Raw genomic sequence first — 288,358 nt, 5'->3', positions numbered from 1 at the left:
ATTTATTATTAGAATTAATGTTGAAGACAGTTGTGCTGCCAAATATTTTTTGGAACCTGTGATTCTTTTTTTCAGGATTCTTTGATCAATTAAAGGTTAAAAAGAACAGCTTTTATTTAAAATATAAATATTTTCTAACGATGTAAATCTGTGCTATCACTTTTTATTAATTTGAAATATCCTTGGTGAATAAAAGTAATAATTTCTTTCAAAAAAAGAAATAATACAAATGTACTGACCCCAAACTTTTGAACAGTAGTGCGTATTGTTAGAAAACCGTTTTATTTGAAATAAGTGCTGTTCTTATGAACCTTTCATTGATCAAAGAATCCTGAAAAAAAGAATCACAGGTTCCAAAAAAATATTAAGAAGCACAACTGTTTTCAACATTGATAATAAATCAGCATATCAGAATGATTTCTGAAGGATCATGTGACACTGAAGACTGAAGTAATGATGCTGAAAATTCAGACTTGATCACAGAAATAAATTACAGTTTAAAGTAAACTGAAATAGAAAGCAGTTATTTTAAATAGTAAAAATATTTCACAATATTACTGTTTTTGCTGTATATATATCTGCATGAATACAAATGTAAAACTGATTTCATACAACTGTTAATGTTTTAAACAACGTTGTCAATATTGTCTGTTTTTGCTCAGTTTCTAAGTCAAGAATAGTTCAATCAAAGTCACAGCAGAGCTGTTAAATCTCTGATCCACATACAGCAGTGATTCATTACTGAATTAGTCCACGGTTCTGAATGATTCAAGTGAGTCAGTGAGTCAGTGATTCAGTAGTTTCGCGTAGCCAGACCTTCAGACTGACGGCTGAAGGTCTGGAATTCATAGCAGCTTTCTTTGGCCAAGGCCCGCCCATAAGGCCGTTTGACCGACATGTCAAACAACCAATCACAGTTCGTTTCGTTCAGCGTCACGTTTCGGGGCGTGGAAATGTCCCCACAACAACAGACTGGCGTGCAACAAGTCAGTCAGCATAGAAAATCAAAGAAGGAGAAGAAAACAAGCAGTAAGTCATTGATCTGTTCGTGCACATATAACAACAATGGCGTCTGCATTACCACATCTGATCAAAACACAGAGTAAATCAGTAGGAAACGTATGCAGACTTTGTTCAGAGACCTTCAAAGCATCTAAAACTAACAGGCTAAAAAGTTCTCTTTTTGTCTCCACTAAGTGCCTCAAACAAAACTCCTGGACATCTCTTAAAGAGTCTATGCCGTGAACCTCGCATACTTTTGAGAATCCTACGTTTAGCTGATCTTGATAAATGCTCATTGTCACTCATGTAAACACGTCAGTTTTTCTTCTGCAATCACACGTCTGCGCTTTGTTTCCCGGCGGACCGAAAATAAACGCGACACTCGCGTCCCCCGGAAATCTTATAAAATTCAACCGATCGGATGACGACCTCGACATTCCTGAAGTGTGTCCAGTTAAGTGCACCATATGCATCAGACGTTTAGCCAACGTTCCGTGGGCGTGATGTCTGAGGCTGAGACTAAAACTCACCTGCCTGTATCTTTCTAGTAACCCTTCAGACCTTGATTAGCTTGTTCAGGTGTGTTTGATTAGGGTTGAAGCAAAACTATGCAGGGCTGCGGCTCTCCAGGACCGACGTTCGCCACCCCTGCCATAGAGTATCGAAAAACCTCTTGTCGTTCGGTACCAAACTTTGATACCTAAGGGGTTAATCTTGTCAACGTCAGTGTGCCAATAAGCCTGCAGCACTAGGTGTGTTTGACTAGAAGCGGCCCTACAACTAATTAAACGAATTTGAACTTCGAGCGCGGCCAGTGGTGCGCTCCGCTGCACGTGCGCTTTGGTCGACGCAGCAACAAACCGTCCTCACGCAGCACATCTGAGAACGATCTGAAAGCATACAAAGCAGTCTGCTCTCTATAGCGCTCCTGATCCTGTGCAGAGCCGCGACAAAGACGAACACGCCTGCTAGTTTACACCGGCTATACTGTGGCTCACACGTGAGGCTGTAGTGTGAAAGTATTAATGTACAACCCCCTTAGATATAAGGCTAAATTAACACTGGTGCGTTTTTGTTTAAAAAATTAAAACAATCGTCATCCATACTGGCGTTTCAGAAAAGATCTCTGTCCATACTACACGACCGAAAGTGAGCGTTACGTGACCATTCATGCACACTGTAGCATGATGCTACATAAAACAATAAATAAGATTTATATTCCGCTTTTACTCAAAACTCATTTTAAACCACTAGTGAGTGTTTGTAATAACTTCTGTTTGCTGTTGAATGTGTGTTTTGGCCATGTAATGTTGTTGAAATATGTTATGTCCTCTGAGTCAGAACAGCGATCGCAGAAGAGAGAAGGCATATAACGTTATACATACCGACAGACAGCGCTGGAAGGTGCTAGTGCTTGTCAGTAAATTAGTGGAAAATGAATAGAAATTATGATTCTGTCTGATCTAAGCATTTTAAAATGAACATGCACTAGTGTAAATGTAGCCTAACAGATGTGTAAACTGAAAACTGTTTGAGCTTTATTAAAATTATTTTCACTTATTTATTGTGTTGGATATATTTTGTTCCTTTGTGCAGTGGCTCAGGAGTCTTTGAATCTGTATAAACGTCAAGAAGCTGAAAAAACATTATTTTGGGAATGTAATCTTGTTAAAATTGATTTCATAAAATTGGTATCGAAAAAAGTATCGAAGTCAAGATATTGGTATCGGCGTCGACAAAGTCGCTAAGATGGCAACACTGAACTGAAATGTTCTGAAGTGTGCTTACATTTCTAGGCTCATATGGTTTCAGCGAAAACACAGACATGATCGCAGAGTCCATTCGTAAAAACGAAATTGACTCTATTTGGAATGCCACAGAATTCATCCATTTTTAGATCGATAATTCAAAAGTAGGTCTGTCACGAATGGTGATATGCACTAGTGTCTATGAATATTAAAACGTGAAAAGACGGTTTAAATATGAATCCTGCATGTTCCACTTGCCTCTGTATGTATGAATGGCAGAGATGCGGTTTTGTTTACTTGAGGTTTTTGTGCCAAAAAAGAGTCGACTGCTTTGTGCTTTGTGCTATACATTTGTCTTTGTCTACAGTCATTGGCTGCTTGTTCAGGTGAATCAGTATATATTGACGTGCATGTTGTCTGTTGATGTTGTTTTAATCTGTCATCCTGACGTCTTTTTCTCTTGTTGTTTTTACTGACGCCCTTATTGTCATTTTTGCTCTGTTGTCCTGTTCTGTCATCTTTTGGGTTGATGTCCTGTCTACTTTCATCTTGTTCTGTTCTGTCATCAGTGCTGTAAAGTTAGTTTCACATTCGATATTCGTTGCATATTCGACTAGGCTGCTTTTTTTGGGGACCATCTGCAAATTTACCACACAGTACAAAACAAAGTCCAATAATTCATTCAAATGAATGTTTACAGGACTGTTGATGAATGTTTATGCCTAGTGGGCAAACTGACTGAATATATTTTGACAGTATCTCGCCTTAGACAATACGTACAACATCGCACTGTAAGTTTTCATAAAATATTCATGTACTGTACATAAAGGAGGTGGCTCAATCTATAATTAGAGGTACATTTAGAATTTGACAATGTGAATAGGAAAGTTTTCCTGTTTCCCAAAAACCCAAACATGATGTTACATAGCTGCTTTGAAACGATCTATATTGTATAAAGCGCTGTATATATATGATGTGATGGAATATGTGCATAAAATACCATCTATGTTTGCTACTGTCTACGTTACCTTTACTAGGTAACACAGTTGACATTTTCATTGTTTTGGGCCTGTACTCAACATGGAAGCCTAGAACTACCGATCATATGATATGTTTAGAAATATATTTTCACAAACAAAACTTGAGTTTTAGTTAAACTGTCTTGTTAAAATGTGCAGCAGTAATACTTGAGTAACACTGTTGACAGTCAGTTAATCCACTTTTGACACAGGTTTGCTAGTTTAACCAATATTAAAAAAGAGAGTTTTCATCACTTCTGTTGTTTTATCCATGTGTTTCTAGAGGAAATATCATCATACTGTGCAAATTATGCCAGAATGGGACAAACCTTTCCTCTTTGAGGGGGTGTTCTAGTGGGTAACTTAGCTGACAATGGTTTTTCGTACACAAATAAAACAAGTTATATCACAATAAACACGTGTTATTTTTGAAGCGCACACCCAAATGTCTTGATAACCTAATCTAACTGAAGGTAAAACTATGAAATTAATTTATATTTGAGGTCATTTTCATTCTTAAATGCAGAGTAGAATGAGCAACTTTACAAAATCGGACAGCTGAATATCAGGGTTGTATATGATATGAACATCATTTTTAATGAGCAGTGTGATTGGGAAAAATATAATTGTGTTCTAGAAAATTAAGCATCGGGGCTTTATATTGATGAAAATATATAAAAAATATACTTGACAGACATGAGATGTACCCACGATTATAAAATCTCACCTGTAGTAAGTTTATGAATGTACTACAACCTTTTGAACATGGAAAAAAAAAAACTTTTGGTAAATTACTGTAATTTTTTACTAAACATATTTGTGCACTGTACATACAGCAAAGGAGATACTGGCAAAATCTCATCTGTAGAAGTAAGTCTAGTAAAACATACTACGACCTTTGTACCATACTTTTCCCCATTTTTTCATGAAAATATCCGTTTAGTGTATGGACATTAAGGGAGAAATTGTAAGTATTGTCTAAGGTGAGATATTGGCAAAATATATTCAGTCAGTTTGACCACTAGGCGTTTACTCTAGTCCTGTAAACGTTAATTTGAATGAATTATTGGACTGCAGATTAAGACGACATCAACAAACAACAAGCACATCAACATATACTGATTTACCTGAACAAAGAGCCATTGACTGTAGACAAATGTATATTACATAGCAGTCAAATCTTTTTTTTTTTTGGCACATTTAGAACCTCATAGCGTCTCATTATATGATGACATAAACACACGAACTCAATCTCTAGAGCTGCTGTGAGTCACTTCATGAGAATTTTACTGTTTAATTTGAGAAAACTAACATCATACACAGAAACTTCATGGCAACCTGTCAAAATGAAAGTACGGTATAACGTAACAAATATATCATTCTTGTGTTACTTTGGTACAGTATAATGTATGTCTTTATATATTGAGAAAACTAACATCATACACAGAATTATATATATATATATATATATATAAACATATTCTGATGTTCTCTGATCAGTTTTAGGCCTCATTCATATGTGAAAATAAATCTGACATGAATCAGATATTAAGCTTTCAGCCTAAGCTTCTCTGGGTTGATGTAGTGTACATTTGAATGTATAGCATAAATGCTGATAGCAGATGTGGGTCACTTCTAAAAGAAGATGGTCATCAGAAAAATGATGTAGTCAACAAAACAGAACTGGGAATCAAGACCTGCAGTATAAATGCAGCCTGAATGTAAGCTGAGCCATGTTCAAGACACGCTCAAGACGCGCCTCAGACACTTTCACCGTGTGTCTGTGATCAGATCCTCAAGCCCTCTGAGAAGGCAGCCAAGTACCAGTATGGAGGGGTGATCTTGGGTCGTCACACTGCTCAGATCCCGAAGAAGAGGTGAGCTCCGACGCTCCTCCCAAAGACACACACACACTCCTGATTGGCCTCTTCTGTAGGTGTTTCTGTTAATAATTGATATTACCTGAGTGTGTGTTTCCAGTATTTTCAGTTATTGCTCAGTCTGTTCTGTGATGGACAGATACAGCATGTGAATGTTACTTGTGTCTTGTACACATCCTTGTATCAGAGGCACACTGTGAGACTTTCTTAAAGTGTGGATTGATCAGCAGTGTTGTGTTTTGCCCATTAGAAGAAAGTGTCTCTCTTTAATGAGACTGAACTGAATACAAATGGCACTTGTAAAAGTGTAAATGTGACTGATCAGGTCTCTGTGTGTGTGTGTGTGTGTGTGTGTGTGTGTGTGTGTGTACACTTGTTTTTGCTACATTGTGGGGACCAAATGTCCCCACAAGGATAGTAAAACCTGAAATTTTTGACATTGTGGGGTCCCCTTGAGGTCCCCATGGGCACAAAAGCTTATAAATCATACAGAATGAGATTTTTTGAGAAAGTAAAAATGCAGAAAGTTTTCTGTAAGGGTTAGGTTTAGGGTAAGGGGATAGAAAATACAGTGTGGACAGTATACAAACCATTGCACCTATGGAGAGTCCCCACAAAAATAATAAACCAGATGTGTGTGTGTGTGTGTGTGTGTGATGCTGCTGCAGGATCTTTAAACTAACATCAACGGTGTGTTTGAGTCAGCAGCTGTTTTGGTGCTTCAGTTCACACAGGTGTGGAGAATCACATTCACTATCAGCATCATTCATGAACTCACAGCACTGAGCCTCTTCATCTTCAACACTACAGTCAAAACATCTGACAGACATTTGCTGAAGATCTAAAGTGTGTTTGTGTGTCTTTCTGTCATTGACAATGGCTTTGATATTTTGTATCTAATGCAACAATCTTTTTTAAAGTGTGATTTCATTATTAAAATACTTTTTTGGGTCTCTGTATGTGCAAAATCACAAACACTGCAAACTGAGTTGAAACTGTGTTTCATCTGTTAATCTGTGTAATCATGTGGGTGTTTGAGGGTCATATCTGGCTCTTTGTGTGAGTTACGGGGTCGAATCTCTTTGTTACTTAATACTGCCATCCGCTGGAGCCTGTCCTGCAGTTTTCCTGTGGTTCGGTGGCCTGAGTTATAAACTTCATACTGTTTCTGCAAATAATGAAGAACTGTTTGCAGTGCTTGTGAACTGCTGACGGTGAAATAGTTTCTCGCTGCTTCCTCAGGGCTTTTATTAGACTCTCCAGTGAATGATATTCTCTTACAATTTCAAAAATTGTTTGCAAATGTTGGGACATTTTCCAAATGAGTTTTGAGGTTTGTATGTTTTGAAATCTTTTCATTGGAACAAGTGAACAGTGCTGTTATTAAGTTTGTTTTGAGTAAATCAGATGAAAATGCTCTAAAGAACAGTTCAATAAATATTTTATCAAGTCTTTTAATAACTTTTATTTCAGTGACAGTTTGCCACTGTTAGGAAGCCAAGCTTTTTGAGGTGACATTGGTTTCTTCAAACCAAAACTATGAAAATAAAATCCTGAAGTGTTTTGACATTGACGTGTTTTGTCTTGTATAGATGAGTCAGTGGTTTCTACAGCATGAAGAACATCTCATCACTGTGTCAGGACTGATTTTCCCTCAGTCTTCATACTGGAGGTGCATGTGATTGCTGGAACCAGCATAACTCTTTACAGTTATGAGTCTTGATGCACAGTACTGGAAAAATACCGGTATATATTTTATTACACACAGGAGGCAACACATCAAATCTTGCCAAGTATATGTCACCTGTTCATCCTGATCTTTAACACGAATTTAGAGATCAACAGGTTAGTGCATCGTTCATTATTCATAAACATAGATTTGATTAACTTTTATTCACAGCTGATCACAACTAAAATCTAAAAACCAATCAGAGAGAGAGAGATAATAATGTTATTTTGAATACTTTGACTATTAGAATAACACTTTACAGTAAAGCAACCTTTGTTAAAATTCATTAGGTAAGCCGACCTAACAGTACTACAGCACTTATCAGTCTAGATCATTAATTAGTTATAAATGATAAACAAACTAATACATGTTTAGTAAGTTAATATTACTTACTAAACTGTTTTCAGTTCATTTATCTTTTGAGGCTGGTTATTTGTCACCTATGATATCGATTTAGTATCAATACCGAGGCATCACATTCCGGTATTGTACCAAAACCAAAATTATGCTATCAAGCCATCCCTAGTTATGAGTAAGGAAACACTGGTCTGGTGCGATGACTATTATTTCACACCTGAAAGCAGTTTAGCTTTGCTCACAGAGTCCTGTTGTCCTGATACTCATCTACAAAAAAACATCACTCTTCATAATGCTCTCCTAAAAATAAAGAGTACTGACGGTTTCATCAAGAACCTTTAACATTAACAGAACATTCTTAAAAGTACATTCTTAAAAAAAAAAAAAAGTTCTTCAGATTCATAACTTGTGCCTCACAATGCTTCAAGTAAAGTTTGATGAAAGGTTCTTTGGGGATCCAAAATGGTTCTTTTATAGCATCACTGCAAAATCATTAAAGGAGAAGTCCACTTCCAGAACAACAATTCACAAATTATTTACTCACCCCCTTGTCATACAAGGTGTTCATGTCTTTCTGTCTTCAGTCGTGAAGAAATTACGGTTTTTGAGGAAAACATTTCAGGATTTTTCTTCATATAATGGACTTTAATTGTGCCCCGATTTTGAATTTCTAAAATGTAGTTTAAATGCGGCTTCAAAGGCTCTAAACGACCCCAGCCGAGGAAGAAGGGTCTAATCTTGTCATTTTTTTCCGAAAAATAAAAATTTGTATACTTTTTAAGCACAAAAGCTTGTGTAGCACAGGCTCTGGGATGCGCATCCACAACACTACAAATCACGCCTAAGTTCATCATCTGTGTACTCCGGCTAAAAAAGGTAGAGTATGAAGGAAAACTACATCTTGTTTTCTTCTACAACTTCAGAATCGTCCCACATCGTTGAACCTTTTTGTCTGTAAACAGCGTTTGACTTACTTGCACTTTCTTAGTCTTTGCGTGTTCGCTTTGTAAACACTGGGTCTGTGGTTCCGCGTGACCTTTCGACGTGATTCAATAGAACATGAACGTGCATCCCACAGCCTGTGCTACACCAGCTTTTGTGCCTAAAAAGTATACAAATTTTTATTTTTTGAAAAAAATGACAAAATAAGACCCTTCTTCCTCGGCTGGGATCATTTAGAGCCTTTGAAGCTGCATTTAAACTACATATTAGAAATTCAAAATCGGGGCACCATATCAGTCCATTATCACGACCGAAGACAGAAAGACATGAACATCTTGGATGACAAGGGGGTGAGTACATTTTTTGTAAACTGTTGTTCTGGAAGTGAACTTCTCCTTTAATAAAACCTTAAAAAACACAAAGTTTCATCCTTAAAACCAATAATGTTTTCTTTATTGTGGTTTAAAATAGTATTTATACCAATTGTGTGGTACATACAACAAAAAATAGCAGAAGCTAGAAGACATGCAGCTCATGAGATCAAGGTCACTGAAAGGAAAGTGCGGTAGCATAATGTGTTTCCATCATGAAGAAATTCAGTTTCTGTTATAGTCTATTTTCAGAAGCACTTTATTCTACAGAACTGCACATACTGTGTATTCTAACAATAACTGAATACTAACTTTGGCAAGTACACGGTAATTGAGTGCACATACTATAAAATAAAGTGCAACCAATGATACATTTTGCTTTTTTGATATTGATTAAATGTCATTTTTAAATGTTGCAATCACAAATAGACAGGTGAAAAGTTTTCAAAACGTTCTTCAGGAACGTAAGTCAATCATTTGGTGTTTAGCGGAGGCCTGGAGTTATTTGACATGCATTATTACCCTGAGTAAATCACTGCTGAGTGCCGACCGGACGCCTGCCATCAAAACCAAGCCGTACATTATTATATTACAGAATACGCGTGTTTGTGCGCGCGCACGTGATTAATGCACGCTTGCAGCAAAACCTCTTCTGGTTTGGTGTACAACAATGATTTACATGAACAGCATAGATTACAAAAATAAAATACAAAAAGGACCATGTATAAAAAGTAAAAAGAGACAGTCGTCTCAAAAACATGGAAATGTTTTTTTTTAAACAAAGAGAATTTAATAAACCAATGAATTTAAAAGACAGACGCCTCTCTGCACATATTGCTGCTTTTAAGGTTAAGATACAGGTTATTTTTCTTTTTCTGTGAAATGTGTTTGTGTCATACTGAAATGAGTGAAATACATGCTTTGGAAGCTGTTGCTTGTGCCACTGATTCCATACAAATCAACAATTCATCTCTGTGCAATAATCAGATTGTCAAGGCACTGATAAAGCTCGTTGCAAAACATCTGTGAAATACAAGATATAAAAAAAAACAACAACAGGAAGAAACATGGGACACGTATGAAGTATGAGCACTTGGTGGTCGTCGTTTCAAGTGAGTTTCCTGTAACTGTGGACACGAGTGTCATTTTACAGAAATTCCCTAACGATCCGCAGAGGAACATTTCCAGAATCATGTCAAATGAGGTAGATCACAGGAGATCACACTAACACTCCTCCAGATTCACCTCCAGACGCTGAAAAAACACTGTATCATGTGACTAGGAATCAGAATCACATTCAAATTCATTCACTAAACTCAATCAAAGGACTTTGCATATGTGCTTATTTCAGTCAAGGCCTCGGTGGCAGTAAATGTGACGACCGAGCTGGCCGTTTGGCCCGCTCTCGCCAACAAACACGACAGATTCTCTAAAACATCGTTAAAAAAATAGCTTTTCAAAGAGCACAGAAAACAATCCCACACTGAGATCTGCTCTGGTTAGGGCACAACACATGAAAACCACCCTGTAAATGTTCCAGAGCAGCGTTCCCCGTCAAACACAGACACCGTAAAACACGACGCCTCGCCGAGGACACTGGGACGACATCGATGCGTTCGTAAGACTCCCTTTACTTCTGCTCGCATAATCATTTAAGCACTAATGTTTCCTCAACTGTCATACACCTTTTGCATATAAAAACACTGGCAGCGACGTTCCCTCTAACAAACGCTCGCGGTTAAAGTGTGCATTTGCAAAAACATCTTTGGAATCGTCCGAAATGAGTACGTATGGCATGGCTGACGTTCCCCTTTAAAACAATCACACAACATGACTTCATATAGTCTGACGTAAAACAATTCATAGTTCGATTATAAGAGTAAATGAAATGTACAAATACTTCCTAATCTGGTTAACATAAAATCCCATGAATCCTCTCAGGGCTTCACTTCCCTTCTTCGCCAATGATTGTCTAACCTTCAACGGTACACCGTTTCCCTTTTGAAGCCTAGAAGTTCAGTAGAAAAATACTCTCAAGGAAACTTTCTGAAAGATGCATAGCTCAAAATAAAATCACATTTGTGGAGACGCCCTGTGTTACGCCCGTTACGCATCTTCCTGCAGGGATAGAAAATCACATCAAAACTCTCAGCACACGCACACACACACACACACGTCTGTCAGTCTCTCCGCTGTAAACGTCCGACCGTCACGCTTCTCAGATGACCGATTCGGGCTCCTTGGCCTTCACCTCGCCGTCTGCGTCGTCCTGCGTGCCGCTCTTGATCTCCAGCATCTTCTCGGTGGTGTCGGCCTCCGTCTTGGCCTCTTTCCTCTTCCTCCGCGCCTCCACCCACGGGATCAGACACAGCACGGCCCCGCCGATGATGGGAGGAATGCCTGCCAGGTAAAACGCCACGTCGTAGCTGCCCAAACGGTCTCTGAGGAACCCTGCGCACAACAGCAGACACGCATCGAGGTCACAGAGTGACAGAGGCTCTTCTGAAGGGTGTCTTTTACAGCTTAATGCTGCTCAGAGGTGGCATAAATGCATTTACACAGCAATTACAACCTTTGTAAATGTAAATGTTTTTCTGTTTTTTGCTGCAGCAGCAGCTGGACTCAGTGGCGCAGTACTGTCTCCGGCCAGCAGGTGGCACACCGTGAGCACACATGCATTACCTGCAATGGGAGGCCCGACGGTCATGGGGATGGACATCATGCCCAGGAGGAAGCCGATGGCCTGCGACACGTTTTGGGAGCCGACCAGCTCGAACGCAATGGGAGCCATGATGCAGATGAAGCAGCCGTCAAACATGCCCATGAGCAGACACACGGCGATCAGCCCGCCGAACACCCGACACAGAGGAATCATCATGGACATCAGCCCGATCACCAGGAACGAAGACACCTGCGCAGAACACACGTCACAGCCACCGAACGCACGCATGGAGTAACAGACCGCGTGTGAGAGAGAGCGGGTGTGTGCGATCATCGGTCTCTCACCTGCAGGTAGACTTTTTTGACTCCAGGTACGTAGTCGGCCACTCTCCCGAAGATCAGACGACCCACTCCAGACGTGATGCCGATACACATGAGCAGAACCTCTTTATTAGCCTCCTGACCGAAGCGCTCCTCCACATGTTTCATCTGAGAGAGACACACAGTGATCAGTGACGGAAACATCTAAACACATCATTGAATTAAATATCATTCATTTGGCCATTAGGTTTCCTACAGACTTTTCTTTTTCTCCAGTGTCTGTATGGGAAAGGTGAGACTGAACTCCCTCATACACAACAAAACGTGACACATTACAAGAACTTTAATCGTGTTTTATCCACACCTGTACCTGAACATCTTAGAGCTTGGTAATAAGTGAACTGCATGTAATCTGCATTACATAATCAGACAATCAGACTACAGTTACTTTTTATGGAATACATGACTACATATTCATTCAATAGCAATAATTAATCAGAATTGACTGATTCTCCCTAATTCATGTGTTTTATCTTTTAAATGTTCCTTTCTAAAATATATACTTTCAGAAAGTCTTCCAGTTTTGTGGACATTCACACAGAGATCAGTCATTACACAGGTCACACAGCATTTGAGCACTGATTTACAGAAATCATTTCAGGTTTAAGTGTTTCAACATCGCGTCAAGTACTGACGAACACTTTCATTTATATTAGAATGACCACTCTGTAGGTTGTTTAACCATGTATTTCTATGACTTCGGAAGGCTTTTGTCTTTTAGAATTAGCTTTATTCGCCAAATGTGCGCAAACACACGAGGGATTCGTTGTGGTTTTTTAAGACACATTAAAATGCACAAATTCACAAACTTCCTTGCCATACGACCTTCTTTCAAGTACCTTGAGATTTTAAAATACATTTTAATAATTAACTATCCCATTTGCATGTTCATGGTTCTCTTATGGTCACATGACATGCAGGTAGACAAATTATCTGTTATTTAATTGTTTTAATTTAACACCTTTTAAAATGAATTATTAGCTTTTCATTAAACTCACAAACACGCTGCAGTTCCTTCATAAACACCAGTTTGGGAACCTTGATGTAATATATATTTTCTTACTCTTTGTGTTTTTAATATAAATATGGTACAAGATGATCCCATTTAAATCAATGTGAAAAACAAACAAAAATAATCCAAAAGTAGGCTGTTTATATTTCCTAAAATGTGTAATGTAATGAATTTGTTTCTAACAATTTTTGTCATGTAACTTGGAATCAGTAACGGATTACAATTTGTAAGTAATCCACCCAATTCTGGTGGTAACACAACCCTTATGAAAAAAAAACGTGCTATTCGTATACGTCTTTTAAACTAAAAATAGTAAAGTATACTTTCATTCACTTCTCAGAAATGTGCTTTATGTGCTTCTCAGAAATATACTTAAAATGCCATTTAAGTAAACTTGACTTATACTTAGAAAAAGTCTAAATATATTTATATACTTGTGCTCCTAGAATCCATGTTTTTATTGTTATATGGTAGAGGGCACAGTACACATCTTCTGTACAGAATTTCCAAAACACATGCAAAGAGAAAACCGAAACAACAGATGCTTCCACATGTAATCTAACACGATCATCAGACATAAAACCGCATCAAAACTGTGTAACGTTATGGAATAAAATGTGACCCATGAAGAGGTAATAATGACTGTCCAGCTTTGGGGTGTTGATCAACTCCATCTACGTTTTCATTATCACTCTGAATCCAATTCATAGTCTTGGTTTCAGCTTTTTGTTCAAAATATTGTTTATTACTTCCTTTTTCCCCCCCTTATTTATGAAACTTACCCACATTCAAGTGTTTATAAAAATGAGTGCATGAAGCTAGAATAAAATGTTTTTGTTTACAAGCAGATACCCTTCTTTCTTTTGATGTTTTGTATATAACAAAATATATACAAATTAATACCTAAACAGGGACACAGTAGTATACCTAAAGCATGATGTAAAGTTCACTTAAAGAAAATTTACGAGTATACTTACAGTATAAAACTACTAACTAGTAGTTTACTGAGACTATACTTCAAAGTGTACTAAAACGCTACTACATATATTTAATTAGTAAACTATGAGTATACCTATAAGTTCACTTTTAGTATAGTTGCGGTACAAACTAAAAACACAGATGTAAACTTGTTGTGCACTCCAAGTTTACTACTGTTACACTTAAAGTATACTTAAAAGTATACTTTATATACTAGAAAGTGGGCCAATTTAGTCCCAAAGAGTACTGAAATGGTACACTTACAAGTAAACTACTATTACACTGATATTTGTATACTTACTACATAAAGTATACTTAAAATATACTTAAAGATTATTTTATTAAGTATACTTAAGTAAAGTTCAAGTATATGTATTTTTGGTAAGGGTAAACATTCATACGTCTGGTCTTTATTTCTACGTGGTCCATGTTTTAACATGAAAAAGAAACAGAAGAAGAATCACACAAGTATCGTTTGCAAATGAATGCCACTGGTGCATTTAGAAAGAACACTCCCGTGTTTCTCAAGCAACTCTAGCAATCGCCGCAGGCGTGTCTGTGTCTGTGTGTGTGTGTGTGTGTGTTCACTTGGAATTCACTCGGAGTGAACAAGCAGGAAAAGGGGCCCGTTTTAGGGACTCCTCTGTTACAGCACTCCAAACTGACACCTGAACCCACTTCCTGCACAGCACTGTGTGTGTGTGTGTGTGTGTGTGTGTGTGTGTGTGTGTGTGCGTGTGTGTGTGTGCGTGTGTGTGCGTACCTGGTATTTATCACGTTATGGGGACCAAATGTCCCCACAAGGATAGTAATACCAGTAGATTTTGACCTTGCGGGAACATTTGTAAGGTCCCCATGAGGAAACAGGCTTATAAATCATGCAGAATGAGTTTTAGTAAAAGAAAGTAAAAGTGTGCACAGTCTCCCGTGAGGGCTAGGTTTAGGTGTAGGGCGATAGAAAATACGGTATGTACAGTATAAAAATCATTATGCCTATGGAATGAACCCATAAAACATGGAAACACAACATGTGTGTGTGTGCATGTGTGCGTAAGTGAAACACACCAGCCAGCCATTTGTCATGAATGCCCATTATTCATACTTACTGCTGTACAGCCTGCGCACACACACACGGTTCAGAGAGAAACACAGGAGCAGATCAGATCCAGAGGTGTGCAATTAGTACAGAAGACGACCTGGAAACATGAAACATGAAAACACAGGAGCAGATGTAGACGGGATCCTGGGCATTCGGGTTCCTCCTCCCAAAACACACCAATCTGAGGGCTGGGAGAGGAGCGGCCCACACGCGGCCCCACCACCACACACAGACACACAGCATAAAAAAATGAAGAAGAACATAACGCCTGGCGGTCTGAACATCATCTGCGTGAGCTGATTCAGGACCTGCGCTGGACACATGAAGACCTTACAGACAATACGCTATCAGCTCCTGTGATAAAACAAGGACGGCTGTTGGCCGGGGTCAGTGTGAGACACTTTCAGAGCCATGCATGTGTCTTTATGCCACTTTATCACGGAAAAACAAATATTTAAGGGATCTGAACACATGAACGGGTCTGAAACTCTCTCACACTGACTGTCAGATGGGCTGTTAGTCATCCTTATTTTACCACAGGAACTGAATGTTTTGAATACATTATGCAGGTCATGTTTTCCTGCTGGCTCACACAGATGAGGGAGTGTTGAAACTGTAAGAGTTATGGTCTTGGCAGCATCTTTCGAAGTGTGTTGACGTAAGATAACTAGCAAAATATCCAGTTAAATAAACCAGCAGCACAAGCAATCAATCTTTTGTAAAGTGCACTGAGATCTTCATTTACAGAGAGAGAACGTGAACCCATTGGAATTGGTTGGTTTTCTGCATTATTTGGTCATAAACTGTCATCTGATTTTCAAGTCACAAGTATAGACAAACACAATGTGCTGAAGCTAACCACACACACACACACACACACACAATGATGATCTTTCATGTCTTCATTGGACACATCCCAGCAAACATTCACAGTCCTGTGGAAAATGTCAATGAACTTTACCTTGTTGTCGACATCAGGATGATCCACAACTGTTTTTCTTTTTTTTGGTGACGAGTTTCACGAGTCATTCACGAGTCGCTTGTTTGTCCATGAAAGATTAGAATCATTTGTGTGCTGTTAGCTTCAGCACATTTTTGTCTATATTTATGACTTTGATGAACATTTTATAACCAGTTAATGCAGAAAACCAACCAAATCCAAAAGCTTTCATTAATGTCTAATGAAGTGTGATTTTGCGCTCATGTCCTTCAGACTCTATGTTTTTCCTGACAGTATGTGTGAGCGGGGTTGAGAAATACTAACTTTTTGGGAATATCAAGCAAAAATCAACATGGCTGTGACATGCAGTTAGTGATATTTGTCGTGAGCCTTTAAATTATGCAGATTATGCTGGAGTTAGTGTGTACATACAATGATTAGATCAGCGTCGAAAAGGTTGAAAGATTGGTGCGGATTGGACATTGCATGTTTAAGTAATTTGCTGCTGCCAGCAGGTGGCGCTATGATTGTAATGGAATATTGGCCTTTAGATGTGTTCAGGCCAGGACTCTTATCAAACATGTGAAGTTTGGGGCAGATCAGACATTGTATGGCTCAGTTACAACAACATTTTCTATGGCGAAACATTTAAGTTTGTCAGGCCGCTATGGAGACACCATTCAGAGAAAACTCAAGATCTTTGCAATTTAATGTCACAAAGGGCTTTAGATTAGACTGACCAAATTTGGTGTTGATCTGTTTAAATCTCTAGGACGAGTTTGTTTAAATAGAACACCTGAAAATGGCAAAAATGGCACAAAACTTGTAGAGAAAATTCTAAATATTTTAATATTCTAAATATATCCCCTGCTGGGATTCAGACTTTGTGCCAGGGACTTTTTTGCAGGTATTAGTGTGTTCCATGTGTCTACCAAATTTTGTGCATGTATGAATGAATGAATGATCGCATTTATATAGCGCTTTCATTGTGTATTGCTATACACCCAAAGCGCTTTACAATCATATGGGGGGATCTCTCCTCAACCACCACCAGTGTGCAGCCTCCACTTGGATGATGCGACGGCAGCCACAGGACAACGGCGCCAGTGCGCTCACCACACACCAGCTACAGGTGGAGAGAAGAGAGAGTGATAGAGCCAATTCAGTGAATGGGGATTATTAGGAGGCCATGATTGACAAAGGCCAGAGGAGGGAATTTGGCCAGGACACCGGGGATACTCCCCTACTCTTTACGAGAAGTGCCATGGGATTTTTAATGACCACAAAGAGTCAGGACCTCGGTTTAACGTCTCACCCGAATGACGGTGCTTTTTACAGTATAGTGTCCCCATCACTACACTGGGGCATTAGGACCCACATAGACCACAGGGTGAGCACCCCCTGCTGGCCTCACTAACACCTCTTCCAACAGCAACCTAGTTTTCCCAGGTGGTCTCCCATCCAGGTACTGACCAGGCTCAGCCCTGCTTAGCTTCAGTGGGTAGCCAGTCTTGGGCTGCAGGGTGAAATGGCTGTATGTGAAACGTAGCTCGAGGGGCACTTCATTGAAGTTTTATAGGTGGTGCTATAGAGTCATTTTGCCACACCCACTTCTGAAAACCAACCCAGATCACTTCTGGCACGTGTGCAAAGTTTCTTGAGTTTTCAAGCATGTTTAGGCCCTCAAAAATGTGATTTATTTTGGAGAAGAACAACAAACGGAGCAATTCCAACAGGGTTCTCGCACCATCGTTGCCCGGGCCAAATTAGCTGTGTGCTGAAGATGTGGAAGCGTGAGAGAGTTTTGAGTGAGTTTTGCAGCTTCTGTTACCTATGAACATCTTTGTGGCTGTTGTTTTATTAAAGCAATGTGTTAGGGATCAAGAAACCCTCAGTTATGAGAATCTGTCTGTCACAGACAAGATGTAAAACAAGTCCAAGAAATTTCCAAGTGTGTGAACTGTGCAGAGGATATTGGTTCATGTGTGACGGCAGGTGAACCGCTGACCTTTATCTGCTGGATGGTGATCATAAACGAATAAAGAACGGACTCTGACTGCTAAAAGTGCTCTTTCGCATTTCTTGATTCTCCAGCGCATGACTGCCGACCTCAGCGACTTCAGAAACGCAATGTCATGACACCGTCAGCACTGTCTGTGGATGAACCCATCACGAGACCAGAGGCTTCCTCCAGCGACCCGTCATCTACACGTACACTCTCTCACTGCTCACTGTTCACATACAAAGAATAATCCGTCCCGACAAAATGAAAGCGAGTCTGATGAAATGCAGGACAAGTGAAACTACTGCAGATGATTACGGAGGGGCTCGTCTCTGTGTGTCTGACAATGAAAATCAATGCCGAATTCAGAACTGATCCCTGCGGGACACCGGTCATGATATTAGATGAAACTAGTTTAGTTGTACTTAGTTGTGAAGGAAGTATCAACAATTCCTATGAATTGCAATCCACCAACTAAGCGTTTATGCGAAATAGTATTGAATGTTGCCTGTCAATCAAGAGGAATTAATACAGATAAAAGTGCTGAGTCAGTCACTACCAATAAGTCATTTGAAATCTTAACAAGGGCAGTCTCAACAAAAGCCAGATTGAATGGAGTTAAAACACAATTAAGTGTCTAAAAACATTACATTCAGTTCACACTTATACACACACACACTTCCAGATTATTTCCATTTTAAGTGGAATAATCTGTCACTGATGGAGTTTGGGTTTCTTGCCCCTGTCATCTTTTGGCTTTCTTAGTTGTGGACACTTAATATTTGCCAATATTGTTGATTTGACTGCACAGACACTATTGGAAGAGAACTAAGTTTGAGCTGGACACTGAATCAACAACAAACTGAAAAAAACGGACTGTGCTCTATTGTGCTCAACAGCAGAATTAAAAGCTGCTTCAACACAATCTGCATTGTATAAAGTGATGTATAAATCACAGTGACTTGACTTAAAAGAGCACTCACACTTGTGGTTAAAAGATTTATTTTCTTTTCTGCCATCCTATAAAAATGATCCGTAAGCAAATTTGATCTTTGGTCAACCACACACGAGCACCTCAGACTAATATATCAGTGCTTGCACGCTAATAACCACGACTGCTAGAGACTATGCCAACAGAAGATACGTGAAGAAAACAGCTCGAGGCGTTAAACCTGCTGTTGATCTGAAGTGACGCGTGTTGTTTTGGAGTGGAGCGGAGATCGCTGTGAGGACTTCAAAACAACACCCGACCCCAGCGAGGCCGTGTGCCCTCTAACCCTGAGGAACTTGCTTTTGTTTTGACTTGAACAGTTCAAGTGAGCTCTTCAGCCTCTGGCCGATGACAACGTCACGCCGAGTTGTGTGTTTGTCCGGCGCTAACCTCCTCGACCCACGAAGAGCGGCAGGAAAACATCCAGAGGATTCCCGACGAGGGAACGGCTCTCCACAGATAAACAAGCTCTTTCCTTTTCAGCGCTGCAATACATCCACCATCTACAGGGCAACTTAACCTGCGCAAAACACGTCTGGAGATACTAGAATAACAGAGCTGGTGTTTGTGTAGAGCACAGTCTGCAGCGACGCCCCGCGCTCCTCAGATCAAACTGACCTTTTATTTCGATAAACCTCACAGCGGGAGAGCGGCGTACGGATGGAGGAACCGCACCGATCCTCTGCAGACGTGGCTCTCGTGGGCCATCGGAGTACGGTTTGGTTCATTCACCATCAACATCACAACCTCCCCTGTTGATAAAACCAGCATATGCTTGTTAGCTACGTTTTGAAGCATGGCTGATGGTTTGGGCTGGTTTAAGCTGGTCCTAAGCAACTAGCTTCTGCTCAGGATCAGCTTAAACCAGCACATGACCAGTGGAAATGTTTCAAAACATACCTAAACAAGCATATGCTGTTTTCTTCAACAGGGTCAACCTCAATTAGACAAAACGCATGGACGTTTGTGACAAATTTCAGTCTGTTCCTCAGACAAAGCATCGTTTAACGTGAAAATACAGCCTTTCTGAAGAAGCTTGCAAGCTCCAGTCTCTGTCAGCACAATCTTGAGTATTTCTCTCAAAAGATCTTCTTTTGTGCTCTACAGACGAAAGTAAAGGCTGAAATAAACTATACGACTCTTAAAATCTGAACAGATCTTAGAATGCTAAGCATCACCAATGTACAGACACGTTGTGAATGGAGCAAACTCAAAATGCAAACTCAGTCTGCAGGGTTTAATTGACCAGTTTCACAAAAAAATGATTCCATCCAGTTGTTGGAGATCAAGTATGTTTCATCATCAACTCCAGAATCCAAAAACCTGTACAAAACCTGTGTAGTGTAATCCAGCCTTAAAGGAATAGTTTCACTGGAATAAGTGTAATTATGGATTGTGGACTTGTTTTTAACTTCAAACTGATGCTAAAACACATCTTGATGGATTTGTCTCAGTTTTTGTCTAGTGGAGTGGTGTGGATTACACTCTTAAAAATAAAGGTGCTTTAAAAGGTTCTTCATAGCGATGCCACAAAGAACCATTCACTCTTTCTTACCTTTTTATAATCTGAAGAACCTTCTTTTGCCACAAAGAATCTTTTGTGAAACAGAAAGGTTCTTCAGATGTTCAAGGTTCTTCATGGAACCATTTAGACAAAAAAAGGTTCTTCTATGGCATAGTGAAGCACTTTTTCGAGGGTACTTGTGGATTATTGTGATGTTTTTATCAGCCGTTTGGACTCTCATTCTGACGGCACCCATTCACTGCAGAGCATCCATTGGTGAGACAGTGATGGAATGACATTTCTACAATCTCATCTACATCTTCGAAGGCCTGAGGGTGAGCACATTTTCAGCTATTTTACGTGCATAATTATTCCATTGAGACAACAGTAGAGAGATAGTGAAAATGCTCACATTTGGGTGAACTATCCACATAATTTCTGTGAGCAGGTTCCTGAGACTAAACTCGCACCTTGTGAAGTCTAAGGCAGAACTGAGAAATTCAGCACACTCACCAGATGAACGTAAGGCACGAAGTATCCGTACAGGGCCGCGGGGATCCCAAAGGCCCATATGCGGTATCCCAGAGACTTCCAGATGTTCACGTTAAACACCCTGTTGAGCGAGGGACAGCGGCTGCCCGACTTGCCGCTGCTGACGGGTTTGGGCAGCAGCGGTTTGTAGGTGAATCCCGCCAGCATGAGCACGAACATGAGGATGCTCAGCACGCGCAGCGTGTTGGCCAGACCCGCGTGTTTCAGCAGGCTGGACAGCAGGAAGGGAAGCGTGATGGTGAACACGCTGCTGCCCGCCGTCACGATGCCGTTCACCAGCCCCAGCCTCCGCTTGAAATAGTGACCCAGGATCACCAGACTCGGCTGATAGGCGAAACTGCAGCCACAGGCGAACACTATGCCGTAGGTGAAGTACAACGGCCCAAGAGACCTGCAGAGAATCACCATTAGACGGTATTAGCTTCGAAAGCACATTAGAGATCAAACTGAATACTACTATTCATGTAAATCAAAGCACAATTGTGAAATTTCTCAAAATTCTTCCTCGTACAAGTCAGCGATTAACAAGTTGATTCTGCTGAAGAGAAAATCACTTTGACTCTAAAGAGAAAAGAAGAGAAGAGAAGAGAAGAGAAGAGAAGAGAAGAGAAGAGAAGAGAAGAGAAGAGAAGAGAAAGGGCCAAGTACAGAGCCTTGTGGGACCCCAGTGTCAGACTGAAGCAGTACAATTAATATACACTGACCAAACTGATAAACGCAACACTTTTGTTTTTGCCCCCATTTTTCATGAGCTGAACTCAAAGATCTAAGACTTTTCTATGTACACAACAGGCCTATTTCTTTCAAATATTGTTCACAAATCTGTCTAAATCTGTGTAAGTGAGCACCACTTCTTTGCAGAGATAATCCATCCACCTCACAGGTGTGGCATATCAAGATGCTGATTAGACAGCATGATTATTGCACAGGTGTGCCTTAGGCTGGCCACAATGAAAGGCCACTCTAAAATGTGCCGTTTTACTGTATTTGTGGGCTGGGGGTCCGGAGGCATCTGAAAACCAGTCAGTATCTGGTATGACCACCATTTGCCTCACACAGAGCAACACATCTCCTTCACATTGAGTTGATCAGGTTGTTGATTGTGGCCTGTGGAATTGAACTCTGAATTCTTAAGGAACAGGAAACATAATGTCTCAAGGGACTGAGTAAGGACTGTCGTTCAAATCATGTGTCACACTGCTTACAGACAAATCCACTGCTCCTTTTTGACAGTGAACATAAAATCACCAAGGAAGGATAGTAGAGAATAAAAACATATAGGTCAGATCATGCATTCAGTTCAGTCTAAAAGCTGAATAAATAAGCTTTCCACTGATGTGTGGTTTGTTATGATAGGACAATATTTGGATGAGATACAACTACTTAAAAATCTGGAATCTGAGGGTGTAAAAAAAATAAAATACTGAGAAAATTTTGTTTTTCTTTGCAGTGCATATTACTAATTTAAAATTTAGTTTTGATATATTTATTCTAGGAAATTAACAAAATATCAGTAACACTTTACAATACGGGTACACATATATGCATTAATTCATGCTTAATTAATGCACAGATAATCATGAGTTAATGTATAATTCAAGAAGAACTAAACCATTTATTATTGATTACTTCATCAGCAACTAATGAACAATCTATATGATTCATAGATTAAGTAATCAATAAATTGTTATTAGTTAAATGTGTCATAATGTATTAATTCCCTAATAACTTATTTTATGAACTAATGATGTGAATTCATGTGTTAATTACTACAGTGGTCAAAGCTGTACTTCAACTTCCAGTCGTCTGCTTCAATTAATCATTAGCTAATGATTTGCAAATATATCATTATGTTATGACTTTACTTGTTGAGGCACATGATTAACTAATTGTAAATCCATAACCACAATGACATATTACTTAACAATTAGTTAATAGTCCTGTGCCTCAACAAGTAAAGTCAGAACATAATGATATCTTTGCAAATCATTAGCTAATGATTATTTAAAGCAGACAACTGGAAGATAAAATGTGTGGCTTCAACCCATTGTGGTAATTAACACATGAATTTACACCATTAATTAATAAAATACGTTATTAGGGAATTAATACATTATGACACATTTAACTAATAACAATTTTTGATTACTTAATCTGTGAATCATATAGATTGTTCATTTGTTGCTGATAACGTAAAGTAATTATTAATAAATGGTTTAGTTCTTCATGAGTTATATATTAACTCATGATTATCTCTGCATTAGTTAAGCATGAATTAATGCATATATGTGCACATGTATTGTAAAATATCTTCATGGAACATGATCTTTACTTAATATCCTAATGATTTTTGGGATAAAAGAAAAATCAATAATTTTGACCCATACAATGTGCTTTTGGCTATTGCTACAAATATACCTGTGCTACTTAAGACTGGTTTTGTGCTCCAGGATCACACACAAGCTTCAATTAAAAAAAATGTAAAACCTGAGGTGAATATGATGCACTTACTCGACGAAGGAACTGGCCAGAAGTCCCACACATGCCACCGCTGCACCTCCAACCGCTGTAATCCGGCAGCCGAACAGATCGGTGAACACGCTGACGATCGGTGAGCAGAAGAAGATCATACCCATCGAGAGAGAGCCCACCCATGCTGCACACAAACAGAGTGTTTATTTATATAAAGCTATAGCTGCAAATGAAACATCCATTAGATGCATTTAACTATATGTGTGTGTAATAAACAGATCATTATAAAATCAAAATCGAGTCAAATGACAGTGATCAGTGTCCATCAGTCCAGATACAACAAGAAAATAATCAAATGGGAAAAAGCATTTTTTTTATTCATAAAGCAATTCATTATCCGGATTATACAAAATGAGCATTGGCATTTCCAGCATCAAATAGCTATACAGTGATGTATAACCCTACTGTGATTTACTGTAAGACGATTCGTACTGTGTCAAACATCAAGTGGAGAGAAAGCTGTTGTACAGAAGTGAATTAAATGTCCTTAATCAAGCTTTGTATTCATGTATTAGCATGAACTCAAACACTGCTGTGTTTCACTGCAGACTCTGACATACATTACTGTCCTTCATGCTCTAGTTTCACTAAGGAAGTCACAGCGATCAGAGTTTCTCTCCTGCAAAAACACACACACACACACACAAACACATTCATCCGACTTCTCTGAAGAAAACCACATATGGCACTCATGAAGATGACCTGTGTATTTTACTTTATTTCAACAAAGCTGAAAAGCTTTTTCATAAAATAAATAAATTATATTTAGTGGTAAAAGAAAGAAAGAAAGCATACAAAATAAAGAAGGATGGAGTGAATCATAAGGAAGAGGACCGAGGGATTGAGTCTGTGACTCAATGAAAAGCATGTGATTGACTAATGAAACCATGTGTGACTGTCTAGCATCAGTGAGGACCTGAATGAAACCACAGCACGTGTTACAGTCTATAATGATTGGTCACAAACTCCAGTGAGCATCAGAGATGCTGGAAACACACCGTTACCACAGCCGTCTGTCCCCATGAGCCGCCGTCCTGAACAAACACAGCGGACTGACGACAGACGAATCAAACACACAGAGTTTGCTGCTGCGAGGCCACGCATTTCTACAGCGCTTCGTATCAATGCAGCTTCACAGAGTGCCATTATATAGCTCAGTTTAGTTCAGTAACTGATGTGGCAAAGTTAATGCTGTTATTCATCTCGATTCAGTTCAAGTGCTGTTTTCACCCGATGCTGTGCAGTTAAATCTAGTATTATTACTAAATATTAAACAGCAGACAGATCAGGAGTGACTGGTGTTCACACTGGATCTGATCATGACTGTATGAACACTAAGTGAAGTCAGTCCACTTCTCTGACCCGTCACTCGACATTATGAAAACACAGCTGTCTGTGCAGGAGAAATGCAGAACTACTGTGAAATCAGTGCTACATGACTCCAGAAATCAGAAAAAGGGCTTGAAGTTCACTTATGTCAAAAGATTTCAACTTCATTCTAAATGTGTTTCGCACATGTGCCCAAAAACTTCACACAGCACTTAGTGACTGAATGAAGTGAGACAACGAGACCTAAATGACACACTTCATCCGTCTTCAGAGGAGCACGAATGCGACCGTATGCAGCGCTTCATCCTCGCTTTGTCGTGTTGCGTGTTTAGCGGGATCATGGAAACCTCCGCTGTCTCCTCACGCAGAGTTATGTCCTCCTGTTCCTGAAAACCAGCTTCCTGAGAGCCGCAAAAATAAGCATGACGGCTCCAAACACTTGACCGTGTGACGCGAGGAGCGGATCGAGACCCGTTACATTTCCTTTTTTTGTCTGGTGTGCGATTAGATCCGTCGGCGACACACCCTGCGCCGAGAGTCAAGAGTTCAGCAGCGACTGCATTTACGGCCGATAGAGTTTGAACGCAGCATCTCCTCATTTACTCAAACTGACTGATCACAGGTCTGTTGATGTAACGGCAGTGATTTCTGACAGGAAATGATGCGCTGAGCACACAGGCCCTGGATCAGACAGGAACCTGCACCAGTGTGACCGTCCATGTCACAATCACAAACACTGATATTAATGACCATAAAACTGAAGATTAACACACTTCATGATAAGATTGTGGACGTTATCGTAAGTCCAGAGTGTGTCCATCTGAATTTATGCTGACAGACGGGAGTTTACAGTACAAGCTCCTCCAGTGCTCTATGAAATCAGCCTAGATTCTCCCAAATTACATTTCTCTTTTTCTTAAATTATTTTTTTTCATGTTCATTTTTCTGGATTTTGTTTTAATTAAGCCTTAATAATCAAAAAGCACGCCTAATCTAGTTAATATATATTTTTTGTAACATGTAATAATCTATTAAAATGTTACCAGCAATACTGTCCTATGATTAGAAATTTGTATGCCATATAAATGCCTCATTCATTCATTCTTTCATTTATTTATTTATTTTTATTTTTTTGGAAAACAAAGTGCTGCAGAACAGACGTTTACGGTTTATTAAATTAAAACATGGTGTCGTGTGTGGTTTTCTTTAAAATAACATTTTAGCAAACTGTATTATGTTTATTACTGGTAACTGTTTAGTTTAAGGACCAGTTCTCACTATTGAGTTGCATATGACTAGCATACTGGCTGTTTATTAGTACTAATAAAGCACATAATAATACCTTATTCTGCATGAGCATATATGTGATCCTGGAGCACAAACCCAGTCATTAAGTATCACAGGTTTATTTGTAGCAATAGCCAACAATATGTTTTATGGGGCAAAATTATATATTTTTTCTTTTATGCCAAAAATCATTAGGACATTAAGTATAGATCATGTTCCATGAAGATATTTTGTACATTTCCTACTGTAAATATATCAAAACTTAATGTTTGATAAGTAATATGCATGGCCAAGAACTTAATTTGGACAACTTCTTAAGAGTTTTTTTTTTTTTTTTTTTTTTTTTTTGGCACCCTCAGATTCCAGATTTTCAAATAGTTGTATCTCAGCCAAATATTGTCCTGTCCTAATTTGACCCTTATAAAAATGACCTTTATGACTGGTTTTGTGTATTTTAGGTCCTTTAACCTACACATATTTAAACTTAACTACCTTAACTATTAATAAGCAGCAATTTTTTTTTTTTTTTTTTTTTTGAGGCAAAATTCAAGTTACTAGTTTTGTTAATAGTTATAATTGAACCTCAAACTAAAGCGTGACCTCATTATTTTTACTTTGAGAAGGAAACTGTAGCACTATATTTCCTGAAGTGTAACTGCATTTTATGGCTGAATGTTTGTGTTTTTCCAGTACAGAAATCGTGCTTGTATGGTGCCACACAGGTACACGGAGTGAATGTGACTTCAGGCGACTCCGTTGGTGAACTTTTCATAAATAAAGATGTGTTTGGATACACACTTTAAATCACTACCACTAAAAATACCAGGCAGACGCACATCTTTGGCCATTGTGCTGCGTCTCACACTGATATTTTCAGCATCCCAGCACAAGTGTTTTTAAGATGGCATGCTATACTTAAAAATAGTCCAGCTTTTAAAGAGACGTCTGGAGACCACTGCCCCATCTGAGCAGATGCCTCCAAGAAACACCGGATCACACAGGACTGCGTAACACTTCAGATCAACCCATCCAATAATCACAGTCATTTTTGTGATTACTCTTGATATTAAACAGCTTTCAAATTCTCTTTCAGCTTCCTTATGAAATTCAAAAAATACCATTTCTGACCCTCTTTAATTTGACCATGTGTTAATAAAAAATTGGCTGAATGACAAATAGGCTTAAACAGTCTTGACACAAAGTCTTGAGGTTTTACAGGCCTTACAGACAGAAAATGTCTTATATAGACAATTCTACTTCATTGTTTTATATTCAACAAAATGAACGGACCAAGATCAGACTTCATTTCCCAGAATAACCTGCTGAATTTCTCTGAATCACGCAGATTTGGGTTGTGGAAGGAAAAGTCCCATTCATTTATTTTCATATAGAAACTGATTTTGAACTTAGAAGACGGTCCTGTGAGCTCTGAGTTTGCTAACGACGAAGCCATTCGTTTGCATTATTTCAACTAATTTTGTTCAGAACTCCTGGTGAAAAACTACATTACCCATGATTCTGCAGAGAAATTTCCACCAATCACAGAATCACACAAAGGACACTTTAGCTCCGCCCACTCCCAGCGACCTCTCAAACTGCTGAAATATTTGTGTGTGACATGCATGTATTGCAATGAATGCAGTTCTTTTCTAAAAAAAAACAAAAAAACAAAAAAAAAGCTGTTAAGTTCAAAGCTTGAACTTTTGTGCTTTAGCCTGATTTTCACTTTTTTTTTTTTTTTTTGCTTCAAATCAAAGCTGCTGCTTCAAATCATCGCTGCTGTTGACTGACACACACACACAGACTCACATCAGAGTGCTTCACGAGGCCGTCTCATCCTCTGAGCTCATGCCCTGCTCCTCACAGAGCTTCAAGATCCGTGGCACGGTGCCTCAGGCTTTTCCTGAAGATCACAGAGGCTTTACAGCATAGTCGAATCCTTCCGCTGAGCATTTCCAGCTCTGAGCCCGGTCGTTTCCTAACCCCGCCTCTCGGCTCGTTAGCCAGAATCACGGGGACCCGACGCCTCTGGATCCTCACGATGACTCTGCAGAATTCAGGGGAACATTTGCTGCAGAATTTATAGGGGGTTTGTGCACGGCCGCACACATCTGGCAAGCGTTACGGGTGATCTGGCAGCGGACGAGGACGTACAGTTTAGACAGCAAACCCCACAGAAAAGGAATCTGGCTCTGCACGTTTTTCAACTCATGATGTTTCAGTGTCCCCATTCAGGATTTCAGACAGGCCACAGGCGTCCAGAAGGACGTACAAAGAACCGTGACAACAGAACTCAAATTCCGGGGTGACTGTCCCATGACAAGATCTTGTTGAAATTTACCCCCTGAACCCCTTTTGCGCTGGGGTTTAAACTCACCCTCTACTGTTTTTTTATGCAAATTTGACATCAACACTATGGAAATAAAAATAAGACTCATCTACAGTTTGTCAGACATATAAAACTACAAAACTCAGCTGTTTCTGATATGTCATTTATTGTTTCGGGATGTTTTGTATTACTTAATTCAGTATTTAATGTTTTGAACTGTTATAATGCTTTTTGTTGTTTAATATTTCTGCCAGTTTTGGCAGTGTAGCACCCTGCTCAGAACTCATGCTTTTAAGGTGTTATATACATAAAACTCAACCTTGACCTTGAAAATTAGATAAAAAAATCCTTTCTTTGTGTTTCAGGTCAGTTTGGCCTGGATATTTTATGCTCAAAATGAGCTGCACAGACACAAAATAAAAGTATACTGAGGTGTAACTGACTACAACAAAGTCTCAGTGGTATCCAGCATTATGTGTGCTTAGTGTAAGTGGTATTTACTGCTATGTGTATCTAGTGTAAACAGCCTGTGCCTTTCTGTCATGTCTGTTTCTGAAATGGGTTTCTCACACTTATTTTCAGTGCTGCAACAGACCAGTAGCTGAGATTCAAAAAAAACATCCTTTCACATTTTTGACTGTGAAACTCAAACAGATTTCTATTCTTGAATGAATTTTCACTCGATTCAGAAGACAAGTCTTCAGTTTTGAGTAAACCATGAGTCTTACATTTATACATGTATCATTTCATAGTGAAGTGTTTGGCAAGTATAAAAAAAGCTCTTTTTTTTTCACTTCCTGTTTTTCAGAGTGTTGATTATTTGGTGAACTGCATGGCAACCAATGGGGGAAATTTGCACAACCTTTCCAGAACACATCTATACAATCTCTGAAAAAAGCTACAGAAGCTGTCACTGGCACAATATCCTTTCAAAAGTTAGATATTTGTACCGTATTCACTCCTAAAGGTTCTTATTATACCTTAATAGTACATATTTGTACCTTTCAAACAGGTACCGCCCCAGTGACAGCTTTTGTACTCTTTATAAGTCCCAAACTGAGAAGTCACAAAATTTCAGGAAAAAAAAGAAATAGTTTAACTTGTGTTTCAGTCCGTTTCAAATCAATTTTGGGTCAAAGTGAGCCATTAGAGTCGGTCATTAGGCGGTGTGGAGTAAAGCTGCTCGCTGTCTACAAGCTCATCCAGGCCTCATACGCATCTGGCTGAACTCTTTCTATCTCTTCCCATATCGGCCCTTTATCAACACCCTGAGCAGCTGCTGCGGGCGTTCAGCTGCGCCACTGGCCACGTCTACTTTCCCACAAAGCGCTGAGGTTATAGGGTGATGTTGCCATTCTGTAGAGCCGCAGCGATTGGTGCTCCTACAGGACGCTCCTCTCCGTTCCCGTGTTTACCTTACCTGTTTATCTGCTAGGAACCTTCACCTACAGCGTGTGTCAACACAGATCAAATGCCCTGTTGACTATTAACTCGCATGTGCGGCGGCGGCGCACGTGTCGTCTGTCACTAACTCCACCTGCTCCACCACGGACAGAACCAAGGCCAGGCCGTGAATGACGACCCGCCGCTTATATGAGGAATAATGGTTGAAGAGTTGGATACCGTGGGCACGTCCTGTTCGACGTCTACTTCAATAAACAAACTGAATGAAAACATCCCAGAAGACAGAGTTCACAACACAAAATAATGCAGGTCTGATAGACCTTTCTTCTTATTGGTCAAAGTAATGTCAATAAAAGATACCCAAGCAGAGTTTATACAGGAACGACAACAACTGGCCTCAAACATCCACTGCTGCCACACACACACACACACACACTACAGACCTACTGACCACTCACAAAATACAGCAGACTGATTATTACGATCGTCTTTATGATGAGAGCACAACGCCAAGCTAACAGGCAGTAACGCAGAACCAGATGATAATCAAATAATGTAGTCTGATGAACTAATCAGTGTCATTTCTATTGCTATAAGACTTTAATCTCATTTGTAGCGTGTGTGGGAATGCACTCAACAGAAATGAATGGCTGTGTGACGTCAATCACTATGCACTCGTTAAGTCTTGCCAGTTTACAGTGATAAAAAAAAAACCCACATGAAAACGTAATTCCTCATACACACTCTAAAGAAATATTTAGACCAAAATGTCATTTGAACCTAAAATCAGCTAAATCAAGTTTTATTTAAAAAGATCAGGTTTGTATTTGAATTGCATAACACATTTTCATCCATTTCGATTACACAGTTTTAAATTGTGATACATATTGCTCAGTCATACATAAATTAAGCTTTTTATTAACTAGTTGCATCTACTTATTCATTTAAATAATTCATTATATTAAATTGCTTAGAATCAGCAAAAAATGTGAAAACGGTTCAATTTATTAAGTTAAAAGGTTTGGTTAAAAACAATATTCCAGTAGTTAAAATGAATGAAATTGAAATGAATAAGATTTATCGATGATAAACACTGACGGTTATTGAGTATTTAGAATCGATTCACATTATTAGTATTATTACAGAAATCTGACGTTTATTAGTTTACAGTATATTAAAACAGTGTAATCCAAATGATGGAAATTTTATATGACCATTTATATCTATGAAATAGATACTGCTAATAATACTGTGGCACACTCTGATTGGATTTGGGTTATGAAAAGAGTTTAGTGCAAGACAAAACTAGTCAGCTGGCTGAGTTGGTTGTGTTTCCTCTGCTGTGTGGGTTTGTAATTGTGCGGTTTTAGTGTTAGCCACTGCCATTACAGAGCTGCTCTAGAGAAGGTGCTTTGGAAACGTCCTGACACTGAGACACATTTAACAGGGACTGCACGTGTATCGAAACGATATCAGTCTGTTCACGATGGGAAACATTTCCTTTGACAGTTTTTCACTTCTGAGAATGGCTGAGGAGTGATTGTGTTCGCTCTTATCTCAGCGCTCAACCACACCAACATGAACATGACCGCACTGATAACAGCGTCTGACGTCTGCGCTTCGTACGGCCCCACAACACACCACAGCTCATCTACAGGATTCAAGAGCGAGCGTATGAACAATTAACCCATGTCAATCCGGTTTTCTCTTCTAATGAATGCATGTAATCATCACGACTGATCGAGAAGCACACAATAACACCAGCACCATCAGAATAAGCTCACGCCTTAATGAGCTGTGTGTGTGTGCCAACAGTAAAAACACCACTTTATTCTGAAACTGCACAAAGCGATGACAGCATGTGACTGCTCATACTGATAAACTACTTCATGAAAAGCACAAGCCCAAAGTCATTTATAATAAGCATGACAACCAGCTAAGTAGTATTCAAAGTGAACAGGTCTAATTGTCATATCTGTATCCCAATGGCAAATGAGACTGAAGCTCAGTCAGAAAGAGATTGGCTTTTCTTAAAGGGGTCATCGGATGCCCATTTTCCACAAGTTGATATGATTCTTTAGGGTCTTAATGAAAAGTCTCTAATATACTTTGATTAAAAATTTTCAGTGGTTTTGTAAAACAACACCCTTTTTACCTTGACAAAATCAGCTCTACAAAAATCATCTCATTCTAAGGGGTTGTTCCTTTAAATGTTAATGAGCTCTGCTCGCCCCGCCCCTCTCTTCTCTCTATGGAAAGACGGTCTTGTTTACTTTAGCCTCATTTAGCTGCTAAACTTCCGAACTACCACGTTATAAGGAAAGGCGATCGCAAAGATTCATAAAAAACGCTTATACTCACTTCTGCTGTAAGTGAAGCTGGATCACGAATGATTTGCGTGAACATAGACGGATATATGTAGATCGGGAGGCGCATTCCCTTCACAAACAAACGTCATCTACTGAATCTTCAGCGGCTCAGATGTCGGGAGTAAATGATGACCACTATGTTCATTATTACATCCAACAACACAACACCTCAATCGCTCAATCAGAGATATTCTTGTCTAACTTATGTCCCTGCTCTGGCATCAAAACAAAGAAAGTAACTGGACTGTTACAGCTGATCTGAGGTAAGACGCTCATGTCAGTCAACTATTGTGGGAGCGCCCTCTGTGGGTGTGACGTCACACCGACAGGCATCTGAAAATGGCTTGATTTGAAAAAGGGGATATTATTTTTACAGATTAATTAAAAACCACTGCATGGATTTTTATCATTATAGGGTAGATTTGTACATAACACTGCCAACACACATTAATGTTCAAACAACATGAAAAAGTGAACTTAGCATCCGATGACCCCTTTAAAGAAAATAAATCTTGACATATATGGCAACTGAACTTTGCCACCTAAAACTTCACAAAACAGGACTTCTGACTAAAAATGAAGCTAAAAATCAAGCTTTCAGTTCTTTTTCATTCGCAAAAGCAGTTAGTTTACTCCAAAATTAAAACCGCAAAAGCAGTTATGTTACTCCATTAAAAAGTAACTACTTAGTTACTTAGTTACTTTTTAAGGAAAGTAATACATTACGATACTTCTGTGTTACTTTTTGTCACCTTGACTGGACTTGCTTTACAAAAAACCTAAAAGTTTTTGGCAACTACAGTTGCAGTTTCACACCAAAATGCATTCCGGATTTCTCTCAAAACAAAGTTTACTTATAACTCAGATATTTCTTTGAACATTTCAAAGTAATATATTATTTGACTAGTTACTTGAAAAAAGTAATCTGATTACATAACTTGTGTTACTTGTAATGTGTTAGCCCCAACACTCCTTAAAAGACTTTTAGAAGTTTGTTTATTCCAGGCAAGCATGCATTCTCAGTCAGACTGAACATCAATGTTGAAATGTCTTAGATTTGTTGCAGTTATTATGCTGAAAACTTGAACTTGATTTTTTTACAAACTGTACATACAAACTGTTCTACAGATCTGTAATGATATTCAGCAGAAATCAAATTAAATAGAGTCTGAATGATGACTGAGTGGCTTGGGCGGAGTTTTTATTTGCAGACAAACTAGAACAAATCATGATGAATTATTAGTCCGTTTAGTCTTTGTTTCTTTGAGTGTCAAACATTAGGGATGGGCGATATGGGCTTAAAAATTTATCACGATAATTTCTGGTGTTATTACAATAACGATACCAATGACGATAATTCAGGGAAATCCTGTTTCTTTAGAGAAAGGTATTATTTTTTCTATTTTTACCCAAAACAGACATAACTGAGCACATTTGTATAATGTAATGACTGTTTAATTCATACTGGAAGCCGGAGATGAGCGGAAACTCCACATATGCTTTATAGCACAAGTAATAGTACTGAAGCTCCAGGTCATCGCTGTAGCCGAATAAAACGCAGACAGAGAAATTTTAACTGAGGAAACTTGACAATAAACACACAATTGCTACAATATATGACTTGTCTGTGTTCTTCAAGCAATCTTGGGTATTTTTATAAGGGTAAAGTATATTTATAATGCAATGCTAATCGACATAGCTTTTATAATTCTACAAAATAGTATGATTTCTGTCTCATTCTGTGATATGAAACCACGTCTGATCGCAAAAGGTTATTTCAGACACTCGACTATGTTATGAAGTTCATTTAGAGAAAAAGCATGTCAATAAATGATATCTTTGTTGGACAACAGGTTTGTAAGCAAGCTCCTACACATGCAAAACTGTATCGCACACCTGCTACAGTAGACTTTATCGCTATTAACGAGGGAAGACTAATTCTTACCGTGGGGAAAATTTTTACCGGTATATCACAAACAATAAGATATCGCCCATCCCTATCAAACATTTCCTCAAGTCAACTACTCTCACCGTATCTGTCTGCTATTCCACATCCTGCGCTTACTGTATAATTCAATACACGCTGCGAGACAGAAATGAGGTAAATGGAGCGAGCAGACTAACATCATTACATGTCATCTGTAGGTTAAATCTCAGCACAAGCCTCTCACAGAAACTCTAAATCATATTTCCTGCTGTAAGCGTATGGTGGGCTGTGAGTCTCAAATGAGGGCAGCTGCTCCACACTCATTCAGTCAGATCATACAGGAAAGACAAACAAACGCTCAGCGCTGGATCAACAGTCAAGCTTGCTCTGCTTACACAGGCCTCATGGATTTACAAGAGTTTGAAGAGAGATTTGAAGGACTTAAATGGATGTTGGCCTTGCTGAATGGTTGCTAAGGTGCTGTGAGTGGTTGCTAAGGTGGCTGGAGTGAGTTTGCAGCAGGTCTCATCTGCGTTTTGTTTGAACTGTTTGACAAACATGACGAGACCAAACAGGAGGCAAGTACACGCTATAAGTCAAAGTCAAACTTCTTTGTACAGCGCTTTCCACAAAACACATTGTCTGTGATCTGTGTGTGTGTGTGTGTGTGTGTGTGTGTGTGTGTGAACAAGTGACCGATTTCAGCCGCAGTTTCAGCGTCTATTTATAGTGTGTGTGTGGGGGGGGATTCTAAAGAGCATTTGATTGGACAGAAGGTTTGATGAGAAGCTGAAGTGCAGGGTGATTGGTGGAAATTAGAGACTGTACGCTCTGAATGCTTATATCTTGTAAAGGCAAATTTTGTCATTGTTTTGAAACACACTAGCTTATAGATAATGTTAAGGCGAACGCATTCATACTAAAAAGCCAAAAAAATAAATGAATTTTATTTCATGGGGACTATGAATAGAATCTTGCTGTTTCACCTACTTAGTGCGCAATACTTGCGATGATTTCAGCATCTGCAATCTCATCAAATGAGGACATAAATACATGAACATCATCTCCAGAGCTTCTCTGAGAGTCACTTCATGAGTATTTGATTATTTAATTTGAGAAAACCTACGGTCATATCACACACGCAGAATCTTTACGGCAACCCGTCAAAATAAAAGTTTGGTTCAACCTAAAGAAATTGTGACAAAAATGCATTACTAGTGTATAGTAGGTAATGTACGTCTCAATATAATAATAATACTAACACTAATAATAATAAAAGTGTTATTACAACTTTATTTTTAAAAGAACAAACCACAATACATTTTCTTCCATATTTTAACTGCCCAAAAATAAAAGGGATTGTTTTATTCACTTGATCAAAGGATAAATTAATGTCTTCTTTTATGTCTTCATTTGATTACCAGAATTTCTGAAACATTTCATAGGGCCCTATTATATATATATATATTATTTTTATGAATTTAATTAAGACATTTTGATCGTTAACATTTCATTAAATGGAATCCAGAAATCCGTTATTGTTTATGGTAATATCTTACCATCTTCATGCCTTATAGTAGCATTCAGCACATTAGAGATGGATGATCATATATCTTTTTGTAAGACTATAAACAGTCAAGCAGATTTGCTGTGTAGTATGTATGTGGATAAAGCTGGATACTTACACATACTTATATATCAGATTTCATATAGAGACTACACTAAACTGTACTAGGAGCTCCAGCTGGAGTCAGAGCACACGAGGACTGACCAGGTTTGCTTGACAGCCGAAGAACTGACGTTTGCACCGTCAGCTGCTTTTGCCCGTGTGCTTGATGGAGTGACGGGCGGCAGATGAGGAAACTGACCTCTGAGCGCCGCTGGGATGAGCTGTGTTGATGTGCGCGTGGACAGCTGGACATGACGCAATCCTCCGCCGGCGTTACGCCCGAAACATTTAATGAGCGAATGAAGACGGCCGGTCTGATTGTCACAGTCCTGACTGCACTGTTCCAATCTGATCAAGTCTTTCAACTGCAAATGTGAAGGCAGATCACAATGGCAGGAACGTTTCACAGCTATATTTACTCTATTGTTGTGTTAATGACTCTAACACATTTCAGCTTAAAGCACATCAACCACATTACAATCACAATGTCCTCACACGCCTCTGATCAACGACACGGTTTCTACAGTTTCAGGAGTTCCTACAAACCAAGTAACTTTTAACATTTAGGGAATAAAGTGGATGCTCAAGGTTTTCTCACAACTATATACGTGACCCAACAATACATTGTGTGGGTCAAAATAATCTTTCTTTTATGCCAAAAAACATTAGGATACTAAGTAAAGATCATGTTCATAGTGTAATACAGCAAAGCCTAATTTCTGATTAGTAATATGCATTGCTAAGAACTTAATTTGGACAACTTTAAAGGTAATTTTCTCAGTATTTTGTTTTTTTTGCGCCCTCAGATTCCAGATTTTCAAACAGTTGTATCTCAGCCAAATATTGTCAATATTGTCAAACTTTACATCAGTGGAAAGCTTATTTAATCGTGTATTCATTTCAATGTTAAAAAATTGATCCTTATTACTGGTTTTGTGGTCCGTTGTCACATGAACAGAATATGGAAATAACTTTTACTGTATCTTTTGTTTACACTGCAGAAAAGTGCTGTTCTTCCCCAGTATCGTTCTCTTATTTTTAAGTGCAAATGTCTAAAGATTCTTAAATCAAGATACATTCACTGGAGAAACAAAATTACATAAAGTAAGTCTTGTTTTCTGCAAAATTGATCAAAATAAAGTTAGTTTATGCTTAAAACAAGAAATTGATCTGTCCGGAAAACACCGACAGATGTTTTCATACCCAATCACAGTTATTTGTTCTTGTTTTAAGCATAAACTCGCTTCATTTTGATCAGTTTCAAGACTTCATATCTTCATTTTGCATCTCAACTGAATGTATCTTGATTTTAGAATATTTGCATGTTTACACTGAAAAACAAGACAAATATACTGAGGAACTTTGTGAGTTCAAGACTTTCTGCTCTGATTTAAGTGTTTGTAAGGCCTTCATTTGTCTTTTTGATACAGTTTTTAAACTTGAACAAACGCTGTAGTCGAACGGCATGTGGAGGAGACGTATGACCAGTCCAGAGCAGCATTAGATCTTCATCTTGTGAACCGTAAGAAGCGTCCAGATGTAGATGAGCTGCTTCGGCCCGAGCATCTCGCAGCTCAAATAAACAGACTTTCATAGAGAATGATCTGAAAGCCTTTCCATGGCACATAACTGCTGTAAACACGAGATAACATCCCCGTACATGAGCAGCTGTGGTGTATACGAGGACTTCTGCTGACTATCACACTGACAGCATCACAGACGCTTTTACAGACTCTCCTGCCAACTACAGTCAATGTGTAGTGAAAATGTGTTCGCTAGAAATCTGAGTAAAGGAGTGATCTACAGGGCAAACGAATCATTGACAGAAACACACTGGTGAGATGTGACTGAGAAAGTGAGACATGCACTTCATCGTCCTCTGGTGTGATCAGCCAAACCGGCTTTGATCAAACAAATGATGCAGAACTGACTCATTTCACTACATTCACCTCAGTAACAACAGCACAACAACTAGAACATCTCAGCTCGGTGGTGCTTTATGACTGTATACTGCTTTAAGACACGCTGTCATGGTACATGAACGTGGCGAGACCGGGGCTAGTTGTCACACACAGTTAAGTTTCTCTAGCAGTGCTTTTGAACGGCTGCTCAAAACCGTGTAAAATGAGAGGAGTCTGTGGTGTAAACCATCATCACTGGTGTCCATAGTTTGTCCAGTTAAAACCGTAACTAACATACATGTGAGTTTTTTCCTTGACAAAGCCAAGTCAGAGCAAGTGTTGTCTTGCGGGTTTTATTTCTGCTGGCCAAACAATGGTTTAAGATCTTTTATATGACCACCCGCGGGTTGTTTGTGCCCCACAGATCCCCGCACAAAGCGGGGCGTGTTGTCACAGCACGCGTTGAACAATGCTGCGTTTCATTTGCCGCAGGTTTGTGTCTAAATAGAAGGTGAACTGACTTTAGAAAACACACCCACCCTGATAAACACTGACACTGTGACAACAATCTACATATGAGCCGATTTCCTGACACTGAAGCACCGTGCTTTCTCTATTGCTTGTTTCGAAAGCAGTCGAAACGGTGTTATGTTTCACTTCGCGGTGTGACGCGCGCAGTGACGCGCGCCGCGTGCACGGGCTCGAGCCCCTCACTCACTCAGTCACACGTGGAGCGACTACCGATCACCGGAGCGCACCGAGGAGCCTGCGGTAAGTTACCTGTTCTGAATTGGAGGTCTTCGTCCTTGTCGGAGCCGAACTTATTGAGCAGAGCCACGAACAAGATGCCGAACGCGTTCTGGATGCCGAACACCGAGCCGTTGCACCACATCGAGGCCAGCATCACCACCCAGCCCCAGCCGCCCTCCGGGGGCTCGAACTCCTGCGGCGCTTTTTCTTTCTCCTCGCCCGCGGAGGATTTACAGTCGCCGTTCTCCTGCTTCACCTCCGGCTCGTTCGCGACGTTCAGAGGCGCTGTCGCCTCCGCGGCGTCTTGAGTGGGTTCGGACTGAGTCTCGGTCATGCTGGTCCGGTCTGGATGTCCACTGGCAGCCCGAGATGCGGTGTGAATGCGGAGGCAGTGCGCGGAGGATCTTAGGCTGCTTACTGACTGGCTGACTGCTGCTGTTGCAATAACCTATAAATATAGATCGGGCTGCAGGGGCGGGGCTACAGACCCACCGCCCGAGTCGGGATCAGATGAAGCTCCTGCTGGAGCAGTTCTGATGTTCGCATCTGGCGGCACTGGGAGCGCTGCACCGACGCAGCTGCAGCCGGACTCGTCCTGTAAATCACACTGACCAGTAAAAGCACAGGTCGAACGCATCGCCATTGAAATCGGCTCCAGCGTAACGGCAGGAGTGTATGTGCACACTCACAGACTGAAAGTGTGGCAGACACAGACTCCAGCAGCTGGATTAGATCACACTACGTCACGGTCCTGCCAGCCGCTGCACACGCGCGCGCTCTGCTGTTCAAGCGCCGCACACACACACACACACACACACACACGTCTGGTTTATTATCCTTGTGGGGACTCTCCATAGGTGCAGTGGTTTGTATACTGTGCACACTGTATTTTCTATCCCCTTACCCTAACCCTACCCCTAAACCTAACCCTTACAGAAAACTTTCTGCATTTTTACTTTCTCAAAAAATCTCATTCTGTATGATTTATAAGCTTTTGTACCCATGGGGACCTCAATTTAGGTCCCCACGGTGACACTAGTCCCCATGAGTCTGTGTGTATTCAGGTTTAGGTCCCCACAAGGATATAAAAACAAGTCCACACGCACTGACCCGCAACCAGTGCGTTTCCCAGACCGACTGTTAGTGTTTTTTTTTTTTTACAGTTTTTTTCAATTGCTAACAAGCATTTACCAATACTTAAAGTACTTTTTCTAAACTCTTAACACAGCAACACACCTACATCACACAATTAGCCAAATAGTTCATTTTGTGGCCAAAACCACATTTTGTTAAATGAATACAAATTCTACATTTCAAAATCCTGAATGCCCTTTTCTACACATACTATTTCAAAACACAGCAAACCTGATTCAAAATAGAGTCATTCAGTCAAAACATTGCCACTATTTTCTATCCAACAGAAACATACAGTCAATCATAGTACAGTGACTGTCAAAATACTAACAATTGATGGCTTTACAAAAACTGCATTGCTTGTCATGTTTCAGTTCTACATGCATATAATAGACAATATAAAAATTTATATTTTTTTTTCTGTAATTTAGCTTTCAGTTTACCTTAAACTGAAACCTGTTTAACATTTTTAAATGTTGAATGTGTTTGTTCTTGGCAACATGCTACTGAATGAGTCACTTTATAGAATGTACAAGAGAAAATCCAACATACATGGCCTTTGGTTACTATGCAAACTTGTTTCCGTCACAGTATAAGAAAAATAAAATAAAAACAGTAATCTTTTGATCTCACAATTCAGACTTCTACTGGAATTGTGAGTTTACATTTTGCAATTCAGACTTTATCAGAATTAGAGATACTGTATATTCAAAAAAAAAAAAAATCTGAATTGTGAGATACAAAAGTCAAATTACCCTTTATATTCTATGGCAGAAATAAGCTTTTATAGGTTTCGCATGTGTAAAGGTGGAAAAAAACAAACAAACATAAAAATGCACAGTCCAACACATTCTTACTCCTTTCTCCTACCTCTTTTCCTGTTTTTCTGAACTACTCCTCTCCCTCTGCCAGGCATTATTTTTTTCTCTCTCTCAGATCTTTTGTGTTGTTCTACATCCACAAAACCAAATCACAGAGGTCTTTTTTACTCTGTGTTGTTGATGTAATGGAAAGAGCTTCAACGCCTGACTATTCCTCAAACTGAGAATGGAATCAGCTTTCTAAATATTTCAGTGATCTTGTTACTTAAAGGTGCTAATCAGTTGTTACAGTATTTTATATAGAGAGAATTTTTTCAATACTTTTGAGCTGTTGTTGTTGCAGAAGTAGAAGCTTAATACTGTATTTAAGGTTTGGAACATTACGTCTTCATTTCTGACATGCTGTGTTTAAGAATTTGTAAATAAGACTAAAAAGATCCATGATTTTGGTTTTGGGTAAGCATTGTATGAAAAGAAAATGTAAGCATTTTAGAAACATAATAATTGATTGCATATTGTGTGAAAACAACACAAATTGAGTTAATGGTATGGTCACAACAGACGGATGTTGTGCTAATTGTATTTAGAGTTTTGAAAATGTGACTAGAGATTGGACAAAAGGATGTTAGCAGCTGAAAAAAACTGTAGTAAAAGGATAGTTCACCCAAAAATGAAAATGTGCTCACCTTCAGGCCACCCAAGATGTAAATGAATTTGTTTGTTCATCAGATTTGTAGAAATGTGTCATTCCATCACTGTCTCAACAACTGATCCTCTGCAGTGAATGGGTGCCGTCAGAATGAGAGTCCAAACAGCTGATGAAAACATCACAGTAATCCACAAGTAATCCACACCACTCCAGTCCATCAGTGAACATCTTGGGAAGACAAAAGCTGAAACAAATCCATCATTAAGATGTTTTTATAATGTTTTATAATTAGGAAAAAGTGGTCTGGTCTGAATCAGGAGAGAAATCTGCACAGATCAAGCACCATTTACAAGCCACACACGTGCTCTAAACAAATACGTTACCCTGGACCAAAAAAACAGTCTTAAAGGAACATGCCACTATTTTTGAAAATAGGGTCATTTTCCAACTCGCCTAGAGTTAAACAGTTGTCTCCGGGTCTGGCGGTAGCACTTTTAGCATAGCTTATTGAATCTAATCAGAGATCCTTTGTAGTTACATTGTGTACTAAGACTGACAGAAAATCAAAAGTTGTGAATTTCCAGGCCGTACTGTCATTCCGACGTAATAATCAAGGAACTTTGCTGCCGTACCATGGGTGCAGCAGGCGCAATGATATTACGCAGCGCCTGAAAATGGTCTCCCCGTGCAAGCAGGTGGTCACGCTGGTTATGTTGACGGAAGCCTATTTTCAGGCGCTGCGTAATATCATTGCGTCTGCTGCACTCATGGTAGTTCCTTGATTATTACGCCGGAATGACAGTATAGTTCTTAGCCATATCAGCCTAGAAAATCGTTTTATTTTCCATTGGTCTTAGTACACGATGTAACTACAGAAGAGTCAAGTTTAGATAAGTTTACATAAGCTTAGGCTTATTTATTCAACTTTCAGATGATGTATAAATCCCATTTTCAAAATTGACTGTTATGACTGGTTTTGTGGTCCAGGGTCACACATGTGGTTGGATTTTGATGTGAGAGACAGCAGGAGATGGATTTTACACTGGAGGAAGCTTTACTTTATAGTTAAAACATCTTAAAGATGGATTTATTACAAACATGCTGTTTTTTACTTCACAAGACAGTCATTTCATAGTGGGGAAAGTGATTCTTTCTGCACATGACAATGTTATACCAGTGGCACAAATGAGTCTTAAGTTTATGAGTCATTAAACAGAAAGGCACTGATTCATTCACAAACTTGTTTTCTCATGTTCACGGATTTATTTTATCTAAATCTTACCATAGCCAAAGTTACAATGATTGTTTGATTCAGAAACAGTGCAGTGGGAGCCTACTGAACACAACTTTGACACGCATCTGATCAACAGATAAATGTGCCTGTTAAGAATATTTCAGCAAAATGTTTGCTTTTCTAAATCATAAAATGTACAATAAATGGATAAACATAGACCAATAAATCACTGTTAGTTTCCCCCCCAGAAACAGCACATTAAACATGTGTAATTATATGTTTAAATGGTCTAAGAGCAGAGCTGTGTGTGTTTGTGAATATACAATATTGATGATTGAAAGTAAGAACAAAAATCCACATTACAAACGCACAACATTAAAAAATATATTGTTGAAGTGCGTCCTAGATCAACACCATAATCCCTGATTATCAAGCAATTCAAATATGCACAGATGAAGATGAGTCATTACTGTGATGAGTCAAGCATGTAAGAACATAATGACAGATACACTCTCAGGCAAAATAATCCTATTGATTTAGACATTTAACAATTAACTTGTAGGTACTTGTCAGCAATACTGCACAAGTCACAGCGATCAAGGCCAATATAAACTATGGCTATTTAGATCTATCTGTCTATCTATCTGTCTGTCATTTATGCTACGTATTTTCAGGGGTAAAGCATAGGTACAGGGTCAGCAAGTCAACCTATCTATATATAGAAATTTAACTTATTTCAAAAAGTGAAACTTTCATATATTCTAGAAACTTGTAAATGAAAAAAAAAGTAAAGTTTTTTTAAATTTTGATAATTAGTGCTTACAGCTCATGAAAGTCAAAAATCCAGTATCTCAGAATATTAGAATATTTCCTAAGATCAATTAAACAAACAAACAAAAAAAAAAAAACGAATTTGCAAAACAGAAAAGTTTAAGTTCTTTAAAGTATGTTCATTTATGCATTCAATACTTGTTCAGGGCTCCTTTAGCACAAATGACAGCATCCGTGAAGTGTGGCGTGGAAGTGATCAGCCTGTGGCACTGCTGAGGCACTATTGAGCCCTCAGATCGTCTGTATATTGTTGGATCGACTGTTTCTCATCTTTCTCTTGAAAATATCCCATAGATTCTCTGTGGGGTTCAGGTCAGGCATGTTGGCTGGCCAATAAAGCACAGTAATATCATGCTCAGAAAACCACTTGGAAGTGGTTTTTGCACTGTGGGCAGGTGCTAAAGTCCTGCTGGAAAAGGAAATCAGCATCTCCATAAAGCTTGTCAGCAGATGGAAGCATAAAGTGCTCCAAAATCTCCTGGTATACAGCTGCATTGACTTTGGACTTGATAAAACACAATGGACCAACACCAGCAGACGTCACGGCACCCCAAATCATCACTGACTTCAGAAACTTCACACTGGACCTCAAGCAGCTTGGATGCTGTGCCTCTCCAGTCTTCTCCAGACTCTGGGACCATGATTTCAACATGAAATGCAAAATTTACTTTTATCTGAAAAGAGGACTTTGGAGCACTGAGCAACAGTCCAGTTCATTTTCTCGTTAGCCCAGGTAAGATGCTTCTGACGTTGTTTCTGTTTCAGAAGTGGCTTGGTAGCCCTTTTCCTGAAGACGTCTGAGCGTGGTGACTCTTGATGCGCTGAACCCAGCTTCATTCCACTCCTTGTGAATCTCTGATTCAAAAGTGTTTGAATCGGCTTTACTTGACAGTTTTCTCAAGCTTGCTGTCATCCCTGTTGCTTGTGCACTTTTTCCTACCCAATTTCTTCCTTACAGTCAACTTTACATTTAATATGCTTTGATACAGCACTCTGTAAACTTTATGTGACTTACTCTCTTTGTGGAGGGTGTCAATGATTGTCTTCTGGACCACTGCCATGTCAGCAGTCTTTCCCATTATTGTGGTTTTGAAGAACAAGAGAAAACAGGAATTTATACTGTAGGGATGGACATTTAATGAAACTCAAAAGTAAATATTCTAATATTTTGAAATACTGGATTTATGACTTTCATTAGCTGTAAACTCTAATCATCAAAATTAAAACAAAAAAACTTTTGAAATATTTTACTTTACATGTAATGAATCTAGAATATATGAAAGTTTCACTTTTTGAAATAAGTTACAAAATGTAACTTTTTAATGATGTTCTAATTTTTTGAGATGCACCTGTATTTATGTGTGTGTGTACATGACGAGTTCAGATGCAAAACCAGCTAAAAGCCATCTCGGTCAAAAATGAGATAATGATACTGAGTGAATGTTCTTGACACATATTATACGTCCATCAAATACTTTTACTTCAAACTCGCTAAATTCCAGCCTCAGCCCAATCAGAAGTACCAGTACCTACATAGAAACCAATACAAAGTAGCCAGAAAGAAATGCTCATTTTAAAGAAATACGTCAGATGGATTTAGAGGTGTCAGACCCTTTGGGCTGTTCTTGTCTGTGTTTTCCCTCATGTATGCCCTTATTTGGACTTTCCGTTTCCGTTTCCAATTTGTTACGTCTTTGTTTCAGTGTCTTGCCCTGATTGGTTCCCTTTTTGTATATAAGTTTGGTTGTGTCTGGTCTGTTTGTCGGCGATTACATTGTCATTCTGTTTACGTTCGTTCTCGTTGGTGCTGTTTTGGATTACCCCTGGAATTGACTCTATGCACGATCACTTCCGCGTTTGGTCTCAGTCCGCTCAGTTACATCCGGTGCAGCACCGGAAGCCGTTTTCGCTATTGGTTATAACTGTGTGAAACTGGAGCAGGAGAAGATACTTACATACTTTACTCGCTGTTTACAAGAGCTTCCCTGCATAAATGTAAATGACGTTAATCGTATCGTGAGGCAATCAGCTCAGCAGTGAGAAAGGGAAGGGCTTCAAATGATATATTTAGAGTTACATCGACAATTTTGAGGGCGAGTATTGTCATGCTATAAGTTAATGTTATACGAATATCGATTCTAGCCATCTTCGTTTCTCACAGTTTATGTCTTTGCATGTATGTATGTATGTATGTATGTATGTATGTATGTATTTATTTATTTATATATCTATCTAGTTACATTTTATGTACATTGCATCTTATGTGATTTTTTTTTATTAATATACATTATGGATTTTACTTTATGAACGTTACTAACTATAAATAATATCTCAGTTTTTAGTAAGGCTCAGGTGACAGGAGCGATCTGCGTGAGGGCGACATGTTTCAGGTCGATGAGGAAGTCAGAGAAGCCGCATAGTTTGGGAGTAGGAGGACACAATCAAGACTTTAGCTAAGCAAAGTTAAGGTTTTAAATAGAGATGCACCGATCGACTTGTGTTGTGCCAGATGTTGCTTGTGCAGCCACATCAGAACTGTTTTGTGTCTCCGTGCAACACAGCGTTTCGTTACTGAATAAATCCACGCTTTTTAACGAATCAAATGAGTCAGTGATTCAGTAATCCATTCATAAAGGCAGTTGTTGCCTCGTTTCTGAATGAATCAGCTGTTTGAACGAATCTGTTGAACTCACGTATTTAAACAGCCTTTTGCTGCCACCTACTGGTTTGGTTTCAATTTATTTTCATTTTACTGCCTACAGGTGTAGAAAACACACACACACACCAAAATAATAATAATAATAAAAAACGAACACAAATAATCATTTAATATTGTATTTACACAACATCACCGTACATGAAAAGTTTAACACTGCATCAAAGTTATTTATATTTGCATTTCTGCATTATAAATGTTCAGTTATATTTATGTTTACATTACTGCATTGCATCTGTTCAAAATTATATATAGTTACATGTTTACAGTATTGTATTGAAACTATTTATTATATTTAAAAGTTTACATTCCTGCAGTGCAGACAACATTGTATAAAATATACGTTTATATTATTTATTACGAAAATAAATCTAAAGTCATCAATCTTCAACAAATGTTTTCCTGTCTCTAATCCTTTGCCCAGGCTTTCACTAATGGGCCATTCTGGTAATTACTATAATGTATAACTATATAATACTATATTGTAATACTTAAATTATAAATCGCTGTCAAATTAATCTTATGAAAGAGTTTTGCCGCTAGTATATTTCGCTATAGAATGCGCTATGCGGAAGTAAATGGGCTGGCCGAGATTCTACCGGAAATACGTCAGCAGCGTTCGTGCATAGAGTCTATTCCCTATTGTTCTTGTCCGTTTATGCCTTTACGTGGAGTTTATAATAAAACATTCTTGCATTGGACTTTCTCGTCTGCTCCTCGTCACTCGCACACCACGACAATCGTGACAAGAGGCTTTTGCATCTGAACTCTACATATATATATATATATATATATACACACACAGTGCCCTCCACTAATATTGGCTCCCTTGGTAAATATGAGCAAAGGTGGCTGTGAAAATAAATCTGCATTGTTTATCCTTTTGATCTTTCACTCAATTTCACATAATTCTAACCAATCGCTGAAGTAAAACAATTAAAAGTTGGGGAGTTAATCTCATAATGAAATAAACGTTTTTCGCTAATGCATGTTGGCCACGATTATTGGCACCCTTAGAAATTCTTATGAGTAAAATATCTCTGAAGTATATTTCCATTCATATTTACATTTGTAGCACACCAGGATGACTAGGAGCATGAAATTGTACAGCCATAACTTCCTGTTTCACAGGGTTATAAATATGAGGAACACAAAGGCCAAACTTCCCTTATCATCCATCACAAGGAGTAAAACCAAATAACATAGTTCTGATGTGCAGAACAAGATCGTTGAGCTTCACAAAATAGAAAGTGGCTGTAAGAAAAGAGCTAAAGCATTGAAAATGCCCATTTCCACCATCAGGACAATAATTAAAAAGTTCTAATAACCTAAAAATGTTACAAATCTTCCTGGAAGAGCACGTGTATCTATCTAGTTCTAATACACACTGAGGAGGAGAGTTTGAGTGGCCAAAGACTCTCCAAGGATCAGAGCTGGAGAATTGCAGAGATTAGTTGAGTCTTGTGGTCAGAAAACCTAAAAAAATATATATATCAAACGGCCCCTACATCACCACATGTTGTTCGGGAGGGTTTGAAGAAAAATTCTCCTCGCTCATCCAAAAACAAACTCCAGCATATTCAGTTTCAGACATGACTGAAACTTCAAATGGCACTGGCTTCTGTGGTCAGATGAAACTAAGAAACAAGCTTTTTGGCAGCAAACACTCAAGATAGGTTTGGTGCGAACATGGATAAAAAAGTAGCCCATGTCCACGGTTAAATACACTGATGGATCTTTTACGAGGTCCTGGACATCTTGTTCAGATACATGGCATCATGGACTCTTTAAAATACCAACAGATATAAAAAAAAATTTAAACACCTGACTGCCTCTATTAGAAATCTTATAATGCACCATGTTTTGATCTTCCATCAGGACAATGATCCAAAACAAACATCACAATCACAAAAATGTGTCACTGAGCACAGAATAAAGCTTCTGCCACGGCCGTCTCAGTTCCCTGACCTGACCCCAATAGAAAATGAGTGGGGTGAACTGAAAAGAAGAAGCACCAACATGGAGCTGTGAATCTGAATGATCTGGAGAGATTCTGTATGAGAGAATGGTCTCTGATCTCTTGTCAGGTGTTTTCCAAACTCATCACGCAGTGTAGGAGAGACTCAAAGCTGTTATCTTGGGAAAAGGATGTTGCAATAATTGGCTGCCAATAATTGTGGTCAACATGAACTAGAGAAAACATTTATTTCACAATGAGATTTTTGCCCCACTCTCGATTGTTTTACTTAAGTGATAGATTAGAATTATGTGAATTTTTTTAATGAAAGATCAAAAGGATAAACAATGCACATTTATTTTCACAGCCGCCTTAGCTCATATTTACCACGGGTGCCAATACTAGTGGAGGGCACTGTATATATATATATATATATATATATATATATATGTGTAAGTCAGAAATTACATTTTTTGAGAATTATCTGGAAAATTGAAGAAGCTCCTGGTAAAAAATTTCTCATTCATTCATATTCGAAAAAGACAATTTGTTGAATTTGAGCCTCATTTGTTTTATGGGGCAGTTTACAGTAATAATGAGAGTAATGCACTGGCGTTTGAGAGGAATCTCATATTTCATGAGAATGTTGTTTTTCTCCATCAAATGACACCATTCAGCTTAGAGGTTCATTTCTGTGTCTATGAAAACCTAAACATTACATTCTCAGTAAACTCTTAGATATCATTCAAAAGTTCGCCTGCCTATCCAGTCTTGTTGGTAATGGTAAACAAACTTAGCTTGCAATCCCCACCGCATTGCGGTACTACATAGAGGGAGAATAACAGAAATAGAGGAGGAGCTGGGGAGGTGGAGGGATGCTGGAAAAATTGACACTGGGACAGTGCGATGAGTGCTGACTATATAAGCTTGTAATGATGATTGACAGGCCTGAATGATTAGGCTCCTCCCAAACCTACGTTTGGGACTTTATTCATGAGCAGATTTCGGTCTTTCTGCTAAGTCATTGGGTTGTCAGCAAAACAAACAGTAAACATCCTCAGTTAATAAGACGCTTCAGTTGAGCTGTGATTTCTTTCATCTTATTCCACGGTCTGAATACTGGGTTCTGATTGTCTGGCAGGTATGCAGAAAAAACGTTTAATGCACAGGTAGTTCCAAATCAGTTTAATCACCGCACTGTGTTAATACGCTGCTTTAGTTGATGCACACACACACACACACACACACAGAGAGAGAGGTCGGAAATCACAGATTGCCCTGCACACACGTATAGAGTTGCTGCCAACAATTCTCTGTGTTTTTTGTCAATAAAATAGCCTAGATACTAGATTGATACATTATATTCCTCAGCAACGAGGTGGTAAAATTGCAGTTTTCTATGCCTCCACATCATGCATTTAAAATCCTTTAATGCGCAGCAAACCATTGATTATCCCTTATATACTGAAGCGAGAAACAACACAAGGGTCATACAGTTCCAGTCTCATTAGTAGTTAATTGTTTTTTAATGTCATGCCATAATTTCAAATCTGTTTGATCCATTTATGCTGTGAGCTGTGTGAACAGTGATACGTCTGGAGGTTGATGTTACTGTAAACCAGTAAAGCTCATTTGATGAGAGAATAAGCACCCGTCACGCCGCTGTCAAATCACGCCAACATTAGAAAACAATCAACTACGTCACAAAACACATCAGATTCACTGACCTACTGGACTCAAACATGATCCTTGTGTTGTTTCTCACTTCAGCATAAGAAATAAATCACAGATGAACTGAAGTGTCTTATGAACCGACGAGTGAACAATCAAGTGTAATTGTGTAAATAAACACATGATCAGGCTGCTATAAATCCTGAGTATAGATGCATCTCTCACAGCAGAATTTCAAACTCTAGAGCCACTAGAGCCTATAAAAAAAGGAGTGTGAGTGGAAAAACAAACATAACATAGAGATGACAAGCTTAGGATATGAATTAAACATGGTTTGTAACATTTTTGTGTTTGCCATTTTATTATTTTATAATAAAATCTAAATTAAATTTCATCAGGTCAGAACATTACATTTGCAGGGAAAATAACTGTTTAATTGTCAAATTGATTTGGGTTTGTGGATCCAGTACGTCAAGCAGAAGATGAACTGCAGCGTCACGGTCTGGACACACATCTCTTCATTCTCATCACATCTGCAGTCTGTTTCCTGTTCCTGTGCTGCTGGAGGATCAGCTGCTCAACACAGCCTGACATCACACACACGCGTCTGGTAGAAAAGTATGAAAACATGTTTGAAATCCTCCATCCATCTCTGTTGTTGCAGGATCTTCAGTTGTGATTAGGTTCACGCGTGTGTCCCGTGTCACTCGTCCGTCCGCTGTGTTTTGGCCTCTGGCGTCTCCGCTGTGTCTGCCGTCTCCTCTCCTCTCCTCTTCCTCAGGCCCTTCATCTTGCGCGTCTGCAGTTTGTCCAGGTTCTGCTTCTGCATGTGCAAGCGGCCGAATCTGGTGCCGAAGGCATCGTGGGAAATGTTCTTCTTCTTCTTGGGCTGCAGGTGAAACAGAAGCACACGATCACACATCAGCACTGACATCATGACTCAGGAATGTCCAGATGTTGTCTCAATTCAATCTGAAAACCTGAATATTTTAATCAAGTTCTCAGTTTAGGGCTCGAGAACATCAGTATCATTAACCTGACAGAAAAACAGCTCTGTGAGGTGAGGGACCTTGAACATTAAGCTCGTTCCTCTTTTTTTTTTAAACTGGAAGCAGAAAAAAAAATTGAAAATGGCTCCTTTTTCATGAACATTTAGAGCTGTGAAAACGTATTTGCCACCATCCTGATTTCCTCTGTTTTTATGTAGATTTTATTTCATACTAAATAGTCTTAGCTCTTCAAACAAAACACAACATGAAGAAAAAAATGAAGCTGTGAGTCCAAAAGCCTTTCCAATTGCTTTAATGCTTTCAAGATTGATGTTTTTCCTTTTAGCTTCTTCTTTCTTTCACCATTGGCGCAGTGTGTTAATATTCTGCTTTAAAAACTGTATTTTGTGTCTGCTCAGGTTGCCTTTATGTTAGAGTTTGTTATCATTTGTGAAACAATTCAGTATGAGGTATACATGAAATCAGGGTAACGTTCACTGTTCGGTGAGCTACAGCTATCTGTGTGTGTGTGTGTGTGTGGTACCTTCACTCCTCTGGGCTGTCTGTGAGCGGTCTTGTACAGGTCGTCTGAGGCCATGTGACTTCTCCTCATGACGAAGTCAAAGGAAGGCCCCATGTCCTCCAGCTCAATGCGGGGCGTGCGACAGCCAGACTTCTTCAGCAGCACTCTGTGAACACAAACACAGTGTCAGAAGGTGAGCGTCGCTCTCTGTGATCTGCAGCGATCTGACGGATTGTGTGTTTTACTTGTAGCTGCGCATGTAGATCTTGCCCTCCAGCGCCGTGAAGTGAAGCACGTGCTCCAGTCCGGCCAGACGCACCGCAGACACTCGGGGTCCACAGAAGAAATCTGACACACAAAGAGAAGAGAGAGCAGACGAGGTGTTATAGCAGACGCTCACATGCTGCTGCTCTGCGATCCAGCGTCTGATCATTTAGCATCAGCACACAGTATATACAATGTACACACACACTGCTGTTCTAAAGGTTGGGATCAGCACGATTTTTAAAGAAGTTTCCTCAGCTCATCAACGCTGCGTTTATTTGATCAAAAATCCAGAAAAAAAAAAACGAGAGAGACAGAAAAAAACAGTAATATTGTGACATATTATTTTAATGTACAATAAGCATTTTCTGTGTGAATATATTTAAAAACAGAATTTTATTTCTGTGATGCAAAGCTGAATTTTCAGTATCAATACTCCAAGATGTTTGTGTCTTTTTTTCTTCAGTCATAAAGAAATAACATTTTTTGAGGAAAATATTTCAGGACTGCTTTCCATATAGTGGACTGACATGGTGCCCATGAGTTCCAAAACGTAGTGAATGCAGCTTCAAAGGCCTCTAAATGATCCCAGCTGAGAAAGAAGGGTCTTATCTAGTCAAACGATTTCTATACTTTTTAACCTCGAACACTCGTCTTGTCTATAACGTCGCTGTTTTACCATTTGAGGTTAAAAAGTATATGAATTGTAATTTTTTTTAGAAAATAAATCGTTTTGCTAGATAAGACCCTTCCACTATGGCTGGGTTCGTTTAGAGCCTTTGAAGCTGCATTTAAACTACATTTTGGAAGTTCAAACTCACGGCCACCACAGAAATTCACTATATGGAGAGAAATCCTGAAATGTTTTCCTCAAAAAAATTGTATTTCTTCACAACTAAAGAAAGAAAGACATGACCATCTTGGATGACAAAGGGGTGAGTACATTATCTGTAACTTTGTGTTCTGGAAGTGAACTACTCCTTTAATATTTTGTTAAAACCTGTAATACTTTTTTTTTCTAAGTTAAAAAAAACAGCATTTATTTAAAATCTTTTGCAACAATATAAACTACCATTTAAAAGTTTCTCGTCTCTTTAAAAGAAATTAATACTTTTATTCAGCAAGGACTTGATAATTAATGATAAAACTAATAAATCAGCATATTAGAATGACTTCTGACAGATCATGTGACACTGAAGACTGAAGAAATGGCTGGTGAAAATTTAGCTTGACATCACTGGAATAAAATGACATTTTAAAATATATTTCAAAAAACATTATTTTAACATTATTTTAAACTGTAGTAATATTTCACAATATTACTGTCTGTATTTTTGATCAAGAAAATGCATCCTTAATGAGCAGACGAGAATTAAAAATCTTACTGATTCCAAACTTTTGACCAGCAGTGTGTGTGTATTATATATATATATATATATATATATATATATATATATATAATTATATTTAGTAATAAAATTCAGGTTTTTCAGTTTATCTTAATAAAACTTTAAAAGTCATTTGTGTTTATAATTTAGCACCAAACCAGCTACCACAGACATATTTATGCTGAAATAAAATAACACAAAATAAAAAATAAAACAAAGAGAAAAAAAAAAAAAAAAGTACTTAACATTAGGTTTTAAAATCTTTTGATTTGGTTTGGTTTTATCTTTGATTTAAAAAAAAAACAAAATGATGTGTCACTGGCTCAGTTCTCTGTTCCCATCTCTACAATGATGTTTGGAACGAGCAATGGAGGCTTGAGATGAGAGGAACTGAAATTAGGGACAAAAACCTGACAAATGTCTTGAGGTAATGAGCTATCCTGATCACTGAAGTCAGACGGTGTGTTTGTGAGGTAAATCACCTGTCAGCAGGTTCCTCAAGCGCTGATGCTCGCGGTCTGTCTCGAAAAGCTCCCCGGCGAACACTAACAGGGGTTTGGTGCCCTCGGGACACTTGTCCTTCTACACACACACACACACACACACACAAGTTCAGCTTAGACACGTCACACACAGACAGTAACGCTCATGAGTCATCACTGCGGCCGTACCTTCACGTCCTTCAGAGACACAAACTTCTCGATGCCCAGCTCAAACATGTCCAGCACGTGGAAGTCAAACATGCGTCCTGTGACCGACACAGACAAACGTCAACAGACACGCTTTGTTTAATGAAGAACACTGATATTTCACCTTTAACTAAACTCACGCACCAAATATGAGGTTGTTGGGCCTCTTCTTGTTGTGAGAGCCGAACAGAAACAAGGAACAGTCTGTTTTCTTGGAGAAGAACTCCTGAAGGAAAGCAAACACACGAGCGTTAAGCGCTGAGGACTCGATAGGAGGCTTCGTTACGGTGACGGTGATGAATCACGAGCTCACCAGCGCTGTGGAGTCCTCGAACGGCCGCACCATGTTCTTCCTGACAACGCAACAATTACACATTACAATCACAAAACACCTCAAACTCAAGCTGCTGCGGCGGAGCTCACACTTACTTCTTGTAGAGCACGGCGTTGGGCTTCTTCAGCGCGTACTGAGAACGACAGACAGACAGACAGATGAAGAAACACACATGCAGCGAACGACAGAACGTCTCATCACGACGGAGTCGCATCTCACCACGTCCTTCAGCGCCTGAGAGACCGTCTCACTGGTGTTTCCTCCTTTGATGATCATGCTGCTCTTCAGGCCTTCGATCAGCTTGGGCTCTCGGCTCTCCAGGAAGCGCTTGGAGCGCTTCGTCTTGGCTTTCCTGGGGGAAAAACACAGACAAAGAATCCGTCTAAAGAGTCAAGAGTGATGGATTCTCACACATTACATTGACTTCTGCTGTTTCTCCACTGATCTGTTGATGATGACGCATTTTTACAATTTTAAAAATGACTTCCACCACTAGTTTTGTCACCAAACTATGGTGAAGTAACGTTAGGTACACAAATGGGTTTATTTGACTATATATTAGTGAGCCCATCCCATAGGCTTCATTTGTTTGTCTTTCAAGTTCATTATTTTTTTAGGTTCTAATCTGACCTCTGACCCTTAAAAAAAACCCTCACCTCAGAGAAACAAGACTGGACTGATTAACAGGTCTTTCAAAGGTGTTTTATTATATTTGTGACGACGCCGGACTCACAAATACAGTCAAGCCTGTGTACGTACACTAGAACAGTTCTTCAGCTCATTTCCTCGACAGCAACATCGCATGGTAAGCTAATACCACAGAACTTTTTCTAAGACCCTTTAAATAGCTCAGTGTATCTCTATAGCATTATCACAGATGGTACTGATACAGTACTTGTATTTGTATCTGTTCTGGTGATGATGAGACCGAGCTGAAACACTGCAGATGTTGGTTTCACGTGTTCAGCTGATGAACTGACTAACACTTACAGCGACCAAACCATCTTACTAAACAGCAGACTAACTGAAGCAACGACAGTAAACGTCAAGTATTGCTGAAATTTACTTACACGATCCCGTCTAGATGTGTCATGGTGTTAGATCTGTATGCAGCGATGGAAACACGTGAAACTGCACACAGTGAAGCCGGAGAAACAACACCAGCTTCCCGGTAGAGCCCGGAAGTTTCAGAATAAAAGTCGCTAAAATTGTTTTCGTCTTCACATCACACAAAACGATACAACCACCGATCAATAATAGAGAGTTATATAGATCAGTGGATACAACACATTTTTCTTTTTCAGTTTAAAATAACCTATTTTTACTAGGAAACACGTTAATACACAGGAGTGAAAACTTTGCTTGTAAATCCATTTATTGACGCGTCGTTTAAGTGACTCATTCCTAAAGTCACTGGAATACTTTTATATGGCAAACTCTTTATTAAAAAAATAAATAAATAAATCTTTGAAACAAGCTGAAAATACACTTTAAAGGGATAGTTCACTCCAAAATAAAAATGACCCCAGACTGACTACAGGTAAGATTTTGCCAATGACTCCCTTCATATATGAACAGTACACAGCTATATTCATTAAAATAAATAAATAAATAAAATGTATTCTTCAACACAAAAGTCAGCCTAAGGGTGAGAAAATAGCTGGATGCAGATAAGACCAGAAGCCAGACCCATACAATTTTTATACGGCCTCACCCACAGGAAAAATAATACATATATATATATATATATATATATATATATATATATATATATATATATCTCATTATTGTGACGGGGGGCCTGCAGTATAGCACCAGGGCCCAGTGTGGTCTTAATGTGGCCCTGGACAAAATGTGCAGTGCTGGGGTACTTCCCAGCTAACACAGTTACGTCGTGACAACGTTACTGGACCGGACCATATTCGTCGCAGCGACGTACCAAATAACGTTCCAGCGACGTAACTTTGTGATTCCCATATTCGTCGTAGCGACGTTATTTCGTACGTCGCTGGAACGTGGTGAGTACGTCTCAGCGACCAAACTGCCACGTTGTGAGGACGTGACTCTAAAGGACCAGATTGGTCGCAGCGACGTCCCAAATAACGTACCAGCAACGTAACTTTGTGATTGGTGGCGACCTTACAGTGTTGCGTTGGTGGGACGTGACAAGTACGTCCCAACGACCAAACTAGTACGTCTTAACAACCAAACTACCACGTTCCTTATATTTTAAATTTTTACTTCTCACCTTTAGTCTGGTCCAGAGGATGTGCTCGTACCACCTTTAAATCGGTATATAAATGACAAACTCATAAACATTTTCTGCTATAAAAAAATAAAACACTTAATTCTATGTTCTTTAATCCTTATAGGAGATTTTAGTGAATATATTCAATACATACATGCAAACCATTACAAAAACATTATATTCTAAACATTAAATGAGCAAAAACAGTGCATTCATTTATTAATCAGCATTTATTCAGTGTTATTTCTACAAACAGTAAGCCAATACATTTTGAACATTACACCTATTCTTTAACCATGCAAAGTGTTACCAAGTCATGAGCACAGATAATTGAACATCAATACATAAATCATGTAAATTTTACTGAATTGTTTTAATTTTACTGAAAAGTTTCTCATTACTGATGGGTATAGTTAACGATTTTATCTGTAAAAATGATCAATAATTAATCAATACTCATTGACAACTCTCTATAATCTGGTATAAAAAAGACACTGATAAAAAGAAAGGAAACAATTCAGTAGTGACTTCTTTATTACTTTAAGTTAATTTGTTTCCTGAGTGTCCTGTGTATGAAACACCTGCTACAAATATCTGATGGTGATGTGCTTCAATACTGCTTCACTATCAAAAGCAAAACCTAAACAATATTGTCATTACCAAAGGACCATAGTACCCGAGTACTCTGATGTCAAACATGTTCTTCGCCATCCTGAGCCTGTACTGCCAATATCGTTCTCTGGCACCTGAAAGGGAGGATCACCCTGTTAATGTTGCTCATGTATGTACACAATCAGTCAAAAATCTGCAGTCTTTGTGTTTCAATGTTTTTCGATAGAAGTCTATTCAACTTACAGTACAAAACTGTAATATTGTGAAATATTATTTTTAACAATGTTTTCTTGTCACGAATCTGGTCGGTGTCCTGTTGTCCGCTCACCACCAGATGTCACTCTCACCTCACCTACACACTCTGACTGTTGCACCACACTCCGGACTGCATCTCCCATCCTCCAACGCACTGGTTGCGTCTGCCCCCGTGACCAATCAGGCTTCCTATAAAGCCCCAGACTTTCCCAGAGCACTTCACGGATTGTTGAATTATTGTATTGTTGTGATTGTTAGCGTTTCCTAGTTTCCTAGTTCCTGGTTTTGTTCTCCCGCCTGGTTTTCTCGTTCACTCTGTCTAGCCGCCTGCCTTTGGATTTTCGCTCTGGTTTATTGGACTATTCTCTTCTACTGCCTGTGATATTCCTGTCTGCTCCTGCCTCGACCCTGCCTGTACGACTATGTCTTTGTCCCGCCCATCTAATAAAAGCTCGCGCATGGATCCGCTTGCCTCTCGTCTCTCACTCCCTGTAACAGAACAATCCGTCACAACAGGATCCAGCAGCTTTCTACATTCACATGATATGGACACAGACAGGATTCTTTGCCGCATCAAACAAGGACCTAAAACACTGGATCAATACATCCGTGAGTTTCTCTCCATTTCAAACTACTCCACCCTACCGGACTGTTTAAAAATTGAACTTTTCTGTGATGGCGTAAATCAGCCTTTAAGGGCGAGGCTGAGACGCGAGGGTCCGCGTTCATCTCTCGTGGGATTTATGAACTTTGCTTTATTGTGTGTGGGCTCGCCGTGTACTGTGGAGGTCGCGAAGGAGGAACGCGACAACGCGGACATGGCAGCCGCGCATCCCGCGCGCAGATTGGTGGTAATGCCGGATCACGACGCCACAAACAAGTTTTCCGCCTGGATCGCTCGTGAAATGGCGGCCGTGGCGGAGCGCGCTCGAGCTATGGCGACGACAGCGGTGCCCGTTCACAAAATGGCGGCCGCGCCGGAGCGCGATCATACTCAGGCGGCGACAACACAGCCCGTGCACACAATGGCAGCGACTGCGGTGCGTGCTCACAAGATGGCGGCGATCACAGAGCTCCGTCACGTCACAGCTGCCATACAAGAGCCATTAAAAGGTACAGTGACATTTCCTGAGTCAAGTCAAGTTTCCAAGTCAAGTCAAGGTACAGCTGTATTTCCTGAGTCAAGTCAAGTTTCTAAGTCAAGTCAAGTTGCAGCTGTGTTTCCTGATTCAAGTCAAGTTACGTTGCCAAGTCAAGTTACGGCTGCTGTTCCCGTGCCAAGTCAAGCTACGGTCCGTGTTCCTGTGTCAAGTCAGGTCAAAGCTGTGTTTCCTGTGTCAAGTCAAGTCAGAGCTATCGCTCCTATCTCAAGTCAAGTTACAGCCATCTTCCCTGAGCCAAGTACCGTCAAGATGGCCGCCACGCCAGAGCCACTGCACAAGATGGCCGCCATCCGGACGCCACCTGTGGTCATGATGGCCCACGTGCTGGACACACCCCTAATGACGGATTGTTCCGTTACAGGGAGTGAGAGACGAGAGGCGAGCGGATCCATGCGCGAGCTTTTATTAGATGGGCGGGACAAAGACATAGTCGTACAGGCAGGGTCGAGGCAGGAGCAGACAGGAATATCACAGGCAGTAGAAGAGAATAATAAACCAGAGCGAAAATCCAAAGGCAGGCGGCTAGACAGAGTGAACGAGAAAACCAGGCGGGAGAACAAAACCAGGAACTAGGAACGAGGAAACTAGGAAACGCTAACAATCACAACAATACAATAATTCAACAATCCGTGAAGTGCTCTGGGAAAGTCTGGGGCTTTATAGGAAGCCTGATTGGTCACGGGGGCAGACGCAACCAGTGCGTTGGAGGATGGGAGATGCAGTCCGGAGTGTGGTGCAACAGTCAGAGTGTGTAGGTGAGGTGAGAGTGACATCTGGTGGTGAGCGGACAACAGGACACCGACCAGATTCGTGACATTTCTATTGTTTTTCAAATACACTTTAAAATGTATTTCATTCCTGTGAGGCAAAGCTGAATTTTTCAGTTGCCTTAACTCCAGTCTTCAGTGTCACATGATCACTCATATGATGAATTGATGCTCAAGAAAGATTTCTGATTATCAGTGTTGAAAACAGTTGTGCTACTTAATTTTTCTGTGTAAATTGTGGTTTTTCAGAATTATTTTATGAATACAAAAACAAACAAAACAAAACAAAAAGCTTATCATTTTTTTTTTAAATCTTTTGTAACATTATAAATGTTTACTATCACTTTTGATCAATTAAATGCATCCTTGCTATTAAAGTCTTCCCAATGAAAAGAAAATCTTAGTGACTCCAACCTTTTGAACTGTAGTGTACACAAAAAAATGAGGCAGCACAACTGTTTTCAACAACACCGATAATAATCAGAAATGTTTCTTGAGCAGCAAATCAGCATATTACAATGTTTTTGAACACTTACAACTGGAGTAATGATGCCGAAAATTCAGCTTTGATCACAGAAATGATTTACATTTTAAGATTAATTTCAAAGTTTGACCAACAGTATACATTACTACATTTAAATGAAAACACATCTTGTAATAAACAATGCACACATTCTCAAAGAACGTTCTGATGATTACTTCCGTCCCTCACGGCTGCCTTCTTCAGTGGTTCCCAGACTTCCTCATTTTTCACCTTTCCTTTGAATCTACACAAAAAAAATAACAGAGAATTTGGATAAGTCACCCCAGACTTTTTTTGATGGTGGCCACAAACTGTCAAGGTGCCTTTTGAAATCTTAAGTGGTTCTCCAGCTTCTAAAGTAAAGGCAGAATCTGGGGCCTTATTCACAGAGAATTTTATCTTACCACTATGTGTCCTAGCTAGGATATTTAGTTTAAAACCTATTTACAAAACTCTTAAGAGTCTACAATATCTAAAAAGAGGGTTCAGTCAATGCATAGGCCAGGGATCCTCAAATCTGGCCCATGAGATCCACTTTCCTGCAGAGTTTAGCTCTAACCCTAATCAAACACATCTGAGCATGCCAATCAATGTCTTCAGGATCATTAGAAAATCACAGGCAGGTGAGTTTGATCAGGGTTGGAGCTAAACTCTGCAGTGGATTGGCCCTCCTGGGTAAGATTTGAGGAACCCTGGCATAGACTTTCTTTTTTGTTAAATTTCCACACTGTGCATGGGTTGGAGCTCTTAATACTGAACTCTCAAAGTGCTTCCAGACAGACAAATGTAACTTTAAACTGTACAGTACATTTCTTACACAAGGCCATGGCCCCAGATCCCCCAGGCAGACCAAGGTCCAGCTATCCTCCATAGTCTCAAAAAAATCCTGTGGGAAACACAGCAAAATGATTTTGTGTATGATTTAGGCATAGGGGAGAGTAGGGCTACACGATAAATTGCATGTAATTATCACGCACGTATAGTCAGTGAAGCCAGTTTCTTTGATTAGTAGTAAATTTCCATCATCTGCATTCAGCTTGAACGGCAATTTATACATGGAGTCGTAAATCACTCACAAGCTACGCAAAATTGTGCTCATAATCGCAGATGAATCGCATTTGATTATGAGCGTGATTCTGCATAGCTTGTCAGTCATTTACGACTCTGTGTATTAATTGCCGCTCCAGCTGAATGCAAGAGTTTAGGCAGAGCAAGACAAGACGAGCATTTGACATTAAAAAGTATGTAAATTGTATTATTTTTATGAAAATAACTGATCGTTTCACTAGATAAGACCCGTCTTCCTCGCCGAGGTTGTTTACAACCACATTTGGGATCGTTAACAAACTCGGGGCACCATAGAAGTCTACTATATAAAGAAAAATGCTGAATTGAATCCTCAAAAAACATAATTTCTTTATGACTGAAGTAAGAAAGACATGAACATCTTGGATGACACGGGGGTGAGTACTAGGGATGCACCGACACCACTTTTTTCAGTACTCGACCGACACCGATGGTTTTATTTTTGGTACTTGCCGATTCTGAGTACCAATATCAATGTTTTTTAATTTACCGGTAAATTTATAAAATATTGGGTACAGAAACTAAAAGAATATGTAAAATGTTAGTTGGTTAACTTCATTTATCAAATAGATACAGTCAAACCAAAATTTATTCAGACATCTTTTCTCACATTATCAGACAACATTTCTCTGCAAAATGGAACTTATCATTTTTGATTGATCCCAAGTGATCAATTTTACTGTATGAAATTTTTTTGAGGTATAATATGTCACACTTTTACTTTATTTTGCTGATTTACATAAATGAACTATAGTGTCCTGCACATTAATAAAACATAAATAAAAATTATACTAGTGTCTGAATAATTTTTGATTTGACTATATCTTTCAGTTATATCTACACTTAGTTTTTGCTTAACACTTACACCTAAGTTTTCGTTACTTTCACTGTTCATTTTTTGCTCTATGGTACATCATCTTTAATTTATTAGCATTAGAGCTGCTCCATTGCAGCAGCTACTGTAATCATGCGTTTTGTTGTAATAATGCAGGGAACTACTTGTTATAAATCTCCTAACAGTGATATTTTCGCCAATAAAGTTGTGTGTGCTTTATAGTGAATGCCCCTATAAATTTTATATTTCCAAATTAGTTTTAATCCAAATTATGCATGTGCTAAGTGAGCAAACATCAATAAAGATCACGCAACAGAATTGCGCTCCCCCGCCCCCTCTCTCTCCCTATCTTTAGATAACTTGTGCATTGTTTTACTTACTTATTTTTGACATATCTGACAGAACTACAAACTTCTGAGTAATGTCTGTGAGAAAACGATATTAACTCGTCAAGCTCGTACAGTACCTCATACCGGTATCGGTGCACCCCTAATTTTTGATCTGAAAGTAGACTTTTCCTTTAAGTGATACCTATCTAGTTATGAGTAAATTGTGAAATCCAACCCTGTGGATTACCTGCCTCTCCTCCTGAGCATTTTGTCGTGTGGGTCCAGGAAGGCTTCTTGTATGTCTGGATATCGATGCACAACTCTTTCAACCATGAGAAATGCAGTTCCAGGGTGTCTTCACATCTAGGGCAACAGAATGGTCAGGCAGGCCTGAAATATAAACATATAAGCCACTAAAATCAATTTAAATCTATAGTTGTGCCTGAGTGACACTAAAACAATGAGGTTTAGTTCTTCACCCAGGATTCGCTGATTCCTATGAAACATGATGGATTATCTTGCAGCCATTCATTTGGAGATGGTTTGGATGATATGCAGTTATTTCTAAAGAGGAAAGAATCAACAATACAAAAACACCAATAGCAGCATTGCTGGTCCTGTAGCTTATATCAGTTTTTCAGTACTGAACAAGTCAGGAGCCAAATCAGTACCTGTTCTCGATAATCATCCCTACTCATAATCATAATAGTTGTCGGCTTGGTGCTGCCCAGACTATCTCTCCTCCTGCTGACAAAAATGTTAGTTTTACAACAATGAATAAAATATTGAGTCTACTAGGTAGTAACAAATGGGCATCTTTTCTAATAAGCAACTCACTGAATCATTGCCTGGTTCATTGACAGTCAGGACCTAAAGAAAATTAACCACTTGTTTATTAAAAGAAAATTAACCACTTGTTTATTAAAAGATTTGTTAAAACGAACGTATCAGATCTATTTGTGAATGAAAGGTAACGTTAACTAGCATAAAAAGCAAGCATGTAAAAACACCTTTAACACCAATAGTGAGCAAATGACACAATTTACAGGTCTGTTGCTCCAGGGGAAATGCGGAAATTATTATTCCCACATACACTGAAGGTGATTTCGCTAGCATCGGTCTAATTAAACGTTTAAACAGTAGTTTATATTCAAGCTTACAATATGGCTAGCATGAGCAACATAAAGCGAGAGTGGCAGGCAGTCAAACAAGCTATTACGGTTGAAGTTTTTTTTTTTAATTTGACAGTGAATACTGTATAGTTTATTGTGTTACATTTTAAACTGAACTAAAAAGAAGGAATACATTTTTTTCTCATGATTTTAGCAGTTAACGTTACCTCAGACCGCGACATAAGCGAACCAAACATGGCATTTATTTACGAAATTAATATAGAAAACCTACAAAAATACAAAACACTAATCATCTTACATGATATCTAACGTTATATCATCAAAAACGATGAATAAAAAATGATTTATAGCGCTTACCTTTTCCTTCGTGTCCGGGCACGCGCACTTACGCAGTACACAAAAAGTGACGTGCGCTGGTTTAAATGTTCACTTGTCCCATGCCGTTTTTCAATAAATTTTTTCTGTCATTCACAAGCATAAATTATTGCTATTTGCTAACAAACTATTTGGTTTTTGTTTTGTCATTAATTTGCTGACAAATATATATCCACATTTTAAATGACGGCATAATTATTATATTTCTATAACACTATAATAAGACAGATCTTTCAGAACAGTTTTTATTAAAACACACAGACATGATGAATCGATTCATGCCATCATGCAAAATGCTTGATTAATTCAGTATATTTCCCTTATTATAGGCTATCCAAATGGTATACACCTTAAAAAGATAGGCCAAATACATGTAGTGCAATAATATGAAAAGTTATCTGCAGACCAGCTGACCACGTCGCTACAACGTTCCCATGCGACTAACTAGCGACGTCTTTTGAGGACGTGCACAGGACGTTTCTGGGACCTTAGCCAAAATTCTGAAAAATGGAACGTTACCACGACGTCCTCACGACGTTGTCAAGTAATGTCACGCTGACCAAATGACGACCAACTGGCGACGTCCTCACAACATACTGTGTATGCTGGGTAGAGACCATAGGATCACGTCCCTACAACGTTCCCCATGGGACCAACTAGCAACGTCTGTAGAGGACGAGCCCACGACGTTTCTGGAACGTCACCAACATTCTAAAACCTTGAATATCTCTCTAGCATGTATAAATGGAATGTCGACATGTCAGTCTTGACGAATAAATATCTAACATTTTAAATTGTAAGCATTTTATATTTATCAATTGTAAATATATTGTAAATAAAATACTGGTAGACCTATATTATAGAGACCAGGGGACCACGTCGCCACAACGTTAACTAGCCCTGTTGATGGAACCTCACCAACATTCTAAAACCTTGAATATCTCTCTAGCATGTATAAATGGAATGTCAGTCTTGACGAATAAATATCTAACATTTTAAATTGTAAGCATTTTATATTTATCAATTGTAAATATATTGTAAATAAAATACTGGTAGACCTATATTATAGAGACCAGGGGACCACGTCGCCACAACGTTCCCGATGGGACTAACTAGCGACGTCTGTTGAGGCCGTGCCCACGACGTTTCTGGAACGTTAGCCAATATTCTAAAAAATGGAACTTGGCCACGACGTCCTCACAACGTCGCCATAAAGTAATGTCGCGCTGACAAAGGGACGAACTGACGACGTCGTCACAACGTACTGTGTTTGCTGGGTTTGGTTATAGTGTCTTCTGCTGGGGGCTGAGGGTGGGGGGTCCTTCCGGAAGGGGGTGGGGGGTGTTGGGTGGGGGCGTAATGTCACGTACATGGACTGTTCAGTGTGTTTTCGTTCAGTCGGTTCACTCAGTACAACACATGACTAATGCGCCATCTGCTGAAGACCTATATTCACGCCTAAAAGGCTAATGACGCATGACGACGTGGGCGGGGCTGCCTGCCCACAGCATATAAATGCAGTCGCATGTGTCATTCCCATTGTTCATCTGCTCTTCACTGTGCTGCTAGGACACATCATGCCACATTCACAATGCCAATGGTGGTGATCCTTATGAAACTAAGAAAAGAGAAACAGACAAGAAAAGGGTTGTTAGGCTCAAGTTTAGCTATGCTAACAAGGGCTAATTCACTCTTGTTTGAGTAGGATGTCTAAGCACAAAATTGAATCTCGCCCCTGTCCCATGGCATGTGGGTATTCACTGTCCGAAAGAGATACTCACGAGCACTACCCGGTGTGTCTGGGGATTGTCCACGCCAGGATGGCTCTCTCCAACCCTGGAGCATGTGCACATTGCTGGCAGCTTTGCTGTTCCACGCTTGACCCGGCGTGTGGCGTTTGTAGAGCGTGTGCTCGGTGGGGCAGTGGCCAGTCATGGTCTGCTTCTGTCCTCAGAGGCTGATCCAGAGGTGGCTCTGGCCTTTTTGGAGAGGCCGCGGGGAGCTGGGGTGATTGTGTAGAGGCAGAGAAGGCCGGAGGTATCCCTCTGATTGCTCCTGACTTCAGCCGGGAGTTTGGCTGTATGAACGATGACTCTGTCTCGCTGGATGCGGGCGAAGAGTTCTCTGATGACACTTTTCAGGTAGGACAAATCCCGGCTTCCCCCTCTTTCTCCGAAGCAGCGGGAGGTAGTGAGGCGGGCAAAGATCCCTTCATGGATCTCAAATGAAGAATGTTAGAGAAGTTGTCCGTGGAATGGCCGTTTTCGTGGAATGGCCAGGTTCTCGTTTAAGCAGCTGGGCAGGATCTATGGTGAGCAAGCCTGCACGGCCAGAGCATTAAGCTCTGTCTTTACTGCAGACTTATCAAGCCATCTGCCTGGGAGAGCTGAGCGAGGCTGTGTCAGCAAGGAGACTGTGTGGCGCACTTATGAGGGAAGTGCGTTCCACGGCCGATTACATTCTGCGTGCAACCCGTGGTGCGCTGGTGTCATTGATGTGGCCGGTACTGTGGTGGCATAGCATCATCTTTGGCTGACCCTGGCGAACCTGCCTGAGTGAGATCGGAGTGCATTCCTCAGTGCCCGACCTGCCTGTTCTGCCTCTTCGGAGAATACCTTGGTGCATTTCAGGCACGGTTTGAGGACTCTAAAAAGCAGGTGGAGTCACTAAGAGGTGCAATGCTGAAGAGGGTCAGCAGGCTAGCACAGTCAGTGGCTTGCCCAGGGCCTAGGGTGTCTTCCCGCCCCCCGCCAACCAAGAGGCCGACTTCAGCTACAGCACCCAGGCCTGGTGCTTGGGAATCGGGACGAGCGTGCATGCACTCTAAGCAGCAGGCAAGGCCAGGGAGGAAGGGTCCGTCCCCGGCAAAAGGGGGACATCTCTCTGGGGGGAAGAAAGGACAGTCCGGTCCCTAGCCTGCAGAATCTCTTCGATCTCTTGCAGCATCTTTTCTCATCACAGAAAAGATGCTGCAAGAGAGCGGGTTAAACTTTCAGTTTGTTTTCAATAAAGTATGCGCTGTCAGTGTGTCCGCCGTGCGTCCAGTTTGTGTTGGATGAATTTTCCCTAACGTGTTCTCCTTGCCCATATTTGGTTATCCTGTTTTTGTTCCCAATGTTTATGAGTTCCATTATTTCCAGGTGTTGTTCATTGATTACCTTGTTTAGTTCCTCGTTTGTTGATCATTTAAAGATAGTTCTGTTCCTGAGTTCCTCGTCCAGTGTCTGTTGTAATTCCCCACATCTGTGTTAATCTCCTTTGGTTGTTGTTTAGTAAATTCAGTTTTGTTTAAATTTACCCTGACATCTCATCACTCCATGTCTTGCAGTTGTGACAAAAAGTGTATGAGCTGCATTTTATTTGTTGGTTTTTGTGTGTTTGAATACTTTTTGAACATTTTCAACACATTTTCACAATACCGTGATAATATTAATAACCATGATCATGGTGTCACACCCAGTGGACTGTTTTGTGTTTTTTTCCCCATGTATGCCCTTATTTGGTCTTTCCTGTTCCGTCTTTAATTATTACGTCACTGTTTAATCGATTACACCTGTCTCCCTGTGATTAGTCTGTGTATATAAGTTTGGTTCTGTTCCCCGTGTCTTTGTCGGTTCTTAAAGTCTTGTGCGTTTTATTTACGTGTGGATTCCCTACTGTTCCTGTTCGTTCCTGTGGATTATTTAAATAAACTCTATGTTCCGAGCTCCTCGTTCCTACTCCTCATTCCCCGCACACGACAACACCGTGACACATGGTCATTTGTTAATTTATTACTATTTACTTGTCTTTAACAATTTCCTGATAGTATTATGTTCTTTGTGTTGTTTTAATTTAATTTTATTAATTCTTAATAATTTAATAATACTTCTTCTGTTTTGTAGGTTTGTCTGAAATAAACAACAGTGAAGAATAAAATATTAGAAACATCTCTGACTACAGACTAGAAACCATCTTCAACAAATTCCTGACAGTTAAATAGATCCGGTAAAATTCTAACAATTAGAATAACTTGTAAACAGTTCACAGAAGTAACCTGTTCTTGTCAAAGAGGTCAAACACTGAGAGCAGACCTCGAGAAGATGGACGGATACAAAAGAACACTACAGAGATTACTGTGCGACATTAGAAATTCACCCATTTTTAATTTCCATCTCACCTGCTTGGCTGTTCTCCATTGAGTCCATTATTTCATCGTTTAAATCGATGCTTTCAAAGCTTGATGTCTCCGAAACCCAACCAGTTAGAGCGACAGACTCGCCCTCAGATTCACTGCATTCAATTGTTGTAGACATCTTATGTGATTATGACAAAATCAGATTATAATAATAATTATGGACACAATTTGTGAACAGTCTATGAACAGTCTGAAATACTTTGACCGTGAATCTAACGTGTTGAACTCTGTGGACTCAGCCACTGATTCACAAGACTCAGCCAGATTTGCATCTATTGCTGCATGTAAGTCCTCCTGGGACGTTCATACTTACGAGTTGACAAGTCGTCATTACGACGTCAGGTGCGTTTAAGTTACTTTGGTCGGAATAAGATGGCGATTTACCTTTTCTACACAAAATTAAATGTTTCGGGGTTTTTTTAAACTCTGTATCTACAAAATGACGAATAAAGAGTGTGCATCATTGTGTTTTAGCTTTTTTCTGTTTTTATTTAATTTATGAAGGTGATGTAAACTGCATCATTATATATTCTATGGTAATTATACAATAATACAATATTTTGTATATGTAACTTATATAGTTTTATTGTACGTTACAAAAAATGATTTATTTATTTCAACAATGAAGACACTGCATATCTTTGGCTTTGGCTGTGTCCATTGCATCCGACATGTTTTTTTCACTAACACACCCCCAACTCAGAAACTTTTGAGTTTCCCACTCGTAATAACGACTTTGCTGTGGCGTTCATGTGCACTCAACTCAGTAAATACGATTTATCCAACATGACTTGAACAAACCATATGGTTCAAATCTTGAGCAAGGCTTTATCCACCTTATTTTTGCTTAGACTTCCAGTTCATTAGCTGCTATATGGAAATAATGAGAAGAATAACAATGTGGAGTAAATGGTAAAACTGCACTACAAACTGTGCAGTGATTAGTGAACACCATTAGGCCACAACTGTATTATATGCGCAAAGCCGTCATGTTTATTGTACATGTGACTACAAAGTTTAAAGAAGACTTTATGACTTGTTCTCTGAATTGCAGTGGTGTCCTTTAGCTTTTATAGATCAACTAACATGGTGAGTTTAAAGGACACCATTCATTTACTCCCACTTAACAATTTTTGGTTCTCAGAAAGTTCTGACAACAATATTCAGAAAAATAATGATACATAGTTGGCCTAAGCGTAGCTAAACATCAAGTCAAACGAATTCATTGCTGAAACTGAAATAGGCGTTGGGCTCACGTAGCCTACCTCTCTCATTCGATACGAATCCACTCAAATGTTTCTATATTCATGATGTATTTTGGATCCTAAACCATTATTTATTATGTGTTGAACTTCACTCCAGTGCACGTAAATCATCCTCCACATGCGCAATGATTGGTGGACGAACGTAATAGAATGTACTTCGGACTATTTTAATTGAGCAGTTTAACTTTTTTATATGTTTGGTTGGTTTATTTTGTTTTGATAATAAAATAATGATGTCACATATGCTAGAACTGATATGAATTTGTTCCTTATGACCTCAGAAACAAAGATAAGAGTGAGACATCATATGAAACTACAAAGGGTACATTTATATTTGTGTACAATCACAATAAGCACAAACATTGTGCTTTCCAATGTTAAAAAAAAAAAAAAACAGATGTCACATTCTGCTGTCTTGACTTCCCCCCGTGAACTTGTTGCACATTAGAAAAATGGACAGAAACTCAGCATTCAGAGCTCGGCATATGCAGCGCTTTGCACTCAAGATTTGTTCATTTATTTATAATTGAGTGCTTGAAAAAAACAATAACAATTGATCATTGTCAAATCATAACAATACAACAACAGTCCAAGGTCATTCAGTCTTTCAGTCCAGTGCCAAGTCCTTTAGCAAAGCCATTGTTCTTATTGTTTTTAAGTTTGTAGAGAACTCAGTAGATTCAAAATACATTTTCATTTCAAGTTTGAAAAATTTGAAGTTAAAAAAAAAGAGGTTTAATAAGTATGACCTTTTTTCACATTTCTGAAAACCAAAAATTACATTTCCATAAGTAAACTCAAAAGTAGGATTCACATAACATTTGATAAAATCAAGCATGTCACACCAAAATGATGTTGTGTAAGAGCAATTCCAGAATAAATGTAAATTTATTAAACAAAAAGGCATTAATATCATTCTGAAGTCTTTTATGAGAGCACTTATCCGGGTAAAATCTATGAATCAGCTATGTAATTTCTCTCATTTGTTAGTAATAAAGTATTTGTGATGTAATGGCCAAACTTTCTTCCAGGGAATATCAGTTACAAAACCATTAGAAAAAAAAAAAATTACATAAGCCACATAAATAGACTCCATCCCTAACAAAACTTTTTGTATTTTTATTTTTTTTGTGATGATGAAAGGCTTTGGTGACCTACAAATGTTTTACAAAGATCCACTGAGTGACAGGAGATTAGAAAGGGCCCCTAAAAAGCATGGGAACTCTATGCAGCACCTCATCAGCAACAATTGCAAATTCTTTTGGACTAACAGGAATTTCATGCTTAACTAAAAACACAGAGTAACTACAGATTGTCATGGAAACACCAGGCTCTTCCACCAATCAGCAGTCTTCCACATAATCAGTTCTAATCACACACACCTGATCGTCATCCACCAATCACCAGCACCACAGTATAAAAGCACCCGTCTCACATAATCACATTGTCTGGTCTCAACTGTGGATAGGACTTCATTAGTATGCTTCTAGCACAAACACAAGTGTGTTACAACAATGGCGTGAATCTGTTGCTACGAGTCTTAGACGCTGTTTTTCTCTTGCAAATGACAAGTTTCACGCACTTGACTTTTGCACCACACATCTGTTTAAAATATGGAGCAAAATTGATTTGTGCATTTGTAGAGGCAACGGCGGGTGCTCTTCAAAGATCAGAGAAGTTTAGCCAATCAGAAAAGAAAAGCTAGTTTTCAGCAGGGAGGGGAAAAAAAAAGGAGTTGCATGAGCATCCTCTGGAGCAGACAGCGGCAACCAATAATGGTACATTTTCTTTATTTTTCTAAAATCACCTCACTGTGACACTTTACACTTGTTTATAGTTTAAATATTAAATGAGTTTTGCTCCAACCCTGATAAAACTCACCTACCTGTAGCCTTCTAGTCATCCTAATTAAAGTTTAAACTAACGTTAGCTGGTTGAGATGTGTTTGACTATGGTTAAAGCTAAACGCTGCAGGACAGTGGCCCGCCAGCACCAAGTTTGCCCATCCCTGCTTCAACTCACAAAGAGGCTTTGTAAAAGATTGATTAATCTGTTATTAATATTAACTACTATGAGTGTCATATACAAGATGATTAAATATATCTGTTAATATATTTAAATTATGATCAAATGTACAGTATAACAGTGAATGATTTCAGAAGAAAGAAAATGTACTTCTATTGGTATTTGCTGCTACGAGCTCCGGAAGATGAACTCGTTTTATTTTCCCCGTTTGTTTGGGTACTAACTGACAGGCACCTAAACTACACTGTAAAGTGGTTTTGTTGTGTTTTTTTTTTTTGTTTTTTTTTGTTTTGTTTTGTTTTTGTTTTTTTTCTCTTATGCTTTAAGTTTTACAGTAGCTGGATGTATTCACTGTATTTTAATGTAAGTATTATTACTGCGTTGTCGGTATCAGGACTGTTCAGTTTATTGTGTTTTTTTTTTTTTTTTTTTTTTTTTAAATAAAACAATCCAGTTGTGGTATAATACTGTGTGTGTGGCTGCTTTTTTTTTTTTCCACAATAACTCATTAGCATTTGTCTTGATAATATTCTTTTTAATTGTTGAACATTTTCTTTTTGAAAATACAAATTACAAATCTTCATCTCTAGTGTGCACAGCTAAAAAATGGCATCACCAGAGTCACCTGGGGACTTTGTATCTGTAGCATGGCAAAACAGGCTTTGCAAAAATAAAATGCAGTTTAAAAATGTGTTTTCTTTGCGCCCTCTTTCCAGAATTCCATCTGATCTGTGAATCTCAATGGCATTTGGTGCCACCAGAGTTAATTTCGTGGAATGAACCTGCAAGCACAAGGAAAAAAAAAAAAAAAGTTTTACAATATTTGTTTAAATAGTGTTTACAGAATTTGCCCCAACTTTGAATTTGTTCCTGTGACAACACAGTAAGGTGTCCGTCAGTAGATGTCACTGATCGTTACGCCCCATCGGAACATGCCTACAAGGGATGTGCATAATTAGTTGATAATCCATCACAAATCATTTAAGCTCCATTCCTTATAGTGCATTCTTTCAGATCAAACAGTAGAGCCATGTCAATTCAAGTCACCGTTATTTATATAGAGCTTTTCACAATGCAGACTGTGTCAAAGCGGCTTTACAATAATAAACAGGGAAATAGTGTGTCATTCTCCTGACCAGACGAAACCAGAAATTTAATTCTAGGCTGTAGGAAAGTCAGATTGTGCAGAGGACTCATCTGGTTCCCGTGGTCTTGTGCTGATGGCTGTCTGTGTGACGAGGTCTTTACTGGGGATCCATCTCTGGTGCTCATTTAGTTGACGTGGTCTCCGCTGACATTCAGGGCTGTAGAGGTCGTTTCTAGGTGTTGATGCATCATCTGATCTGGATACAGACTGGATCTGGGTGACTACGTTGACCTCGGAATAAGAAAGAGACTAATATTAGCGTAGCTACCATTCTTCTTACCATGCAACAAGTTCACTGGGTGTTATGGAAAGTGCTTCCGGTTCTGACTGATCTAATGAATGCAGCCTAGCAATCCTTTAATGGTTTTGAAATATAGAAATGTGTCAATGTGTAGGCCAGGTTAAAGAGAATGGATCTTTAATCTACAGTGTGTCTGGCTCCTGAACCGTTTTAGGTAGATTGTTCAAGAGTTTGGAACTAAATATGAAAATGATCTGCTGACCGCAGTTGTTTTTGATATTTCAGGTATTATCAAATTGCCTGAGTTTTGAGAACACAGCAGACATGGAGGACTATAATAAAATAAGAGCTCACTCAAGTACTGAAATGCTAAACCATTCAGGGCTTTATAAGTAATTAGCAAGATCTATACGATGTTTAATAACGAAATTAAAAAACTTTAACTAGGGTATTTGGCTAACTTACCAGTTGATGTTATCACTGTTACGATGGCCATTACAAGAAAATGCTCCAACTGGAATGTATGGCAGATGACATGATCCAGACCACAAACTAGACAAAAAAAAAAAAGTACTTGAAAATACTGTTTGAGTCATTTAACTCAATATTTTTTTTTTACTTAATGCAGCACTCCAGTCCAGTTGCTTTGGATTAACGCATGTGGCAAAAGCATTAATGTAAATAAAATGTAAAATCAAATGTATTTTGGAGTTACCTAATTTTAATGAAATTGACAGCTAGCCATATGATGATTCTGTCCCTCATAGTCAGGATACGTGTTTTTGCTCAGAGAAATCTCCTGTAACAGAGTCGTAACAAAAGTGTTGTTTGTGGTCGGAAAAAAAAAAAAACCTACCGTGCAATAACAGAACTTAAAATAAACAACATTCATAATATTTGTTAGACAAGTCTGTGGGTTAGTAGAGAGCAGCAGACAGTGGCTAATTCGGCTTATATAGTAGTTGATGGCAGTTACTCACCTGTTGTTACCACCTCTGTAATGCAATCACAAGAAAAGACTCCAATACACCTCCGTTGCAGATGAATGTCTGACATAACCTGCAATAAAAAGGCAGTGTAGAATCATTATACTTTCCTGATTAATTTCCTGATTGATTCGGATAACTGACATTAGAAATTAATTTACCAGCTGATGCAATCACCGTCACGATGGCTCCAAAATGCACCCCCAATGTTGCAGGCGATAAGATGCACAAACTTGGTCATAACAAAACCGAAGAACTATAAAGAATAACAAAAAACGGATACAAAGTTTTCTCATTGGCCAAACTTCTCTGATCTCTGAGGAGTGCCCGCCTTTGCCTCTACAGATGCACAAATCACTTTTGCTCCATATTTCAAACAGATGTGTGGTACAAAAGTGCGCAAAACTTGTCTTTTGCAAAAGAAGAACAGCGTTTGAGACTCGTAGCAGCAGATTCGCACCACTGTCGTAATACACTTGTGTTTGTGCTAGAAAAAGCATCCAAGAAAAAAAAATCAATTATATATATATATAGATATATATATATATATGCATGCAAGAAAACATTCTACAAGTGCAAATCTCATTACAAGAAGTCGCATACTGATTTGCGCATGTACAAAATTCATCCGTGACTTCACATTTTTAATGCAGATGTGCAAATGTGTTTTGCACATAGACTGTAAAAAAAAAGGACGTAGTGTCCGTGACGTCATCTGTAGGTTTCTGAAGAGCATTTTTGAAGCTCTTAGTGGGCAGGAGTCGGCCGACGCCATCTTGGATTCGCGCCACTGCACGTCACTCCCGGATAATCGAAAATAGGCAAAGAGGCGGGACATGGGTGGAGCTGGTTGCTGAAACCACGCCCGCCTAGCGCAATGGTGGTGACAGCAGCGGCAATGCACCTGTCACTCAAGTGGCCACACCCTAAATTATGCCGAACTTTAAGGCTTAATATAATTTAAACGGATAAGTTATAAAAAAAATTAAACATATTCTTTTTTCTGCTAGCGGCCAGTCGATGAATTGCAGTTTAAGTCACTTCCGTGTTGGTTTCATAGAGGGTGTGCATGTGACGTCACCGTCAGCTGGAGCGGCTGCGCTCCGCCCACTGAGTGGCAAAAAGACTGAGTGGCAGCATTGGTTTAAACGCGAATGCTGTGACAGAACACACAAAACACCTCTAAAACCAGAACAAGCTTTGCGATTGACTGTACAAAGAGATTTGACAAGAAACCTGAGGTATATTTTTACAGACTGGTGAAAGCTACTGAAAAGAGATGCGAATTAATTGCTGCAATTCAAAGAAACAAATGGGTTCCAGGCAGCGAAACACAGATTTGCAGTTATCATTTCATGTTAATATGTTGAACTGTGCAGTAAAATCATATCCTATATATTGTATTGTAGTATATCGTATTGACAAGTCATCAGCTAAATATTTACCATCTTAAATTCTGCATAACTGGATGTTTTAAATAAACACTGACAAAAACTATATACGTTTTTCAGCTGGACGATATGATGATGTATATAACATTGATATAAGTGATCACCGGGGTTTAGACCAACCTATTTTGTATTTACAAAATGAGCTCACAGGCAAATTTGCTTTATTTATTTTCACCGGCGTCAACATCAAACAAATATAAGTGTTAGAAAACACAATTTCTGGCTGTATCAATATGCACTGACCAAGTTGTTAGGAACATTATATAAAGTTTAGCAAGTTTAAGTTTAAACTGATTATTGTTTGTTTTACTTGCATTTTCGCAACTTCCCTATTAAATCCATTAAGCTGAAGGATCTTTTGCCACTCAGTCCGGCTGAGGGGGCGTGTCCCTTGGTTTTGCACCACATTCACTGCAGCAATAGTAGCAAAACATGCGAGCGTACGAGTTTCTTGATTTGTAATTTGTAGAATAGGATTTGTGTACCTGCAATGAAGGATTCGAGAAGGTGTAACTGTTGTGTTGTGTTTGTGGGAGAGAAAAAAAAATCCACAAGTTTGCAATTTATGACTGTGACTTCAAATGTACTATTACGCGTGTGTGGCTATTCTCTACAACTACAAATTCTGCCGTCACAGAGCTCAGTTGTTTCGCACCAAAAATACCTTCATATTACACCTCCGTTGCAGATGACGTAACCAATAGAATAGACTACAACGTGTTTGCTGTTATGTAACATCTGACATAACCTGCAATAAAAAAGGCAGTGTAGAATCATTATACTTTCCACTCACCAAATTTACTGCAGCAATAGTAGTAAAACATGTGAGTGTACGAGTTTCTTGATTTGTGATTCATAGAATAGGATTTGTGTACCTACAGTGATGGATTCGAGAAAGTGTAACTGTTGTGTTGTGTTCGTGGGAGAGAGAAAAAAAAATCTACAAGTGTGCAACTTTTGTCTGTGACTTTTACTATTACACACGTGTGGCTGTTCTCTACAACTACAAATTCTTTGTTGTTTTGCACCAAAAATACCTTCATAAGATTGAAGCATTTTGATGAAAAAGTTGAGACACAAAAATAATAAAATTTTTAAACCAATTTTCCAAAAAAAAAAAAAGAAAAGAAAAGAAAAACAGGAATGTTCATGACAGGGATTTTCATGATGTTATAGTTACAGATTATTAAACTTGAACTTTGCCCCCAAGATTCCCGTAGCAGTGGTGAATGCATGTGACGGCACTGGCAGAGGAAGTGCAGATGACTCGACGACGCAGATGACTAAAATACGTGTGTTCTTTCATATGTATTCGGTATTTTTTATTTTTTAACAAATGAAGTGGTTTTGTTGCTTGTTCTGTGGTTCATTTTAGCATTTGATTCTCAGGATCCGTTCAGCTGAATGATTAGTTTGTCATTTCCACCCAGAGTAAGTGTTGGAAACTCTTCTGTTTCTTCAGCTTCATCATGGATGACACACAAACACCCCGAGATGAAGATTTTTCTCCAGGATGCAGGTACTGAATGCATACTATACTAAAAAGGACAATATTATAAAAAGACAACAGAAAATTAATTGACCATATGCACGATTACTTTCTGGTTTTAGATACGCCAGCTCAGTCATTTGCAAGTTTTCTCTATATAATACATTCACAATTTGAAGAAAAGTTTTGTTTGTTTAAGGGGACCAAACGTCCACACAAACTGTTTTGAGAATGACAAGCGTGAGTGTAAAAAATGATGCGAGTAAACCCGCTAAATGTGCCAGTGATAACTGAGCGAAACATCTGACAGGCCCATGTCAAAAACAGAGCTATGCTTTAAGTAATTCAGAAAATAACATAACTACAACATGTTGTAACAATAAACAAAAATAAATAAAATAAAAACAAACAGTAACAAGTTTGTGTTGTCTGAATATATTTAGCAGCTTTCCAGTTAAAGATAACACTTAATTGATGTAATTATTAAATTAAATCTAAAAATATTTGAAAATATTAAATGCATTATTTAATTGTTATACCATTTACATTTAACATATTTCATTTGTAGTTAGCCTAACTATATACATAGTTAAGTAATTCACCAGGCTGTTGATGTCTAGGCTTATTTATTTTTTAACTTACTTCCTGCGTTTGCTATATTTTAAACTTCAGTGCAGTAAAGGTACTAAAATTTGTTATAGTAGTCATTTTATAATAAATCCAAAAGCAAGACATAAAAAAACTAGGAAGTTGAAATGGCAGCTGTAGTTAATGAGTGGTCCTCTGCTGCCATCTACTGGTCATAATGGTAATTTCGTGTCATTTTCATCCTAAAAAATCTTTGTTTTCCATTAAGAGACATTTTTGGCATATTTTTTCATTCATGAATAAAAAGTAAATCTTTAAGGTAAATTAATGCACAGCTGTAGAGTTAAGAAATAATAAGGGCTTTAAGATCTTTTAGATATTTTTAATCATTTATTGTTTGATTTGAATGTTTGTATTCTGCAGGATGCATCGCCCCTTTGTGGGTATAAACTGATTGAAAACAGAAAGCTTGTTTGGCTGTGCGTGTTACAATATTTTGGCTACATCTTTAAAACAATTTATACATCATCTGAAAGCTGAATAAATAAGCTTTCCATTGATGTCTGGTTTGTTTGGATAGGACAATATTTGGAAGAGAAAATCTTGAATCTGAGGGTACAAAAACAAATCAAAACATTGAGAAAATCATCTTTGAAGGAGTCATCAGATGCAAAGTTCACTTTTACATGTTGTATGAACATTAATGTGTGTTGTCAGTGTATGTACAAATCTACCCTATAATGATAAAAATCCATGCAGTGGTTTTTAATTAATCTGTAAAAATAATATTCCCCTTTTCAAATCGAGCCGTTCTCAGATGCCTGTCGTTGTGGCGTCACACCCACAGAGGCCGCTCCCACGATAGTTGATTGACATGAGCGTCTTACCTCAGATCAGCTGTAACAGTCCGACCTCCATTGTTTCGATGCCAGAGCAGGGATGTAAGTTAGACAAGAATATCTCTGATTGAGCAATTGAGGTGTTGTGTTGCTGGATGTAATAATGAACACAGTGGTCGTCATTTACTCCCGACATCTGAGCCGCTGAAGATGCAGTGGATTACGTTTGTTTGTGAATGGAATATATGTGATCTACATATATCCGTCTATGTTCGCGCGAATCATTCGTGATCCAGCTTCACCTACAGCAGAAGTGAGTATAAGGGGTTTTTTATGAATGTTTGTGATCGCCTAGTTAGCAAGTTTAACGGCTAAATGCGGCTAAAGTAAACAGGCTCGTCACTCCATAGAGAGAACAGAGGGACGGAACAGCAGAACTCATTTGCATTTAAAGCAGCCTCCACCAGAACAGGATGATTTTTGCAGAGCTGATTTTGGCAAGGTAAAAAGGGTGTTGTTTTACACTACCATTGAAAGTGTTTTTAACCAAAGTATATTATAGACTTTTCATTAAGACCCTAAAGAATCATATCAACTTGTGGAAAATGGGCATCCAGTGTCCCCTTTAAGGTTATCCAAATGAAGTTCTTTGCTATGCATAGTACTAGTCAAAAATGATGTTTTTTGATATATTTGCGGTAGGAAACACTTTAAAAAAACACTTAAAATCATCCTCGCCTCAGATGACTGAAGCTGAGGACGCGCTGTAGTGTTTGCAGCAGGGTGGTGTAACAAGGACGCTGAGGCTGAGTTAGAATCCATGTGCGGTAGTTTATTAAAGGCAGTAGTAGCAGACAGGTACGAGAAGGCAGGCAGAGGGTCAAAACCAATATAGCAGTCCAATCCATCAACAATCAAGGGCTTAATCCAAAAGACAATAGTGAGCAGGCAGGCTTTGGGTCCAAACCAAAACATCAGTCCGATCAAGCAAACAAAAACAAAAGGGATAATCCAGGTAATCGAAAAACAGGGATCAAGGCAGAATCATACACAGGATATCAGGCAAAAACAACAGGAAAACGCTCCAAAATTCAATATTCTCCAAAGATCCTCCCTTTTCCACAGCCCAGAACTGCCACTCCAAACTCAAGCCCACCGGCAGCCGCTCTCTCAAGCCTGCTGGTTGCTGCACTTTCAGCCCAAAGGAGGAGAAGGAGAAAAAGGAGACAATCCTCCAAGGCTCTAGCACCAGACCAGAGTCAAAAGACGGCTTAAGCCCCAGACCAGAGTTAAAAAATGGCTCTAGCCCTAGACTAGAGTCAAGAGATGGCTTCAGCCGCAGACCAGAGTCTAGAGAGGGCCATGGATCCTGAGTTCAGCCCATTTGTTTTTTTTGCAACCAATTAACAAAATATACTCCCGTAAACCTCTGTGCACTGGAAATAGTGTAAATAGAATGGGTTTCATTCATACTGGATGCCATTCTATTCTCTAATATGGATAAAAGCATCGCTATTGCTGTAACTGATTAAAAACAAGATATAACGTTAAACGTTTTGAATGACAAAATGTAGGGACAATAAACACTCGTCTGCAATAATATATGGTTATCTGTGTTCTTCAAGCCATCTTGTGTACTTTCATAAGCCATTGCTAATCAACATACATTGAATATGAGTATAAAATTTATTGTCTACCTCATTCTGTGATAAGAATTCACATCAGATCACACAAGGAAGTTATTTCAAACACTGGACTGACGTCAAACAAAAGTTATAAAAAACATTATGACTTGTTTTTAGTTCACAAAACAAGTCATAATGTTTTTTATAACTTTTGTTTTTATAACTCTTTTGTTGGACAACAGGTTTAGAAAGGCTTATCATTGCATGTCATTAGAATGGAAGATGCTCTGCGTGTGTTGTTTTTTCAAATATAAGCGGGGAAGCGTTTCCTCATTTCAGCACGTGAAATCGCGGGCACACATACAGCAAATTCCAAGAGAAATAAAACAAGGAAGTTATTTAAATACAAAACCGAAAAACCGCAATTCAAAAGCGTGTATTGAACCGTGGAGGTCATACCGAATGGTTCGATATTATATTGAGTATTTTGACATCCCTACTGATTACTCCTTTTAAAAGTAATCAAATTACTGTTCTTTTTACTTTATTTCAAAAGTAATTTGTTACATTACTAGTTACATTACTTTTTTTCTGTACATCCACAAAATTTATGTGAAATATTAAGTTTGTGTGTTGCCTAACATCCCATCATAAACGCTAAAATATTTGTTATTAAAGCATCAACATTCACAAACCACTGTTTTACTAAAAGCAATAGGCTGCTGCATGTGTGGTTGCAGAATGCACGGCATTTCGAGCAGTCAGTGGATTCTCTGATTATCCATTGCATTCCAGAAATCAACATTGTTTAACACTGCAAACACGTATTATAAATAGAAACTCTGCCTATGCTTACACAAGTTAATTGTTTTTGTTTTATATTAGCTGTTCTTGTTGCTTTTGTGCAATACTTGAACAGAAATTCATTTGTTTTAGATATTTTATATTTAGATATTTCTATTTTGCGAAATAGTCCCGCAAATAATTTTATTCGATGGCTTCCAGCACACACATGAGTCTTTGCCCGCCCGCATCCACACTCGCCCATCAAGTCTTGTCCCGTGCCGCTCTCTGTTGTGTCGAGTCCAGTGTCAGTGGATTAGAGACCCGCACTCCCGCTGGACTTGACGCAACAGAGAGCGGTGCGGAACAAGACTTGATGGGCGGGTGCGGGCAGGCAGAGACTCATGCGCAAAAAATAGAAGCTGATGTGTTGCTCTCCGCACCCAGTATATTCTCAAGAAGTTTTAATGTGCCATGCTGCCCTTTCAGGTGTTTTAAATTGGATATGGAGTTTTTCACGGTTTTCTTCCCTCTAATTGACAACGCACAATAACGTTCTTGCCTTTGACAGAAATAAACTCAAAATAATGATTGTATTTACAGATACAGAACACGTACTTTCCTCTCTCCATGCTGACTTTGTTTACATTGGTAGTATCCGCCTCACAGGCGCTTACCAGTCAAAGTAGGTCTCAGGTAGAGGACGTCACATGTGCTAGCCAACACCCTTTTTACAATCTAGATGATGAAACACATTCTGTCGGCAATGACGCAAAGGTAACTTATGCTTGTAACTATACTCTAACTACTCGTTTGGAAATTATAACACGTTAAATTACTAGTTACTAAAAAAATAATCTAATTACAGTAACGCGCTACAAAGTAATGTGTTACTGCCCAAAACTGTTCCCGGGATGAGCCCAGAGGGCTCCTGATCCCACGTTCTGCCCAGAAAGGGCTTCTGATCCCAAGTCAAGTCCAGGAAGGGCCGTCATTCCTGCATCAGGCTCACAACGGGCCTTTAAACCCGTAATTTCCCCCAAGGATTTTTTTTTGTTCGAGGCCAAGGCCACGGAGGCTGTTCCGTCATGGCTCCCTGTGTTACCTGCTCCACCATGGGTCACTAGAGTGTCTGCTCCGCCATGGCTCCCAGAGCTCCCTGGTCTGCCATGGTTCCCTAGACTGCCTGCTCCTCCATGGCCCCCTGAGCTCCCTGATCTGCCATGGCTTCTCGAGTTGCCTGCTCCACCATGGTGCCCGGATCCGGTACCACCTTGGAGGTGTTCCCGTTTCGTACTAGCCTGTCCTGAGGGACAAGGCGCCACCCCTTTGTTGTTATGTGATACAAGGACGCGCCTTCTGGAGGAGGGTGTTAAGTCACGTTATTGGACTGTTTTGTGTGTTTGTTTTGATTCCCACATGTTCCTGGTCCTTGATTCCCTCCTTAAATTTCCTTATGCCCTTATTTGGACTTCCTGTTACTGTTCCCTGATTGTGTTCATTTTATCCCAGGTGTGTCTTGCTAATCCCCTCGTTTAGTAATGTATTTAAAGAGTGCTTTGTTCATGAGTTCTTCGTCCAGTGTCTTACATCACTCCTCATATTTGTGTTCATCTCCTTTGGTCTTTTGGTTTAAAGTCTGTTTTGTTTGGGAATTCATCCTCACCTCCTTGTCTCCTTGTTTCCTCCTATGCACCACGACACCTACACACATTGTAATTTTATTTTTAAAGGTACTTTATTAAAATTAATGCCATCATTAAATCTGTTCATCATGAGAGATCAGAGCCAAAGCTGTGTGTCATATATATATATATATATATATATATATATATATATATATATATATATATATATATATATTTTATTATTATTATTTGGCATTCATGTTATTAAGGTATTCATATTAGTTATTATGGCAGAGAGTATATGAAAGAACTTTAGTTTATGGTTTCTGTATTAACACAGTAAAATGAAAAGATCATTTTTTTTTCCAAAATATCAATAAAGTAATTCAAACTGTTCTTTGTTATAGTTCAGTTGATCAGAAGAGATCAGAAGCAGAGCCCAACTGTGTGTTTATGAAGAGTGATGAGCCTATAGGTCATCCACAACATTTCAGGTACAATATTTCATTAACAGACATGATTGAAATATTTGCTGTGGTGTTTTATCATGTAATTATTTCATTGTTTCATCTGATTTTTAACATTTACTCACTGAGAGACACGTCTATGAAAGTACTTAGTGTACTTTTTCTCTCTCTGTTATAGTTCAGTTTATCAGAAGAAATCAAAACCAGAGCCCATCTGTGTGTCTATGAAGAGTAACGATTCTATGCCTTATCCAGTTCATTTTAAGAGTGATGACACAAGGTTTAACCTCAAGTATGACATAAAATATATGATTATAGTCATAATTTATTGTGTGTAAATGATATTCTATTTTACAGTTGTGATCTTGACCAGGTACATTTTTAGTACACAACTGTTATTGAGGTCATGAGAAAAATGTGTTTGATTCTTGATTCAAGGTCAGTCCTGCCACACAGATCAGCTGAAACAAAACCCTTCTGTAAGAAATATGACCAGTCTATGAATCAACCACAAAACAGCATGTATCCTGGTGTAAGGTAAACTGTGGGATTTTTTAATGCAGTGCATCATCACACATTACTCAAATACATCATTAATAACTGATATATTTATGAACCCTATGATATGTTCAGTGTCTGATAACAGAAAACAAAAAAAGACATTTTGTTCTGTACATTTACCTCTGTAATTCATGTAATAATGTGGTCTTTTAATTTCACAGCCATGAAATTCTCAGCATATTTAGATCAAATCTGATGAAGAAGTTTGAGCGTCTGTATGAGGGAACAGTGACGCAGGGAAACCCAACACTCCTGAATGAGATCTACACAGAGCTCTACATCACAGAGAGTGAGAGTGGAGAGATCAGTAATGAGCATGAGGTGAGACAGATTGAGACACAATCCAGGAGAGCAGCAACAGAGGACACAGCCATCAAATGTAATGACATCTTTAGACCTTTACCTGGACAAGACAAAGCCATCAGAACTGTGCTGATAAAAGGGGTTGCTGGCATTGGAAAAACAGTCTCTGTGCAGAAGTTCATCCTGGACTGGGCTGAAGGGAAAGAGAATCAGGACATCCAGCTCATATTTCCACTTCCTTTCAGAGAAATCAACTTGATGAAGGACAAAACACTCAGCCTTTCAGATCTTCTTCATGACTTTTTCCCTGAAACTAAAGAAATGGAAATAACCAGTGATCAGTATAAAGTGCTGTTCATCTTTGATGGTCTGGATGAGTGTCGTCTGTCTCTGGATTTTAAGAGTAAAGTGAAACTGTGTAATATATCTGAATCAGCCTCAGTGGATGTGCTGCTGACGAACCTCATTGTGGGGAGTCTGCTTCCCTCTGCCCTCATCTGGATCACCTCCAGACCAGCAGCAGCTGATCTCGTCCCCTCTGAGTGTGTCCATCGAATGACAGAGGTACGAGGCTTCAGTGAGCCACAGAAGGAGGAATACTTCAGGAAGAGAATCAGTGATCAGAGTCTGGCCAACAGGATCATCTCACACCTGAAATCATCAAGGAGCCTCTACATCATGTGCCACATCCCAGTTTTCTGCTGGATCTCAGCCACTGTTTTAAAGAAGATGTTTAGTCAAGCAGAGAGTGGAGAGATTCCCAAGACTCTCACTCAAATGTACACACACTTCCTGATCCTACAGACTAACATCAAATGTGAGAAGGACTATGAGAAGAAGGTGACAGATGAAGACATGATTCTCAAACTGGGCAAACTGGCATTCCAGCAGCTTGTGAAAGGCAACCTGATCTTCTATGAGGAAGACCTGAGAGAGTGTGGCATTGATGTGACAGAAGCATCAGTGTACTCAGGATTGTGCACTCAGATCTTCAGAGAGGAGTTTGGCTTGTATCAGGGGAAAGTCTTCTGCTTTGTTCATCTGAGCATTCAGGAACATCTAGCAGCTCTATATGTGCACCTCTCCTGGACAAACCACAACACAAATGTGTTTGGCCAGAGTTTGTGGTTTAAAATTAAGGACTGGTTTCAACTCATGTTTAAAAATGTTTCATTATCTGAGCTGCATCAGAGAGCTGTGGATGAGGCTCTACAGAGTAAAAATGGACATCTGGATCTTTTCCTGCGGTTCCTTCTGGGTTTGTCAGCGGAGTCACATCAGATTCTCCTACAACAAACAATGACGCTGAAAAGAAGCAGATCTGACAGCAATCAGAAAACTGTTGAGTACATCAAGAAGAAAATCAGAACCATTGACTCTTCAGAGAAGTACATCAATCTGTTTCACTGTCTGAATGAACTGGGTGATCATTCAGTAGTGAAGGAAATACAACAGTATCTGAAATCTGGAAGAATAAAGGAAGCCAAATTTTCTTCATCTCAGTGGTCAGCTGTAGTTTTTGTGTTGTTGACATCTGAAGAGGAACTGAATGAGTTTCGTCTTGATACATTTGTCAATGGAATGAACAAACATGAAAATATGAAAGTTCTTCAGAAGTTGCTGCCTGTGATTAAAGAATCCAGATCAGTTCAGTAAGTATCACAGAAAACAATCACCTTATTGTTAAAACATTAAGAAAATCAAAGTGAAAACCTCATAAATCTTAAGTGCTAATCAGCACCGATGGCACATGCTGCAGTTTCTCCAGAGCAGCTGCAGGAGTTCTGATGACGATACAGCTTTTTCACAATTGGCCAGATTCACTGCATGATAATGGTCACGTGTGTTTCCTCAAGTCTAATAATGCTCACAAATCTGTGTTTTTAGAACAGTAAAAGTTTTACTGTAGTCGCATTATGTTGAGTCACATTAATCATAAACACTGATAAAAGCATATATAAAGCATATATAAAGCATATATTACCCCACTTTATTAGTGTTTAAATAGTATATGTTTATGTTCTTGTTCAGATGCCGCCATATTAAGCAGTATATGAAAAGTGTTTATGTTGCTCATGAAAATGCTTCTGAAATGTTTGTGTATTTGACAAATATTGCAATTAATTCACATCATCTTTGATAGAGTACGCGAACACCACGAGAGCAGCATTAACGAGAACAGAAAGTGTCCGACTTCACGGCTCCATTTTCAACTTCGCCCCCAACTGCTCTCGGCTAATCTCATTGACCCCCATCTGTAGCCATAGTTAATGTTGAACACACGTAAACAAAGACAAAGCCATGTGCTCAAGCCATTCAAACTAAGTCAGAGAAGTCACATTTAAATAATTCGGATTTTCCCCAGTAGCCCCTCACTGCAGAACACAAGATCCAGGGGCGGGGTTGAATCCACATCTAGGGGGTGGAAATGGTAGGTTTAGGGGTGGAGATGGGCGGGTTTAGGATCAGGGGTGGAAACAGGTAGGTTTAGGTATATGTAAGATGGGAGGAGTTGGGTCTGGATCTTGTGTCCTGCAGTAAGACCATCTCAGTTTTCCAGTTAAAAAATGTTAAAATTAACATAAAGAAAGAATTTAAATATTTCTTATTTGACATAAAATGACCAAGCAGAAACTGAGACCAACCAAACAAGTGGAGAAGCAGCTCATATATATATATATATATATATATAGCAGCTTAAATCTCAGCTCAAATAACTTTATGGAGCAGCACACTTTTTTTAATTAACAGCAGCACACTTCAACACATACTTTTGAAGACAACAATTGAAATCTATATATACAATTGTTTGACTTAAACAAGATTCATGACCCTTCCTGCCAGTGTACAGTCCAGCATGCGGTTTAGTTTTAATCATGTTAAACCAGTTAAAAGTTCAAGTTAAATGTTTTATTGATTACATTAATTACATTTTTTGCTTAATTACAATACTATCGCATACGATTACAATTTGACTCAATTAATACATAAATGTTGATTTAATCCAGACTTAACATTTTTCTCTGTACAAATTAGTCCATGAAACTTTGAGAATTTAATAATTTGGAAAAATGTTTTCAAATGGTATAAATTAATTTAATTATACTGGAACTGCAAGTTGTTGTTTATTGCAGCAAGTTGTTTGGTTTTTAAATGGCTGTTTGATTTTCATCTCTCTACAGGTTGAGTAAGTGTGGTGTCACAGATGAAGGTTGTGCCGCTCTGGCTTCAGCTCTGAGATCAAACCCCTCACACCTGACACAACTGGATCTATCCGAGAATAAACTAGGAGATTCAGGGAAGCTGCTTTCTGATGTACTACAGAATCCACACTGTAAACTGGAGAAACTGTGGTAAGATCTTATGTGACAAAAACATTCTGTGTAGTGAACAGTGTCATCAAATAAGATAGATTTTGCATAAAATACAGATATAGTGCATATAGGAACTACTATTTATCCTGCTTGAATGACTTTGAATGTTTTATGATAATATTTTGTGTTCTGTGACGTTTTAGATCTCAGTCCAATGATCCAACAAACATATTGATTTTGCTCTAAGTTTGTACTTTGTTTTCAATAATGGATTCATAGCTAAACTGATGTGATCTGAGAGAGTGAAGAGTGTGTCGTTGTTCTCTACAGGTTGTATAATTGTGGTGTCACAGATGAAGGTTGTGCTGCTCTGGCTTTAGCTCTGAGATCAAACCCCTCACACCTGACACAACTGGATCTGTCTGAGAATAAACTGGGAGATTCAGTGAAGCTGCTTTCTGATGTACTGGAGGATCCTCAATGCAAACTGGAGAAACTGTGGTAAGACCATATGTGACAAAAACATTCTGTGTAGTAAATAATGTAATCTAAAAAGACAGACTAAATACAGACATTTTGCATAAAATTCAGAAATAGTGCATATAATAAATATTTTTTATCCTGATTGAATGAGAGTTGGATGTTTTGTGATCATGTTTTTTGTTTTGTGACATTTTAGACCTTTAAGTTTCTTCTTTATCTTTAATAATGGATTCACAGCTAAACTGATGTGATCTGAGAGAGTGAAGAGTGTGTCATTGTTCTCTACAGGTTGAGATGTTGTGGTGTCACAGATGAAGGTTGTGCTGCTCTGGCTTCAGCTCTGAGATCAAACCCCTCACACCTGACAGAACTGAATCTGTCTGTGAATAAACTAGGAGATTCAGTGAAGCTGCTTTCTGATGTACTGGAGGATCATCACTGTAAACTGGAGAAACTGTGGTAAGATCATATTTGACACACTGTAAAGTATACTGTATGTAAAGTGCATAATAAATTACAACTTTGAAAACAAAATTACAAATCTGAAAACAAAACAACAAATAATAAACACAATTGCAAATCTAAGCACAAAACAAGCCAGTAAACACAATGACAAGCCAGACAAAAGGAAAAGGTATTGTTTGCAAATGGAGTACTTATCACTGATTGGACGAGACATCTGTCAGTCAAGATGTAAAAAAATGTGTGACCAACTTTGTTTATTTTTTGTTTGTTCACTTTAACCCTTTTTTGCCATAGCAAAAGCCTTTTAAATGGATTATCAGTTTACACGTAGTGCACATACCCCATCAGATAAAATGACAGAAGAAACCAGTCACATACTGCCAGTGGGAGAGTAAGGACAGTGAGCAAGTCTTTTGACACCAACCCGAGTACAAATCTGCCTTTTCCTGATCCCATCCTTCTTCCTCTCTTCCATTAGATTATAGACCAGGTCACAGTAGACGTCACAGTTACATCACTTGAAGCTGTGCACGCATAGTGGTTGCAGAAAATCACTGGTAACAAGTGGAGGTAATCGGGTAAAATCCATGGAATAAGAGAAAAAATATTTTTGTGCCTTTTGATGTCAAAATCAGAATGCAAACAATTTTTATAGAATACTGTCATCAAAGATGGCATTTGAAGCCAAATGCAGACGTTTAAATGGACATACTATCAATAGACCACTACTTGAAAACCGTCATTTTCTGTCAGCAGATAGGCCCCGCCACAAAAAACGTCATCCCTGTTTCAGATCTGTAGGACTATCCCTCTATCAAACGTCAATTTCACTGATTAACAGTGCTTATTGCTGGGTGACAAGCTCTTGTAATATACAGAGAACATTTTGAACATGACATCTAATCAATATAATCTAAAATAGTTTTAAATTGAACTATTTTGTACCGTATCCGTGTAATTCTCTAGCCGTAAAGGCTATCACTCCTGGGTTTTCTGCAGCCATGATGCGCGCACATCCTGAATGTATACAAAATTATAATTGGTATATAGCTTGAAAATGTGTTTATCTTAAACCACAATAAAAATAATTAAAGTGTCTGACGGGTATTAAATAGTGAGAATAAAGTGCCTAATGGTTATTTAATAGTTCTTCTGATTGATCAGATCAACCATGTGCAGCTCATATTTTTACATTCTCAAAACCATGGCTTTCTTAATGAAGCTTCGCAGGTCAAACATGGTTCGGTTAGGAGTAGGTGTAGGAGAGGACCTTAGGGAGACAGACAATTAAGGTCCCAATAAGGCTGCATTCACTTATGATTATAGTAAATATAATCATATACAGTGGAATTACATATTTCTATAGGTTCACCAGGCTGTGTACTTTCTCCTATTCTTTTTATATTATAGCACAGCAATAGTTGTCTGGTAAAATATGCAGATATTGTGTTTCTATGATTGCTTTCATATCCAGATCAGGAATATGGTCATGTTTTGGATGACCTTACTTTATGGTGTAATAGGATGAAATTAGATCTAAATGTATCAAAAACGAAAGAGATGATCATCAGTTTTAGTCAGAAAACACTTGCACTTCTAAGGGTGGTCATCAATGACACACAGGTTGACATAGTGGAGGAATACAAGTATTTAGAATTATTGATAATAGTCTGAAGTTTGATCAAAAATACAGATACAGTAACATATATCCGTATGTTCTGGAAAGGTGAAGAGATTATTTGCTCTACCGTCATCTGTTTGTGACCTGAGTTGAATGCATGCTTGTGTACATTTTTCCAATCCCCATGTATGTGGACGAGTGTATCGACGTGAGGTGTTTTATTAAACTCAGGGAAAATCCGCCATTTTGTAGTCTCCTGTGCATTATTAGCACCACACAGTTTTCCTATCTGGGCTGTTCAACATTTCAACTTGGTGTTACAATGTTTTGTAGTAATGCTGTCTCTGATCGTCTAGTCTGTGTGTGTCCAGGGGGGTGTGGCTTTAGACGGTTTGCTTTCAGTGCTATCAGGCTAAAGTTAACATTTCCCAAGATCTCCTATTGCACCTTTAAGCACTAAAAGCAACAGTAAGTTGTTAGGACTGAGATGTATTTGTTTGGGTGTTTTGGTTTCTTTTCTCTGTTGCAGGTTTTGTGATTGGGGCGTGACTTGAGTGCACCTGATGCTCATCATAGCTCTTATTTAAACATGGTGCGAGAGTTTGTTAGCGCAGCTGCTCCGCTGTTGCTTCAGCAGTTTGCCAGAGACCAGCTCCAATCTTGTGGCATTATGTTTTGTTTCGCATCCATTCACTAGCACTGATCACATTTCACTTTGGGCATCCATTCACTTGCATTTTATACTGATTGACCTGATGTCCTGATTATGTTATTTTGGCTAATTTTGTTGTAATAAACATTATGATGGAATTGTAACAGAGAGACGGGAGGCGGGCGGATCCATTTGCAGACTTTTATTAATACAACGAGGCAAAGACATGGTCGAAAGGCAGGCAGGGTCAAACAATGGCAAACAGGTGTTTAGACAGCGAGACGAAGAATAGTCCATAAGCAGGCGAGGGTCGATCAGCGGCGTACGTTATCCAATGGGAGAGGCAGGAGAATGGTCTGACAGGCGAGAGTAACAAAAGGCAGGCGGCGAGGCAAACGAAACAAATAAACAAGGCAAAACAAACGGAAACCAAACACGGGATACAAGGAAACGCTTTGTATAAATGAATGCAAGAACAATTCAATACTCGGCAAAGTGTAACAGGAAGACCGGGGCTTTATACTGTCTCTGATTGGGCGCAGGTGATGGGAGCAGTGGCTGATGGATAATGTAGTCCGGGGTGTAAAGCAACAGTCAGTGTGTGATAGGGTGAGAGTGACATCTGGTGGTGAGCGGACTGCGGAACATTGACCAGATTTGTGACGGGAATTTAATCTGCAGTGCCGTCTCTCTTATTGTTACATCTTTAAGCCAGGTGTAACATATGAAGGCTTTTCCAATTTAACTTCATTCATTTCATTAATTAGGTGAGAGAGACCAGGAGGTGAAAACATTTGTTTGGAGCGTTGGTTCGTATTTCTAGTCAGCTCGGAAAAAGTAAGTGTATTTGTATATACTGCCCAGTTAGGTTGTAGCAACACTTTGCGTTGTTTTTTTGTTTGTTTTTTTTGTTATTTTAGTTTATTATTTTTGTGTGTCTCTTGGGTCGAGTGCACTTCTGTGGTGTTAGTTCTGAACTGTTTGTTCAGTTCCACACCAGCGGTATTTGGGTGCTTCAGAGGCCTTGACTCTTGGGAGTGCATGAAGACTAGGAGTAGTTAGTTGGGTTTTGTTAGGATTAGGTGGGGAGGTGGAGAATTTGTGCACAATTTTTGACCATAAGAATTACCTGGGCTGAATTGTAATTAGAAGTGTAGGTAGGCCGAAATATTTGTCTGATTAATTTGTGTAATTTTGATTTTGGATTGTTGCATTTTGACATTAATTGAGGAATTTTGTAAAGCTCCTTCAGACAAGCTATTAAATATGTTTTTTACAAAAAAAAAAGCTTTGGGAGATTGTAGAATGATATGAATAAAGTGGCCTTGATAGGCGATGAAAGGCAATGGAGAAAAGACAAGGTCAGAGAAAAAATAAGAACAGTCTTCAAAATAAGAATGGTCTTCAAAAGCATAGTCTTCAATAGAAGATCCAAGAGAATCAAACACAAGAGCACATTCATAATCAATAACCGGCAAAACTGAACAGAAATGGAGAGAACTTATACAATAGTATAGGAGCCATATTATTATTATTATTATTATTAAAGTATTATTTGGTATTTTGTTTTGTCACGGTGACGTATTACGTTTGTCACGTGGGAATACCTGGCGTCAGCTAGAGGCCTCAAAGGCATATTCACCCTCACAGGTGTTAGGAGGGGGGAAGTGAGTTGGGTAGCCGTAATTTTGTTGACCGTTAAAGCTCTGTTACACGCTTGCTGTAAATGCCTGTTTGCTGCACACACAGGTTTGGTACATTCACGTTCTCATTTTATTGTTTGATGTAAATGCTCTTAACAAGATCTCAACTGCCATAAAGCTTACATGACCAGGAAAGCAGTGTTCAGAGTGTTGGTGTAAACAGCGCGTCATTCAAAGTACAGGACCCATACTCCACTTTTTCAAGAGGCTTTAGGAGGATCGTGGAAGCCTCTACATAATTTGTCAACAAAAACCCGAGCGTCGGTCATCAGCAGGAAGACGCAAGTAAGTGAAGCGGTTATCAATGAAATGTGCCGTGCCATACGTCCTTTCAGGAAGGACAGATAAGTTTATCTGTGGATGTATGTATGAATAAGGAATCTGGGTGCCATTGATTTCTATGTGAAGCTATGTGGGGCTTTAAACACATGTGAGCTGGAATGCTAATCGGATGCGTGAGGCAGCGCTATATTTGGTCTGATCTTGGAAGAAAGTTTGCACTTTTGCAGGTGTATATGCGACGCTTTGATGCCGTTTCAATGGAGAATGATGATGCTGTTGTGTTGAATTGAATTGCTTGGAGTTTACGGCGCACTGTGTTGTTCAACTTTTGCGGTTCACTGAATCAAAGGGAGTCATAATGAGTCAGATTGATGCTACCGTGTGCTCTGTGGAGGAGTCGGGCAAGAAACGGGAAATTAAACTCACTCAAAAGGCCTTGCTGAATAAAATTGAGAGACTGCAACAGGATCGTAAACGTGTGGTTAATGAAATCAAGGGGTTGATACCAAAAACGAAGGAGCTTATGAAACATAAGGAAAGTGTACTTCAGGTGAAACAATGTTTAACGACTTTAAATAAATTGTGTGGGAATGCTGTCCGTGAACATGAGGAACTGTTGCCTCTAATTCCAGAGGAGGAGATTACTAGGCAAGATGAATGGTTCACAAGCATCATGAAGTACAGCAGTGAAAACACAAACTGAGCAATGGATCAGTGAAATTGAAGGAACCCAGAGTGCGTCACAGAATCAAAATCCAACTGAAATGAATGAAAATGTATCAAGCTCTGTGGAATTACAAGAGGTTGAATGTTCAAATGAAATGGAAGATGATATTAATCCAGGTGATAGTGTCTCAAATGTTGGGAGTAATAAATCATCTCAGTCACAACGCTCTTCAACTTCTTCTGCACGTTTGAAAGCTGAAGCTGAGTTGGCAGCTTTAGCCATGAAGAAAAAAATGTTAAAGGAAAGACATGCACTGGAAGAAGAGGAGGAACGGTTGCGTAAAAGGAAAGAAAGGTTGCAGTTGGATGCTGAAATTGCTGGAGAACAGGCAAAGCTTGAGATTCTCAAAACACGCAGCACAACAAGCATAAGAAGAACATCAAAGGTTTCAGATGGTATGAACTTGTATGTGACAAAATCTACACAACCACTGGATGTCAATGCAGATGTATTTATTCCATTAGCATCTGAGCAGAATGAGTCAAAGAAGGAGAGACACCTAGGAGGCAAGTCTAAAGTTGCAAAGATGCACGCTCATGTAGTAGATAATGTACAATCTTCAAACATCCAAGTCCAGCCATCTCTGCAAACCCACATAGATCCTGTCGAGACACAGTATCTACAAGGACCGCAAGATTTCAATACTGACATCTTAATGAGTTCAGCAACTGAAAACTGTGTTCTTGATATGATGAAGAAACAAAACGAAATAACAACACTATTGATACAGCAACAGAGGCTTTCAACTTTACCGAAAAGAGAGATACCCATATTTGATGGTGACCCATTGAAATACCACTCTTTTATCCGAGCTTTTGAAAATGGAATTGAGAAGAATACAACTGACAATTGTGATCGCTTGTATTTCTTGGAGCAGCATACAAGAAGTTATGCTCGAGCACTTGTGAGGAGTTGTCATTATATGAATCCAGCCAGGGGATATGTAAAAGCCAAAGCTTTGCTAAAGGAGCAATTTGGGAATGAACAGAAGGTAGCCTCTGCTTATATGGAGAAGGCCCTGTTATGGCCTCCGATTAAAACGGAGGATGTGAGAGCTTTGCAGGATCTCAGTTTCTTCCTTAGAGGCTGCTGTAATGCTATGGAGGACGTGCAGTATCTTCATGAGTTGGACTTGCCTTCTAATATGCTGAGCATTATTAGGAAATTGCCATACAAACTTAGAGATAGATGGAGGAACCAAGTTTGTGAGCTGCAGGAAAGAAACAATCAGAGAGTCAAGTTTAAAGATATTGCTGACTTCATTGAAAAACAAGTGAAAGTCCTGACTGATCCTGTGTTTGGGAACATACAAGACTCTCCATCAGTGAATGATAAAGGAAGGAACAAACTTAAGTCACAGGTTCGATCTGGAAATAAAGGAACCAGTTTTGCAACCATTGCAGGTATTGTGGAAGAGAAGCATCAGTCTGTGAAAGAGAAAGAAATTATACCATCAGGTAGGAAACTGTGTATATGCTGTGGGGGAGGACACACATTAGATGTATGTGTGCAGCTGGGGAAAATGGTTCATCAAAAGAAGATAGGCTTCTTAAAGGAAAACGGCATTTGTTTTGGCTGTTTGTGTATAGGGCACATCAGTAGAGACTGTCGTAAAAGGATTTCCTGTACTAAGTGTAGCCTTAAGCACCCCACAGTACTTCATAAGGAACCTTCAAATATTTCTGAGCAGACTATGAGGAACACAGTGGTGTCGGTTGATAACATGCTGGTGACAAGTGGTCTTACAGGGGCTGGAGACCAGGACTGCAAGCTACCGATAGTTCCGGTTCAGGTGAAATCTAATAAAGGAAGCAAAATCATTACTACTTATGCTTTCTTGGACCAAGGGAGCACTGCAGTATTTTGTACTGAGAGCCTGATGCACAAGCTTCACCTCACAGGGAGGAAAGGGTGTATTCTTCTACGAACGATGGGGCAGGAGAAGGTGGTGAGTAGCAACATTGTGTCAGGACTGGAGGTTGCATCGCTGGATGGGGATAGTTTTCTTGAGCTCCCGAAAGCTTATACACAGGAGTCTATGCCAGTGCACAAGGGAAATATTCCTACTGAAAGGGATATTAAAAGATGGTCTTATTTAAAACCTGTTCAGTTACCTCAGATTGATGCAGGAATAGAGCTCCTGATAGGAACAAATGTCCCCAAGGCACTGGAGCCCTTAGAGGTGGTGTGTAGTGTTGATGATGGACCATACGCTATTAGGACCATGCTGGGCTGGACAGTAAATGGACCGCTAACAGGAGACAGTGGAGGGATGGCTGACTGGGAACAACCACAGATAACTGTCAATAGAGTTTCAGTTGTGAATCTGGAAGAACTGTGGCAGCAACAGTTTCAAAATGACTTCCCTGAAAACTGCCTGGATGATCATACTGGAATGTCCAGGGAAGATCACAAGTTCTTAGAATTGGTAAACAATTCAGTGAAACATGTGAATGGTCATTACCAGATTGCATTACCTTTAAGGAACTTCAATGTCAGCATGCCAAACAACAAGAACATTGTTAAACAGCGTTTGTATCATCTGAAAAGAAAACTTCAGAAAGACCCAGTATTCTATGCTGAATATAACACCTTTTTGAATGATCTTCTGCTTAAAGATTATGCTGAGAAGGTGCCTGAAGAGGAGCTGGACCGTGGTGATGGAAAGGTATGGTATATACCACACCACGGAGTTTATCACCCCACCAAAAAAAAGATCAGAGTCGTATTTGACTGTGGCGCAAGTTATCAGGGAACATCACTGAATGCTCAGCTCCTACAGGGCCCCAATCTTACCAGCTCTTTAATAGGAGTAGTGACTCGTTTCAGAAGGGAACATGTGGTAATTATGGCCGATATTGAATCCATGTTTTACCAGGTACGAGTCCCTTCTGCTGATATAGACCTGCTCAGGTTTCTCTGGTGGCCAGAAGGTGATTTGGAACAACAACCTGTTGAGTATCGGATGAAGGTGCATCTGTTTGGGGCAGCATCATCTCCTAGTTGTGCCAATTTTGCCCTCAGAAGATGTGCAGAGGACAATGGACATCACTACAGTGAGAAGGCGGTGGAGAAATTATTGCACTGTTTTTATGTTGATGACTGCCTTGTGTCAGTTGTTACAGAGGAGGAAGCAGTGTCACTTTACAAGGAGTTGATCTCTCTCTGCGCCAGCGGTGGATTTTCTCTCACAAAATGGATGACAAACAGGCCTGGAGTGTTGGAAAGTATTCCTAAAAATCACAGAGCAAAAGGTATGGAAGGATTAAATATGACATTCGATTCATTACCCGTGGAGAGAGTACTGGGCGTGGAATGGTGTATACAATCTGACTCCTTTAAATTCAAGATTGTTTTGAAGAACAGACCACTCACCAGAAGAGGAATTCTCTCGACTGTCAGCTCCATCTACGATCCTCTAGGAATGCTGAGCCCTGTGGTTTTAACAGCAAAGAAAATTTTGAGAGATTTGTGCAGGAGAGAAATTGGCTGGGATGACACTGTGCCTGAGTCAACGTCTAAGGAGTGGCTGAAATGGCTGCAGCAGCTGCATCTGCTGGATTCATTCAAGGTTGACCGATGTGTAAAACCATCAGGTTTTGGAGACATTGATACAGCTCAGTTACACCATTTTTGTGATGCCAGTCAGGATGGTTACGGTATGGTGTCTTATCTGTTGCTGAAGAACAATTGTTCAGAAATGCACAGTGCTTTCATCATGGGAAAGGCCCGGGTGGCTCCGTTGAAAACTGTTACTATCCCCAGAATGGAGCTTATTGCGGCAACCATGGCAAGCCGCATGGACGTTCTTTGGAGAAGAGAACTGCAGATGGATCTGTTGGATTCTGTGTTTTGGACAGATAGTCAGTCTGTCCTGAAGTACATTAGGAATGAGACTTCGCGTTTCAAAGTTTTTGTTGCGAATCGGGTCTCTCAGATCCTGAAGGCTTCTCATCCTATTCAGTGGAGGTATGTGAATACTGCAAGTAATCCAGCTGATATGGCTTCTAAGGGTGTGAAAGTGGATGTGTTCATTCAGAACAGTACATGGGTGTCAGGGCCTCCCTTTCTTTTACATCCTGAGAGTGAGTGGCCGGTTAACATGGAGGACATCAACTATCTTTCACCTGAGGATCCAGAAGTCAAAAGGGTTGCTGCAATAAATCTGTTGCAAGTTAAGGAAGATCCAGTCACTTACCTAATCCAGTATTTTTCTTCCTGGACACGCCTAAAGAAATCTGTAGCATGGTACTTGCGAATTAAAGAGTGGCTCATTTTCTGTGTGAAGAAAAGGAGAAATTTACATCTGGCTGTTGCACAGCTTGACATTAATGAGGAAAAGAAGAGATCTTCAGTGGATGATGAGATTAATTTGTTTAAAAGGACAACTATGTACAGAAGCCTTACCAAAGAGGATGTGGACCGGGCGGAGCTTGCTATCATTAAGTTCTGTCAGAGACAAAGATTTCCAGAAGAGCTAGACAGCTTAGAGAAAGAGCAACATGTGAAGAAATCTAGTCACCTTTACAAGCTTTGTCCTCAATTGCAAGATGGAATCATGAGAGTTGGTGGTCGTCTCAGTAGGTTGTCTATGCCTGTAGAAGTTAAACATCCTATAATATTGTCAAAGGATCTCCACATCTCTGAGCTCTTGCTTAGACATGTTCATCAGGAAGTGGGACATGGTGGACGTAATCACATGCTGTCTAAACTGAGGGAGAAGTACTGGATGACTGGAGCCAGTGTAGCTATCAGAAAAGTACTGTCTAAATGCATCATCTGTCGTCGTCTGAATGCTCTACCAGTTCACCAACAAATGGCAGATATGCCACATGAAAGAATAGTCGTAGATGAACCTCCATTCACTCGTGTAGGAGTGGACTATTTTGGACCTTTTGAGGTCAAGAGTAGAAGGAGCAGGGTGAAGAGGTATGGTGTCATATTTACCTGTCTAGCTATCAGAGCTGTACATCTTGAGGTTGCCTCATCATTGGACACAGACTCCTTCATTAACGCACTTAGACGTTTTATTGCCAGAAGAGGACAGGTGCGGGAGCTGCGTTCTGACAACGGAACAAATTTTGTGGGAGCAGAGCGTGAGCTGAAAGCTGCCATTGAACAGTGGAATCATATGCAGATCACTGATCTCCTGTTACAAAAGGGAATTAAGTGGAGCTTTAACCCACCTGCAGGCTCGCATCATGGAGGTTCATGGGAGAGGCTAATAAGGTCTGTGCGTAAAGTCCTTAATTCAACTTTTAAGGTACAAAATCTGGATGAAGAGGGTCTTCATACTGTGATCTGTGAAATTGAAGCTATCCTCAATAGCCGTCCAATCACCAAGGCTTCCATGGATTTGAATGATCTGGAAGCCCTGACACCAAACCACTTGTTGCTGTTGAAAACTTCACCATCATTACCACCTGGACTGTTCCAGCCAGCAGACATGTATGCACATAGGAGGTGGAAACAGGTTCAATACATGTCCGATTTATTCTGGAAGAGATGGGTTAAGGAGTACTTGCTACAGTTACAGGAACGTCAGAGATGGGTGGGAGTAAAGAGGAACCTCGTCGTGGGAGATCTTGTGGTTATCATGGACAGCACGGCGCCTCGAAATTCTTGGCCAATGGGGCGAGTGATACAAACCTTCCCGGACCGAAGAGGGTTTGTTCGACAAGTGCGGATTAAAACACGGAGCAGCTGCTTGGAACGGCCTATTACAAAGGTCTGCTTACTACAGGAAGCTGAGGGCTGTTAAGGACATACCTTTTTCTTTTTTTTTTTTTTTTTTTTTTTTTCTCTGAAGAAGACTCAATTATAGATATATATTTTTTTTGGACTTTATAATATTTTTGGATTTTTTGAATTCCCTTCCTTTGTGTGCACTCTATGTCTCCTATTTGCACATTTGTGTAATTATTATGTGCCGACCTAATAATTAGGGGCTGGTGTATAGGAGCCATATTATTATTATTATTATTATTAAAGTATTATTTGGTATTTTGTTTTGTCACGGTGACGTATTACGTTTGTCACGTGGGAATACCTGGCGTCAGCTAGAGGCCTCAAAGGCATATTCACCCTCACAGGTGTTAGGAGGGGGGAAGTGAGTTGGGTAGCCGTAATTTTGTTGACCGTTAAAGCTCTGTTACACGCTTGCTGTAAATGCCTGTTTGCTGCACACGCAGGTTTGGTACATTCACGTTCTCATTTTATTGTTTGATGTAAATGCTCTTAACAAGATCTCAACTGCCATAAAGCTTACATGACCAGGAAAGCAGTGTTCAGAGTGTTGGTGTAAACAGCGCGTCATTCAAAGTACAGGACCCATACTCCACTTTTTCAAGAGGCTTTAGGAGGATCGTGGAAGCCTCTACAAATAGTAAGAGAGGGACTAATGACTTAATTAACAAGACTCTGAATTAGAGCTGAAGATCTTTGCCCGAACCCGATGAAACCCGACGGGACCCGACGGGTTTGGTCGGGTTCAGGCTTATTTTATATCATTTTACACGGGCTCGGGCCGGGCTCGGGCTTGCGCTCCGGCTTGTGCGGTAAATAAGCGGTCATGTGATGCGTTTTGATTAGCGAGAGAAAGATGTGAAAATGGATGCTAAGAAGGAGAAACGGAGGCTTGCCTCTGGTGATTACGTTTTGGCAAAATTTGCGAAACTTGCAAAATTAGCCAGATCAGTACTATGCATCCCGGCCAGTAGCAGCAGCAGTGAAAGGGTGTTCAGTGCTGCTAGACACACCATCAGTGAGCGCAGGACCATGCTGAAACTACAGTGGATTCAATCATTTTCCTCCACAAAAACATGTAGCCTAATCTTGGTGAGTAAAGGATTTTCGAATTATAACTAAATATTAATTAAATCTTAAATGCATAATGTAGACAGAGTATATAGGCTAATGTTGACATTATTCTTTTATTATATTGCAGCTGCTATTCACCGTCGCGTTGAGGCCGGATTGTGGAGAAAAGTGGCGAAGCAAATCCCGCGGAACCTTTATCTTAATTTGGTTATTGCCAAATACCCATCTTAAATTAGAACTTAATTTAATTTGTTAAGAAAGGGTCATTTTTATTGGCGCGTTGGCCTGTTTATTAGGGCTGTCAAACGGTAACGGGTTCGGTACTTTCGGTACTGAAAAACATCCATTTCCCGCTTACATTTGAGCGCTGTTGAGCCGATTTTTAAACATCGCTGATTGGCCATAGTGTTCACGCACTCAACAGACATGACTGTGATTGGCTACAATGATAAGCGCTTTTTCTCGTTATTTAAATATATAACTGATGAACAGGGGTTGGTCCGAGACTGACCGTACAGTTGTACTTCAATCTGTGTTATTAGGGAAAGCTCAGGAGGAGTATACTGCTTTCAGTAGAGGAAAAAAAAGAAGTATGACAGTGTAAAATCTGCTGTGTTTAAAGCCTTTGAGCTGGTTCCACAAGCACATCGCCAACGTTTTCATACTTGGAGAAAAAGTGAGAGACAGACACACATGGAAGTCAGTAATCATTTTGATCGCTGTTATACAACATCTAACGTACAGTCATTTAGTGAGTTACGTGAAATGATGATTATTGAACAATTAAAAAACATTGCTCCCAATCAAACTGCAGTGTATGTTAATGAAAATAAACCTCGCACTGCCGCTGAAGCTGCATCATTAGTAGATGATTTCATTCTGACTCACAAAAAAAAAAAATTAGTTATGGGAATCAGGGTAATGGAAATCTTCACCTTAAACAGACACAACGAAGTGATCGAGGTTCACCTTCTCAGAGAGTGATATCTGATTCTGTGCGTCATTATTGTCTGGAAGTCGGACACTGGAAGAATGAATGTCCTGTACTCAAAAGCAAACAGGGACATCGCAAGAATAAAAATTCTGCACCTGTGCTTTTAATGAGTTGCTTGCCGTCTGTATGCTGTACGAAAAACCTATCCGTGATAAAAATAAATTGTTCAGAAATTAATCACAACACACAGGGTATCCACCATTTATTTCAGAAGGGTTTGTTTCTCTTTTATAGGGACATGAGAGTGTACCAGTAAGAGTGTTGTGAGATATTGGATCATCAGAGCCCTTCATTTTGGATTCCATTTTTATCCAGTTTATATGTCGGTAAAAATTTCAATCCGAGGGATTACACTCCAAACATTGTCTGTTCCTATGCAACAGTTTATTTTACAGTTTCAGTTAGTCAACGGGGAAGTGACTATGGGAGTGCGTCCATCTTTGCCGGAGGCAGTGGAGGTTATTTTGGGCAACAACTTGGCTGGTGAGTGTGTGAATGTCACCCCGTCTTCCCTTCCTGATCAGGGGTGACGTGAGTTGTCTGAGGATGCATCTTGTGTTGTGACATGGTCTAAGACCAAAATGATGAATGATGTGGATGTTATCTTGTGTGATACCTGCGTACTGGTTAGGTCAGTCGCTCCTAGATTGTCTCTCTTGTCTAAAATTTCTCATGCACAACTCGTCACCCAGAGAGATGATCCTAGGTTGAAAAGTTTGTTTGCTGCTGTTCTCCCACCGGAGGATGTAGAGAGTGCTGTGAGTGAATACTTCATAGATGATGGGGTGCTGTTGCGGAAATGGCTTACCCACAAAGAACACTTTGGTGGTGAGTCACTTGATCAAGTTGTTGTACGTGAGAAATTCAGTAAATGAAGCATATACTCACTTCTCTAGACACCACTACACCACAAAGTCTTCTTTGCGTGCATATTGTGTTGAATTAAACTGAGACTGGGAGGAAGGACTTCCATGGCATTTGCTAGTCACAATGGGGCAGTCATGGCCTAATGGTTAGAGAGTCGGGCTTGTAACCCAAAGGTCGCTGCTGCGATTCCTGCAGCAGCAGGAATTGAAGGTGGGGATTGTGAATAAACAGCGCTCTTTCCACCTTCAATACCATGACTGAAGTGCCCTTGAGCAAGGCACTGAACCCCCAGTTGCTGCCCACTGCTCCGGGTGTGTGTTCACAGTGTGTGTGTGCGTTTGTGTTCACTTCTCACTGCTGTGTGTGTGCACTCGTGATGGGTTAAATGCAGAGGACCAATTTCGACTATGGGTCACCATAGTTGACAGTATGTTGTCACTTTCACTTTTCACTTTTCACTTTCAGGTCACGGCAGTCTAGTTTGGGTTTTATTCCCAACTAATTCATTTTTCGATCAGTTAAAAGATAAACAGCCACAAAAGGTCTGCTTAAATATGGAAACAGTTTTATAAGATGCTTGTTTTTAGCTGGTCAAGCAGAATGGAAAAATTTGGAAAAGATGCAGATTAAGATGAAAAAGCTTTTTGATCACCAGTCTGAACAGCGCATATTTAATCCTGGGGATCAGGTTTTGGCATTGATGCCGTTGGTGAGCTCTCCATTCTATGCAAAATTTGTGGGACCATATACTGTTGTGCGTGCACTGTCCGATCTTAATTATGAAATCACAACGCCAGACAGAAAGAAAATAACCCAAGTCTGCCATGCAGATCTACTGAAAATCTATTTTTCCAGCGAGTGTCAACCAACTGATGTTAAATCTTCCTCTGTGGTCAGCCCTGTGATTGATGGGCTTGTACTAAAAAAAGCTCATGAGGTTTTTTGGGATGGCCAGTTACTATCACAGTTTTTGCCCCAATTTTTCATTGGCCATTTGTCCAGTGATTAATCTTTTAAAGAACTCCGCTAATGTTGAGTGGACCCCACATTGTCAAAAGGCATTTGAGAATGTGAAGTTGCTGTTGACTGCTGCTCCAGTATTAGCAATGCCCCAAAGTGGTCTTCCATTTGAGATGCAGGTTGACGCTGGGTGATCTTGATGGGTTGTGAGGACATAGCATGTCAGAGAGATTTCTGGTAGCTAAAGCATTTAATCATTTTAAAACAAAAAGTACAATTTTAAAAACTGTTCTCAGTTTAATTGGCAGCCAGTGCAAGGAAGATAAAATAGGGGTGATAACGTTCAAATTCACCAGTGCCCATCAACAGCCTAGCTGCAGCATTCTGAACCATTTGCAAATGATGAATGGATGAGTGGTTGACTCCATAACAGAGTGAATTACAGTAATCGATGCGTGATGAAATAAAAGCGTGAATTACTGTATCAAAGAGAGAGTAGAAGTTTAAATTTTGCAAGATGTCATAAATGAAAAAAGCATGACTGGTAACAATTTCTGTGAAGCCTATAATAAATGCAAAATGCATAATAAAAAAAAAACCCTTATAATATGTTATGTCATCTTATAAATAATCATAACAGTTATAATACATTATAATGCTTATGCATTTGTGGTTATAACTTTTAAAGATTATGATTATTTATAACACACAATGAACACCATATTAAATCTACTTTTACATTTATAATGGACTATTAACACTGGAACAAAAAAGATTAATTCAATTTACTAAAAAAAGTTAAGTGGTTTGTCGCAAACAATTTATCTTAGCTACATTTAAAAAAATGTTGAAAGTTAGTCAACTACATTTGTTTATTTAAATAATAAATAAACAAAATACATAGATTGCAACCACGTACCTTTAAAAAATGTAGTAAATTCAATGAATCATTTTTTTCCAGTGTATCTTGACATTGTTTATTTAAGATCTGCACAGATTATTTAAGATCTGCACAGATATCGTATTACATCTTGTAAGTGGTTAGGTGTGGAATGTTATTTGAGTGTTCCCTGTGATGCTAATATTAATTTTGATGTGAGGTAGTTAATAATTTCAACTGAAAAACACATTGTTCATATATTACATTTGATTTTGATGCTCCCATTATAGTCTGTTGACTATAAGCAACTTTGTAACTACATGTCAACTAACTCTCATTAGAGTATTAGTAGGCTTAGGATAAGGTTAGTGTAGGTAGAATGTTGACATACTTGCAAAGTTACTTAGTTTGTCTGTTTGGTGAACCATCAAAATAATATGTTAGCATATATTTAGTAGACATACTACTAATACTCCAATGACTGCTAGTTGACGTAGTTGCAGAGTTACTTATCAACAGTTGTTCAAAGGGTACCATTAAACTAATCAAACTGATGTTACAATAAAAATAGTTCAAAGCAACTTACAAGTGGGGAATACGTCAAGCGTTTTGTCCTAAAGAGGTAAAACGACTTAGGAAGTGCTCATAGTACCATAAAACAGGCATTGTTCAGATAAGTACAAGCTAGAAAGGGAAAAGAGTAAAATAAGTTTTTTTTTTTTTTTTTAAGTCAAATAGTTTCAAAAGAGATAGTTTTCAGCAGTCACTTGAAAGTTGTTAGGGAGTTGGCATTCCGGATAGCGGTGGGAAGATCATTCCACCAGCCAGGAACGGTGAGAGAGAATGTTCTGGAAAGTGATTTTGTGCCTCTTTGTGATGGTACAATGAGGCGTCGCTCACTGGCGGATCTCAGAGTTCTGGAGGGAGTGTAGATTGGTAGCAGTGAGTGGAGGTAGGCGGGCGCTGAGCCTGTGGCTGTTCTATAAGCAAGCATCAGTGACTTGAATTTGATGCGAGCCCCAACTGGGAACAAGTGCAGGGTGATAAAGAGAGGTGTGACGTGGGCCCTTTTGGGCTCGTTGAAGACCAGTCGTGCTGCTGCATTCTGAATCATTTGTAGAGGTTTGATTGTGCGTGAAGGAAGACCGGCTAGAAGAGCATTGCAGTAGTCCGGCCTAGAAATGACCAGGGCCTGGACAAGAAGTTGTGTGGCCTGCTCTGTTAGAAAGGGCCTGGTCTTTCTGATGTTGTGTAAGGTAAACCTGCAAGATCGAGCAGTTTTAGCTATATGGTCTTTGAAAATCAGCTGGTCATCAAAGATTACACCAAGATTTCTGGCGGAACTTGATGGGGTAATTGTTGATGAACCTAAATGGATGGTGAAGTCATGCTGTAGAGTCGGAGCGGCAGGGAAAACAAGGAGCTCAGTCTTTGCCAGGCTGAGCTGTAGATGATGTTCTTTCATCCACTCCGAGATGTCCGCCAAGCAGCCTGAGATCCGCGCAGCTACCGTTGGATCATCTGGTTGAAATGAAAGATCGAGCTGTGTGTCATCAGCATAGCAGTGGTAGGAGAAGCCATGTGCCTGTATGATGGGTCCCAGTGATGTAGTGTATATAGAAAAGAGGAGGGGTCCAAGAACTGATCCCTGAGGAACCCCAGTGACCAGATGATGTGCTTTGGATACCTCCCCTCCCCAGGCCACCCTGAAAGACCTACCTGTGAGATAGGATTTAAACCAGCGAAGTGATCTTATGGCTGTTTGATTAAAAATATATATTATTATTATTATTACTATACTTATAAGTGGTCTTTAATTGCTTTAAGTAAAGTATTATAAGAAAGATGGCAAGATAGGAGATTTACTGTATAATACATTATAACTGTGAGAAATACAATCCATTGTAACTTAAGTGGATGCAGTGTGTTCACTGTGTGTTCTAAATTATCTGTCACAGAGATATTCCGTGACCATACACAGACTATCGGGCACATTCCCTAATCTCACATGTGCAAACAGTAATACAGTTTAAGACATTTATTGATACAAGTCCAACAAATATACTTACCAGTCAGAAGCATAATTTGTTTAAACCTGTGTTGTTCAAATCTTGCATTTATACGTATAATTTCTGTCACTTGTATGTTTCTGTTGACATCACTTGGCAAATTCAGGTTAGATCTGTGAACAAAAGTATATCTTCTTGTTTCTTTGTGTTTCTCTTCGTCCTTGTTTAGAGGAGAACTGAATTTGTATTGAGGTGATGTATGTCCTGTGTAAAAAAGTTTGACTAAATATTGTGAATGTTATGTTAGACTTACCAATAGCATGGTATGTTCTGTAGGCAGGGCCAGGATGTTAAGTTGGCTACTGTAGCAATCAGTGGACAGGTGTGGCGGTGTGGCGGTGTAGCTTGAGCGTGTCTGTTAGACTGTTGGCACGAACGTATCCAGTCAATCAAGATTTTTTTTTTATTATTTCTAGCACTAGTTTTTTCTTCCTGCACTGTGGGATTTTTCCACTTTTGTACAATAAATGTCGCCTAAAGCAGGTTCCTGTTATATCTGGACCTCCTTATTGCCTTGCACAAGGTTCATCCACAACATCATCATACTCTTAAAAGCTATAACCACAAATAAGTAAATATTATAATACATCAAAACTGTTCTTATGAATATTTATAAGATTCTATAACATTTATACCCTTATAATGTATTATAAATATGGAAAATGAATACAATAGAACAAAGACACACATTCAATAAACTGTGCTTTTTAGGTATTTCGGCGGTATGCTACAGAAATGTAATAATCAAATGTAAAATAACTGCATAGTCTTCACTGTAATTTTAAATATAGATTAACTGTAAATTTAATATAGATCAATCATTTTTAATGTTACAAAGGTTATTTAGTCAGAAGCAGTGAGCACTTGCATTTTTCTTCTTTGACAGCATTAGATTTATTATTGGTTTGCTTTCACTTTAAGAACGCGCATTTTGATGTAACTTTTGTCTGTATTTATCCATGTACAAAAAAAAGTGGAAGAGAGCTCAATTTAGTATTCACGCAGTGTAGACGCAACGCAGCTGTCTGTGTGTGTCCGCTTCAGATGTGTGTGGAAAAAACTTCTTACACAGCACTGGACAGTTCTGTCCACAATCCCAAGCATCTTTTATGCTCGTCTTGTGCCTTCGGGCAGGCCTTATATATAGAGTCCTGATAGGTGAGTTTGAATGAGAATGCACCCACTGGCGGTAATGCATAGATGGACATTATGTGAAAATGTGAACAGTGGCAAAATAAAGGTGCCTATTTATACTACAGATATCGAAATTTAACATGTGGCATCAATGCATCATATTGCCAGACATTGTATCAATGCATATCGATGAATCGTTACACCCCTATCCTCTATGGTTTCGTCCTCACTTCCTCCACCCTCTCAGTTTTCAGCACTGGACACTAACACTGCTACTGACACTCTTTGCTCTATTTGCAACATTTGTTTTCCGGATGTTATGATGTCACAAAGCGGCCCATTAGAATATCATTAAAATAAATCCCGCCTACGGAAATTCGAATGGTTGGGGGCTGGGTAGGGACGAGGTGGGGGATTAGCCTAACTTTAGCAATGCAGCGAGGAGAGCAGCTTCTGAGACGCTTCAACAAGCCGCAGTGCAGCGGGTATAAACAAGCATTGACTAGAGTGGCCGCGTGAGAGTAGCTAATCAGTGATGATGTTCTTTGATAATGTTAATGTTAGGCTGCTTTTAGCCTTTCAGGCGATGAAACTAAGTATGTAAATAATGAAATGAATTAGCATGATAATATAATGTATAGGCGATCTCGCGGGCTGACAATAGGACCCAACACTACTGTAGCATATTATGTACTCATCACGCATGCATCCTATGTGTGTATATGCCTTCTTTCTTTCAGACAAAATAAAAATATAAAAAAAAATTATCCTGGCACTCCCAAGCTTTAGAATGGCATAGACGGGTGTTTCTTTTCATCAGTCCAAAACAAGTCCAATAAAATGCATCCATCCATAATAAAAAGTGCCTCACACGGCTCTGGGGGGTCAATAAAGGCCTAATGGAACTTGCAAAGGATGTGGCAGTACTGAAACACTGTCTAAGCTGTTCGCCAATCGCAACACTGTGGGACAGCTAACCAATCACAACACATTTCATTTTTCGGAAGGCTGCCTTTATTAAACCCAGAACTAATCAAGCCATTTGTGCCAGGCTGGGAGCAAGGTATTGTAATAATGCAAATTATGTGAAAAATAATGTGTTTTTCGAACCACCAAGCATGAAAGCATGTTCTAGTACACCCCAAAACAAAATCAAGACTTTGTAAAAGAGCATAATATGACCCCTTTAACATCTTGCCTAGACAACTTTTGCCCCCTCTCATCCTAACCAGCTCGCTCCATTCCCTCTGCCCCCTGGATGTCCGATGTTCTCCATAAACATTGCTCTAGACTCAGGGCTGCAAAGAGGAAGTGACGCAAATCAAAAAAAGTCTACTGACCCTAGTGTGTATTAGTCACTCCTCTCTTCCTTCTCTGCAAATGTCTCCACTGCTAAAACAACATACTATCACAACAAAATTAACAATTATCTATAAATATTTTTTTTAAAAAAAACGTCTAAAGATGCATCTTTTTTGCCAGCACCTGACCAATTAATAGTAGCACTTACCTATTCTATTCTACTCTTCTCTGTCTAATTTATTAAAAAAAAAAACTGCAATGTGTACTGTGTTAGACTAACTGAGATCACAGCACTTGTATACTGTTGCTCTCTTGTTGTTTTGATTGCTTCTATTGTTTTCCTCAATTGTCAGTCGCTTTGGATAAAAGCTTCTGCTAAATGACTAAATGCAATAATTACTATGTTGCAAGCGGGGCTCCTGTACCACCACTCTCACACCACCAGAGGGAGCCTACACCTGAATACTAACTGCTTTGATTCGGACTTCAGTTCCCATTAGCCTTCATACCTGGGAATGATTGCGCACACACCTGCACTCAATCACACACATGCATAAAAGCACCTCTCAACCTCGCTTCTCTGCTGAGTCTTGATTTGCAACTGTGGTAATTTCTGAACATTCTATTGTGGATTACTCTTCTGTGTCCGTACCTGGACTGTTTCCACGTGTTTAATTCTTTGCTGCCTGCTCTGACCTATTGCCTGTTTTCTGGACTGTGATTGTTAGCCGTCTGCCCTGATCTTATGCATGTTTTCTGGATTGCGTTTGCTGGCTATTTGTCCCGAGCCACTGCTGTGTTGTACCATTGCTATCACTGTGCCAATAAAGCTGCAGATAGATCCTTACTCTGCTGACTCGTTGTACACAGAAGTCGCCCTGGGCGGATGACACAGGACGTATGCTGTTGCACACGTTTGTTTACAGGAGCAAAGGAAGTAAAGTTTCCTTACTTACGTTCGTCACTTCTGAGTGACGTCCTACGTCATCTGCCCGGAACAGTTTCTGTGTGCAACTGTTAGCGCAAGCTAGAGAAAAGTGATTATTACATTTTAAATATGGATATTTTTCTTACAAATACTCATCAACTCCCTACATGAGGCCTTTCTTCACCCCTAGGAGCAGTGTGAGGCTTTTTATTATGGATAGGCACTGTATTGGACTTGTTTTGGATTGCTGAAGAGAAACACCCAACCTATGCCTTTATAAAGCTTGGAAGTGCCAGGATAATTTTTAATATAACTCTGATTGCATTCGTCTGAAAGAAGGAAGTCATATACACCTAGGATGCCTAAAGGGTGAGTAAATAATGGGCTAATTTTTATTTTTGGGTAATCTAACCCTTTAAGAAAGTGAGAAGGAATAATGTCATAAGGACATGAAGTAGGCCTTAAATGCTAAAGCACTTATTTACAGGAGTGAAGAGCAATTTAATCAAACGTGAACCAAGTAGCTGATTTACTAGTTATCTCAGAGTGAGCATGCACAGTCTGCAACAGTTGTGCGCTTAAACCGATGCTCTTCTCAACAAAAAAAGATATTAACAACTGGATAAAAAACAGTCTATAGTTGAAAATAGAACTCTAGGTCTATGATAATTTTTTGTAATAATCTCTGAAAGAAATGTGCATTTAGCAGACTTAACAGCTTTCTGAAAATCAGACAGAGAGTCCCTTAAAGGGGTCATCGGATGCAAACTTCACTTTTACATGTTATTTGAATATTAATGTGTGTTGGCAGTGTATGTACAAATCTACCCTATAATGATAAAAATCAATGCAGTGGTTTTTAATTAATGTGTAAAAGTAATATCCCCTTTTTCAAACTGAGCCATCCTCAGATGCTGTGTAGTGTGGCATGACACCGACAGAGGCAGCTCCCGCGATAGTTGATTGACATGAGCATTTTACCTCCACTGTTTCGATGCCAGAGCAGGGATGTAAGTTAGACAAGAGTATCTCCGATTGTGTGTTCTGTTGCTGGATATAATAACGAACATAGTGGTCATCATTTGCGCCCAACATCTGAGCCGCTGAAGATGCAGTGGATTACATTTGTTTGTGAAGGGAATGTGCCTCTCGAGCTACATAAATGCGTCTGTGTTCACGCAAATCATCTTCCAGCTTCACTTACAGCAGAAGTGAGTATAAGGGTTTTTTTCTATGAATCTCTGCAGCGCGTTTAGCCTGCTCAGTTCCGCGGCTAAACGCGCTAAATGCGGCTAAAATAAACAGGCTTGTCACTCCACAGAGAGAAGAGAGGGGCGGGGTGAGCAGAGCTCATTTTCATTTAAAGGAACAAGCTCTCAGAATGGGTTGATTTTTGCAGAGCTCATTTTGACAAGGTAAAAAGGGTGTTGTTTTACATAATTATTGAGAATTTTTAACCAAAGTATATTAAAGATTTTTCATTAAGACCCTAAAGAATCACATCAACTTGTTTAAAATGGGCATCTGATGACCCCTTTAAAAGTTAATAGGGTACCTGCAGCCAGTTTGTCACAAATCCGGTCTGTGGTGTTCCATCTGCTCGCCGCCAGATGTTGCCTACTAGTTACAGTGGCTACGTTTACATACACAATTTTTGGTTCAAGCCAGTATTACTGAAATTACTGAGATACTCATCTGCATCAGAGCTTTCTGAAATCCAAATCAATACTGATGACTCATCAACTTCATTATAAGCAGCAAAGTCTTCGCAGGCTGTAGGAAAGAAATGACAAATCCATTAGGCCTGGGCTGAGATATTACTAGATTGACAAGGAAGGGCAGTATTTAAAGTCACAGATTTATGGTTGGAAAAATCAATATCACCTATCTCTATGTCCATGACAGAGACACCATGTGAAAAATCCAAGTCCAAGTCCCCGAGCTAGGAGGCCTTTCTTGCATGTTCTCCCTGTGTCTGTGTGGTTTCCTCTGAGAAACTGTAAACATGCACACAAACGCACACACAGACACACACACACACACACACACACAGACAGTCACTCCTCCATACATTCCGGTACAGATCTATGTAGTGCAGGGGTTCTCAATTCTGGCCCACAAGATCCATTTTCCTGCAGAGTTTATCTCCAACCTTAATCAAACTCACCTGCCTGTACCTTTCTAGTGATTCTAAAGACTTTGATTAACTTGTTCAGGTGTGTTTGATTAGGGTTAGTGCTAAACTCTGCAGGAAGATGGATCTTGTGGGCCAGAGTTGAGAACCCCTGATGTAGTGAATAGTGTTATTAATAAAACAGACTTTGGGAAAAAAAATGATAGACAGGTTGCAATAAAGAAATATTACTCTTTCTTGAATGAAGGAGGTGATGGGTAGGTATGGTCTCAAGGAAAAGAACATGGAAGGGCAGATAGTGGTAGATTTTGCAAAAAGAATGGAAATGGCAGTGATAAATACATATTTTAAGAAGAAGGAGGAGCACAGGGTGGAGTGGAGGAAGGTGCACACTAGTAGACTATGTCCTGTGCAGGAGATGTAACATGAAGGAGATCAAAGACTATAAGGTGGTGGCAGAGGATTGTGTAGCTAGACAGCATCGGATGGTGGTTTGTAGGAGATGCTTAGGAGAGATGACAGTGAAGTTTTTAACCAGGTTCTTCAATAAAATCTTGGAAAGTGAGAGCATGCCTGAAGAGTGGAGAAGAAGTGTACTGGTACTGATCTATAAGAACAAAGAACTTGTGCAGTGCTGCAGTAACTACAGGGGCATAAAGTTGATCAGCTACACAATAAAGTTATGGGAGAAGGTAGTGAAAGCTCAATTGAGAGGACAAGTGATGATCTGTGAGCAGCAGTATGGGTTCATGGTAGGAAAGATCATCACGGATGCAAAGTTTTCTTTGAGAGTGTTGTTGGAGAAATAGAAGACCAGAAAGAGTTGCATTGCATGTTTGTGGATTTAGAGAAAGCTTATGACAAGTGCCAAGAGAAAGGCTGTGATACTGTATAAGGAAGTCTGATGTGGCAGAGAAGTATGTGAGGGTGGTGCAGGATATGTATGAGGACAGTGTGACAGCACTGAGGTGAACAGCACATTCCAAGGCCCAGTTTATGGCGGGGCCCTTCCTAATAGCATCAGCAAACTGTCCAGCGCCATCAAAAAAAAAAAAAAAGATGCCAGGACAACAGCCAGACATCTCTTAGAGGGCAAGAAGAAGACCTTTGGTACCAAACCCGGGAAGGACAGGACTTCCTATTGGTCAAAATGCAGTTTCTGTTCTCCACCGACCTTAAGAATGATTCCTAAGGTTTTGCCCAGTGACTGACCATAGAAATTCCTTAGGACCTCCAGATGCAGCAGCAGTGGGTGAAACAAAGAGAGATCACAAAGATCCATCCAAATCCACTCATAACTCTGTTTTCAAACCTTAAAACTGATACACACCACAAAACACACATCTTGTACTTATTCAAACAAATAAGTATTCTTGGTGACAGCAATGTGTGGTGCAACATCTTACACAAACTTGGCTGTTAATGGACAAATGAATGCATGCATGACAGTTCAATCTTTTTCCATCATGTTTGGACTTAATGTCTTTGTAACACTGCCAAATGTATTCTGGTTATGGTTTGGAAAGTGAGAAATGCACTGGTAAAACTTCAGTGACACTTTTCTAACTTTGTGTCTGGACTATGCAAATAAGTTCAACAGGAAGATGGAAGGGTGGGCCACATCGTGTCCCCCGCTCTGATGGAACCAACCAATCACAGCATGAAAAGGAAACATGCCAAATTGCATTCTCCTATGTCCTGAGTATCCATCCTAGACAGACAAAGTGGACTGACCAAGCTCTGAGTCTCTAGCCCAGAGAGGCGGAAGACACACAGATATCTGCAACAAGGTTAAGCTCCGGCGGGTAAACCTTCACTTCAGGTACTTTTGCTTGCGTGTTCCAAGCTAAGGACCTTCAGCACCTACTCCAGGGCCACATCTATGTGTTCCAGATCTTAGGACCCTTTGGTGCTCCAGGTAAATCAGCATCCTCCAGCCCTTTATGTTCAAGGCTGTTGAAACAGATTCCTGCTACTTTCCCCGCTGTACTGCTACCAGTGCAACCAGTGGAAGAAGTTGCCGCCACCGGACTGCTCATCAACTGCAGTGAAAGTAAATATCACTTCCAAACCTCTTCCAGAGACCTTGGCATTGTTGTATATTAGGCAAGGCAAGGCAAGTTTATTTATATAGCACATTTCATACACAGAGGTAATTCAAAGTGCTTTACATAAAAGGAAGTAGAATAATCATAAAAACAATAATAAAAACAATAATCACAAAAAAGGAAGTAGAACAATCATAAAAACAATGATCACAACAATAAAACAAAAAATGTAAAAACTGATTTATATAATGATTTAAAAATGATTTTAAAATTGATTTAAAATAAATTTAAGACAGTTAAAAACAGAAAATGATTATACATAATGCAATCAGTTCAGACGAAGCACAGTGCTCATTCAGTAAATGCACAGCTAAACAGATGAGTTTTGAGTCTAGATTTAAATGTAGCTAATGTTTTAGCACATTTGATCTCTTCTAGAAGCTGGTTCCAACTGCGGGCAGCATAATAGCTAAAAGCGGATTCCCCTTGTTTTGTGTGAACCCTCGGTATTTCTAACTGACTCGATCCTAATGATCTGAGTGGTCTGTTAGGTTTATATTCAGTGAGCATATCTGCAATGTATTTAGGTCCTAGGCCATTGAGTGATTTATAAATGAGTAAAAGTACTTTAAAATCAATTCTAAATATAACTGGAAGCCAGTGTAGGGACCTGAAAACTGGTGTGATATGCTCAGATTTTCTGGTTATAGTCAGAATCCTGGCAGCAGCGTTCTGGATGAGCTGCAGCTGTCTAATGGTTTTCTTAGGAAGGCCAGTGAGGAGACCATTACAATAATCCACCCTGCTTGTGATAAAGGCATGAACAAGTTTCTCCAAGTCTTGACTGCAAACAAAACATCTAATTCTTGCAATGTTTTTGAGATGATAGTATGCTGATTTAGTTACTGCTTTGACATAACTACTGAAACTAAGGTCTGACTCCAGAATCACACCAAGATTCCTGACTTGGTTTTTAGTTGTTTGACCCCTAGCATCAAGGTATGCATTCACCTTAAGAACTTCCTCTTTGCTTCCGAATGCAATGACTTCAGTTTTCTCCTTGTTTAACTGAAGGAAGTTCTGGCACATCCAACTGTTAATTTCATCAATGCATTGGCAGAGGGAATCAATGGGGCTGTAGTCATTTGGCGATAAGGCTAGGTAAATGTGGGTATCATCAGCATAGCTGTGATAGGCAATTTGGTTCTTTCTCATTATTTGACTTAGTGGGAGCATATACAGGCTAAACAAGAGCGGCGCAAGAATTGAGCCTTGAGGGACTCCGCATGTCGTGGATGTCCACTTAGACTTATGCTCTCCTATACTCACATAATAACCTCTCCCTTCTAAGTATGACCTGAACCAATTGAGAGCCATCCCAGAAATCCCGACCCAGTTTTCCAGTCTCTCTAGAAGAATGTTATGATCGACAGTGTCAAACGCAGCACTAAGATCTAGCAGTACCAGCACTGATATTTTGCTAGAATCAGAATTTAGGCGAATATCATTTATTATCTTAACGAGCGCCGTCTCTGTACTGTGATGCGGTCGGAAACCAGATTGAAAATTGTCCAGGTATCCATTTGAGTTTTAGTAGTTGTTCAACTGATTAGTTTTGTTCAACTACCTTTTCAATAATCTTGCCTATAAAAGGAAGATTAGATATTGGTCTATAGTTGCTCAAAATGGTGTTATCAAGATTGCTCTTTTTCAGAAGGGGCTTAACAACTGCAGTTTTCAGGGAGTTTGGAAAAGTCCCAGAAAGAAGTGAGGTGTTCACCACTTCTAAGAGATCTGCTTCTAAACAGTTAAACACACTTCTGAAAAAAGATGTGGGAAGTGTGTCAAGGTTGCAGGTTGAGGATTTAAGGTGCTGTACTATTTCTTCCAAAGTTTTGCTATCAACTGATTCAAAAACTTGAGGATGTGCTAATCACCTTTCTGATATTAATGATCTTCTCTGAAAAGAAGGAGGCAAAGTCATTGCATTTGCTGTCAGAGAGCAGTTCACTGGGAATCTGACTTGGGGGGTTTGTTAGTCTCTCAACAGTAGCAAAAAGAGTGCGAGTGTTGTTTAGGTTACTGTTTATAAGGTTTGAGAAGAACTTCTGTCTTGCTGTGGCTGGTTCCACATTGAAAGCATGAAGGCTGTCTTTATAGATGCTATAGTGAATTTCAAGTTTCGTCTTCCGCCACATCCGCTCAGCTTTTTTTGCATTGTCCTTTCATACTCTGTACTGCTGTTGAGTTTCTCCAACATGACTTTGTCTGCCAGTCGTCTTACTGACTTTCACTGGTGCAATGTCATCAATGACATTCTTAACTTTTGAGTTAAAGGACTCCAGGAGAAGATCAACAGAGTCTGCAGAAATGCTTGGCATTGAAGATATAGCCTTCATAAACAGAACACTAATGTTTTCGTTAATACATCTCTTTCTGACAGAGACGGATCTAGATTCAGTGGTAGCAGAGATCAATATATCAAAGAAAATACAAAAGTGATCAGATAGTGCTACGTCCTTAATGACAATGGATGAAATGTTTAGACCTTTACTGATGAGTAAATCTAGAGTGTGTCCACGATTGTGTGTGGGTCCATGCAAATGCTGAATCAGGTCAAAAGTGTTTAAAACGGTTCTAATTTCTTTTGTAGTTTTTATTTCTGCATTTTCTATGTGAAAATTAAAATCCCCTGCAATAGAAAAACAGTCAAACTCTGAGGAAATCATTGATAACAGTTCTGTGAACTCTTCAACAAAGACTGGAGAATATTTTGGAGGCCTGTAAATAATGATAAATAGAATTCATGGAGCACCTTTCAGCACAATCCCTAGATATTCAAAAGACAAGTACTGACTAAATGACACTTGCTTACATTGATAGACATCTTTAAATAGAGCAGCTACACCTCCACCTCTCCTAACAGCTCTGCAGACACTCATGAAAGTAAAGTTAGGAGGGGCTGTTTCATTTAGGACTGTTGCACTGCAGCTGTCTTCAAGCCATGTTTAAATTAGAAACATAAAATCCAGGTTGTATGTGGTTATTAAGTCATTGATCAGAAATGATTTATTTTTAGTGAGCGAATGTTTAAAAATGCTAACTTGATGCCATTGCTTTTTGTCTCTAGAGCAGTCTTAGTTTGATACCTAATAGGCCGCAGATTAGATGGGTCAGCGGTATGGCTTGAGAAGGCCTTAGACTTTCTATCACGTGATAAAACAGAGATAGAGAAAGCTACAGGCACACTGGGTTCCCGCTTGTTATGTAAACATCCCTGAGTGTTGCTGCTATCGTAGCGGGGACCCGACACATATCACTGAGAGCTGTTATCAGTTGTTTTTGGTTCACCTACAGCAGATGGAGGAGGGTTTGGACCCTGGCGTTGTGGCAGGGGCCGGAGAGCTCTTGAAGGAGGAGGAGGGGGAGCTGGGCCCACAGGCTTTGGTGGTTGTGGTGCCCGCCGTTTTTTAGTTGATATCTGGGGGCTTGCAGCAAAAGAGTGGGAGAGTCTGGTTCCAGCATATACCAGTTCCTCCCTTTTCTGTGAGAAGCTTAGAAGTGGAGATGCTGGAGAGAGGGATAAGGTGTCTGGTGAGCGGGGCTCTGGCTCTGGTGTTTCCAGTGGCTGAAATATGTTGTCCTGGCTTTCCTGGCTGTTTACCAGAAAGTCGTCCTTCGGCGCTGAGTCTTGGAGCTGTTGTAGTACGTCACAGTCTGTCTGTGATGAGCTCTGTGGACAGGGCTCAGCCGGGATGGTGTCCATGAGCAGTGCTTGTTGTGGCTGTGTGGCGTTTTCAGTGTCCTTGTGGGATGTGTCAACCACATGATGACTCTAAAGCTGATTTGAAGTCCTGTGGTCACTTATACTTTGTCCAGGTGTGTGTGTCATTCATGTTGGGTGGACTGGCACACTCCACTGAAGGATGACGGAGTGAAAAATAGATGTTGTCCTTTAGCACTCTTGCACCAAGTTTGTTTGGGTGGAGGCCATCCAGTTTAAACAGTTGTCTATGGCCCCAGAAAAGATTGAAGCTGTCAATGAAGTTGACTCCTTTTAGACTGCGGGTTCTTTGTAGCCATGTATTCAGCCCGAGCAACCATGAAAACATGTTAGTTCCCCTTGCTGGGAGTGGTCCACTGATGAACGACTGAACTTCAAGTCTTCGAAGTGTTTCGATGAGTTCACTGAAGTCCTTCTTTAGGAGTTCTGACTGCTCTTTCCGAATATCATTCTTCCCCACATGGATGATGATTCGATTTGCAGTCTTGTGCTTCATTAGGATGTTCCGAAGTTCCCTGTTCACATCAGAGACGGTTGCTTGAGGAAAGCAGCATGTAGTTGTAGTACTGCTACTGATATTTCTGATAACGGAGTCTCCCACTATCAGAGTCTTGGGCTCGGCTGCGCTCTGAGCTGAGTGCCGCTGTCTGTTTGACCTTGAGCGCCTGTTAGTAGCGATGTTAGCTGCTGGCTCATACGATCCATGTTCAATCACATTTGGGGATTCTTCACCCACATTCATTAGTGCTTTAAATCTGTTCTCAAGCTGTATAGGAGGTGGTAAAATACCAGTTTTTGCAAGCCTTGTCATAGCCATATCTGGGGTAGAGGATGCTACCGCAGCAATACGAGACACTCGTGACAATTTGATGTCTCGAGTGCCTTTGGGTCTCGCTCCCTGTTTGTGCCATCGATTAGTGTGTCGATCAGTTTCGGCTTGTTCCTCTACACTTAGAAACTGTTGAGATTCACCGGGTTCATGGGACTCACCGGCTGTATGCTGAGGGGGTCCGTGACGACGGTCTGCTGAGTGTTCCACCTGTTTTGGAAGTCCAGCAAGTAACTTTGTTTCAAGAACCACAATCCTTTGTAGAAGTCTGTGGCAGTTTGTGCAGCAAGTAGATTCCAGAAGAGGCTGAAGAGGCATTTTCTTTCTCGTCTGTTGAAAGTAGGCAGCTGTGTTTTCCCGTCTCCGGAATGTAAACTGCTGGCAGTGGGAGGCAAAGAGTCTCCTTTTTTGTAGTATTATTCCAGTTACAAAAAGTTTTTAATTTAGTGTTTGTGCCAAAAATGTGTTGTTTGAGCACTGTGCTAATCTGCTGAGGATAAAATCTTAGAAAAGTCTGAGAAAAGTATATAAACGGAGCAAAGCGTGGAGCAGTAAGCAAAAGTGTCTGAACAGTAGCAAAGCCGGAAGCCTATATTATCAGTATATGATTTTCTAATTTACATTAGATATTATATAGCTGATTGCAGTTGGTAACAAATAATTTCTCATTTATTTGTTTGATGCATAAAAAGGTTCTTCACCTTATTTGTTTCAGAGTAGCAACAATTTATCTTTCCAGATAACGTACAGTAGCTCTGACATAACAATACACAATATAATCACTTGGATTTTATGCATCTTATGCACTTTATTCCTTTTTCATTCATGGTATTTATTTAGTAGTTGTTGATTACTCTTGTCTATCTTTTGTTAATAAAATGTATTTTATTACACTTGTGTCTTCCGTGTTGATACAGTAAGAAGTTCTACAAGTTAGAGATCTCTCTTATGTGATGTACTCATAACTACACATTAATTGACACGTGATCCAAGAATCAAAACGTCATCTATGATGGGGGGTACCCATCACTACACTATTACACCTCCCTAGGTTGGCGAAAGCAAAATTCACTACAAATGACAGACTGGTTCAAGGTGAAGGTGGGATTGCATGGGTTTGCATGGGATCTGCTCTTAGCCATTTCTTGTGTGCAGTGGTAATGGACAGGTTAATGGATGGGATCAAGAAGGAACCCCCACGGACTATGATGTTTGCAGATGATATTGTGATTTGTAGTGAGAGCAGGGAACAGGTGGAGGTGAGTTTGGAGAGGTAGAGGCATGCACTGGAGGGATAGGGGAATGAAAGTCAGTAGGAGCAAGACAGAGTATATGTGCATAAATGGGAGAGAGGAAAGCAGAACAGTGCAGTTACAAGGAGCAGACGTGGTGAAGGTGAATGAGTTTAAACACTCGGTCAGTTGTCCAAAGTAATGGAGAGTGTGGTAGAGAAGTAAAGAAGAGAGTGCAGGCCGGGTGGAATGGGTGGAGAAGAGTCTCAGGAGTGATTTGTGATAGAAGGGTACCTGCAAGAGTGAAAGGGAAAGTTTACAAGACCATAGTAAGACCAGCTATGTTGTATGGCTTGGAGGCAGTGGCACTGACAAAAAAACTGAAGAAGGAGCTGGAGGTGGCTGAGATAAAGATGATTCGATTTTCGAGTGACGAGGATGGACAAGATCAAAAATGAGCATATTAGAGGGACAGCGCAGGTAGGACAGTTGGTAGACAAAGTAAGTGAGGCAAGACTAAGATGGTTTGGGCATGTGCAGAGAAGGGATGTGGGGTATGTTGAGGGAAGAGTGTTGAGGATGGAGCCACCGGGCAGGAGGAGTAGAGGAAGACCAAAGAGGAGGTTTATGGATGTGTTGATGGAGGACATGCGGGTGGTCGGTGTGACAGAGGAAGACGTAGAACACAGAGCAAAATGGAGACGGGTGATCCATTGTGGTGACCCCTAATAGGGAGAAGACGAAAGAAGAAGATGACTCTTTCTTGAATGAGACTTGAGATGTTTTGTGATCATGTTTTATGTTCTGTGACATTTTAGATCTCAGTCCAGTGATTCATTAAACATTGATGTGTGCTGTAAGTTTGTACTTTATCTTTAATAATGGATTCACAGCTAAACTGATGTGATCTGAGAGAGTGAAGAGTGTGTCATTGTTCTCTACAGGTTGAGATGTTGTGGCATCACAGATGAAGGTTGTGCTGCTCTGGCTTCAGCTCTGAGATCAAACCCCTCACACTTGACAGAACTGGATCTGTCTGGGAATAAACTAGGAGATTCAGTGAAGCTGCTTTCTGCTGTACTACAAAATCCTCAATGTAAACTGGAGAAACTGGGGTAAGATCATAAAAGACACACTGTAAAGTATACTGTATGTGAAGTGCATAATTTACAATGTTGAAAACAAAATTACAAATTTAAAAAAAAAACAACAAATAATAAACACAATTGCAAATCTAAGCACAAAGCAAGTCAGAAAACACAATGACAAGCCAGACAAAATGGAAAAGGTGGGTATTGTTTGAAAATGGAGCACTTATCACTGACTGGACAAGACATCTGTCAATCAAGATGTAAAAAATCGTGTGACCAATTTTGTTTTTTTTTTTGTTTTTTCCCTTTAATCATTTTTTTTTTTTTTGCCATAGAAAAAGCATTTTAAATGGATTATCTGTTTACACATAGTGCACAAAGCCCTTTAGACAAAATGACAGAAGAAACCAGTCACATACTGTCAGTGGGAGAGTAAAGACAGTGGGCGAAGCTTTGACACCAACCCGAGTACAAATCTACTTTTCCTGATTCCATCCTTCTGCCTTTTTTTATTATTATGTTATAGTTTAGAGATGTGTTTATTTTAAACAAAAATTAAATAAAGTGTCTGATGAGTATTTAATAGTGGGAAGTAAGTGCCTAATGATTATTTAATCAGGTGCAGGTCATATTTTTACCATTCTCAAAACCATGGCTTCTTTATAGAGTTTCGCAGGTTAAACATGGTTTGGGTTGGGAGTAGGTGTAGGAGTGGGCTTTAGAGAGAGCGATAAGTAGGGTCCCAATAAGGCTGCATTCACTTATGATTATAATAAATATAATCATATACAATGAATAAGTTGTTCCATACAGTGGCAGGGTGGTTCAGTAGGTAGCGTGTCACAGCAAAAAGGAGGACATTCCATGTCAGAGGGATATCTGATAGCTAAAGCATTTAAAAATTTAAAAACAAAAATTTAATAATATAAAAAAATAATTTAATAATATAAGGGTGATACGTTCAAATTCACCGCTGCCCATCAACAGCCTAGCTGCAGCATTCTGAACCATTTGCAAATGATGAATGGATGAGTGGTTGACTCCATAATAGAGTGAATTACAGTATTCTACGTGTGGTGGAATAAAGGCATGAATTACTGTTTCTGAGCAAGTAGAGGTTTAACTTTTGCAAGGCATCATAAATGGAAAAAGCATGATTTAACCACAACACAAATGTGTTTATTAAACTTGAGTCCTGAGTCAAACAAAAAGCCTATGTTTTTAGCACAAGGAGCAACAAATGAAGTTTGGTCGCCAAGGTCCAAATTACAAGAGTCATACAAATTAACTTGGTCCGAACATTACTACCTCAGTTTTGCTTCCATTCAGGTCAAAATCTTTTGTGTTAGCCACAGTTTCAGTTCTTGTAAGCAATGCAATGCCCTGCTGGAATTATAAGAATCCACCCACCAGGCCAAAAGTGAAGAGGCCTGGTTGAAGGTATTCTGCATGTTCGACCTATTACTTGCACTTCTGCAAAGTTCACTTAATTTATTAGGATTTAATTTCAGTTTTCATCTGGCTCTGTGTTTAATCTGACTCCAATTTCAAGTGATCATTAAATTTAGGCATTTCTAATTAAAAACTGATCACAAATATCAATTATGCATTAATTTAAATATTTGATTATTCTGGACCAGGGGTGAGGCCAGAAATGTTTAAGTGGGTGGGCCTATATAAAACCGGGTGGGCAAAGCAGTCACGAATCATGTCCGGTCTGCCCGCCACCGGAGGTCGCTGTGCATCTTGTTTGCACCTCACATCACACAGACTGTTACACTACACCCCGGACTACGTCTCCCATCACCCATCGCGCTGATTGCGCCAACACCTGTGGCCAATCAGGCGCGCTATATAAGCCCCGGACTTTCCCCCTGTTACTCACGGAGTATTGTGGTTTATTGTATGGTTGTTTCGTGTTAGTTCCCTAGTTCCCTGTGTTTAGCTTTCTTGCCTGGTCTTCTTGTCTCGCTGCCTGCCTTTGGACTACTTGCTTGTTTCACGGATCTCCCCTTCGCTTTCCCTCCCTGGATTACGTTCGCCGATCTTCAACCCACGCTAGCTTCACGGACTATTCTTGTGCCTCGTCCCAACTTACCTGTTTGCTATTGTTTCGACTGCTGCCATATCAGAGCCATGTAAAGTTGCAGCTGTGTTTCCTGTGTCAAGTCAAGCTACAGCTGTTGTTCCGGAGTCCAGTCAAGTTGTTCCCGAGTCCAGTCAAGTTACAGCTGTTGTTCCCGAGTCCAGTCAAGTTACAGCTGTTGTTCCCGAGTCCAGTCAAGTTGTTCCCGAGTCCAGTCAAGTTACAGCTGTTGTTCCCGAGTCCAGTCAAGTTGTTTCCAAGTCCAGTCCAGTTGCAGCTGTGTTTCCCGAGTCAAGTCAAGTTGCAGCTGTGTTTCCCGAGTCAAGTCAAGTCACAGCTGTCGTTCCTGAGTCAAGCAGAGTCACAGCTGTCGTTCCTGAGTCAAGCAGAGTCACAGCTGTCATTCCTAAACCAAGTCAAGTCACTGCTGATCTTCATGAGCCAAGTCACTGCTGATCTCCATGAGTCAAGTCAAGTCACTGCTGATCTCCATGAGTCAAGTCAAGTCACTACTGATCTTCACAAGCCAGGTCAAGCCACAGCTGGTCTCCACGAGCCAAGTCAAGTCTCAGTTGATCTCCACAAACCAAGTCACGTCTCGTCTGACCTCCCGGAGTCAAGTCACATCTCGTCTGACCGCCCAGAGTCAAGTCACATCTCGTCTGACCGCCCAGAGTCAAGTCACATCTCATCTGACCACCCAGAGTCAAGTCACGTCTCGTCTGACCGCCCAGAGTCAAGTCAAGTCTCGTCTGACCGCCCAGAGCCTCACCATGTCTCGTCTGACACCCCAAGGTCACGGCCTATCATGATGGCCAGATCCTCCTAAAGGGGCCGCAGATACCACCATCGAGTCTCCAGAGGTGGTGGCTTACGCTGCAGAGCCTCTAGAGGTGGCATCGCCAACTGCGGCTTCCCCAGTGGCTGTGATGCCCACCACAGTTTCCCCGGAGGTGGCGGCTGAGGCTGCGGAACCTCATGAAATGGGGACGTCTGTCTTAGCTCCGTGCATGGTGGTAGCGCCCAACAATCCGGCTGTGCATCTTGTTTGCACCTCACATCACACAGACTGTTACACTACACCCCGGACTACGTTTCCCATCACCCATCGCGCTGATTGCGCCAACACCTGTGGCCAATCAGATGCGCTATATAAGCCCTGGACTTTCCCCGTTACTCACGGAGTATTGTGGTTATTGTATGGTTGTTTCGCGTTAGTTCCCTAGTTCCCTGTGTTTAGCTTTCTCGTCTGGTCTTCTCGTTTCGTCTGTCTCGCTGCCTGCCTTTGGACTACTTGCTTGTTTCACGGATCTCCCCTTCAATTTTCCCCCCTGGATTACGTTCGCCGATCTTCGACCCACGCTAGCTTCACGGACTATTCTTGTGCCTCGTCCCAACTTACCTGTTTGCTATTGTTTCGACCCTGCCTGTTCGACCATGTCTTTGACTCGCCCTACCAATAAAAGCTTGCATTTGGATCCGCTCGCCTCTCGTCTCACTCCCCACGTTACAGTAGCATATGAAAACTGCATATCAAATTACCAATAGAAAATACAGCACAAATATTCAATGCACAACACTTCTGAAGCATTGAATTGTCAAGGCATAGTAGGAGCTTCTTTTATTGAAACACAACTGAGGATATCTTCCCAAATGTTAAATTCAACAAAGGCAGAAACACAGAAGCTCAATGCTTGTAGGGTAAACAGTCTTACCTTAATTCCATAGGAAATCCTGGACGACATGAGGGAATCAAACACATTGGCAAGATCCAAACAGGTAAGTCCAAGCAAGAAGATCCGTGTGCAACCTTGAGACCAGCCAGCGAGGGAATGAGGTGAGTGCGTATTTATGTGAGCAGGTAAATGGATGCAGGTGTGAGCAATCAGTAATCAGGTGACTGTGACCTTGTGTAGGAGGCTGGCATGGTTGGTGAGGTGGGTGTGGCTGGTGACTCTGTGACAGTACCCCCTCCCCCATGGACGTCTCTTGCCCCCTGGGAGCGGGACGGTCTGGGTGGATTTGATGGAACTCGGTGAGGAGCAATGGATCCAGGACGTCATCTCTGTCCACCCATGATCTTTCTTCAGGACTGTACCCCTCCCGGCTGCCTCATCGCCAGGAGTCTAGGATCTGTCTGACTCTGCAGATGGTCTCGTTGGTGTCAACTTCGGGAGGAGGAGGTATCTCATGCTCTGTGGACAGAGGAAGAAGAGGATTAACAAAGGGTTTGAAAAGGGAAACATGGAAGGTAGGTGCAATACAGTAGTGTTCTGGTAAGGTGAGTTCATTGGTGACATTGTTAATTTGTCTGCTGATGGGAAATCGACCAATGTAATGGGGACTCAGCTTTCTGCTGGGCAGTCAGGGACAGATGTCCCAGGTGGAGAGCCAGATGCAGTCGCAAGGCTAATATAGGGGAGTGGGAGAGCGATGGGCGTCGGCGTAGTCCTTGTGTCTCCAAACTGCCTGCTGGAGGTGGATGTGAGCTGAGTCCTATACCCTCTTGCTCTCACGGAACCAGTAGTCTACCACGGGGACTTCTGTGAGTTCTCCTGTCCAGAGGAATAGTGGTGGTTGGTATCCAAGGATACATTGGAATGGAGTTAGACCTGTGGTTTCTTGACAGAGAGAATTGTGGGCGTATTCTGCCCAGGGTAGAAACTGGCTACAGCTGTCTTGGTGTTTGTGACAGTAGGCCCAGAGATACCGACCAATCTCCTGGACCTTTCGTTCTGGCCTTTTCGGCCTGGCCATTCATCTATGGGTGGTATCCTGAAGATAAACTTACAGACACTCCCAACAGGTGGAAGAAACCTCGCCAGACCCTGGAGTTGAACTGGGGCCCTCGATCAGAAATGATACCGAAATTACAAAAGATGTGGTGGAAAAGAGCTTCTGCAGTTCTAATGCGGTAGGTAATCCTTTCAAGGGAATGAGCTTGCAGGCTTTGAAGAAGCGATCTATTGCCACTAGGATTGTGGTGAATCCCTGAGAGGGAGGAAGGTCTGTGGCAAAATCCACCCTCAGATGGGACCAGGGTCGGCGAGGTAGGGGTAGCGGAACTAGTTTACCCTCAGGCAGACGGCTTGGTGTGGAGGTGATGGCGCAGACTGAACAACCCTTGATGTAACGGGCGACATCCCGGGCCATGCTGGGCTACCAGTAACGGTTCCAGAGAAGTGAGAGGGTTCGTTGGCTGCCTGGGTGCCCGGATCCTGGAGAGCTGTGAACTGAGTCCAGAAGGGTGAGGCGAATGGTGGTGGGTACATAACTTTTCCCTTCTGGACCTTCTGGCGGAGCGGGCTCCGAGAGAGTGGTGGCACAGATCTGGTCGTCCAAGTCCCATTGTATGGGGCACAGGAAGACGGTCGGAGGGAGAATGGGTTCTGGTTCTGCTGGAGCAGGGTCTGGTTGGTGAAGATGGGAGAGAGCATCTGCTTTGAGATACTTGTGGCCTGGACGGCATGTGACAGTGAAACAGAAATGAGTGAAGAAGAGAACCCATCTGTCTGTCTGGGGTTTAGGCGTTTATGGAGGTATTGGATAAATGCCTAAAGTCTTATATCACTGTATTCAGCACAAACTAGGCTACAATAATATGTAAACAGCATGTATGTACACATTATGTTTTTAAGAAAGTAACGTTTATGCGTGGTTATTGAAAACTAAAATTTTGAAGTCACTGAAATAAGGCCATAAAACACATACAGAGAATTTGTTCACACGACTTTTAAGAATTTAATCTTGTAGCCTAGAGTTTTTGCTTCAAAATTATGTGAAAATCATCTTGTTTACTCACTCACAGAAAACAATATGTTGATTTACATTTTCTAAGACACTTTTTGTTTTGAAAGGGCATATGCGAGGAGGCATGAACGATCATGCATAATGCTGTGATTTACACGTGAGAAGACAAAGGCCTGCATAATGAGCTGTATAATGAGCCATTCAGTTAGGTGTGTGACTGAGAGGGAATTGCTACTAGAAAAAAAGTGAGGACAAAAGAAATGTAGATATTTTTTGTTTGTAGTTTATTTAGAATATATATATATAATTATAACACAAAATAATGTGAGACTCACTGGTGAGTGCAGTTAAACAGTTTATTAAGAACAAACAAATAAACAACACAGAATTCAAGATGTCATGGATGCAATATCCAAAACAGTGACAGGAAATTTGAACAGGGAAAACTTGGGACAGCAGAACCTGCACAAGAAAACAAATATACGTGAGCAAAACAATGAACTGACAAAGACAGAGCAAACATGGTGAAAACACATATACACTACCAGTCTTTTTTTTTTTATTAAAAAGTTGTGGTTGTTGTCATTTTAAATAGTGAACATATTTCACAGTATTACTGCTGTATTTTGGATCAAATAAATGCAGGCTTGGTGAGCAGAGGAGAATTATTTAAAAATATTTTAAAAATTACTGTTAAAAATCTTTTGGCTGGTCGTGTATATCATGTTGAAATACATAAATGAACATTACATACCTGCCATTTCCAAAGTGTATGAAGTTTATGTGCTCTAAAGGAAAAAAAAAAAAAAACGTACCTGCTTCCAGTCAGTGAGTACACCATATACACTGTAACCGTGTAACCTATATAAACCTACACATAGCAAACCTACTGAAAGTGTTATCTTACTTATACTTTACATAATAACTTAAGACATATACTTGAATTTACACATAAAACATAGTGTTACAGAAGATACATTCAGTGCAAAACTACTAAAACAGACATTCAGAGCTAAACAGTGCAAACATGAACAGTGCAAGATAGAAATGGTGTAAGAAAAGCAGACAGAGAGTCCCTTAAAACTTAATAGGACACCTGCAGCCTGTTCTTGTGCATTCTGGCTTCTGCATATTTGTCTGTGTAACCAAACAGAATTGTTAAACCAGGGCGCAGATTTTTGATTGGAACACTTGACTTTCAAAGGAGCAGTGGTGTTTACAATGTTCAAGCAGGTATTACTGAAATGACTAAGATACTCGTCTGCATCACAGCTTTCTGAAATCCAAATCAATGCATATGACTCATCAACTGCATTATAAGCAGCAGCAAAGTCCTCACAGACTGTAGGAAAGAAATGACAAATTCATCACGCCTGGGTCGAGGGCAGTATGAAAAGTCACAGATTTATGGTTGGAAAAATTATCACCCATTTCTATGTCCATGACAGAGATACCGTGTAAAATAACCAAGTCCAAGTCCCGAAGCCAGGAGACCTGTCTGTGTGATTTCCTCTGAGAAAATGTAAACAAACACACACACAATCACATAATAAAACAGACTTTGGGAAAAAAAATTGTAGACAGGTTGCAATGAAGAAATATTTCTCTTTCTTGAATGAGACTTTAGATGTTTTATAATCATGTTTTATGTTCTGTGACATTTTTGATCTCAGTCCAATGATCCTTCAAACATATTGATTTGTGCTATAAGTTTATACTTTCTCTTTAATAATGGATTCACAGCTAAACTGATGTGATCTGAGAGAGTGAAGAGTGTGTCATTGTTCTCTACAGGTTGAGTAACTGTGGTGTCACAGATGGAGGTTGTGCTGCTCTGACTTCAGCTCTGAGATCAAACCCCTCACACCTGACAGAACTGGATCTGTCATGGAATAAACTAGGAGATTCAGTGAAGCTGCTTTCTAATGTACTACAGAATCCTCACTGTAAACTGGAGAAACTGGGGTAAGATCATATTTGACTGTCACACATGAAGCACATTGTAAATTATAGTTGTAGTGTTCAGCTTCTTTCTGCTGCTGTGGGTTTGACTGAGTTGTTACACATGAGCTGCTCTTTACAAACGATCACTTACTGATTACTCATGTATTCCATTACTGATTACAGACTAAACATTTCTCCAGAGAGCAAGGCCAGCACCAAGGGGGGGCATTCGCAGGCCAAGCCCCCTCAAATGAGTTACTGTGCACCCCCTTTCCATCCGCTCTCCTGCTTGCTGAATGTGATCGTTTTCGAAAGCGAAAGTAAAACCAAAAAACAGCTTGCATAAGAAAGTGATTGACTATTCATTATGACATGTAGGCATTTTTATATTTATGTACACAATAATAATATTTTACATTGTAATCCTTTTATTTTTAATATTTGACACACATTACTAACACACATTACTAACGCGCTCTTTAAATAACATAAAGAATATTGCGCCATTGAGGTTTCAGTTGGTCAGTGGCACAGTCTCAGTTTCAGTTGCTTCAAAGTAACAACACGCCAACAATGCGCCTGAACACACCTCGTTTTCAGACCAGCACGCCCATGGGCGCACAAATAGGTGCAAATGCATTTGCTTTTTAAACATTGTGGCACAGGACGTGAAAATGATAACTGCGTCGGGGTGAAACTAGCAATGAACACTTGCGTCGCACCTGGCGCCACATTGTGCCGGATGCATGATAGGGCTCTTTATACGTTTACGTTTTATACGTTTAGTCCATTGAAGTGCTACTGGTGAGCTCTCTGAAGCAGCTCAGTGTATGCGTACAGCCGAATGCGCAACCTTTCAAACTCACTGCACCATTTAGGCGGCGTAACCCCAGGTATGTGTCGTAACATTCTCGGGTTATGAAGAATAAAAACGAGAAAAGGTAATCTTCCGAAACAAAGCAGCAATGTCTCCTCAATGTAATAAGACTATAGGTCCTGCCTTTTAGTGGAAAATTACCGTGCGACCTTGGAAGACCTAAAAGTGAAAGGATCTTAGTCCCCACCCCGGTGCTATTAGTCTCAGTATGCACTGTGTGTGTATGTTTTAGCTTACACTATTGTGAACTATAAAGAATAGGAAAAGCAGGCTTCAGGTAAGTAGGTGTCAGTACGGTGGCTCTCTGAAGTGTGTTCATGTGAGGTAAAATAAGAAAATTCACCTTACCACCCTCCTAATCCTAATAGTGTAAATGAGATGACTCTACTCCAAGGTAACTTGCACAAATAACTGTAGACCGTATGGTCTTTTAACAATTAGTAATTTATTCTGTTCCTTTTTTAAGAAATTGGACTTTTCTTTGAAAGAATTAGCATTGGTTAAATGCAAGAAAGAAATAAAACAAATAATTGATCACAAATTCTCTGACGTTTTCAACACTTTAACTCTTCATATACACAAGTTTCCTAGAATTAAATTCAGAGCGTGCAAATTTATTTTTAAACAGCACTGAATATCTCAAATGAAACTCTGAACCATATAAGTGACTCTTGCAGTTAAATTCAAATGATTCACTTCAAATGAACCCTGATATAACTCTTGACTCAATTCAATTGTTTGAACAATTCTTATGAATCTACGAATGATTCGGTTCTCACACCAAGCCAGTTCAATTGCTTAGTTCACGTTCACAGTTCAGTTCAATCTGTATCAGTGAAGAGTTTATATGTGTGTGCAAAGAACATTTGTACCAATCTGTGGCAACGATGAGATTGATGAGATGACTTGCAATGACTTGCAACGACTTGAGATGATAAAATAAACAGCTGGGTCAGGACAGTGAGTTGTCAGGATGGCGGGGTAATAATAAAAAAAAAGACTAGAGCAAAAACCCAGCGTGGCTCAGGGAAACTCAGAGCCGAACTTCTGCAACGACTCTGTCTCCAGTCTCACACGATAGCGTTCGGGAAGTTCTCCTTACAAATAATAGAGCGGGATGAATGGTATGCGCATGCTGTCAGGGGAGAGGGCTCCGAGTTCGGTAACGCCTCCCGAACCCGAAGTACTCCCCCCCTGTACGGGGAGAGGGTTTCAAGCTCGGCATTTAGTCAGAGAGAAATCATAAAATTGTTAAACTAAATGTTAAATTAAAATAAATGATTTTGAACTTTATTTGTTTAAATGTGTCAATCAGCCATAAACATGGAATTGTTGTTAAATTATTCAAATATTAACCGTCATGTGGAGTTGATCAATCTGCTTGAAGGCACAGCCACAACGAGATGCGTCATTTGACTTTACTTCCAAGATGTTGGTGAGTCCTGCTTCCAACGAGCAATGCATATAATAAAGTATTTTCCAACCCAGAAATATATGCATTTACAATATAAATATGAAATATATAAGAATAACTTGTTTTTTGTTCATTTTTCCATAAATGACACAAAACCACCAAATGTTGGTCAACACCGTTATTCTCACGACTGTCCTTCTCTCAAATGCAGCACAGGCACATGTCACAAAAGCACATTTGTGCACACTTTTAAAGCAAAGTTCACAACTATTTCTCAAATCTAATCAAATCATTTTTGAAATATATTTTTCAGACTGTCTTTGGTACATGAAGTTTTGAGAAAATACTCAGTAATGGTGTTGTCACACGGTTTATCCTTAAGCATATTTAAAACACCAGATAGACCTGTAAACAATGTTAAAAACTTTCACCAATTTTCACCACAGCGGTCTGTATGTTATATACTGTATGTTAAACTTAAATGTTTTAGGATCATGTTTGCTGGTTTGTGACATTTTAGACTTCAGTCCAATGATTCATTTAACATTGATTTGTATAATAAAAAATAATAATAAGTATAATAAAATATTACTCCAGTTAAAGTAAAAGTGCTCTTCTTTCAATTTTACTCGAGTGAAAGTATAGAAGTACCTGATTTTTTATGTACTTAAGTAAACAAGTACTGATAGATTTATTTTGCAATTTTATATAGGCTACTTAATTGAATTTTATATTAGCACACATTTTTTATAATCCTACTGCTCAAAATATCTGGGATTTTCCCAAAATAACCACTATATGGAGTAGAAATACATTTTTGTTGGATGCCCATTTTCCACAAGTTGATATGATTCTTTAGGGTCTTAATGAAAATATATAATATACTTTGGTTAAAAATTCTCAATAGTTGTGTAAAACAACACCCTTTTTCCTTGCCAAAATCAGCTCTGCAAAAATCATCTCATTCTGGTCAAGGCTGCTTTAAATGTTAATGAGCTCTGATCGCCCCGCCCCTCTCTTCTCTCTGTGGAAAGACGAGCCTGTTTACTTTAGCCGCGTTTAGCCGCTAAACTTGCTAACTAGCACTTTATTAGGAAAGGCGATCGCAAAGATTCATAAAAAAAACCCTTATAGTCACTTCTGCTGTAAGTGAAGCTGGATCACAAATGATTCGTGCGAATATAGACAGATATATGTAGATCAGGAGGCGCATTCCCTTCACAAACAAATGTAATCTACTGCATCTTTAGCTGCTCAGATGTCGGGAGTAAATGACGACCACTATGTTCATTATTACATCCAGCAACACAACACCCCAATCGCTCAATCTGAGATATTCTTGTCTAACTTACATTCCTGCTCTGGCATCGAAACAAAGAGGGCAGACTGTTACAGCTGATCTGAGGTAAAACTCTCATATCAGTCAACTATCGTGGGAGCGGCCTCTGTTGGTGTGACACCACAATGACAGGCATCTGAGAACGACTCGATTTGAAAAAGGGAATATTATTTTTACAGATTACTTAAAAACCACTGCATGGATTTTTATCATTATAGGGTAGATTTGTATATACACTGTCAACACACATTAATGTTCAAACAACATAACGTCACAGTTATATGACATGAGACCATGTTACCATGTTCTGAACATCAGATCCTTTCTTTTTCCCTTGGATGTAATCTATCTGGTTAAATAAAAATATTTGGACTTTATATCTAAAAATTACCTCAATTTAGCACCAGTAAGCTTAGCTAGACAGTTCACATTAGCTAACCATATTACTTATTTTCAGTATGGTTATGAATAAACATTCATCTGTCTACTCTAGTTGATCCAAACAATATAAAAACTGTTGTTAAACAATATAAAAACAGACGTCACGTAGGGCTACATGCATAGCATTTTAATAAAACTGATGCAGCGTGATGAAACGTTACAGCAGCGGGGAATATGAACGTGCATGTGTTATTTTATTTAATCTGTTGTTAAAATTTTTAGTTTTTGACCTGATGACACTGATGTTGATGTGTCTCAATTCATTTCAGTGGACTTAAACAGATCATCCTTTACAGCAGATGTAACGGACAATGGACAGCTTTGACCTAAATATTATTTTTAGTTACAATAATTAATCCTAAAATTCAACATTAGTAACTTACTTTTCGGAGCATCAGTCGGGCCAGCGTGCGCACACGATCTCCCGGTTCTTAATTGTGAATTCAGTTGACTGGAGACTCGCTCTAAACGGATCATTTCAATCAATGAGTTGTCGACTCAAGAACAGCTGCAATCGGATCATTCCAATTCGTGAATGAATCATTTGGTGCGATTGGCGAATCAATTTAATAGATTCATTGAAAAGAATCAATTTGAATCAGACACCGCTTCTGCGTCTCAAAGCATGTGATATATTATAAGGAGTAACGATATGTTTTATGAAATGTAGTTAAGTAAAAGTACAATCTTACACTTTGGAATGTAGTGAAGTAAAAGTGAAAGTTACTCAACATAAAATTACTCCAGTAAAGTACAGATACTTGAAAAATGTACTTAAGTACAGTAACGAAGCACAGCTACTTTGTTACTGCCCACCACTGGATCTGAGAGAGTGAAGAATGTGTCATTGTTCTCTACAGGTTGAGGGATTGTGGTGTCACAGATGAAGGTTGTGCTGCTCTGGCTTCAGCTCTGAGATCAAACCCCTCACATCTGACAGAACTGATTCTGTCTGTGAATAAACTAGGAGATTCAGTGAAGCTGCTCTCTGCTGTACTGGAGGATCCTCACTGTAAACTGGAAAAACTGAGGTAAGATCTCTTTGATCTTCTCTGATCGTCGCATATGTTATTGTCCTCTTGAGTAAAACATTCTTCAATGTCAAATCAGCGATGTTCAGTAAACACACTAAATCTCAGCAGAAATTACTCTGATTAAGTTTATTTCATTCATCTCCATCACATCACATGACCTGCTGCTCCTGTTTGACCCACTAAACATTTACTGGAGCTTTGCTTCTAGTAGTTTGATTAATAATGAGCCTTCAGATAATGTGTAAAATAATTAAATCCTCAGTTACTGTAAGTCTCTGTGACGTACTGCAGAGAATGAATATCCCAGAGGTTTCGGGCTGAACAGACATGAGTCTGAATATGTGTAGTTTTAGTTTAGATAAACCTAAGACATATAAACTAATCTAACACATAGACACACATTCACACATTCATACAAGTTGCAGAAAGAGAGAAAATGAGGAAAGAATGACTTTAGAAGAGTGAAAATATGAAATCCCAAGTTTATACCAATATATGCAATTGCTTAGACCTGAATAACCATCAATCATTTAATTAACCCTCGTGTTGAGTTTCTCAATGAGGTTATTAAACTTTATACTGCACCAGTTCAGCTAGAATCTGGAGGTTACTTGCGTTGCCTTTGTGTTAAGGGATTCCCTTTGATGACGTCGTTGCAGAAAGGGGGTTTCCCAAGGTTGTTGATTGGCTGGAAGTTCGTGGTCGTTCAAAGTGATGTCTTGGGCGTTGGTTGGAGGATGGAGTTGTGTACACTGGTTGAATTTTTGAGGCAAAATTTTTTGGTGTCCTGTGGTTTTAAACTCAGCTTTGGACACATCCCAAAATGGTGTCTTGACACATTGAAACATTCAAAGCATGAATGTTGTGGGTAACATACATAGTAGGGAGTTATGCAATGGTCTGATGTTCACTCATAAGTCCTTTTAAGCATCATTTTGGTGAATATTTAGGTAAAAAGGACAGTCTCTCTGTCATTCTGTGAACTAAGGGCATGTTCTGAGGAACAAAAGAATTTTTAAGGAATTTCAGTCTGGTTCTTGTCTTGGGTGGGGGAGCACCACCCAACAAAGTTTCCTTGTGTGATGGTCCTGATGTGATTGATCTTGGGTTTTTTGCCCCAAAAATTGACAATCTCCTTCCTGAGTTGGGATTATCAATAATTGTGTTCTTTTGTGTTAATGTTGCAAGTTGTTCAAAGCAGTTCAAAGTTGGTTGGTTAGGCTTCCTTCAGGCTGGCTGGCGACAGGGTATCATGGACAGATTTGTGGCGTGGTCTAGTTAGCCAGGGCCTCTTTGTGGAATTTAGCTCTTTGGTTTTACCAATGTTCTGATCGAATATTCAGTTTGTCTGATTCGCTCTGATACCCTACAGACCACTGATGTGTTTGATCACAAGAGTTAATGAATGAGATGTAATGGGGAACACGTGGCTCCTGTGAAGCAAGTGTGTTTATTAGAGAAGCAAGTGACTGTTTCTCCAGACAGTTCTATCCTTACATCACTATGAAACAATATCTCACATTCAGACATGAGTCTTAAGCACATGACAGTTTCAAACAGCACCACTGAGCATCAACATGCATAAATCTCATTCTGTCAGCAGCAGTTTGTGGCAGTGCTTGTCATTATATCTCCTCTCCTGCTCTGAAACCAATAACAAACTACAGACACTTCAACTACAATTCACATTGTGTCATTGTTCTCTACAGGTTGTATAAGTGCGGCATCACAGATGAAGGTTGTGCTGCTCTGGCTTCAGCTCTGAGATCAAACCCCTCACACCTGACAGAACTGAATCTGTCTGGGAATGATCTAGGAAAATCAAAAGTGAAGTTATTGTCTGATCTGAAGGATGATCCACGTTGTAAACTGGAGAGATTATACTATTGTGAGTGTTTGTTTATTGAAAGTTTCTAAAATGACACAAGTTCAGTAAAAGACCTCCTGTGTGTGTGATTGGAGAATATAAGATAATAATTCAGCTCCGCTTTAGTGTCTGTACTTCAAACTGTGTTTAATAAGAGTGTGACTAATCTATGAATATTTTCATCTCTTCCAGTGTCTCTGTGTGTAAGGGATAAAGAGAGAGTTGTTGATCATTTACTGTTATTAATCTGTGATCAGTTGTTCATTCATATCTCTGGCTGTAATATGAATATACTGTTTTTCTGAAATGGATCTGCTGATGTGAAGTGACAGTAATGTCTCATACTCATATGTGACTGTCTGTGTGTTTTATTGTAGGACTCTCAGTATTGAGACGTCAGTCCAGTTTCCTCAGGATCAGCTGATGGTGAGTAAGGAGCCGCTACAGAGACGTCACAGTCACACAATCAACACACAGAGACGCACAGCATCACACTGTCTCGTGTGTGTGTGACATCACGTCACTTTCTCCTTTTATACTGGACCATGAAAATGAGTGACTGAAGAGAATGAGCTGACTATTGCAGCAGTGTATGGTTTAAGGATAATGTATATTTACAATGCAATGCTAATTGACATTATCTTAACTGTATACAATACTGTAAAAAATTGAATTTTCTGCCTCATTCTGTGATAAGAAGCCACCCCAGTTATTTCAAACACTTAATTGATGCTATAGCATGAGTTTGGAGTAAAAAAATATGTTGTCACTGTCATATATCATTGTAGTTTGCTGTATTAAGTAGTGATAGGAGAAACATAATGCTATCACTAAGATTTCTATAATTATCACGACATATCATTATCATGAATTCTTTTGGCCATGATAATTTTGTAGTGTAAAATCTGATATTGTGATAGCTCTGTTTTCACATCAGTCTTCACATTATTTTGCTGGTTTCTTGCATTTTTCCTCCTTTCTCTGAACACAGTAAATCACTAACTGCTATGTTAACACATATGACTCTTGTATGATATAGGGCTCCTCAAAATCACGTTCACAGGGTTGTCACAATCGCAAAATCACATTTGCACTAACTGCAAACAGTAATCACAGAATGTTTTTCTAATGTTCTTATATGGTTTCATTTTGGCTATTTTTTGGGGAACCAAGTAAGATTTTTAGGTTTTACATGCATAAACTAAAGGGAATCTATACAGAACGTGCCCCCAAGGTTATTTTTAGGTTTTATATTTAAACCCATGTAATAACCATTAACTAAATTTTGCAAAATGGCATGACTGACAGTGTAATACAGCATTTAGCCTAATAAAATGTAGAACTCAGATGACAATGTAAGATAAAGATCGATAAATCCATTTTTCCAGCAGGATTTGGCACCTACCCACACTGAAAGTTGGTTAAATGACCATGGTGTTGGTGTGCAAACTCACCAGACCTGAACCCCATAGAGGATCTATGGGGTATTGTCAAGAGGAAAATGAGAAACAAGAGTAGCAGATGAGCTGAAGGTCACTGTCAAAGAAACCCGGGCTTCTATACCACCTCAGCAGTGCCACAGACTGATCACCTCCATGCCATGCCGAATTGAGGCAGTAATTAAAGCAAAAGGAGCCCCTACCAAGTATTAAGTACATATACAGTAAATTAACATACTTTCCAGAAGGCCAACAGTTGCCTAAAAATATTTTTTTTATTGGTCTGATGAAGTATTCTAATTTGTTAAGGTAGTGAATTGGTGGGTTTTTGTTAAATGAGAGCCAAAATCATCACAATTAAAAGAACCAAAGACTTAAACTACTTCAGTCTGTGTGCATTGAATTTAATACACAAGTTTCACAATTTTAGTTGAATTACTGAAATAAAACTTCACACAAAAACATAAAATGTTTTGTCAACTCAGTTATTTTCATGACCGCCCTTTTCTAAAATGCAACACAGGCCCTTTATCAGCCACAGACTCAAATATGTTTGTATTATGAGAGAGTTATGAACAGGCAATTTTGCCATTTAAATGGCATCCATACTCTTGAATCAGAGTTACATAAACATATTAAAAAGTTATTACAAAAGCACTTCTGTGCACACTCAAAAGGGGTCATCGGATGCAAAGTTCACTTTTACATGTTGTTTGAACATAAATGTGTGTTGTCAGTGTATGTACACAAACACCCTATAATGATAAAAATCCACCCAATAGTTTTTATTTAATCTGTAAAAATAATTTCCTATTTTTCAAATCAAGCCATTCTCAGCTACTTGTCTGTGTGACCTCACACCGACAGAGGCCGCTCCCATGATAGTTGATTGACACGGCCATCTTACCTTAGACCCGCCCTGATGAGCTGTAACAGTCCGATCGCCATTGTTTTCGATGCTGGAACAGGGAGGTAGACAAGAATGGCTCCTAAGCAATTTAGGTGTTCTGTTGTTGGATGTAATAATGAACATAGTGGTCGTCATTTACTCCCGACATCTGAGCAGCTGAAGATGCAGTAGATTACATTTGTTTGTGAAGGGAATGCGCCTCCTGATCTACATATATCCGTCTATGTTCACGCAAATCATTTGTGATCCAGCTTCACTTACAGCAGAAGTAAGTATAAGGGTTTTATATGAATCTTCGCGATTGCCTTTCCTAATAACGTGCTAGTTAGCAATTTTTTGTGGCTAAACACGGGTAAATGCGGCTAAAGTAAACAGGCTCATCACTCCACAGACAGAAGAGAGGGGCGGGGTGAGCAGAGCTCATCAGAGAACATCCATTCATTTAAAATGACCCAAGTTCAGTAACAGACCTTCAGACCGACCGACCGACTGACTAATGGTTAGAGAGTCAGACTTGTAACCCAAAGGTCCAGGTTCGAGTCTCAGGTCCGGCAGGGATTGTAGGAGGCAGGGATTGAAAAATCAGCACTCTCTCCACCCTCAATACCACAACTGAGGTTTTCAACCACTGCTCTGTGCTCTGAGTATAGGTCACCATACTTGGCCACAAATCCTGCAAGATATTGGATAACAAGATTATTTTGCTTACCCCATTGGCAGATCAGTTTGCTTGTTTCAAGCAAAAACTCACTTAATTTTTACTTGTTTTTTCTGAAAACAAGACAATTGTTGCTTGTCTAGAAAATCCTTCTTGATTGTAGAATTTTTTGATATTTTGGCTGGAAACAAGACAAAAAAATCTAAGTAAGAAAAGCATTTTTTGCAGTGAAGTTTGCAATTTTTTTGCTTTCTCTGAACATTCTGTCATGGCCATCGGGGTACTGCCACAGATACACCAGGCTCCACTGTCATGCCAACTCCACGATTAGTCTCCTGAATACTAATCACCTGCACCTGACTCTTGTTAGCCACACCCATCAGTTCCCTATATAAGCACACACCTCACACTCAGTCATTGTCTGGTCTCCAATACAGTTACAAGACCACTTACCCGGATAATTACCTTAGCTCATCTTCGATCCTTGCTCCTGTGTCTTTTAATGCATTATTGGCTATCACCTGGCTGCACGCTTTGTGTTCACCAGAGGAGAGTAGTAACGAAGTACATTTACTTAGTTATATTTACTTGAGTATATTTTTTTGAAAATTAGTGGGCACTTTTACTTAAACTCTTTTTAAACATTTTGAAGAAATGCGTAGTTTATTCCAAGCATACTGTTTTTTTTTTTTTTTTTTTTTTTTCTGGGGCATGAGAAATGCATTGTTAGTAAATTAATCACTCTTTTGATTCAGCTCAAAGACTTGATCAAACAAGTTGGCAAAACGGTCTGAATTGGTTTGTGAATCAGTTTGAACTATTTGTTCGAGTCCCTGCATGCACTGTCTAAATCTGTGTTAGTGGGCACTTCTCCATTGCTGAGATAATCCATCCACCTCACAGGTGTGGCATATCAAGCTGCTGATTAGACAGCATGATTATTGCACAGGTGTGCCTTAGGCTGGACACAATGAAAGGACACTGTAAAATGTGCAGTTTTACTGTACTGGGGGGGGGTGTGACCACCATTTGCCTCATGCAGTGCAACACATCTCCTTCGCATAGAGTTGATCAGGTTGTTGATTGTGGCCTGTGGGATGTTGGTCCACTCCTCTTCAATGGCTGTCCGAAGTTGCTGGATATTGGCAGGAACTGGAACACGTTGTTGTATACGCCGATCCAGAGCATCCCAAACATGCTCAATGGGTGACATGTCCAGTGAGTATGCTGGCCATGCAAGAACTAGGACATTTTCAGATTCCAGGACTTGTCTACAGATCCTTGCAACATGGTGCCGTGCATTATCATGCTGCAACATGAGGTGATGGTCGTGGATGAATGGCACAACAATGGGCCTCAGGATCTCGTCACAGTTCAAAATGCCATCAATAAAATGCACCTGTATTCCTCATCCATAACAGATGCCTGCCCATACCATAACCCCACCGCCACCGTGGGCCACTCGATCCACAACGTTGACATCAGCAAACCGCTCACCCACACAATGCCATACACACTGTCTGCCATCTGCCCTGTATAGTGAAAACTGGGATTCATCGGTGAAGAGAACACCTCTCAAAAGTGCCAGACGCCATTGAATGTGAGCATTTGCCCACTCGAATCGGTTACGACGACGAACTGCAGTCAGGTAGCGACCCCAATGAGGACGACAAGCATGCAGGTAAGCTTCCTGAGATGATTTCTGACAGTTTGTGCAGAAATTCTTTGCTTATGCAAACTGATTTTTGCAGCAGCTGTCCGGGTGGCTGGTCTCAGACGATCTTGGAGGTGAAGATGCTGGATGTGGAGGTCCTGGGCTGGTGTGGTTACACGTGGTCTGCGGTTGTGAGGCCGGTTGGATGTACTGCCAAATTCTCTGAAACGCCTTTGGAAACGGCTTATGGTAGAGAAATGAACATTCAGTTCACGGGTAACAGCTCTGGTGGACATTCCTGCAGTCAGCATGCCAATTGCACGCTCCCTCAAAACTTGCGACATCTGTGGCATTGTGCTGTGTGCCAAAACGGCACATTTTAGAGTGTCCTTTCATTGTGTCCAGCCTAAGGCACACCTGTGCAATAATCATGCTGTCTAATCAGCATCTTGATATGCCACACCTGTGAGGTGGATGGATTATCTCGGCAAAAGAAGTAGTGCTCACTAACACAGATTTAGACAGATTTGTGAACAATATTTGAGAGAAATAGGCCTTTTATGTACACAGGAAAAGTTTTAGATCTTTGAGTTCAGCTCATGAAAAATGGGACAAAAACAAAAGTGTTGCATTTATCATTTTGGTCTGTGTAAGAACACAGAGAACAAAGAACATTGGATGAAGTAGCCATGCAGGATGTAGACATTCATGCCAATGGTGGCAGCAGCCTCTTTCAGCAGGTTCATGCACCCTGCCATACAGCAAAAAAAAAAAAAATCTCTATTTCCTCCAAATACTCCAAACCTCAATGCAATTTTTAAAATTGTTTCTAAGAGATGTTTTCATGAATTTCATTCACACCAAGTATGCTAAAGTGGACATGAGGCTATATTTTTCTGACGCTTTGGTTGTGTTGAGATGGTGCAAAAATGGTTTGGAGAGGTGCCACCCACTGATCAAAAGATATTAATTTAATTCTTCTGATTGCTTTTCTTTGGTTTCACATTTCTCCAGACAAGTTGAACATAGCAAATTTCCCATGGTTAGGCCATTCACATTTAACTACTTTAATAAACTGGGCCATGCACCCAATTGGAACAAAACCTCCAAAATAACCAGTGTGCTCAATTTCTGTTGTGTTTCAGGAAAAATGTCAAAATTCTGTGCTAATAACAAAACAAAAATCTTAAATCAAATCTGGGAGGTGTGATGGTTTTGAGTGCACACTACACTGCCTGGCAAAAAATAAATAAATAAATAAAATAAATAAGCAAAAATTACTTTTTTTTTGGCCACTTGGGCTCACTCTGACAACACATAGAAAACAAATAGCAGGGTTTGTTCAGCTGGTACTGACTATCTACAGTAGTCAACATTTGAAGTGAATCAAAAAAGTTGATCAAAACTGTCCCAAGACAAGCATGAGTATTGTTTTGGTTTTAGGACAACTTTGATGAAAGGATTTGATCCATTACACAAAAGTGAATACTAGATATACAGTAGTATATCTAGTATTCACTTTTGTGTAAATGTACAGTATGAGTGTGCAGCCCCCAATATTTAAATCATCCAATTATATGGGGAATAGAGAAATTCTGCAGAGAAATAAGGCTCATTAAATAATTTCAGTCAAATTTACTACATTTCTTTATCTGTCCAACAGCTTCATCTAGTGTGACGCAGATGAACTGCAAAAAAAACAAAAAAAAAAAACAACAACAAAAAAAAAAAAAAAAAAAAAAACACTAGGGTTTGTGAACCAAGATTTATTGAAATCTACAAAAGGCTTCATTGACTTTTCTTTTTTTTACAATTTAAAATCTTTAAAAGTAGAAAATGAAAAACACAAAGCAGTCTGTATCATACTGCACACACAGCATCTCACCTACAGAAAAGTGACAATGTTTGAATGCAGTCAAATGAAGCCTCTGCGTTCAAACCAAAGCTAGCAGGAGAATCATCTGCGTGAGGAGCGCGCCTCCAGGATCTGCACCACCAGTCTGTTTTTCAGACTGCGCAGTTTGCTGCTGTAATTCTCCTGCAGGACGGCGTCGAGTCGCAGGCGTAGACTTCTCAGACACGGCAAAGAGCTGCAGTCCGGCACGTTCAGCAGCGTGTGGAAGAAATCTTGCCAGAGATCAGCGTGAACGTTCCTGACAGAAAAAGACAGAATGAACATTACGGTCACCTCAAAAACGTGCTTCAACACTAGTCATGATCCAGCACGGATTCATGTTACCTTTTGAAAACTCCATTTGTTCTCCAAATGCCACCTTCCTGTTTAACCTGCATGTACGTCCCAAACATCATACAGTAGACCGTCCCCGCAATGCCGAAATAATCAGTCTGTTAGAAAAGCAAGATCATAAGCAAGAGTGAGCACTTGTCAAACAGAACACTAAACCAACTAGACACAAAATCAGTGAGAAACTCAAAATCACATTAAACAACTGTTTGTCTGAATACTCAATTCTGATTGGCTGGCAGGTGTGCATTAAAACCATTTAATGCACAGGTAGGTCTAAGTTTAATCACAGTTTCTCTAATAATAGTCTGCTTTCATTGACAGCTAACGATGCTCACCTGGTAGGTCCAGGGTCGGCCGCTCAGCATCTCCACACACTGGAAGCCTGACGTCATGCATTTGGCAGTGAAAGCAGTGTCTTCTGGGAAGAGCGTCATATCGATGCTCTGCCCAAGATCAATCAGAGCCAGGCCGTGCTCCAGATGATCCTGCTCAAAGCAGTCATTCTCCAGAAACCTGAACAGCAGCGACAGCACACGTCATTCAGCCTGCCACCACCGGCCCATCAGTGAAACGCTGTTCGAGTACGTACCTCTCTCCCAAAAGGAAGTTGTCGGGCTTAATGTCGGCATGTATAATTTTGGCCTGATGCAGCTGCTCGACCATGTGCAGGATGCAGACGGTGAAGTACAGCACCAGAGGCTGCGGCATCACCTTCTCACTGCGGCTCTTGTAAAGGTTTATAGCGCTCTGGAGGACGAGAGAGGACAACACCAGCATTTAGGTACATTTAGGTGACTGTGACAGATGTTTTATCGGTTGTTTGGCTGATGTTCTGGTGTCGCGATGGGAATGCATGTTCTTACTGAGCCACAGATGCCTGCACAACACACTTCAGACATGACAAGCATGGACTGACTTATAGAAAGATAAAGGGAAAAAGAAAAAAATTCAGGCTTACTCATCGATCCATGTTTTTAATACTACTGGCTTTAAAAAAAAAAAAACAAATGCAGTTGTTTAGGTAATGAAATAAAAAAGCAATATCTTTATTTTTGATTTTAATGTTTGTTTTGTCTTATTTTAAAACTGATTTTGTAGTGAAGTGGCCACATCAAAAAAAAAAAATTTGCAGGAATACACCAGTTTGTTTAAAAACATGCTCTTTACTGGCCAACCAAACTAGAGATGAATAATTGAGAAGCAACTGGCTAGATTCATCTGTGAGGACAGTAAAAGTGGGCTGTGATGTGTTTTACGACCTCCTCACCAGTAGCGTGCCACAGTTGTGCAGCTCTCCGATCAGGACGCTGCCGTTGGTGAAGAGGTGGCCGGAGTATATGGTGTTGAAGAGGTGCCGCACACCGGGCTGCAGACGGGCGTTCAGCTGGCTGTCGATGTAAAACTCCCATGGGTTCGCTGGCTTCTGCACCTACGAGAGCAACGGAGGAAGAACAAATGATGTTATTTGAACACAAGAAAAGGTTGCTCTTCACTTTATTGATGCTCAATCCAGCACCATGAGTTTAAAAGTGAGTCACTACAAGTGCTGAATGTGAAGCACTTCTGAGGCAGAACTTCACAGGTGATGTGTGTGACGTCACTAATATCTGTATATCCGGTGCGTGCGCCCTCTCATTACCTTCAGGAAGAGTTTCTGTGAGCTCATGAGGTTGGTGGCCTGGTACACCGTGGCAAACGCTCCTTGTCCCAGAACAAAGTCCACTCGCAGAGACTCTCCAGCTGAAGGCGAGAGACACATGGAGACACATTGAGCTCACACAGCACAGTACCAGCAGAAAATGAATATGAGGAGATCTATAGCAGGGATGTGCAGCACTCAGATCTGACTGGAGCGAGACTGAATTCATCTGCATTTTACTATACGTGACCCTGAACCACAACACCAGTCATAAGTAGCACGGGTATATTTGTAGCAATAGCCCAGGGGTACCCACACTAGGTCCTGGAGGGCCGGTATCCTGCAGAGTTTAGATCCAACTTGCCTCTACGCAATTGTCCAGAAGTTTCTAGTATGCCTAGAAGAGCTTGATTAGCTGGTGTCTAATTGGGGTAAGACCTAACCCTCCAGGACCAAGTCTGGGCAAGGTAAAAAGGGTGTTGTTTTACAAAACCATTGAGAATTTTTAATCAAAGTATATTAGAGACTTTTCTTTAAGACCCTAAAGAATCATATCAACTTGAGGAAAATGGGCACCCGATGACCCCTTTAAAGTGCCAGCTGTGGTCTGATCTCCTTAAAACTTTGCATGCATATTTAGAATCACCTGTCAGGTTTCCTGAAGTTTTGAGTTTTCCTTTAGGCTTTATTGGATTTTGGGTAAATTTGGACGGGCCCCTTTTCTAAACGACCCCGTCATAGCTTCCCAAAAGGTCAAATTAAAATTTTTGTTTGATAATTATTGGCCTAGAGAGTCCAGAGAATTGTACTGCAGTGTTTTTTCCAGATTCAGCAAAAAACCTAGGACTAGTTCACAAAAGTAGGTTTTTGACATAATCTCAATCATTTAACAAACAATTTAATTGACATCGGTGGTTCTAGAGGCAAAGTTGCCTGGAATGAGGAGCTCTAAACCGCACAATGTACAATCGTTTACGCCAGTGGTTCTCAACCTGCGGGCCCGTCATGAATCCAAATGTGGCCCACCAAACACATAACAAAATAACTTTTACAGTTAACGGTTTTACAATGTACTAAACAACTATGAACTATAATGTTTTTATATGAAATAATGTTGCTTGTCATATATTATTTTCAGATATGAACAGACCTATGTATTCACGTAGGCCTAATTACACATTTAACAAACAGACAAGTGCATGCTTTGGCAAAATTCAGCAGCCATTAGTTCAATAAAATTAAGCATCAGAATGAACAAATTTGTTGTTAAGGAAAAAAACGACGTGTGGATTAAGCCAATAAAGGAATACAAACAAGAAAAGTGGCAGTATCAACAGTGAAGGTAGGAGAGTGCTGACTTTTGGCATCAACTTTTCGGTTTTCTAAATCTCTCTGATGCGCATCATTTAGTAGTGTCCTGCATTAGCCAGAATCATAACAGTCCACCACATGAATAGCTATTTCTATCGCATGTGAATAAATGCAAATATTCCCTAAAACACCCAGTCAGGACAGTGGCGCCGGCTTCCTTTAAAATACGTTTGATGATTGCGCCTGATGCGCCCGCACCCACGCCTGCTCCGTCCACTCCTCCACCAGGGAGGCGTGCAGACTCGTATAATAATAATAATTATTATTGATTACTAATTTAGTCAGTACATTAAAATGAAAACAATACCTCAAAAATGAAAAGCAGGTTTCTACGATCAGAAATTTCTTAAACCAGTGAATAACTTATTCCGGGGGATAAATTATGCATATACCCACTACTTTAGGCACCACTACACCACTGTTTATTTATAATCAATAAATGTAATCGTTTTAGATATCATAATATTTATAATATTATAAATCTGGGTGTTTTGCACTGGTGACGTAATATGTAAATGATATGCAGCCCACAAGACTAGCACTTGGGCCATAGTGCGGCCCAGTGGGGGGGAAACAAAAAAAAAAAAAAAAAAAAATAGGTTGAGAACCACTGGTTGAAAAATGCGATATCACCCTCCAGCGACAGGCATTGACTGCAGAAACAGTTTTCGGCGTCTGTTAGTCTCATCTAACCAATGCTCACATTTTGTTGGCCAGTGGCATCCATGTTTTTTGAGATACGCAAATGTCCTTATAGTCACTTGTGGCACTTCAGACCAAGACCATACATACATTTATTACAGAACACTTTCTTTCTCAGCTGTTTTCATTCACTTAACACATAACTGACTGCGTTTAGCAGAATGACTGTCAAGATGGGTATTTTGACAATTTTGTGTGTATGCGAAAGAGAAATTAAACCCATTGTCTGAAATGCTGTCTGAAATGCGTCAGCTGTGTTTCTGAGTACCAAATCGAGTTCTTTCACCTCTTCTTGCATTGGAATGGTTTAAAATTGTTTGAATGTGTAAACTGGCAAGACAAAACAAGTACAAATGACAAACGTTCACTCTACGATGGTTAAATTTTGACAATTAATCCACAAAACACGTGCTGAACCACGTGGCCTCGTTCATTCAGATCATGGATCAACTACGACCCGTTAACCCCTTAGTGTTCACTTTTAACAAAAACATTTTGATTTGCATTGCTCACAAATAAACATGGATATCTGGATGCACATTGCTCATTTACATACACTTCTCATGTTGTAACTATACAAAAGCAAACTTCCCCTTTAATTCTCCAAGAATGCTGCAACTCATCCCAAAGACTTTATGGATTGAACAACGTGAAAGCGCTCGTAGAGGTGATCTGTCAACGTGAACAGCACTGAGATGTAAAGAACACTGGCTAGATGAGCGAGACGTACCGATCTGGACGGTCATTTTGGGCGTGATGGTGGGCAGGCGGCAGCTCCAGACGGTGAGGTTGGGGTGGGAGGAGAGAGGAGGCTGCAGGCTGGAGAGCAGAGACACGAGCAGCTCCTCATCCCAGGGGTCTGACAGCGGCTGAGCACAAACTGCAGAAACAAGCACATGATGAGCACCGATACACGATAAAGCCTCTGTGTGTCATGCAGTATAAAGCCACTTGTGAGACTGCACAGGTGGGTCACTAATACCTGCTCTGGATGTGTCCATGGGGCTCATGGGAGCGTTCAGTGTCCTGGAGCTCTGCGGTGGGCTGGCCATCACATCCAAATCCGGTTCGGTCAGCCGCTTGGGGCTGTCAGCGCAAAACCAGTCCTGGTGAGCTGGAGCCGGGTCTGGACTCATGGGCTCCTCCTGAGCCGGTTTAGGGGCTTGCTTTGGACTCATTAGGAGAGATTCATGCAACGCCTGCAGCGCTTTTGTCCCCGATTTGCGGCGCTGGAACGATTTTTTGGGAAGCAGAACATCTACTTCCTCCAGCCCCGAGAGCACGCCTAAATCCTGCTCCGCCGCCGGCTCTGAGATCGTCACCCACAGGAAGTCTGTTTCAGGAGCTTTCTCAGGGCTCTGGTAGATGGTCCAGGCGGGCTGGGTGACGCCAGAGACGACAGGAGGACTCTTCATGACATTGAGATCTGGTTCTACCGCGTGTGTCGAGCTGTTCATCTGGAACCAGTTCGCTCCCGGGTCGGCTGTCGGACTCATGAGGACATCCTGGTTCTCCTCCAATGGCTTTTTCCCAGACTTGCGCCTGTGAAAGGACCTCTTCGGCAGGAGAACATCAACCGTTTCTTGATGCGCTGGAGCGGGCAGTGTGGGCTCTTTCTCTGGGCTCTGATAAATGCTCCAGCTCGGTCTGGTGCTGCTCCTCATGGACTCCTCGTGCGTCCTCAGGGCCGTGTGGTCGGGGAAGGACAGGGCGGCCAGCGGATGTCTGCTGCTGCTGCAGGAGGTTTGGCTTTGTTGGGCCAGGGAAACGACACCAGCTAACGACACCCCTTCCCCGACGATAGTGCCCTGAGCGCGCATGCTGCACTCCGCCAGCTCTGACGGCTTCTCCTCCAACGGACTCTGCTCCATGATCGGACTGCAGGCAAACCAGACACTCGGCCATCAGCTACAGCATAACGCAGACAAGGCCACAACTACACTTTCAACACTAATGACTTCAAATTGTAGTATGACACACAGAAATTTCAGCAACCGAACATTTTCATCTGAAACTGTTAATGAGATTTTGAAGCCTGAAATGACAAAATCAGTCATGATTAATTAGTCTGATGATGCATTTTGACTGTCACTGTCTATTTTGTGCACATAAAGATAACATTACAGTGGTGTGATGCTAGTTTTGGATTAACAAAAATGATTTCTCACTTTTAATGGAATGATACGATATGGATTTATTCAAAGAAACAGAAGAACTTACTGAAATTAATCATTTCCCATTTAAATCACAAAATCAGTTTTAAAACGGCAGAAGGACGTCAATTAAACTGCTTGAGAACAAGGTCACATTCAATCGCCATAAACTCAATCGGCTAGAAAAAAAAAAAAATTCTAGAGAGGATTTTGATCAATATGCGCACTAGTTCACATACTCATATTTTCACTTGTTCATTAATGTATGTTTGAATGCATCTATCATAAAAATAAGTTAATTTATTACAGCCACTGTTTAACTGTTTATTTTTCACAAACCGAACAAACTGAAGTAGAAACAATTCAGTTATCACAAAGTTGATTTAAAACACTTGTGTCTTATTTGCAATGTAAATGTTTTTAATTAGAGTACTGATCACTATGCAAGGTTAAAAAATACTTCAGTTTTCTCCAAAAATAGATTTAATTTGACCTCACTTCTAAATGATTCATAAACGACTCGTGCGAAGCAGTTCAAAGAATCAGTCTCTCTAAACCCCTCCTTTTCGTGAGCCCTCGCTGCTGTGATTGGTCAGATGGCGCAGTCCTTTAGGATTGGTCTACCGCGTACAGCGCGTGTCGAGAGCACAGCGGCAAAGGTTCAAATAATTGAAACTTTGAGCGCGTCAGTGGTGCGCTCCGCTGCGTGTGAACTTTGGTTGATGCAGAAACAATCCGCCTTCGTGCAGCGCAAGCAATTGAAATGAATGGAAACAAATTTACTCTCACAGCGTTGGATACAGCGTCTTCTTGACATGACATAAACCACATGGAAATTTTACTGTGTTTATGGGCAGGCAAGTTGTTTGAGATGTAGAACGTGGGCAGACATTATGCAAATGTGTTACTTCGTGACGTATGGCCATAACAGAATAGGATTCAAATTCCTGACGACTTGTTCAGGCGATTGTGAGCCGACTCATTTTGATAGACAATAACTTTATCTATCGTGCACTGTGGGCTTCACAACTTTGCAGATAGTTTGTGTTCACATACAGCTACATGACACACTGCATGAAAGGTCATACTTGAAAAGGCAAAATAGGAGAACTTTAACATTATGGGGTGTTTGTACACACATTTATGTTTAAACAACATGTAAAAGTGAACTTTGCATCCAATGACCCCTTTAAAGAGATTTGTTTAATTATTTGATTAATCATTACAATTTATTTTTGCTTTCACTTTTTGGTCAAGTGCATCCTGAATTTTCAGCTTCAGTCCAGAATTTTCAGTTTCAATGCATCATTATATCCAGCTTATTTTTAACCTAAAAACACACATGGGCATTTGTAAGGCTTCCAATGTCATCTAACAGTCATTTATGCTGCTTGATACTGCAAACTGCTATTTGTTGCCATATTTTAATTTATACACTGGTTTGTAGCACAAATAGTTTTGCTTTTATTATCGTATCTTTGCTAAACCAATTAAGACATCTAATAACAACTAAAGCATATTCTTTCACTTTCTCTATGCAGTGTTTTTAAAAATTACAAATGCAATGAAAAAAAACAGGCATTTCTACTCAGTTATTTACCTACAGAAGCTGTTGAATCACAAGTCTTTCACAGGAAATTCACAGGAAATAGCTTCCCATTTGCAAAATAAAGTGGGTACAGTATGTACACTATGGACCATATTCAAGAAATCAGCAAAGGAAGTGCTTGAGAATAATGATGTTGTGTTCAGTGAGGATGATACCTGAGTTTCGTGGGCTGTCGCGTGTATGGGTTTTCCTCTGAACTGCTGACAGCTCTGACCTCTGCATTTTCCTCTGAGAAGAGGACAGTCACAAATCACACCCAGATCAACCAAGAGTAGTGGATATGTGAAATCTTGCAGTTAAATACCTTGGCCCTGCTCCATGTCCCATGAGTGCGGCGCATGAGGGTGGCGCGGTGTGGACACCAGATGAGCGGACAGGGCGAAGTCACGGGTGTGGTTGGGACACGGGCCTACCGAGACATTACGTGCTGCCCACAAGGTGCTCTCATCGGTCACAGACTCTGCGCTGACCGGAGCGTCCTAAAAAAGACAAACAAGGTCAAGAAGACAACACAACAATATTCGCTTGATTACTGGCCTCGATCACTCTACAGCTGCTAACAAGACTTACATTGGCTTTGGACACGGGGATCTCCATCAGCGCTCGGGTCACTGGAGGTTTGCTTCTGTCCTGACCAAAACTGAAGGATATGGAGAGAACACAGTCAGAGCACTGTCTCAAACACAGAGTCTTACAGAGACCATTCACATCACTGGATGAACGAAAGGCCTCGTCTCACCCTCCGTTCTCCTGCTCATTTCTGTCCTGGTAAATCATGAATGGAGTCGTGCTGGGAGCTTGACCACATGAGGGGGCGCTACCTGAACAACAAGACGACACAATCAGAGCGCATTATAACCAGCAGCACGTGGTTTCAAAAGCCAAACGCTGTGCGAAGACAAAATAACAGCCATCAGAACTCAGTGTCACTATCAAATTCAGCAAATTACAGCATTTTCTGGATCGCCAGTGCCGTGTAGAAACTATTATTGGTCCTGGAGTTTGTGTGTGTGTGTGTATACTTGTTTTGCTACATTGTGGGGACCAAATGTCCCCACAAGGATAGTAAAAGCTGAAATTTTTGACATTGTGGGGACCGCAGATTAAAAGTAGTAAATGGTGTTTATCTGATAATGTAACGATGCAAACATGTTTCCTGTGAGGGCTAGGTTTAGGGTTAGGGTTGGGTTAGGGGATAGACAATATCGTTTTGTCAGTATAAAAACTATAGAAGTCTATGGAAAGTCCCCACAATTCACAAAAACAAACGTGTGTGTGTGTGTGTGTGTGTGTGTGTATCTGAGAGCAGGACGTACTGATTCTGCAGCTCTTCTCAAAACTGTCCTCCGGCTGAACGGTGTTGTTGAACATGGACTCCTGGAGGAGGGTGGGCGCCTGAAACATGTCCATGATCACACCTACAGAACAACACACATCAACCACAACAGCCACACGTAACAGCGTGAACCCAAGAGATGTGTGTGCTCTTACCCAAAGCCTCACGCGTGTTGACAGTGGGGGAAGGAAGAGCACGGGATGGTGTGGCGTGAGCGAAACTCAGAGATGTGTTTGGAGTGACGTGAGAGTGATTGAACACGCCACATGACGCTGAGAGAGAGACAGAGTAAGAGTGAAAGAAAGTACAGCAGCTCTTTGGATCAGTGTGTACATGAGGAGACATACTCACTGTCTGCGTTCACATCCGCACCACCCTGATCACACGCGTCACTACAGACAGAGAAACACGTCACTACAGCTTCTGTGCATCAAATAATCATGACTAGCATCACAAGATTCATACAGTGTGTGTCAAACAGGTGAAGGGCATCAGAAAGTGAGTGCAATGTGGAGGATGCCAGGGTTCGAACAGATACTGTAAAATAAAATTCCAGGAGCTTTTAAGAACTACTTTTTTGATTTTCAAGGACTTCAATCAGAGATGTCATTTACAATGTCTACTCTTTCAAATTCTAAAAAAAGATAAATAGACAAATAAAAATATACTAAATTATTACAAAGTATACTACACTTCATAGTACTATACTAAATCCACGGTGAATTTTCTTAAGGGATTTGTATTCTTCTTTTATTCTGTTTTTATATTTGTATTGCCTTAATGGTATGATATTTACTACTTTTTAGGGCAGGGGTGCTCAACCCTGTTCCTGGAGATCTACCTTCCTGCAGAGTTCATCAGGGTTGGAGCTGAGCTCTGCAGGAAGGTAGATCTTCAGGAACAGGGTTGAGCACCCCTGGTTTAAGGAAAAGGAGAGAGAAAAAAAAAAAAAAAAGATTAGAATTTTGCTCCGAAGTCCCAAACTGAATCAAATGATTTGCAAACCCTCACCAATCATTAGTAAAACATCTGATTTGAAACATTCATTTTCACAAACCAGTTCTGATCTAAATCAAATGATTTGCGATATGTGTGCCAACGTTCAGATCTGAATCGATTGATTTGAGATACACAAAGTTCCGATCTAAATCAAACAATTAGTGATTTGAAGTGCTGATTAAGTCGACCCGCACCGAAGTTCCAATGCAAGTCAAATGATTCACAATACGCAATTAGAAGTCGTCATCTGAAACAAATTCAGATTTCCGATTGGAGCGCTTCGAATGTGAATGCGGACTGGAGTGCTTTCGTGAATCGTTTTGTGATGCAATGGTTTAACTGATTCAGAGTTTCGAAAAGCTCCATTTCACTCATCTCTACGTGCTTTTTAAAGTCATTACAAGTGATAATAAATTTCAAAAATGAATGGCTCTTTTAATTTGATCTGGTTTTTGCTAGTGAATCACTTGAAATGAATGACTGAAGTCATGAGGTGGAATCAATCGGAGCGGTTCCAGCGTAAATTAATTTGGTTCATCTGTTCCTCTTTTTGCTCCTTCAGTATTGCTTACATGACATTGTCAGTACTGCTACTGGCATACCTTACTAGTTTTCTGACATCAACTGAAATAACCAAAAAAATTATGTTTTATGAACTGCATGAATTTTGTGCGAAAAGATGTGTGCTGAGAAATCTGAATACTTCAAGCACTTTTCAAGTACCTCTTCAGTAATATTGCTATTTTCAAGGGTTTTCCAGGCCTTTAATTTCAAAAAGTCAAATTCACGTACTTCAGCACCTTGTACAAATGCAATGCTGAATTTTGATTTAAAATTCTAAACATAGCACAAGTAATGACATTGATGAGAACGCTAACTAACAGCACAAATTAAGGTGGACAATAATAATGCCAAAAATATACCACCATTTTTTTTTTAAGCAGGATGACGCTCAAATGACTTTCACGTTGGGTTTTATGACTATTTTGCTAAGACTAAGTTAATGAGCAGTAACGCTAAACTTCCCCATTTTTCCCCATTTAGAAAGACAGAGCGGTACAAGGTAACAAAACAGTGACAGTAATGTGCCTCTATGATCCAGAGTGAATGTTTCACAGCTTATTTTTAATTTCATGATTTTAACAGTCCTTCTGTTGTCAAACTGTGAACAAGCACTAGTTTTATAATGTAAGGTTCGTATTGTAAACCTTGCGCAATGTAGAACATGACCTACACTCATAAATTATTATGGACTCTTATTCTGACGGCACCCATTCACTGCAGAGGATCCATTGGTGAGCAAGTGATGGAATGCTACACTTCTCCAAATCTGATAAAGAAACAAACTCATCCTAATTCTGGATGGCCTGAGGGCGAGCACGTTTTCAGCAAATTATCATTTTTGGATGAACTATTCCTTTTGCACATTTTCATCACTCTTAAACTGAGTGAAAGCAGCGGTCTATTTCAGATGGAGTTGTGTGGTTGACACTCACGGCTGTCTGTTGTCGGGGACAGCGCAGCTGCTGCTCTGGACCAGGGATGTGCTGTGATGTGTCTGTCCTAGCACACTCTCGAGTCGGGTACCGCAGGCTGCACTGGGTAACGGAGCTGGATGGCTCGTTTCAGCCACACTATTATCCCGTGTCCCAGCGCCCCCTACAGAGTGCTCCATCTGGAGCTTCAGTCCTGTTTGCGGTCTGGAGGACCACGCTGGCTCAGGGGCTACAACCGCTGCTCCCTGCACATTACAATAAAAACAAATCAACATTTGAAGGGTTATTACCTAGCTGCTTTAAAAAACGACTTCTCTTGCTTCATCAAAAGTCAGACACTCTTTATGTTACATTAGTGGCCCACCACCTTTGCTTTTCTTATAGAAAACAAACAAACAAAAAAAAAATTTAGTTCAGCCTTCAGCGGGACAACAGACGCTACAATTCTAAACTGAAAGTGTTTGCTCTGTACAATCAGATCTCACTATCACGTTAATAGAGTAAGAAGTGACGACTGACAGATGAAGGTGGAGGACTTGGTGTCAAAGCCAAAAGCAAAAGTGCCTATTTGAAAGTACTTCTAGGTTTACAGAGCTTGGCTTTGTTTTTTTTTTAAACTCTTGTTGTGTTTTTCAATTAAAAAACAAAAATAAGGGATTACAAACTAAGCATGTTATAAAATAAGGGGGAAACACAGATCTTTCTTTTTTTGTGTTACAACACGGGTAATAAATGGAGCCGCACTCGTGACATGCAGAAAAAAAAGTGCATGGTGTGACAGTCAGAATGAGATCTCTACCATAAAAGAAGCTGTTGCTGGATTTCCCTGCTCTGCTGGCTGTAGAATCGCTTTCTTCTCCAGATCATCCAAGAGTTGCTTCATCTTCCTCACCTCCTCTTCCTCCTCCCAAAGCCTGCGCTGCTCCTCAGCTGATCAAACAACAGGCATTGCAGCAACACATAAGAGATGGAAGAAAAGCTCTGCATAGATATGGGCTCTAGTCAGTCCATGTGAGGTGCATCTGACCACAGTTTCACAGTGTGTCCACTGTACCACTCAGAAGAGGAATTTAGATCATTTAGATTTGACACATTGGCATCTTATGCAGTGCAATCACACACAGCCTTTCAATAAAGTACCCATCCAAATCACAATATTCCACACATCAGTTAACACCTGTGAAGTTAAAAGCTATAGGAAACAAATCCATCATTAAGCCGTTTTTAAATTAGAATAAGACATCTTTAACTATAATCCATAATAACGCTTCCTCCAGTGATAAAGTCCACCTGTTGTCTCTCGCATCAAAATCCAGCCGCATATTTGTTTAGAGTTGTTCTGGCTCGTAAACGGTGCTTGATCTGTGCAGATTTCTCTCCTAATTCACACCAGACCACTTTTTCACTAAAGGAGAAGTTATTATGTATTATGGACTCATAGTTTACTTTGAAAACATCTTAATGATGGATTTGTTTTTTCAGCTTCGTCTTCTCTAAATGTTAACTGATGGACTGGAATGGTGTGGATTACTTGTAATGTTTTTATCAGCTGTTTGGGCTCTCATTCTGACGGCACCCATTCACTGCAGAGGATCCGTTGGTGAGACAGTGATGGCATGACAATTCTCCGTGTGCGTGTTTTATTGGTGCAGTGTGGGAAGTTCTTCTCACCCAGTCGCCGCTGTTCTTCCTGTTGTTTACATTTAGCAAAGTAGCGTCTGGCTCTGAGCTCCTCAAATGACAGCTCCGATCCCTCACACTGCAGCTCATTCACACAGTACATGGACACACACTCCACGCCGTTACTGCCGCCCGTCCGGACCGGGTTATTCTCCGAGCGCGAGATTCTGAGAATGGGGAGCGATTAAAACATCATCATCATGAGCGCTGCACAAAGCCCTACTGAACATGAAGCCAGCGTCATACACACTTACATTCGCACCATTCTAGGAGCAGGAGAGGGCGCTTCCGGATCCTGCAACAGAAAAAACTCAAGCTTAGTAAAACACTAGGTGCGTCTCCATTACAGATTTGCACATAACATTTGGGATATTTTATAAACATTGTGAAACACAGTAACCAATGTTATGCGACTAAAACAATTTTTTTGTCATGCCGATGGATGTTTTTTGAGGTTGTTACATTAAGGAATGATCATGCGACAAGGTGACCTGTAAATGCAAAAAAGCCATTTCCATTGCAGTTTTGTGAAATATTTCGTTTTCGAATTGCCTGAAAAACGTTTACGTTTTTGCGAAATTTATGCGTATTTTTAATGTACAATTTCAATTTAATTTCAATTTCAAACAAACAAAAAAAACAAAACAAACAAACATACATGAAGTTTATCCCCCAAGATAAAATACAAATGTTCTCTCTCAAATCAAGATAAATGTGCTTTAAGGCAAGACACTGCAGGTGAAGAGAGTTTAAAAATAAATAAATAAATAAATAAATAAAAATTTAATAGTTATCACCTTACCCAGTCAATTGATTACACTGATAATTGCATTACAAGTTTTCTAAAATATTAGGTTTAAATATGCAATTGAGGGGAACAAAATGTTATATAAAATCAAGCAAATTATATACATGAACAAATCTGTAAAAACCTTCAAGATATAGACAGGAATAAAAATGTAAAGTTTGCTGTGTAAGTGCTGCTGAAGTGGAGATTCACGGCTCAGTATAGGAGGAGAAGAAGAGAAAAAAAAAAAAAAAAAAGAAAGAAAAAAAAAAAAAAAAAAAAACTCATTTTGAGAAAACAGCCTTTAAAAATACATATTGTAATTGAAATCTATTGACACAAATAGATAAAGTGCTATAAAAGAAACACTTAAGTGTCTTTTAGATGTTTTCTTTCCACTTTATGAAAATCTTAAACTTGACAGGTGCATGAAAAACAAAATAAAAAACAAAACAAAAAAGTTTTTGCCTACAGTGTCTCCCCTTAAACAAAATGACTAAGTAGGATGTCTTGTTTTATGAGAAAGTGATCAAAAAAGTGACTTAATAAAACAAGAACCATCCATCTGGGCTCAGACAAATCAACTTAAACCAAAGGAAAACAAGTTTTGATATTTCACTGGCAGATATTTGTTCTTGTTTTAAGAAAGTCAATTTTGTTCAATTTCTCAGAAAACCAGACTTCATATGTTCAGTTTGCATCTCAGGTAAATGTATCATGATTTATGATATTTGTACTGGAAAACAAAAAAATTCTGGGAAAGACTTTTTTTTTTTCCCCCAATGCATGCATCACTGTATACTTTCTGCTCTAATTTAAGACCTTAAATTGTGGAAGGGTGAATTAAATGACTTTTTTTTTTTTTTTTTTTTAGCCCTGACTAACTTTCACCTCTTTTCATTCCACACACATCAGTCAGTCATACGGCTTTGGATCGGCATGAGTAAACAGCAGATTTTTCAGTTAATTTGACATTCATGAACTAGAGATCTGCAGTAGTAGACATGAACAGAGATGAGATGAGGCCTGTACCTTGCACTGTGCTTGAACAGCTTCTCTCTGTCTGGGGTTCTGATTCACCAGCTGTGAGTTCTGGAGAGGCTGCCGCACATGATCTGAGTCAGTCAAGAGACGACAGTGTACGGGTTACTCTCCTCGCTCATAGTATCATAACTGATGGACCACAAACACAAGTTACTCTACCTGATGCTGCTGTCTGAGCATTCATCCGGTCCTGGAAGAGCCTGAAAATACAACACAGCTCAATGCGACATTTGGAGGGTGTGTTTTTACTGAAAGACGCCTGCAGTAACAGAACTTTAAAGAGAGAGATCAGCATCAAGTTGTGCCAAACTTGTATGAGCTTTTTTATTTTGAGCACAAAAGATGATATTTTGAAGAACGTGGGTACACAAACAGCTGACGGTGGCCACTGACATCCAAAATATCCTTGTTTGTGTTTAGCAGTAGAAAGACGCTCATACAGGTTTGGAACAACTAGAGGGTGAGTAAATGATTTTGGGTGAACTGTCCCTGTTCAAGAATGGGCCTCACCTGTACTGCTGCACCACACTGTCCTGTGGGTGAGCCTTGTTCTCCAGAGCTCTCTGGTACACCATCTCAGCCTGGGACAGCTGGCCTTTCTTCTCAAACTGATGGGCCCAGTCTACATACAGCACCGCCGTCTGCGTCCCTACGCCCCGGCCGTGCAGATAGCTGTACACCTCGATGGGATCGCTGTAGAAATTGGCCTGGACAGAGCGGTATCACTGCGTTCATCTCCAAGAGCAAGTCGCAATCTTCAAATTAGAGTGACTGGGAATGTATGCGAGTGAACCTACACATCTGACGCAGTGAGTGACGTATCGCGAGTCGTTGTGGTATCGCTCATCTTGAAGGAAGGTCTGCACGAGACGCTCCAGCACCACAGATAAACCCTTGGTCTCTTCCAGGGACAGCTTGCTATCGAGAAACTGCACAAACCTGCCACAGCACAAACCAAGCATGTGTAACGAGCAGAAAGGGGATGGTTTTAAAACCATAACGAAGACATTGAAGACGTTCTTACTTATCCCAAGGATCCAGAGGGTCATCTCCAGTGTAGCTCTGCACACTCACCTCAAAGGCCCTGCAGTGACAATCAGTCCGATGATGAACAAGAACACACTAGGACCACTGACACAAGTTTACAGCTGGTTTACTGTATTTCTCCATTGTACACATCATGTAATAAATCTTTACATAGAATTAGGGTTGTATATCAAGAGAATTTTATCAATTCCGATTCCGACTCCTCTTATCGATTCCCCTGTGAATAAAAGATGATATCAAGCATATTTATTCTGTTTCTTTGTTCGCTAAACATTTAGTTGCAGCTCAATACCATGAACAAAAAATCAACAGGGTACATAAAAACAAGATTCACTTAAGAGCTGTTTGCAAAACAGAGCTGAGTGATCCTGGATAAATTGTTGTTCTTTTAAATAGAAGTTGTTGTTCTCTTACAATTCGGAGGGGAAAAAAAAAACAAAAAAACAACAACAACATTAGACAACTAAACAATCACATTTAAACCTAATTTATAGGTAAATGTTTAAATGATTCAAGATTGAATTGGTTCATTACGGGATGAATTATGATGTTTTTGAATGAATGATCAAAGACCAATACATTATTAACAGCCCCCTTTCGCCATCTACTGGCATAACAACGTAATCGATAAATCTTTTAACATTATTTGGAATATCAAATTAACTTCAAAAGGATGATTTACACTTTGAGTTTATATCCGGGCTATGAACTTTTATCCTGGTACTTCTGTGATTATTTGAATGTTTGTAACACAGAAATAATGAACTGTGTGGTTGAAAAGACTGTGACACTGTTTCACTCATACACATGACAGTGTCTCTCTTTGAACACAGACTTGACTGTTCAGATCACACTATTATGACGGAAGAGAGATTGAGGAATCAAACAGATGACTCACTGTAATTTAGGATCAGAATCACGTTGGTGTTTGAACCGTGTTTGTGATCTTTAACGAGCTGTTAAATTAAAATGCTTTGTCATATTGGTGGTGACACCTCTGTTGCAACAGGTTAGGCTTGTCACAAATTGTATACTTCGCTTTTTTGACTTCTGATCGCAAGTGTAGCCATACTCCGGAGCGCTATTAGCGAGCGAGGACCTGGCAGATCGCCGGGTCGGGTCCTCACGGATGAAAAAAAAAGAACCGCACATAAGAATCGACAGGCAGAATCGAAATTTTAATTTCACAAGAAGTATCCGATTCCTGACCTTAAGTATCCGATTCTGGAATCGGAATCGATTTTCGATACCCAACCCTACATGGCGCACAGACACTGTGTAAATTACTAACAGGCAATGACACACACATTCGCTCTGATATGAGTGGGTTAGAAAAAACACCAGTCTATACAAGGAAAATACACAAACATGTTAGAGAGAATGAAAACATAATGGTATAATGACAAAAATCACGCGAGAAAAATAATAAACGAGATAAATGGGACCTGAATAATAAACATGATCTGGGCTAATACACTCTCTGACATGCTAACATGCTACTCACTGAAAATAAGAGTTAATGTCCATCGTTTCTTCTTGTTGAAAACAAAAAGTCCGAGAGAGAATGTTTACGCTTAAGCTAGCCGCATTTAAAACTGTTTAATAAAACCTTTAAGTCCGTATAACTAGATATATCGCCTTTTCGATCGCTAACTAACCCCGCTCTAGTAACTGCATATTTTCAACAACGAATTGTTTTTAAATTTACCGCGTAGCCAATCATTACCCGTCACGTGGCTCAAAAGCCAATCAGAGTCCGACTTAACTTTGCGTCACATTCACCGCCCTTCGTGCCCCGCCCTTATGCTCTGGTTGGCTAAGAGCTTCGCACAAGCGGCCTGCGATTGGACAGATACGATGTCCATCATAAACTCCAAACAGTTAAACAGCAGTAAACACACGGAAGAACAGCAGCAGCAGCAGCACTAGGTTCGTGTAGCAACACAAGCACGTAAGTGTAAATTATTTATATTCAGAAATGTACATTTTCGAAGAGAAAATTTGTTTTATCCCCCTAGTTTCTTTAAAGACACGAAACATGATTAAAATACACGATCACTTTCTGTAAAACGCTTTGAATTCAACATTCCCGCAGTTTGTACTATGCTGATGGATTAATAATAATAATAATAATAAATAATAATAAGCTGACAGGCTAGGTCTAAACTAAAGTCGCTCCCAGTTTCAATCATCACGTGTTTACAACTTTGTTGATTATAATGTTAGCTGTCTTGTATTTGTCTGTGCGTGTGTGTGTGTACTTGTTTTTGCTACATTGTGGGGATCAGCCTGTGGTCCCCATGGGTACAGAAGCTTATAAATCATACAGAATGAGATTTTTTGAGAAAGTAAAAATGCAGAAAGTTTTCTGTAAGGGTTAGGTTTAGGGGTAGGGTTAGGGTAAGGGGAAAGAAAATACAGTGTGGACAGTATACAAACCACTGCACCTATGGAGAGTCCCCACAAAAATAATAAACCAGACGTGTGTGTGTGTGTGTGTGTGTGTGTGTGTGTTTTCAGCCATCTTATTGAGGACCAAATCTGCAAAAATGTATAATAAATGAATAGCTGTAATAGCAGGACAATAAATAAAGGTATAGTAACTTGATAAAACAAATGCAGTTGATTTTAAATTAAACGTAGCCCTCAGTTTGTTTTTGGGTGACTCTTCCTTCGCCCTATATTTTGAAAAACTGTGTTTTTATTATTTAATTCATTCTTTAAATTGTTTATGCATGTATTTGACCGTTTGTTTATTCTGACATGTATTGATTTTTTATATTTAAATACTGACACATGCTTCACAAGTGTTTGTGCTGCTCAGAGAATTCACAAGTACATTTACATTGCGGTTACAATCACATAAATGATGTTGTGAAATGAATGTGTTCAGTATAGGGTCAATATAGAGTTCCCCCTAAGGAATGTCAGTTTTTTTTCTGTGAAGCAAAAGTTGAATGTGTTCAGAAAAGTTCTCATAGTTTTAGTGACAATGACATAAATGATCAACAATGTATGAAAATTGTCCAGAGTTTTTATGTTATTAGATTTTTAACAAAAATTAAATTTGCCATGACTACCCCCCCTCCCCCCCCCAGTCTGACAAAGCTGTTTACTTTAAACTTTTACAGCAAAATCAGAGTACAGGCAGTTTTAGCTTAAAATTAAAAACATATATATATTCAATTATTATATTAGAATATATTACAAAATTATAATAACCTATTTGAAACATTTTGTTAGCTGATCCTAATTGGCTAGCTAACTAGCTACCTGATGCTAACTTCAGGTAATTTTTATATGTATATATTTTTATTCAACCAACTAGTTAGAATTCATTTGATGGAAAAACAAAGGATTTGATGTTCAACAAAATAACACTTTTTTTGTTTCTTACTGCTGAAAATTAAATGATTTACTGTGAAATCCGTTTTCTCTCCGGTGCGTCACCAGTGTAAACTTCATGGTGAAAACTTACACATCACTCTTGTCAACGTAGTCCATAGTTACAGTAAGAAAATTATCTTGATTTCATCTTGCAGTTATTTTGGGAAAAACTAAAACCATCAGCAGGAGGCGACAAATCACTGATTGATTCATGAATGAAGCTGTGACTTGCTGATTTTGGAGCCATGTACTAGAAATACCACTCTTGCTATTTCTGCCATAGAAAGATACGCTAAAAATAGTAGTGTTGGGCAGTAACTAGTTACATGTAACGGAATTAAGTATTTTAATTACAAAATAAATGTAATCTGTTACAGCGAATACAGATGTGTAATTTAATTACAAATATTCATCAAAATGTTAACACTTACAAAGGGGGTTACATCTGAAAATATTTTCACACACATGAAGATTTGATTTATTTATTTTCCAAAATTGCACTGACTGCTCTAAAATATGAGACAGCAGTGTTTCAGGAGTCATGGAATCCTATGTGGGTTTGTGCATATGCTTTATTTTTTAAGATTAACTGTTTTGTTTTTTCAAGCATTGTTAAGAGTATCATTTAAATTATTTTATTAAATTATATCTTGTTTGTGATCTTAAATCTGTATTTAATGATCCCAAAGCAAAAGGAGGTGCTAAAGTATGATTTTGTGGTGACTGTGGTTTAAAATTAAATGATTATGATCTTAATTCAAGTGATGAAGGATTTTGAGAGTCTGACAGTAATCAGTGTCGAGTGCTGCTGTAAGATTAACCCTGCCTGCTTTAAATGTTTCAAAATTATGAACAGTTTAGAAAAAAAAAAAATTTTGAAAAGTAATCAAAAAGTAATCAAGTGTAATCAATTACATTACTTTAATAAAGTAATTGGAACAGTTACATTACTTATTATATTTTAAATACGTAACAACTCGTAATCTGTAACCTCTTACATTTCCAAAGAAACCTTCCCAACACTGCCGGATGCAGTTGTGAATTTAGCTACGAATGGCTTACGGAATCATTCATTCAAAACCACCGAATCATTCAGGAATGAAACGGCGCTGTTGATCACAGACGCAATAATTGGCAAAATAATTGAACAAAATCATTCTTACTGACAACATTGTGACGTCACTTAATATTAACTTTAACATAACATTAACTTCATTTATATATTTATTTACTTCCATTTTTTAAAACAATGATCTTAAAAGAAGAAAAAATAAGTGTCCAGCTCAAGTCTGTGGCAGGAGCCACACATGGTATTTCAAAACCAGACTTTCTGAACTAAAACCAGACGGATGACCACCCTGTGTTCATCAGGAGCGTCTAACCTGCCGAAAAGCAAAGAAGAGTTTGTGTATGAATTCCTAATATAACTAACAACTAATAATCACTAGTAATAATTCAGTGCTTGGGTGCTGTAAAAATATTGTACGGTGGTAAGTTAGCTTTGTCATCTGTGCCACCTCAGCGGTCTGTAGCTGTCTGTCAGTATGCAATTTTGCAAGTAGTAAGAAAAATAGTGACATAGCAGAAGACTAATACAGGAACAGCTGTCTGTTTTGGAAACAGTGTGTGTAAGTGAAGTGTAAGTAAATATGATTGAGGCCTAGGAGAGTGTTTATACAGTAACACGTGTATAAATAAAAACCCTTTGAAAAGGACGGTTACCTTCAGCCAAATCAAAAAGTAAAACAATTCTCTGAACATCCTGGGGTCAGTTGTGCAGAAGTAATCTTGATCAGATGTTGGTCATGGGGTTGGATTAAATCTTGAAAAAGGATTATTCTGATCCCAGTAGGAGGGTGGATTTCAGGAACAAAAATGTAATAAAACTTTAAAACGGGTCCAAATAAACAACATTTTAACATGTGATATATCCCCAAATTTCCAAACACCCATCAACTTCAAACAAAAATATTATATTTAATTCTTTTTTTTTAATTTTTTTTCTCACTAATTGCAAACTACATTGGCACAATAATCAGAGATGGACCAATCAGAAGTATTATTTGTGTAAATGCAATGCAAAACTATTGACGATCTATTATCGATCTATTGACGATTTGGCATGATTTTGGATTGTTTGGTTCTTTGACACTCATCCTGGATTTGCTGTCACAGCAACAGGTCCTTAAGCTTGAACCTGCTCAGGAGCAGTCTTATTTCATGTAAACAGGATTAGATTGCATTTAAGCAAATCTGTCCCAAACACTACTGCTTTACTACAAAAGTATTATTGATCCAGGGACAATAATTTAAAATAATAATAATTTTAAAATTAATTTGAAAATAATATAATAATGTTGTGTAATCTATAATAGACACAGCTGGGTTTAATCATTAAAAAGATGTATTCGTTATAAAATAATTACTTTATAAACGTATTAGAATCTTACACACATGCTCTACAGATAATGTAGAGTCGTGCATTCATTTGAGTGATGACAGCTATTATGGGAGCACGTGAGCTACAAATAATGTGAGATCTTGACCCTTTAATGCTGTCACGTAACAAATTTGTTTCAAAGATAAAATGAAATAAATTGCTAATTATTACATTAAAATAAAAACGTAAAGCCTGTAAAAATATTTGAAATTGTGAATATAAATAATTGGGAATCATGTAAAAAACAAAATAAAAACAGTGCATATTTCATTGATCTATTGTAACATTAAAGGTGAAGTCCACTTCCAGAACAACAATTTACAGATAATATACTCACCCGCTTGTCATCCAAGATGTTCATGTCTTTCTTTCTTCAGTTGTAAAGAAATTATGTTTTTTGAGGAAAACATTTCAGCATTTTTCTCCATATAATGGACTGATATGGTGCCTCGAGTTTGAACTTCCGAAATACAGTTTAAATGCAGCTTCAAACGATCACAAATGTGGTTGTATACGATCCCATCTGAGGAAGAAGGGTCTTATCTAGCGAAACGATTGGTTATTTTCATTAAAAAAATACAATTTAAATACTTTTTAATCTCAAACACTCGTCTTGTCTTTCTCTCCCTGAACTCTGTGTATTCTGGCTCAAGACAGTTAGGGTATGTCGAAAAACTCCAATCGTGTTTTCTCCCTCAACTTCAAAAATAATTTCAAAATCATCCTACATCACTGCAGAAGTACAGACCCAGTGTTTGCAAAGTGAACATGCAAAGAAGATCAAACACCCTTAACAAAAAAGGTAAAACAGTGATATAGGACGATGTTGAAGTTGAGGGAGAACATGAGATGGGAGTTTTTCAACATCAGTCCAGGCAGAGTAAGACAAGACGAGCGTTTGACATTAAAAACTATATAAATTGTATTATTTTTTTTATGAAAATAACCGATCATTTCGCTAGATAAGACCCTTCTTCCTCGGCTGGGATCGTTTACAACCGCATTTGTGATTGTTTGAAGCTGCATTTAAACTGCATTTTGGAAGTTCAAAATCGGGGCACCATATCAGTCCATTATGTGGAGAAAAATGCTGAAATGTTTTCCTCAAAAAACACAATTTCTTGTGTTTTTTGAGGAAAATTTCTTCTCCCATTTTCAAGATTCAATCCAATCCGATAGCTGAAATCTGATCAGATTACTTTTGGACAACTGGCCCCGGGAGTCAGGATGTCATCAGGATCAAAACAATATGTAATCAGATTACAATCATCAGAAACATAACCACACCCTGATGAACAGCAGTCCAGAGTGAAACACCTGTGCATTCTCACTTCACCGACTACACTGCATCATTTTATTTCATGCCGTGTACTTTTAGTTGTTTTTTTCTACTTCCTAGTTGTGTTTCAAAAAATTAATCGCAAAATAAAAGTTTGAGTTTACACACAAATTAATATGTATATTTAAGAGAAATATGTTGTTTACAAATATATAAAATATAAATTATAGAAAAATTATACAAATACATGTACTTGTAAATATTTCTTGAATATTTACATGAATGTGTTTGTATTTATATATACATAATAATTACGCACACAGATATTAGGCAAACTCAAACTCTTATTTGTTTGCAATTAATCGTTTGACAGCCGTAGTTTGAATGCACTTTATTCCAGTTTTATGTTTTTGAATGATGCAAACTTGGTTTGATTTTAATTCTCCTTTTCCTTCATTATGCCTATGTAATGCTTCTTGTCAGCTTTGTGTATGAAATTGACTGTATAAACACATTTGTCTCATTTAACAGCCAAACTCAGACGGAGCGTCTCTGATCAAATACACCTAAAGCCTAAAGCATCCTGTCTTCCAGGATCAGGCCCGGAAACACCCGATCCAGCCCAGAAATCAGTGCAGTCTGTTTGCTTTGATAAGATTTGTCCTGGTTTCTGTCAGCGGCGCATCTGATGTCGATCCAGAGCGGCTGCGTGGGGTTACAGAGGAAGACGAGGGAGGATGAAGGGTACGTTCTGATTCAGTTTTTATGACACCCGAGGGGGCGTTTACACAACACCATTTTTAACTTAAAATCTTAAAACTGAAAACTTTTTATGTTTTTTGCCCATTCACTGACATAACAAAAGCACTTTGGGGGCCTGAAAACGAATTTCAAAATGCAAGTTTTTTAAATCAGTATCGTTATTAGTTACACTAATTTGTGAAAACAGTGGCGTCGTGTGCATGTTCAGTCTTTAGGAATATATGTGCACAGGTGTGTAGTATTTCTTCACAAATTGACTGAACTACTGGCCTGGCATGAATAATACGGCGCTTTTTAGTTTAGTTTAGCTTTTCATTGATTTGTGCAAACTGGGATCAATTTGACTTTGATGTTGTTTGCAAAAAATGCAAAACTTTTCAATAATGCAAAGGAAAAACTTTTCTGTTTTTTGTACAATTGTTGTGTAAAGGTACGTTCATCTTCAGCATTTGAAGATTTTTTAAAGACGTATTATTTTTATTAATCAGTGATGCATTAAAAAGATCATGAAAAATTGTATGACGGTTTTAACAAAAATATTGTGCAGCACAACTGTTTTCAACATTGATAATAATCAGAAATGTTTGTTGAGCAGCAAATCAGCATATTAGAATGATTTCTGAAGGATCATGTGACACTGAAGACTGGAGCAATGATGCTGAAAATCACAGAAATCAATTACGTCTTACAATATATTCACATATAGAAACATTGTTTTGAATCACAATAATATTTTACATTTTTTACCATATTTTTGATCAAATAAATGCAGTCTTGGTGAGCAGAAGACACGTTTTATTAAAAAAAAAAAATCTAATCCAGACAAAATCGAGTGAGGGCAGGGTTTATGGTTGGTGACTGTGTTGTCATTTTGATTAAATGAAGAGGAAGTGGAGTTAAGAGTGAAGCCGTTTATGACGCCAGAACTGATGTGATTTAGTAGCTTGTGTTCTCAATGCTCTTGTGTTTCCAGTTGAAGCAGTTCATAAAATGATACAACCAAAGGAGGAATATGAAGATCTCATTGAGCCTTATGGAGTGAAAACTGAAGGTGAGTGAACTGGACTGAAGTCTGTTCTCACTGGGTTCTGGATCTCATGTTGAGTATAGACTAAATTGGGTTTTAGTGTACCATTCATTTATATGTCTTTTTTTTTTTTTTTTTTACATTTATCAGCAATAAAACATTTATTTTGCACTTGTAGAATTTCTCACCATAATTCAAAAAGAAGAAGATGAGGAAGAAGAAGAAGAAAAGGGAGTAGGATCGGCGCACAAGCGTCATTACTGCTCCGAGTGTGGGAAGAGCTTCAGCGTGGGCGCGCGCTTCAGACGACACATGCGGATTCACACCGGAGACAAGCCCTACCGCTGCTCACACTGCCACATGTGCTTCACGTCTCAGGAGAACCTGTCCGAACACACGCAGAAACACTCCGGACAGAGACCCTACCGCTGCTCGCGGTGCGGCAAGGGCTTTTTCCGACCGGGAAGACTTGAAATCCACTGGAGGATCCACACCGGAGAGAAGCCCCATCGTTGTGCTCAGTGTGAGAAGAGCTTCAAGAGCGCAGAGGAGCTGCGGCGGCACGCGCTCGTACACACGGCCGAGAGGCAGCACCGCTGCTGTCAGTGCGAGAGGAGCTTCAGGAGGAGCGGCCAGCTGCTCAGACACATGCGCACGCACACCGGCGAGAGACCCTACGGCTGTGCGCTGTGTGACAGACGCTTCTCACGGCCTGAACACCTCAGGGGCCATCAGCTCAGACTCCACCCAGACCGGACGCACAACCCCGCTGCGTCTCCGGCAGACAAAACGCATACGTGAGCCACGACTTCATTTCCATTTGGCCTTGCTGTAAAACTCTGGGTGTATGAGAAGAGTTTTCTATGAGAACATTACAAATCTATCACAAACTCTGAACTGCGAAACTACTTTTTTTTTCCGGTTACACTTTATTTTAAGGTGTTACTATACATTTAAGTACTGAGTAATATTAATTAACTACATGTACTTACTATGTGGGTTTGGCTTAGGGGTACTTGCATGTAATTAGGCATAATTAATAGTTATTAGAATAGTTAGTACATGCAATATGCGTAACAAGGACACCCTAAAATAATTATTTTCTTTTGTATTTAAGCAGGTGTAACTCCACAAGTGAGAAAAAGAGATTCATCTGATTTGGGTTATCTAATGGTATCATAAATGACTGCTTTTTGCATTATAGAAACAGGATTATTTTTATTTTGATAAATAATGATTTTTTTTTTTTATTCACTGGCATGAATAAAAATACTTTTATTTTGAAATTGCATGTGTAAGTGTGTGTTACAACCCTCATGTTTTTGAACAAAAAGTAAAGAAAAAAACTATTGTGTGGCAAGAAAACGAGGTTTAAAGAATTTTAATTTTAGAAGTAGCTTTAGTATTTACCAAAAAATAAATAAATAAATAAATAATAACTGCAGCTGAATGTAATATTTTGGACCCTTAATTGCATATTAATTGCAATTAAATGTATTATAGTTTTAATTAAAACTAAAATTTATATTAAATACATTTTATAAAATTATAAAATTAAAAACTATATTACAGTTTTTGACCCACTTAAGTAAGACTTCATGACATCTTTTTTATATTACTGATATTACATAATATTGTCTTTGAAATGTGGTTAAAAGTGTTACTTCTGATTGTACTGACAAGCATTGTTCATGTTAAAGTTCTTTATTAGTGAATTAATGTTATTCCTGTTGAAATTGGAATGTATGCCATGTATTAATGACGCATCTGTAATGATGAAGTTGCAATTGTAATATGAAATAACACTACAGTTAAAATTGTAATCAGGACATGTGCTTTAGTATGTTAGTCAACATATCAAAAAAGTGTACTCTTCTAAAGCGTGACAAAAGTGTATTCCAATATAATGATTTACTGTAAAATGTACTCATTTGCAGTGTTGGGAAGAGTTACGTTTAAAAGTATTACGTTACAAAATTGAGTTACTCCCCTAAAAAGTAACTAATTACATTACTTAGTTACTTTTTATGGAAAGTAATGTGTTCGTGTTCGTGTTAGGGTTCTATTTTTGTATAATGTTTTGTATAATTCTGGAAGTGTAAATGTCCTTTCACGCCAAAAGCCTCAGGCTGAAGGAAAAGTAAATTCACGTCTGTACTAGTTACTTGAAAAAGTAATCTGATTATGTCACTTGAGTTATTTGTCATACGTTTCCCCCAACACTGCTCATCTGTGCACTTTTCAAAAGCTCATTTAAGTGTGTTTAAAGTCATCTCTTTAAGCACACTTAAGTGCCTTTATTTCATTAATCTTATATTATGTGCGAGTACAGTTTTTAAAAATATTAATTTGTCTGATGTTCACAACAAGTCCACATTCAGTACTACTTGTGAGAACCGTACCAAAGAGAATTTAACACTCCAGATATTGTTACTAATTAGGGAAATTGAAAAAGTAATGTAAATTACATTTTAACTGTATCACAAAAAAAAAAAAAAAATGATATCATTGTCTGTATAACTGTGACCCTGGAGCACAAAACCCGTCTTAAGTAGCACGGGTTCATTTGTAGCAAAAGCCAAAAATACACTGTATGGGTCAAAATGATACATTTTTCCTTTATGGCAAAAATCATTAGGATATTAAGTAAAGATCATGTTCCATCAAGACATTTTCTAAAAAATCCTACCATGTATATATATATATACAGAGTTAGGGAAAGTTACTTTTAAAAGTAATGCATTACAGTTTTGCGTTACTCCCTTAAAAAGTAACTAATTACATTACTTAGTTACTTTTTATAGAAAGTAATGTGTTACGTTACTTTTGTGTTACTTTTTACATCTGGGCAGGACTTGCTTCTTTGTTTTTAATATAAAACAATTCTGTAAAAAGCCCTTTTACAGATGAATTCACCTCAGACTGAAAGAAAAGTACAATTTTGCAGGAGATCACTCTTCAGCTAAAAAATGAAGCACAAATGTTAGTTTATCTAAAGTAATATTTGCTAACATTAGTATGGTTGAATTGTATCATCGAAAGTCAGCTGCAAAGACACTGGTTAATAAAATGGGATTAAATACATAAAGGATATTTGTTTTATTTAACATATTTAATTATTGCAGGGTTGCCTCATATTCTTATTTTTTATTCATTTTGAGGAACTGAATCTGTTTTTTTGTGAGTGAGATCAATTAATGATGTTCACATTTAGTCTAGAATACAGTAACATCTCCCCAATTTCCCCACAGGAGACTTTTCAATCAATAAATGGGGAAAAAAAGTAACTGGCGTTACTTATTTGAAAAAGTAACTCAGATAATTAAAAATTCAAAAGTTACTTTACAAGTTACTTGAAAAAAGTAATATTATTACGTAACTCGCGTTACTTGTAATGCGTTACCCCCAACACTATATATATATATATATCAAAACTTGATTCCTGATTCGTAATATGCATCGCTGAGAGCTTCATTCGGACAACTTTAAAGGCGATTTTCTCAATATTTTTTTCGCCCTCAGATTCCAGATTGTCAAATAGTTGTATCTCGACCAAATATTGTCCTGTCCTAACAAACCACACATCAATGGAAATGTCATTTATTCAGCTTTCAGATGTTGTATAAATCTCATTTTCAGAAAATTGACCCTTATGACTGGTCCTGTGGTCCAGGATCACAAATAATGTGCATGTATTGACTGAGGTTCGCTAAAAACAATCCGACTTTTATTTTGTAATGTCGCCTACTATGTGCGTGTGCACCCGGAAGTGCCCGTGTGTCTTTTGACGGTGGCTCGGACTCTTCTCCATTCGTTTTGGAAACAGAAATGCAGACAGTCGCGTCGATCACAAGATAGCCTATCGATTATTATCACCGCTGATTAACCGACAGAAATCAATCATGGCGGCCGGTAAGTGATCTGTACTGACGAGCTGAGGACTTAATCATGACAGCTAATAATATGGTGCTGTTTGTTTGTTAATATGACAGATTGGTTTGCTCACAAAGCTTTTGTTATATAATGAACGTAATGCGGAGTCGGTGCAGCGATGATGTTGGTGTTTGTGTCGTGTCTCAGAGTCGGTGAGTGTGATCTTCAAGATCTACTGTCTGACTGTCATGACTCTGATCGCCGCCACATACACGGTGGCTCTCAGATACACCCGGACCGTGTCACCGCACCTGTACTTCTCCACCACAGCCGTGTGCCTGACGGAGCTCATCAAGCTGCTGCTGAGTCTGGTGATGCTGGTCAGGTGTGTGTGTGTGTGTGTGTGTGTGTCTGTGTCTGTGTCTGTCTGTCTGTCAGTCAGTCAGTCAGTGTCAGTGTGTGTGTGTGTGTGTGTGTGTGAGTGTGTGTGTGTGTGTGTATGTGTCTGTCAGTCAGTGTCAGTGTGTGTGTGTGTGTGTGTGTGTGTGTGTGTGTCCTCCTCATGTGTGCTGTGATGTTGTGTGACGCAGGGAGTCTGGAGACTTGGGCCGGTTCAGAAACACAGTGGTCAACCACATTTTCAAGAGTCCCGTGGAGCTGCTGAAGCTGAGCGTGCCGTCGGTGGTCTACGCCATCCAGAACAACATGGCCTTCGTGGCCTTGAGCAACTTAGATGCTGCCGTCTACCAGGTATTATGAACACGGTGAATACAAAGAAATACAAAGTCCGTCATCATGTCCTCGCTGTCGCTCTCGTCAGTGATCCGGATGTGTGCTGGACGCAGGCTTATCCTCATATGGTCACACACAAAACTCACATAAACCTCCATCAGCTGCACTGGTTTTTATCCACCTGCCAGAAAAGTTCTTTTCAGTTTTCAGACCGGCGCGTTGAACATCGGCTTCAACGTTTGTGAGCTTCATGGCGTCACGTGTCCAGATCTGTGAAGGCCCACAGGCGTGATGTCTAAGACTGATTGGCTGTCAGTGTTTTTATGGTCCATTAACTCTGAACTGACTTTCCTTTTCAGCTCAGGCAGTAAATCCATCCTGTTTCTCAACTCACAGAGATTTTTTTGATTGAGTCTCACCCTACCTGTTTTTCTTGCTGAATATCCTGTTTGACTGAGATTATGCGAGACCTGAGATTAATTTTCTGCTGACAAACACATTTTTCTTGAGTAGAGGGCGGGTGGAAGTGTGTTTGTTTCGGTGGCAGGAGCTGCAAACTGATGCTTTTTGTGTGTCAGGTGACGTATCAGCTGAAGATCCCCTGTACGGCCCTGTGTACGGTGCTGATGCTCAACCGCTCTCTGAGCCGCCTGCAGTGGTTCTCAGTCTTCATGCTGTGCGGAGGAGTCACGCTGGTGCAGTGGACGCCGCCGCAGGCCACCAAAGTCCAGGTACGTCCACCTGCCCTCACTCTTCAGCAGGAGATCAACACTGGCCACATCTACTGACATGCTTGAAATCAGTAGAGTCTAGATTGGAGCCTCAGTAGTGTTGTACGCTACCGGTCAGAAGTTTAGAATAAAGTTTTTTAATGTTTTTGAAAAAAATGACTCTACTGCTCACCGAGGCTGCATTTATCTGATCAAAAACACAGTGAAAAAGTGAAATATTATTAGAATTCCAAACAGCTGTTTCTGTGTGAATATCTGTTAAACTGTAATTGATTGCTGTGATCAAAGCTGAATTTTCAGCATCATTACTCCAGTCTTCAGTGTCACATGATCCTCCAGAAATCATTCTGATATACTGATTTGCTGCTCAGCGAACATTTCTGATTATTATCAATATTGAAAACAGTTGTGTTGCACAATATTTTAGTGGTAACTGTCATACATTTTATTTTTCAGGATTCACAGATGAACAGAAAGTTCAAAAGAACAGCATTTATTTGAAATGGAAGCCTTTATAACATTATAAATGACTCTACTGGCACTTTTGACCAATTTAATGCATCCTTGATGAATAAAAAAAAAGAGTAATGTTTTTTACTTTACTTCAAACTTTTGCATATTAGACTGATTTCTGAAGGATCATGTGACACTGAAGACTGGAGTAATGATGCTGAAAATTCAGCTTTGATCACAGGAATTAATTTAATTTGACCAGATTTTCACACAGCAAACTCTTATTATAAATTGTAATAATATTTCACATTATTACAGTTGTTACTGTATTTTTGATCAAGTAAATGCAGCCCTGGTGAGTAGAAGAGATTTTTAAGAAATTGTATATAAATAAAAAATAAACAAACAACAACAAAAAAAGAAAAGATAAAACTAAACAGTTGTGCTGCCCAATATTTTTGCGGAAACTGTCATACATTTTATATTTCAGGATTCATGGATAAAAGGAACAGCATTTATTTGAAATACAAATCTTTTGTAACATTATACATGTCTTTACTGACAGTTTTAATCAATTTATTACATCCTTGATGAACAAAACTAGTAATTTACTAACTTACTCCAAACTTTTGCATGTTTGCAAATGTTTCCTAAATGATTTCTGAAGGATCATGTGACACTGAAGACTGGAGTAATGATGCTGAAATTCAGCTTTGATCCCAGCAATCAACTACATTTGAACTGATATTCACACAGAAAGCAGCTATTTGAAATTGTAATAATATTTACTGTTTTTATTGTATTTTTAATCAAATAAATGCAGCCTTGGTGCGCAGAAGAGACGTGTTTCTAAAACATTTACGTTTTTGAGCAGCGGTGCTGATTTATAATGTCAGTTGTCATTTTGGTCAAAGCATCTCTGTGGTAAGTGTTTTCTCCGTGTCTGAACTGAGGACGTGTCGCTGTGATTCAGGTGGAGCAGAACCCGTTCCTGGGCTTCATGGCGATCGCGGTGGCGGTGCTGTGCTCCGGGTTCGCAGGTATGATGCGTTCAGTCGTGTCATTAATGCTTTCTCGTACGTAGCGTTAGTGACTCTCTGTTTTGGATCAGGTGTGTACTTCGAGAAGGTCCTGAAGAGTTCAGACACGTCTCTGTGGGTCCGAAACATCCAGATGTACCTGTCAGGAATCGTCGTGACCCTCCTGGGGGTCTACATGACAGACGGGGCCCAAGTCTTGGAGAAAGGCTTCTTCTACGGATACACGCCGTGGGTCTGCTTAGTCATCTGTGAGTAACGTCTGCTGCGTGACTTTTATCTCTACTCCCTGAAGTCGCGTGAGTTAACAATAAGGCTCATTGAGCACACACACGTCCTGCCCATATAAACACACGTCACAGCTCCCATTGTATTGAATTGAATGCCGCTCAAGTGGTTTGACAGGTTGCTCTCTCTGCTTGCTTCCTGCAGTTCTGGCGAGCGTGGGAGGAATGTACACGTCTGTGGTGGTGAAATACACCGATAACATCATGAAGGGCTTCTCCGCGGCAGCCGCCATCGTCCTGTCCACCGTGGCGTCCGTCGTTCTCTTCGGCCTGCAGATCAGTGAGTGCATCGTTCGGTCGGGCCGTCTTCTGATCAGCTGGTCTGCATAGTATACTGTCATGCTACATGAGCCTCTAACCTGTACACGGCACGTTCCAGCGCGTCGTTCGTGCGGTACTGCTGCCGTCAAATCACAAAAAGACACCAAAACAAAGAGGAAATGATGTGCATCATGCCAGTCTGATCATTCATATCATGATAGGAGATCTGGTTTCCTCCTCATGGCTAAATGAGTTGTGTTTTCTGATGATACTCAGCATTCACAACCTCAAAACATCAGTTTCCAGTAGCTCACAGCCCTAATGAACGTTCATTACGCATGACAGGCTCAGTTCATTACAGATTCTGTGATGCGGATCCCAGTATTCAGACATTATGCGTGATAATCGTATTCTTTATGAGTTGTTTACAATACAATAACGGCCCATTAGTTAATATTAGTGCATTAACTAACAATGGGCAATATTTATACAGTATTATAGGTTATGGTTAATGAAAAACACATCAGTATATTGTTCTTTAAGGCAAGACAGCACAGCTGAACAAACATGTTAACTAATAGATATCACTGAACTTCCTAATTAATTAGGAGCAAAATTTTCGGCTGTTTTGCTTTTTTTTTTTTTTTTGAAAAACCTACTTTTGCAAACTAGTCCTGGGTTTTCCACCCGACTGGAATCAAACCAGGATGAATATCAGTAATTATCAAAAAAAAAAAAGTGAACCTTTTCAACTCACCGTCACAAAAGGACACCAAAACATCTGGAAGGGGCAGGACCACTTTTACTAAAATGCGGAATGAGATATATTCACCAAACTCACAACGCGTATGTAAGAGCTCAAGCTGAAGTCACATGAATAAAGTCTTGGAGCTTGGCCACTTGGTGGCGCTATAAGGGGAAAAAAACAAAAACGGCCATAACTACACACCCGTTTGTCCTATGGACTTAAAAATTGGTGCGCTTGGTCCAAGGCGATGCGTATCTCAAAAAACATGTCCGCCATTGGACAAGGCTAACGGAGGTCGACTGGCCACTTGGTGGTGCTGTAAGAGGGAAAAAACATAAAAATGGCTATAACTGCACAACCATTTGTCCTGTCAAAATGAAAACCGGCCACTGGGGGAGTGATATTGCATTTTTCAAGGCTGTAAACCAGTGGTTCTCAAAGTGTGGTATGAGGTGGTTCTCAGGAAACCTCTAGTGGTATGCAGAGGAATCACTAAATTAAATATAAATTAATGTTAAAACACCATAAAATGTAATTTAATCATTATTTGATTAAAGTTTTTATTATATATATATATATATATATTATATACATACATACATACATACATGTACAGTATTTATTTAACTTTTAGGTACAACACATTTGAATTTAATCATTATTTAAGTTTTTTATTTACCTGTTTGTAAGCACTGTACAGTGTTAATGTTCAAACTGTGTGTTTACAATGTTAAAGTGGCTGACAACAACAAATATTCTTATTAGGAATAAAGAGCTGTAGCTGAATAGTTATACACTACTGTATTTTAATGTTGGTCATTATGCTGGTACTTGGAGAGACAAATATTTTCTGAGGTGGTACTTGGTATAAAAAGATTGAGAACCACTGCCATAAACATTGTAAACGTTGGGCGGTTTTTACACATATGCATTCTGGACAACTTTGCCTGTAGACCCACTGCTGTCATTCAAACCGTTTGTTAAATGATTGAGAAGATGTAAAAAATCAACTAGTCCTAGGTTTTTTGTTTAATCTGGGAAAAAAACACTGCAGTACAATTCTCTAGACTCTCTAGGCCAATATAATTATCAAAAAAAAAAAAGCTATTACGGGGCTGTTTACGAAAGGGGCTTGTCCAAAAGTACACAAAATCCTATAAAGCCTAAAGGAAACTTGCTGAGCACATACAACAGGTGAAGCAAACATGCAAATTTTTCATGGGATCAAACCACAGTTGATGCTATAACAGTCATAAATGTTATAAAACATAATATATCTATGGTAAATGACCTGGATTTGCCAAAAATGCTTTTTTTAATCATTGATTTAGGTGGTTACAGCGTTGCTAAATAATATCTTTTTTCACATGTGCTTAACTTCCTTAAAGCGCTTGCAGCTGTATGGCTTGTTTGACCTTGTTGACATATTAATGTTTTCTAATATTGACAGATACAACTGGAATTTAATGATTAACTAGGATGTTTTTGTGTGTTTAACATTGTTAGTTCATGTTCACTCATGTTGACAAGTGTAAACCTGTGCTGAAGTGTTTTTGAGGAGTTGTGCTCACTCACTCTTTGCTCTCTGCAGCGGTGACGTTCCTCTCCGGAGCACTGCTGGTGTGTGTGTCCATCTACCTGTACGGGCTGCCCAAACAAGACACCAGCAAACTGCAGAAGGCCAGTACAAACAAAGAGGACATGCAGAAACTCATCGCGGTCTGATAAAAGAGCTCGGTGGGACAGAGACACTGACCGGCACATCTCTGACCCTGTGTGCCGCTGATGGAGCGCTGCTCTGTTGGACAGGGACTGACTACACTACATCAGGAGGAGAGAGAGGCGTTCTGATTGGCCGGTGCTGGTGAAGGACTCTTGTTTTTGTTTTGTTTTTCTGTATAATTTCATTTCTAGGTCTTGATGCAGAAACACTGATGCCAAACCCTATACTGAATGTACTTCAGACAGGTTTTTGTTGAGATTGCCAATGTTATTTGTTCAAGTGTTCTTAAATATTGATGTAAGTTGAACGTAAGGATCCTTACGGGTCTGGAGAGTCATTTTAATGGCAGAGCAAATGTTGAATCATGTGTTTAGGGTACGCCTCGTCATCCGGGACTGTTTCTGTATGTATTTATGACGCAGAGCTTCAGTTCACTCTTATGGCCAGATGTGTTTGCACCCAAACATCTGACTCCACAGATGTGATTGATTCGGCGCAGCGTCCTCATATTTAAATTCATATGTAATAACATATTTGATTACATGTGCATTACATTTATTCCATATAAAACTTTATTTGACGTGTTTAGAAAAGAAGAAAGACACTGCAGAAATGTCACCGGAGCTGCTGACAACATTGACGCCACATTTCAAAATCTAAAAATGTACAAAAATGTGTAGAAAATACTCATGTTTCATCTGAGCGGTTCATAATATGTGAGTAAACACAGGCATCACAGCACTGCGCTTCAACTGAGAACGTTGGATTCGGCGGTTTACATGACTAAAATGTTCCTGAAGATCTGCTCTACCTCTTTGTACTCAGTTTGAGCTCGGATGCAGTGCGAACGATCAATGGGTAATGTGGTTGTCAGTGGTTTGGAAATGAAGGTCCAAGCCATCCAGCGCTGATACTGAAGGTCCTCGTGTGCTGCCAGCAGCACTACAACACACTTCTCTGTCTGATACAGGACAAGATGGCATCTAGACATCTTGTTCTCAGTGTAACGTCATTTAAAGTTGGGCAATAAACACATAAAACATGACACTGTGTTTGACCAGGAAATGAAAAAGAGTTTTATTTAAAGATTAACAAACAGAAATTTACATTTTCTCCACCGGTGTGATACCCAGAATCCTCATGCCGTTGGCCAGAACCGAACGGACGGCGCTGAACAGACTCAGTCGGGCCTGAGGACACAAAGATCAAGCATGACTATGGAGATTTCTATCTTTTGTCGTAAGCACATCAGTGCAGTAACACTCGCCGAGGCCTTAATCACAGCACACAATGAATGCGTGCGATCTAAAGCAGACTTTAATTAAAGCAAACTGTAAACGTGTTTTTACCTGAGCCACGGCCGCTGAACTTCCCTTCACGGGCAGCTCTCGATGAGCTGAGGCCGCAAGGTGACTGAAAACACAAAAGATGCCATCGAACAAACATTCAGACCACAAACATTTCAGCCTAGTTATACCAGCAAAACTACAGTGCTCTGCACATTTTGCATGGACACATCTACATTGATCCAGATACACATTCGAAAACTTCAGAAAGTGTTTTGAAGAGGTTTTCCCAAGTGGACAAATGTGAATGTGTTGTAGGCTCGTCTGTGAAAACAGCTTATTTGAATCAATGAATCGCGTTTGGTCACGTGACGTATCGCACCAAGAGATATGCGTGTTTATTCCAGTGCCTGTCATGTACTCTTTCACAGTGTTTCTAAAAGTAAATTGTTTGTGCAATCTAAATATTACATGCCTGCAGAGACGGCAGAAAACGTACGCGTTATTGCTCTTCCGTGGCAAAAGATTATGATAGTTGTGTATTTAAAGAAGTCCACTTCCAGAACAACAATTGACAGATAATGTACTCAGTCCCTTGTCATCCAAGATGTTCATGTCTTTCTTTCTTCAGTCGTAAAGAAATTATGTTTTTTGAGGAAAACATTTCTGCATTTTTCTCCATATAATGGACTGATATGGTGCCTCGAGTTTGAACTTCCAAAATGCAGTTTAAAAGTGAGGAAGAAGGGTCTTATCTAGCAAAATGATCGCTTGTTTTCATAAAAATAATGCAATTTATACACTCTTTAATGTCAAACACTCATCTTGTCTTACTCTGTCTGGACTGTTTTTGTTCCGGTTCATGTCAGTTAGTGTATGTCGAAAAACTCCCATCTCATGTTCTCCCTCAACTTCAACATCGTCCTACATCACTGTTTTACCTTTTTTGTTTGATCTTGTTTACATGTCTTCTTTACATGTTCATGTTGCAAAGACTGTGTCAGTACTTCTGCAGCGATGTAGGATGATTTTGAAAAGATTTTTGAAGTTGAGGGAGAAAATACGATTGGAGTTTTTCGACATACACTAACTGTCTTGAGTCAGAATACACAGAGTTCAGGGAGAGAAAGACAAGATGAGTGTTTGAGATTAAAAAGTATTTAAATTGTGTATTTTTTTTTAATGAAAATAACCGACGGTTTGGCTAGTTAAGACCCTTCTTCCTCGGCTGGGATCGTTTACAACCGCATTTGTGATCGTTTGAAGCCGCATTTAAACTGTATTTTGGAAGTTCAAACTCGGGGCACCATATCAGTCCATTATATGGAGAAAAATGCTGAAATGTTTTCCTCAAAAAATGTCTTTACGGCTGAAGGAAAAAAAGTACATTATCTGTAAATTTTTGTTCTGAAAGTGGACTTCACCTTTAAACCATATGTATTTCTGTCATGACAACTCTCAGAGGGATTGGTAATGTACATGACAATGTAAATGTATTTGGTCTTGGTGGAACAGATCTGCTACGCTGCTGCAGCAGAGCAAGTACCGAGACCTTCTACTCCCAATACATCCACAACATGCTGTCGTGAGCATGTAAGAAATACTGCTGCTGCACATATAACATGAATAACCCCCATAACATACATGAATCACCTCGTAGAAGATCTGTACAGGTGGAGCTGGGGGAGGTGGAGGGTTTCTGAAGCATGCAGCAAAACTGCTACAGCTAGCACTAGTCATATATTTGAATACTGAGCAGTGAGCTCATTGGCTACTGATACAGGAGAACCAATCAGCTGTGCCATGTGATAATGATGTCATTAGGTCAGATTGAGTTGGACCTATCAGACTGCGCCATCTAGAGTTTCGTGCCAGGACTCTGTATTTATATTCTGAACCTCAAATGTCATAATTAGAAGTGGGAAACTGTGCGTGTGTCAGTGAGAAAATATGTCAGATTCAGTAAACGTAGCATCTGTATTGATGGTACATTTATTAAACTAAATGATTTTTTTTTAAAATTACAATAAAACTATTGCAACGAAATGTGCATTCTCTGTTCATCATTTTGTAGATGCTGTGACAAATGTCATAATTATGACTTCCCAACTTATGAAGAACACAGCAGGTGAAGATACACGGCTCCATCTCACACATGTAATCACAGCACACCCGTCCTCCTGCTGGAGCGTCAGCCGCTCTGTGAGACGATCTAAGAGCCGTGATGAGAGACGCGCCTGTACCTGAGAGTCATGAGGTAGTTGACCAGGTGTCGGGGCTGCAGCTCATTCGCCGACTGAAGAAGCACTTCATCATATCTGCAAACCATCAGCACATGAGTGTCAGACTACGCTTCAGCAAAGATACAATTACAAAACAAAGCCATGTACTTTTAAGACTGTACAATTAGATTTTCATTTATTTTGGTTAAATGTTAAAGTAAACTTGACATGTTTATTCAAGTTTACCAAAAAAAAATAAAAAATGCACACTGGTTTTAAACATGACTGTTAGTCGTATAGATCAATTCAGAGTAGACGTCACAGTTATGTCACTTGCAGCTGCGCGCGGATAGCGGTTGCAGAAAAACACTGGTAACAAGTGGAGGTAAACAGGTAAAATCCATGGAATAAGAGGAAAAAAAAATGTGCCTTTTAATGTCAAAATCAGAATGCAAATAATTTTTATAGAACACCGTCATCAGAGACGCCATTTGAAGCTAAACACAGATGTTTAAAAGGACATATGGATGAAAACTTCTCTTATTACTCTACTTTTAAAGCATATTGATTTAAACAACAGGTCTACATAATATTCACATATGCTGTTCATAGGGGACGTATTGTATCAGCCCTACAGTTACAGCATGAAATATTATTTAAACCTAGTACTATTAACATTTCTACAGAACATTTAATCTGACAATTCTGACTTTTTTCCTCACAAATGCAAGTTTCTATCTCCTAATTCAGACTTTATAACTTGATTTAACTCAAAAGTAGTGAGTTTGTCAATTCTGAAGGGAAAAAAAAACAACAGAAGTGTGGGATATAAACACTGAGGGGAAAAGAAAGAATGATGAGTTTTTTTTCTTATTATAATTGTGCGATATAATCTTGGAATTGCGAGAATAAAGTCAAAATTCTGAAATATAAAATCAAATTAACCTTTTTTTTTTATTCTTTTATTCCATGGCTCCATAGACCGCCACATGAAAACCGTCATTTTTTGTCATCAGATAGGCTCCGCCCACAACAAAATAAATACAATCTATAACGTTTTTAAAACAAACTATTTTGTACCATATCCATGTAATTCTCTGCCTGCAAATGCTATCTCACTGGGGTTTTCTGCAACCATGATGCACAGATAATTGGTCTATAAAAACAACACTGGTCAATCTGTCAGTCGTCCACTCTGAACAGCTCTGCACTGGGATTAGTGATGAATAATTAACCACGGCCACTGAATTACAGAAACGGAACACACAACTGAGGCAGTAGAGAGGAGCGCTTTCAACAGACCACTTACACCACACCTCAACACACTGTTCAGATGTTTGATCTCAAGACGTTTATCACTGACTCATTTCTTATGCATCTCATCACAATCCTCTGCTGCTGTTCCAAAACATCATTTTATGTCATTATCAGAGAGAGAGAAGTTTGAGTGTGTGTTTTCGGTAGATAACAGAAGTAGCTGAGAAAACACTGAACTGGTTTAGTCATTTTCATCCTATTTTCAGTCATATTTGTTTGCTTAATCAGTGTCTGTGTGTGTTTTCGTTCATTTACTGTTGTCAGCTGTAAGGACCTGTAAGGAAGTAAGTGAAATCATTAGGTGTGATAATGTGGAACTGTATTGTGGTCAACAGACCTGGAACTACTTCACAGCTGTGCATTTTCCCAAAACATAACTGCTGGCTGGAGTGACATCATGTGTCACGTTATTGATACAATGAGAACAGAGGAGATAAAGCAAATGTTGAGCTGTCAGAAAAGCTTCCCTGGCTTCTGTTATCCAGGCTTCTGTGTGTGTGAATGGCATGTGATGAAGGTGAATCTCACCTGAGCAGGTGCTGGAGAAGCGAGACACTTCTGCCGTCCACCAGAGGAGAGACGTCACAGCAGGACTGCGTCTCACTCGCGTGTCGTCTCAACAAACTGCGAACAAAAAACGCTCCATCAACACGCCTGAAAACACTCACGAGCAGATCATCCACAGTCTGAGCCGCTGCTCCAACGCGCTCTCATTCTGACGGCACCCATTCACTGCAAAGGATCCACTGGTGAGAGTGATGGAATGGCACATTTCTACAAACTCATCCTAAGCTTGGATGGCCTGAGCGTGAGCACATGTTCATTTTTGGGTGAACTATTCCTTTAAGTGAGATGAAGTGATATGAGACAGAAACTGAGACAGAAATCTGACATGAAGATGCAGTCATGAGACTCAGATATTGTGAGAGGTGGATTATAAACGTGTTTGAACCTCATAAAATGAGTCAGTGGTTTCACACCGTCCGTGTGTGTGTGTACCTGCAGAGTCGGGCGTGTGTGTACTGTAGAAACACACCCGTGTCCCCTTGAGCCTGCAGGACTTTGTCCCAATCAAACTTATAGTCAGACATCAGCGGCCCTTTAAAGTCCTGACAAACACACGATAAACATCAGCGCACTATAAAACACACTCAGTGTGTACACGTCATCAGTATCAACATGAAATCAAGCATAGCCAGATAGATTACAATACATCACACCTTTAGTAATGAATGCAGTCAGTCAGGCTTGAGTTTACAGAGGAACCGGTCCCGTGTGTGTGTGTGTGTGTGTGTACCTGTATGATTAAAGCACTGATCCCAACCGTCTCTGCCGTCTGCTCTGGATCCTCCAGCTCTTTTGAAGCTACACAACACACAAAAACAGCATCAGTTATCCAAAAACCAATCACTCATACTGGAAGTTTCATTTGAAAGATTCCTTTTTTATGAAGCTGGTTTCATTCACTCAAGAGATATTTTATTGCCGTTTTATCCCTCTGGTTTGTGTTATTAGTCATGTTAGTTTACTTTGTAAATAAAATGATTTAGAAATGAATGAATGAATGGAGTTTGTAAGTCTTTCTGAGGATTCATTAAAACAACTGGATGGATCACACTTTTTTTGTTTTTTTTTGTTTTGTCATTGTTATACAGTTGAGGTCATGAGTTTACATACACCTTTCAGAATCTGCAAAATGTTAATTATTTTAGCAAAATAAGAGGGATCATACAAAATGCATGTTATTTTTTATTTAGTTCTGACCCGAATAAGATATTTCACATAAAAGATGTTTACATATAGTCCACAATAATAATATAAAGTAGTAGTTGAATTTATTAAAATGACCCTGTTCAAAAGTTTACATACACTTGATTCTTAATAATGTGTTGTTTTCCTGAATGGTCCACAGCTGTGTTTTTTTTTTGTTTAGTGATAGTTGTTCCCACAAATTCTTTGGTTTTTCAGCATTTTGGTGTATATTATTTATATACACCAAATTATATTATTATTATATATATACCAAATTATATTATTTGATCCCTTTCCAACAATGACTGTATGATTTTGAGATCCATCTTTTCACACTGAAGACAACTGAGGGACTCATATACAACTATTACAGAAGGTTCAAACACTCTCTGATGATCCAGAAGGAAAAATAATGCATTAAGAGCCGGGGGGTGAAAACTTTTGAACAGGATGGAGATGTGTACATTTTGCCTAAATATCATATTGTTTTCATTTAGTACTTCAGAAGCTAGAAAAGACAGTTACATGTTTCCCAGAAGACAAAATAAGTTAAATTTACCCTGATCTTCAAATTCCAAAAGTTTTCACCCCCCGCTCTGTAATAGTTGAATATGAGTCCCTCAGTTGTCCTTAATGTGAAAAGATGGATCTCAAAATCATAGTGTCATTACTGGAAAGGGTTCAAATACACAAAAAAGCTGAAAAGCCAAAGAATCTGTGAGACCTGTAAAACTGATCAGGACAAACGAGACTCAGGAACAACTATCACTAAACAAAAAACACAGTTGTGGATCATTCAGGAACAACACAGTATTAAGAATCAAGCGTATGTAAACTTTTGAACAGGGTCATTTTTATAAATTCAACTACTATTATTTTCTCTTGCAAACATCTCTTATGTGAAATATCTTATTCAGGTCAGTACTACATAAACAATAACATGCATTTTGTATGATCTCCCTTATTTTGGTAAGATAATATTGTAACGAGTGCGGTGGGGCCGAGAGTCGTGAGAGCGGAGCGAGGCTGGTGGAGTTTAATGATAATGAGCAACACCTGCGTCACTCACCGTCTCAAGTCCCACAGAGTCCCACTGCCACAGAGGCAGGAACTGGCAAACATTTAAAGACTTTAATAATAAAATATACACAAAAGTAAAGCGGCAGCCCTTCATGGATGATCTTCCGCACACAAAACACAAAATAAAGTCCAGGCCTGGTCCTCTCTCGTCTTCCACTGCCGTCACTCCTCCTTTTATCATTCCTCCATGGAACTTGAGACCGGTGAGTGGCGCAGGTGTCGCTCATTATCATTAAACTCCACTGGCCTCGCCCCACTCATTACAAACATTTTACAGATTCTGCAGGTGTATGTAAACTTTTGACCTCAATTGTATTTTTTAGCAACAGACCCTTTTCACATACTGTTATGTATGTGAAATATGTCTTTATTTTTTGTACATTAATTTAATGGTTAATTACTGAAACTTTTCTAACACAATGGCTGAGGAAGTAAATTTGACATTTTTCTCTTCTGATGTAATTAATCTCTCTAACACATACTTTCCTCTTTTTGAAAGTCACAGAAATGCTATAGTGGATTTTTGCTTTTTCCTATTGGATCAAACTGAAACGAACTCAAATTGAAAAATGACATTTGTTGTAGTTTCCATTCACAACTATAAAAGTTTACCAGCTATGACAACTGATTCTGAAAACCCTAGAAATGTGAAATGGATCCAATAAAAATACACTAATTTATAAAACCGTAATTATTGAGCGTCACCCATGAAAAGCAGACATGAAAGCACTGGCGTATAAACTGTGAGTGTGTAGATCTCTAGGCTGTGATGCAGATGATCAGTTATAGTTATCGGGGTTAGTCAGTAAGTGTTTTTCTCTCACTGCTGGAGTGTCTCATGTTGTTGAGCATCCTGCTGCACGCCTCCTCCAGCACATCCTCCAGGAACACCACCTCCCCTCGCCGCGTGCTCATGCCCTGCACCAGCCCGAACGCCACATGAACACACCTGACATTCACAAAAACACATTAACTCTGCAATTCTTTTTTTTTTTTTTTCAGTTTAACTTCAACACAGCATCTCCTGCTTTTCCAGATTTCCTCTGCCAAAATCTTTTTTTTGGTAAACATTTCTGGTGATGACATTTGATCTAACAGTATGTCTAATGACCCCTTATGTGTTAGCCAAACACAAATCAACTAACAAAATCAGTGTACATTAGTGAAGGAGTTAATATAACATGACAAAACAAGGGGAAATAACTGTATATGCTCACTACACAGGAACAGGACAGATGACTGTCGTTGTGCCGTCACACCCACGATAGTTGACTGACATGAGCGTTTTACCTCAGATCAGCTGTCACAGTCCGACCTCTTTGTTTCGATGCAGGAGCAGGGATGTAAGTTAGACAAGGATATCTCTGATTGAGCGACTGAGGTGTTGTGTTGCTGGATGTAATAGTGAACATAGTGGTGGGTTTTTTATGAATCTTTGCGATTGCCTTTCTAAATAAGATGCTAGTTAACAAGTTTAGCAGCTAAGCGTGGCTGAAGTAAACAGGCTCGTCACTCCACAGAGAGAAGAGAGGGGCGGGGCGAGCAGAGCTCATTAACATTTAAAGCAGCCTCGACCAGAATGAGATGATTTTTGCAGAGCTGATTTTGACAAGGTAAAAAGGGTGTTATTTACACAACCATTGAGAATTTTTAACCAAAGTATATTAGAGACTTTTCATTAAGACCCTAAAGAATCATATCAACTTGTGGAAAATGGGCATCCGATGACCCCTTTAAAAAATTGTATATTTTATCAGTTTACACGCATGTAATCATTGACCAATATTTAAAAAACCATAAACATGACACAGAGAACTGTGAACATGTGATTGTGTTGAAATATTAACTTAAAATCTCAGGGGAAACCTTAAGAAAGTAGTTTATATCTAAGAGGTTCGTCATGGATGCATCATTTGATCTTTTAAAAGTTAATAAACTCCCCTTCATTGGGTTCAAGTATTAATTTATTTATTTAATTTTGTCAATTTTGTTTTATTATGGTGACATCATTGTATTTTTTTTGTTTATGGTTTATTAAATAGGTTTGTTTATTGTTTGTGAACTATGTTCACCCACAACAAATGTAAGAACAAACATTTAAAATGTATGTTTACATTTACTCCTAAATAGATAAGAATAAAAATTACATTGAAAAAACTAAAACGTTAAACGGAACGGATACATGAAAATTACTATAACACACAACAAAATTACTAACAAATAATGTAATAAAAAAGCTGATTTAAAATATTACTAAAAATGATCATATTTTCTCGATATTCAAATTACACTGGGTTAAACTATCAAGCTTTTATTTTGAATAAAAACTACAGTTTCCATAATCACTCAAACAACTGAATCATTGAGTCATTGAAACAAAGTGAATCATTTACTCACTTGATTCATTCAAAACTGTGGATTCATTCAGTAACGAACCACTGTGTGTGCTGATCAGAAACGCTCAACAACAACGTTTTTTTTTTGAGAAACTGAGCAAAATGAGACAATATTCACAATACTGTCTAAAATGTAACTCAATATTAACTTCTTGTTTATTGAACTGTTGTATAAAATCAATATCACAATTGCAATGGAATCTCAGGATGGGCCAGTGTGTTAAATGCATTAATAATTTAAGCGTGTTATTTTTATGCGTTTTTAAAAACATTTCCTTCCAAAATCATTGTAATGACCAGAAATGTACATTTCAATCATGAAATTAAGAGTCATGATTACATGTTGACTTTAAAAGCAACGTCTGTATGCTCTGTGTGTGTGTGTGTGTGTGCGTGTGTGTACCTGTCTGCCCACTGGTGTCCCATGGCTTGCAGGATTTGAAAGAGCTGCTGGAAGTGGATGGTCTGACTCTTATCTGTCTTAAAGAGGGAAGGAGGACTGAGCTGGTGCAGAGAGTGAAAGAGTCGTGTGGTTCGTGAGTGATTTCAGATGATTCTTACCACATAGATCATCTCATCAAAGCCGAACCTATGCTTCCTGTACAGTGCTGCTGCAACGTCTCTGAAACAAACAGAAGGGACAGGTGTCACGCCAGGAGACGGCTCTTTACGACTTTGCAAACTCAACACGTGTACATCCGTGGCTCAGAGGGATGCCGTGACACACCTGGTGATGTAGAGAGACGTCCCGTCACTGCGCACCAGTGTGGCGTAAGACGACATATCGCCCGTCCCGGACAGATCCACCACACCCGTGCCCTTCCTGTTCAACAACCAATCACAGTCAGTCACCACAACCAAACCAGGCTAGTGTACAAATCTCATTTGATCAAGTCTGACTAATAAAGGAATAGTTCACACAAAAAATGTGACAAAAGTCCATAATCATCCAGTGAAAAAGTCCATCTCCTGTTGTCTCTCAAATCAAAATCCAGCCACATATTTGTTTAGACCTGTTGTGTAAACAGTGCTTGATGCAGATTTCTCACCTGATTCAGACCAGACCAGTTTTTCACTGGAAGAAGTGTTATTATGGATTATGGACTCAATGTCTTTTAGTTAAAAACATCTTATGATGGATTTGTTTCAGCTTTTGTCTTCTCAAGATGTGAACTGATGGACTGGAGTGGTGTGGATTACTTGTGGATTATTGTGATGTTTTTATCAGCTGTTTGGACTCTCACTCTGACGGCACCCATTCACCGCAGAGGATCAGTTGGTGAGACAGTGATGCAATGACACATTTCTACAAATCTGATGAAGAAACAAACTACATCTTGGATGGTCTGAGGGTGAGCACATTTTCATTTTTGAGTGAACTATTTGTTCAAGTTTACTAGATTGTTTATGTTAAAAACAGTGTCCTAATACACTGAAATGTTAAACAGAATTCAAACAGAGAAATCCTAAATTTAGTGTTTCTGGAGTTTCAGGTTTCATTACTGTCAGAATGAGAGGAGGTGTCGTACTCAGTGGTCTTTAGGAGTCCTCTGGTCTTCAGCTTGTCCAGCACATTCTGGGTTTGGTGGTGATGAAACGCCTCTCCAGAGTAATGGTCAAAGTGAACTCCTAAACGCTGAGACAGAACAGACACGTCAGACGCCGTGAGCGTTTAGCATACGTTAATACTGCCTCTACATGAATCCTGTTCTTCTCCTTTAGATATCGCTCTATTTACTTGACAGAAATCCCGTTGATTAAATCTTTCAGCGCTTAAAATTTGATCAAATTCCAACAATATGTGATGTTTTGATGCTCAGTGATGTGGCGTGACAAGATCACGTAGCACCTGAATTCAAAAGACTACTTTTATACATTCATCCTTTTTTCACTTGTTCTTCCTCAGCTTTTCAAGTGCAAATCTCTACAGATTCTTAAATCAACACACGCAAAATGAAGATACAAGGTCTTGCTTTCTGAGAAACTAAAAATTGCGTTCATGCTTAAAACAAGAACAAATATCTGCTAACGAGCTCTGAAGGATCAACTCAATTCAAAGAGAAAATTTTCATTCCTCATTGACTGTGTTCAAAATGTCAGAAAATAAGTAAACATCTCAAGTAAATGCATCTTGATGTAGTTCATGAGACTTTTTGTTTGAGTGTTGAATATTACACATGAAAATAAACAGAATTTAAGAGTTTATTGTTCATTTCAACCATTCTTTAATACTTTAGTAATGTATGACTGGACAGGGTTCCTAGCATTATTTGAGATTTAAGAAAAATCAGCATGCACTTGAAATACGTTCAATATGAATCAGTCTCAAATATCCAGTCAAATTTAGCATACGTTCATGTGAAATCAGCAAGCATGAGTCTTTTTAAGTGTGCATAAGAACCCCTGAATGAAAATGTGATTTTAAAATGTGCATAATTGAATGCATTAGGCAAAGGTTGAACATCTACAGTTTTGCATTAGTTAAAATGCACATTAAGGTGACGAGGCAGTGCTTCTGCATAAAAGACGAACGCTCAGAATTGCACACAGTTCCTCAAACACAGCTCTAGTTTTGAGCGCAGGCACTCCCTGATATGAACACGTAAATCCCTCACGAACGAGAGCTGACAGTACCTCATAGATGCATTTATATTCGTCCACCGTGATCTCCCGAAACTGTCTCCAGAGCGCCAGGGCCTGATTCTCGCGCCGCTCCAGACGTCTGAAGAACTCCGCAGCGGCCGAACGCACGCTCTCATCCCTCTCTGCCTCGCGGTTCACCTGAACATACACCTGCAGCCCACAGAAAATAAACAATCTGAGCGCGTGCAACTACATCCAGCCGGGGCCTGCGCAAACGAAACTCAGACGGACCTCAAACAGATGCTCCAGCGGCCGCCTCCTCAGCTTCTCTTGGGAGCCGAAGCGCTCAAAGCCTGCGCCCAACAGACCTGCAAACACCATCCACATTCATCAAGCACAGACTCGAACCAGGCTCACTGACAAACAGCATGCTCTTTTTCAGGAGTATATGTAAGTCATATATAACATATTGACTTCTCTAGGTTAATCATGGTAACGGGTAACTTACCAAACTGCATTCCCCAATCACCCAAATAATTGACTCGAATAACCTCTTTCCCCAAGGCCTTCTTTAGGTTGGCAATGAAGTTTCCTACAGAGCAAATCATTATGTGGAAAATATTTTGAGTTTTGAGAACAACTGTTTTATTAAAATCATCAGTTCAGTTACAAACACCATAAATAATCAAGCTAAGAATATCCTGTACACCAGTACTCCCTCTGCTGGTGACACAGGGAACTAGTTCAACAGAAATGCATGGCTTTTGACATTTAACATAACTAATTTAACAGAGCAATGACCTTACCAATTATAGTGGAGCGCAGGTGTCCGGCATGAAATTTCTTAGCGATGTTTGGAGAACTATAAGCAAAAAGAGAGTTCAGTGTACGACACTCAATCAAAACGCGCTGTACACTAACACGTCTGCTATTCACTGCTTTCACAAGACAAAACAAGGCTTTCCTTCACTGCACAACAGTTATTCATACCTAGTTTGTACTAAGTACTAATGTACTAAGACAGGTATTAAAATGCCAAATTCAGTGCACACCTTACTGATGCTGACTACTATATATATACAGTTACAATCAAAATTATTCAACCCCCTTGACCTGCAAGACATTTTGACAGTTCAACCAAGACATCAGTAAACTATTATAGAAAGTTGATTAATACACATGTGAACAATTCTGAGAATGTAGAGCTAATAAAATAATGAAAAACCCTACAATCATGTTCAAAATGATTAAACTCCCAAACATTACATTTTGTATTCTTTATAACCTCCAATAAATGCTATATATATATACATATATATATATATACTTGTTTGTATAACATTTTTCATGATTCATGTCATGTCATGTTAAGCATTCCAGAAAAGTCTTACTGTTTTCAGTCACTGAAATACTGTGGCAGGTGCAGTATATGGATCACAAGCGCCCAAAACCTGCCGTTTTTCACATATTGCAGAGATGATCTAAGTATTCTTGGCTTTACACAGGTGGAGAGTTGACAGGCCTGTGCTGCAGTTCTGTGGATGTTTCGTCCTTTAGGTCTGTGTGTCCTGCACATGACCGACAAACTATGAATGAACCCACCTGAACTCCACCAGCGTCCGTCCTCCCCGCAGATGGCGCAGAAGTTCACTCTTCACGCCGAACCCGTCCGGATCTGAACGCAGCTGCTCTAAGACTTTCTGAAACAGAAGACAACAGAGCGTGACACATCCAGACACTTCAATTAGAAACGAAAGCACGTTAAACGTGTTAAAAATGAAACAGATGCACAGATGAATCACTGACATTATGATCTATGATATGCATTTAGAAAATAAAACTTTCATATGCAGCACTGGCTTCAAGCTGTCAAAGCACAAAAAGACAAACATGTTACTGTAATATGTCCACACAATCTGTCGCACAGCCCGGGGTGGAGTCGTTATACACACGAACAATGAATCTGGAGCGTCTGTTCACCTGTGCCAGGACGAGTTTGTTTAATCTGAAGTGAATCACTCCTCGACCAGCGACGACCTCCTCCACGACAGCATCCCGTCTCATCTGGAGCAGAGAACAGAGCCATCACACAAACACACACACATCCAGAATGAGATGCACAACCAAAACATATTGGGAAAAAAAACAAGAGTCCTCATACGGCCATTCACAAAAACATTTCATGAGCTCTTCAAAACTGACGTAGCCTGTAGCGTCACATCTGTAACGATAAGTTTAATAAGTGTTCCTATGAACTTGTTTGCATTTTCTCCAATAATTCAGTCTTCGTTAACTGTCTCTGCTTCTGTCTCTATGTCAGTGCTCCTCCACGGCACGGCCTCACCTGATCGGCCAGAGCTTGTGTTTTGGTCTGCAGGTCTCCATCAGCAGCCACGGCTCCATTCTGCACCAGACTGTTCACCGACACGCGCAAATCAGCCGCAGACCTGAGACGGCAAACCCACATCAGTCTGACGGAGCAACCAAACCGACTGACAGTCGTATAATGTGCTGGCTAAAATCAACAAGCAGTGTTGGGGAATGTCACTTTTAAAAAATACTGCATTACAATATTGTTTTACTTGGTTACTTTCAATGGAAAGTAATAATGCATTAGGTCAATTTTTGCATTGGGCTGGGCTTGCTTATTTATTTTACTAATAATAAACCCCCCAAAAGTCTATTTTTGGCAACTGTAAATGCCCTTTCACACCTACAGTGACATGAATAAGCCTCAGGTTGAATTTGGGAAAACAAAGTGTAACGTGAGTTACTTATATGAAAAATAAGTCATGTGTTACTTTGCTAGTTACTTGGAAACAAGTAATCCGATTACTGACGTTACTTGTAACGCGTTACTCCGCACACTGCCTGTAGTGTGGTGGTTTATACGGTGAGCAGGTGTTTGAGTGTCGCTCTTACTGTTTCTTTGACACTGGCACTGCGGAGATGAGCGGTATAAACACATCTTCAGGCAGCTCACAAACCTTCGCGAGCTGCAAAACAAGTATAGCGATGAGCTGCGGTCGTGTGCTGCTGTGTGTCAGAGTCCGACTGAAAGTACTGAAAGTACTGAATGTACTGAGACTGACTGACTGTACCTGCAGCGCGACGCTCCTCCTGAAGAAACACGCCATGAGCGCGCACTGACATCAGCAGCTCAACTCACACAATCCTCATCATCGTGATGAAGGGTCATTGATCAACAACGTGTGCTCTACAGTAAGGACCCGTCTGAAGTCAGACACTGTCATTACTCCACGCGTTTTCAAAATAAAAGTCACCAGCGTTTCCAAACACTCGTGAGAGAAAGGTATATATATATACAGTGTTCGAATTGAGGGGGGGCTGGGGGGGGTCCCGGACCTCCCATAAGCATTAAGGGACCCCCCCATAACACCCAAAAAATATACTTGGGGGGTCCCCTGGTTTTTCAATAAAACTATAATACTTAAAACATAAAACTAGTGAAAATGAAAGGTTTCGATTGCTGTATTTAGACCTGTTTACGTTAAATCACATTTTATTTCTACGCTTAATTTGGTTTTGATTTTCTCAGTATTTAGAGCACCCTCAGATTCCAGATATTCAAATAGTCGTATCTCAAACAAATATTGTCCTATCATAACAAACCATACATCAATGGAAAGCTTGTTTAACCAATCACAGGGACGACTCGTGGTTTTGTTGCATTATTCACAGACGACTCTGTTGAGTTTAGAACGCAGTGACCAATCAGAGACGCTCAGAACAATCATCGTTGAAACCTGGAGTTCGCGGATTCCCTCATTATAAGCAACAAAGTGCAGATGTAGGAACTATGTAAGAGATTTATTTATCATACAGTGTATGGACAGCTTCACTGATTATAGAGGAGTTATGAGTGCTTAAAGTGCCCCTATCATGCCATTTTAAAGGTTGCTGATATTGTTTTAATAGACTCCCAAAACAGGTTTACATGTATGCAAGGTCAAAAAACACTTCAGTTTTCTCCAAAAATAGATTTAAATTTACCCCATTTCTAAATGATTCGTAAACGACTCGTGCAAAGCAGTTCAAAGAATCAGTCTCTCTAAACCCCTCCTTTCCGTGAGCCCTCGCTGCTGTGATTGGTCAGATGGCGCAGTCCTTTATGATTGGTCTACCGCGTACGGTGTGTCGGAAACGAAACGCCCATTGCCATAACTGACTGACAGCCCTGGATACTTGTCAATACAGAAAAGATGGCATCGATTTTACCATAACAATTCGAGCCAGAGTCTGACAATGAAACGGCTGAAGTGGCTGATCGACAAGTTAACACGGACTACCGTGGAAAGTGCTCGCAATTTGCTTTTATAACCGAACCGGGCACACCTCTATGTTGTAAACTTCAACATTGTATAATGCATTAAACGTCTTTCACACCGAACGCGAAAGCGCTGCGCTCGCTGCCGCTGTGTTCAGTGCAGCCTTCAGAGCACAGCGGTAAAAGTTCATTTGAACAATTCATTTGAACTCTGTCCGCGGCGTGCGCGCTCCGGAAGCAATTAAAACGAATGTGTTTCATAGCACAGCGCATTCGGTGTGAAAGCCGCTTCGTGCTCGTCCTTTATCATTACTCCAACTAATGACACAGACAGACAGTCAAGCTGCATCAATCACAAATTGTCAGACTACAGTGGGTCCACAGCTGAACAACAGAACTACAGAAGTGTGATTTAGCCGGTTAGCATGACATGTGCAGGGTTGTTACACAACATAACGTACACAACTACGTATTTTGAACGATCGCTAGAAAATACAATCTTTGTAGATTCATCATCTTTTAGAAGTGAATATAAAACAGTTTTACTCACAGCGTATGATACAGCGTCTTCCGTATAATGTACGTGAAAATTTCCATGTGACGTAAACCCCATGGAAATGTATGGGCGGACAAGTTGTTCGCGACGTAGAACGTGGGCGGACATTATGCAAATCTGTTACTTCGTGACGTGTGGCCGTAACAGACAAAGATTTGAAATCCTGACGACTCGTTCAGGCAAATGTGAGTCGATTCTTTTTTTTGATAGACAATAACTTTATGTATCGTGCACTGACGGCTTCACAACTTTGCAGATATGTTCACATACAGCTACATGACACACTGCATGAAAGATCATATTTGAAAACGCATAATAGTGGCACTTTAAACACTAGACTGACTGTGCTCATTTAGAGCGCCTTCTTTCACTGCGTGATTCAGTCTAATAAAACGCATTTTCCAACAATTCAGGATATGGGGGCAGAAAATGTATATGTATATCATTTCATATAGTTAATCAATATCACACGAAGAGTACCTTTTTTATATACAACAATAAACTAGAGGTTAATAAGAGGCTTACGTTGACACCATATTGCCTATTTTTGCCTTATTTCGCCAACAAAAATCATTCCAACACAGCCACTGCACTGTTCTGCGTCTCTAAACAAAATGACGGTGTTTCGTTCCGAATGAATCAACCGTTTAAATGATTCGGTTCAATCGTAATGACTCACTTATTAACTGAGACTTGCTGACACCTACCGGCGGTCGTAATCCCACATTCAAAGTACCTTTTCATTTTTTAAAAAGAGTTTCAAATATCAGCATTCAGCGTTTTAGGATTAAAGTATTAAAACATTTTTCATGCACTTGTAACTGCAGGTTAAATGCATTCATGTCCTGCATTAAACAGTGGGTAAATACATCTAAATGCTAATTCAGATGCAGTGTTTGTTTCCTCTATATTGAAAAGATTCATTTTGTTGATAATGATTTTAATTGTGTGGTAACAGCCTAAATGTCTTATTATTCTAAGTGACTTTATTGATTAAATATAAGAATTTGATCCAAAAGATAATGCAAGCATTCAGTAAAAAGAATGGCTTTATTAAGGTAAAAAGTGCCACACAAAAGGTAAACATCACTTTAAATATTAATTTCCTCAGCTAGATATTTAATTTGTTGCTTAGTGATTGTTTGGTACAACTAATTCACTGTATATATATATATATATATATATATATATATATATATATATATATATATATATATATATATATATATTTCATCCCTTTTGTTGAAATCTATCAAAAGTTAAACTAAAAATTGTACTGTAAAATAAAATAAAAAAATTATTAAAATTGTATAAAAAATTGTAATTTGATGAGGACAGCACAGCTTTATTTACCGTAGTTTTACATAAGATTGATATCATGATTTGACATATGAAGCTAAATGCTCCTACAAACCTTCTGTCACAGTGATGAAGTGAAGTCTGCATTTCAAAGAACTTGAATTTATGTCTATTTTAAACAAGATCAATTTGCGATAAATGTATCGCCATCAAATTGTAAAAGAATTTGTTTCCTCATCAGATTTGTAGAAATGTGTCATTCCATCACTGTCTCACCAATGGATCCTCTGCAGTGAATGGGTGCCGTCAGAGTGAGAGTCCAAACAGCTGATAAACATCACAATAATCCACAAGTAATCCACACCACTCCAGTCCATCAGTTAACATACTGAGAAGACAAAACTGAAACAAATCCATCATTAAGACGTTTGTAACTCAAATAGAAGTCCATAATCCATAATAATACTGAAAAAAAAAAGTGGTCTGGTCTGAATCAGGAGAGAAATCTGCACAGATCAAGCACAGTTTACAAGCCAAAACAGCTAATGTGTGGCTGGATTTTGATGTGAGAGACAACAGGAGATGGATTTTTTTTTTCACTCTAAGAAGTATTATTATGGATTATGGACTTTGTCATTTTAGTAAAATAACAAAAAAACAAACCAAAAAAAAAAAAAACATCTTTTGTTGGATTGTGTTGGATTTGTTTCTTACAAACACAGCTTTCAGCTTCACATGACATTAAATGATGGACTGGAGTCCATGAAATACTGTATTTTTTTATGAATTATAACCTGTATTTTCATTTCAAAATGGCACAGTTCAACAAAAAATAATTTGCATTGCTGGATATTAGGGTCATTCATTTAACACTGTCCCTAACAGTATTTTGCTTATGTTTTAATTATATTATATAATGTGTAATAGTAATACTTTTACAGTGCAGTTTTATTTAAGTAGTAAAACTATTATTATTAATATATTAAAACTGACTGGGTTCCTGTGTGGACTGAGACACTAATAAGGTAGAAGTTCCTACTTTATTCAACTGGACACTAAAAATCTTTTGTTAAACACTGGGTTTAGAGGTCAGTAAGGTCATTCTACAACACATTAATCAGTAAAGACAGAATCAAAATCCTCTGACAGATAACATCACCTGTTCTACACTGTCCCAGTCTAAACAGACCCAGAGTTTGGGGCACCTGGACCTAACGAAACCCAAGACACATCCAAGAGCATGTTGAGAGCTAGGAGTGGTCAGTGTTGCCAAGTCTGCCAATTTCCAGCAAAATTGGGCTACTTTAACACTGTCCACAGGTTGAAGTGACAGCAATAATGTGATATTTAGCACCTGGAATGTGAATTTTCCCAGGGGAAGCCCATCAAAAAATGTGTATTTTACACCCTGAAAGTGATTTGTGACCCTGGAGCACAAAACCAGTCTTAAGTAGCACAGGTATATTTGTAGCAACAGCCAAAAACACATTGTATGAGTAAAAATGATCGATTTTTCTTTTATGCCAAGAATCATTAGGAAATTAAGTAAAGATCATGTTCCACAAAGACATTTTGTAAATTTCCTACTGTAAATATATCAAAACCTAATTTCTGATCAGTAATATGCATTGCTAAGAACTTCATTTGGACAAATTTAAATGTGATTTTCTCAATATTTAGACTTTTTTGCACCCTCAGATTCCAGATTTGCAAATAGTTGTATCTCAGCCAAATATTGTCCCATCCTAACAAATCTAACAATCAAACAAATTGAACAACGCTTATGACTGGTTTTGTGGTCCAATTTTTAATTTCAAAACACAATGGGTGGGTTCTGTTGTGAAAACCTGGCGTCCCTGGCAGTGGCTAAGTGTGTCACTTCAGTTGATCTATTTAGTTTCAATTGATATTGTTACAGGTGTTGGTTTAGGCACTGACTAGTTAATCCAGGCACATTAGGAATCTAGTACAGGAAACCCAAACGATCCAAACTAAAGTGCACGTACAGCAGGAAGAACAAACACCAGTTATGTAAACATTTTATTTGTATATCTTCCCAACATAAGTCATTTAAACTACAGGAGCAGTAAAACCATAATGCAGAGGAAAGGGGCAAAAAAAAAAAAAAAAGAAAAAAAATTTAAAAATGAACAAAAATAAATACAAAGCATGAAAACAGACTCCAATCAAAATAAATGCTGTATTTGATTTGTACATGAAAACTGGAGATGAAAGCCAGGATGTATTTACACAAAGCTATGAACAGCAGTCTCCGAGATACACGCCGCCTCACGTTTATCGTGGCGATCGACGTCGTTTGCAGCGAATAAAAGGCATTTTTACAAAATCGAACATAAAAAACGAGGATGAAATGACAGGTGACTGTATAAAAGGCGTCGTCAAAGCCTAATAAATATCCAGGGTTCGGTAAGAGACACAAGAGCCACTGATCGGAGTAATAGTTGCGGAGGTGTATATGGGCGTTGACGAGGGCAGGAAGCACTCAGCCGCTGCAGAGAGAGAGAGTGGTTACGCACTGACAGAAGCCTGACACATAATAACTCTGTGCCCAGCGGGGGGAAAGATGCGATTGGCACTGCTGGAGACCCAGCTGGACCTATTCTGAGTGTCAGGAGCTCACACAGGCAGAGATCCACTAGAGCACGGCACCAACCGCAGGACACCACCACGTCCGACGGCGCCGCCCGCTCACGACACATCTGCGGAAAGAAAGCACACGTGAGACGGACGCGCCGAGCACAACCATCAACACAAACCAGACCAGAGCATACGTACAGCTGGCGGGCTGCTCCCCGAACCGCCTCATCAACTGGTCGTGGGTGAACTTCACGAAAGCGTCGTATTGTTCTGCGAAGGCAAACAGAAAACAGCCCCATCAAACGGAGAGCACATTTTCTAACCGTTTCAGGACACATCAGACTGCTGCACAGCCGATACCTGCGAGTTTGGTCGTCAAGATCTCATCGTACTCTTCCCGCACCTTCTCCTCGCGCTCCTTCAGCAGACGCTCGCAGATCATCCCCACCTGCTTCAGCGTGAAGAGCGGCTGCTCCCGCCTGGAGGGGGACGCCGATCCGGAGGACGCACCTGCGACAGACAACGAGACGGCGTCACTGAGCCGTTCGCTAATGAACGAGCCTCACAGCATTTCATTACACTGAAAATATAGGCATCATGACAACACCAGCGTGTAACGACAATTCTGCTCATGCAGTTCTCTCTTCAAGCACTCTGAATCAGAACTGACTGACAGCTGCACAAACACAACACCCAATAAATACATAAACTTATATAGTAGGGATGTAATGATATTATCAACATCATCACATCACAATAGCAAAACTGTCTCGATCAGTGTGGAGTGTGGAAACTGCATGACAGATACAGGTGCAGGAACTTGCTCTGTCATACAGATAAAAGTAACATCTTTTGAATCTGTAAACACTCCACATTTATGTGTGTCCACTTACAATAACGACAAAACGTTGCACTTTTGTAAAATAATTCAGGCAAACAGGATGCGCTTTCTGCCATCTCAGCCTCTGTGAAAACCAAAACTCTGTGTATACTTGCCTTACAGAATATATTACAGCAAATTAAAAAAAAAAAAAAAAAAAAAGAAAAAGTGTACCAAGTGCCTATCACTAAAGTCACAGCACACACAGTAATAGGTTTCACAGCATTTATTGTGAACTGAGACGCAGCGGTTCATGAGCTGATCATGTGAACAAAGCGTGTGCTTCACTTTGAATGGGACAGATTAAACTCTGAAGGCTGAGAAAGTTCGGATCCAATCAGAGCAGGACAACATCAAGAAGCGGTGACTGTTTCACAACAGCTGGCACTGAGGAACTTCCAGAACAGCAGGAGCCACACAGATGAAGGGTTTGTGCTGATGGAGGTGTGTGGAGCAGTGCTGGTGTGCAGTACCTGGCAGTGTGGCTGTGCTGCTGATGGAGGAGTGTGGCTGTGAGTCGAGGGGGCAGCAGGAGTCTGTCTGCTGGAAGCTGCTCTCCAGATGTCTCCTCTTCTGCATGCGCTTGTACTCCTGCTTGATGTTGCTCAGGATTTGCTCTGGAAGACAGAGGTAAAATGTTACTAACAAACCTTCATTAACACGCCAGAATTTCTACAGAGACTCAGTCACATGATCACAAGTAGGGATGGGATTAATTTCAAACTGTTGTGTCCAAAGGTAATGTGATTGTTTCTAAATTGCCAGATTTAGTAAACTTTGCAATCCAATACAAACAATGATTTAAAAGGTTAAGCCCCAGTCAGACTACACCATTTTAGCCCAATTTTGCCATGACCTGCATGTCGTAGGGTGTTATGGGGACTCGTATACGACAGTGCGCGTTGAGACGCAAGACTCGATCGCTTCATCTCGTGTGGTGTGTCATAGAGCACCACAAGTCTGCATGCTTCACGACGATAAAGAAATACTAGCACGTTTTTTTTTTTTCCCCCAGTCATACACGACAAGTTCCTTCACATCTGTGACACAATACGAGCACAGAGACACATTCGTACATGCTTTCAAACAAGCCGAAACGAAAGAGAGACAATGGTATCGGTCCTGCTATGTGGAATTTTACAATGGAGGAAATGTCCGTGAAGCTATGGCAACAATACTCCTACATTTATGATGAGGGACTACCGTGGCAGAGTGGAGGAAAAAAAAATAAAAAATCTAATAAAAACTATTCTACCTCTTTGACAGTCTATACTGTCATCTTCATGCCGCAACCTCTTTTAATTTTTTTTTTATAGTAATAAAAACCATTTAGTTCAGTTAGAGAACAGACAGTACAATTACAAACTGGACGTGGCTGCATGCAGTGTACAGATCAACAGTCACATCACAGATCTGCAGCAGATCATTCATCACGTGTGGAGAGTGAGTCGAGCTGACTTGTGAGGTGAGAAAGTCGAGTAGTTGGCAAAAGATTTCAAAACGAAATACAAAAGCGCCTGCTTATAAAATATTTTGGATTTTGAAAGGCCTGTTGACTGTTGCCTTTTATCTAAAAGGTGATTTTGGAAGCTCATTGGAAGAACATTCGTCTCTATTTGGTTCCACTGTGTTTGCTGTTTTTTTTATAATTAGACTTTGTGTTTGATTATTATTATTATATTACACTAGGCCTATACCATGGCGTTTTTTGTTCATTTTGTTAAATTAATCATTCTATGTTTAATATAAATAAGTTTGCTGTACTGTTTAGTTGTTGTCCATTTGATCAATTGGCGCACAGGCATTTACAAGCTATTTAAAAGTGAGGAAAAGCATGGAAAAGAGGGAACAAACTACCCCCAACCCCTCCCCCAGTGATACCGGTATTACCAGTGTTGTCACACGCCGATAACTGGTGGGAAAAATTTCTCACCGTCACATCCCTAGTCCATTGTCAGATTTTCTTTCTTTTTTGGGCTTTTGTGATTACAAGACAGGGCAAAACATGGTGTTTGCTGGCTATTGTTTGTTTACGGTCACAGCACAGTCACTGTATGACAGCATGCACGTCGTTAATGACGGCATGCGATGAATGGTCAAGTAGGATTGTGTAGTCTGACATGTTTCATGAATCAAGTCATCTTCGGAACACAAATTAAGATATTTCTGATGAAATCCTGCACAGACAGCAATGCAACTGACACGTTCAAGGTCCAGAAAGGTACCAAGAACATGAACAAAATAGCCCGTGACATCAGTGGTTCAACTGTAATGTTATGAAGCTACAAGAATACTTTTTATGCACAAAGAACACAAAAATAATGAATTCATTCAACAATTTTTTCTCTTCCATGTCAGTCATGAGAATACCACAACGCATGCATGTGATGCTGCTGACGCATGCGCCGTCTGTCTACGCTGGCTCAGAAACTCCTGGATTTTGTGTTCTGAAGAGAAAACAAAGGTCTTGTGGGTTTGGAATGACATGAGGGCGAGTTATTAATGACAGAATCTTCATTTTTGGGTGAACTAACCCTTTAAGAAACTACTGACTTTAGAAGATTCCACTCAGAGTTTGATGTTGAAACAAGCTCATTACATAAAGAGCTTAATTATCATAAGGCAGTGGTTCTTAAACCTGCTCCTGGAGTCCACATTTTCCATATCTCCCTTATTTAACTCCACAGATCAGCAGCTCATTAGAAGAGACTCCATGAACTGAGGTCCTGTTTAACACCGGACCTGGTACTAAGATGCGTTTGGTGCAAACAGGGTCTAAAAAGAGTGTAAACTGTCATGAGTCTTAGCTGACCACATCAGGAACCATTCCTGAACTACATACGACAGAGACATCTGTAACACCACCATTAATACGAGCGATCGCTTCAACCAACAGCCTTAATTCACACTTAGATAGAGACCTCATTTACATTATTAGAAGGAAAACGATTTTGGAAACGGTATAAAATGCTTGAACCGACATTGTTAACTTCTACTCCGTTGAAGCCATGTGTTTCATGGACTGTCACCGCTAAAAACAGAAACATATTCTTCAGCAAGTTCCACCTCCATTTTCTATTTACCTACAGTTTACATGACTTTACATCATCTGTCACTGTGCTTAATTGCAGTGGGCGGAGCTAAAGTTGATTGGGCGTGGTTTCGCCTGTGATTGGAAAATTCATTACCGAATCATGGGTGATGTTTTTAATGTTGTTACAATTACAAAAATAATACAATAAATAAGTTGAAATAATGAGGACCGGCAGCTTCAACAGAAGCACATCCCACCGATAAACAACCTCGTATCTCATAACAGATCTAACATTCAAAGTTTACAAGTTATCTTTATCTCTAAAAATCAATTTCCTTACAGGGAAAACGAATGGTGTTTTACTTCCGGAACCAGACCGTTGCACTATCGTGCCGTTCACAAACACTAGCGCTTCGACAGACACCCTGGTGTGATTCCTCAGCTCCCGCAGGGATATTTGTCAGGTAGCGCTTCTCCAAAAAGCCACCGTGTCATTAATCAGACCCACCAGCAGGACACACAAACCACTGCGCTCGACATCACTTCCAGTCCATGACACACAAGACGGAAAGCACTCGACACATATAACAATGCCACTAAAGCATTCACTCACACCGATGATAACACTGTAAAAATGCTCTAAACGTACTTGACAGGCTCCGCGCCAAACAACAAACGCAATACGAGAAGCAAAGACCAGCAGTTGTTCAATTTCCGCCTGTCTGTACCGATCACAGCGGGTTAGCATTAGCAACATTCCTGGTCCGTTACCATTTGAAAACAACTTCCATTTCGACTTGATCGTTCTAGTATCGCGGTGTAAATAAGAGACTATCAGCGATCAGAGAGACTTACACGGACATAGTTTACTATATATAGTCGTGTGTTTTGATGTGGAGATGTAGCCAGCTGACGGGGAGCAGCAATGGCTGCGTTCAGAGAGTTTTAGCGTCATTTCACCTGATCACACACTATAGAGTCTTGGCTGTTTGGTCGATTAAAGCTCGACAGACCTGTGGTGAGGGCTGAAGACACTCTGCCGAAGGGCGAGGGCTCCATGCGCAGGTATTTCTGCGGAGAGGCGCTCGAGCTGGACGGCGACATGGGCGCACATCTCCTCCTCTTCGGAGACGCCGGGTTCATCAGAGGATCGAAATCCATAGTCCTTTTAAGAGTGGCTCCACAGGCCATTTTATCGAAGGTTGTATTTGATAAAAAAAGGACGTGGCGACAAGAAATAATCCGCACGAACGACGAGAGACCCCCTGCTAGTCACAGTCCTGCTTTGATCTCAAGGGAACACGACTCGATCGCTTCGCTTTTATTTAAATTCTACGTGGAGCTCCCGAACAAAACCTTCCCTAATAAAACACAGACGCGTGTATGCGGTGACAAACGCCGTTCTCGAGTCGATGCTCCTCGTGAAAGCACCGATGATTTCGGATTGTGCCGAGGTCGCGTCGGACGCCTCTTTAGAGAGCGCTAGCCGGCTAACAAATATGGCGTGGAAACAAAACATTTGACGAAGCTGCTTCTCTGCGCATGCGCGGAGGCTTTCGGGCGGAGCCGGTACTTGTAGTTCTGTGAGATTCTTCCTCGTACGCGATTCCTGTGAAGACCTGATCTGACAACTACAAACCCCACAAAACCCGGCTCGCAGTTCTCGCGAATGAGGTCGCTCATTGGTTGTTTTGGATTGTTTGTGAATTTGAAAAAAGCCCCCAAATCTCCTCCCATCAACTCGGAAGGGCTCAAACAACACCTACGTTAATACGTTAAACTCCTCTGATATGAAACAGATAAAACTGAGTTAAGAATTAAAGCACTCACAAAACACGAAACATCTTCTTTCCATTACAGTGAATTTCAAAACAACACGCTCATGTACAGTCTTCCTTTCGCGAAGGCCCATTCTTAATATCACTATGTTTTCATGTTCCCGTCAAACGTCCTGTCTTGTGTTTGGATCACAGTATTTAAGTATGATCCTTCTTTTTCTTTCATCACACACACACACACAAATATCATTCGGCCATTATTTACTCAGCCGAATTTCTTTTGTGGAATATACATACAAGATATTATGATGAATGTTGGTAACCAAACCTTATTAGTCTCTGACTAGGTACTGTTTTTGATAAACTTACTTGACTTACATGACTGTTTATTCCTCTGTTTTACGCATGATGTTCTAACCATTAAATATATTTTCACATAAGTTTTTATTACATGAAATAACTTGAATTATAGGGGGCACTCTTCCTATGGCCCCTTCCGTAAAATATTGTTGTGTTCATGTTTTGAAAAGACTTAATAAATTTCTTATTTATACATAAATACACATATACAACAATAAACACTTCAAATAAATAAATACCTGCAATCAAATTATTTATGTTACTATCTATAAAAAATCCCAATGGGGAAATACATCACTGCAGTTGTGGTACAGCGTAGCCATATGGCAACATACCTATTTTTATGTAGTGGTTCAGTGTTGGCATATGGCAGGATTGATATTTTCTCATTTTACAGAAAAACTATGTTAGATAATATTGATTTCTGAATAAAAATGTGTAATTTAATAACCAAAGATGATGCAAAAAAAAATCCCCCTTAAGAAAAGATGTTCAGAAATTAAGTTAACAGAGCAATTTCTGGAGCACTTCAGCAGGTGTGCTCCATGTTGGGGTGACAGTGGGGAAAAAAGTGTTTTGGAGGAACATTCAAATGTCATGTGGCTTAAAAACAGCACATCACTGACTACCTTAAGGACGGCCCTTTTAATTAATCTATTGCAATATATTGTATATTTTTTTTTTTTTTTTTTCAGAATAACAAGGAAATAAGTAGAAAGTAATTGTTGCCATATGGCAACTCTGTACCATAGAGGGTTATAAAATACATTCCAGTAAAAATATAGTATGAATGAAATCCAGACTTACTACATCCGGACTGATGCCTGTGACCTGCGGCCTGTTGCCTCATGGGATAGTTAGTTGTCCACTGTAAGCACACTTCAATCTGTCGGCAGAAGCAGGGAAGTATGCATATCTGCTGCGTAGCTCTACTCCCCTGCAATATCAGGTAAATACATGGACTTCTTGTGTGTTTACTGGCGTTTGTCTGCTCTCTAAGGTCCATTCATTCTCTTGTAATAGCACAAAATTCAGCATGGAAACAGATAAATAATGCATGCTTCTCAGTTCATTCTTGGTAATAATCAAACTGTCCAACAATGCTGACCTGTTTCTTCTTCTCAGCACTGGATGGGCTTCAGACCTTTTGGTGATACTGTTTACTTATATTTGGCGTGCTGACGCTCACAAGGCTGCGATGCTTATCTAGATCAGATCTGTTTGAGCTCACAGTTAAGGGTACATTTTATGGATAAGGCCGGCCCTCTGAACGCCCGTAAAGCGTACGCCTGCCTTGATGACTGCAGCACGAAACAACACGCTCTCAATAAAGAATCCAGCTGAAGAGATACCTCAGTCTCCTAGTTTTCACTTCCTAATCTCAGAGAACATTTCTTTCTTTACATTTTATAATCAACTCATGCAAGCTTAATGTTTCTGACATTTTTTTCCGTGGATTTGAATTTTAGCAAAGGATTGTGGGTGACTGAAGGACCCAAAGGTAGTCTACACTTGATACATCCTTTAAAATATGCAGAACGAAGGCCCTGAAATGAAGGCTGCCCTCCATGAATCCTCCAACATGAGACAGTCTATGCACTAGAATACTCTGACTGAGAGTTTAACATGAAAGAATGCATTAGCTCATTTATGAGGGTGTGGAAAGAGCCTGTTCTCATTGATATCAATGGATGTGCAGCAAAAACTCCTCAAATCTGCATAGTTTGGCTTCAGCCCTAACGAAAGAGACCTGAGCGAGACAATCGAGGTCTTCAGAGTTACACAGGTGTGAGTTGATCAGGGTCTGAGCTAAATGCAAAATTCATCTTGGACTATAAGTTTTGTTAGACAAGATTATTTTATATTTTAGCACAGTTTGGTGTTTTTAGCATTATTATTTAATTATCAAGAATATAAAGATAAATATCAATAATGTCCATTATGAAGTTCTGTCAAATTTACATATTTTCATTTATACAGTTGCACATTTTGTGATGCCATGTGACAAAAGTTCTGCCATAAAAGACGTGTGGTTAACTGATGTTTTTTTCAGTTTCGTTGTTGTGTTTTTAAACAATAACTCATTGCTTAAACATATATATTATTTTTATTAAAAAAAAAAAAAAAAAAATGGTGACAGATATGCACTATTACAAGCCTTTACAGACACACTGGCAATACAAGTAGTTTAGCTAAAATCACTAGTATTTATTTTTTTTTTTTAACACAGCAGACTTAAATATCTGTAGAGTAAAATAAAATATTTACTAGAAACTTTAGTGAATTCAGTGGCGATTCTTTTGACGCCATCTACTGATGTGTGATTCAAGGATATGAAGAAAAAAAGGCTGGAACCACTTTTCCCCATGATAAAAAGAGATGTGATGAGATGTGTATGTACTACTGCATTCCCATCCATCTCAACGGCAGCTGGTCAGCTGGAGCATGCAGCCCTGGAAGTAGGCAATTTGAGGTCTACCATCTTTGCACTTATGTGTCCTTTAAGTGGAGCTGAAAAATATTGTGATTAAGAAATCTGATGAAATGAACGGCAGAACGAAGTACTACTTACAAGTAGGAAAGTTTATAATTCTAGATGTTACACGAGTTGACAAGTTGTGATTTTGGAAACGACATGTCGATTAAAAACATGGCAGAAACACCGATCTATACTGCAGATCATATAATTTAATATATATATAATCTATAGACCAGTGAGCAGAACGCAAATCTATAGTGATTTTGCGAGTTACATGCTGCATTTCAGTCATTTAAAAAGTGGGATGTATGAGACAGCTGATAGACAACAGTTTAATCAGCATTTAGTTTTGATAGTCTACCACATAAGTGACAGAAATGAATACTTTTTGTAATTTAGGTGTAGTTATTTGGATCACAGTGTAGTTAGTTTTTGTTTGGCTTCTTCCATGAATGCATCAACTCAAAGTTATGAGCTTGCGCACAGTTCTCAGAAATAGTAACTGAACGATTTACTATGATGCTGCTCACGCTTACAGACTGCTATCGCTTGTTTCCTGTTTTTTCCCATAGTTCAGTGGTTCACAGCCACGTTCCTAGAGCCCCCAACACTGCACATTTTACATGTGTCCTTTGTCTGACACCCATGTGAGGTCTTGAAGTCTCTACTAATGAGCTGATGCGGTAATTCAGGTGTGTTTGATTAAGGAGACATGCAAAACATGTCTGGAAACACTGCCACAAGTCAGAAACGCCAACTTTTGCTCTGTTGAGACCTCATTCCTGCCCATAGCGTTTATTTACAAAGGGACATCGCCGACTACTGGCCTGGCATGAATAACACAACAATTTTAGTCATTTTCGTGGATCCATGTGAATGGGGATCAATTTATCTTCTATACACAAGACTGTTCTGTATTTAGTATCCACCTTATTCTTCAACGTGGAAGTAATCTATGGGGAAGACTTCTGGTTTATTATTATCACTATAGGGAAATAACGAGAATAACAACAACGTGCATTAAACGGTAAAACTGTTTGCACTACAAACCAATGTGTTTATAATTACGATTATACATTAAAATAATATGGCTGGCACAACACACCAATTTGCAATATCAAGCATCAAAACGAGCTGTTTTGTACAGCTAAAAATAGAGAGTTTTCACGATGTGTCATTAATCGGCCATATTGCCACTTAACCAAATGGAACTGCTCATTTTTGAGACTTTGGTCATTTTTGCTGCTGAAAATGTCAATTATTGTTGTGTTTTGGGCTGCACTAATCGGTCAGATCGGGAAAAACATTTGGAGTACTATGGACTGCCAAAAGTTATAACAAATCAAGTGCAAAAAACTGTCTGAGGAAAAAAGGTGTTTGTGGTTGGCCAAACTGAACCAGGATTTTCAGGGCAAGAATCTTGACATCATTCAACTTTGGGTCATTCTTCATTTGTGGTGGTTGAAATAAACATTAAATACCAATAAATCATGACATTTTTACATGTTTGTATCCATTAGGGTAAATACAATTTGTGCACTGTTCATAGTTACATTTTTGTTTTAAAATACATATTTAATTGAGTTTGACAGATTGCATTTGTAATAAAATATGCCACACCTCAGAGAGGTATCATGGAATGTAACTGCAACAATATAACACAAATAATACATTAATACATTAAACTAATCTGGTAAGACACACCCATTTTCAGTATCAAGCAGCAAAGTTTATCTGTTTTGTACAGCTAAAAATTGCTGGACGCAGATGAGACCGGAAACCAGACCCATAAAGTTTACACATGGCCCCGCCCACTCTTCTGAAAATATAAGGTGGGAAGTGTTCTAGTGATCCTGGAGATCTTGTGTAGCGCGTTGTGTTTAGGGGTTGGAGCTAAACTCTGCAGGACAGTGACTCTGAGGGTCAGAGTTGAGCACATTCTTCTTCTTCTTCTTCGAGCTCGCGCTCCCCGCCCTGTGAGGCCCAGCCCGTGATCGGCCGCGTCAGAAACCCCATCGCTGCGCGCGGGCGTGAGTGCGCGCGCACGACAGAGACAGTTGATAGGGAGCACCGCGCGTGAGCAGCGCCGCCCGCCATTTTACATTATTGGGAATCAAGCGGAGCTCCGCCGGGGAGTCATTTACCCGCCCCCAAAACACATATTCAACACCAACAGACCCGAACCGACCAGCAAAACATCGTCAGGTAAGCGCGCGGCTGCTCCGGGCCGGATTTCGTAGCGTTTCGTGCAGCGGAGGGCTTCATTTTACCGGTGTTTGGAAACAATGTGCGGAGCGCGCGGGGGGAGGGGGTTTACCGGACACGTTAAGCACGCTAGCTATGCGAGAGCAGGCCTTCATAGCCGTTTTAAACGCACGAAACCTGCAGCTGTGTGTTTTATTAGTGATTAGATTGTGTGGCTGCACACTAACTGCCCTGATGCGGTGTGTGAGTGCGTGAGTCACGCTGCTGAGGCAACGCTAGCGGGCTAATGCTAATGAAGCTACACCGAGACACGCGCCTGAATCCCATTTAACGCGCTAAACGGCTTTTCTCTCGCAGCTTTTCTCATTTTCTTAAGCTTTTTGGTGGGTAATGCTTTAAATGCACGTTTTGCGCAATGCGTTCTCGTCACATAGGTTTTTAAAGAGTGATTGGCTGTGTGTGTAGCGCTGGAGGGCCTGAGACTCATGCTGCACACACGCGCCAATACACAGACAGTGTGTTTGAGCCAGTAACACCTTCTCAACGTGTGTGTTTGCGTAGATGCTGTTTAACATCAGTTCAGTGTGCGCTCATATACACGAGTCTCGTTCTGGAGTTTATGTACAGTGAAGTAGTTCATTGACGCTGCCTTGATGTTTTATGATGATGAAGAACAACCATGGGTCCAGTGAGAGACTGAAGCATCACACACAGCCTTATGTGTTTGCTCCCGTTGTAGATGCAGTAAACATGGTTGTGGAGTGTGAGAGAGGTCTGCTGGGTAGATGCTTTTTTGGGGGGACTGTTTGCTAGGATGCTTTATGCATGTATCACTGTGTAGGCAAAGGTCCGGAGTATAATATTTAGCATTGCATGCAGGTAAAAACCCTATACTTAAAATTGAATAGCCACTTAATTTGTGTAACTGTCTACCAAAACCTGCAATAATTTGGCTCATTGCATTTGAACAGATTTCTGGAGACATGGCCACAGAACATATTAATGGGAATGGTACAGAAGAACCAATGGACACGTCTGCTGCAGTTACCCATTCTGACCACTTCAACACTTTATTAGAAGCTGGTTTACCACAAAAAGTTGCTGAAAAGCTAGATGAAATTTACCTAGCAGGTAAGCCAAAACTCGAACCCTCCAAATTGACTCATCCTTTTGTATCACATTCAATGCATGTTGAACTGTACGTGTCTCATGTTTTCTTGCGTAGGGAATTGGCAGGTAATGAGCAACTTTGTGTGGTTTCACTGCAAAATGGGTACTGCAGCGCTAAACGATGCTGAATCGTAACGGCACACCGGCCCGCAGAAACGAATAAAGGCCGAATTGAGCGTGTCTGGTCCGACCCTGGGGATTAGCTCTCCGTTGTTAAAGGGGGGTGGGGAGAGGGGGCCGTCCCGGGGGGGACGCGGGCCAGCTGGGCATATGCCGGGACAATAGAGGCAGCTGTCTAGAGCGGAGACAGGTGATGTCCCCCTACGGCTTATCACTAACAGATGCTAATTACGAAGGGGGCGAGAGGGGCCCGGTGCTCCTGGGATAATCATTATCACTGTATGAACGAGGTGCTGCTGTTGACTCTGCATGTAGACCATTCAGATGATTTTTTTTTTTAATGTTTTTTTTTTTTTTGTATGGGTGTTCCTGTAGTACCTGGAAATATGTGAACGATCAGACAGAAAAACCTCTTACTGAGGTCTGTATTGATGCCCTGTCCAAATGATGATACACATTGAACTCTCTCTCTGAGTGTCGCTGATGTACAATCCAAGAGGCTGACTGGACGGGTGGTAAAGCGTCCTGCAGATCGTCACGTCTCTTGGCGACGCTGAGGTTTCCCTGGTTTTCTCCCCGCAGGCCTCGTGGCGCACAGTGACCTGGATGAGCGGGCCATCGAAGCACTGAAGGAGTTCAATGAGGAAGGTGCACTGCAAGTTCTCGTCCAGTTCAAAGAGAGCGACCTATCCCATGTGCAAGTGAGTGCGCTCGCTGTGCCGTTTGAGTCGGTGTAGGGAACCGCGGGACGGTTTTGCTTATTTGCTCTCTCTTGCTTTAACCCAGAACAAAAGTGCCTTTCTCTGTGGAGTGATGAAGACCTACAGGCAGAGAGAGAAACAGGGGACCAAAGTTCTAGATTCCACAAAAGGACCAGATGAAGCAAAAATTAAGGTGTGTTTCATGCATTAAGATTTCACTTCAATGCATTGAGCCTCTGCATGGATTAATTGGTTTGATTGTGTTTTCCAGACTTTGCTTGAAAGGACAGGGTACACCCTTGATGTCACTACAGGTCAACGCAAGTACGGCGGCCCTCCGCCAGAGTCCGTCTACACAGGTGCTCAGCCCACGGTTGGGACAGAGGTAATTCACGTCAGGACGGTGGCAGATCAGGTGTCTTTAAAGCCTGTCTGAATTATGAGTTGTGTTTACTGTTCTGGAGTAACTTTGTTACGCTAACGGTCGACTGCTCAGATCTGACTCTACAGCCTCTACATTTAAGAGCCATCTGGCTGCTGTAAAACCTAGCAGATGCTGCTCAGATGTTAGTAGGTGCAACCAAATCTGTGTGGAATTCCAAACATAGCATGTTAATGTACAGTTAATATGAAAGCGGCCCAACCAGAGGACCCAGAAACTGATGCCTTTTTTTATTATCCATTCATTAAGTACTTAAAAGTGAACTGAAAAGTGTGACCCTGGACCACAAAACCATTTTTTTTTTTTTTTTTTTTAAATTGAGACGTATACATCATCTGAAAGATGAATAAATAAGCTTTCCACCGATGTATGGTTTGTTAGGATTGGATAATATTTGAAAATCTGGAAAAAAAAAATATTGAGAAAATCGCCTGTGAAGTTGTCCAAATGAAGTTCTTAGCAATGCATATTACTAATCAAAAATTAAGTTTTGATATTTACGGTAGAAAATTTACAAAATATCTTCATATAACATGATCTTCACTTAATATCCTAATGATTTTTGGCATAAAAGAAAAATTGATCATTTTGACCCATACAGTGTATTGTTGGCTATTGCTACAAATATACCCGCGATACTTATGACAGGTTTGTGGTTCAGGGTTTAAAGTTAATTTCAAATGTTTATGGTTACTAATCTGGTATTATAGAGTGAATGAATGACCTGCGTCACCTTCCTGTTTTCAAATATTAATTTAAGACTGATTCTTTGAAGTTACAAGATATTATTAAATTCATATTATAGCCTCTGGGCTGTTTTAGCATGGCTGTAAGCTTTGAGTCTAACCTGTCAGACTGGCTCACTGACTTCTCCATTCTCTCCATACTGCAGATCTTTGTGGGGAAGATCCCGCGGGACTTGTTTGAAGATGAGCTCGTGCCTCTGTTTGAGAAGGCAGGGCCGATCTGGGACCTGCGTCTGATGATGGATCCTCTGAGCGGCCTGAACAGGGGCTACGCTTTTCTCACGTTCTGCACTAAAGAGGCTGCGCAGGAGGCCGTTAAGCTAGTAAGACACACAGACTGATTTACATACGGTTCTATGAATCAAACTAGTTTCACTAACATATCTCAGAATTGGTTTAGAGATAAACTAGTTCAGAAATAATTTGGAAAACCTCTTTGGGGTGTTTGTGTGGAACACATTTTTGTTCTATGGGGGGGAAAAAAAAAAAAAGTTGTTGGTTTATTCGATCTCTGTTTTTCTCTTCTCAGTGTAACAATCATGAAATTCGCCCGGGCAAACATATTGGCGTGTGTATATCAGTGGCAAACAACAGACTCTTTGTGGGCTCCATTCCCAAGAGCAAGACAAAAGAACAGATTGTTGAAGAGTTTTCCAAAGTCACAGGTGAGCATCGCTTTGAAACGAGGGTGCATTCCTCACTCCGTATCTCTCAACATGCTTTTCTTGTTTGTGTTCTTTAAAGAATTTAAGGTGTGCATTTAATGGTCTCTCTCACTCTCTCTTTTGTCAGAGGGTCTTACTGATGTAATCCTTTACCATCAGCCGGATGACAAGAAAAAGAACAGGGGCTTCTGTTTTCTGGAGTACGAGGACCACAAAACAGCAGCGCAGGCTCGACGGAGGCTCATGAGCGGGAAGGTGAAGGTCTGGGGCAACGTGGTCACCGTCGAGTGGGCCGACCCTATCGAGGATCCTGACCCGGAGGTCATGGCGAAGGTCAGAGCACGATCCAGTGCTAAACCCTTCCTCAGTTTCTACTTGTGATAAATCTGAGATTGGGTCAGAACTAGTAGGTTTTATGCTGACAGCTCACGTTGTTGTCGTCGTCTCCTCTGCTCGTAGGTGAAAGTGTTGTTTGTCAGGAACCTGGCGAACAGCGTCACAGAGGAAATACTTGAAAAAGCCTTCGGCCAGTTTGGCAAACTGGAGCGAGTGAAGAAACTGAAAGACTACGCCTTCATTCACTTCGATGAGCGAGACGGAGCGGTCAAGGTAAGAGCAAGCGAGCGGGTGCACGAGTCTGTTCCGCCGAACGGTCGTTACAGCGGTGTGATCATATGGATGTTTGCAGGCGCTGGCAGAAATGAACGGTAAAGATTTAGAGGGAGAGCACATCGAGATTGTGTTCGCCAAGCCACCCGACCAGAAGCGGAAAGAGAGGAAGGCGCAACGTCAAGCGGCGAAGACGCAAATGTGAGTTTTACGCCGTCCGTCTTTCTCACAAAGGGCCGTTATCCTCCAGACTTCAGCTCCTGATTGAAACGCGTGCCTGTGCTCTTCTCTCGCAGGTATGACGATTACTACTACTACGGGCCTCCTCAAATGCCGCCTCCTGCCAGGGGCCGGGGCAGGGGTGCCAGTCGGGGCGGTTACTCGTACCCGCCAGACTATTACGGCTACGAAGATTACTACGACTATTATGGTTACGACTACCATAACTACAGGGGCGGCTACGACGACCCGTACTTCGGCTATGACGACTTCCAGGCGCCCGCCCGAGGCCGAGGGGGGCGTGGCGGAGGCGGCGCCAGGGGCGGGGCGTCTCCCGCACGCGGCAGAGGGGCCGGCGCTCCACGGGGCAGGGCGGGCTTCCCGCAGCGCGGAGGTGCCGGAGGCGGTCTGGGAGTGAGCCGGGGCCCACGCGGAGGAGCCAGAGGCGGCGTTCTGCCGAGAGGGCGCGGGGTACGTGGTGCTCGGGGTGGACGCGGTGGAAATGTAGGAGGCAAGCGCAAAGCCGATGGCTACAACCAGCCAGATTCCAAACGGCGCCAGACCATTAATCAGAACTGGGGCTCGCAACCCATTGCACAGCAACCCTTGCAAGGTGGCGATCATTCTGGTAACTATGGTTACAAATCTGACAACCAGGAGTTTTATCAGGATTCTTTTGGGCAACAGTGGAAGTAGAGAATATGTAGGGCTCTTGTTTTGAGTAAAAAAAAAAAAAAAAAAGAAAAGAGAAACAAACCTTTTTATAGAGACTTGATTGGCCCTCAAATCCATTAAAGGTTGCCTCTCTCCTCTTCCTGGCGGGTTTTCTTGTACATATTTTACGAATCCGCTTGGACTCGATCAGTAGTCACTCCCACCTGCTTCTGCCGAACTGTTTTTGTTTTATGTTTTTGTTTGGAAGTCGTTTCCTACTTTTTAAAAATCGGGATTGAAATTTTTAAATTTGCAATTTTGTGCTCAACCTGTCTATTTGGCTATATAGTACCATGTATGTTCATAGGAATTTTGCTCTTCATGTCTTAAGTAGGTAACAGCAACAAAAAAGGACAAAAAAGAAAAAAAAAATTTACAGTGTCTCCTAAACTTGTATTCAACGAAGAAAGAAAAAAAAAAAAAGAAATTGCTATTTGTATGTTACAAAAGATAATGCTAGTCAAATAGCTTGTCTTGTTTTTTTGGGGGAAAACGATTTAAAAGAAAGGAAAAGAAGGACTTTGGTCCTCATTTTTGGCTTTACATTTTGGCTTGTATTCTTTGCTGTTTGTCTGCTTGAATAAACATACACGCACCAGTGTACAAAAACTCAAATTGTGTTTCAAATTCATGTTTCGGCAAATTCTCTCTTCAAATTGCCTACAAATTTTATGGCTCCTTGTGGAAGAAAAAGGACTAAAGGTTTGCCTGTAGACATGTGCTGCTACCTCACTCTGCATGCCTTCAAATTGATATCACCAAGTCCGAGTCGGCATCCTCTCTCCACTCAAGCTGTGTGTAAACGCATACCCCATTTCACACGACCGAGAGGCTTTTCTTTACTCCGATCGGTTCGCTGCCATTGCGATTTTTGGAGGCTTTTGTTAGAGAAACTCCACGAGGACAGAGGCTAAACTCGATGAGAAAGCACAATTTGACGCAAAGCGGCGTGTCCGGACCGGGCGTCTTTGTCGCTGGAAGCTCTAACTCTCTCTTTGCCCTTGCACGTTTGTCCCAAATTTGAGCCACTGTGGGAAGCTGCCATGCATGTCTTTTGTCTTTTGCTCCTCTTCTTTCATATCTGTGTAACCCTTCCCAGATCACCTAATTCCTGTCGCTTAGATCCGAGCCGCTGCTTGTTTTACTCCCGGACGCTCGTGCATGCCAAAAAAAAGCGTAGGGTGTGTCGCCGCTAGTCTCTGTAGTGAATGCATTTTGCTTTGTCTCTCTGTTTCTTCCTTGCGGTTGTTTGTGTCCTTGTGTGATTTTTCTTTTTCCTTTTGTTGTATTCATTGTTAACGCTCCTCTAATTTGTGTTCCTTTTGTTACCTGGCTAGCAGGGGAAAGGGGTCGAGGCTGGTCCTGACATGTCCCAGTGAAGACTGACTAGCTCAGTGGGGTCACGCCAGGTGCTGCCAGCGGATGTGACGGTAAGGTCCGTTCGCCGGTCCAACTCAGTTCCTGCCTTACGGAAGCATATCTTCTCCCTGTCTGCCTCCAAGATTGCCATCGACGCAAAGATTAGACGTGTGTGGACTCTTCTTTGTGTATTGTTTTCATTTTTTTTGTATTTAAGTTGTTTTTTTTGTTTTTATGAGAATGTCCCAGAACCCTTGTGTCATGAGAGAAAATGCCATTTACCGTTACTTCTGGAGGTCGAAGTAGCCCAAAGGAGTTTTATCCTTAACGTTACATGTATTTTGCACTTTGTAGATGTTTGAAGTGGCTTGGAGGAGCTTGATGCTGTTGTATATTTTTGTGCATTTTAACTGCAGCTTATCATGAGGACGAACGTGTTAAGCTCGTATTCGAGTCTCGCTTTTTGTTTTTCCTTCAGTTGTTACAACCTGGCGTGACTGACCAGGCATTCCAGGTGAAATGGTTCTTTTCAGAACCTTTTTTGTAGGGTGTTTTGTTTCTTTTTTTTGGAAAGGGTTGGTTAACTACCTCATCCTGGAGGCTGAAACTGCCCTATCTGTACTGTACATACGGAGACTTCATGCAAGCAGGGCTTTTTATATTCAACTTATGCACAAGGGCAACATCAGAGCCAATGTACCTAGTGTATTATAGTCCTTTTGTAATAATGCTGGACAGTCAGACTGGGCATGTGAATGACACTCATGTGATGAGTCTAAAGACGCCTTGCCTCCTTCAGTCTGAGCTGAGCGGGACGCCTGCCTCCGAGGATGTAGGGAGACAGGTCGCGAGGATCGATCTTGTTTGGATAAGCTTGAACTCGAGGAAGAAGCTACTTTAGCTGCGTTTCTCAGACCCCCCGCCCCAAACCAATCGTGTTTTTAAAGCTTTTTCGTTTTAAGGAACACGCGGCCCACGTCGGCGGCCGCTCGATCGATTTTGAAACCAACACCATCCCTTTTGTGAACGGCGTGCCGCTTTGGCGTGCGCGATTCACATCTTTTTTTTTTTTTTTTTTAAAGGTAAGTCCGGAGCATCGATCTCTGTACTTTAAGCTCTGCTCCATCTCCATCCCTAGCGCTGATTGTGAATCAGACTGGACTGGTGAGAGCGCTCGCGTTTCTGCCGTTAGCCATTCGGTCTGTAATAAGAGCTGTGCTCAGGGCGGACAGGACGTATGATGTCATTGAACTGGGCACACCATAGCTGCCTTTTCGTCACATCTGATGTGATGGATTATTGAGATATGCATCGTTTCGGGCATGTTATTGGTAACTTTAATTCTCTTATGCGCTCGTACAGGGTTTATACGTTTTTAAAGGGATTCTGTTGATGTTTCGGTTTCTCTCTCTTTTTTTTATTTTTTTTTTTCCCTCCTCTGTAAAAGTATTGACTGGATTTTGAATATGACTGACTCCACAATTATTTCTGTATCACCATCAGACCATTTTTATAAAAAATGGTGTTTTAAAGTACTGCTGCATAACAAGTGTTTTTGCATTCCTGCAAATAAATTTTGTAAAATGAAAAGGTGTGGCTTTGCTTGAGTGCTTTCTGTCTAAACCTCATGTCGTTGATATGTCAAGTTTAATTTAATGGCGTTAGTTAACATTTGAATATTCATGACTTGAAGGGTTGGTTCGCTCAAATGATATTAGCCCATGATTTACTCAACTTCAAGCCATCCTAGATGTATATAACTGACTTTTAGACAAATCCATTTGGGGTGATATTAAATGTTCTGGCTCTTCCAAGCTTTATAATGGCAGTGGGTGAAGAACCAATATCTGTTTACAGGAGCAAAATAAACTGATCCTCATTTTGTATTTCTAATTCATAACCCATGTTTTGTTTCGCTCTCTTGCATACATCCTTCATCATCTGCCTGGAACAGCATGCATGTACAACAGCACAAGCTAGAGAAAGCTGTTTTTAACATTTTAAATATGGATAATTTTCTTACAAAAACATTGATTCACTACAGGAGGCCTTTATTCACTCTCTGGAGCAGTGCGAGGCATTTTTATTATGGATTGAAGCGCTTTATTGGACTTTATTTGGGCTGTTGAATAGACAGAAACACCCACCCGCTGCCATTATAAAGCTTGGAAGAGCCAGGACTTTAATTTTTGGGTGAACAACCCTTTAACTAAGGTTAAAAAATGGTCTAATTTTGAATACTTTATCACTTCATGATCATATTTTAATTTCACATCTGATTTTACACACTCATTTTTACTTTACATTGTTTTTTTTTTGTACTGTTTCTCAAACTGTCGAGGTCTTAGGAGCTGTTCATATTCAGGGGTTGTGTTGTTCCAGAACATAAATTTACAGATAATTTACTCACTCCCTTGTCATCCAAGATGTTAATTTCTTTCTTTCTTGAGGAAAATATTTCACAAATGTTATCCATATAGACTTTTATGGTGCCCGTGAGTTTGAACTTCCAAAATGTAGTTTATATGCCGCTTCAAAGGCTCAGAATAATCCCAGCCGAAGAAGGATCTCATCTAGTAAAAAAACAGGTCATGAACCGGAATACACAGACTACATGTCGCAGAGCTAGACAAGATAAGCTTTTGTGGTAAAAAAAAAAAAAAAAAAAAAAAAAAAAAAAAAAAAAAGTGTAAATAGTCCTTTTTTTTTTTTTTTTTTTTTTTTCAGAAAATGACTGGTCATTTCAATAGGTAAGACCCTTATTCTTTGGCTGGGATCATTTAGAGCCGTTTGAAGCTGCATTTCAATTGCATTTTGGAAGTTAAAACTCATGGGCACCATTGAAGTCTACTATATGAGAGCAGTCCTGAAATGTTTTTCTCAAAAAACAATTTCTTATTGACGGAAGAAAGAAAGACATGAACATCTTGGATGACAGGGGTGCGTACATTATTTGTACATTTTTGTTCTGGAAATGGACTTCTCCTTTAAATATTACACAAACCATGTACAGCACACAGGCCCCAAGATTCACTTTCCATCTGCCAGGTTTATTTGCGGTGACATATCACAAAAATATATAAGTGTACCATTTCACAACATCTAATTATTCCTAAACTGTTAATTCAGCAGAAGTGTTTTCCAAAATTGCTTGCATAATGAAGCACATCACAAGCAATCTGTCATTAAAAGAGTGATGATTTTGATAGTGTCTTTTACACAACAAAGGTGTTTTGGGGGCCTGGAAATGCCAGCTTTCGAAAACGTTTCAAAGTTCAAATTTTTAGAAACAATACTGTTATCAGTCTCTTATCTATTCTGTAAACTATGAAACTTTGTGAAAACTGGCAGGGTGTGAATAATACAGTGTTTTAGTCCTTGTGTGAATGTGGACCGCAAAGGAAAACTGCTTTTGTAATATGTCATACCCTCAACATTTTGTGTAACTCCCTGACAGGATTAATTTATTCAACTTATATATTTTTGTTCCTCGTTACTGAATAATAGGACTTTACTAGGTGTCTGTACTGTACTTTGTGGGATGCTCTTAACCGACTGAAAGTAACTCTGAAGATGGTTTGATGACCACAAAAGGATGCACATGATCAGCAACCACAGTAAGACAGGCTGTGACATTTAAACAATGCTCAGCTGAAGGATGTGGTAAAAGAAATACAGAATCTTGCGAAATCTTGAGGAGCTGCTGTAGCTTTAGAGCTGCTGTCGAAGGACATCTGAAATTCATGTCCAGTTCAGTTTTTCACCCAAACTGTAATGCTGATCATATCATATAAAAACACACAGTAGACTGTGGCGCTCGCAACATCAAGGTTATGGGTTCAATTCTCAGGGAATGTATGAACAGGGTTGGGAAGGTTTATTTTATAGCAACCATACATTTTTTATTGATTTTTCTGACCTTGTTAAATTTACACATCATCTTAAATGTAATATATTTAAATGGAATAATAAGACACTGTTACCAATCAAATGAAATCAGTATCAACAAAACCAATGGTTGCACTACAGAGGTGACAGAAGCTGCATCTGAAATGGCATTAGATGTATTTATACAGACTGTTTAAGGCAGCTCAGGAGTGACATGAATGCATTTAAACCAGTTACAATTGCATTATTAATGTTTGAACATAGAAATATGAAATGACATGAGGAAAATGCAGATATAGTATTCACTGGTTAGGTGCTTGTTTCCTTCTACAACTTAATTTGATTCTACAACTTGTTTGAAACTTGACTTTTAAATGTGATTATCATGACTTTTTTTGTTTTTGTTAATACATTTGAATTTGTTTCCCCCAAACAATAGCCAAAAATTAACTGCAACACAAAAAGGAAAAAATAAAAATAATAATAATACACATATATAAAATTTGAGGGAATAAGATGCACACATCATTTATGCATTTGGCAGATGCTTTTAACCAGAGTGACTTATAAAAGAGGAACAAAAGCAGTTTGTCGTAGAGGCACCTGTAACATCAGTCTGTTGATCTGTCACTTCCATCTCCAACCACGAGAAAACACCATCACAGACTCTTTCCTCAGATGAAGTCTGGATCATTCAGCCTCGCTGCTGCTGAACGGTCTGTTTATAGCTCTCTACACTTTTGTTTAAATTGCTAAATACAACTATATCATCAACACATATATAATATGATCTAATATTGCCCAGCACATTAATCCGACATCATTAGCTTTTTTATTCTAAATTGTTATGAGCGCTTGACATCTTGGCAAATATAAAAGTGCTGGCTAATGTTGTTATTCATGTCGGCAATAATGATGTTAGATGTGTAATTGGTGCCTGCAGACAGACTATAAGTAATTGTATTTTCCTGACTGTGAATTTCTTTACTTGCAAGACTGATCTTATCAGCAAGAAAATGATAATCATGCAACAGTATCAGAGCACTATCGATCCCCCGAGCAACAACGGGGAGAGAAATATTTAACAACAAACTGATTCTGAATCTACTTTTTCTTTCAAAAATACTAGAAAAGCCAGTATCTGTCACGGACACCTTCCAGCACCACCCACTCGTTCACTGTCACCGAGATCTAATCTCCTGCACCTGCACAGTCATCAATTCACCTTTAAGAACACATTCTGCCCCTCACTCTGTGTCTAGTCTCATTGATCTCACCTACAGATATCCAATCTGGACCTAGGACCCGTCGAAGACTGTCTTTAAGCTTGTCTTCTTCCAGTCTTCTTCATTTAAACTCTCTCTTTGGAAGTTGGGATGTTCCTCTACACCTCCAGCTGGCGTAAACCCTCTGACAGCCTTCACTGAGATCCTCTGCTGCACTGCACTGTGTGTTCAATAAAACCCTTCTCAGCACTAACCTGAGTCTATCGTCCTCTGTCTGTGACAGTATCCTCATAACTCTGTTCCTTTTCAGAAAGAAATGGTATCTGACTGATGATTTCTAGTCTGACTGGACCATTATGAACCATGGTTGTCCACTAGATGTCTCTCCATCCCAGACTATTGTTACTCCTTCATGAACTACATTTCCCACATCTCATCAGACTCTGCCTGTATAAACCCTGCTCACTCAGATATTAAATGCAGAGTCTTGATGTGTCACAGCTGCATTTCCTAGCCTTGTATCCTGGTTCTCTTGTGTCTTGTTTCCTGGTTTTGATTCTCTGCCGAATGTCACGAAGAGAAAAGAAGAGACTCTATAACATCTCACTGTTACTGATTCATCATGCAGCTCAAAGCATTATGGGTAGAATCTCTCATCAGTCTATTCTCATTCATCAACACAGTTTCACTGATCCAGTAACATAAAACCCAGCATAGAGCGGCTGAGTGAATGTGGTCTGGACTGTGTGGATGAGGCTCATTGTGTCAGAGACGCTGTAGAAGGACAGAGTTCCTGCACTGTGATCCACAAACACTCCTATTCTACTGCTGATGGACGTCACAGGGAGATCAGTCACTATCTTATTGTGTATGAATGAGTAACTGGAGGGAGAGCAGAACAAACTCCAGGACTGATCATTACGTCCAAACAAACACTCATCACCCCGTCCCTTCCTGCTGACGCTCTTATATGACACTGATATACACACACTCTGACTCCAATCCAGCTCCCAGTAACAGCGTCCACACACACTCTCTCTACACAACACCTGAGGAAACTCATCAAATCTGTCTGGATGATCAGGATACGACTGATCTGTGTCAGTGAATGTAATCACTCTGTTTCTCTCAGACAGACGGAGGCGTTTACTCACTGTGTTCAGATCCAGAGTGAGCTGATGGGAATCTGATGGAGATAAAACACATCAGAATCAGGAATTATGAATCTGTTTGATGTTTTCATGTAGCTGAACTCTTCATGTTCAGTGTATCATCAGTGTCTCAGTACAGATGAGCAGATATCCTGTGCAAATCATCATTTACATCATCAATTATAAAACTCTCACCTTTTACCCCTTACCAAACAGAAGTATACTTCAAGTTTATTTTATTAAGTATACTAAAGTAAAGTTCAAGTATATTTTAAGTATACTTTAAGTAGCAAGTATACAAATGTCAGTGTACAATGTCAGTTACATCTATGTTTTTTATGTACTGCAAGTATAGTAAAAGTGAACTTATAGGTATACTGATAGTTTACTAATTAAATATAGTAAACTACTACTTTAATAGTTTTATAATTCAGGTATACTTAAGTTTTCTTTAAGTGAACTTTAAATCATACTTTAAGTATACTACTGTGTCCCTGTTTAGATATTATTTTTTATATATTTTGTTATATGAATATCTGAACATTCAAAACATCAAAAGAGAGATGTGGGTAAGTGGCATAAATAAATAATAAATAAATAAACAACATTTTGAACAAAACGCTAAAAAAAGACTATTCATAATAATCAAAACGTAGATGGAGTTGATCAACACCCCAAAGCTTGACAGTCATTATTACCTCTTCATGGGTCACATTTTATTTTATAACGTTACACAGTTTTACATATCTATGGTTTTGATGCTGTTTTATATTTGATAATTGTGTTAGATCACACGTGGAAGCGGTTTCTTCTTCACTTGTGTTTTGAAAATTCTGTACAGGAGATGTGCAATAGCGCCCCCTACTGTATAACAATAAAAACACGGATTCTCAGAGCACAAGTACAGCTCAAATATGCTTACTGTGCGTTCACACCGCCGCCGGCGAGAGCGTCAAAATTCGCTCTGGCCGCTCTGCCAGCAACGCTGTGCAAAGACTCATTGACGCTCTGACGATCGAACGCTTGGTCTTGTATTTAAAGCGGCCGCAAAGCAAACAAGCATTTTGATCTTGTGCAGACTGACCACAAGTACGGTGTAAGTTAACCTCATTAAATATTTTAAACGTGAAAATAAGAAATGTAATTTAATTGTAGTTACATGTTTGCTAAGGAAATAAACCAATTAAAAGCCATTTGTGTGGTGTGGCTTTTGTGTTCATGGTTAAGTGCTAGTCTAATTTCAAAATAATAGGAGACATTTACTAGCCTTGGTCTTTAATTAACATTAACATGAATTTGTGTGCAGCCTACATTGCAAACCGTCTTGGTCGCAATTGGTCAAATCGTGTTGTTTTGAGCAAATTAATTGCATTCCCGCTGAAAAACAAGCGTTGGGAACTAATGTGGCCGGAACCAAAGTTTTACAGGACTGCGTTCTCTGGAATCCTCTCAAACGGTGAACTTCTACATTCCGAATGGTTGCCGCCGAGCCGCGTCATAGCTCATTACCATAAGGTTGACCTGACTTCAACTCTCCCCGACGCCCACACCGTCCAAAACGCGCCGCGCCGCTTCTCGCCGCCGGCTCACATTGAAAATGAATGACTTCCGGCCACTTTGACGCTCTCGCCGGCGGCGGTGTGAACGCACAGTTAGACTTTTTCTGAGTATAAATCAAGTTTACTTAAATGTCATTTTAAGGATATTTCTGAGAAGTATATAAAGCACATATAGTTTAAAAGAAGAATACTAATAGTGCACTTGAATAAACTTTTTTTTAAGGGACAGGAAGAACATGAACACACTCAGTGAGTTTTTCTGCTGGTTTTCTTATTGACTTACATTGTAGGAAGTCGTTCCTGGTCCTGGGAACAATGTTGGTGAATGTGACTGTGGAAATCAACAGACATGAACAGTGTGATTCTCATGATCCTGCATCTATTCCTAACACATTTCTAATATGATGTTCTCCATGATATGAGATGATGATGGACTCGTTTCTGAGAGCAGATGAATCTCCAGGACTTTACCTCTGTCTGAGATCTTCTTGAGCTCCTCTTTGCAGAAATCCTCCAGTTTGTCTCTCAGCTGATGGACAGATTCTCTCAGACCATCAAAAGAGACGAGAGAACTGAAGGGATCGTCATTTCCGTCTGTAGATTCAGGAGGTGCTGAGAGAGACTGGAAACTCTACAGAAAACAGAAATCAAAACTCATCAGCTCCACACTTCACCCAATAACCTGCACCAACATCAGATTTGACTTGATTGATCTTTAGTAACTCAATCCAGCACTTTCACAGCATCAGCTTCATTCTTCTCATATTCATTAAATCACATTAGAGCTACAGATTGTAGTATTTGACACTTACACTGTATGTGAACTTTCTAGGAAATTATTTCTATGATAAAACATCTGCTAAGAACATAAATGTCCATCTAACAGCTCAAACACATCAGTGGAGTCTCAATGTAGTGTTGAGTAGATTTGATCAGGAAAAACAGCTCAAAGGCTACGATTAGATTGACGATTATTTATAACTTTAGAGAGGTTAGAGACACTGAAACTTCACAAGGACCCTTAAGACATGCTCAGGTTTGGTTTGGTTTCAATTTTGGGGTCTTTATGATCAAATTCATCAATGTGTTACAGACCAATAAAAATCAGTTTGTCAGGTTTGAGGATCACCTGATCCCATGTTTGATGATTTCCAGAGCTGAAAGTCATTTGTAAGCGGCGTCTCTTTAAGAAGAAAAGAAGATGATCAGATGAGAGTTTGACTGATAATTATATAATAAGACACTGATGAAATGTTTCTCTGTGAGTCTCCTGTCACAGCAGGATGTGTCTCAAGTCCACTATGATGGTGTTCTTCTAGATCTGTGTTACCTGCAGGAACTGGATGTGATCCTGTGTGTGTGAAAGCTGCTCCAGCTCAGCGTCTCTCCTCCTCAGATCATTGATCTCCTGCTCCAGTTGCTCCAGTCGTCCTTCAGCTCCACTCACCGCTCGCTTTTCCTGATCTCTGATCAGTCGTATCAGCTCAGAGCGGCTTCTCTCAATGGAGCGGATGAGCTCAGTAAAGATCCTCTCACTGTCCTCCACTGCTGTCTGTGCAGAGCGCTGTTAGGACACACAGTGATTCAGGCTTCAGTGGGACTGAAAGAGACAAGAGAGTCTGAACTGAGACTGAGACAAACTTCTCTTCTTCTCCAGACTCACCTTATGAGACTCCACAGCCTCTCTCAGCTGCTGAAGATCTTTCTCTCTCTGCTGGATTCTCTGCTGGAACGTCTTCTGCGTCTCCTTCAGCTGCTTCTGCAGGACAAACAGATGATAGTGAATCTCACAGAAAACTACTGACACTAAATCATGATGTGACTCCAGTAAAAGCGGAGCTGATAACTAATGGCTGTAGGTTCAAACTCCAGATGGGATGATGGATCATTTACCACCATCGCACATGAATTATCATGAAGATTAAGGAGTATTTCACACTAAAAGTGTAAGTAGTGAAACTGAAACAGAGCTTCACACTGACAGTGTTTCTGTGTAATTAAGCTGCATCTCTACACAGAAAATAAACAGACTATTGGATCATTACAGTATTTTCTTGAGCACTAGTTTAAATACCTGTTTCTCTGTCCTCTGTGATGCAGTTGATACAGTCTCATGGTTTTTATGTTCATCCATCGTACACAGCACACATATACATTTCTGGTCAGTGCGACAGAAAACCTCGAGGAGCTTCTCATGTTTCTGGCAGATCATCTCCTGCAGTCGTCCAGTGGCATCAGTCACTTTGTGTGGCTTACGTGAATGAAACTCCTTGTGCCGCTCAAAATGAGTTTGACAGTAAGACTCCAGACACACCAGACAGGACTTGACGGCTTTGTATTTTGTTCCAGTACAGACGTCACACTGCACATCTCCAGCTCCAGCGTCACAGTCAGCAGGATGTTTCCTCTTCTTCAGTTTCTCCACCAGTTCAGCCAGCATGGTGTTTGTAGCTAAAGCAGGTCTTGGACTGAAGGTCTGTCTGCACTGAGGGCAGCTGTAGACTCTCATCTGATCCTCCTGATCCCAGCAGTCTGTAATACAGCTCTTACAGTAACTGTGTCCACACTGGATGGTCACTGGGTCCTTCAGGAGATCCAGACACACTGAACACATCAACTCATCCTGAAAAACTCTGGCTCCTGCCATTTTACTGCTTGAATACAGAGACACAAACGCACAACAGCTCAACCACACTTCAGTTTCTCTTTCCCTGAACTCATGTGGTTCCTGTTTCCTGGTTCAGTGTTTGAGTGACGTGTGAAAAACAGGTGTGTCTGTGAGTCTGTAAAGCAGGCTCCTCATTTGTGAGTTTAGTTTTGACACACCTGACTGTTATTAAAATAAACGCAGACCTTGACTAGTTGATTCAGGTGCCTTAAATTAGTGATCAAACTAAATATTTATCAACAGTGTGTACACACAGATGTGTGTGTAATGATTGCATAAGAACAGTTTTCACGCAAAGTGTGTGACCTACCAACTAGTACTTATACATAGGAATGAGTGTAAATATAAGCTCAACTCTGAGCACGCTTACGCAGAGAATCTAGTGGTAGAATGGCGATACTACAAAAAGAAACTGCTGCTGTGGTGTTTCCTGTGTCCTTTAATTGCAAATACTAAATTAATAATTTCATAGCTCAAGCTAGATGTTTGCGTAACTGGTGTGAAAAGCTATAAAAGACAGCTGGGAAGTCATTTCCCAATTTACTGCTGGGCTTGCCGTACTTTTGTTGCTGCTGCCGGAAACTCTCAGTTGTCAGCCTGCTGTGAGCACTCTCACCCTCCATCTGCTGGATTACCTTCCAACATCAAAATTGGACACCTATCTAGGGCGCTTAATGGGCACTTATGCCTTGAGTCTGTGACGTACGCGCACTGCCACTCGCTCGGGATCATTAGGATCAAGGATTTTTAACATTCAGCAGCCAGTGCCTACTGTTATCCTGGCATCTGGTCTAGTAACAGAGCTCTGGTTAAATCAAAATGTCTACTAAGGGACTGTCAAACAAGCCCCTACCCAAAAAGGGTCTCGCCCCTATTTTGATAGCTCTGCCCCACACATATATGTACCCCAGGCAACGATTAAGTTGGAATCTGCTGTGCCAGCCACTGATTGCAGATGAACAAACAAGTGAACATGACACACAAGCATATTTAAGCAAAAGCCATCATATATTAGTTCCGTGAAACAAAGCAAAACCAATGTTATTCATCTATCAAGAAGAAACAAAGCAACCTCAGCATCCGATTGCAGGCTTTCCCACCCCTTTAGTTCTCTCCAGAGCTGGAAAACTGATCCAATATTTACACAGGTCCTAGTTTTTGCCTCATTGCAGCGATTTTCAATCCCAGTCCTCGTGAGCATATATGTTCCATTTAAAGGTCATTAAAGCGTGTGAGACATGAATTTAAATTGTATGTATTTATAGATGCATTTATTTCACACTTTTCTAGTAAGTTGAATGAATGTTACGAAGTGAACTTCAACAGATTTCCCCTGCTCAGGGAGTAGGAAGTAATGAACACTGTGTAGGTACCATGTCAATCAGTTCATGCACAGAGCTCACTTCTAACGAGCTGGTGATCTGAATCAGGGGTGTTAACTAAAGTCACACTGGACTTTGAGCATGCAAAGTTCCCTCGGATGCTGCGACGGTCATATGACGTCATGCTCTGCAGCGTCTTTTTAAAAAGTTCAATTTAACACGACAAATAATAATACATCTAAAATGTAAAAACATACAATCTATTACACTTTCCCGCAGCGCTGCAGTTTTAAATTTATATTATTTTTATTTAGCTAAGAGATCATGCTGTGATGTATTGATACGCTGTCATGTGATGCAAATTTGTAATGCTATCTAAACTAACTAATTGCGGATACCAACTTGGGTATGTTATTTCTTACTGAGACCTGGTAAACACCTAATGATTTCATGCATCTTGATCTGCTTACATCGATTGGATGTCAGTCCTTGTCTAAGCCGTGTTTGTCTGGTAAAGGGGGTGGTCTTGTAGTCATCTGTCATAACACCGGTACACTCACTTGGATGGATTTTCATTGTACTTAGACTTTTGAATAAATGGGTTTGAACTGACAGTGTAGCTATTTGTGCCACCAATGTTGATACATTTATACATTGTATCAACACGTATCAACATACATTTATGTTGATACATTTACAGTGTTGATACATTTTACCTGTCCATTCAAGACTTGTATCACTCTGCCATTGCACTCTCTTCCCATTCTGTCACAGCCACTGAGGTGATTATGTCGTCACGGCCACAGAGGCCATGTATGAACTCTCTGCCCGTCCTGTCACGGCTATTGAGACCGTCATAGAACTCTCTGCCCCGTCCTTCTCAGCCAAAAAACCCAACCATGAACTCTCTACCTGCTCACCTCTCACAGTGACCGTTCATAAGCCCTCTGCATTTTCTGCCTCTCTCCTTGTTTTTCTGCCTGTCTCTTCTGTCTTTGTTCTCCCCAGGTCCCAGTCTCTGCCGTGGGTCTCTGCACTGTCTACTTTGTCCTGGCGGGCATCTGCTCTGCCCGCTCCGCCCTGGTGCGCTCCTGGTCTGCCTGCTCCACCCTGGAGGGCTTCTGCTCCATCTGCCCCACTCTGGTGGGCTCCTGCTCCGTCTGCCCCGCCCTGGTGGGCTCCTGATCTGCCAGCTCCGCCCTGGCTCCCTGCCTCAGTTCCCTGGTCCTCAACATGGACCTGGCCCTCCAACCCTCGCCTTGTCTCACCCCCGCTCGTTTATTCAGAATACCCCTTTGCCTAGCCCCTTGGATTACGTTCGCCGTTCTTTGACCTTCGCCTGCTTCACAGACTACTCTCTTGTCTTGCCTTTGCTGTACCTGTCTGCTATTATATAGCAGCTTTAATAAAAGCTTGCATTTTGATCTGCTCGCTTCACATCTCCCTCGCTACGTTACAATTAGGAACATATCTGTTTTCTTTAAAAATCAATATTTTTAAATAATGTAAGTTTATAAAATGGTATGTAAAACTGTGAAAAAATCTTCAATAGGCTACACAAGCTAAAGAGTAGACACAACTACAAGTCAAGCATAGAATACTTCATTATACTTTTAAGTATATCTTGATCAAAGGACCGAGTACAAGAATATACTCGATACTTTTTTGTCAGTTTAAATAATGTATACTGAGAGTACCACTGAAGTGCCTTGAAACGCAAAGTGTTTACATTACAGATCAGTATACATAAGTCAGTATACATTACTTATATATATATATATATATATATAATACTCCACCCCCTTGCTCCACCCCCTTGACCTGCAAGACATTTTGCTGCAGAGAACAAAATTTAGTGAAAACAATTCAACAAAGGCATCAGTACACTATTGGAGAGTTTATTAATACACACTTGAGTAATTCTGAGAATGTAAAAAAATCAAATTGGCTCTAAACGTTCATGTTCAAATTTATTCAACCCCCAAAAGTCATATTTGGTGCAGAATCTTTTATTCTTTAAAACCACCAATAAACGCTGCCTGTAAGCGGTTAGAAATGTCTGTCACTTCTCTACTGCAATCTTGGCCCATTCCTTACTCAAATAAGACTGAAATGGCCATTCAGGAACATTCTATGACTGATCCCTGAACCAGGCTGAAGTAGATTTGGATGTGTACTTTGGGATAGCTATCCTGCAGGAAAGTCATCTGATTATTAGCTTCAGTCTTTGCACAAAAGGCATCACAATTCTTGCCAAAATGGCCTGATACTTCAAAGAATCCATGATGTCCTTCATAAGGTCATGATTTCCACTTACTGCTACAGTAAAACACCCTCATAACAGGACTGACCCACCTCCAAGTTTCAGCATGGAGATGATGTTCCTTTGCTTATAAGCTTTGCCTTTTCTTGCACCAGACATACAGCTGATCCATGTGTCGAAAAAATTCCAGTTTGGTCACATGACTTCATAAAACATTCTTACAGAACTCCAAAGGTCTATCCAAATGAATTTTAGCACATTCAAGTCAGGTTTTATATTCTTCTTGGTGAAGAGCAGGGGTGCAAACTCGTCAAGGGTGAAAAAGGTGACAACCTAAACGACCCCCCCCACCCCCCCCGCCCTGTGACACCAACAAAGAAATGCTTTTATTTTTTTTTTGTCTTTTTCCAGTCCAAATATTTAATAATTCTTTTTTATTCTTTATTTATTTTTTTTCAGAAAAAAAAAAAAAGTCAAAATAATCTTGTTTTCAGTTTGAAATAAGATTATTTTGCTTACTGCATTGGCAAATTATTTTGCTTGTTTTAAGAAAAAACTTTTTTTTTTCTGAAAACAAGACAGTTTTTACTTGTCTAGAAAATGCTTCTTGATTTAAGAATGTTTAGATATTTGGACTAGAAACAAAATAAAAACTCTAAGTAGAGAAGCATTTTTTGCAGTGCACCATTCAAGGATAAACACTATTATATGATTAGAAGACGTTTGAACGACAACTACGGACTACAATCAACAAGGATTGTTGTTAAGATGTTACATGAACTTAGTCAGGGGAAATAATCCACTGTAAATTTTCATTTCAGCACTCCAATTTTTGAAACAGCTGACGGGCTAAACGCGAGGTGTTTCTCTGTCTTGAAACAGGCTGTTACTGGCTGACACTTGAGCTGAGTGATACTAGTATTACTGTACATTAAATGGTATGCTTTACTTGTAGGTCGAACAGTTCTCAAATCGACTTCATGTCAGAGTAATTGCTTACTGATATGTGAGACAAATGTTAAGGTTGAGACTGTAGCGGAAAAAAAAAAAAATTCTTCCAGATTAAAAAACAAAAAAACAAAAAACAATTATTTCCATAAAAATGCATCTTTTTTGTTATTTTGACCAGTTGTCAATGTTTTCAGGCCTCAAATAATGCAAAGCAAACAAAGAAACAAGTTTATGTTCTTTTGAACACAATCACTGCTTTAATGTGTCTTAGCTCCCTATCAGTTGGTCACATTACTGTTGGGCGATTTTATGTTAGTCCTGGTAAAACTATTGAAGCAGCTTGGCTTTATTTAATGGCTCATGACTGTCTTTCTGGGGAAAAAAAAATTCTTTGAGTTGGAGGACAGGTTGGACTTCTCAGAGAAGATCAGAATCAGTCCGATCTGTCTTTGTGAAGGCTGTGTGATCAGCCCAAACTCCAGACCTGAACCCCACTGAAAACCTCTGGAATGTAAGCAAGAGGGTCACCAGCCATTATATAAAGACAAGCTGCTTGAATGTTTTCATATAATCATCCAACAGCAATGTGAAAGACTGGTGGAGAGCATGCCAAGATGCATTAAAGCTGCGATTGAACATTAGGGTTATTCCACCAACTCTTCCTAAATTAAAACATTGGTCATGTATTGTTTAAAAATGAATATAAACTTGTTTTGTTTTCTTTGCGTTATTTGAGGTCTGAAAACATGACATCTTTTGTTATGTACCCATTGCAATTTCCTGCAAACAGATACATATAAATAATAAATCCAGAGAAACTGCTAGTTTTGCAGTGGTCTCTTGATTTTTTTCCAGAACTGTACTCTATATTCATTCCAAACAATTTTTCTATAGATACTTAGAAGATATTTTGAAGAATGTTGGTAATCAAGAAGTTATTGGCCACCACTGACTTCCATAGTAGGGGAAAAAAATACTGTGGTGGCCAAGTCAGTGGTGGCTAACAACTGATTCAATGCTGCTCTGATTATTATCATTCTAAGTGCTCTTTAAACTAAATGCATGGGATTTAGAAGTTCATTAAATTTGTGAAGTTTAACAAGATGCAAGTGAATTAGGTGGAAGGTTTTTGTGAGAAGTTTGAATTTGCTAATACAACTAATCTACGCAATTCTTAGTGAAGGAAACCCAATGTTTTTAGTCACCTCACTACCATTAATAGAAGTACTGAAAGCATTGTAATTACTCACTGTATAAGCTTTTGATTTCCATCTATATGCCAAAGGCTGGGATGGAGTAACATCTTCGCTTTAAAGTTCATAATGACAGCCTGCGCATCTGTACCTCTTGAGGATCCACGCGTCTTGATGCCAGCACACAGCTCTCTATAAGAGAGTTACATTAACACACAATGCTGCATATACTGTCTACAATGATATCATATTTGGACCATTCATCAGAAATACAGTTAAATTCAAATTCAATTCAAATTTATTTGTATAGCGCCTTTCACAATACATATCGTTGCAAAGCAACTTTACAGCAAATTAAAGTTTTTACAATATATGTACTAGTAGCTTACTAGTGGTGACTATGTCAAGTTGATGTACGTATGGCAGAGATGTGTGGTAAAGATCAATTAATGACATAATCAAACAGACAAAGAACACTATGAATTAGTAGCAAAATTTGGCAGTTCTGTTGTTTAAGAGTTGGCATCATCTGAAGTCCTCTGAGGGGTTGACATCATCTCTTCTTAAGTGTTCTGGATCCAGACTGGAGCTTGTAAATTCCTAGTAACCACGGGATGTCAATCCCATGGCAGAAACCGAGAACAAATAGGAACATAATTAGCGTAGCTGCTGTTCAAACCAAGCAAAGAAATATTTGTTCAACCAGAGCTAAAAGATTAATAAAGTGCATTTGATCAGATATAACTGCAGTAAAAGTTTATGAGATGTATTATATGAATGCTTGGCTAAAAAGATGTGTCTTTAATCTAGATTTAAACAGAGAAAGTGTGTCCGATCTCTGAACATTATCTGGAAGGCTGTTCCAGAGTTTGGGAGCCAAATGCGAAAAAGCTCTACCTCCTTTAGTGGACTTTGCTATCCTAGGAACTACCAACAGTCCAGAGTTTTGTGACCTTAGGGAGCGTGATGGATTGTAGTGTGGTAGACTAGTTAGGTACGCAGGAGCTAAACCGTTAAGGGCCTTGTAGGTAAGAAGTAATATTTTGTAGCTGATGTGGAACCTAATAGGTACAGTACCTAATAGGCCAGTGCACAGACTTTAAAATTGGGGTAATATGATCATATTTCCCTGACCAGGTAAGGACTCTAGCATAATAATTATAGAATAATTTAGAAGTTTTGTTTGGTCGTGTTGAGATATATAGTTGAGTATCATCAGCATAACAATGGAAACTAATCCCGTGTTTTCTAATAATATTACCAAGGGGCAGCATGTATACTGAAAATAGTAGAGGACCTAGGACAGATCCTTGTGGCACTCCATACTTTACTGGTGATAACTGACATGACTCCCCATTTAAATAAACAAAGTGGTAGCGATTGGACAGGTAGGATCTAAATCATCTTAAAGTCTGCACTTGGATACCCGCATAGTTTTGTAGTCAATCTATTAGTATGTCAAGAGCTATAGTGTCGAACGCAGCACTAAGATCAAGTAAAACTAGCAATGAGATGCAGCCTTGGTCTGACGCAAGAAGCAAGTCATTAGTGATTTTAACAAGTGCAGTTTTTGTGCTGTGACAGGGCCTGAAACCTGACTGAAATTCTATATAGATACCATTTTTTTTGCAGGAAGGAGCACAGTTGAGCAGATACAACTTTCTCTAAAATTTTAAACATAAACGGAAGATTAGAATGGGTCTGTAATTTGCCAGTTCACTAGGGTCTAGTTGTGGTTTCTTAATAAGAGGCTTAATAACTGCCAGCTTGAATGGTTTTGGGACGTGACCTAAAGATAACGATGAGTTAATAATGTTGAGAAGTGGTTCTTCTGTTACAGGTAACAGTTCTTTCAGTAATTTAGTAGGTACAGGATCTAATAGGCATGTTGTTGGTATAGACGCAGTAATACGTTTATTTAGCTCTTCCTGTTCTATAGTTGTAAAGAACTGCAGTTCCCCCTCAGTCGTTCACTCCGACATTATGTCAAGTGACGTATTTGGGATCATACTTGGGAGCCCAATCACCTCTGAGCTAAAGAGAAAAGGCCAATGAAAATTGGCGAGTGGATCTTGCACGGCAAGCCACTCCCCCATAAATACGGGTATATAAGATGGCGGCGTGCATCCACTCATTCTGATTTCTGCTTCGGAGCTCTCGCCTGCTGAGATTTTCACAGAGAGAAAAAAGAGAGTTCTTCCCGGCTCGATTGTGTGCCTGGCTCCAAAACGCCGGCAACCTTGCACTCCAGCAAAGCGCTGCTTCAGCCCTTCCCTGGGCATACCAATCTAAAAGAGCAATTTTCCTTACGGCTGTTGAAAGCCTCTTGCTCGCTGGATGTCTTTCCTGATATGTGTCTTTCCTGATATATGTCTTTCTTACATGAGAGGCCACCCTGTAATCTCGGCCGGACCCCGCGTCAGCTGCACTGGTCAGAGTGCAGGGGGACTTGAGGATTACAGTACGTGATGTTCCGCCAAGTTACACCCCACGGAAGTCACGTTCCTCCAAGCGTGGTCCCGTGGAGTTGCTGAAACACGACACTCGCCCATCTCGTGGCGGGCCTAGTGTCTCTTTTGGCGCTCCAGAAGAAGACATGATGTCAATCGCAGCATCAGAGGAGGATGTGCCGCTGGCTGAGGCTGATGACTCCGCTGGACAGTCCTCCGCTGAAAGGGCTGCTCAGTCGGAGGTTGACGCCGAGCTGGCGGCCATGCTCCTCCGGGCAGCCAAGAGCATCGAGCTGGAGGTGCATAAGGCGCCTTCCCCAGAGCGCTTGCGGCTGGATGATTGGTTCTTGGGTGTGAAGAGCGACGTTCCACCTCGCCCGGAGATTCATGAGGAGCTCACTAAGACATGGGCCGCCCCCTTTACGGCCCGTCCACGTCAGAGCTCCTCACTACCCTCGATGGGGGGGCAGCCAGGGGGCCGCCACCTGGAGGAATGGTCCGCACCTCCCATCCAAAGCCTGAAAGCTTTTGTCGGCTCTGGCTGCGAAGGCTTATGGTGCTGCGGGTCAGGCTGTCTCCGCTTTGCATGCGATGGCCATCCTGTAAGTCTACCAGGCCAAAGCACTCAAACAACTGCACGAGGTTAGTTCTGACTCAGAGGTAATGCAGGAACTGCGTTCGGTGACTGACGAAGGTCACGGTGCGGGCCCTGGGTCAGGTGATGTTCACCATGGTGGTCCAAGAGCGCCATCTCTGGCTCAACATGGCCCAGATGTCTGATGTCGACAAAGCCCGTTTTCTCAACGCACCCGTCTCCCAGGTTGGCCTTTTCGGCGACACTGTCGAGGACTTTGCCCAGCAGTTCTCGGCAGTCCAGAAGCAGACGGAGGCAATCAACACATCTTGCCCCACTGTGACAAAGCGTTGGGTGCTCGACCTCCGCCTGCTCGTCGCCGAGGGCGCCCCCCTGCGGCATCCACATCTGCTCCGCCCCCCACACCATCGCAAGGAGCAACCCCTCAGCAGGGGCATCGAGCCAGCCGCAGGAAGACGGCGCAGCTCGCTGCTCAGGCGTCCGCTAAAGGGAAGACCCGCAAGGCTGCGAAGCGACCCTGACACGGGCAGCCTGGAGATGGAGGAGATTGTTCTTCGGGTGGTTCCAACATCGCTGCCCCCACCCCGGGGGAGGGCCGGGGGATGGTATCTTCGCTGCCGCCACTGACCCCCTGCCCCTCCCGGGCTGCCCCACCCACTCAAAAAAACATCAGTTTTCTCTATCCCCAGGTTTCCCGCTAGCACGTCGACTGGGGGCCTGGCTAGCGCTCCCCAGGCCTTCTCGCTGGCTGATCCGGAGCTGGCTTCGAGCACTGAATCGGTTCCTTCACAGGCTACCGTTCAAGATGCTCACCCCCAAACGCATTCTTTCATGTGTGCGTCACCAGGATTGGTTTGCAACCATCGACCTGAAGAACGCATACTTTCATGTCTCGATCTTGCCTTGACACAGACCGTTTCTTTGGTTTGCCTTCGAGGGTCGGGCATATCAGTACAAAGTCCTCCCCTTTGGCCTGTCCCTGTCCCCCCGAGTATTTACCAAACTCGGCATCCTCAACTATCTCGACGACTGGCTGATAATAGCTCACACTCAAGATCTGTTGTGTCAGCACAGGACCTGTGCTGTGCTCCGGCACCTCAGCCACTTGGGGCTGCGGGTCAACTGGGAGAAGAGCAAGCTCTCCCCTGTACAGAGCATCTCTTTGCTCGGTATGGAGTTAGATTCGGTCAACATGACACCACGTCTCACGAACGAGCGCGTGCAGTCAATGCTGAGCTGTCTGAAACTTTTCAGACACAAGACAGCGGTCCCTCTCAAATACTTCCAGAGGCTGCTGGGGCATATGGCAGCCGCTGTAATGCCACTCAGCCTGCTCCATATGAGACTGCTTCAGCGTTGGCTACACGACTGGATCCCGAGATGGGCATGGCACCGCAGTACCTTCCGGGTCGGTGTTACCCCAGAATGCCGCCTTCTCGTCAGCCTGTTTGCAACAGGCAAGCAGCCTCAGGCTCCTGGACAGGACCTCGACTACGTTGGCATGTCAATTGCCTCGAGTTGCTAGCAGTGTTTCTTGCCCTTCGGCGGTTTCTGCCAATGCTGCGACACAAACACGTGCTAGTCCGCATGGACAACACAGCGACCGTAGCATACATCAACCACCAAGGGGGTCTACGCTCCCGTCGTATGTCGCAACTCGTCCGCCATCTCCTCCTCTGGAGTCAGACGCAGCTCAAATCCCTGCGTGCTGTTCACATTCCAGGAGAGCTCAATCGTGCAGCTGATGCGCTCTCATGACAGCTCACACATCCTGGAGAATGGCGACTCCACCTCCAGGTAGTCCAGGTAGTCCAGCTCAGGTGGATTTGGAATCCTCCCACTGCCAGCTCTTTTACGTGAGGGGGCTCAGGCTACGCCTATCCACCAGTGAGCCTCCTTGCACAGACCCTGTGCAAGATCAGGGAGGACGAGGAGAAGGTTCTACTGGTTGTGCCCTATTGGCCCACCCGAACCTGGTTTGCCGACCTCATGCTTCTCGCGACAGCCCCTCCCTGAAAAATTCCCCTGAGGAAGGACCTTCTTTCTCAGGGGATGGGCACGATCTGGCACCCGATCTGGCACCCTGTGGAACCTCCAGGTGTGGTTCCTGGACGGGGCGCGGCAGACCTCGCTGGCCTTCCCCAAGCCGTGGGTAGACACTACCACCCAGGCTAGAGCCCCCTCTACGAGGTAGGCCTATGCCCTGAAGTGGGGTCTGTTCGTTGATTGGTGTTCCTCTCGCCAGGAGGACCCACAGAGATGCTCGATCGGAGTGGTGCTTGCCTTTCTGCAAGAAGGGTTGGAGCAGAGGCTGTCCCCCTCCACCCTGAAAGTGTACGTTGCAGCAATTGCAGCGTATCACGATGCATTGGATGGCAGGTCCTTGGGCAAGCACCACTTGGTCACTAGGCTCCTGAGAGGTGCTAGAAGGTTGAACCCTCCTAGACCACGTCTCTTTCCCTCTTGGGATCTCTCCGTAGTCCTCCTTGGCCTACAGAGAGCCCCGTTTGAGCCACTCAGTTCAGTAGAGCTGAAATTCCTGTCATTAAAGACAATGCTCCTGACCGCGCTCGCCTCTATTAAGAGGGTAGGGGACCTACAAGCGGTCTTTGTTAACGAAGCGTGCCTAGATTTCGGTCCGTCTGACTCTCACATGATCCTGAGACCTAGACCGGGCTATGTGCCCAAGGTTCCCACCACCCCCTTTCGGGATCAGGTGGTGAACCTGCAAGCTCTGCCCTTGGAGGAGGCAGACCTGGCCTTAGCGTTGCTGTGTCCCGTTCGCGCTTTGCGAATCTATGTGGACCGCACCCGGGGGACAGCAGAAGGGGAATGCTGTCTCCAAACAGAGGTTGGCCCATTGGGTGGTAGATGCCATCACCTTGGCGTACGAGTCCCAAGGTGAGCTGTGCCCCCTAGGAGTTAGAGCCCACTCCACTTGGAGTGTTGCCTCCTCCTATGCGTTGGTGCACAGCGCCTCTCTAGCAGACATCTGTAGAGCTGCAGGCTGGGCGACACCTAACATCTTCGCGAGATTCTATAATCTCCATGTAGAGCCTGTTTCCTCCCATGTGTTAACATAACACCAATACAGGGAGGCAGGTTCGGTGTTGGCTTGCTGCGCCACTCTTTATGGATCCATGCGCCTTCTTCCCAGTTGTTCCTTTTTTGAACACTGGGTCCTCCGTGCCCCGCAGCCCGGACTAGGACAGAGTAGTCCGTGACTGTGCTCCAGTAGTGGACCTCCTTCACCCTCCGGTTGTGGCATCCTGTCTCAGTATTATTCCATGGGAAAACCCTCTAAACCCGTGTTTCCCTAAAAAAAAAATCACATTATCTCTATCCCACATTATTCAAGTTTCTTAATATGCTCCGCCCCCCAATGGTTGCTTCAGAAATCTGGCACCCCTAGTCCTCTTTCGGCCTACAGGGCGTTGGGAAGGTAACGTGTCGAACCATTTGTCCTGACACGCTTGCCTGTCAGCATTTGCGTTCAGCCATGTAACATGGTTCAGGATTGTGGCGTTTTCCATGGGTCGATCCCAAATACGTCACTCGACATAACGTCAGAGTGAATGACTGAGGGGGAATGTCTAGGTTACATCTGTAACCCTCGTTCCCTGAAGGAGGGAACGGAGACATTACGACCCCTTGCCACAATCCTGAACTACGCTGAATGCTGGGTTTCGGCTCGGCTCCTCAGCAAAACCTGAATGAGTGGATGCACGCCACCATCTTATATACCCGTATGTATGGGGGAGTGGCTTGCCATGCAAGATCCACTCGCCAATTTTCATTGGCCTTTTCTCTTTAGCTCAGAGGTGATTGGGCTCCCAAGTACGATCCCAAATACGTCACTCAACGTAACATCTCCGTTCCCTCCTTCAGGGAACGAGGGTTACAGATGTAACCTAGACGTTTTTTCTTTGGGCATGGCGAAAGAAGCTGACATATTAGACTCTGTAGAATCTACATTTGTTATAGTATTTCTGATGTTATCTATTTTATCAGTGAAGAAATTCATAAAGTCATTACTATTAAACTGTAAGGGAATATTTAGATCGGGTTATTTGTCAATATAGCCACTGTGCTAAATAAAAACCTTGGATTGTTTCGGTTATTTTCTATGAATTTACGGATATGCTCGGCCCTGGCAGCTTTTAAAGCCTGTCTATATCTGGGCATACTGTTTTTCCATGCAATTCTAAAAACTTAGTTTTTCTCCATTTGCGCACAAGATTACGAGTTTCTTTCTTGAGAGAATGGGTAATACTGTTGTACCATGGCGCAGTACGTTTTTCTATGACATTTTTCAATTTGATGGGGGCAACAGCTTTTAACGTATTGGAGAAGATGGTGCCTATGTTGCTGTTGATTTTGTCTAGATCCTGTGTATTAATGGGTACACAGAGCAGTTGAGATAAATCAGGCAGGTTATTTGTGAATCTATCTTTGGTGGCTGGATCAATAGTTCTGCCCAGACGATAACGCGGAGCCATATAGTTAATATCAGTAATACGCAGCATGCACAATACAAGGAAATGGTCAGACACGTCATCGCTTTGAGATACGATATCTATATCAGTAAGAGTAATTCCATGTGATATAATTAAATCTAGCGTATGATTAAAATGATGAGTGGGATCGGTGACATTTTGCTTGACTCCAAAGAGTTTATTAGGTCAATAAGTCCTAACGCATCATTTGTATTATCAACATGAATGGCACAGCTCCCCACTGTGCCTTACGTCCATCTGGCAGTTGCACTTTTTTTCAAGAGAACAGGTCACTGCTCCACTCTCCTCTAGCTATTCATTTCCTCAGTATACTCAGATGCCTTCAGTGGTGCCGTCAAACTCTGCCCAGTGTTTCAGTCCATGGATTGAACATTCCAGCCCTAGCTGCCCCTTCCTTACAGCCATTCAGTCAGAGCCTGAAGTGAACAGAATATTTAATGCCTCACCGACCTTTGCACGCTGCCCCCCAGCCACAGATCCCAGACTTTGTTAATGACAATGAAAGGGAGTTTGCGAACCTCAAGCAAGGACTTGATAACCTTTCTTGAACCTCATGCAGAGCTGGGTGAGAAATATAGATACCACATTTTGCTGAAACACCTCAAACTTCCTGAAGCCCAGATGATTGGCCAGTCCTGCCGCCATCATCCATTTCATACTCCGCAGCTATGCAGGCTCTCCAATTGCAATACGGTCAGCCCCATCAGTTGGCGCAGAGCGAGACTGCAGCAATCCTTACAGCGCCAGAAGTGAAACCCAACGATGCTCTGAGCTTTCAGAGTTTCACTCTCCGTGCCCACCTCTTAGTGAGTATGCTGTTGTCATTGGAGGGTCCCAGAGGCATGGAACTGAACTGCTGCTCACATGTAGATTGCTTACTTAGTAAAGCAACACAGCCAGCAAAGGCATGGTATTTGCCTCATCACCTGGTGAGCCATAACAATAAATGACGGTGGTGTTCGACTGCTCCTTCAGACATCACGCCCTGTCCCTGAATGATCAATTCCTCCCAGGGGTACTCCTAAGATTCAGGCAGCATCCGGTTGCAGTGAATTCAGACATTAAAGGCATGTTTCATCAGGTCCGTCTACTGCCGACTGACAGACCCTTTCTCCGTTTCATTTGAAGAGCTCTGCAGTGTGAACACCCTCCGGGCGTCTATGAGGTTCTGCCATTTGGCACAATAAGCAGCCATGCTGTGCCATCTTTGCCCTGCAGCATCATGATTACAATTCTGAAGGCAAATACCCAGGTTTGCAACAGATAGTGCATCAAAGCTTCCACGTGGATAATTGTCTGACCAGCTTCCCTATGGTCTCTGCAGCCAAGCAAACAGTGGATCAGTTATGCAGGATGTTGGCAGAAGGAGGGTTTGACCTCAGACAGTGGGCCAGCAGTCATCCAGCAGTCGTAGCTCACCTTCCATCTGCAGCACGGTCCTCTGCCACAGAGCAGTGGTTAATGCAAAACCGGAACAACCCGATGGAGCCCACATTAGGCCTCAGGTGGAACTGTGCCACTGATACACTTTGTTATCATTATCGACCCATTGAACACACAGCACTGACCATGAAAGCTGCCTACCAAGTGTTGGCATCCCAGTATGATCCATTGGGATTCATACTACCATTTACTACCAGGGAAAAAGTAATCATCCAGCAGTTGTGGGCTAAAAAGAGAGACTGGGATGACCCAGATCTACCACCAAAACTTCAGACTGCCTGGACCAGCTGGGAGAGCGAACTTGCACATCTCAGTAAGGTATCAATTCCTCGCTGTCACCTACCAGCCTCCACGACTGCAGCGATACAGCACAGTTCCCTCCATGTGTTCTGTGATGCCTCTGAGATGGCATACGGGGCTGTGGCATATCTGGCTGTCAACCTGGACAGTGACATCCATGTCTCCTTTATAATGGCCAGATCAGGAATTGCTCCTAAGAGGCAGCAATCAATGCCTCGCCTGGAGCTTTGTGCTGGCTTAGCTGGGGCTCAACTAGCCAAAGTGGTGAGAGATGAGCTGACCCTCTCCATCAGTCAGACAATCTTGTGGACAGACTCCATGACTGTTCTAGAGTGGATTCAGTCAGACTCTTGCCGATACAAGGTGTTCATTGGGACATGAGTCTCTGAGATACAGGAATTGACAGACCACAGATCATGGAGGTACACAGGATAACCCAGCAGACAACATAACAAGGGGTAAAACCCTCCAAAGTCTGTCTGAGCCCAGTCGATGGAACCAAGGGCCTGAATTCTTAAGACAGAGCCCAGAAACCTAAGAAACCTAAGAAGCCTAAGAAACCCACAGTTACACCAATGGAGGCAGTATCTGAACTGAAAGCCTTATCCTGCTACTCCATAATGACAGTTGAAGCTGATTCCAGTCTTCCTGATGTCACCCAATAAAGTACCTGGCGAGAACTGGTGGAGGCGACTCGACAAGCCTGTCAAGGGGCGGCTACATCAAGTGATGTACCCAACACTAACAGAGAAGCAGAAGCTGTTCTGCTGAGATCATGTCAAGCCCAAGCCCAGAAGTAGCTGCGCTGAAAGCACGGAAATCTGTGCCCGTGCACAGTTGACTAGTCAACCTCGCTCCTGAGTGGGACTCACTGACTAACCTGATAAGAGTTGGGGGGAGATTGAGGAGGCTGGCGGGCTCAGAACCAGAGCAGATCCACCCCACTGTGCTGGATCCTAAACACCCAATCACGAAGCTCCTTATTAAACAATTTGATGAGCGGTTATTACATTCAGGAGCCGAGACAGTCTATGCTGAAATGCGGAGACAGTATTGGATTCTAAGGGGACCTCAGGCCATCACACATCATCAACTCAACTGTCTGTCCTGTCAGCGCTGGAGAGCCCAGCCAAATATCCCACAAATGGCGGATTTACCCCCAGAACGCCTCAGACTGCTCTGTCCGCCCTTTCACTCAACAGGTGTAGAGTGCTTCGGCCCATATCTGGTCAAGATAGGAAGGCGTAATGAAAAGCGGTGGGGCCTTATCTTTAAATGTTTCACTACGAGGGCAGTTCACATTGAGCTCCTTAATTCAATGGATGCTGATGCCTTCCTTCTCACACTCCGCAGATTCATAGCCAGAAGGGGTCAACCAAAGGAGATCCGTTTGGACTGTGGCACCAACTTCCGTGGGGCAGAACGAGAATTATGGGAAGCCTTTTCTAGTATGGAGCCAGAACTCCAAACTCGTCTTGCAGACCACCAAATCAGCTTCAAGTTTAACCCACCCAGCGCTCCACATTTTGGTGGGATGTGGGAATAAGAGGTCCGTTCCATAAAGAATGCTCTCCAGGTAGCTGTCGGGAGCCAAGCAGTAATGGAGGAGGTTCTGTCCACTGTTCTAGTGGAAGTAGAGGGGATCCTCAATTCAAAACCACTAGGATATGCCTCCACCGACATCGCTGACATTGATCCAATCACTCCTAACCTTCTCCTTATGGGGCGGCGGGATGCATCACTCCCCCAGGTAGCCTATGCTCCTGGAGACATGGGGTGGCGGAGGTGGCGTCACTGTGAAAACATTGTGGACCAATTCTGGATACAGTTTACAAGAAACTACCTGCCTACACTCCAGACCTGACAAAAGTGGCATAAAACATCATCAAACCTGGAAACAGACTCTGTTGTATTACTTGTGGATCCACAACTCCCAAGGGCTCAGTGGCCCATAGGTAAAGTGCGAAGGACATTGCCCAGTACCAACGGATGTGTGCGGACTGCTGAAGTTGTCATTGATGGCAAAACGTACCTCAGACCCGTTGCTTGCCTGATATAGTTGCCTGCTCTAGAAGGTGACCCCGAAGACACTTAGAGAATTCCCGATTGCCCATTTGCTGCTCAAATGTGGGGTGGCTGTTGCGAATTGTCTCCCTTTAAGAATAGGTTGGTAAGTGTGTAACGTTCTAATTTACGCCAGCATCACGTCAACGGCGCAGTCAGAGCGCGGTCACGCTGTCACTCATGCCGTTTTGATGTGCAAGAGAAGTTTGTGAAGCTGTAAGTTTACTTTGTTGATAAAACACAAAATGACACGAAATGTTGATGGTGATTGATATGTGTGTAATCCTGATGTTGATTATAGGATGATGACGATGTTTATCGATCGTTCTGTGCGTGATTACACCATTACACAGCCGCGCTTAGCCCGCTAGCATCGGTGCTCATGCTGGAAATGTTTACAAGGTTTAATCTGCCTAAGTTGTGGTTCTTTGCGATAATGCCTTGTATTAATCGCTATTACTAGTGATGGACATAATGATACCTTCCCATATTTCATACATTTCATTGCATTGTGCAGTTTGTTATTGCTTATTGATAATTAAGATTGATACCTCTTTGTTGTCTTTCATATATTACTGCACTTTACTAGTTGTTTAATGTTGATGCTACAGTTGTTATGTGAAGTTATTTGGACAATAAGTATTTATTAAGTAATGAGTAATTATTTCTGTTATTTTAATTTCCAGAAACTACCTCAAGTACACTGTGTGTATATGGTTCATCTTGTACAATAAACGGCTAAACTCTATCTGATGACTCCAACTCCCTGACCAGAGTTCTGCAGCGGTCAATAACACAAAAACCAGCTTTCAGTGGGGCAATCCCCCCAAGCTTTAAAATTTGTTTCTGTTCATTTATTTTGCATTTTTCTGGTTTAATCATGATCAGATTTTTTCTAGATCCTACATTAAATTTATGTTTTGACCTCACTATTTGAAAAACAAACACAGTCTTTATAGACTGGACAGTGCAAGTACTATCATTTAAGCGTTCAGAACAAAAGCCATCATAACAGTTATTTGACAATTTGCTTACTAGTCAAATGGAGCATAGCGTCCTGGAGCTCCGACTCTGCTGGGGTGCAGGCCATCAGCACGGAAAAGCCTAGGACGTTCCCAGAAAAGATTCATCAGAAACATCGAGAACGCGAGCACCAGGAAAACAGTGAGCTGTTCATATTCAGTGATCGTGTTGATCACTGAAAGGATTAATTCACTTCCAGAACAAACATTTACAAATAATGTACTCACCCCCTTGTCTTCCAAGATGTTCATGTCTTTCTTTCTTCAGTCATAAAGAAATAGTTTCTTGAGGAAAACATTTCAGGAAAGATCGCTATATAGTGGACTTCTATGGTGCCTATGTGTTTAAACTTACAAAATGCAGTTTAAATGCAGCTTCAAATGGCTCTAAACAATCCCAGCTGAGGAAGAAGAATCTTATCTAGTGAAACAATCAGTTTTTTTTTTTTAGGTTGATAATTTATACACTTTTTAATCACAAATGCTCATCTTGTCCAGCTCTGCGATGCGCATGCGTAGTCTGTGTATCGTAAAGTTTTTTTTTGAAAATAACCAATTGTTTTGCTAGATAAGACCCTTCTTAAAAGAAGAGGAGCGAACACTGAACCCTGAGGAACCCCAGTGATGAACTTATGCTCTTTGGTCGTTGTTTCACACAACAAAGGTGTTTTGGGGGCCTGGAAATGCCAGCTTTTGAAAACGTGTTTCAAAGTTCAAATTCTCATAAACAATACTGTTATCAGTCTCTTATCTATTACATAAACTGAAAATGTGAATTTGTGAAAACTGGCCGGGCGCGAATAATACAGCATTTAAGTCCTTTTTGCGTGAACAGGGATCACAAAGGATGACTGCTTTTGTTTTATAATACGTAATACCCTCAACATTTTGTGTAACTCCCTGACAGAATTAATTTATTCAACTCATATATTTTTATTCCACATTACTAAATGATAGGACTTTACTAGGTGTCTGTACTGTACTTTGTGGTATGCTCTTAACCTACTGAAAGTAACTCTGAAGATGGTTTGATGACCACAAAAGGATGCACATGATTAGCAACCACAGTAAGACAGGCTGTGACATTTAAACAATGCTCAGCTGGTATTAAGGATGTGGTAAGAGAAATACACAATCTTGCGAAATCTTGAGGAGCTGCTGCAGATTCAGAGCTGCTGTCAAAGGACATTTGAAATTCATGTCCATTTCAGTTCAGTTTTTCACTTAAACTGTAATGCTGATCATATCATGTAAAAACATGCAGTAGACTGTGGCACTCGCAACGTCAATGTTATGGGTTCAATTCCCAGGGAATGCATGAACAAGGTTGGGAAGGTTATTTTTAAAATGTTTTCCACTACAGATTACAAAATACATGCTTTAAAAAGTCATTTGTAATATATTTTGTTAGATTACTAAAGTTTAGTACCTTATATTAACATTGATGTCTTATGTTAACCACCTTTAAATAAAATAAGATCCACCAAACATAGGACTTGGTTTGTCTGCATCTTTAGAAAACAAGGCTTAGGTATGTATGTAATTATTTATTTATTTTATTTGCTTGCTTGCTAAATTTAATACTTATTACTTACAGATCCATAAAAATTACATTGTTCATACATTTCTGATTAATTTTTCTAACCTTATTAAATTTATGCACCATCTTTTGTCAAATTCATAAATGTAATATACAGGTGCATCTCAATAAATTAGAATGTTGTGGAAAAGTTCATTTATTTCAGTAATTCAACTCAAATTGTGAAACTTGTGTATTAAATAAATTCAATGCACACAGACCGAAGTAGTTTAAGTCTTTGGTTCTTTTAATTGTGATGATTTTGGCTCACATTTAACAAAAACCCACCAATCTCAACAAATTAGAATATGGTGACATGCCAATCAGCTAATCAACTCAAAACACCTGCAAAGGTTTCCTGAGCCTTCAAAATGGTCTCAGTACAACTACACAATCATGGGGAAGACTGCTGATCTGACAGTTGTCCAGAAGACAATCATTGACACCCTTCACAAGGAGGGTAAGCCACAAACATTCATTGCCAAAGAAGCTGGCTGTTCACAGAGTGCTGTATCCAAGCATGGTAACAGGAAGTTGAGTGGAAGGAAAAAGTGTGGAAGAAAAAGATGCTCAACCAACCGAGAGAACCGCAGCCTTGAGAGGCTTGTCAAGCAAAATCGATTCAAGAATTTGGGTGAACTTCACAAGGAATGGACTGAGGCTGGGGTCAAGGCATCAAGAGCCACCACACACAGACGTGTCAAGGAATTTGGCTACAGTTGTCGTATTCCTCTTGTTAAGCCACTCCTGAACCACAGACAACGTCAGAGGCGTCTTACCTGGGCTAAGGAGAAGAAGAAATGGACTGTTGCCCAGTGGTGCTAAGTCCTCTTTTCAGATGAGAGCAAGTTTTGTATTTCATTTGGAAACCAAGGTCCTAGAGTCTGGAGGAAGAGTGGGGAAGCTCATAGCCCAAGTTGCTTGAAGTCCAGTGTTAAGTTTCCACAGTCTGTGATGATTTGGGGTGCAATGTCATCTGCTGGTGTTGGTCCACTGTGTTTTTTGAAAACCAAAGTCACTGCACCCGTTTACCAAGAAATGTTAGAGCACTTCATGCTTCCTTCTGCTGACCAGCTTTTTAAAGATGCTGATTTCATTTTCCAGCAGGATTTGGCACCTGCCCACACTGCCAAAAGCACTAAAAGTTGGTTAAATGACCATGGTGTTGGTGTGCTTGACTGGCCAGCAAACTCACCAGACCTGAACCCCGTAGAGAATCTATTGGGTATTGTCAAGAAGAAAATGAGAAACAAGAGACCAAAAAAGATGAGCTGAAGGCCACTGTCAAAGAAACCTGGGCTTCCATACCACCTCAGCAGTGCCACAGACTGATCACCTCCATGCCACGCCCAATTGAGGCAGTAATTAAAGCAAAAGGAGCTCCTGCCATGTATTGAGTACATATAAAGTAAATGAACATACTTTCCAGAAGTAATTTAATTTGTTTCCCCCAAACAATAGCCAAAAATTAACTGCAACACAAAAAGGAAAAAAAAAACATATATATATATATATATATATAAAATTTGAGGGAATAAGATGCACACATCATTTATGCATTTGCCAGATGCTTTTAACCAGAGTGACTTATAAAAGAGGAACAAAAGCAGTTTGTCGTAGAGGCACCTGTAACATCAGTCTGTTGATCTGTCACTTCCATCTCCAACCACGAGAAAACATCATCACAGACTCTTTCCTCAGATGAAGTCTGGATCATTCAGCCTCGCTGCTGCTGAACGGTGTGTGTTTATAGCTCTCTACACTTTTGTTTAAATTGCTAAATACAACTGTCACGGGTGGGAGCAAAGCGACAGACACAGTGGGCGTGACGTTAGGCCTTGGAGAGGTTTTTATTAAGCAATATAAACAGAAAGTGTCCAAAAAGGGGAAAAAGTGTCCAAATTAAATGGGGGATCTGGTGTCCTCGACGTGAAGGGAATCCGTGAAGGAGGGGCAGTGCTCAGAAGGGAAGGGTCCAGGTAAGGGGCGGAGTCCGGCGGCCGCACTTGCTCCCCGCCGGGGTCCGCGGCACGAGGGGTAGCGGCTTCCTTTAGCGGCTTCATCCATTCCTTAGCGGCGGCACTTCCTCAGGCGGGTGAGAAGGCCCGGCATCCTGGCCCGCAGCCATTTCCATGCGGCTCACGTCCGGACCACGGGTCCGGAAGCTCGTCCATCCTATCGGCGGCGCTCGTCCCTTTACGCACCCTTCCTGGACCCACGAGGACACCAGCGTGCATGCACGGGGAATAGACCGGTCTCCTGAGGAGAGGCGCGCTCGGCATTTTAACAGCCGACTCGTCACAACAACTATATCATCAACAAGTATATAATATGATCTAATATTGCCCAGCACATTAATCCGACATCATTAGCTTTTTCATTCTAAATTTGCACTTTACATCTTGGCAAATGTAAAAGTGCTGGCTAATGTTAAACATAAATTCAGTACAACTGTTATTCACGTCAGCACTAATATTAGATGTACACGCAGACAGACCATAAGTATTTGTATTTTTCTGACTTTGTAAATTTCTGATCTTATCAGCAAGAAAATGATAATCATGCAACATCTGCAACAGTATCAGAGCACTATCGATCCCCCGAGGAACAACGGGGAGAGAAATATTTAACAAACTGATTCTGAATCTACTTTTTCTTTCAAAAATACTAGACAAGGCACTATCCTCATAACTCTGTTCCTTCTTGGAAAGAAATGGTATCTACAAGGATTTCTAGTCTGACTGGACCATTATGAACCATGGTTGTCCACTAGATGTCTCTCCATCCCAGACTATTGTTACTCCTTCATGAACTACATTTCCCACATCTCATCAGACTCTGCCTGTATAAACCCTGCTCACTCAGATATTAAATGCAGAGTCTTGATGTGTCACAGCTGCATTTCCTAGCCTTGTATCCTGGTTCTCTTGTGTCTTGTTTCCTGGTTTTGATTCTCTGCCGAATGTCACGAAGAGAAAAGAAGAGACTCTATAACATCTCACTGTTACTGATTCATCATGCAGCTCAAAGCATTATGGGTAGAATCTCTCATCAGTCTATTCTAATTCATCAACACAGTTTCACTGATCCAGTAACATAAAACCCAGCATAGAGCGGCTGAGTGAATGTGATCTGGACTGTGTGGATGAGGCTCATTGTGTCAGAGACGCTGTAGAAGGACAGAGTTCCTGCACTGTGATCCACAAACACTCCTATTCTACTGCTGATGGACGTCACAGGGAGACGAGTCTCTATCTTATTGTGTATGAATGAGTATCTGGAAGGAGAGCAGAACAAACTCCAGGACTGATCATTACGTCCAAACAAACACTCTTTACCCCGTCCCTTCCTGCTGATGCTCTTATATGATACTGATATACGCACATAATCTCCACTCCACTCAATCTCCCAGTAACAGCGTCCACACACACTCTCACTACACAACACCTGAAGCCAATAATCAAATCTGTCTGGATGATCAGGATACGTCTGGACTGTGTCAGTGAATGTAATCACTCTGTTTCTCTCAGACAGACGGAGGCGTTTATTCACTGTGTTCAGATCCAGAGTGAGCTGATGGGAATCTGATGGAGATAAAACACATCAGAATCAGAAATTATGAATCTGTTTGATGTTTTCATGTAGCTGAACTCTTCATGTTCAGTGTATCATCAGTGTCTCAGTACAGATGAGCAGATATCCTGTGCAAATCATTTACATCAATTATAAAACTCTCCTTTCACCTTCTACAGGAAGAACATGAACACACTCAGTGAGTTTTTCTGCTGGTTTTCTTATTGACTTACATTGTAGGAAGTCGTTCCTGGTCCTGGGAACAATGTTGGTGAATGTGACTGTGGAAATCAACAGACATGAACAGTGTGATTCTCATGATCCTGCATCCATTCCTAACACATTTCTAATATGATGTTCTCCATGATATGAGATGATGATGGACTCGTTTCTGAGAGCAGATGAATCTCCAGGACTTTACCTCTGTCTGAGATCTTCTTGAGCTCCTCTTTGCAGAAATCCTCCAGTTTGTCTCTCAGCTGATGGACAGATTCTCTCAGACCATCAAAAGAGACGAGAGAACTGAAGGGATCGTCATTTCCGTCTGTAGATTCAGGAGGTGCTGAGAGAGACTGGAAACTCTACAGAAAACAGAAATCAAAACTCATCAGCTCCACACTTCACCCAATAACCTGCACCAACATCAGATTTGACTTGACTGATCTTTAGTAACTCAATCCAGCACTTTCACAGCATCAGCTTCATTCTTCTCATATTCATTAAATCACATTAGAGCTACAGATTCTAGTATTTGACACTTACACTGTATGTGAACTTTCTAGGAAATTATTTTTATGATAAAACATCTGCTAAGAACATAAATGTCCATCTAACAGCTCAAACACATCAGTGGAGTCTCAATGTAGTGTTGAGTAGATTTGATCAGGAAAAGCAGCTCAAAGGCTACGATTAAATCGATCATTATTTATAACTTTAGAGAGGTTAGAGACACTGAAACTTCAAAAGGACCCTTAAGACATGACATGACTGATGTTTGTGGTCTTAATGGTCAAATTCATCAATGTGTTACAGACAAATAAAATTCTGTTTTCTCAGGTTTGAAGATCATCTGATCCAATTCTGATGAATGTTACTTAGAACCTGTACTAACAAGTTTTTGACTGATTTCACCAGGATGTAATAATTTATAAAGAAAAATGACGTAAAAGCTGCAATGTGAAGTTTTGAACTGTTGGTGGCACTAGTGGTAGTAGTGTCAGCTAAATATATCTTCCAGAAGAAAGAGCTCAGAGAAATTATTCTAGAGCTTCCAGAGCTGTAAGTCATTTGCAAGCAGTGTCTCTTTTTTTTCTGTGTTACCTGCAGGAACTGGATGTGATCCTGTGTGTGTGAAAGCTGCTCCAGCTCAGCGTCTCTCCTCCTCAGATCATTGATCTCCTGCTCCAGTCGCTCCAGTCGTCCTTCAGCTCCACTCACCGCTCGCTTTTCCTGATCTCTGATCAGCCGTATCAGCTCAGAGCGGCTTCTCTCAATGGAGCGGATGAGCTCAGTAAAGATCCTCTCACTGTCCTCCACTGCTGTCTGTGCAGAGCGCTGTTAGGACACACAGTGATTCAGGCTTCAGTGGGACTGAAAGAGACAAGAGAGTCTGAACTGAGACTGAGACAAACTTCTCTTCTTCTCCAGACTCACCTTATGAGACTCCACAGCCTCTCTCAGCTGCTGAAGATCTTTCTCTCTCTGCTGGATTCTCTGCTGGAACGTCTTCTGCGTCTCCTTCAGCTGCTTCTGCAGGACAAACAGATGATAGTGAATCTCACAGAAAACTACTGACACTAAATCATGATGTGACTCCAGTAAAAGTGGAGCTAATAATAAATGGCTGTAGGTTCAAACTTCAGAACGAATGATGGATCATTTATCACCATCGCACATGAATTATCATGAAGATTAAGGAGTATTTCACACTAAAAGTGTAAGTAGTGAAACTGAAACAGAGCTTCACACTGACAGTGTTTCTGTGTAATTAAGCTGCATCTCTACACAGAAAATAAACAGACTATTGGATCATTACAGTATTTTCTTGATCTCTAGTTTTAAATACCTGTTTCTCTGTCCTCTGTGATGCAGCTGATACAGTGTCATGGTTTTTATGTTCATCCATCGTACACAGCACACATATACATTTCTGGTCAGTGCGACAGAAAACCTCGAGGAGCTTCTCATGTTTCTGGCAGATCATCTTCTGCAGTCGTCCAGTGGCATCAGTCACTTTGTGTCGTTTTCCTGAGCGAAACTCCTCGTGCCGCTCAAAATGAGTTTGACAGTAAGACTCCAGACACACCAGACAGGACTTGACGGCTTTGTATTTTGTTCCAGTACAGACGTCACACTGCACATCTCCAGCTCCAGCGTCACAGTCAGCAGGATGTTTCCTCTTCTTCAGTTTCTCCACCAGTTCAGTCAGCATGGTGTTTCTAGCTAAAGCAGGTCTTGGACTGAAGGTCTGTCTGCACTGAGGGCAGCTGTAGACTCTCATCTGATCCTCCTGATCCCAGCAGTCTGTAATACAGCTCTTACAGTAACTGTGTCCACACTGGATGGTCACTGGGTCCTTCAGGAGATCCAGACACACTGAACACATCAACTCATCCTGAAAAACTCTGGCTCCTGCCATTTTACTGCTTGAATACAGAGACACAAACGCACAACAGCTCAACCACACTTCAGTTTCTCTTTCCCTGAACTCATGTGGTTCCTGTTTCCTGGTTCAGTGTTTGAGTGACGTGTGAAAAACAGGTGTGTCTGTGAGTCTGTAAAGCAGGCTCCTCATTTGTGAGTTTAGTTTTGACACACCTGACTGTTATTAAAGTAAACGCAGACCTTGACTAGTTGATTGAGGTGCCTTAAATTAGAAATTGACTCTACTGGGCCCTCATTTATCAACAGTGAGCACACACAGGGCCGCATTAACGCGAACAAGGAGGGGGCCCGTGATTGGCTGTGGAGTAGATTGACTGGCTATCAGTAGCACTGATCGCCAAAGCCCCACCACGCCCCCTACATATTAGCATTATTAGGAGTTTTTCCATAATTTCTATGCATTACCATTAGAGATTAAAATGTTGCGTTTGAATTTGGTTTACAAATCAAATGCATTTTACTTTTGAACGACCTGTGCACGTATCTCAGGTGATCGCTGCACCTATAATGTCTGCATTCACCTCTCTTCACTTTGTTCTGGCATAATCTGGACATGGTATGCGATATAATTTATCTTCGATAAGTAAAAATGTCAACTTTTCTAAAAACAAAGGGGGCTATCTAAAAAAATGAGGAGAGGGGAAAACAGGAGTTATTCAAATCCCCATTTTATTTGACTAAAGCTGATGATAGTGTGAAAGTTGTGGAATAGCAAGTGGACCGGGCACATGGAGCAGATAAAAACAGTGTTATCCTTCCCACAGTTTTTAGGTTAGTTTGATTATAAATTTGCTGGATGTATAGCCTATTGCTTTTTGTGTTTGAACAACTTATATTCGCTTATGGGTTGAGAAATAACCTGGTAGAAACATGTAAATCGTTTTGTGGCTAAACTTTATTTAAATGCATTTTAAACAGTGTGGGTTAAGCAACGCTAACTGTTCAAGGACAATAAGCAGCAAGGCAGAATTAACTTTGGCAAATGCGCGCATATTACTTTGGAGTTCACCACATCACATTTTGCTTTCCGCCCTTGTTTTGATGGCGCAGCCACAAAACGCCCTTGCTGGGCACAAGCCATTGAAAAAAACAGCGTCACACACGTTCCATGCTTGGAACTACAGCTCTCGACCTGTGGTTAAAGGCATAGTTCCTTGTTAGTAAGACATATGGGCTCAATAAATTATGCTCTTGGGTGCAATAAGCAAGCTAAAATGCAGTACAATCTATATCTTCCATTCTATCTAAATATAAATGCATTTTAATCTCTGTATTTTAAAGGTCCACTGAAATGCCTTAAAACACGCAGCGTTATTCCATGTGGTGATGTAATTTCAGCTGAAGCAGGAAAACAGGGAGGGACATATTGAGCAGCCCCTTTTTAAAATAGCCAATAGCGTTTCATTTATATCTGCTTGGGCCAGAGCCGTTGAGCTTGGTAAAGCCGCATTTGACAGCCATAGTCTAAATGATTACCCCCTAGATGCAATATGAAACTCTTACTAATACAAAATAGTGATTATAATCATGCTGAGGCTGTGTAGTTGTAGTTAAAAGTGTTTAATATGTGCAGACTCGCGCATATGATCCGCTCCATGTGATTGCGTCTCTGGACCGGAGCCAAAGTCCGAAGCAGACCAAGCACGCTACCTCATTTGCCCCAATCGAAGGCATTTTTACACTGTCTGTTGCCTCCACTGTACCATTCACCGTACAGAAAATACTACACTGTGCACAAGTAAGTGTAGTGTAGGGGGCGGGACACAACGGTTTCTAGAGAGCATTTGATTGGACAGAAAGTTTGATGAGAAGCTGAAGTGCAGTGTGATGTCATCAAAATCACTGATTCATATTAGCGGAAGTGAGATGCTGTAATTTTTTAATGCTTATATCTTGTAAATGCGAATTTTGCCATCGCTTTTGAGCACACTAGCTTATAGATAACCTTAAGGTTAATATATTCATTCCAAAAGCTAAAAAACCTTAATTTTAGCCGCTTTTTTTCACTATCGGGCCGAACGGTTCTTAGAACAGTCAGGTACAGTACCGGTTGTGTTTCCACCTGAGCCTGGTACGGCACGATTACAAACCTTTTCGGCACGGTTAGACAACCGTGCTTAACCGTGCTGATGGAGTGTGTGTGCTAAGCAGAAGCGCGCTATTTGATCAAAAAGCCAAGTAAACAGCTACGCTGCGTTCATAGCTCATGCATTAATACTGTCAATAAATGTAGTATTTTTAGAAAGGAATTTTACCTTCTGTGTTCATCACCATTGGCATGCATATCCCCTCAGCATTGTTGGTAACGTTATTTTATTTCGGGGCAGCACCCCGCTTTAGAAATGTATCATCAAGCATACATACATAGAGTGGTGCCCAAGGCGAAGTCAGGCCCTGATCCAACCCAGAGAAAGGGTACGAAGCTGCAGCGCGTAACCCTTACCATATAGGAAGAACACAAAATGCTTGATGTGCGTGCTTACCAGAATATGGATTTAAAGAAGTGCACAGAGACTAGCGTGTGCACTACCCATCATATGGATTTAGAAGAGTATCGTTCTAGTGGGCTATACTAGACACCCTGTGTGCATACAGTGAGGGTCCTAAGAGAGCACGTAAAAGAGGCATTCCTCAGAAAAATTTCAATACTTACTACCGTAAGTTGTTTCGACATACTTCCGGGTTTCACCGGTATAGGGATAGTTGAATCATGAGGTGATGTATTTGATATGGGCGTGACTTTCGATGCTCAGACGTGGGAAGAGTTGTATCGGCGATGGGCGTGACGTCACGTGTGGATGTGGGCGGGGTTGGCTGTCCACCGCAGGCTGCAGCGAGCCGTATTTGCGCAAAAGACGCGATATGTCAACGGCCCCTAAGGGAACCCTGGAGTATGACGTAAGAGGGAACCCGTGATGAATCAGATGGAAAGGCTACGATGACCGGAAGTAGGCTGTAACCCCCGCCGTAGCCGAGAACGTAAAAATCATTAAGCAACTAGGTGCTGTTGCCAACAGCAGACATATCTTTGTACAAATGAAAACATCGTTAAAATTGGTTTGAAAAATAAGTTTAAAACATATTAACACAGATTAAATGAAAGACTCATGGTAGAATCGTATACTGATGGAATTACAGTGGTATATACTATAAAATGTAACAATTATCAACCTAATCTGTCACGTTGTAAAGACTACAGCAAACCAGCTGTTCTCCCGTAGTAGACGGCTGAGTAGAACATCAAGAAGTAGCAGTTAGAAGTCACGAATGCGCAATATGATGTTGGAATGCCGTTGCCGTTCCATCAGTGGCTGCTGCCTGAAGTCCCTAATGTGGTTCCAACGACGGAGATGTGACCGTGTTCGGAAACAGTCGTGACTAGCCAATTTGTTTCCACAACAATGCATCGTAATATGGGGGTTAAAGGAGAAGAAAATTTACAAAAATTTACTCACCCCCTGGTCATCCAAGATGTTCATGTCTTTCTGTTTTCAGCTGTGAAGAAATTATGGTTTTTGAGGAAAACATTTCAGGATTTTTCTTCATATAATGGACTTCATTCGTGCCCCAATTTTGAACTTCCAAAATGTAGTTTAAATGTGGCTTCAAAGGCTCTAAATGATCCAAGCTGAGGAGGAAGGGTCTTATCTAGAGAAACGATCTGTCATTTTTTACGGAAAATAAAAATTTGTTTACTTTTTAAGCATAAAAGTTTGTGTAGCACAGGCTCTGGGATGAGCGTCCATGATGCTACGTACTATTGAATCACATCGAAAGGTCACGCGGATCTACTCTACTTTGCCACTCTGCCACTGCTGACGTTTTAGACGAGCATGCTTTTTCATCCAGTTAGGACAAGGTCTGTTCCCATGTCCTGCTCCTCTCCGTGGTTTACAAATGAGCTATGTGCTATGTCTCAAACCTACAAAATTTGCTGTAATCCTGAAATGCCCTCATTTACAAGGATGAGTGGGATTGTCAAAACAGTTGGGTTTTTAAATGCTGGGTTTTCTCCACCTGCAGTGGAACTGAAGTCTTCAAAAAGTCACAATCATCATATCCCTTACAAAAATAAGTATATTAAGTGTACTTCAGTAAAGTTCTTAACTTGTAATTGTACTGTTTCTATACTACTTGGGACTAAGTTGGCCCAATTTTAAGTGTATATGTAATGAGGACTCGTCGGAAGCGTGTAAGATCCAAGTGCGAGCTTTTATTTACAGATCGTAGTCAGACAGGGTCAGTATCCAGACAAACAGAGTGACGAAGGCAACACAATAACGTAATCCACAAAACAGGCGTCCAAAAACCAGGGAGAGCAGTCAGAAAAGTAACAAATAAACAAGGAAAGGAACGACAGCAAAAACTAGACAGAACTATGAAAAAACAAAAGCAAAACTATGATAATACAAAACCGTGGCAATGACAAAAACAGGGCAAAGAAAACAGAGATAAACACTTGGTAGAGTCCGCAAGAGCAAAACAATACTTCGCAGCTTCCTGTTTGAAAATGGCCTCCTTTTATTGCCACCAAACAGGAAGTTACCAATGAAGCAGCAGAGGGAGCAGCAACAGTCAGTCAGTGGGTGAGGGCTCCCTCTGCTGGCGTGGCATTACAGAATCCCCCCCCCCCAGGAGCGACCCCTGGCGCTCAAACAACAGTCCAGGAGGGTGGGGGAACAAGCAAAACAGGGGGTGGGAGGCAAAACAGGGGGTGGGACGGGGGGGCAAGGTCCGTGCAGAGGAGGTGGGCCTGGATCGTGGAGCAGGGACAGACAGTGAAGCACTGGAGGACCTGGGCCATGGAACAGTGGCAGACAGTGAAGCACTGGGGGACCTGGACCGTGGAACTGTGGCAGACAGTGGAACCTCGGAGGACCTGGGCCGTGGAGCAATGGCAGACAGTGGGACCTCGGAAGACCTGGGCCGTGGAGCCATGGTAGAGTAGGAAGCCATGGTGGGGCAGGCAGAGCAGGTAGAGCAGGGAGCCATGGCGAGGCAGGCAGAGCAGGCAGAACAGGAAGCCATGGCGAGGCAGGCAGAGCAGGCAGAACAGGGAGCCATTGCAGGGCAGGCCGAGCAGGTAGAGCAGACAGGAGCAGAGATATCCACAGTGGAACCAGTGACATCCATAGCAGAGCGGTGTGTTCACGGATGATTTCCTTGGCCGTGGCATGACAGGCAGAGAGTTCGTGATTGGCCTTCTTGACCGTGATGTGGCGGGCAGAGTTTTCATGATAGACCTTCTTGACCGTGACATGACAGGGAGAGAGTTCATAGGAGGACGCCGCCCCCATTGGAGGATCCACAGCATAAGCTGACACCTCTGGAGGCATAGGTGTCAATTCTAGGGCAGACGTGGCAGTGAGTTCATAAATAGACGGCATCTCCTTAGGAGGATCTACAGCTTGAGCGGACACCTCAGGAGGTATGGGCGTGAACTTGTGGACAAACAAGGCCTCAGGAGCAGACTTATGGTCAGATGAGGCCTCTGGGGCAGACTCGCAGTCAGGCAAGGCCTCTGGAGCAGATTTGTGGACCGATAAGGCCTCTGGACTAGACTCATGGACAGACGAGGCCTCTGGACCAGACTCGTGGATAGACGAGGCCTCTGGACCAGACTCGTGGACAGATGAGGCCTCTAGAGCACAGTGTGCTGCCCACACACTGAAAATGGCGATGGCCATTACAGGCAGGACAGTAGATAGTGGGGTGTCTGTTGGCCTTGAGGGTGTGGATGCTGAGGACTTGTGACTTGGGAATGTGGGTTCTGCGTGGCTTGGGAGCGTGGGCTCAGAAAGGTCAGAGGGGACCTGGGGAAGTTCTGGTAGGACAACTGTTTCTTGACTTGATTCATGGAGGTCTGCCATGATTTGACTTGACTCAGGGAGGCCTGCCGTGACTTGACTTAGAGAGGCCTGCCGTGACTTGACTCGTGAAGAACAGTGGTGACTTGACCTGGCTCGTGCAGTCCAGCTGTGACTTGTCTTGGCTCGTGAAGGTCAGCTGTGACTTGACTTGGCTCAGGGAGATCAGCTGTGGCTTGACTTGGCTCATGAAGGTCAGCTGTGGCTTGACTTGGCTCATGAAGGTCAGCTGTGGCTTAACTTGGCTCATGAAGGTCAGCTGTGGCTTGACTTGGTTCGGGAATAACAGCGGCAACTTGACTTGGCTCATGAAAATCTGCTGTAACTTGACTTGGCTCATGAAGATCAACTGTGGCTTGGCTCAGGAACAACAGCAGCAACTTAACTTGGCTCATGAAGATCAACCGTGGCTTGGCTTGGCTCATGGACGACAGCAGCAACTTGACTTGGCTCATGAAGATCTGCTGTAATTTGGCTTGGCTCATGGAAATCAGCTGTGGTTTGACATAACATAGACAACCCAGCTGTAACTTGACTTGACTCAGGAACAACAGCTGTAACGTGACTTGACTCAGGAACAACTGTGACTTGGCTTGACTCGTGGGGAACAGCTGTGACTTGGCTTGACTCGTGGGGAACAGCAGCTGTGTCTTGGCTTGACTCATGGAGAACAACCGCTGTATCTTGGCTTAATTCATGGAGAACAACAGCTGTGTCTTGGCTTGACTCATGGAGAACAGCTGTATTTTGACTTGGCACAGAAAGTGTAGCCCAGACTTGACACTGGAGGATCAGGCATCACTTGATTTGTTTTGGGTGCAGCAGACATGGCGAGATGAGATTTGGGTGAGATGATTTTGATTTGATGAGGCTCAGGCGTGGCAGCCATCTTGGCCGGGGACTCAGACGGGGCAGCCATCTTGTGAACAGGCTTGGGTATGGCGGCCATCTTGTGAACAGGCTTGGGGATGGAGGCCATCTTGTGAACAGGCTTGGGGAGGGCGGCCATCTTGTGGACTGGCTCTGGGAGGGCGGCCATCTTGTGGACTGGCTCTGGGAGGGCAGCCATCTTGTGGACTGGCTCTGGGATGGCAGCCATCTTGTGGACTGGCTCTGGGAGGGCAGCCATCTTGTGGACTGGCTCTGGGAGGGCAGCCATCTTGTGGACTGGCTCTCGGAGGGCGGCCATGACGGGTGCAGACTCTGGAGTGGCAGGCATGGCGTGAGCAAGCTTTGGCTTGGTGGACTTGACTTGAGCGGGCTTTGGCTTGGCAGACTTGGTAGGGGAAGGCTCTGGCATGATCGTGACAATACCGGACATGACATGTGTGAATATGGGTGTGGCTGGAACAGGAGGATGGTAGGGTTTATCACTGGCGATCCCTACAGTATATGCCAGCCAGCAACAGAGCATAGTCAATGTAATGGATTAGGGACCAGTGGCAGTGATGACATGGCATATTTACTGAAATGTCCTTGTTTAAACCAAAGAAGAAAGTGTCATTAAGAAAACTGTCTTGAAAGTCCACCAAGTGACAAAGCTCACAAAAATCCATGACATACTGCTCAATATGCCAGTTACCTTGACAAAGTTGAACGAGGCGTGATGCTGGGTCCATGGTGATCTGTGTATGAAAGCCGCTGGATCTTTGGGAGGCGAAGTATTCTGTAATGAGGACTCGTAGGAAGCGTGTAAGATCCAAGTGCAAGCTTTTATTTACAGATCGTAGTCAGACAGGCAGGGTCAGTATCCAGACAAACAGAGTGACGAAAGCAACACAATAACGTAATCCACAAAACAGTCAGAGTCCAAAAACCAGGGAGAGCAGTCAGAAAAGTAACAAATAAACAAGGAAAGGAACGATAGCAAAAACTAGACAGAACTATGGAAAAACAAAAACAAAACTATGATAATAAAACAAAACCATGGCAATGACAAAAACAGGGCAAAGAAAACAGAAATAAATGCTTGGTAGAGTCCGCAAGAGCAAAACAATACTTTGCAGCTTCCTTTTCGAAAATGGCCTCCTTTTATTGCCACCAAACAGGAAGTTACCAATGAAGCAGCAGAGGGAGCAGCAACAGTCAGTCAGTGGGTGAGGGCTCCCTCTGCTGGCGTGGCGTTACAGTATAAAAGTATACTTTCTTATTTGTTTTTATTTGTAAAAGAAGTATACTAAAAGCATACTTAAATAAACTTCATCATAAAGATTAACCTTAAATAATCGCGAATGGGCCCACCACCATCTACTGCACTGTCAGGTGTTTGTTCACTGTCAACAGAAACAACATCCAATCTGGCCTAAGGATTAAACCGTTGCCTTCGGAGGGCCTGAAGGGTACTACTTCTGAATACATTGTGGACATTTCCAGAGTAGTCTCTGCATATGTCGATGTGATTGCTCGATGGGCATGAACTGTGATGTGTCTCACCAAGTCGGTTCAAAGTTATTTTAAGGCCAGTACTGTGCAGAAATAAAAAAACAAGTAAAAAACATGAATTAGGAACATATCTGTTTTATTTTTAAATCAATATTTTTAAGTAATATAAGTTTATAAAATAGTATGTAAAACTAAAAAAATCTTCAATAGGCTACACAAGCAAAAGAGTAGACACAACTACAAGTCAAGCATAGAATACTTCATTATACTTTTAAGTGTATCTTGATCAAAGGACTGAGTACAAGAATAGGCTAAATATACTCAAGAATATACTCTTTTTGTTGTGTGTAAATGTTTTAGATGTGTCTGTTTGCTCTCATGTGCCTCAACAACAGTCATCCTTGATGGAATCCCTTGTTTGATTGACCCAGGAAAGAAAAGAAGGCATGATGACCTGGCTGACAAATGAAGGAGCAGGCAAATTAATCTGTAAGTCAGTTTATTACAGTGTTGCAAACTTTTCACTTGCTGCATTGAACTCAAAATACACTACCAGTCAAAGGTTTTTGAACAGTAAGAATCTCTCAGAAGTCTCTTGTACTCACCAATCCTGCATTTATTTGATCCAAATACAACAAAAGCAGCACCATTTTGAAATATTTGTACTATTTAAAATATCTGTTTTCTATTTGATGATATTTTAAAATGTAATTTATTCCTGTGATTTTAAAGTTCCAGTTACATAATCATTGAATCATTCTAATATTCTGATATCCTGCTCAAAAAACATTTATTATGATTATTACAATTACTATTATTATTATTATGTTGAGCTGAGGAGAATTGCTTCAGGTTTCATTGATTAGAACGTTCAGCAGAACAACATTTATCTGAAATAGAAATCTTTTGTAACATTATAAATGTAAATCTTTATCATCATTTTGAATGGTATAGTGTATAATGTTACAAAAGCTTTTTATTTCAGATAAATGATGATCTTTGGATCTTTATATTCAAAATAATAACAACAACAACAACAACAGCAATAATAATAATAATAATAATAATAATAATAATAATAATAATGTTTGTTGAGCAGCAAATCAGTATATCGGAATGATTTCTGAAGGATCACGTGACACTGAAGACTGGAGTAATGATGCTGAAAATTCAGCTTTGATGACAGGAATAACTTATAAACACAGAAATAACTTACATTTTAAAATATATTCAAATAGGGAGCAATTCTCGCTATTAACTAGTTACTAATTAGCATGACTATTATTAACATACTGACTGTTTATTAAGACTTATAAAGCACCAGGAACAACACTTAGGAGCATGAATAAACGTCAAATGTCTTTTAATAAAGAAACACAAGAGATAATCCACAATGACAAAACACAAATGAACAGACAGGATCTAAATACACAGGGTAATTGCAAAACACAAGTATGTGGAATCATCAATTTACTAAACAAGGACAGGAATGTGACCAAATAAGGTAAAACAGGAAATGAAACCGTGGCAACACAAGACGAAACAGGTCCATAGTCCTGACAAATACTGCTTGGTGGGCAGACCTCCATAACATTTGACTGGTAGTGGTTTATGTGATTTGTGCTGATTTGTTGTCCTGTAACATTAAAATAGCATAGACCAAGATAATCCCAATTGTTAACCCCAAAATTTTCACCCTGTTGTGTGTATCCACAAGTTACTGACTTTCTTCCACTGGAACTGTAAAAAAGATATTTTAGGAAAATGCCTGGGTGTTTTTTTGTGCAATAGAAGTCAGCAGTCTCGTCAAGTCAAATTATGATGTAAATATTGGTCAGTATCATTTTATTAAGAGATTCAAATGTTGTCTGTTCTGCTGAAAGCAAGAGTAAGCGATTCTCAGAAAAGTAGTCATGAAAGTAATATTGGCCGTCGCACGTGAAAAGTAATTCAGTCACCAAAATAGTTTGGTTACAAACCTTTTTCAGAATATCTTCTTTGTTTTCCACGGAAGAAAGTCATTCAGGTTTGGAATGACATGAGTGTCAGTAAATCATGACAGAACGATCATTTTTGGGTAAACTAACTGTTGCGCACAATATGATTATCTTTTTCCTGAGAAACCGTTATGTTAATTTGAGTACAAACACCAGAGACTGGAAATGTAAAGCACCGCTCCAGTCGGGCAAGACTTCCACGTTCAGAAAAAGGTGGATATGCAAATAGGCCATTACTTCAAAAAAGAAAATATTTATAAACGCCAAACGCTGTGTACACTTCATTCTTACTTTAAAGGAACACTACACTTTTTTTGAAAATAGGCTCATTGTCCAACTCCCCTAGAGTTAAACAGTTGAATTTTACCATTTTCTAATCCATTCAATCTCCAGTTCTTAGCATAGATCATTGAATCTGATTAGACCGTTAGCATCTCGCTCAAAAATGACCAAAGAGTTTCGATATTTTTCCTATTTAAAACTTGACTCTTACCATGAGTGCAGCAGGCGCAATGATATTATGCAGCGCCTGAAAATAGGCTAACTTCTGTCAATATAACCAACATGACCACCTGCTTGCACAGGGAGACTATTTTCAGGTGCTGCGTAATATCATTGCGTCTGCTGCACTCATGGTACGGCAGCAAAGTTCCTTGATTATTACACGAGAGTATAGATGAGAGTATAGTTCCTAAAAAATCATGACTTTTCATTTTCTGTCAGTCTTAGTACACGATGTAACTACAGAAGAGTCAAGTTTTAAATAGAAAAATAATCGAAACTCTTTGGTCATTTTTGAGCGAGATTCGAACGGTCTAATAAGATTCAATGATCTATTCTAAGCTATGCTAATAGTGCTACTGCCAGATCTGGATATTGGCTGAATGAATTCAAAAATGGTAAAACTCCAGGGGAGTTGGAAAATGAGCCTATTTGTTTTTAACAAATTAAAAGTGGAGTGTTCCTTCAAGGAACATTTGCTTTACACAGCACAGAAAGCTGTCATAGCTGTTAACAGCTCACTGTCCCGCTCCTCTACCCTGAAGAGCATGAGGTAGTGATGAACACTTTGAAACAATGCTTCAAGGGTTACTCCACCCCAAAATTAATCACTTACCCCCATGTTGTTCAAACCTGTAAAAACTTTGTTCATCTTTGGAACACAAATTAAGATATTTTGGATGGAAACCAGGAGGTTTGTGACTGTCCCGTTGACTGCCAGGTAAATACCACTGTCAAGACCCAGAAAAGTATGAAAGACATTGTCAAAATAGTCCATATGTGATCAGTGGTTCAATTAGAATTTTATGAAGCGCCGAGAATACTTTTTGTACGCAAAAAAAAAAAAAAAAAAAGATTATATTTAACAATTCGTCTCCTCAGCGTCAGCATAACGTCATTTTTCAGAGTATCTGCTGGACGCAAACTGAGTACGCCATTCTGTGTCAGCCACACCACACGGATACGTATTCTATGTATATTTACACTTTGATTTGAATGAAAACAGCGTGTCTGTGTGGTGCTCAGTGGTTTAGAGTGTGTCTCAAAGTCACATGATTTCAGCAAGCAAAGCTTCGTCACTTTCATACTGGTTTGAAACTTTTTGATTTCCATTGGTTCACCGCTAGAGGGCGCTGATCTGGTGAACTCCCCAACCAGTGCCTAATAAATGCTCTGAACTGATCTCCAGTCAGTTTTATAATGTTGATCCAGTTTAATGAATTTTAACAATATGGGTGTATAATAAAAAAGGGACAGTGATAGTTTGTTGTTCTCTGAATCTCTCCTGATTCAGACCAGACCACTTTTTCACTGGAGGAAGTGTTATTATGGATTATGGTCTTGTATTTTAGTTAAAAACGTCTTAATGATGGATTTGTTTCAGCTTTTGTCTTCTCAAGATGTTAACTGATGGACTGGAGTGGTGTGGATTACTTGTGTTTGGACATTCTGACGGCACCCATTCACTGCAAAGGATCCACTGGTGAGACAGTGATGGAATGACATATTTCTACAAATCTGATGAACAAACTCATCTTCAGTGGCCTGAGGGTGAACACATTTTTAGCTAATTCTCCTTTATTCCTTTAAGTAAAGTGCTGATTGAGGTGCCAAAAAATATTAGCCCAAAAAGGGGAAATATCTAGGGATTCATTATGATTAGTAAAATATCTGGATCAAGTATGTGGTTTGGTGGATTCCTGAAAGAATCAGGCTTAAGACTTGGTAAAAAGTAGATGATGCTTAATGTATTGGCTAATGAGACTAAGCTTAAATCTTGCACGCATTTCGAGAGAGTCCTGACGCAGTTCATTGAGGCTCAGTTTGATCTCTGCTGAAGTTTTGTTGATGAGAGAGAAGCGGTTTGACGCAGAAGGTCTTTGAACAGATCTCTCTCCATCGTGAAATCTCAGCTGTCCAGACAGTGATTGATCTTTTCTGAACCGTGTCCAGTGTTACAACAGAGAACTTTATTCCACACGCTTTGCATCTCAAAAAGGTAATTATGTTTCCTCAAGCAAACTTAACTACTAATGTTTACCTTGCCATAACAGTTTAGGCTGTAATGTGTTATGACTGTGTATGTTTTGTGCAGTCTTCCCTGACTGATAGCGGGCATTCACATTGTCTGTGTTGATTTCAGTTAGTTGTGCGCTCATCCTTTGTATCTTACAATGCTTTAAAACTGTGTGTTTTCATATAGGAGTTAAAAGAAAATAAAAGAGAAGATGTATATGACTTAAACTTGCTAACACAATAATTAGCTTGCAGTCCGATAACTCTGAATGTGTAAAAAAAAATAAAGTTATTCGCAGATCAATATGTAGCTTAAAAATGGTGTGGTAAATCAAGAACTAATTTAAGAGAGAATATACATTAACATTTTAAAGCTATTCTTTACAACTAACATGATTGACTTCTATACATTTGGCCCAAGTATGTAGACACTTGACACAATGAAAAGCAATGTATATAATACTGGGATCAAAAAGGACGATGAGCTGGGACTTGACTTGGAAGTCATATCTGCTTTGAAATAAAATTAATAATAATTTTAAATATAAATTATGAACATGGAAATATGAAATGATGGTAAAAAGAAATTATTTTAAATAGGAAATTAAAACCACCAGAAGGTGGCAGGAAGTCACTGTCTTTCAGGGATTATAATTATTATGTTTAATGCATTTATTGCATTAATGTCCTTACATTTTGAGTTTCAATTTTTAACAATACTTACTATAACAGAGAGATAAAGCAAATGAAAGAAAAAAAGAAAAATAATAAAATGAATTTAGGTTTCATTTCAGAATCGCACATTTAGGAATGAAATATTTTAAAGGGGTCATCGGATGCCCATTTTCCACAAGTTGATATGATTCTTTAGGGTCTTAATGAAAAGTCTCTAATATACTTTGATTAAAAATCCTCAATGGTTTTGTAAAACAACACCCTTTTTACCTTGCCAAAATCAGCTCTGCAAAAATCATCTCATTCTAAGGGGTTGTTCCTTTAAATGCAAATGAGCTCTGCTCGCCCCACCCCTCTCTTCTCGCTGTGGAAAGACGGTCTTGTTTACATTAGCTGCATTCAGCCACTAAACTTCCTAACTACCACGTTATTAGGAAAGGCGATCACAACAATTCATAAAAAACGCTTATACTCACTTCTGCTGTAAGTGAAGCTGGATCATGAATGATTCGTGCGAACATAGACGGATATATGTAGATCGGGAGGCGCATTCCCTTCACAAACAAACGTCATCTACTGAATCTTCAGCGGCTCAGATGTCGGGAGTAAATGACGACCACTATGTTCATTATTACATCCAGCAACACAACACCTCAATCACTCAATCTGAGATATTCTTGTCTAACTTAGATCAAAACAATAGAGGTTGGACTGTTACAGCTGATCTGAGGTAAGACGCTCATGTCAACTATGGTGGGAGCGGCCTCTGTGGGTGTGACGGCACACCGACAGGCATCTGAGAATGGCTCATTTTGAAAAAGGGGATATTATTTTTACAGATTAATTAAAAACCACTGCATGGATTTTTATCATTATAGGGTAGATTTGTACATACACTGACAACACACATTGATGTTCAAACAACATGAAAAAGTGAAGTTTGCATCCGATGACGCCTTTAACATAAGAAGTAAACAGTTCATTATAAAATTTACACTTTAGTTTTCCAAAACGACTCTCATTTTTACCATATCTCTATCAAAATGGATTCAGCAAGTGAATGTCTGCCTATCCCTGAAACTTCCTCTGCTGGTGTCGCTGTTGGACAGTGTATTTTTATTTCTGTGCCCTGTGCGGTAGTGCTGTTAATGAAGTGAGTAGCTAACACAGCTCCCTGTAAGACCCACTCACCGCAGCGTCTGGAGAGGCTCGTAACGCTCATTCATTTGAATTCAGAGCAGAGAGATTAATAGAGAGCAGTTAGAGGAACTGTGATGTGCAGCTCTGACCACACTGAGGCCCTCAGAAGCCCCTCGGGGCCGACGCTTCAACAGCAGTTGCAAGAGAAACGCACTCAGCATCAGCTCGACAGCAAGTGTGCAGAAGCACTAGCCGTATATTTACATCCCTAAAGATGACTCAAAACAACACTGGAGTCATGAGTTTGATCTGCAGACGTACGGCTGATTCTTCAGTCCCCTGGAGACAGAAAACACCATTCTTGCAAAGGATAGATTGTAATGGCTTTAACATCTGTAGTGTGTTTGTATTTCATTTTGGATAATTTATAAGAGTGCTGGAATGTTACGTTTTGTTTTTATTTTGGGCTTAATCTCTGTCCAAAAGTCCCCCAATAATACATTTATTAAAAGTTATTCTAACTAGAAATAAAAAAAATACATAAAATATTAATGGAAGCCTATATTTGGTGTTAATGGGAGCGACCATTAAAGATCAGAGTCATTTTCAGATCAGATGAGCTGATGCTCACACGCGTCAGTACACGCATCTCACTTCAGGAACAAATCTGACTGTATGTGCCAGGGTTTTTTTTTCCTGATTGGAACCAGCTCTGGATCTGGCTCAGGGTTTTAGAAGGTCTGGTACTGGTCTGCAGGGTTCGTACAAGGTGCTTGAAGTACTTGAAATGAAAGGCCTGGAAAACCCTTGAAAATAGCAAGAGGTACTTGAAAAGAGCTTGAATTATTGGAAGACAATGTATCTATGAAATAAGAGTTTAATTTTGTCATAACACATATCTTTTCACGCAAAATTCACTCAAATCAAAAAAACATAACTTTTTGCGCTTATTTCAGTTAATGTCAGAAAACAATCGAGCTAAGCCAGTAGTAGTGCTGACAGTGTCGTGTAAACATGGCTGAATATTCGAAAAGAGCAACAGATGAACCAAATCGATTGAGTCATTAATGTTGGAGCAGTTCATTTCAAGATCATTCATTTGAGATTCACTAGCAAATTAAAAGTCATTCATTTTTGAATTTCGACATCACTTGTAACAATTGGATTGTGTATCGCAAATCATTTGTTTCAGATCAGGACTTCAAATCACGTATTGCGAATCATTTGATTCAGGTCGGGACTTCAGAGCGCGTATTGTGAATCATTTGATTTAAATCGGAACGGGTTTGTGAATCATTTAGCGAATTGGATGATTCAAATCAAATGATTTGTGGTATGCGATTTGAAATCCCGATGTAAATCAAATTCAGAATGGGACTTCAGAGTGTGGATTGTGAATCATTTGATTTAGATTGGAACTTCAGAGTGGGATTACAAATCATTTCTTTTAGACTGGGACTTCGGTTGGGGTTCGTGAATCATTTCATTTATATTGAATCTTCAGAGGGCGGATCACGAATCATTTGATTTAGATTGGGACTTTGTTGCGGGTTTAAGAATCTTTTACTTTGGATTGAAACTTTGGGCGCAGATCGTAAATCATTTGATTCAGATCGGGACTTCAGTGCTGGTTTGTGAATCATTTGTTTCAGATCAGGACTTCGGCGCAATTTCGTGAATCTTTTTTCAGATTTTTTTTTAAACAGTAGAAAACATTAAACCATTATTACCGTACATTTATAAAAAACAAAACAAAAAAAAAAAGAGAAGAGAAACAAACACAAATCTCTTTGTAATACTTTAGTAGTAATACTTAGCATGTGCTTCATTTTATTTTTTTTATTAGCATATTTTTATCGGTTTCTCCTTTTTTAGAATTAGAAATGGAAGACATTGCTCGATAAGTGAGATCTCTGACTGAAGTTCTTGAAAATCAGAAAAGTAGTGCTTGAAAAGTCCTTGAAAGTCCTGGAATTTCATTTTACAGTATCTGTACGAACCCTGGGTCTGGGTCTTGACTTGAACTGTGTATACTCCTGAAGTTTGTCATTGCAGCACCGTTGGCTTTGCTGCTCTCGGATGATGAATTGCTAGTGATGTTCCTCGTTTGTAAATTGCTTGGATTTGAGCAGCCATCGTTGATATTGTCCACACCACTTTGCATGTTCAGTTGGTCTGAATACGCCTTTGTCTATCAGCAGTAGAGTAATACACGTGGACCTGAACACATTGTACCATGATTAAATCCACTGCATAGAGAAATGCAGACACTGATGTTTTCATTACTGCTCTGAGATCAAGAATAAAGCTCGCACCACTGAAGAGACCGGTTCCTGTGTGTTTCACCTCTGCTGGCCGACGCTTTCTAAACTGTGTTTAAGTGATTCACCCACGTAAGATGATTCATCCTAGTCTGTTAAAACACAATTTCAGAGCGATCAGTGATACTCGAGTCGCTGATACAGATACATCATAACTGCGATCCCAAACTGCTCTCCGCCCCTCCTGGCTGATGCGATCGTAACCTCACGTCACCATCATCGGCAGAACAAATTGGTTTTTAATTTCATCTCAACAGCCTCGTATCACCCTTCTTGAGATTGTTGTCGTGGATACCTCTCCAAAACTCATGCATCTCTGATCAAAATTCAGCCTCTTTGAAGATCTTTTTTTGTGTCCCTTCCTCAAAAAAATCACCCTTCCCGTCCCCCGGTTTCTACTGGTTACAACACAGAATGAGAAGTCATTCATGGCCCCCGCAAATAATGTGCTTCAATCATGTGCAATAGTCACACTAAGCTCTCAGTGTCTCTCAGCGGTAAGACAGGAGTAACTAAAGACAGCTGAGATGTAGTAGGATAGGCTGTCTTCTACATTACACACAAATCAGGGTTTAAAACCGTCCCGAAACACACAGAGAAAAAACAAGATGTGACAGGAGGGACTACGCTGAAGTAATGCTATGGAGTCAAAAATACTGCTCCTTCAGTAGCGTGTTGATACTGCTCTGTGAGGAGCAGCAAACGTTTCTATTCAGGTGTTTTTTGGAGAACTGAGTGTTGTAGCCAGTTACAGCGTTAGTCAGAAAGTTAGTCAGAATCCACTCAAAACAGTGGTTCACTGATTGCTCTGTGCTCCTGCATCCATTCATAATAACCAGACACAAGATAAATCAGAGTGATTATAAAGGGAGTGTTTTTTTCACGCTTGCTATAAATAATGATCTAAAATGCTCATGCTCCAGCATACCAGTGCCTTTGCAAACGTTTCACTAGTACAAGCCTGTTATTTTTACAGAAACTGTACTCGGTTTAAAAGTCAGTCATCTGGTGTATAAATGCACGTTTATGAATTACACGAATGAGGAGCATGGTGTAATTAAAAAAAAACGACATAGCTGATCTTATGGTGCCATCGCATGCTATCACAAACTTTATGGGGCGGTTTCCCGGACAGAGATTAAGCCTAGTCCTAGACTAAAGTGGCCCTTTAAACCAGATTAACAGTAATCTGCTTTCTTTGTCATGGTTTTAAATAGTCTTAGATTTAGTCTAGTCAGGAATTTAATAGGCTGATTTCCTGAAGGAAGACTAGAGCTACTTCAGGACTAAATTGAAGCTTAAATTAAACCTACCAGGAGGCAGGTTTAACTTCAGATTAACATTGTGTTTCCAGTCTTCATATATCAAAATGATTGGTATCCTTGGTGGATGTAAACAAAGAAGCCTGTGAAAATAAATCTGCACTGGTAATTTTACTTTAAGTATAATGAAAAGGAATGGAAATGTCACTATGAAAGTTTTTTCTCTCACACATTGGCCACAATTAATAGCACCCTTTTATTCAATACTTTTTGCAACCTCCTTTGGCCAATTTAACAGCTATGGTCTATCCTATAATGCCTGATGACTCTGAAAAACACTTGACAAGAGATCATATACCATTCCTTCATCCAGATTCACTCCAGACCCTTCAGATTCCCAACTCATGATAAACTCTCTTGTCTTCAGTTTTCTATAGGGTTTAGGTCAGGGAACTGGGACATCCATGGCAGAACCTTCATTTTGTGCTCAGTGTCCCATTTTTTTTTTTTTTTTTGTTAATTTTGATGGTCCTTTTGATTCATTGTTCTGCTGGAAGATCCAACCATAGCTCATTATGACTCCAAGACTATTTTCTGCAATTCTCCAGCTGTGATCCTTGGAAAGTCTTGTGCCACTCAAACTTTGTTCCTCACACTGCATTAAGACAGTTTAGACACAGACAAATCACTGTAGGCAGATTGTTAACATTTCCTGTTGATTGGAACTATCTGCAGAACTCTATTTTTTTGTGTCATTATGATGGATGATAAAGGGAATTGACCTTTGTGTTCCCTCATATTTATATTCCTGTATATATTTAGTCACCCTGGTGTCCTAAAATGTAAATGTAAATGGGAATGTACAGTAGATCTTCAAAGATTTTACTCATAATAATTTCTAGGCCAATGTGTATTAGAGAAAAAAATATTTTCATAATGTGATTTTGTTAAAAAAAAAGAAAAGATTTTTGTGATATAAATATATATATATAATTTACTTTTACTTTTTTTTTTTTTTTTTTTTTTTTTAAGAAAGATCAGAAAGACAAACAATAAATACAGATTTATGTTCCCAATGCTCTTTGGTACTATTTTTTTAGGGTGCCAATATAATTCTGACAATGTCTCTCTCTCTCAAACAGCTATTCTTTTCTCTTTACTGTTTTCATGGGGACATTGTTAAAATATGTAATTCTAGGCTGGTTGTTTTCACACACTGCGGCCACACAACTGTGTTCAAACACCTTATTGCATGATAGGTCCCTATTAACCTGCATGATGTCAGGACGTCAGATCAGAATGCAGGAGGAAATGTCATAGCATGACAAAGTCAAACAGGAAGTACAGGGACAAATTCAGTATTTTTTTCTTCTATACAGCTGTCTACTAGACCTTGAGCGCCGCACTTCAGGAGGGTTGTTTGAATGGTAACTGTACTGTGCGTTTTTGATAATGGCACATTAAAAGAGTTCAGTTCTGTGCTGATTTGAACAGCTTGTACTGTTGAGAGAGAGTTTATGTAAGGGTTAAGTATATTCCACCGTAGACACCTGTAAACATGGACTGTCATTTAATGGATTTGTCTTTTTCTCAGGAGAAACCTCCATTTAATCTTATGACTGCCTCAGTGAGAGAAACGAAAGGATTTTTCCTTTCCTCCAGGTTCATGATAAACTGTAAATTCAGCTCTCCATCCTGCATTTGTGTCCTTGATGTGGATGTGTGTGGGTATATCACACTGATTGTGTCTCTCTCAGCACTTCTCTTTCTCACCCTCATCTCTCTTGCGTTTCTGTGTGAAGACAGCGTTTCTCTTTGACATCTGGACAGATCTGTAAATGTGCGACACTGCTGCTTCTCTCAGCAACAGACCTGCTTGGATCTGCTTGCATTAAGCTGCTGTTGCCACCACTTAAAAAACAGTTTGGTGTTCGCTCATACAAATGTTTTTTATGTAGACAAAAATTAGAGGAGACAGCAAAGTCGCATGCAGCCGTCCAGGCCAAAAACAGATCAAGTGTTGGGCTAATGTCACAGCCCAGCAAAAAAACACAGTTGTCCTTGAGAGGTTGTCTGTTTCTCAGACATACAGACATTTTGTTAGTGTAGATGTTTTGCTCTGGCCTCCAGGAAGGAAGTGAAATGATTTTGTACTTTTTTTCCACCTTATTTTGGAATAATATTCTGATTCTGATCATTACCCTCTATAGGAATCAGATTCTCAGCTTGTCGGAATGTCTCTGTTATTCTGTTTCCACGTAACGGCGCTGGCTCTCGTGCCCGAGCTGGACTCGTGTTCGGTGGGGAACTGCTCACGGCTAAGACCGTCGCCCCCGCATTTAGCCGAAATATACTGTGACTGCTTTCACAACCTTCCCAAAAACAAACAGTAAACAGCTCTGAGGAAATATTTTAACATCCAAAATATTTGTATTCTGTATCTTTATGAATAAAATTGTTTATTTTATGCAGAGTATCAGGCTTTCCATCACACGACATTTAGGCGATTCACATCACACGCATGCATGTTGCTCTGCATGAAACTGAATGATATACAGCACAGTAATTATTTTATATATAAAATAAAATGTACACAAACCCCTTTTTGTACCAAAGAAATGCATCAATTCAATGGCACTTAGAACTGCTCTCTCGACACAAAATCCCTGCTATAAAAAACTCAGCCGCTGGGTTATGTCTGACCCAGGATCTGAGTAATACAAAAACTACCCAAACGGGTTGTTATGACTGACCCAGGAGCTGGGTAAAACTATAACTACCCAAACACTAAAAAAATAACCCAAAAGATTTACACAAAATGCTCAAGCCAGCATTTGGGTAAAAAAAAAATAACCCAGGATTTTTTAGTGTGTAATACTGATTGTATCTACTATATAATATAGATACTATATAATCTACTATATATATAGATTTTACATTTGACACAATTTTAAACGTTCCTGAAAGTTCCAGTGTCAAAACCCCATACACGTCTTAACTATAGCACTTCAGTAAAAGTACACCAAGAAATGAATAAATGATAATACAACTAAATAATTAGACATGCAACAATTATGTTTTCAGAATGTAATTACGTTTATGCTCAAAAAGAGGCTTAAATGGAAAATGATAAGGCTTATTAAAGATGCATTTACAAAAGCACAAACATATTATCACATTTGAAAAGTTAAAAAAGTTTGTGATATATATATACATATATATATATATATATTGTGACGAGTCGACTGCCTCCCCCCCTTATTGTCAGCTGCACCCCGTCGGTAATCGCCGCCCTTCACCAGGCTCCCGACGGGAGTGGGCGTGTGGGAGGAGGAGGGGCGCCGAAACATCCAGGTCTGGCGGCGTGTGATGAGGCACACCTGATGTGAATGAAGCCTCATCACCGCCGCTGTTAAAATGCCGAGCGCGCCTCTCCTCAGGAGACCGGTCTCTTCCCCGTGCATGCACGCTGGTGTCCTCGTGGGTCCAGGAAGGGGTGAAGAGGGAACCAGCGCCGCAGGACGAGTTGCCGGACCCCGCGGGTCCGGATGAGGACCGCACCCGTAACGGCTGACGGGCCAGGATGCCGGGCCGTGTTATCCCCCAGAAGCGCCGCGTAGGTGGAGGAGGACGATGCCGCTAGAGAAGCCGCCGCCCCTCGCACCCCGGACCTGAGCGGGGAGCGCGTGCGGCCGCCGGACTCCGCCCCTTACCTGGACCCTTCCCTTTTGGAACACTACCCCTCCTTCACGGAACCCCGTCACTTCGAGGACACCAGATCCCCCTTTTGTTTTGGACACTTTTTCCCCCTTTTTGGACACTTTGTTTTATTGTTTAATAAAAGCCTCTCCGAGGCCTGACGTCACGCCCACTGTGTCTGTCGCTTTGCTCCGCCCCCGTGACAAGTGGTGGAGAATGCAGGCGTGGGCGGAGCTTAGGCAGTGCAGTGGGAATCACCTGGTGACGTCATCCCCTCTCGCTCGCAAAAGAAGTCAATGGAGATTCGGACCCGGAGGACGGAGAGACGACGGTGACGGCCTCCCAGCCGCTAAAGGGGTAAGTGACTTGTTTCATTTAATATCACTTACCCTGCGGTTGGTTGAGGCTGTCGACTAAATTCCGGTTTCTCTGTCCCCGGTCCGGTGGCGTTGCGAGAGGGAGTCGCCCGGAGAGGAATCCCCGCCCACTCCGACCGCTGGAGCCTGGTTGAGGAAGGTAGCACTCCTGCGTGGGCGGCGACCGGATGACGGGGATGTCGCTTGGGGGGGGGAATGTGACGAGTCGACTGCCTCCCCCCCTTATTGTCAGCTGCACCCCGTCGGTAATCGCCGCCCTTCACCAGGCTCCCGACGGGAGTGGGCGTGTGGGAGGAGGAGGGGCGCCGAAACATCCAGGTCTGGCGGCGTGTGATGAGGCACACCTGATGTGAATGAAGCCTCATCACCGCCGCTGTTAAAATGCCGAGCGCGCCTCTCCTCAGGAGACCGGTCTCTTCCCCGTGCATGCACGCTGGTGTCCTCGTGGGTCCAGGAAGGGGTGAAGAGGGAACCAGCGCCGCACAGTTGCCGGACCCCGCGGGTCCGGATGAGGACCGCACCCGTAACGGCTGACGGGCCAGGATGCCGGGCCGTGTTATCCCCCAGAAGCGCCGCGTAGGTGGAGGAGGACGATGCCGCTAGAGAAGCCGCCGCCCCTCGCACCCCGGACCTGAGCGGGGAGCGCGTGCGGCCGCCGGACTCCGCCCCTTACCTGGACCCTTCCCTTTTGGAACACTACCCCTCCTTCACGGAACCCCGTCACTTCGAGGACACCAGATCCCCCTTTTGTTTTGACACTTTTTCCCCTTTTTTGGACACTTTGTTTTATTGTTTAATAAAAGCCTCTCCGAGGCCTGACGTCACGCCCACTGTGTCTGTCGCTTTGCTCCGCCCCCGTGACTATATATATATATGTGTGTGTGTGTGTGTGTCTGTGTGTCTGTGTATATATATATATATATATATATATATACGTAATGTAATAGTTTGTGAAAATAAAAATATTATGTACAATAAAAATGGGTTTAAAATATTCATATAGTAGTTGATGTTTGTTTTATTTATCATGTTCTCATGTTTATTTTTGTATGTGTTTATGTGAAGTCATAATCTTGTTATAATGTAATACTGGTTTGATTTGTTTGCTATTGGAATGATTTATGTTTAATATTTTTCATAGTGTCATTTTTGGTGTACTGTTTTAAAACCAGTTAGTTAATAAGAATAGTATTTAGTACCCACAAAACATAACCAAAATGCATGTCTCTGTTTTTCAGTTGATAGATAATAACAAGTGAGATTTTAATAATATTTTGAACACTGAAGTATGTCATCATCTTATGTCTGTGTTCAACTCTGCAGGACACCGGCCCTCTAGGAACAAGTTTGGTGACCCCTGACATAGAAGAACCATTTTTGGTTCCACAAAGGACCATTCACTCAACGGGTTTTTAAAGAACCATCTCTTTCTTACTTTTTTATAATCTGAAAAACCTTCTTTCACCACAAAGAACCTATTGTGAAACAGAAAGGCTCTTCAGATGTTAAAGATTCTTTATGGAATCATTAAAACAAAAAAGGTTCTTCTATGGCATTGTGAAGCACCTTCATTTTTAAGAGTGTTCCCAATCCACTGGGTTAAAATAACCCAACATTAGGTAGGTGCTAGTAACCATTTTTAACCCAACTATTTTAAGTGAGTAGACGCTAGTGAATAAGTCAGCATTATTTACTCCACATGTTGTTAATTATTTTGATTATAATGATATCTTGTTTTAGTATTTAAACCATAAACAACTATAAAACTGGCCAATGAGATCGTTGGAATGTTGCATAACTAATGAGCTGTCAATCATTCTAGATTCGTCCGGTAACGGTTTGGAGGTGCTTTCTTTCTTCTGAATACGGAGATTTGTGAGGTAAACATAGAAATGTATGTGGGTAATGAATTTTATGCCGTTAAAGTTGTTCATTTCATTATTAATGCGTTGCTATGATTGTGATTTTGTTTAAAACACTCACTTAAGTCCCTAGTGTTCGTTATTTTGACAGATAAAGAGGAACAATTTAACATGTGCACATTTGGAAATATTAATCGGTTCTAATAGGATTAAATCAAGATTACATCTAATGTTGACCCAAAAGAGTATTATTTATTATTATACTAATTAGTGCTAAACTCTCTGCTAATATCTGTATCATTATATGCCAATTAACACTGCACAGACAAACGTAAACAAGCTGGCTGTTGGATTTAGAATTTTATTAAGACTAACTGTCATGTTCACGCTGGACAGACAGACCGACCCGACAAACTTCGAGAGAGAGTCAGGTAAGTGTGACCGGGTAAAAATGGGCGATGGAAGTTCCAAATATTTGCGGTAACGGGTGGAATAATCGGGCGGGTTGCGGTTTCTGTTTGGACTCAGTTCGGTACACGCTGACAGGCAGCTGCTCTCACACGGTTCCGCGCTTGTGTTCACACTCTGAATGGTGTTCGGGTCGCGGTTTTATGTCAAACGGGTCGGGTACGGAATTAATTTAGTGTTGCTGTCGGATAACGGGTCGGGTGTTAGTCCTCTCTTGTGACAAACGATCAAAATATATTTAATATTTACATATGTTTATTTTAATATTAAAGTCATTTAATTAATTTATCTAAAGTAATTTATTTGTGTTATGTCATTTTATTCGTTTTTGATAAAAAAAAAAAAAGTTTTTATTTATACAGTTTTATTCATTTATGTTTATTATTTTAGTACATCAAATTAAACTAAATGAAACTAGGACATGTTGCTGAAATTGAAAGCTGAAATAAAAAAAAAATAGTTTAAGTTTTATATAATAATAATAATAATAATTATTATTATTATTTATTATTATTATTATTATTATTTTTTTTTTTTTCATAAAACAAGACTTAGTGTCTTAAATCATTTGTCTTCATTTTGCTGAATGTATGTGTAGTTTGACATGGATTCAGATGCACCCACCAGCTCAGACAACGTCCGTTCTGAGATCCTGCTGGCCATCGGGGGATGGAGCTGCGACTGTCCCACCAAAATAATTGAGGCATATGATTCAAATGCAGACAGCTGGGTTAGACTCCCTCTACAGGACGAGCATCCAAGAGCCTATCATGGCACAGCTGTCCTGAATGAGGATGTCTACTGTGTTGGTGGTTTTGACGGAGTACAGTATTTTAACAGTGTTAGGAAACTCAATCTAACCACTCAAACTTGGCATGAGGTGAGTAATGCTGTAGGTCAACAGGTAACTTTAATGTAGCTTCCTGTACAAAAATTACTGTTGTAAAATCTAATGGGTATCAGATTGCACTTTGATTCAGGAGTACTACATGAAGGTGCTCCAAGTTACTTCAAATAATAACATGACCCAAAAAATAAAAAAAATATAATAAATTAATTAATTAAATTCCAACAATTATTGGAGTTTTTGATATAGTTTAATTCATGAATATAATGTATCCACCTTTTTTCTGAGTAACTAATGAGTGGCACCATGACGGGTTCTAATGTTTAGATGCTTTCGTGTTCCAGTCTCCATAGAAATCCATGTTAAAACGGGCTAAAAAAAGATCAACTGAATGAAAACTTTTTCCGTATAATTATAAAAATGTGCGTAGGATTAACGTTGCATTATCGACTCCGAAAATATGTTAATTTGACTAGAAACACAATATAATATAATATTATATAATAGTTTTGAACTAAATGAAAATAAGAAATGTTGTCTTGCTAGCTGAAATAAAATAAGTTTAAGGTTTTTATTTATTTTACAAATAAGTTTAGGTTTTATTTATGTTTTTTTTAAACTTCCACATTTTTATTTTATTTCATGAAATGTCCTTTTTGTACAGCTTTAGTTTTAATTAACTATATTAACCATAATATAATATAATATAATATAATATAATATAATATAATATAATATCATCTTTGGACCAAAATAACCAGTGTTACCTTCATTAATGTTTTTTAATTTACTTTTAATAAATTTGAATTTATATGTTGTGTTGTAGGTGGGTCCCATGTATGAACGGCGATGCTATGTTAGTGTTGCTGTTCTGGATGGGCTCATTTATGCCATGGGTGGCTGTGATGGGTATGAACGTCTAAATTCAGTCGAACGCTACAAGCCAGAAACCAACCAGTGGACAAGGACCGCACCCATGATTGAGCGGAGGAGTGACGCCAGCGCCACCTCACTACAGGGCAGGGTAAGAATATCCACCAATGGCCTTTAAAGTAGAAGGACAGGTGAAATGGAGAAATGGTGGACTATAGTTTGAGAATACTGTAAATGAGAAACAGAATAGCGTATGAAATATGTGTTGTTTTTCTGAACAATTGGTAACATAATGCATATTATTTTTGTGTGTGTTTGGCAGATTTATATCTGCGGTGGCTATACTGGGAGAGAGTGTCTCTTCTCTGCCGAGAGTTTTCACCCTGAGACCAATCAATGGACTCTAATCGCTCCAATGAGAAGCCGTCGCGTCGGTCTTGGTGTCATTGCTTATGGGGGTCTAGTCTATGCTGTGAGTAATAAACACACATCAGTGTTATTTTCAAGTCATTGAAATACTATTATAATTTTTATCAATATTTTGCATTTGAGTTTTTTACAAACTGTATTTTATGATTTCATTTTTGTTAAAGATTTCATCATTTAATTGTTTTTTTTTTTTGTACATCGTTTTATTCCACAGTCCAACTAAATTGTTTTTTAAATAATTTTTTTAAAAAACATTCTTAAAATTGTATTTATTTTTTCAGTTTAACGTTCTTGCACATCATTTTAGTACGGATTAAACTAAAACTAATTGAAAAGTATTAAACAAATTAAAAAGTATATTTACGTCTAGATTTTTCTAGTTTTTAAGAATTTTTAATAGCACTTTATGCGTTTCCTAGAAAATAATTGCACAGTTTTGATTGATTTAAGTTAAACTAAATGAAAATTAGAAATGTTGCCTTGCTGAAAATAAGTTTTAATTTTTTAACATTTTATTTCAAAAACAGTTTATTGTAATAGTTTTAGTTATCTGTAATAACAACCCTTACACACGTACAGAATCATGGGAGCAATTACAGTTTAAAGGTTGCACGTATGTAAATGCATGCAAGGATGGCACAGAAGGCATAAATTAAAAAAGATGTGTTTTTTAAAGGTCGGTGGTTATGACGGTTCTGCAGGTGGCAGTCGTCTGTGGAGTGCAGAAGCATACAACCCGCAAAGAAACATCTGGTGTGATATTGCTTCCATGCACAGTCCACGCAGCAACTTTGGCATTGGGGTGAGATGTGGACAATTAATTGGTCCCATATTGACAATAAGTAGAAAGTTCCATCTGAAAAACTCCAGAAGGCTTCATGGAAACGTCAAAATGAGTAAAGATTGCCCAACGTGTTGGACTATAAAAATATCTACCTAAATCCAGGAGTCAACACATTTTATATTGTGCAGTGTATCCCATTCATTCATTCACTCATTCATTCATTCAGTCTAATCTGTCCCACGACATTTCAACTTCTCATTCTAACATGAAAGTTCTTTACAGTTGTGTTATGGCCCATTGCTTTGGTACAGTATCTGTCATGTGAACTAAAACTGCAAGCATAATATGGTGTTATTCCCTTATCAAGTCTGTTTTTCGCCATGCCTTTCGAAGTGCACATGTGATCAGCTCATGATCCGGTGTTTTCCATGTCTCAGTCCACAGTGAATGCAGTGAACTCCATTTCTGCATGTGCTATGAGTTTAGCTTTATTTGCTTTATGAGTTTAGCAAATTGTTTAATCGATTCATTCATATAAAGGTAAGAACTTTAGATGAACATTTTTTTTAAAATCTTCTTCAAAATCCAGGTTGTGGATCATCAGTTGTTTGCTGTCGGAGGGTACGTTGGGTTTATCCAAACATCTGATGTGGAGCGCTACAATGAGAGGACAAATGAGTGGTAACATCCACTAACACTAAATCTCACACATCTTTTTAATGCCTCCAAAAAAAACCTAACTGCCCAAAAAAGTAAATGAACGCCTAATATCACTCACTAAAAGTTGAATGTATATTTCTTTGCATTCTCAGCATGTGTTTTCTGTTGTCTGCACAGGTCTCCTGCCAGTGGAATGAGCATTATGTGCAGTGGTCTGAGTTGCTGTGTAGTACCACGATTATCTAACACACAGCACAGCCTACATTCCCACCGTCATTAAATAATAAATAGTAACAATGATTTTATAATGAAACAAAAATTAAAATATTAACATTAATTTCTTGTTCATTTTCTAATATTAAAACACCAAGTTTTTATTTTAGTGGAAAACCACAGGGTGCCATTGGAACCGATTCTTTGCTCACAACAGGTTTATAAAAACTCTCTTCTCACTACAAAACTTATTATTATTAAAAACTTTTTATCTTACCGCTAAGAGTTCTCCTCTTCAAGGGGTCATCACATTTTCCACAAGCTGATATGATTCTTAAGGGTTTTAATGAAAAGTCTATAATATACTTTGGTTAAAAATTCTCAGCGGTAGTGTAAAACAACACCCTTTTACCTTGTTTAATTTTTTTTGTTTGTTTTTTTGTGTTTTTTTGCACCCTCAGATTTTCAAATATTGTCCTATCCTAACAAACCATACATCAATGGAAAGCTCATTTATTCAGCTTCCATGTATATAAATATCATAAATCTCAATTTCAAAAAATTTACCCTTATGACAAGGTCACAAATGTTATATTCAGTTTAACTATACCTCACTCTTAGTATGCTTATTATCATTATTAAAATCATCAACACATTTCCATAACCTGTGTATCACCGCAACATGAGTTCTTTTAATGTTTATTTAATAAATGGAAAAATAGTAGTTTGCTTTTAAATGTATGTGCAGAATATACACATTATGTTCTTTCAGGTTTGCCACATCATTTCGACTCGCGTGTCTTCACAACAAACACACCATCAATGCACCTGAAAACACTCACAAGCAGATCATACACAGTCTGAGCTGCTGCCCGACACGCTCCAACAAATAAGGCATGCTCTAAAAGCATGTACAGTGTAAATTGGGATGAACTTTGCTGTACTGCACCTTGCCTCTCTGGCATCTCAAGAATAGCTCTCACTTTTTCTTTGTTCCGTTTCAGGTATGTGCTTCTCAGTTTTTCTTACCGCTTTCTCAGTCTGCTGTCATGCGAGTCTTTGTCTTCTCCCACACAACAATGTCGTCCATTACATTAACAACTCCTCACATTCGTTCTAGATGCTGAGATAAACACCTTTGGGACGCCTCTGGGGCTGATAAAATCCCAAATGGAAGTCTTGAAAAGCTGTACCTCCCAAAGGGTGAGTTAAATTTACAGAGCTTAGAGCTCTCATCATCCAGCCAAATCTGCCAAAAACCCTGATTGGCATCCACCACTGAGAATATCTTGGCTCTGGGCATTTTTTGTAAGAACTTCCTGAAGTGTTTCGAGAGGATAGTGTTCTCTTGTTTAGATCTTGAGGGTGTATGCAGACCCTTCCTTATTGTCACCATACTCAGTCTGTTTTTTGAAGACCCCCATCTCTTTCATATGTTTCAGTTCTCTTCAGTGTCTTTTTTCAGGGCCAATGGAACTGTCCTGGGAGGATGAATCAATGGCATGACCTCAGGCTTTGTCTGAATGTGGTGGACTCCTGGAACCCAACCCAGACCTGTAAACAAATCTTCAAATTCACTCATCTGCTGAGGTATATTCTTTTATTTCGTACATCCTTTTTAAAAACAGTAAGATGACCTGCAACTCGAGTGTACAGCATGTCTCTGTATTGGCATTCATGGCTTTGCTTACCCAAGGGCGACATCTTGTGGCTTGAATATGTCATTAGTTTACGTCTGATGTTCTCGTATCCTTTATTGTCAGTCTTCAATGCCTCCAGATCACAGCATGATTTGACATTACAGTCTGCACCTGTGTCTAACTTTACAGTCAGTTTCTGGTTGTTGAGCTAAAGGGTTTCAGTGCACTCCAGTTTCACTCCAGGCCATAGTTCTCTCTTTTTCACTTCATCCTTCTCATTAATTGGGTACAGTTCAGTTTCTTTTATTCCAACGGTTTCAAGGAACTTTTGTCATCTTGATCATCATCATTTTCCAGCATTGTTTCTCCATCTGTTTGTCCACGACTCACGCACTTCTTTGCAAAATGATTAGTTTTGTGACAGGCCTTGCATACCTGTCCATCTGCAGGGTATTTCTTTGGTTTGTGCTTATATTCACGTTTTGTGCGTTCTGCTGAGACTTATCTTTCTTTGGCTGAATATGTTTTTTTTTTTCCTTTTTCACATTCTTTTGCATATGAATTTTATGCTTGGGAATTTCTGTTTCTTCTTGCAGTGATTTTAATTGACTCACATTGTTGGCACGGCAAAAACTGCTCTTTGTAGGATTATATCAGGTACCCCTAGCAACCTGCCTCTAATTTGGTCATTTGTGATAGCACAAACAATACAGTCCCTTATCAGTTACTCTGTCAGCTCTCCAAATTCACAATGCTTTGCTATATGTTTTAAGTCTGTCACATAAGTGTCAGCAGACTCTGTTAGGCCATGTGCTCTTTGTGAAGAATAAATGTCAGAGGTATGTCAGGTTTTTTCGTGGTTTGCAGTATTTGGCAAATAGCTTTTTTAAGACCTCGGATTTGTCAATATTGTCATTAAATGCGAACATGTTGAATACCTTGATTGCATCATCAAGTGGCACACTTTAGGTTTTCTGATTTCTCTGAGGTTTCCCTCCAAGCTGAGAGCACCCAGGGGCCTCAACAATCCACCATTTATTGTTTTAATAATGTCTGACACCATGCAATGTACTGATGACAAGGAGAACGCATGTGGCTGAGCTGAACTGACTTTACTTGTGTCTGCCCAGTAATCAAATCATTTTGCATAATCATTCATTTTTATTAGATTTTTTAAAAATGTTTTATTTTGATTGTTGTTTAATCTTATAATTGCGGGCATTCATGGAACATTTGTCTTCACAGATAAGACAGAACATTTTAGTTTCAATGTTTTATAGGATGCTCATGTGAATCGGTTTGGTATAACACCACTTGTTGGATTTGTGCTGTTTAGATGAAGTCGAAGCGTCAAAATGTACAAAACTGAGATTATTCAATAAACCTTGCTCATTTTTTATTAATCATCACTTTCCACTTTCCTCTGTCAAGCTTTCAGACAGACAGAAGACTTTTGGTGAATACAGGTTTGGATATTTTTGGGGTATTTATGATAGAGAATGCAATATTTCTGGACATTTGATCTAATAGTTATTGAGTTTGGTAGCTGAACACAAATTAAATCAGTACATGTAATCAGTAAAGGAGTTACATATAGACAAACCAATTTTAAATGTGATACAGGTTTTAAACCAGAGGTCTGATCACAAATGCAGGCACCAGATTTTACTAGATTTTAGTAGGTATTATTATATTATTATGGCAATAGGTACTGAAAGCTTTCAAACTTGACAAAATAAAAGTTTGATAAATCATTTTTTTATATTCTTTACAAATTATATAATGGGGAAACAGTTGAACTGCATTTTAATCAAGAGGAACAAAGTCAGATTCAGACATAAAAGCAGTATTATAAGGTCATTAGGAATGCATTCAACAAAATATATAATGAAAAAAAGGAAAACATAATTGCATATTTTCACTCCAGAGAAATAGGACTGTCACCATTTCATAAAGTCATCTAGGATTTGGAAACACGATTTTGTGTCACTATTTTTGTTTATAGTTTCACCAAAATTTTCCATGATTCCACCATGATTTTCACCAAAACTGACACAAACCATCTTCAGACCATCCTGATCTTTTTTGTCTGTTGTCGTGAGACTGGTCTTGGTAGTATTCTTGGATCATGCCGAGAACAACGATACCAATTATGCCATAATAGGCTGAATTTTCTGTCTGCTGTTTTGATTTTCTTAGAAAACCTACAGTATTTTTTCAAACTCCTCCTAGACTTTTGGTCCTATTTTCACCAAATTCGACTCAGATCATCTTCAGACCATGCTGACAAAAAGTGATCAAAAGTTTTTCGATAGGCCAAACTGTTTTCAAGTAATGCATCAATTAATTTGTTGGCATGATGGCAACCTGATACTGAGGCTGCAACTCTGCAGTATTTCAGCATGTTGACTCCAAAATGTTCAGGTCACACTGACCACACTATAACAATTTGCTAATGCTGACACCTATTGGTCAAAAATGATAAACCAGTAAAATCATATTCCTGTTGATTTTATTTATTTTTTTTTTAGCCATTTTGTCTAAAGTCATCCTAAAATGGTTTTAATTACTCATTGTTGCAGTTGGTCTGACACTCCATGCCATGCTTAGCTCCTCATTTGCCGCTGTTGTGCTCGCTCCCTTAGCTGCTGCTTTCAGCTAGATTTCATTTTAGATTTTGTTACCTTGTAAGGTTTTTAATATAGGGAAATTAGCTTGGCTGTACTGTTCAGATAAAACAACATGTCAAAGAATCATCATAAAATCGTGAATTATGATTTCTCTGAAAAAAATTGTGAATGATATTTCTACCTTATTGCCCACCCCTAACATATGTATCCTGTGTATACATATGTGTGTGTGTGTGTGTGTGATTACACACACCAATTCAGATCATAGTAACAACTTGCAGAACAGTTTTAGCATGTTAACGAAGCATGCTACGTGTATGTAATCAGCAGATCTAGGCAGGTGGAGCTGGGGGAGGTGTAGAGTTTCCGCATTATTATTGCACTATTATTACAGTTTTCCACTATTGAGTAAATTGGCAAACTGTAGTAACTATTTGTCCAATGGACCTGTTGCTTCAATAAATGATCCACAGCATTGCATCAAATGTGAAATTTTGTATTGTGGTCATTCTGAATGTCTGTTTTCAAAGCCTACAGAGGTAAATCAGTGATTACATATCACATCATAAAGTATGTGAGATAAGACAGTCATATCTTATGGACCAATACACAGACACTGTAGCCTTCATATAATTTCAGACAAGGGTGAGAACCATGAACAATTATTAAGACTCAAACCATCTTGTCACTCTGTCAACACACTACTGTCTTCAGGTGAAGAACTAAACCATTTATTAATAATTACTGCATCAGCAACTAATGAAAATTCTATATTATTCATAGATTAAAGGGGTCATCGGATGCTAAGTTCACTTTTACGTGTTGTTTGAACATTAATGTGTGTTGTCAGTGTATGTACAAATCTACCCTATAATGATAAAAATCCATGCAGTGGTTTTTAATTAATCTGTAAAAGTAATATCCCCTTTTTCAAATCGAGCCGTTCTCAGATGCCTGTCGTTGTGCCGTCACACCCACAGCAGAAGTGAGTATAAGCGTTTTTTTATGAATCTTTGCAATCACCTTTCCTAATAATGTGCTAGTTAGCAAGTTTAGTGGCTTAATGCGGCTAAAATTAACAGGCTCGTCACTCCACAGAGAGAAGAGAGGGGTGGGTGAGCAGAGCTCATTAACATTTAAAGCAGCCTCGACCAGAATGGGATGATTTTTGCAGAGCTGATTTTGACAAGGTAAAAGGGTGTTGTTTTACACTACCATTGAGAATTTGTAACCAAAGTATATTATAGACTTTTCATTAAGACCCTAAAGAATCATATCAACTTGTGGAAAATGGGCATCCAATGACTCCTTTAAGTAATCAAAAAATTGTTACTAGTTAAATGTGTCATAATGTATTCATTCCCTAATAACATATTATATTAACTAATAGCATAACTCATGTGTAAGTTTCTTTATGTAAAAGTGTCTGCTAAACAATTGAATGTAAATGTAATTACCACAATGGGTTGAAGCCATGCATTTCAACTTCCAGTCGTCTGCTTAAATTAATCATTAGCTAATAATTTGCAAAAATATAATTATGTTATGACTTTACTTGTTGAGGCACATGACTAACTAACTAATTCTAAGTCCATAACCACAATGACATATTATTTAACAGTTAGTTAATAGTCCTGTGCCTCAACAAGTAAAGTCATAACATAATGATATCTTTGCAAATCATTAGCTAATGATTAATTAAAGAAGACAACTGGAAGTTGAATTACATAGCTTTGATCACTGTGGTAATTAACATATGAATTCACATCATTAGTTAATGTAATATGTTATTAGGGAACTGAAACATTATTGTGGCACATTTAACTAATAACAATTTATTTATTACTTAGTCTATGAATTATAAAGAATCTTCATTAGTTGCTAATGTAGTAATCAATAATAAATGGTTTAGTTTTTCATGAATTATACATTAACTCATGATTATCTGTGCATTAGTTAAGCATAAATTAATGCATATTTGTGCACCCGTATTGTAAAGTGTTACTGGAACTTCAGGATAGATGACAGATGACAGAGCTTTACCTGTACTTACTCTAATTGTGTCCATGATTTATACTAAAAGCAAAAAAAAGTCAAAATTCCACTAATACAGACTGTATCACTTAAACAACAGCAGACGTCTTGTGAGATGAGAACTTGCTGCAGCGAACCCTCTGTGAAGATAATCGTGTTGTAATGATTTGCATCGGGGTGAGAGTGATCGTGATTCAGCTGGCAGAGTGTGCTGGCATGGAAGAGCGTTTGAGAAGACCCTTTCCTCCTAAAGCTCACTAATCACCCACACACGCAGTATTTACTGTATCTGTGGCACGGCAACAACCGAGGCAGGCTTCATTTATCTGCTCATGTTGCTAGGTTACATGCTGAGATGTGGGCTAGCGCGATGCGTTCTGGACAGCAAGTGGACAGTATAAGATCATGTGAGATTACCTTCTGAAACACTGCTGCATCGAGATCATTATGCTGCCTTGACGTTATTGTGGAAACGCGGCTTAGTGTTTTTTCAGAGTCCATAACCTCTTTCTCCAGCTGGAGCTTTCAAGCTACATCCCCAGATACGCCTGAGGCCTTCAGTTCTGACATATAGTAAAGCCTTTTCACACTAAGAATGATATTTATAAGATAACTGTAACTGTATTAGTGTCCACACAAACGCATGGTAATGTTCAGTTTATTTGAAGCACACACTGCAGTTTTTTCATCCGCCGCTTTAAATGCTCAAGCTCTTTAAAGCAGGCTGGACTCTGATTGTCAATGTTTTTATATACATCAGCTGAAAAAAAAAGTGTTTTGAAAATGATTCCACATACAGTATCTTACGAATGTGAGTACACCCCTCACATTTCAGCAATCATTTCAGTATATCTTCTCATGGGACAATACTATAGAAATTAAACTTGGATATATTTTAAAGTAGTCAATGTGCAGCTTGTATAGCAGTGTATATATACTGTCCCCTAAAAATAACTCAACATACAGCCATTATTGTCAAAACAGCTGGCAACAAAAGTGAGTACACCTATGTCATTAGATGTACTCATTATGTCATTTAACCATGCAAAGCCACATGTCCTATTCATCATGTTCATGTTTTTGTCTGCTTGACAGGACCATACAAAGTTGTGTATCTTGTATTAGAGCAGTTAAAATTTGATGCTTTGAGTACAATTCTTGGTAACACTTTACTTGAAGGGCTGTGCATAAGACTGACATGACACCTTTAAAATTGTAACATGACACGTCATGAATATGAAGGAGGTTTTATGCATGTTTATGACACGTCATAAAGTGTCATTTGCTCAGTTATGTCATTTTTAATGTAAAGATGACATTGTTTGAGATGCCTTTGTCATGACAACTTGACACTACCAAGACAACATAACCTGTCATAAATCTGTCATAAACACGTCATAGCAGATTTATTATTAAACCTAATAAACTACTTAGCTTTATGGGTTAACATTACATTGGTCATGTGGTCATGGGACCATTATAATTGTGTCATAAATATTTTTCTGACCACTTTTTTTTTTCAGTTGCACAAATTGAATTTATCATTAAAATGTCATTAAATGCTAATACTCTTTCAAATAATTTTATAACAGTGTCATTAATATTTTTCTTGACCTCAACTACAGTGGTACAAGTTGAATTTGTCATTAAAATGTTGTTAAGCGTTAATACTGTGCCAAATTATTTTATAATGGCATCATAAATATTTTTCATTTCATAATGTGTGTTTTTTAGTTTCCTCCAGCAGAAGGTCAGATAATAGACCATTCAAATGTTGTAAAAAAGATTAACTGGTGTTAGAGAAATAAATTCAATCATCTAATAATAATAATAGTAATAATAATAATAATAATAATAAATAAATAAATAAAATTGTATTTTATTGCATTTGGAGAGTGATTCAACAAAAATTAAAATGAAAACAGTACAATGGTGGGTTAAGTCATGCAGAGTTTGGTCCACATCACTGCAAAAACAGTTAATTACAGCATCCCACACATTTATATTTTCTTGACATGCTTTTTTACATCATGGAAAGGTCTACCCAAGACACCGCCATAATAGTGCAAAAAAAATCAACATTTTGAGAAAATCGCCTTTAAATTTGTCCAAATGAAGTTCTTAGCAATGCATATCACTAATAAAAAATAATTTTTGGATATATTAACAGTAGGAAATTTCCTAAATATTTTCATGGAACATGACCCTTACTTAATTTTCTTATGAATTTTGGCATACAAGAAAAATCAATAATTTTGACCCATACACTGTATCATTGGCTATTGTTAAAAATATACCTTTGCTGCTACTTAAGACTTGTTTTGTGGTCCAGGTTCACATATTTCCATATTTCCACATATTCCACATATATAGCTGTCATATAGTACAAAATTGTCTTGTTAATGTCAAGTTGTCATGACAAAGACACTGACAGGTTATGATGTATTGGTTTATGTCAAGTTGTCATAACAAAGGCATCTCAAACAATGTCATCTTTGAATTTAAAATGACATAACTGAGCGAATGACACTTAAAGACGTGTCATAAACATGCATAAAACCTCCATATTCATGATATGTGTCATGTAATGATTACGAAGGTGTTATGTCAGTCTTATGCACACCCCTTTAAGTAAAGTGTTACCCATTTCTCTCATACTGACCACTGGATGTTCAACAAGGCACCTCATGGCAAAGATGGCCTAGGTTATAAGAGGTTCAGTAACAACCTGAAACTGAGTTACAGTACTGTGGCCAGGGTCATACAGAGGTTTTCCAAGACGGATTCCATTCGGAATAGACCTTGCAAGCGTCGATCAACGTAGTTGTGTGCTCGTTCTGTGCGTCAGGTGCAGAAACTGGCTTCAAAAAAACAGATGCATGAGTGCTGTCAGCATTGCTTTAGAAGTTGCAGAAGTAGACAATCCACTTGTCAGTGCTCAGACCATACGCTGCACACTGCAACAAGTCAGTTTGCATTGGCGTCATCCGAGAAGGAAGCCTCTTCTGAAGCTGGATTACAAGAAAGCCTGCAAACAGTTTGCTGAA

At 40.1% G+C, this 288,358-nt stretch overlaps 12 protein-coding genes across 41 annotated transcripts; 5 read left to right on the top strand and 7 right to left on the bottom strand.

Moving 5' to 3' along the window:
• Window positions 1-9,108: 9,108 nt before the first annotated feature.
• slc16a10 (solute carrier family 16 member 10) lies at window positions 9,109-39,341 on the bottom strand. Its single transcript, XM_051138224.1, has 6 exons — window positions 38,696-39,341; window positions 23,680-23,824; window positions 21,130-21,559; window positions 12,055-12,198; window positions 11,731-11,959; window positions 9,109-11,499 (listed from the first exon to the last, which is right to left on the bottom strand). Exons 1-6 carry the CDS (start codon window positions 38,997-38,999, stop codon window positions 11,267-11,269), a joined length of 1,485 nt encoding a protein of 494 aa, XP_050994181.1. The 5' UTR covers window positions 39,000-39,341; the 3' UTR covers window positions 9,109-11,266.
• Window positions 39,342-48,839: 9,498 nt separating this feature from the next.
• Window positions 48,840-55,073, bottom strand: rpf2 (ribosome production factor 2 homolog). The gene is made up of 10 exons (XM_051092188.1): window positions 54,936-55,073; window positions 54,085-54,217; window positions 53,961-53,998; window positions 53,845-53,884; window positions 53,676-53,757; window positions 53,514-53,590; window positions 53,325-53,424; window positions 51,436-51,538; window positions 51,212-51,356; window positions 48,840-50,567 (listed from the first exon to the last, which is right to left on the bottom strand). Exons 1-10 carry the CDS (start codon window positions 54,956-54,958, stop codon window positions 50,382-50,384), a joined length of 927 nt encoding a protein of 308 aa, XP_050948145.1. The 5' UTR covers window positions 54,959-55,073; the 3' UTR covers window positions 48,840-50,381.
• Window positions 55,074-75,705: 20,632 nt separating this feature from the next.
• On the top strand, window positions 75,706-135,725 carry LOC127182601 (NACHT, LRR and PYD domains-containing protein 3-like). Of its 20 annotated transcripts, none has more exons than XM_051137933.1 (14): window positions 75,706-75,775; window positions 75,873-76,002; window positions 81,843-81,929; window positions 82,081-82,194; window positions 82,341-82,439; window positions 82,625-84,418; window positions 85,949-86,119; window positions 86,411-86,581; window positions 86,852-87,022; window positions 118,938-119,108; window positions 126,715-126,885; window positions 131,796-131,966; window positions 133,679-133,857; window positions 134,214-135,725. In XM_051137933.1, coding segments are annotated over exons 2-14 (3,351 nt in total). In that variant the 5' UTR covers window positions 75,706-75,775; window positions 75,873-75,952; the 3' UTR covers window positions 134,216-135,725. The 20 variants fall into 20 exon arrangements, with proteins under 20 accessions (XP_050993890.1, XP_050993892.1, XP_050993891.1 ...); XM_051137935.1 differs by having other exon boundaries at window positions 75,709-75,775; window positions 75,914-76,002; XM_051137934.1 differs by having other exon boundaries at window positions 75,718-75,775; window positions 75,946-76,002.
• A 4,529-nt stretch (window positions 135,726-140,254) lies between these two features.
• bub1 (BUB1 mitotic checkpoint serine/threonine kinase) lies at window positions 140,255-158,307 on the bottom strand. Of its 2 annotated transcripts, XM_051137931.1 has the most exons (25): window positions 158,113-158,307; window positions 156,586-156,645; window positions 156,359-156,500; window positions 156,072-156,268; window positions 155,721-155,761; window positions 155,550-155,632; window positions 153,985-154,025; window positions 153,722-153,897; window positions 152,850-152,980; window positions 152,051-152,295; window positions 149,907-149,947; window positions 149,711-149,827; window positions 149,536-149,637; window positions 148,959-149,040; window positions 148,790-148,859; window positions 148,524-148,698; window positions 148,375-148,447; window positions 145,440-146,335; window positions 145,188-145,337; window positions 142,385-142,485; window positions 142,013-142,174; window positions 141,335-141,492; window positions 141,081-141,258; window positions 140,737-140,843; window positions 140,255-140,650 (listed from the first exon to the last, which is right to left on the bottom strand). In XM_051137931.1, the coding sequence occupies exons 1-25, from the start codon at window positions 158,133-158,135 to the stop codon at window positions 140,455-140,457; spliced, it is 3,747 nt and encodes a 1,248-aa protein (XP_050993888.1). In that variant the 5' UTR covers window positions 158,136-158,307; the 3' UTR covers window positions 140,255-140,454. The 2 variants fall into 2 exon arrangements, with proteins under 2 accessions (XP_050993888.1, XP_050993889.1); XM_051137932.1 differs by lacking the exon at window positions 149,711-149,827.
• A 179-nt stretch (window positions 158,308-158,486) lies between these two features.
• zgc:101562 (C2H2-type zinc finger protein) lies at window positions 158,487-168,751 on the top strand. 2 transcript variants are annotated; one of them, XM_051137973.1, is made up of 4 exons: window positions 158,487-158,559; window positions 164,246-164,458; window positions 165,450-165,527; window positions 165,682-168,751. In XM_051137973.1, the coding sequence occupies exons 2-4, from the start codon at window positions 164,452-164,454 to the stop codon at window positions 166,302-166,304; spliced, it is 708 nt and encodes a 235-aa protein (XP_050993930.1). In that variant the 5' UTR covers window positions 158,487-158,559; window positions 164,246-164,451; the 3' UTR covers window positions 166,305-168,751. The 2 variants fall into 2 exon arrangements, with proteins under 2 accessions (XP_050993930.1, XP_050993932.1); XM_051137975.1 differs by having other exon boundaries at window positions 158,500-158,559; window positions 164,309-164,458.
• A 499-nt stretch (window positions 168,752-169,250) lies between these two features.
• On the top strand, window positions 169,251-176,393 carry slc35a1 (solute carrier family 35 member A1). The gene is made up of 8 exons (XM_051137971.1): window positions 169,251-169,415; window positions 169,584-169,761; window positions 169,967-170,126; window positions 170,687-170,839; window positions 172,266-172,332; window positions 172,404-172,580; window positions 172,762-172,896; window positions 175,217-176,393. The coding sequence occupies exons 1-8, from the start codon at window positions 169,406-169,408 to the stop codon at window positions 175,348-175,350; spliced, it is 1,014 nt and encodes a 337-aa protein (XP_050993928.1). The 5' UTR covers window positions 169,251-169,405; the 3' UTR covers window positions 175,351-176,393.
• An 18-nt stretch (window positions 176,394-176,411) lies between these two features.
• Window positions 176,412-191,225, bottom strand: rars2 (arginyl-tRNA synthetase 2, mitochondrial). Its single transcript, XM_051137964.1, has 20 exons — window positions 191,086-191,225; window positions 190,907-190,980; window positions 190,329-190,431; window positions 189,965-190,048; window positions 189,587-189,684; window positions 188,791-188,846; window positions 188,493-188,576; window positions 188,276-188,352; window positions 188,036-188,194; window positions 186,931-187,037; window positions 186,129-186,224; window positions 185,963-186,023; window positions 185,805-185,881; window positions 183,830-183,954; window positions 181,471-181,538; window positions 181,173-181,282; window positions 180,702-180,797; window positions 178,878-178,952; window positions 176,698-176,761; window positions 176,412-176,538 (listed from the first exon to the last, which is right to left on the bottom strand). Exons 1-20 carry the CDS (start codon window positions 191,119-191,121, stop codon window positions 176,452-176,454), a joined length of 1,737 nt encoding a protein of 578 aa, XP_050993921.1. The 5' UTR covers window positions 191,122-191,225; the 3' UTR covers window positions 176,412-176,451.
• Window positions 191,226-196,241: 5,016 nt separating this feature from the next.
• On the bottom strand, window positions 196,242-202,159 carry akirin2 (akirin 2). Its single transcript, XM_051137976.1, has 5 exons — window positions 201,653-202,159; window positions 198,079-198,222; window positions 197,086-197,235; window positions 196,924-196,995; window positions 196,242-196,847 (listed from the first exon to the last, which is right to left on the bottom strand). Exons 1-5 carry the CDS (start codon window positions 201,828-201,830, stop codon window positions 196,837-196,839), a joined length of 555 nt encoding a protein of 184 aa, XP_050993933.1. The 5' UTR covers window positions 201,831-202,159; the 3' UTR covers window positions 196,242-196,836.
• A 5,059-nt stretch (window positions 202,160-207,218) lies between these two features.
• Window positions 207,219-215,796, top strand: syncrip (synaptotagmin binding, cytoplasmic RNA interacting protein). 8 transcript variants are annotated; one of them, XM_051137958.1, is made up of 12 exons: window positions 207,219-207,461; window positions 208,433-208,592; window positions 209,334-209,452; window positions 209,538-209,645; window positions 209,724-209,837; window positions 210,787-210,963; window positions 211,170-211,305; window positions 211,433-211,638; window positions 211,765-211,914; window positions 211,994-212,115; window positions 212,211-212,746; window positions 214,185-215,796. In XM_051137958.1, exons 2-12 carry the CDS (start codon window positions 208,445-208,447, stop codon window positions 214,211-214,213), a joined length of 1,845 nt encoding a protein of 614 aa, XP_050993915.1. In that variant the 5' UTR covers window positions 207,219-207,461; window positions 208,433-208,444; the 3' UTR covers window positions 214,214-215,796. The 8 variants fall into 8 exon arrangements, with proteins under 8 accessions (XP_050993915.1, XP_050993914.1, XP_050993913.1 ...); XM_051137957.1 differs by having other exon boundaries at window positions 212,211-212,761; window positions 214,188-215,796; XM_051137956.1 differs by having other exon boundaries at window positions 212,211-212,761.
• A 2,176-nt stretch (window positions 215,797-217,972) lies between these two features.
• On the bottom strand, window positions 217,973-224,756 carry LOC127182604 (E3 ubiquitin/ISG15 ligase TRIM25). Of its 2 annotated transcripts, XM_051137965.1 has the most exons (7): window positions 224,105-224,756; window positions 223,694-223,789; window positions 223,361-223,594; window positions 223,160-223,213; window positions 222,502-222,661; window positions 222,314-222,361; window positions 217,973-220,506 (listed from the first exon to the last, which is right to left on the bottom strand). In XM_051137965.1, exons 1-7 carry the CDS (start codon window positions 224,675-224,677, stop codon window positions 219,995-219,997), a joined length of 1,677 nt encoding a protein of 558 aa, XP_050993922.1. In that variant the 5' UTR covers window positions 224,678-224,756; the 3' UTR covers window positions 217,973-219,994. The 2 variants fall into 2 exon arrangements, with proteins under 2 accessions (XP_050993922.1, XP_050993923.1); XM_051137966.1 differs by lacking the exon at window positions 223,160-223,213 and having other exon boundaries at window positions 217,979-220,506.
• A 19,796-nt stretch (window positions 224,757-244,552) lies between these two features.
• Window positions 244,553-250,690, bottom strand: LOC127182605 (tripartite motif-containing protein 16). The gene is made up of 6 exons (XM_051137967.1): window positions 250,036-250,690; window positions 249,624-249,719; window positions 249,291-249,524; window positions 248,392-248,551; window positions 248,204-248,251; window positions 244,553-247,981 (listed from the first exon to the last, which is right to left on the bottom strand). Exons 1-6 carry the CDS (start codon window positions 250,606-250,608, stop codon window positions 247,467-247,469), a joined length of 1,626 nt encoding a protein of 541 aa, XP_050993924.1. The 5' UTR covers window positions 250,609-250,690; the 3' UTR covers window positions 244,553-247,466.
• Window positions 250,691-272,710: 22,020 nt separating this feature from the next.
• On the top strand, window positions 272,711-279,074 carry LOC127183103 (kelch-like protein 10). Its single transcript, XM_051138921.1, has 8 exons — window positions 272,711-272,851; window positions 273,142-273,150; window positions 275,851-276,081; window positions 276,875-277,072; window positions 277,244-277,393; window positions 278,027-278,152; window positions 278,724-278,815; window positions 278,972-279,074. Exons 1-8 carry the CDS (start codon window positions 272,711-272,713, stop codon window positions 279,072-279,074), a joined length of 1,050 nt encoding a protein of 349 aa, XP_050994878.1.
• The last annotated feature ends 9,284 nt before the right edge of the window (window positions 279,075-288,358 follow it).

Source organism: Labeo rohita, chromosome 20 (assembly GCF_022985175.1).
Source record: "Labeo rohita strain BAU-BD-2019 chromosome 20, IGBB_LRoh.1.0, whole genome shotgun sequence".
NCBI classification, from domain to species: domain Eukaryota; kingdom Metazoa; phylum Chordata; class Actinopteri; order Cypriniformes; family Cyprinidae; genus Labeo; species Labeo rohita.
This window is presented reverse-complemented; position numbering and strand designations above follow the sequence as displayed.

What these genes read in the sequence shown, in the direction of transcription:
- LOC127183103 (XM_051138921.1), top strand. Translation starts at nt 272,711, where the DNA reads ATGCAGGCGTGGGCGGAGCTTAGGCAGTGCAGTGGGAATCACCTGGTG. An exon ending in CCACTCAAACTTGGCATGAG is followed by an intron (nt 276,082 to 276,874) that starts GTGAGTAATGCT and finishes GTTGTGTTGTAG; the next exon opens with GTGGGTCCCATGTATGAACG. An exon ending in CCACCTCACTACAGGGCAGG is followed by an intron (nt 277,073 to 277,243) that starts GTAAGAATATCC and finishes TGTGTTTGGCAG; the next exon opens with ATTTATATCTGCGGTGGCTA.
- syncrip (XM_051137955.1), top strand. Translation starts at nt 208,445, where the DNA reads ATGGCCACAGAACATATTAATGGGAATGGTACAGAAGAACCAATGGAC. An exon ending in CGCAGGAGGCCGTTAAGCTA is followed by an intron (nt 210,964 to 211,169) that starts GTAAGACACACA and finishes TTCTCTTCTCAG; the next exon opens with TGTAACAATCATGAAATTCG. An exon ending in CAAGCGGCGAAGACGCAAAT is followed by an intron (nt 212,116 to 212,210) that starts GTGAGTTTTACG and finishes CTTCTCTCGCAG; the next exon opens with GTATGACGATTACTACTACT.
- zgc:101562 (XM_051137973.1), top strand. An exon ending in TTATGGAGTGAAAACTGAAG is followed by an intron (nt 165,528 to 165,681) that starts GTGAGTGAACTG and finishes TTGCACTTGTAG; the next exon opens with AATTTCTCACCATAATTCAA.
- bub1 (XM_051137931.1), bottom strand. Translation starts at nt 158,135, where the DNA reads ATGGACATTAACTCTTATTTTCA. An exon ending in CGACAGCCCACGAAACTCAG is followed by an intron (nt 146,336 to 148,374) that starts GTATCATCCTCA and finishes GTTTGCCTGCAG; the next exon opens with TCCGATCATGGAGCAGAGTC. An exon ending in AACTTCCTTTTGGGAGAGAG is followed by an intron (nt 141,259 to 141,334) that starts GTACGTACTCGA and finishes GCTGCTGTTCAG; the next exon opens with GTTTCTGGAGAATGACTGCT.
- LOC127182601 (XM_051137933.1), top strand. Translation starts at nt 75,953, where the DNA reads ATGGATGACACACAAACACCCCGAGATGAAGATTTTTCTCCAGGATGC. An exon ending in GATTTTTCTCCAGGATGCAG is followed by an intron (nt 76,003 to 81,842) that starts GTACTGAATGCA and finishes TCTTTGTTATAG; the next exon opens with TTCAGTTGATCAGAAGAGAT. An exon ending in TGCAAACTGGAGAAACTGTG is followed by an intron (nt 86,582 to 86,851) that starts GTAAGACCATAT and finishes TGTTCTCTACAG; the next exon opens with GTTGAGATGTTGTGGTGTCA.
- rpf2 (XM_051092188.1), bottom strand. Translation starts at nt 54,958, where the DNA reads ATGACACATCTAGACGGGATCGT. An exon ending in ACACATCTAGACGGGATCGT is followed by an intron (nt 54,218 to 54,935) that starts GTAAGTAAATTT and finishes TTTTTCCCCCAG; the next exon opens with GAAAGCCAAGACGAAGCGCT. An exon ending in AACGCCGTGCTCTACAAGAA is followed by an intron (nt 53,885 to 53,960) that starts GTAAGTGTGAGC and finishes TTGCGTTGTCAG; the next exon opens with GAAGAACATGGTGCGGCCGT.
- akirin2 (XM_051137976.1), bottom strand. Translation starts at nt 201,830, where the DNA reads ATGGCCTGTGGAGCCACTCTTAAAAGGACTATGGATTTCGATCCTCTG. An exon ending in CAGCACAGCCACACTGCCAG is followed by an intron (nt 197,236 to 198,078) that starts GTACTGCACACC and finishes TGTCTGTCGCAG; the next exon opens with GTGCGTCCTCCGGATCGGCG. An exon ending in CTTGACGACCAAACTCGCAG is followed by an intron (nt 196,996 to 197,085) that starts GTATCGGCTGTG and finishes TTGCCTTCGCAG; the next exon opens with AACAATACGACGCTTTCGTG.
- slc16a10 (XM_051138224.1), bottom strand. Translation starts at nt 38,999, where the DNA reads ATGACCGAGACTCAGTCCGAACCCACTCAAGACGCCGCGGAGGCGACA. An exon ending in AGACCTCCAATTCAGAACAG is followed by an intron (nt 23,825 to 38,695) that starts GTAACTTACCGC and finishes GTTTGTGTGCAG; the next exon opens with CATGGGTGGGCTCTCTCTCG. An exon ending in CGTCGGGCCTCCCATTGCAG is followed by an intron (nt 11,500 to 11,730) that starts GTAATGCATGTG and finishes TGTTGTGCGCAG; the next exon opens with GGTTCCTCAGAGACCGTTTG.
- LOC127182605 (XM_051137967.1), bottom strand. Translation starts at nt 250,608, where the DNA reads ATGGCAGGAGCCAGAGTTTTTCAGGATGAGTTGATGTGTTCAGTGTGT. An exon ending in AGGCTGTGGAGTCTCATAAG is followed by an intron (nt 249,525 to 249,623) that starts GTGAGTCTGGAG and finishes GTGTCCTAACAG; the next exon opens with CGCTCTGCACAGACAGCAGT. An exon ending in CAAGAAGATCTCAGACAGAG is followed by an intron (nt 248,252 to 248,391) that starts GTAAAGTCCTGG and finishes TGATTTCCACAG; the next exon opens with TCACATTCACCAACATTGTT.
- slc35a1 (XM_051137971.1), top strand. An exon ending in CGCAGGCCACCAAAGTCCAG is followed by an intron (nt 170,840 to 172,265) that starts GTACGTCCACCT and finishes GCTGTGATTCAG; the next exon opens with GTGGAGCAGAACCCGTTCCT. An exon ending in GCTGTGCTCCGGGTTCGCAG is followed by an intron (nt 172,333 to 172,403) that starts GTATGATGCGTT and finishes GTTTTGGATCAG; the next exon opens with GTGTGTACTTCGAGAAGGTC.
- LOC127182604 (XM_051137965.1), bottom strand. Translation starts at nt 224,677, where the DNA reads ATGGCAGGAGCCAGAGTTTTTCAGGATGAGTTGATGTGTTCAGTGTGT. An exon ending in CACAGAGGACAGAGAAACAG is followed by an intron (nt 223,790 to 224,104) that starts GTATTTAAACTA and finishes TTTGTCCTGCAG; the next exon opens with AAGCAGCTGAAGGAGACGCA. An exon ending in ATCATCAAACATGGGATCAG is followed by an intron (nt 222,662 to 223,159) that starts GTGATCCTCAAA and finishes TGTTTTCTGTAG; the next exon opens with AGTTTCCAGTCTCTCTCAGC.
- rars2 (XM_051137964.1), bottom strand. Translation starts at nt 191,121, where the DNA reads ATGGCGTGTTTCTTCAGGAGGAGCGTCGCGCTGCAG. An exon ending in CACAAGCTCTGGCCGATCAG is followed by an intron (nt 190,049 to 190,328) that starts GTGAGGCCGTGC and finishes TCTCTGCTCCAG; the next exon opens with ATGAGACGGGATGCTGTCGT. An exon ending in CGCTGGAGCATCTGTTTGAG is followed by an intron (nt 188,195 to 188,275) that starts GTCCGTCTGAGT and finishes TGTGGGCTGCAG; the next exon opens with GTGTATGTTCAGGTGAACCG.